At 40.3% G+C, this 246,495-nt stretch overlaps 11 protein-coding genes and 3 long non-coding RNA genes across 35 annotated transcripts in view; 8 read left to right on the top strand and 6 right to left on the bottom strand.

The window, feature by feature from the left end:
- The first annotated feature begins 17,649 nt into the window (after positions 1-17,649).
- On the top strand, positions 17,650-31,728 carry LOC135294854 (uncharacterized). 3 transcript variants are annotated; one of them, XR_010356864.1, is made up of 5 exons: positions 17,650-17,739; positions 24,061-24,181; positions 28,511-28,653; positions 28,798-28,987; positions 31,048-31,728. It is a non-coding gene; the product is annotated as an uncharacterized LOC135294854 (long non-coding RNA). The 3 variants fall into 3 exon arrangements; XR_010356863.1 differs by having other exon boundaries at positions 30,149-31,728; XR_010356862.1 differs by having other exon boundaries at positions 28,798-31,728.
- A 107-nt stretch (positions 31,729-31,835) lies between these two features.
- Positions 31,836-82,036, bottom strand: IMPG2 (interphotoreceptor matrix proteoglycan 2). The gene is made up of 19 exons (XM_064410676.1): positions 81,781-82,036; positions 71,093-71,259; positions 62,867-62,898; positions 62,745-62,768; positions 53,795-53,841; positions 53,253-53,344; positions 50,130-50,291; positions 49,010-49,068; positions 47,702-47,719; positions 45,549-45,793; positions 44,832-44,914; positions 40,905-41,217; positions 38,782-40,436; positions 37,679-37,898; positions 36,276-36,486; positions 34,432-34,620; positions 34,046-34,244; positions 33,069-33,148; positions 31,836-32,201 (listed from the first exon to the last, which is right to left on the bottom strand). Exons 1-19 carry the CDS (start codon positions 81,917-81,919, stop codon positions 32,189-32,191), a joined length of 3,948 nt encoding a protein of 1,315 aa, XP_064266746.1. The 5' UTR covers positions 81,920-82,036; the 3' UTR covers positions 31,836-32,188.
- Positions 82,037-87,746: 5,710 nt separating this feature from the next.
- On the bottom strand, positions 87,747-130,327 carry SENP7 (SUMO specific peptidase 7). 10 transcript variants are annotated; one of them, XM_064410656.1, is made up of 25 exons: positions 130,189-130,204; positions 128,848-128,894; positions 128,269-128,328; positions 126,247-126,354; positions 123,956-124,050; positions 115,550-115,747; positions 113,784-113,981; positions 110,345-110,460; positions 109,424-109,593; positions 108,152-108,503; positions 107,439-107,596; positions 106,389-106,535; positions 104,934-104,967; positions 104,156-104,323; positions 102,481-102,743; positions 101,337-101,470; positions 100,506-100,622; positions 98,911-99,030; positions 96,387-96,479; positions 95,394-95,590; positions 94,923-94,975; positions 94,561-94,598; positions 94,263-94,331; positions 92,055-92,205; positions 87,747-89,919 (listed from the first exon to the last, which is right to left on the bottom strand). In XM_064410656.1, the coding sequence occupies exons 3-25, from the start codon at positions 128,293-128,295 to the stop codon at positions 89,782-89,784; spliced, it is 3,144 nt and encodes a 1,047-aa protein (XP_064266726.1). In that variant the 5' UTR covers positions 128,296-128,328; positions 128,848-128,894; positions 130,189-130,204; the 3' UTR covers positions 87,747-89,781. The 10 variants fall into 10 exon arrangements, with proteins under 10 accessions (XP_064266726.1, XP_064266724.1, XP_064266727.1 ...); XM_064410654.1 differs by lacking the exon at positions 128,269-128,328 and having other exon boundaries at positions 130,189-130,327; XM_064410657.1 differs by lacking the exon at positions 128,269-128,328 and having other exon boundaries at positions 108,182-108,503; positions 130,189-130,327.
- Positions 130,306-135,974, top strand: LOC135294849 (putative protein ARB2BP). Of its 5 annotated transcripts, none has more exons than XM_064410667.1 (4): positions 130,306-130,464; positions 130,989-131,060; positions 133,136-133,198; positions 133,689-135,974. In XM_064410667.1, the coding sequence occupies exons 2-4, from the start codon at positions 131,028-131,030 to the stop codon at positions 134,742-134,744; spliced, it is 1,152 nt and encodes a 383-aa protein (XP_064266737.1). In that variant the 5' UTR covers positions 130,306-130,464; positions 130,989-131,027; the 3' UTR covers positions 134,745-135,974. The 5 variants fall into 5 exon arrangements, 4 of the variants coding, with proteins under 4 accessions (XP_064266737.1, XP_064266740.1, XP_064266736.1 ...); XM_064410666.1 differs by lacking the exon at positions 130,306-130,464 and adding an exon at positions 130,487-130,711; XM_064410670.1 differs by lacking the exon at positions 133,136-133,198.
- Positions 135,975-136,045: 71 nt separating this feature from the next.
- Positions 136,046-137,899, bottom strand: TXNL4B (thioredoxin like 4B). 2 transcript variants are annotated; one of them, XM_064410675.1, is made up of 4 exons: positions 137,759-137,899; positions 137,324-137,476; positions 136,849-137,000; positions 136,046-136,414 (listed from the first exon to the last, which is right to left on the bottom strand). In XM_064410675.1, exons 2-4 carry the CDS (start codon positions 137,453-137,455, stop codon positions 136,249-136,251), a joined length of 450 nt encoding a protein of 149 aa, XP_064266745.1. In that variant the 5' UTR covers positions 137,456-137,476; positions 137,759-137,899; the 3' UTR covers positions 136,046-136,248. The 2 variants fall into 2 exon arrangements, with proteins under 2 accessions (XP_064266745.1, XP_064266744.1); XM_064410674.1 differs by having other exon boundaries at positions 137,324-137,546; positions 137,759-137,894.
- A 487-nt stretch (positions 137,900-138,386) lies between these two features.
- On the bottom strand, positions 138,387-142,995 carry LOC135294852 (uncharacterized). Its single transcript, XR_010356861.1, has 2 exons — positions 141,666-142,995; positions 138,387-138,636 (listed from the first exon to the last, which is right to left on the bottom strand). It is a non-coding gene; the product is annotated as an uncharacterized LOC135294852 (long non-coding RNA).
- Positions 138,427-141,623, top strand: TRMT10C (tRNA methyltransferase 10C, mitochondrial RNase P subunit). Its single transcript, XM_064410665.1, has 3 exons — positions 138,427-138,566; positions 139,506-139,631; positions 139,808-141,623. Exon 3 carries the CDS (start codon positions 139,839-139,841, stop codon positions 141,090-141,092), a length of 1,254 nt encoding a protein of 417 aa, XP_064266735.1. The 5' UTR covers positions 138,427-138,566; positions 139,506-139,631; positions 139,808-139,838; the 3' UTR covers positions 141,093-141,623.
- Positions 142,996-143,041: 46 nt separating the features above from the next.
- PCNP (PEST proteolytic signal containing nuclear protein) lies at positions 143,042-151,963 on the top strand. Of its 3 annotated transcripts, none has more exons than XM_064410671.1 (5): positions 143,042-143,197; positions 146,569-146,789; positions 148,705-148,779; positions 149,253-149,308; positions 150,162-151,963. In XM_064410671.1, the coding sequence occupies exons 1-5, from the start codon at positions 143,143-143,145 to the stop codon at positions 150,289-150,291; spliced, it is 537 nt and encodes a 178-aa protein (XP_064266741.1). In that variant the 5' UTR covers positions 143,042-143,142; the 3' UTR covers positions 150,292-151,963. The 3 variants fall into 3 exon arrangements, with proteins under 3 accessions (XP_064266741.1, XP_064266742.1, XP_064266743.1); XM_064410672.1 differs by lacking the exon at positions 143,042-143,197 and adding an exon at positions 143,556-143,815 and having other exon boundaries at positions 146,621-146,789; XM_064410673.1 differs by lacking the exon at positions 143,042-143,197 and adding an exon at positions 145,551-146,545 and having other exon boundaries at positions 146,621-146,789.
- A 4,163-nt stretch (positions 151,964-156,126) lies between these two features.
- Positions 156,127-175,417, bottom strand: ZBTB11 (zinc finger and BTB domain containing 11). The gene is made up of 11 exons (XM_064410648.1): positions 174,914-175,417; positions 171,849-172,084; positions 170,973-171,204; positions 169,031-169,833; positions 166,797-166,976; positions 166,057-166,293; positions 165,523-165,667; positions 164,354-164,471; positions 161,719-161,877; positions 161,069-161,244; positions 156,127-159,345 (listed from the first exon to the last, which is right to left on the bottom strand). The coding sequence occupies exons 1-11, from the start codon at positions 175,221-175,223 to the stop codon at positions 158,813-158,815; spliced, it is 3,129 nt and encodes a 1,042-aa protein (XP_064266718.1). The 5' UTR covers positions 175,224-175,417; the 3' UTR covers positions 156,127-158,812.
- On the top strand, positions 175,066-180,721 carry LOC135294845 (uncharacterized). The gene is made up of 2 exons (XR_010356859.1): positions 175,066-175,202; positions 177,809-180,721. It is a non-coding gene; the product is annotated as an uncharacterized LOC135294845 (long non-coding RNA).
- RPL24 (ribosomal protein L24) lies at positions 178,027-181,833 on the bottom strand. The gene is made up of 6 exons (XM_064410653.1): positions 181,753-181,833; positions 181,562-181,637; positions 180,383-180,493; positions 179,145-179,281; positions 178,675-178,738; positions 178,027-178,154 (listed from the first exon to the last, which is right to left on the bottom strand). The coding sequence occupies exons 1-6, from the start codon at positions 181,755-181,757 to the stop codon at positions 178,074-178,076; spliced, it is 474 nt and encodes a 157-aa protein (XP_064266723.1). The 5' UTR covers positions 181,758-181,833; the 3' UTR covers positions 178,027-178,073.
- Positions 181,834-181,914: 81 nt separating this feature from the next.
- On the top strand, positions 181,915-198,134 carry CEP97 (centrosomal protein 97). The gene is made up of 11 exons (XM_064410649.1): positions 181,915-182,114; positions 183,861-184,003; positions 184,934-185,092; positions 185,331-185,432; positions 185,908-186,021; positions 186,901-187,067; positions 188,205-188,369; positions 189,564-189,697; positions 190,191-190,962; positions 191,957-192,032; positions 192,763-198,134. The coding sequence occupies exons 1-11, from the start codon at positions 182,063-182,065 to the stop codon at positions 193,474-193,476; spliced, it is 2,598 nt and encodes an 865-aa protein (XP_064266719.1). The 5' UTR covers positions 181,915-182,062; the 3' UTR covers positions 193,477-198,134.
- Positions 198,135-202,538: 4,404 nt separating this feature from the next.
- On the top strand, positions 202,539-224,463 carry NXPE3 (neurexophilin and PC-esterase domain family member 3). 3 transcript variants are annotated; one of them, XM_064410652.1, is made up of 7 exons: positions 202,539-202,593; positions 204,033-204,092; positions 206,094-206,306; positions 213,637-214,397; positions 216,026-216,099; positions 219,035-219,241; positions 220,199-224,463. In XM_064410652.1, exons 3-7 carry the CDS (start codon positions 206,199-206,201, stop codon positions 220,747-220,749), a joined length of 1,701 nt encoding a protein of 566 aa, XP_064266722.1. In that variant the 5' UTR covers positions 202,539-202,593; positions 204,033-204,092; positions 206,094-206,198; the 3' UTR covers positions 220,750-224,463. The 3 variants fall into 3 exon arrangements, with proteins under 3 accessions (XP_064266722.1, XP_064266720.1, XP_064266721.1); XM_064410650.1 differs by lacking the exon at positions 202,539-202,593 and adding an exon at positions 202,879-202,976; XM_064410651.1 differs by lacking the exon at positions 202,539-202,593 and adding an exon at positions 202,938-203,008.
- A 13,495-nt stretch (positions 224,464-237,958) lies between these two features.
- Positions 237,959-246,495, top strand: part of NFKBIZ (NFKB inhibitor zeta) — an 8,920-nt gene continuing 383 nt past the window's right edge. Inside the window, exons 1-12 of one of the 2 annotated variants that reach the window (XM_064410644.1) lie at positions 237,959-238,713; positions 239,138-239,277; positions 240,215-240,251; positions 240,351-240,454; positions 240,611-241,374; positions 241,805-241,910; positions 242,243-242,389; positions 242,880-242,943; positions 243,550-243,719; positions 244,366-244,476; positions 244,557-244,724; positions 245,336-246,495. The exon at positions 245,336-246,495 is cut by the window's right edge and continues 383 nt beyond it. In XM_064410644.1, coding sequence (XP_064266714.1) covers positions 238,479-238,713; positions 239,138-239,277; positions 240,215-240,251; positions 240,351-240,454; positions 240,611-241,374; positions 241,805-241,910; positions 242,243-242,389; positions 242,880-242,943; positions 243,550-243,719; positions 244,366-244,476; positions 244,557-244,724; positions 245,336-245,389 — 2,100 coding nt within the window. In that variant the 5' untranslated portion in view covers positions 237,959-238,478 and the 3' untranslated portion in view covers positions 245,390-246,495. The remainder of the gene's footprint in view (positions 238,714-239,137; positions 239,278-240,214; positions 240,252-240,350; positions 240,455-240,610; positions 241,375-241,804; positions 241,911-242,242; positions 242,390-242,879; positions 242,944-243,549; positions 243,720-244,365; positions 244,477-244,556; positions 244,725-245,335) is intronic. The other variant, XM_064410647.1, reaches the window with a different exon arrangement.

Genomic DNA, 246,495 nt, shown 5'->3' with positions numbered 1-246,495 from the left:
TCAAAATCCACAGCAGGGGAGCTATATACATCATTAATTCAAAACACTATGTCTTCTGTTCTGCTCATTTAGAGGTAGTAGCAGTTCTGTGAATCAGTGCCATTCACATCCTAGAGAGTCCTGGATTCACCTAGCTTGGGGGGAGGAGCTATATATCCAAACTGACCCTGAGAAAGTTTTCACATAATTGTGTCTGTAGGAACACTCTAAATAAATAAATTTTTTTGGGAAACTCTTTGGTCCCCAGTACTCTGTCAAAGTCAAAATGTTCAGAGAGAAGTTAAATCATGAAGCAACCACATCTGCTAAAAAATTTGTCCTCTGCTTTAATGTGGATTGTTTACATGCTTATTCAGAAATCTACACTAGTCTGGAAAGATACTATGTGCAGGAATGATGATGCATGTTTAAAAATCCCAAATAAATAGAACTATTTATCTAAACATAATTATACATATACATAGCTACACCCATAACCACTTGGCTTCCTTTCTTTTAGCTTGCCTCAACTTTCAACAGTTTTGTCTTCAGTAGCCATGAGAGCCATAAACCACATATGTACAACAACCATTTGGTGATAAGGGCATTGTTTGAATTCTTTCACTTATTTAATTTGAATTATTGTTAATTGTATCTAGTTGCACAGGGTTATTCTCTCTTTAAATACAGATAACAGGATTCCATTTTATTTTCCTCATCACCACTGCAGCTGCTAGCATGTCCTACAAGCCACAGTGGAGTGTGCAGAAAGCTTTTCACACCAGTGCTGTTAGTAGAAAGCTACAAATCTCCACCCAGTAATATTTCCTGACAGAACCCACAGCTTCAGTCCTAAACTAAGAATGGTCAATCGCTGGAATAATCTCTCAGTTCAGAGATTAAAGCCCTGACAACGTAATTCCATTGCTGTACAACTTCCACATGGGGAAGGAAAGAACCTTTTGGCAGAGACCAAGCACTTTCCAGAGTAAAAATGTCATTGTTTACTCCTTGCCTTTCAACTCCAGGCAGAGTTACCAAGCCTGCTATGCTTGGACAATTGCCTGGTGGTTTGATCAGCCTGAGGCAAGCAGGAGGTGCTTGAAAGCTCATCCAGATCCATTTGTGATACCACAGTTTATTTTCTGTGCAAAGAACAATTGACAGTTACTTTAGTTGATTTTTTGAGGTTTTTATATTTAGATAATCTTTTGCACTGTTTTCCTTCAGCAGTGCAACTAGAGGAGAAAATATGAAAGTTGTTCTTTTTGCTGTGGCAAAGACTCAGATGCACAATATTTGGCCTAGCTATAGTTCCAAAATATCCTAATGTGGACATAGCTTTTACTGGCAAAAGAATACTAGTTAATGTCACAGTTTGCTGAATTAGGCTGAGCAGTTTTTCAATTATTTATACTTTTTCCATTTCTACAAGGTTTCAGCTGTCCAACAATTTTCCTAACCCAAGTGTCCTTTAAATAAATATGCTCCTCAGCAACAAAAAACAAATCCCAAGTCAGGCCCAGATCCAGGGTAAAATTTACACCATTTAAAGTCACTTCCTAAAGAGATGGCTGGACAGAGTGAGTACTAACTTAACAGAGTATGCCTGTATCTCCATTTCTGCTTCCAGGCTTTGTGTTAGAATCTTTTTTTTTTTTTTTTTTTTTTTTTTGGGAGGGCATACAGTAATGGTTTTCTGCCATAAAATAAGTATTTCCACATTAGAAACCTTTCACTTGTCTCTCCTGAAGCTTTTTCATTTCACTCCTGGATATTAGACATGTATGTGCATTGCCAAATTGTAAAACCAACAAGATGCTTCCCCATCTTCTTCAATTACATTTTTCAAGATAAAACACAGGTGCAATGATGATGATAGTTTTTTGAATTTAGATAAAATGTTAGTGAGTGCTGACAACATCCCGAATCTGTGTAAATAGTTCACACTCTTTCTGACTTGGCACTGCCTAGAATTTGGATAGGGACATTAAAGAAAAAACACATAACCAACCAAACAAAAGGAGTTCATTTAAGGGTGTCCCTTTCTTGACAGAGGGCCAAAGAAAGCGAGGCTGATTTCTGTAATGTAGAAAAGACTCTCTAAGCCACTAGATCCTTCCATTGACATCTTCTGGGTATTCACTTCATTTATATACTTCTAAGTTGGTAAGATGTTTGAGTGGTTTAGAAGAAGGAAAAACAACTGTCAGCTGTGCAAGCTGTAAACTTTGGGTGGACAAAATCTCTTTAACTTTCTTTTAATTAAAGTCAAATCTTCCAGCCACAGAGCAGTGAAGTAAAACTGATGCAATCTTGAGACAATGAAACATTCATAAACAATATCAAATGTCAGATCTGAGTATTGATATGAATTGATTATTTATTAGGATAAGAGGACAATACAGGCAAAATATGAAATAGGCATCCTTCAGCATCTAGAACATTCAGGCTATTGCAAGAAGAAACTGCAATTCTAGGATCCAAAGGAGCAAACTGAAATTGTACCACAATTTACAGATAGTGGAAGAATAGACTCGAGAATTAAAAGCTCTGCTGTTAAAAGAGCTGCTGAAACTGTCTTGTCTGACTGAAGTGAGTCAGTTTGAAATTACTAAACCAAAGTTAACCACATCAGTAGCAGAAATGGCCAGTTACTGAAAGTAAGGACTGTAATGACAACACAGAATTTATATTCCTAAGCACACTGTCCTCCTCAAGAGTATTTTTGAATACCCTCTTCCTGTTCTTCTATTGTAAAAAAACCCAGCGTGGTGGTGATGAAGAAACTACAAATTCCAAGTGATTTACTTATTCAAGTCATAACATAATTTCCTTACTATTATGCCCTGACAATAGGAAGTATTAAGTTTTTGAACAGTCTGAAAACATGCACTGAAAAGTTTGTGTCACAAAAAAATCAGAAAGGTGATCTAAATGATACATGTCTAGGAGGGGAAAGAGATGACATACCTAACACAATGGTGAGTTGGACACACAGAATCAAAATCTTGGTACTAACTTGGGCTTCTCTGTATCTCCAGACCTCAATAGAGTGAGCCAGCCCTTGTAAAAGAAATTCAAATATATTTTGGAAAATGCCATTCACAACTTTTCCTTAAATCAGGTCACACAAACCAAGTGGTGAATAAGATCCCAATCATCTCTCCTCCCAAGCCCTGCACTGTCTCTCCAGCCCTCACTCATCAGCCAGCACCCCCTTGGTTCACAGCTGGGAGAAGATGCAATTTAACAAAGAGCAATTACTTACTACCAGTGGAAAAGCCACAAATTCCCAGAGGCACGTGCAATGTGTGTCTCACAAACCACACCCCTGAGTGAGTACACTGCTCACAACTTCCTCAAACACCACTTCCCCTCAGAACATGCCAAAACAATAATCCCAGAAAAGCCAACACCCACATGAACTTTTAAACTGTCTTTTAAAAAAGAGCACATTCATTACTGAGTTTTTTTTTGTCTTGCTTATTTGTAATGACTGAAAAAATACTGAATTAAACCAGAATGAAAGAAACATGACAAACAGGAATTATGCTGACTACAAATTTAAATAAACAAGGTAAAACTGAACACCATAAATACCAAATGGAAAGATTTAATACATTGATATCTACTTTTACCTGCTTAGAGAATATTATCTGTAAAAGTGTCCTTCAAACTTTTGTTTGTGTTCCTCAAAATATAAGTTTAAGGAAAAACAGATAAACTGTAATGCAGCAAAATGTGCTGATGACCTAGCTACACAAATCAACAAAAACAAGACAGCTGAATGGTTAAAAATCATTAAGAAAGAGATAACAAAGAATATCACTGTGCCTAAACACTGTATAAAGCACAGTAGGTACAAGTGATGCAGCTGTCTCTGCCCCATCCCGAAACTCAATAAAAAGGACATGGCAGAACTGAAAAGATAAAGAAAAAAAGCAACAGTGGGAAAAGTTTAGAAGTAGATTCCACATGAAGAAGAAATTTATTTCAAAATAAACGAGTAAGTAAGCTGACCAAAAAAAAACCCACCCAAAATTTTTCAACCGGGGAAACGGCTGCTGAAGGCTCCTGCACTAAAGATGTGTGAATCAGTAGTGGAACCTTAAAAGTGAATGGGAAGCAATTGTTTCCTTTCTCCCTAATCATGAGGGCAAAAAGCATTGAACTAAACTTTCAAGGGCAGAAATGAAACATGCCACTGGTTTCTTTTTTCTCCTAAAATACTTACTTAAAAAAATAGAATGGGATTCAAAACAGCATGTATACAGCAATTTCTCTCTTTCTCCTAGGATATTTACAGAATCTTAATATTACTGCAGCATAAAGGACATTTACGAACAACAATGTAAGCAAAATATATGCTCATAAGCTTCATTTTCTTAGAAAATCAGACCAAACATTGGTCGTCAGACAGTTCTAGTAAACCAAGTGCTTCAAAATAGTTTTATTCCGTGTGCTGTTCTTCCATGTTTCATCTGGTTTGCATTCAAGTGTGCTGTGGATGGTAATAGTCTTAAATGCACTAATATATTATCATTATAGATTCATATACTAAATGAAAAAGTCTAGAGTGTGGGGGGGGGGGGAAGATGAGTAGATTGGAGGAAATTGCTTTTTACACAAATCTCAGAGCTGTTCTTTGTTCACACTTTTAATAGGTTCTAAATAATTTCCCAAGGCAAGAAAGATTAAGATAAAAAAATACAGACAAGATACAGAAAAAAGTACAATTGTGAGATGCAAAGCTGTGAATTTAGAGAATGTGAACAAAATCAGGAGGATTGTTTTCATACTCTGAAAAACTACACAATGTGGATTTTTACTTTCATCCTTTGGGGGTGGGTAGTGGGATCCAATCCAAAGAAAGCTATAAGGAAAGTCTTAGCATGTATCATATACCAAAAGTAGAAAAAAAATAAACTTGACCATTTAAAGAAATAGTAGTACTGGTAATTTCAGCAGAATTTTTCATTGTGCTAAAAGACTAAAAAACTAAATACTAAAAGACTAAAATACTAAAAAAACCCCAATAACTATTTATGGAATAAAATATCCATAGGTTTGAATGATTTCTTTTTTTTCTTGAAGTTAATTGATTCATATACATCATCCTTTTCCAAAAGTAATTTCAGTTTTGACAAATGCACATTCTTAACAGAAAAAGGAAATTACCTAATATTCCTGAAAAAGTCTGGATAAAAAGTAAGAGCACTTCACATCAAAGAAGGGATAGTAGAAAGTAGCTTTAATAAATGCAGTACTTTCTATGGAAGATTCACAGAAAAGCAGTGACAGAAGCTTAAATAAAAGGCAGAGTGTACACTTGCCTACTGTTACCTACACATGAAATTCTTCAGATGAGGGAAACACCAATGGAGCCAATTCTTTGATGCCAAAGTGAAAAAGCATAACCAGGGTAAAAACTTGTCCCAATTATGAAAGATCACACTATACACGGTATTGCTTATGATACAACATGCTTGTTATCAATGGCAGAAAAATTCCAGAGGACACCACAGTTTATTATTTATATAGAAAATGTCACTTGGGGCTAGTTACAAAAACACTTGCCAAAAGTGAATCCCAAATAGAAGCAGTTTTGAATTAACCTGAGATTGTGAGATAATTAAAAATATCTCACTTTATAATTGCACTTTAACTCATTCCTGAATCATGAAGTTAACATTTCAAAACTACTCATCTATGCAGCAATCAGATAAATAGCAGTGGAATAAAAACTCAAAGATGCATACCACCATCTTACACAATAACTCCTGAACCTAACTTTATATAAATATCCTTTTAATTGTATAAAGGAAATCTGATTCTGGGGAGTACGTAGTCAACTCCTACAGAGCTACTAACAACTGAGTGTCACATGCATGATGTTAGTTGATCAAAGTACTGAGGACAAGTCAATTCTATGTGCAAATTACTGTGAAACATCATATACCATTTATCCTTTACATTTTGAACTTTCTACCATCTTAAGAGCATTCTCTCTTACTAAGCATCATAAATGTCAAGATGACTGATATTTGTAATTTTCTGACACTATATTTATTTGAAACATTTGCATTTCTACATCCCCTTTAGACTAAATTAGCCCTGTGAAGGGCCACGGCAGCAGTAGCTGTGGAATCCAGACTTTCCAGAGTAACTGGAAGAAGCTACACAAGAAGAAACATGACAACTTTCACATTACTGGAAAAGTTCTCCACTCTGCACTCAAGAAGTTCTAGCAGTGAATTTCTGAGAGGCAACATACTATATCATGACACAGGGAATAGTAAAGATCTACTCCTGGGAGGCTGTGGCAAAAGGAAGGAGATACCTCCAGAACAATGGTGATCCACCAAAGAGGGATATTTTTGTGCACTCCATCTTCCCAGTAAGTAATCCTGATAACCCCAGTGCCATATTGCTTCTAATACAAATGCAGTTGATACCCACAACAAAACGTAACCTGCAGCTCCTGATTCTTTCTTAACTGGCAGAGAGGTGCTAGACTCAGAGATGACTGGGGACAAGAAACCAGGACAAGTCATTTAACTCTGAGAGACATCTATTGTATTGAAACACCCTCTTCTGAGGGGTCTGGGGACTGTTTTAATCTCACACTGAGGACAAAGACACTAAAGAAAAGTTCTTGTGGGACACCAAAGTTGTAAAATACAGTAAGCTATGTCACAAAGAATGAAAATAGCTGTGGTTTGCATTCACAACATTTTTAAATTGTATGAATTATTGAAGACCTAGACAATAAAAGTTAATGAAAAAATAGATAACACTATTTAGTGTTATCTATTAGTAGATAACACTATTTAGTGTTATCTATAGATAGTACTATTTACTAGTACTACAAATAGCCGTTGCATTTTTTATATCTACAGATGTATCAAATATAATCAATCTAAGCAGATGAATCAATATCAGGTTTCATTTCAGAACATTTAAGCTTAATACAAAAAACATATAGTACAAAGCCTTGTCATTAAAAAATAGTGTTTATAGACATAACATATGGCCTTACTACAGTGGACAACACTGTCCAAAAAAAATCAAAAGCTAGAACTGACACATGAAATAATAGAAAAACAGAACAAAGAAGCAGCCCCACCCCCAAAAAAATTAATCTTAAAGAAAAAACAGATTAATCTCAACAAAACCAGATACTGATAAAAGTGAGAATCACCAAAGTTTTATATTGATAAACAATGCAAATATGAAACTCAGCATCATACATAATTATCATCTGTTGTTTGACCCAGTTAAAGAGATCATACACATCCATCTTTCTTTTACGAATTAAGATAAGAACATAGTCAAACAGGAAATCAACTCAGCAGAAATTCCCTAGTAAAAATTTAATTAGACTTTTCTTTTACTTTACAGTCTGTTGCGCATCAACACACTGACTGGTAAAACTAGACACAAACAACAACCAGCTTAACCTAGGCTGGAACTGCAGACATGTTATTGTTCTCATAATTATGTGGCTTTTGAATGACATGATCTGTAAGAAAGACTAAAACTAAGGCAGCAACTTAAATACATTATTTCAGATAATATTTTACAAAACTTTTAGCTTTATAGGCCATTGTTATCAATTGATATTATGAGTATATACAGAAATGACTCTCTGTTCTGGTCTAAGTACTAAAAACAATTGCTCTACGTATGAACATCTGTAACAGTTTGCTGGCACCCTCATCAAAATCTGGGGTGGTGCAAGGGGAAAACAATACACAGTCTACTCAACTCGTGACTGAGGTTCATTTGTTCAGCAGCACTGTGACTACATAAGCCATCCTAGTCAGTACAAAAATAAACAAAATAAAGAGCAAAGAGGTGGAAAAAAGTCTGAGGCACCTGTCACTACAATCTCTCAATGCGAATAATGCAGTTCATTTCTAAATGTTCACTTATTTATTACACAAACTGATTATTTCACTTCCTACAGAGGAACTTACAAATGCTAGCTACATTTTTTTACTACATGTAATTAACTAAGTCTGTAGAAACAGTCAATATAGTTCATATTTTCATATTATTTAACTTATTGTAGATTGAGAGAGGTCAAATGCCTCGCTTTTTTCATATTACCCTGAAGGAAAATAAGCAGAACAAAAGCATTTAAGCATTAGATTTTTGGTCAGCAGTCCAGACTTAGTTAACCAAACCAAATTTAAAAAAATTACAAGCTCCAGAAAAACACAACAAACCAAAACCAAAAATATGCCACTGTGCCAAGCCAGAGAATTTTCAAAGGATTTTTTTTTCAAAATTTCCCACAAGGATCACAATTTCTACAATTTTTCCAAGTCAAGATTAAAATAATTCTCACAATACAAAAAAATGTAGCATTTTATCCACTTGGTGGCAGAAATAAAACAATATACAATACACTTAAATAGCTGAATTACTAGATAAATATTAGATAAATAGCTAGGTCAAGCACAGCCATGTTTCAGTGCTTGGCAACATGTTACATTTAAAAGGTCTGTTGTGTTTCCATGATGCAGGACTCTCAGATTACTGGTGGAATCTGTCAGAGTGCATGGATTAGTGTCTTTTTCCATTAATATGTTTTGCTGAATATGACATTTGCAAGACACATGTGCATGGAGCTGCACATGACATGTGAGAAGATACAGCAGAGAAGCTGATACAGAAAGAACGCATTCAGTGTTTAGTATGACCTCTTCCAGAATGTCTGGTGACAGCACTACCTGTTTAATGCCAAGTTTAATGCCCAACCAATTCAGCTGTTTATTTAGCAAAAGCTGCCAACAAAGATATCAACACCATAAACAGTAGTTACTTGTGCAGTTTGGAGAGCTGCCTGCTGGGAGTGGAATTGATGCAAACAAGACACAGCAGACTACGAAACAAGCATTGGAAGACTGTTTTAGACATAAATTTGTATTTGCACAGGGTTTCATGGATGTTAATGGCTGAATGGGATTTCAACACTCCCAGCTGCAATAAAGCAACTTAATAGATTATGAATTAATATGTTAATTATCTATATCTATATATATATAATATATATATTATCTATATCTATATAAATATCTATGTTAATAGATTATGAAAACTCACCAGATATAAATCAGTAATTGAGGGTATTGAATTAGTCCAGTCTTTAACTTACAGATGTTAATTCTATGCATATATTTCCATATTCTCCAATTAATGTACTCTCCATATCTATTCATAACATTCATCTCATTTTCTGTCATTAAAATAGATGTAATTGGCAATGTAGGTACTCTGTTGATTAAGTTCTCTGAACATTGTCTCAAAACACAGTCCACACAACACAATACGCAATCCAACTTCTACATGCCAAAGGGAAAAACAAAAAAGATTACTGCATAGCTTAGCCTGTATAAATCTGTGAAGGTTAACTCTCAAAGGTTAAAAGTCTTTGAGGTGTTAAAGATTCATTGACCATGGCTGGCACCATATTAGACTGTGTCAGAGGAATTAACCAGGACAGTCCTATCTGGGAAGTAAACCAGTGCCATACAGAGAGCTTAGAGAGGAACAACACGTGAGAGAAGCAGAGGAAAACGTTGCCATTAAATGGTGAGCCAACGAGTCAGCGCTCAGACATTCCACTTTGGGCTGATCTCTCGTCTTTCTTGTGGGGCTTATTCCTTAGGGGCTTTTTTCTATCAGTCCAGCATGTCAAGAGAACAAAGTTTAGAGCAGTAAGAACCAGCCATCAAGCCTTGGAACCTTGAGCCCTTCCCAAAAGAAACAAGACCTCTATGTTATTTTAGGATTGCTTTTATAAACAAATGATTTTGCAACTTTAAAACAAATCTCAAAGATCATACCTTAAAATTTAAAAATAAAAAAAAAACATAGAAAGAATATAATTTTCATTAGTTCAATCAGTTCTCAAAGGAAGTGACTATGGTAACAAAAATAGAAAAAATTAATCTATGTGCATAAATCGCTCTGTCACCAATTCTTTCTCCTATCCCAGTATTTCCAAATCACCACAGCATAAATACCCTGAAAACTGAGCTATTAATTAAAAACATAAATGTTTTGAAATTATTTGAAAGCAAGTCAGGAAATAGAAAAATATGTCACCTCTTACTCCTTTTGGAGCAGCACATTAAGAACGGCAATCTACAAAGCATGAAAAATGTTATCATTATCATGTGGGAATTTTTTTAGCATTAACATCCATAATTTTCTTTGCCATAGTATGGTCCCAATTCTATTACTCATATATTACAGCCAAAAATATTAAAGGACAGCCATGGTTCAATATTAAGGGCTTCTTGAGGTGAAGCAAAGCATTCCAAAATTCACCCTCAGAAGAAGATGCTAAAATAACACGAAAACTTTATAAAAAACAGCTTTTCTATTAATTAAACTTTACCACCTTAATCCAGCAAAAGGCAGCAATTCTTAACAGAAAGAGCAAAAGCTATTTCTGCTCCTGCCACCTTTCCCACTTCATTCCTTTTGTACTTCTAAGCCCTGGAGAGGACAGAAGTAATGGAAAAATGAGCTTTCTTTACTTGCAGCTTTGTCAGCATCTTACTCAGGTGGCAGCAATATACTGCTTTTAGGTGGCTTTTGTTTGGTTAAAAGGGAATCCAAATGTAGGCATTGCTTACATATGGAGTAAATTTAACCAGTGATGATTAAATAAGGAAAAAGCGGAGAACATTCAAGTCCTTTCTCACCAGATTATATTTTGTCACAAACATCATATGCTATTTTTAGTGAGAGGGTCATAAGTAACAATGCTTTTAAGTTTTTGATGTTCAAATCTCTCTTTAAAGAAGATAGCTGGCTCAGCTCACATGTATTAAAACCATGAGGAATTTTCAGAAACAACACAAAGAGGAGGAAAAGTATTATGAAGAATCTTGAGACGACTTGGTTGTTTTACAATCTTCCCTATCGACAGCTGGAACATGCCAAAAACATGATATTGAATAATGTTACATTATTTGTCAACAGATAAGCTGAAGGAGTTTTTAGAACAGCATAGAAGCAAGCAGGGCCCTTAGGTACTTTTCCTGCTATTTACCCTCACACCTTATTTAAAAGTTATAAAAAACCCCAACTAACAAGTTAACTGGGCAAGACATTTGTTATCTCAGCAACTCACAAAGGTAGTTCTACCATTTTGACAGAGATTGCAAAGTAAAATGTAAATCTCAACTCTAAATAATCACTAGAACAACAGAATCTGATCCTCCTGTTATCATGGACACACCCACATCAAAAACTCATCATGTCATAGGTATGCCACTGTGCTGGATTTCTGTTGACGTGACTCTTGCAGGCATTATTTATCATTTAAAGATTCTGGAAACATGCTGCAAACATAGAAAATGTGCTCAAGATAGTCAGAGAACCCTTGCTGTGCTCTGTCACTGTACCATACTCCTGAAGAAAACATGCTACATCATCTTAATTGTAGTAACATCTGCATTTGCACAATTGTTTCTGCATTACTTCTTGTTAATAAATCAAGATGACAGAAGTAGAATCATGATCATTTTTTCAAAGATTTCCACTAGTTGAATCACTGCTGTTGGCTCTGACTCCCAGTAGAGTGCCGAATTTGGGAAGTGTCCTAGACAGCACTGAAAATACTGTATTTCTGTCCCTACAGAACCGCCCTGCAAGCCATGCTGGATCAATTCTTCTGTTTTAGACCCATTTTAGAATGATTATAAACCACATCCACCTCTTTAAATGAGTGCATTATTGTGTTGTCAGAAGTATTATTTAAAGACGGTGTTCTGGCAGTTCTGCTGTCACCGAAAGTAATGGAAAGCCGGGTAAACAGGGCTCCTTATCCTTATCCCCAGTGCAGCATCGAGAAGCGAGCGCCATCAGCTGCGGGCGGCGGGGACAGCTCCATCCAGCTGCGTTCCCGTCCTCCGCATTCACCGCAGGCACTCGCGTCACAATTCCCAGAAATTCATACATATTGTAATTGCTCATTACCATAAAACCCTCCGCTGGTTCTGCCCCTTTCATGGTCTTTGGCTGTGGCTGCGCTCCCAAGCCAGATACGCTCCCCTCCAAGGTTTTTTTGTGTCCCTTCTGTCCTTGCTCAGTAAGCACATCCTGTGCACCCTGTTTCTTTGCTAAGAGAACACAGATGCAGCAGAACTCCTTGTTCTTAGATTAACCCTTTGAAATCAATTCCACCCTTTGAAACTTCTAAAATTCCTTGAGGGCACTTGATAAACCTCAACTCAGGTTTTATCCAAGTACATATATTCTTGCAAGATTAAGGTCAATCCTTTTGTGAACACAACCAATTGCAATGCTGATAATTATTACAATTATAATCACCATTGTAGCCGTTTCCTGTACCTCAGCCAGGCATCCTTTCAAGGACCATTCTCCTATTTCCTGGAGAATTTTATTGAGCCAATTAGTTTTGGAGGCTGTTTGGATAGCATTGCTGTCAGCAGCTTGCTGGATTTTGTTGTCTTTGGAGATCTTCTTTTACATTTGGGGTGTGCATACAACAATGATCTCTATGCACAAAGCCCTTGTTCTTTGGTCAATAATAGATCCAAGGCCATTCTGTTTTGTAATATTATTTTAGTATCTATTTAAAATCTGGAATCCCTCTTCTGTGACTTTGGATAGTTTCTTTACTTACCAAGTTTCTTTGCCATTACATTAGTCAGAATATCATTGAATCATTGACAGATTTATGGGTATAATCTCCCAAGGAATACACTCCTTTTCTGAATTGGGGATAGCGAGGCAGGATATCATGCTGAACAAATTACACATTTTACCAAACCCTTGGATTAAAATCAATATTACATTTTTTTCAACTTCTCCACCTAAAATAAAATGATTCCCATAAACATTAGTCTATACCTTTTGCTGCTCATTTACAGTTGTCTCTGAAATTTTCAGCTACCATGATCTGGATCCACTGTCTACTCTGGGTCGGGAGCTCTCTTAATTTGGGTGCAGTGTATCCAGGAGTTAATTCCTTCCATTTTCACAGCAATTCTGGTAGTCAACAGAACCAGAAAAGGTCTTTTCCAGTGCTCCTGAAGTGGTTCTCATTTCCAGGTCTTGAGGTGTATGTGATCCCTGGCTGAAATCAATGAACTGGAGTCTGTAGGGTAAGAGACTCTGAGAGCATGATAAATCTTTCATGTAAATTCAAGTATTTCTCTAATTAAATTAAATATTGTATTTCCTGATTCCCAATTTGTTCTTTGCACCCAAGGAAGGTTGCAATATTCTCCCAAACATAAACTCATACGGGCTCACCTTCAGGGTGGTTCAGGCCTGTACTCAAACTCATAACAAGGCCAGTGGTAAAACCATTTCAAGAAAGTTTCCTGACACATTTTGCTAATGTGCCCTTTCAAGGTTTGATTCATTTGCACAACCATTCCATTACATTGTGGTCTCCATGGACTATGTAAATCCCAACTAATACCCAACTGCTTACTAAGTTGATGTAATACTTCAGATATAAAATAGGGTCCCCTGTCAGATGACATCCAAACCTGGGTATGATCTCTTTGAGGAGTACCTTGGTGACTTCCATAACCTTGTTGGTGCAGCAGGGGAAGGCTCCTGGACACCTGGAATCTACTAATCTACTAATACCAGGAAATACTTACATCCTTGTTGGCTTGGTAACTCAGAAAAACTAACTTGCCAGTAACCTCCAGGAGTGTTTCCTCTCTTAGTAATTCCTGGAGGCACTATTTTTGAATTCCATGTATTATTTTTAAGACATATCAGGCACTTTTCTGTAACAGACCTGACAATTTTTGTGATACAGACACCGAGTATCTGAGTCCATAGACCAATCACCATAGCATCAATTCCCCAGTGGGTTTGCTGATGTTTCTCTTTCACAATTTGCAACACCAGTTGTGGTGGGAGTCACCAACCACCCACCCTCTTCATTCTGGGCTTTGAGCTAGGTAGCTAATTTTGAATCAGCTTGACTATATCCAGGGCTAACTTCTGGAAGTGAAAGAACTTTCTTATGTATTAATGCTAAGATGCCTTGTTGCACAACCTCTCATGCAGCTTTCTCTGCAAGTCTACTTCCTACATGAATTTGGGAATCTCCACACTGGTGTGCCTTGCAGAGTAGTTTTAGGGCAATACTTACAGGCTGAACTTATCAGAACAGCGTGGAGCTCTGTCAGACCAAATCAAGGGTGTTAGTGCATTTTCTAGGGCTTCTGGTATTCCTCCTCTTGTACAGTTCCAGTGTTCTCTGCAACATAAAATTCCTTGCCTCGATGGCTTTAGTCTTGGGTACCAATAATTGTATTTTTCCATCTTTAAACACAATCTGAACCTCCAATATACAGGTCTCTTCCTAAAAGAAGAACCATACACTCAGGTATATATAAAAACTGGTGTGTTATCCACTGTTTGCCAAATTCAAAATTCATGGGGTTAAAGAATATTTGTTTTTCCAATTTCCCAGCTGCACCAAAACATTTACCTAATGGTAAATGGCTTAATTTACCATGGTTGGTATTTAACACTGAATAAGTAGCCCCAGTGTCTGTAAAAGTCCATTTTCTGTTTCTATTCTTTTTCCTCCTTCTCCTTTTTCCTCTTTCACTCAGACACGCTGCACACACACAGTGCACAGAGAGCACGTGCAATGTACACAAGGCTAGCATGAGACAACATCAGCTGCTAAATGTTCCCCTTCAGACCTCTTCCAGCCTTGCAAAATACAATCTAGAGGTGAACTTCTTGGTATTCCTCTGTCTGGAACCTGCAATGAAAATTCTAAACCCACACCAAATCTTGCAATCACTAAGACTGAAACAAGAGGGCACTTCACACCCACAGATGCAATCTCAGCTACACACACTGCAGTCAAAGCACAGTGGACAGCACACACCCCAGTTACCACAAAACCCCAAAAGACACTCAGCCATGCATCCATAAATGAACGAACAAGCAAATGAGCCTTACATCACAGGCATTCCAGCATCAATCCTACGTGCTGGCAAACCCAATCAACACACAACTCCCACCCATACACATGCACTCTGAGAACCCAAAAAGGCCTCAGAGCATCTGAACAAACCCCACCACAAACCATGGCATAGCATCAACCATTAGGAAGAGAATACAGCCATCCCCTCAGCCAGGGGCCCCACGGCAGTCTCAGGGCTGTAGTGGGGCAGTGAAGCTGCCTGGGCTCTGCTATCCCAGTTAAAAAAGTTGAGACCAAGAACTAATCACCATGTTTAAAAGGAAGTTAATGTGGACTTTGCCTGTGTGCTCTGGGATCTAAGGACATATTCTCTGCAAGATCTGAAACATTTGCCATCTGGTAAAATTACACAGGGAGCAGGCAAAACAGGGAGATTTTACATTTAATGTTTGTATCAAACTAGTTGCTACCATTTGCAAAAGGATGTTATTTTTAGATTTTAAAAAGGAACCAAGCAAACAAAACTCTTACATTACAAATGGGTTGTGCCCAGTTGCAAAACGGTGAACACCTTCCTCTGCCTTCTAACAGTATTCACAGGATCAGTCAGTGATGCACAATTTCCAGTCAGAATTTTTCTGTTGTGGAGTTTAGTAGAAAGTGGCAAATTTTCCTAACCTAATTGTAGTTATATCTTGGATGTGTTTCTCTCCTCAAAGACTTTAGTAGAGGACTGAGACACATATTTTACTCTATAATTAACTTTTTTTTTCAGTGAAACTGTAAATACATGGTTGTTTTCTAGAGATATATTGATTTAATTGATCACCTAGTCTTGTAGAGTACCATGGTATGTCTTTAAGACAATAATAATAACAAAATAATGGGGTGGGCAGCAGCAAAATTTAGGAACTTTCTTCTCTCCACTCTTCCTTTCAGTATGGATAATCGTGATACAAATGAATTAAATGAATACTCCAATTTTCTCATGGAAATTGGCTTTTCCTCTCATATTTGACATAGCATTTATTTAATTTTTTCTTGAAAGTTATAATTGAAGTCTTCTGTAGTGATTTGGGATAGCAATCTAGATGTAACAGTCTAGCCTGTGCTCTGTCCTTAAGACAGTAGGTATTGACTACTTCCCTGAAATTTCCTTCTCTATTGTCCCATACTTGTGCTTACTTCTAATTAAAATAATATGCTCCTTCTCTGAAGTGCAGGTAACTTTTCTAATGCATCTCTAGGGCACAATGTTAACAATAATATAAGACTTTTAATTGTAATTATCATTTGTGTAGGTATAAAAGTAAATTACTTGGAAAAGCATGAGTGAAAAAATTCTCAGTTAAGTACCAGCCTAGAAATTCCAGTAGAGTGTGCTGTAGGTTATCTGCTTAAATACATTTGAGAGTGAGGGGACAAAAGCAGTGTTGGAAAGGCAGGTGTTTCCCTGTGATCTAAAATGTGAAGTTCAGATAGCGAGGTAGAACCTGTATACATACACGCCTCAAAAAATTCTCAGGTGTTTTTATTGATTGTTAAATTTGGTAGCTGTAGAATAATTTTATTTATTTGAAGCCATCACATTTTATTATTCAGCCTGAAATAATAGAATAAATGACATTTTACTGCTTTATTCAAGGTTACCCTGTTCAGGAGACTAAGCTGGTAAAGTAGATATTGAAAGGAAAGAGTGTCTTTCACTCCAGTTACTTTATTGTCTCTTTCTAGCTTGTGTTGGTGATTGATCTGAATGGAGGGAGCTTAATTTATTTTAGATGAAACATTTTCTGTCAATAATGCCAAAATACTCTTGATACTCTCAGAGTATGATGAAATACTTTGTTTTCACAAAGATTGATCCATGTTTGTCTGCTGCCTTCCTAATAGCCAACAATGGTCATTCCTGTCTGCCAAACCAGTAGGCACTGCATCAAACAGCCTTCATGTAGAAGTCTTCTGAACTAAGGCCTTCTGAACCATGTTTGGTTTTGAGTCTCTTATCTTTCCCTTTTCTCCCAAAGCACAAAAGGTGAAAAGAAAATAGCATAAGACTTTCCAGAGAGATCTCATAAGAAAGGCTCAAATTAACAAACCTTTTAAATCAGGAAGCTGTAGTATAGCCACAAAAAACATACACACACATCCTCACACCAAAGAAGACAAAGCAAATGCCCACTTTAAATATGTTCTTTTAAATGCACTATTGAAAGAGGTCTCCTATGCTTTATGAGCAGCCAGAAGGTGTTGCTGGAAAGGCATCAGCTGATTAACTAGCATTCAGGTTGGTATTCCAGCATGTCCTACAGTCTCTCTCAGTTGCTTAGTCAGATGGCAGTCTATTTTTACAGACTTGCTGGTTTGTTGCCAAATGGGATAAAGGGACTCATCTGACTGACAGGAAAGCTTAAATTTTTCCAAGCCTGTCAGGAAAGAAGTCTTGTAGTAAGGGGAAAGCTTGCACTATGCCATTTGCCAAAGACAGGACTGACAGGAGGTAAGACTATTAAATAAATGGATCAGCTTTCTTTACTCAGAAGCTGTGCAGGAATGATACACCATCTGCTCTCCTGATTGTCCTTAAAGGATAAATGAAAATTGAAGAGAAGTTTGGCCAGGTTTTCTCCTTCATTCTTTCTAATGAGCCCTTGTGTTGCTAGTTCATGCAATTTTAATTTAAGACACCTGTTACTGCTTATGCCAGTTGACAGCTTGCAAAGACCCTGACACTGTGGTTAGTGAGACACGAGGAGAACCATGTAAATGCAGAGAATTTTCTAATGTAATTTGGAGGAGAGGTAATATATGTTTAACAGGTTATAGGATCTTTCATGAATCTTTATTTGTCCTGCACTATTGGGGTTTGAGGTGTTACACTGCTTTGCTTTTCTGTTTTTTGTTTTGTTTTTATTTTTGGCCAGATTTAATGCCTTTGGTTGGGTTTTAGATTTGCTCTTTTAACAATATTAATTTGTACAGCTTCTGTGTGAACTTTCCTCAATTGCTTAATGGACCTCTTCAGCATCCAAATGAGGCACTAATATAATCCTTGTCTAATTATTAGGTGAGAACAATTAATAGATTGAGGAAAAGGCGTACAGATAAATATAATTTGGCCTACCATTAACCTGAGAAAGCTGAGTACTTCTCTTGGTTCTGTGGAAGAGGAAGTAGGTGCTCCAGATTTCCAGATATTTAGTAACTTAGCAGCTGCTCAGAACAACACAGAAACCCTGTGACAGCTAAGAATATGGCCCAGAGCAGAGGAAACTGAATGTGATTCTGTAAACTAAATGTACAAGGCCAGACATAATTTCAGAATATAAGAATGGCGTGTTTATAACTATATAAAAAACTGGAAATGGGATCCTCTTCACTGTGTTATTAAAAGGAAGTTAAATTTCCTTTTCTTATTTTGTAAGTTGAGTTTGGTGGGATTTTTTAAGTTAACAGCACTTATTTGATACATCTGTTGGGTAGATTTCCTACTGGAAAACCATGTCTGTGGGGTTGGAAATCACCCCAGTCACTCCAATAATGAAAAGGGTTTCAAAAAGGAAGACAGGGAAATCTCCACAGAGAGCTGTGGACAAGAGTTTTCTATTGGAGGTGGTACAGAGAGCGGGACAGCAAAGAGTGGTGGCACCACATGGGGTGGGTGGCAGCACAGTAAAGCAGTGCAGTGTAAGACAAGGTAAATATGTTCCTGGAGGCAGAGTTTGAGTCCTGGTAGAGCTCCCAGGCTTATGAGGATGTTTAATCAGTGAAGGAAGTGTAATTGAAGCTACTGCCTAGGGTAACTATCTAAATAGTGCTACACTGAACAGCTCCGAGGAAATGTGATGAGTGTAAAAAGGCCAGTGGTGATGGGGCTGAAAGAAAAAATATCAAGATATTGATAGATTTTATAGGTATTACAAAGAAAGAATTAGCAGGCACAGGCTGGAGATGAGACAAACACAAAAAATGCTGTGGTCAGTGTTACAAGAGTGATATCTTTACGGAGGAAGAATCCAAGAATGCCTGGAAAAAATAAAAAGTGAAACTCTGGTCAGGATCCAGGAGCTGACAAAGATGGATCAAAACCTATTTTCTTTGGGAGCAGTTTGTGAAATTCACATTTGAGTAGTGTAAGTACATACAATTTTTGAGGGAAGAAGCCACCTTAGGATCTAACAGAGTTAAGAATGTGAGAAAACTTCTAGCAGAATGTGCATGCATTAACTTTCAAGAGCTTTGTTCCCTTTGGCACTGGTTTCCATCTTTGCTTCAGAGAACAGGACAATGCAAACTTGCTGGCTGGGATAGCTCTGGGTGTGTACAAAGTCATGATTTTTTATGGGTATTACACAGATATGCTGATTTTTATGCTAAGTTAACCCAGTCTCATGTAAGTGTTTCTGTACCCTGAGGCCCGTCTGTATCACAGTAGCCGTGTACAGAATGTAAAGCAGAATTGCCCAAGGCAGATGAGGGGAGATGGTGATGGCTGAAGCAGTATGTCAGTTTGGTGTGGTCAGTTCAGTCAGGGTGTAAATGAGGACAAGGATGAAGTCCACATACGTGCTCATGCTGAGAGGTATTGCTGTCAGATGCCTTCAAGGGTGGCCATCACATTTCCCTCTTGGAAGTGAAGCTAAGCTGTCCCATTTTAGAAAGCTGGGGGTAATAATATTTAGGTTTGAGGACTCCAAGTGGAAGTGAGCCCAGAATCCAAGCAACCCCTCCAGAACCACTCTGTGTTTAAATTCCCGAGTACTTCTCATTTGTTGTCCAGTTCTTTTAAGTTCATTGTCAGGTCACAGGATTGTATGCAAAGTTCTCCAGTCTCACACAGCTTGTTTTATTACAGATGAATAGCAATACAGACACATTTTAGTCCTTATTTTCAATTATTAGCTCATGATAATAACAATATTGGGGCATAACAATCTGATCAAGGAAAGGCAACTGGATATAAGGGGAGACAAAATATTGTTTAAAGTTGAGACACCTGAGATAACACATGAAAAAATCAGCACCCATTCAGTGTGTAACATACCTTCAACTCCCACTTTATGACAGGAGAAAATTAAATATTATACTACATTATACCCATACTATAAGAAATGCAGCTAAGAAGTGGGAGAAGTTGAGAAAATTAAAGGAGCAAAAAGCAAGAAACTAAAAGAGAAACTGGGGTGCGGAAGATGGTAAGAAATAGATAATATAGTCTTAGCACACATCCCTTTTATCTCTGAGTGTTTTCTGGTACATGTAATAACATTGAAGTCTACTGCAATAGTTGTGTGTCATTTCCTTTAAAAAATCTGCATTTCATATATTATTCTACCTATTTATTTATTCACTTGGAGACGGAGCTAAAAGAGTTAACAAGGCATAGCTCAGCAGGTTCCACAGGCTGAGTCCTGACAGTGAGGAAGCTTGATGATTACAAAGTTAGAGGCAGCTTTCCTTGTATATTACTGCAAATGTAAATTCAAAAGTGACTAGCACCAAGGTGTGCACTCTGAGTTGAGGCTCACCCAGAAGAAAGTTACTGCATCCATGATTATGATGATGTATGATCCAACATGGACCACAAGGCTTCTGAGAGTTTACTGCAGAAGTCTTTGCAATGTGCAGGTGCACCAATTATGAATTAATTTCTCTGGCTTTTGGAAAGCATGGTCCTAGAGGAGCTGCAAGTTGTGGGAAGCCACTGCTAACTTAGACTCTGAATTGGACACCTTACCAAACCTCTTGGGATCTTTGCTCTGGATTTACACAGCATCCAATAAGACACTTGGTTTGCCTTGCAAATGCCACTGCACTCTGGTTTGAGTTGGTTTTGTGGGGATGGCAGCGAGTCTCTGGTACCTCCTGTCCTTCTGGTTTACCTTTTGTTAGAACAGCACAAGCTTCTGTTGAAGTTTTGTGGTCCATTTCAAAGCAAACCTTGCTCCTTTATCTCTTTTCTAGGACTCTATCTAGTTTCAGCCAGCTTGTAATTGTATTTAAACCTGTGTCAAATTGTTGCTTTTCCATTCTGGTTTTGTATTTATGTTATTGTTGTTTTTTTCCTGGAAAACTTGCTAGAGCAGTGCACCAGCTGACAGAGAGCCTTAAAGAAGCCATTTGTTTCGATGAGAGACAGGACTATCTGAAAGCAAGGCTCAAATTAAGCAGTCTTTCCTTCTGTCTGTGCCACAAACACATAGAAGACTCTGAAGGACAAAGGCTGTGGATTGAAATCTTGAATGGACAAGTGTCAAGAAAATCCTAAACTGGGCTGTCTTTCTAGCAGGCCATGCAGATATGGCAGGCATCTGGGCCCGTGACTTTCTGGCCCTTGAAATTCTTTAGTAACTCTTCATGCATTTTGCTTCATTTTTAGAAGAGCACCCCTTGAAACTTTGCACATTCATTCAGCCAGGAATTCCACTGTGGTTCAGCAGTTGTATAATTAATAGCATACTAGAGCTGGAAGGGAGAAGTCATTGCAGAGACCAAGGTGCACACTGTGTTTAAACTACAGCCTGGAACTTGGTCACTTTGAAGTAATGCAGACTGTTCTGTGTTGTACAGGGCTACTTTTGGCTCCAAAAATTTGGTGACTAAGTAGTTTATTGATGTTTTATTTTAATATTATTTTTCTCAGAGTAAGGATAAAAGCCCAAAGATACCTGGAAAAGTTTAGCAGATGCATGAAAATATTCCCTGGGGAGCCCTGCCAGAGAGTGTATCCATACATAGGTGGTCAGACCAGGGAGCTGGTGTGACTGGAGTTTGAAAAGACATAATATGATTTGTAAGATGGCGTTTCTGGCAGGTCTCAATCCCTTTTAGCTATTTCTAGCTTTGTCTCACTTGGTGTGTGTTAATCATCCCAATAAAACAGGCAAAGGAGAAAGAATAGAAAGTCTCTCTTTTGCATTGTCATGCCTTTGATCAGTAGTGTTTAAAGTGTACGTGGGGTGATGAAATAAGAACCCTTATTGGTTTGGTTTTTTGTTGGTTTTTTTTTTTATTAAGAGGCTACAAAACAACAGGTGCAGCTTTGCCAAGGAAACTTAAGGGATTTCTCTGATGCGATTTGTGTTCCTGGATCTTACATGATGTGAAAGTAGCTGCATTCAGCCTTAGCCAAAAACACACTACTTGCTCTGGGATAAAAATAGAGCTTTAAACAAGGCAAGCAAATGATCTTTTGACTATCCCAGTTTCAAGTTATTCAGAGAAGCTCCCATATGCCAGTAAGAAAGATTAGATATATTAAACAGCTAGTAACTTCTGCTGTATATAAAGTGATTTCCACATTTCCAAGTGATAAATTAACAGGAAATTCAGAGGTCAATTATGCACCTGTTGCTATTAATTTTAAAACTGATAGTAACTCCTTGCATGTTTCCTACAATATTAATATAATATTTCTTTTAGCAAAAAACCTTTCTAACTTATAGGGAGAACCTGGAGCATGAGAGAGCAAATTTATTAACAAACCAGGTAACTCAAACTTGGATGGTACTCTTGAATAAAAAAGCATAATTTTCAAAAGAACTCATGGAGGCATGGAAGCTGATTACTTCAGGCTTCCTTGGGTGATATGAGAGCTGCTAAATGTGAATCATGGTAAAGTAGCATTGCTATAGCAGCAATGATTTAAGAAGCTAGATAAAGCTTTTAGGAAAGGAGAATGTTGTTACAACTACTGCTTTGGGACAATGTGATGGAGGAAAGAAATAGATGAGATTTTGGGTTGAAAACCAAAAATCATCCTGCTCCCTAACAAAGGGAATAAAATATGGTCATATTTTAATTTCTGCTTTGGATTGGTAGTATTATTTGGCATTCACCTGTCCTCACTTCTCAGGTAAATAGACTAGTTATACTGAAGGGGGAGAAGAGTGTTCTACCCCTCTTTGATCTGTCTACTGACAAAGCCAACAAGACTTCCAGTTATGGTGGTGGATTTTGTGTATGTGAGATATAAACACCTGCTTCTTTTCCATAAAGTAATAAGTCACCAGATGGTAAAGGTTTTTATCCATGCTGCTCCAGCTGGATTTGTACCAGTAAATTGGAGGTGAAAGGTACCATATGCTACTGTTAATCCCCAAAGTATTGATTATTCCTAAAATCATTTTCCACGCCTTTTAGTGCTGACATCTCCCTTTTAATAAAACATCCATACTTATTTATGTGGGTAATGTTCAGATGAAATGTAACTTTGAGTACATGGGGCTTTGTGTGAGTGCTCATGAGATACAGTGCCAACTAGAAAATCAATTGTCCTTGGATAGTGATTTGGTGGCTTATGTGAAATTGTCATATCATTGCAGGCTCCAGTGGCTATGGACTGTCACTAGCAGCCTCAGCAGAGAGGCAAAATGCAGATACGTATGATAACTTGGGAAGTGATAGGTGTTTGGGTGGAAAATAGCTAATTATTACTGCCAAAAATGTTTTACTGTGAGCAGTGGTGCTTACTATCACTGCTGGCAAGGATCTACTAGACTGGGATGAGACTGTTCTGAGGTTCTGGGAGCACAGTTTATTGAACATACAGTTAAAGATTGGACCTTGGTGACTCTGTGGGTAGATGGCAGTTTTGGAGGGAGGTGTGAAGGAAAGGATTAGTGTTGAAGGAGTTTACTTAAATCAGAATTTTTCAAGACTGGGTCATGATCAATTCTGGGGCAACACTCAGGGATTTGTTCAATGGCTGGATGTTCTTCAGCCTACTAAGTGTCCAGGGTGATGTTTGCCAACTTTCTGCAGAAAGCACCCTGACTACAAGACGGTGCCTCTAGAAACACCTTGTGGCAGATTTCTCAGTAATGTGTCAACATGTGAGTTAACAGGTTGCTTTTTCAAAGTGATAGGCATAAGATAATCCAGCATGGTTTAAAGAAATAATTTCAAAGTAATTAAAAAAAAAGCAAGTAAAATGTCAAACTTTATGCTGACAGTTGGAATAGGACTGTATTCAGTCTTCCTTTAAGAAGCAAAAGCTGTACCAGTAGTTGACGTCTTCTGCAGAGGAGTCAGACATGAAACCACTTTCCATAACCTATGAGGTGAACTGTCAGATCCTGAAACCAAAGAACACTTTTCTCTTTGTGCTTCTGTCTGCTCAGGAGACACTGGAAAATGTCTGTTTGACAGCTGCAGTGTTTCCACCCTTGGCAGTGAGCAGTGCCCAGCACCCTTCCAGCCTGTGCCATTTGGAGAACCAGTACAACGTTGTGTGTGCCAAATGTGAGTACCCACCAGAGCCAGGGCACCCCTTCTTGGCCAAAATGAACTGCCCTGTCATCACTGGGGAGGGAGCTTGGCCTCCCTACCCAAGGGAAGGTGTGGATAGGGGTCTTGCTGAGAGGACAGCTGCTGTCAGTGCAGGTGAAATGGCCAGGGTGATGTGGGCTGCCTCATGGGATGATCCTTTCCAAGCCAACAATTGCCAGCTGCAGCCAACATGCTTTGGCAGAGCCCAGTTGCTGATCAAGGCAGATCAGCACTGATAAAACCATCACTTGTGTGCTCTGTGAGGTTCCCTGGTCTGGAAGCAACCTGAGCAACCTCACAGTCCATGTAGAATAGCTTACCCAGGAGGGCAAGTTAGCCTTCACTGAACTTCAGATTGTGCTACCCTGCACGGGATCTTTATCCCTAGACCACTGCCCTGAACCCAAGATAAGCTGGCAGTCTTCCTTCTAGTGTGATATCAACTGTTTGTGGTCTGCATATTTTATAGCAACTTTACTGAGCTGACGCTTGGTAGGCTGTAGTTGCTTTGGTCTTCTTGCTGATGCTCAGGAGAACCCTGTTTGTCTATACCATATTTTGATAGCAGCTGCAAATGAGATTTAATCAGCTGGAAACATCCAAAAATCTTTTAACTAGAGTAGGCTGACATCAGCTCTTTGTCCTGCCCTTGGAAAGACCCTTATAAACACAGTTAGATGAGACTTCTTTCGGTTTCTACAGTTTCACGTAAACTTGTATCTGAGCTCTTGTTGCTGACTCACACTGCATCTTTGTCTTTTCTCTGTTTTTCTTCCCATCTTTTGCTCCTTCCTCCCAGCCTCAAAAGCACTCCAAAGTGCGATCCAATTGATGTGGATGTAGAGCAATTAGCATTGCTGTTGCTAGTGGGCTGGGCTGCTTCTTTAATTTGAACCAAGTTTTGATTAGGCCTTTCTAAGCTCAAGCTCTTTGATACTAAGTAGAGGGAAGAAAGCTCAGAGTGGCAGGGTTTTGAGGCAAGCACCCTGGAGATCAGCGGATGTCCTGAAATGATCAAATAATCCCAGACAGCTGATGGTCTTATAAAATGCAGCCAAAGTAATGGCATTTTGCTGTACCAGTTCTGTTTTTCAGCATTAATTTTCCGTGGGATTTTGCATGATCTTTCATTTAAAGCTGAATAAATACTTCTGATTTTCAGATTTGGTCCCTGAATGCATCCTCTAATGACTGATCTTTGCTAAATTTGAGATTTCCCTTTTCCCAGAGTAGAATGGGGACAGGGCACAACCACTGTATGTCAGGAGGCTTAGTTCAGTAGAGCTGGTTTAAGAAATGTTCATGAGAAGTTCACATGAGTGTTGGAGAATTCTCATCTTTGGTTTTCTATGTTACAGGGCTGAACAGCTCTCCTATTTTTGTTGGGTTGCAAGGTTTTTCCCCCATTACCAAGTTTTTCCTGTTATAAAATCACCTGGTTTTTACACACAAGTAATTAAAGAGCGGGAAGTTTTGTTAAGTACTTCTGAAACTTACTGGTCATCAGAGTTAATCAGGTTTTTAAATGATGACAAGGGCTGCTGCAGTGCTCCATCTGGAGAGAAACAGTGCCCAGCTCACAAGTTTGTTCACAGACAGCTGAGAGTACCTGATACAAGACAGTTCTTGAATAGGTGCTGAGCAGTGAAGCTGCAGAACCTCTGCTCTATTGGGTCATGCACATCCCTGACTAATATTTCAGAAGTAAAATTTTCCATGTAATCTTCAAGGATAAATGCACACAGCATACTTAAACCTTCCTCCCTGCTCAGCTCTGTGTGCAGAGCAGGCTGCAGAGGGCCTCACAGGGAAAAATTCTCAGTTCTGCCCTCCCCTTTCCAAATCAATATTAAAGATAATTACATAAAAGCTTAACTTGACGAGAAGGTTTATCAAATCATAGTGGCTGTGGGGTATTTCTCCTCTTCTTAATATAGGGGAAAACCTTTAAAATATGACCTCTATGTTTACTTTGTTTTTCCTGACATGACTTTATTCCATCTTTCCAGGCTAAATGATTCCCTTTTAGAGACTGGTTTAGTCTGCGTGCAAACTGTGGACTGGTTCTCTTACCAGGAGCTTCTATTTCCTTTCTTTTCTTGGCAGATAAGTGAAAAGCTCTCATGTGCTTTGCTCTTTGGAAAATGTCTGTGGTGGCATCAACGTTCTTAGAGATAATCCCAAAGCATTTACTATCCACCTTACTCTGAAGTCACATGCCCACTGCTTCTGCTTTTGTTAGCCTGGTGTATTCCGTGTTGCATTAGGCATGTCCCATCAGGAGCTATCTGCATAATGCTAATGATTTAAGGGTCAGTTTCTGTGTTTGTGAGGCTCCTATTCACATTCCCTGACAGCCCTGGGAGGACATTCCAGTGTGGGAAACTTGATGGGTTTTTTTAACAGATATTCGCATGCTGACTGTATAAATTTTGCTGTGGTGGGAAGAAGAGCAAAATGAGAATTCCATGTGGAAAAGTTCTGTAGACCACATTGCCTTCCCACCATGGCTGTGGGTTTGTCTCCATGACTAACAGGGACAGGTAAAAAGCAAACACTAAAAATAAGCATGGGAAGGTTTTGTTGATTTTTGTTGTTGTTGTTTCTGGTTGTTTCAGTTTATTTTTTTTTAATCAAAACTTTAAATAATAATAATAACTTTAAATAATGATAAATAATAAAAGACGAAAAAGGAAAAGCTGTGCAGCAGTCTCTGGTTTACTGGAGGACTATATAAAGCATTCTTTTGGATCAAAGCATTTTGATCTTTCCATGTCAAACTAGGGATGGGAAGTCACTGCCTTACTGAGCAGATGATGGGATCTACAAACAGTCAGGTGCAGTTACCTGTGGGTCACAGTAGGAAACTAATCCTGTGTTGCTGCTGGAAGTGTTCTGCATCCCTCTCCCTTTCTGAGACAAGAGACCATACAATCACTGTATAATCTTCAGGTGGGGCTGAGTGAATTTCCTCATAGCTATCTCCCATGAGTAGATGGAAACCTTTCACACTTCAGATTGCTTGTAAGCTCACCTCTGCAAATCTACTCTTCACTTGCTCTCTTTTATCCAGCCACAAGCCTGTGCTACCACATAAAGTTTTGATGTGGTAGATATATATATAGATATATAGATATATAGATATTTGATATATAGATATATCCTTTTTGCTCCCATTTTAATTTCTGTTCAAGCTATGTCAGTCTTTCCAGAAAGGCATGGTTTCCCCACCTGGTAATCAGCTGTGGAGATGAAACTGCAAGCTTAATTAACACCAACTCTAATTTGTGCTTAATAGATTTTTGAACAACACTTAAAACTCCAGTGATTCAAGACAGATAGTCATATTTTGTTGGTTTAGTCGTATTAATGAGAGCTGGGGGCAGTGTCCCCTTCTAAAAGGTCAGGATTTAAGTGTAATTTACTCCAACATAATATATTTAGCACAGAAACAAAGTCCTTATATATGCTGATGATAGAACTGATTTTTAAAAAAATATAAATTGGCATCTTGTCATTGTGATATTTTCTGAAAAATTCTCTTTGCCCAGGATTCGTCTCCTGGGAAACTGAGAGGTCTCAGAGAAAAATGTAAATATTATCTGATTTGCTTCTCCTGTTTTCTGCTTTGTAATGTGGTAGGTGATTGTTTCATTGGTTTCATATGAATTGTTTTTACTTAATGACCAGTCATGGTCCAGCTGTGTCGGGACTCTGGCGAGTCATGAGTTTTCATTACCATTCCTTCTAGCCTTCTGCCTCTATCCTTTCTCTATAGTTTTAGTATAGCATTCTTTAATATAATATAATAATATAATAAATTAGCCTTCTAAGAACATGGAGTCAGATTCACTCATCTCTCACCTCGTCCTGGGGACCCATGCAAACTCAACAGCATCTGTCTCACAAAATTCTAGTATTGAGGGCTTTTCTCATCCTGAAACAACTAAGAGTTGAAATCTACTTTTATGTTTAACTGGAAACACAGGAAAACTAAAGGAACAGGCTCAGAACAGCTGTAGCACCTCAGGCAAGTGACATTTCAGTCCTGCAACCAGCTGCCATCCTCCAAGCAGAGCTGCCTGCACTGCTCAGTGTGGTGGGTGACCCAGCAAGGAGGGTGAGTAGCAGCACAAACTAGGGCCCAAGAGGAGAGGAACTCAACAAAAATTCCTGGGGGTCATTAATAATCTGGAATAGGAGAGCTAATAAGTGGTAAATATGGCAAAACAAAAACTTTCCCACTTGGTCTGACAAATGAAAAAATCCTGTCACAGGAATAGCTTTGGAATTTTTTTCCAGTTATGAAACCAAAGCAAATGGATCAATGTTATATAGAAGATGATGCATCTGTTCCCAAACTGGATCAAGTAGCAGAAGGATAAGACAGAAATGCTGCTGGTGTTGTAGTACTCTTCAAACAAACCAAACACCACAAAAGCCCTGTGAGTTTTTTACTAATATTTAAACTAGTAATGGTGCCCTGACCCATTTCCTTTGCTGTACAGAGTCAGTCTGTGTCTGTCCTATGATGCTTACAGATAGACAAATAAATTGGTATTGGTGAATATTTTTGTTTTGTTTTATAGGATGAGATGACTGTCCCTGTGCTGGAGCTCTAGCACCTTTGCGTGCCTCTCTTCACAGAATCCATGGGGCAGAGGGCTCAAAGCCCTGTCATACTCCTGCAGCCCTTTAGAATAAGGATCAATTCCAACAGGCCTGATGGGAAATGTGAATGAAAACCGTGATTATTATTTTCATTCTAACATTTAAGCTGTAAGTTCTTAAAACCTAAAAAGTTTATTCATGTCCTTCCTTGATCTGGAGGAGATCGGAGAAATTTGTAGTTTCAGCTGTATCTGAGAACCTGAAAAAGCCTTTTTTTCTGGAACTAAACTGTTATTCACAGTACATGGAGCTCACAGTCTGGGGCTTCATGGAATAGAGACTCAGTTACTTGGTATCTTTTAGCTTCTTGCTGGGAAAGGCTCCATGCTCTGCGAAAAACCAAATACAGGACAAGCACACAATTCCTGAAAGGCTTATGTGCTAGACTTGCAGCTCTGAACACTTGTTTTCTGTTAGAATTTCAGGCCCTGGTAGAATTCTGCCACTGTGGATTAGTGCCTTGAGGTTTAGAAATGAGGCCTTGAGAGATCCAGCCTGGGTTGCTGCATGTTTGAGATCTCTGTTAAAGGGGCAGCTGGTAGCATCCTGGGGGACCTCATTTTCTCCAGTGTTTCCAGCCTTGAGGGGAGCCACAGATGCTGACAGACGTGTCAGCATTTAGCAAACAATTCCTGCTTTATTTCATGCTCTTAAATTAAGCCAAGTCACTAGAACCTGCACTTTTTACTTTTATCAAGTGAAAAAGTGCATGCTAACTGATAATCGATTGATAGACTTGTAAGAGCTGATTGGGTGGTGGTTGGCTTTTTTTGTTGTTTTGGGGGTTTTTTTATTTGCTTTGTTAGAATATTTAGAGTTCTTTATCTTTGCCTTGGACTGGGAAAGTACCAAAGAAAAATCAATCATTCATTACGTTCTTGGCTTTTTGATTAGGGATGAAACATCTTCAAAAGAGTTTAACAGAAAGCAAACACCCAGGAATGTGCTTTCCAGCACAATTTTTCAGTCTATAACCTTGCTACTGTTAATGAACTATATTTGGCACTTTTGTTAGCAAAGGAGTTTAACAGCTTAGCCAACTCTGTTAAAATAATTTTCTCATCCTACACACACACAAATGCTCATGGCTAAGACACCTTCTCCATGTCAAACTCATAGTCTCTACATGAATGTTATAGAAAAAATATTTTGGAAATAATTTTTTATTGTAGTGAAAACATATCATGTTCATATGTATACACACACACACAAATAAAATATCACTGTGTATTCACTGAAACACCTCACACTAACCAAGCTTTATCTCAGCTTGTGCACAGCAGAATACCATGAAAACCTGTGATCCCAGCTGCCATCCACTGCTGCACCCAGCAGGAGCAGCACCAAATCTCCCAGGGCTGGCAGCTGAGCTGCACAGAAACACATCCCAAGCTGCTGCCCACCCTGAGCCCAGCAATCCTCTGCTCTGACCACAGGCCCTGGTGCTATGGGATGGCTCAGCCGTGCTGCTGCAGGGCCACAAGGAGTGGGCTGTGCCTCAAACTCTGGACCAGCTGCTCTCACAGCCCGTGGGCCTGCCAGTAGAACTCTGTCTCGTAACATCTGGTCACAATGTTCAGCAGCACCATAATATTTCCTGCTGTCTGGCATTATTTGGCTTTCAGTGGTTTATATAAGCATTTCTTTGACAGATGTGTGGCTCTGATACCCATCCCCTGCCACTCAAGGCAAGAAGGTACTACACAAGTGATCCAGTGAGGCTCTCCAGGACACACAGAAAAATTGCATTGAAATATTCTGTTGTTTAGCTAAGCTGCCTAAAGACAACCAAGTAATTCTCACTGTCACTTAACTCTAGAAAGTATCAGGTGGCTGTTGGCACATGGGGGCCGAGAACTACAGATGTTGTAGGAATAAATCACTTGGCCTTTTTTGCTAGCACAAGGTAATGTGATTGTAATTGATGCCCTAACCCTGACAGCTGTGTTAATGACTTAAACAAGAGACCTGACTGAACAGAGCCCACACACAGCTTAACATATAGTCAGAATTTTCTTCATAACTTGAAGATAAAATTCCATTTCTTTACTTGGAAGCCCCCCTCTCAATTCAGCTATTTCAAAATGCTTTAGGCTTCTTCTGTTTAAGGGATTCTATGCTGATTTCCAATAAACTAAGAATAATTTCAGTTTTTCCCTTCCCCACAGGAAAGTGCTGACATCTACCAAATGTGCATGGATTGAAGTACCTGATTTTGAAAGGGAACTCACGGCAGGCTACTGCCCAGTACAGTAATTTCAAATATTAGTTGGCTGAATTCAACACTGAGTAAACACTAAATATAATATAGATATAAAAGAATGGGTACAAATGCCAGCGTAGTATTTCATTATTAAAACTAATCATCATTCTATTTCAACAACTAAATCCATTATGAAAACAAGCGGGGAAGGAGACACACAACAAATAAATAATGCAATTAACTTACAAAATATGAAACAAAATGTCTACATACAAAAAAAAGAGTAAAAATCAACATTAGTCACTTAAGCTTCACAGAACATTTGTACGATAGAAGACCTTCTGTGCCCCAGCTTGTGTGTCTGCCAGAATGAGCTGGAGAACCACCCATCCTGGCTTTAAAGACACTGCAGTGTGCTGCAGAAGCACTGTCCTGCCTGGCCAAGGCTCCCTGTATTCCAGGGAGAGCCCTCAGGGGGCTGCAGGCTCGGTGCTATCCTCTGCTTTGCTAATGCCAGGTAGCAAAATGTACATCAGGCATCTGTACAGAAGAAAAACTTTTCCAGTGAGGTTTTGGTTGTGTCTGCTTTAAAATTTCATGAATGCTTTAAAATAATGCTAACATAACTCTAGCACAATAGTTCTCCCCTACAACTCATTCATTTGCAAATCAAATATTTCCTTCTGCTAGTGTTTTATACCCATAAAATTTCCACTGGATGTTCCAGTGAGGGGACAAAATGTCAGGCAGGGATTTTCAATATGCATTTTATTTTGATTGTGCATGTATCTTTTCTTATCTGAGAAATTTTTTTTTGCCTTTGTATACAAAATCTTTCAATGTCCATTTTGAAGTTAAAGAGCAATGAACTTTCATAACCTCTGCCACTCCTGATTACCTCTTAAAAGTGTCAGTTTACATGGAGAAGCCAGAAGAAACTGAGACAAACAGACATCTGGACATTTTAGCCATTCATTTAGAAAACATCTGTATCCATCCATGCAATTTTAAGACTATAAGTAACTTTGCAGTTACATCTGAGCCCATTGCTGGGGCAGCAAGGTAGCGTTTATCTCCCACGTGTATTCTATCAATTTCTTTTTTTCTTAAAGCAGCTTCCTAAAATGAAAAACAGAAAAGCAGTGGTTAAGTTCATCTCTTTCAAGCACTGGATTCAAGGCTTATACACGGCAGCCCTTACTGTTTCCAGCCATGGAAAATCTAGATGCTGATTCTTTTCAAGACAAAAAAATTAACTACTGACATGGAAAAATGGGAACTGCTGTTCCTTTCAATTAAAAAATATTGCTGAAGATCTGGAACATGAGATTTTGCTGCTGTATATATATTTAATAGGATGCCAAGGAATTGTACTACAGTATTATTCAAAGTAACCCAGCAAGTTGTGGTTTGCTGCTTCCTACAGCAGGAATACAGTTCATGCTAACAATTCAGTCTTTGAGGACCCTCCTTGTGCTTAGCTTTCATCAAGGCACACAGCTCAGATTGATTAATTGTTTGGAATTGTAACATTTCTGTTACAGCTGGTGCCCACCATACCAGACAGGACTATACCAGTGATCTGTCTGGTGCTGGTCAGTTGCCAGATCTTGAGAACGCAAGGCAAACTAACATTTTTGTTTTGGCTTTTTAAAATTTCCAGTTTTAAACAAAGCACTGGGCGATGGGAATTACACCAGAAGAATTAATAAGATTCTAGCTGTGCTTTCAAGGACCTGAATTGAGGTCAGAGCTCTGACACCCATTAACTCTGGGATTCCTCTTCACTGTTTTTTTTTTTTTTTTCCTTGGGACTGCTGGGATTATTAAAGACTGTAAAAGGGTTGAACCTCTTCAAAAATAATGTTGAAATTTTTCCTCTAATGTCCTAGCATTTCTAGAACCTTAAAATATAATACAGTAATGTAAAGGCCACAGAACAAAATATCAAAGGAGTTAGTTATCCAGACAAGACATTTCACTCACATTTGATGCTGCCTGACAAACTCTGCAAATTGGCGGTCTTTAGCGTAGAGCTCTATAATTCGAATCCTGTCCTGAATTTCCTAGAATACAATAAACAGAATTGTAAGTACATAATAGAAATCAGAATGCTACTGAAATAACTGATTTCTGGGTTTGGGGAAATAAAGCTCCTATGTGTTGCTATTTCAAAGAGTGGAGCTTGAAACTGGGCACTCCGATGCTAAAACTCTTCTTTTTTATTTATTTTAATTTTTCTAAATGAAAAAAAAAAGTGAAGCACTTCATTTTACTTCAGTAATACTTCACTTTCAAATAAAAACCAGGGTTTGGACAGCGTGTAGCATTTCAATAGGCTTTCACAAAACCATTTATGTCTCAGAGATACTTTACCTACCAGCCTTCCAGCTATATGCTGGATTCATACCTCTCACAGTTGCTTAAGGATCTGTGGTTAGTTCTGGGATGTAAATCCCTTCTCTTTAGCCTTCTACAGTAACCCTTGGATACTGTGTATACAGGAAGAAATAAGATGTGATCTAACTTGCAGGTTATAGAAAGACTTAAACTTTAAAAACAATCAGAAAACACCCAAAAAAAAAGCTTCCTGTGAAAAGGCCTGGATGTACCAATTTTTCACTGTGCAACTACTCTTACCTAAGAGAGTTGGCTTTAAAAGGTAAATGTTGTGTCGAGTAATACATCAAACCTCCCCAACTCCCATGAAGTTACCTAAGGGGTCAGCTCCTGTATTATGTGAAATTCATTACTGGTCAGAACAAAACCATAACTTTCTCCAAAAGCAAGCAGGGAAATCAAGCTTTTCTGTCTTCTTTTAGATAGTTGCAGCAGCTGCAGCCTGTTTATCTGGAGCATAGACACCGGGGAAAGATCGGGCCCACCTCTGAGGTTAGAAGTGTGGAATAAGCTTACTGTTTCCATGATCTTTCCCATGCCACTATGAAAACAAGGTCATTTACCTCCTTAGTAAGCTCACTGTTTTCATAAATGTGCCTGATCTCTTCACTGCTGTAGTCTGTGGATGTCTCTGCACTGGTGGAACTGTAGGACGTTAGCTGCGGATATCTCCGGTAATAATGGCTGTAGCCAGTCGTGTCACTTTCATACATGGGGTTGTATTTAACTGCATTCTCAATGGACGAGAGGCTGTCACCCTGCCTGGGGGAGCAATAAACACACTGTGAGCTTCTCTGCAGCCTGGAAGGGCAGCAGATAGACTAAGGAAGCCCGGCATTTGGAGGTGCCTGTATGTCCTGTTGCTTGCAAACCGTGTGATATAAGACTTAGGACAGAATTATCCTCATTGTAGCCAATGTGTTCTAAAATATTAGATGGTGTCACCTACCCCTGGGAGTCCCCAGTCTCACTCTTTGTGTACTGATCTCGAAGGGTTCTGGCCAAGAAGAAGATGACAGCAGATGCCACAAGAAGGAATCCTGCCACAGAAGCAATTGCAATACCCACAACCAGTGGCTCAGACACGTATTCCTCACAGTGCTCCCCTCTGTACCACCAGTTCTCTCCCACACGGCACCTGCCACAAAGAAACACAGGGAAATTACACACCAGCAAAAGCTTTGGTTAATGTATTTAAGTTCCTGTTATGATACGCCCTCAGTTAAATCACCCCAAAAATATCTTTGCATTGTCCAATCACTAATTTTCTTTATTATTGTTATGGACATACATTTTGGTAGATAATCATGTAACAGTTTGAGTTTAAAGATACCTTTAATGATCATCTAATCCCCTGCAATGAGCAGGGACATCTTCAACTAGATCAGGTTGCTCAGAGCCCCATCCAATCCAAGGGCATCTACTGTCTCTCTGGATAACCAGTTCCAGTGTTTCACCACCACCACTGTAAAAAATTTCTTCCTTATATCTAGTCTGAATCTACCTTCTTTTAGTTTAAAACCATTCAGTCTTGCCCTATCACAACAGACCCTGCCAAAGGGTTTATCCTCACTTTTCTTTCAAGCCCCCTTTACGTATGGAAAGGCCACAGAAAGATTCTCCCAGGAGCCTCCTATTCTCCAGGGTGGAATCACAGATTTGAATTATGTTAGGAAAAATAGCAAAAGGGTAATGCATTTGTGGTGGAAACCACCTGTGCTTTATGAAATTTACAGTACCCTGTGAGGTTTTAAAACTGGAAGGTGCTTAGACTGAGGAAAAACTCCTACCCTGATTGAGCTTTGCATGTGATATATCATCACTGCAAAGGTAGAATTGGAAGAGGCTTGGTTTCAGATATGTAACTGCTTCTGATTAACACTATCACACAAATGTTTAAGTGTATAATGCATCTGTGATAATATCCAATTTTAAAGTTTTAAAACCATTTTTATTTCATCTGTTAACAGTCTAAGATTGACTTTAGAGAAATTCTAGGTGAACTTTAAAAACAAAATCACATGAAGAAACACAAATAACTACTAGTAGTAATAATATTGTTTGTGGTAATCTTAATTTTTGTTGATAGGCACATTTTGTTTTTACAAAATAGACTATTACATTGTTTTAAAAGTAAAAAGTAAAGTGCTGTGTCAGGGGCATCACCAAGTTTTCTGCATCTTGCAGAAAGTCTTTTTGATTACCTGCAAAATACAGCAATCCTGTTCAGATGCATCTATCTATTTTTTTTAAGCAAATATCTGGGGCCTGTTCCTTCATCCTTTTATGAACCCACATGAGTTTTCCCAAATGTACATTGATTTACGTTTATGCTTTTTTTCCAGACCAAAAGCAGTATATTAAATGTGCTTATGTACTATCAATGTGATGTTCAGATATAAATTTCTGTTATGGAATTAACTCTTATAGGTGACATAACACTATCAAAACACTTTGCTACTTGAGAAAACCTCTGGAGGTAAATTCTGTCCCCAGAGGCCAATAAAAGTGATTTGAACAACTGAGTGTGTTCCATTACAATCTCTATTCCTTGTTACTTTTATTTTCTGATGCTTCTGTTCTATGAATTTGTTATTGTCTCATTTATGATCTATACATAGGAAAACTAATGTTAATACTGCGACTTGCAGTAAGCAGCACAACATGAATGATAACCACAATCTACTCCCGTGTTACACAGAATTTTGGACAATTCTTATACAATGCTACAACAGAGGGGACAGCAGGAGTTTTCATCCAGGAAGCACAACTTCCAGCAGCAGGATGACCTACCTGCAGATGGCCCCTTGCCCAGGGCTTATGTCACACTTGCCGTCGTTCAGGCAGAAGTTTGGCTGCAGGTCACAAATGCTGTTGCACGGCAGCCCATCGATGCTGAGGTAGCCAGGGTTGCAGACACACTCAGCTTCCCCACTCCAGCGGTTTACTAAGCATTCAGAGAACTCGTTGCAGGCCTGGAACTTGCAGGGGTCTGCTTGCTCACCTGACAATACACAGAGCAAAAATTGTTAATGAAAGGGGAGAGCCTTAACTGAGACAAGGTACTGGCTGCCATCTTCTCTAATGGTCTCTTGTTAATCCACAAAAATCCAGTGTGCACCTTTCCTGAGTAACAAAAGGTTCTGCTAAGGTGAACTAGTACTAACAAATATTCCTCTGTCTGCACATGCCAGTGGCATGGCTAAGACCACCCAAAAAACAGTCAAAAAAGCAAGCATAAAGTAATCTTTTTCATACTGGAACAGACAGTATCTCCTATTTTCTCTGTCTGCTGGAACTCTCTCTTAAAAATGAGTAAATCACAGGTGATCTCCAGTATTTCTTGCTATGGAAAACCTAGGCAGCATATGGAGAAGGGCAGTGGGACTTCAGACACTCACCATCTGCTGCAAGGGGATTTGCCTTTTTGTCTGCAAGGAGCACGAGCTTGTAGCATTCAAGATATCTCACTTGTATCGGGCTTAAGAGGCTGGCATACAGCTAAACAATCAATATCAGAACCTTTGCCATGCTAATTAGACCATCCTTGTAAGAGACCTATCTGGGAAGAACAGCCAACAGGTCAGCACTCTTATTTTTCTCTAACCTTAAAACAGGAGATATTTCCAGGTTGAAAATGTGGTAAACTACTGGCTGACTTGGACAGGGGAAAAAACCAAAACAAGCTTCTCCCTATATCAGAGAAGTGAAGCAAGAGGGCCTGTGACTTTTTAGTGCAACCAAGACCTTACCACAAGCATGAGGCAGCAGCTTGTGCAGATGCCCACCTGGCAGGTAAACTGGCTACCACCTGTGGGAATAACCATGTGGAGTAAGTTCAAACCACACATGAAAGTAAGCACAGGAGAGATGGGCACCACTGTGCTCCCTGAGCTGTCCACTCCCCAGGTCAAATACAGGGACATTATACAGAGTATTATACATGAGTTATCTTTTCTCCAGAAATCTATATGGACCCCATACAACTTTTCTGTCTGGGTCCCACTTTGACGTTCATTTCTTTAGTCGCAGAGCAGCTTTTCATTTTTTTGTTTTTACTCTATGAAAGACTGTCTTTCTAAAGCCCAGCCTGTGAAGAGCACTGGGCAGCCTCTGAGCTGTTGGGATCCTTAGCACTTAAACCAGACATTCTTCTGGATCCCTTGCTTTAAGCTGCATTTTCCTGCTGTCCTTACCTGATTCAACATCCAGGGAGTATTTATCGATGGCCAGGTTCATGGTGTGATATGCAGTGTTGCAGAAATCCTCCAGGATCATGTACACAGCGTTGGTGACATTCCGAGGCACAGGTTTGGCAAATTTCATTCGACTGTTCACCACAATGCTGCCATTTCTGAAGTTCAGGATTTCCAGATTCTGGAATCCTGTCAGATTTGACTGAAGGTAGGGCACCAGCTGCAACACACGGGATATGACAGAAAAGCTGAATCTTTGAGTCTCTCTCTGATCAAGCCAGTTACACTGTTACTGCAGCAGACAATTAGAGTCTGAATGATTTTATCCAAATCCTACATCAAGGGCATTAATCTTTACCCATCTGAGGTCTGTGCTGGCAGCCTGCCAGGAACCTGAATACTTCAGGCAGTACTTAAGAGTATAGCAATTTGCAAGGAGTTTCTAAAATTCTACAATTCAGAAACACGTTGTGTTCTCCCTTGACCTAAGTACCTGGAATACTTGCCATTTCACAGGGTTTTTCCTTCAGTCATGTCCCACTTTCCTCTCTCTGCTTTGCTTCCTTCATCTCTCACAGGAGAATGTTTTTTTCAGTCAGAAGAGGGGAATTTCCCAGTTAAAATTTGTCAGTTGTTGCTGTGTAACTCCTGTGAGGCTTTCCTAGTCATCAGTCAGGTTAGGAACAGCTTAATTCTCTGAGCTACCTCTTAATTAGGACAGGTTGAATGTGTTGCAGAAAAGTTACCTGCTCACAGCCCCAGGTTTTCTTGCTTCTTCCTCCCTAGACACTACATACAGAGCACTCTGGAAGCAAATAGGGGGATGTAGTAGTGACTTCAGCTACACTGCTGTATTCATTGCCACCAGCAGAGCAGCTGGTCCACGATGCTGAGGAGTTCTCCTTTAGAGAGACAATTGTCTGAATAAGACATGAACAGCATCCCACCACCCGTTTCCAGACGGAGCTTTCCCCACAGAGGGACACAAATCTTATATGTAAACACCAGTTTTGAGTTGCTCTCTGTAAGGGATGACTAAATATAATTTACCAACAGTTTTCGTCTATCTGGTAATGGACATTTAGCACACAAGTGACTCTTACCAGTTCCAAGAATCGCTGCTCCAAGGCTTTGTATTCAGGGGAGTTTTTATTAAACAGGTCTTCTGAAAACATCATGTTGGTAACCCGAAGACTGAAGAACACAACTAGAGCTCGGGATGGGACAGTACTGCTGTAGTGAGTTTCATGGGTGGCCCAAGCCACACTGGCCATCTCTGTGGACTGGACACGAGTTGTTAGCTCAATGTGACTTTCAGTCATTCTCCTTCCCTCCTCAGTCTGCTCAGGAGAAAATTGGGCAGTGCTAACATGACCCAGGTCTACTGAAACATCCAGGACTCTTGTTGTTTCATCTGCCAGCTTTGTTGAGGTAGCCACAGAAAATGACGGCGTGGATCCCACAGGAGGGAGATGAGACGGAAGCTCAATGGTGCTTGTTGTTACACTCGCTGTTTGATAACCCATAACAGTGCTGAAGCTCATGGAAATATGTGTACCATGTTCTGTATCATCCTGTCCAGCAAAGCCCTCTAGGACAGTGGTGTGATCTATTGCAGAAGGAACTGCAGCTGAACCTGGAGTAACCACTGGCATTGCTGGTTGCACTGTCTGATCTAAGGAGGTTTCTAGTGCCCTGTCAGTAGGCCAAACATCAGCTGGTTCCTTCACTGCTGATCCACGAGAGTCTTGGTCTGCCAGTGATGAATCTGGGGCTTGCCACTCTTCTGTGGAAGCAACAGGCTTTACCACAGAAGGATCTGCAGCCAGAATAGTTTCTAAAGAGATTGTGTCCAAGTGTCCTATTGTAGCAGCTTCCATTACATCCGGCTGCTTCACTGTGAATAGTTCTTCTGCCACTGCCCTGTCTTTGCTTTGGTGTTCAATTACTTCAGGGATTATGTTCTGACCTACACTAGACTCCTCAGGTTGCTCCGTACTGACCATCCCTGTGGATATTTGGAGACTATCTTCCACAGACAGATCTGTATGTGGTGGTGAGACAGGGGCCTCTCCAGTTGGCATGACAAAAGAGGAATCATACATGCCCAGTGTTTCTGTCTGTGTAGATTGTTCCACAGACGATGGCTCTTCTGTCTGTAACAGAGGTGCTTGTGGAGTTGTAGTCTCTGGAAAGACAAATATTTCAGACTCATCAAGGAAATCTTTTATATTGACTATCCCTTCATTCTCATCTTTGGAAAGATCATAATCTAATTTATTCCCAGAGTTAAGAATATAGTCTAAAATCATGCCTTCAGGAATATCCTCAGTTTTGATTAATAAAGACTCATTGTCATCTTCAAGCCAGCTATCAGGACCAGGGTAGAAAACTGGTTCCAGGGTTGCTTCTTCCCAAGGCCAGATATTTGATTCCATTTCTTTTCCTGAACCATCAAAAGCTGAACCAGACCCATCATCATATGTAACTCTATCTCCAAGAAATATATCAGTTTCGTCTTCCATAGGGGGCACTTCTAAGGGAAAAGTAATTTCTTCCACAGAGTCTGCACTGTCTCTGCCCTCAGGACTACCTTGGATTACTTCTTCCTTCTCTTTAATATCAGTCTCTATGACTGATGAAGAGGCCACTGTTGGTGCAGAAAGCAAAGGAACTGCATAGTCATCGGTAGATGGAGATTCTTCAGGCACAAGGTGAGAAGGACTTAAAGGCAAAAGTTCTTCAGATAGCCCAGCATCTTCAAACATTAAAAATAAAAACAAATTGACAATTAGATGTTGTTTGTGATAAAAAGTGTCAAATTTCATTAATTTCATTATCTGTAGATCTGTGTTCCACATTTTCCATAACATATCCCGGCCTTTGCGTGCCAAAGTCACAAGGACCCCTGCTAACCTCTTCCACTTTCCATTCAGATATTCTACGGGCCAAGTCAAGACATACAAAATTACTACTATGCTATTTAACAAGTGCCATGTATGTATCATTTCCAGAAGAGAGAAACAGGTATTATTAGCTATTACAAGCATTTTACCTTGGTATATAGCTCTTGGATACATTGCACACAAAAAAAGGTAAAAACTGACAGAGAAAGACACTCAATTTCCAGACCTTTCTGAAAACTCATTTCAGTGAACTATAATATGGTAAGTATCAGGAAATATTTGTATCCAAATTTAAGCTTCAGTCTATAGCATTAACTTACCATCTAAAGAACTGGGGGCTGAAAGCCACTCCAGAGAGTCCACAGAATCCTGCTCTAGCACTGGTACAGTGACTAAATGAGTAGTCTCTAAATTCTGCCCATCAGGCAAAGACGTGACATCAACCTCTGAGGAAAGTGGAGCTTCAGGTGCCAAACCGGCCTCGTAGTCAATGTTCTCTGGCATTGGCTGGATTTCATTGTCACTGGCCTGCTCACTGTCTGAGGTGGAACCTGGTTTGGTGTAATCGAAGGGCAGGGCATTGCTGACAGTCGACTCATCTGCAGAAGGACGTTCAGCTAAAAAGGTGCTGTCCTGGAACAAAAAGGCACTATTAATATTCCCACTATTACAGGGGAAACAGTGATTGTCTGCACTGGGCTGAACACACAGAAGGGGTTAACAGCAGGCAGTGGCCAAGCCTCGGACTATTGCTGCTGAGGGAGCAATGCACAGCAGCAGGATGAGTGGCAAATACAGACCCTTGCTAATCTCGTGCAATAGACATGCAAGATGCACATCCTTCCAACAAATGTCATGTCCAGTCATGCCCACCAAAAAGGGAATGGAGCCATTCTGATTGTTTGGAGTGCAGAACCCGTTAGAGTATTAACAGATTTACCATCTATATCCAACACCATCTCCTTTCCTATGCTGAAAAAATCAATCTGTCCATCTCCAACTAAATCAAAGATAAATGTTTTCTGCCTTCCTAAAGCATGATGAGGTTCTAACAGCTTATTCAGGTTATTCATCAGCCACACAAGCAATACAGAAATTCTAATGTTTCAGTTACTATGATACATGAAACATTGTAGAAAGTGAATTTCAATGGATGCATGCCCAGTTATCATTTATTGGTATCTTTTAGTTCGTGGGTATGAGAACAACAAAGACCAGAATGTAATGAAGAGCATTTAGAACCTAGAATAATTTAGTCTCAAAGCCAATCTACCTGTGCAGGAAAAAAAAAAAATCTATCAGCAGTAATGATGAACAACAAAATGCAGGCAAAATGAATTTGTGTATTATTTGAAATGTGAAAAAATAATTTGTCATTACATCTCCAATTTCCATGCTGTTTGCTTACTATTCCATGTACCAGTCATTAGTTAGTTTACAGTAAAAGTAGTTAGCATATTTCATCTTTGAATATTAATCTCCTACTCTGGTGTCTGATGAGGTAATTATATTAGAAAAAGGCAATAAAGATAATAAATTATTTGGTCAAGGCTATGAAAGCAAGCTGATAGCCTAAAACTCAGGAATTAGTGTTTTACATGGATACCTGCCCATATATAAATGCTGTGCAGCAATGGGATATGAATCAAAAACCCTGTAGGGTATGAAAAACTGCCAAGCAATTTCAAGAAGCAGCAATTTGCTAAGGGCTAAGAAACTGCCAATAATGACAAGTAAAGTTACAGTGGACACAGGTTTCTGCAATTTCAGTTCAAAACCACTGTAATAATTTCTGTAGCTCACCATTCCTGTCAAATCTCTTTCTGTTGCTTCACCAGAAGGAATCACAGGAAGAAGCCAAAAATTTTCAGTTTGAAATTTTACTCCAGGTTGAAATGTGGGTGAATTAACTTTTCAGCTTAATTCAAACAACATTTGAATGCTTTGGAAACAGGCCAGTTAAGGTACTTTTATTTCTTAAATTACTTGCTTGCATGTAATGATCATATTTTAAAATGCCAGTTGTTATGCCACCACAGTCTTGTAACATTTTTTAATTTATATGGTGAAAATCAGTTGAAAAGTATATATACCATAGAGACATGTGCTGCATCAATTTTATTTTTGGCAGGACTAGCCACTATAAAAAAAAGCTGTAAAAAGAGTTACTGTACAAAATTAGAAATAAATTACACATATAAATTCCATAAAGAATGAATTAGGACTACCAGCAATATCTCTTCAATACATTCACTTAATGTAACCATTTAGTTGCCAGGGATTGCACCTCATCATTTATTTGAATGTGGATAAATTCTCCTATGGCAACTAACATTATTCAAAGACTCTTGTTACAGGGCAATATATTAACAAGTTTAATATCACATTGGCTACCTCTGGTTTTCAACAATGTAAAAGGTTTACAAATATGATATATGGCTGTAAACACAGAACCCTTCTCCCTGATTTTTAATTTTCTGCTGCCAGAAAGGCATTGTAATCCTCAAGCCAGAGTGTTCCACCTCTTACAACTCAATACAAACAAGAAAATACAGATTTCAAAAACTAGACCTGATTTTTGCTTTAGTTTTAAAGAGTGTGGCAAAACTCAAAAGAATTAGTTGTACCATCATGAAATCATGACAGTCCCATGTAATGTCATGATATTGGTATGCTAATACAAATCCAACTTATTCTCAAATCACATGGGGAAAACTGTAGCAAAATTCTTTTCCATGGGTAACAATTCTACTTGAAAGCAGCTATTTGAACCATAAAGGTTCAACATCTGTGGAAATAATTTATCAATTGTGTACTGTTTAAACATATGTAGGATTTTCTTATATTTATCTGAAGCTATTACCTGTATATTGCAGATTGTACACAGCTGGTTTGGGGATATACTTGATACCTTTTACATAATCAGAGTTTTTGTCTGAAGATGTAGAAGCTTTTATTCACAGTCATGATTAGAGAAATATTACTTCCACAATTTTTTGTTATAATAATATTCCCAAAAACTGGCTTAAAATTTATTATTGCAAAGCACCACTACTCTAAAATATCTTCCTGCCTGCACATCTGTCAGCATGGCAGAATTCATTGTCTTACTAAAATAAACATCTACAACATTTTCAACTAGTTAGATGTCTTCAGTAAGGAGAAAAGAAAAAGTTAGATGTCTCCAGTAAAGAGAAAGCCTTTTTCTGAAAGCCAACTCAAATTCATGTTTATCTACACCATGTTTAATCCATTATGGGAAAGCCACATGAATTTTCATTTTAGGCATCAATGAGTAGTTTTTAAGACTCAGTGAAAGCTGCCATGAAATTAAGGACATTATACCTATGTCCATTCTAACAATGTTTGCATTCTGTGAAAAAAAAAAAAAATTGCTTACATAAAATTTTCACAAGTTGGCTAAAATTAGATGTGTCTGTGTTCATAACATTGTCTCATGATGGACCGAATGAGAACCAACCATCCAGCACAAGTGGATCTGGATTTTAGAGCATGATCTGAGCTCATTTCTTGTTGAAAGAACATCTGTGTTACAGAACAGAGTGGAGAGCAGAAACCAACTGCCCAGACAACAATTCAGCACTCAGAAGACCTCCCTGTTGGCAGAACTGACTGGCTTGATCTCAGCATTGCTGGCACCTAACTCAATGTCTTTGCTTAAAGTCCCTTTGTACAGGCAGGGTCAGGGACATCAAGTGTCCTGTCCAATACAGAGCTCTAGTCTGGGTCTTGGATTATTCCAGAGGGAGTCAGAGGAGACAATTACAATTTCAAGAGACAAAAAAAAAAAAGAACCAGTGTCAGTTATTTTCCTCTTCTGGTATTAGGAAGATGGACATAATTTGAAAACCAAATTGAGAATTTTCTTTTAAATAAATACAGTAACAAAAGGAGCTTATGAAACTTAGCATTTTGTCTCTTCTAGCTGTAGGATTTACATCTATTTATTCTTTCCAAAGAAAGGTAGTATCATGGAAGGAAGAATCACCTCTTTAGAGCTGTTTAGAATCAAAATAAGATGATCACAGCAAACTGCTGGGCAGCAGACACTAGAATTGTCACATAAGAAGTTTCACCAGTTTTCACTCCAATACAAGGTGCACCTTCATTAGTACTTACTCTGCATGAACAACAGGATAGAGAAGCTCTGAGTGTTGGCTACAATCTGACCTTGCTGAACTAAGTTGTTCAAATGTCCAAAAGCCACTGCTCAGAACCATACTCACATCAAACTCTGGGCGCTCCAGGACAACTGGGTGCTCAGTAATCCAGGATGGGTCTTCCGATGTGGGGTGCAGGATTTCCTTCACTGTGGAAATAGAAACACTTGGGATCCAAAGGCTGCAGTGACAGTGTGAGGAAGTTGTGTTGGAAGACTGACTGAAAAACCCTCTCTGATTTCAAATTTGTAAGTAAAATCTTCTCAAAAAGTTTGCCAGAGAGATTTTGTTTCTGGAAATGCCTCCAAATCAGTGACAGGATGTGAAGGGGAAAGATAAGAACAAAGGGATGACAGCACTCTCTTGTTACCTCTAGCAGGATCACTGAATATTCAACAATAATCTGGGTATTCCCTTTGTGCTACCTAAAGCCAACACAGAGCTATTAAGCTGAAGGTCACCCCCATGCAATGTACACCATGTGAACCACGTTTCCCCTTTTTATTCCTATTAATTTTTGAAAGTATGACTGAAACGGCATACCACAAACCTCAGTTTCAAAATAAAAATTAAAATAAAATGGGGGTCTAGGCTAATGGATCAAAAATAGGATTCTAATGTTAATGACTTGACTTGGTTAAGGTCAGAGCAAATCAGGCTATAACATAGTTGATTTTGTTCTGTTTAATTTTTCACAGGACAGCTGAATAATTCACTCATCTGAGATTTATTTTATAAGAAGCCAGATGTGTGACACACCAATGCATCATAATTAATACCCACCATTAGTAAGCTGAAGAGAGTTTGGGTCTAAAGAGATGGAAGCATTTTCAAGCAGAGCATTTTTCTGGAGGATCTCAGCAATATAATCTCGGAAATCACTGATGGTGTACACTACTGTTGGATTATCCTCTATGCCCATGAAGGAGTTGTCCTCCACCTTGTTTGAATGAAGGTTAATCAGGTCCCACGTGGCATTGCTGATGGCTTTTCCATCAAACGTGACAGCATAGTGAACTTCCACCCCACTTCAGTTGTACAAAGAGAAAGAATACAAATGAGAAATTCCAGGTTTTCCTAAGAAAGCAAACACTATATTTTTTCACAAGGGCCCACATCAATACCCTTTTTAATATAAAAATATATGGCTTTAAAGGATGAATAAAAACTACTTGATACTTTTCACAAAGTTCTCAAGGGAAATGCTACCCAAAACTGAAATCTGCTCTGGTTCCAGTCCCACATTTCTACTAGTGAATGGCAGACAGACCACAAGCAGACCAAAACACTGACTTTCTGCAAGCATTATTAGTGGGTCCACCAGCATGCAGTGCTAAGAGTGGTGATTTTAAGATCATACCAACAATAGGAATTGCTCTGAGGTATGAAAATATACAGGAAAAACATGTTGTACATAGTAGCAATCTATAGTAGCAAGTGAGAGCCCCAATCTCTGTCACTGCTTTCTTTGTGAAAGAATATTTTTAATAGCAATAAAATAGTATTTAATTCATCAAGCTGGGAAAATTTATCTAGACTCATTTGATCATTTATTCTCAGATCTGTATCTATGTACAGTTTGGGGTTTTTTTCATATTAGCTCTTCTCCATTTTCTTAATTTTCCTTTCCTTAATACATCTGGGTGTCCTTTTCCACATAACAGATTAGGCTGCAATCAGATTTACCATACACTGGGCATAAGCACAAGGGAACTTTACAAGATACAACACATTTTGGCTGTAGACAGAACACAGCAAGAAAAATTAAGTAACCTCTGAAGCATTAGAAACATGTGCTCTGAATACAGGTCTTCCTGATTCCACAGAGCTGGATTGGATTTCTAAAACAATTGCTCTGTTCAGAGAAGACTTTAAACCCCAGTTCCAGACACAACAGAGAAAATTCACAAACACACTGACTAAACCAAGGAGCCTGGGTTTTGCTGCTGGCTCTATCATTGACATGAGCCCACCATAGGCTCACCAAGGGCACTGACTGTCAGCAGAGATTTAAAAGGACAACAGTAGTGAAAAGACACAGGAAAGATGGAACAGAATGTGCTCCTCAAACACAACATTTAGATTTAATACCACTGTGCTGCCATTCATAATGCCTAACAAACAACTACAACACCATCCTCTTTCTGGAAAGGGCTGACCATCTGGTGCCTGGAACATAGCCCTTGTGAACTGTTGCATATAGTTTGTAAAGAGATTTGTGTTTCTAACCTTTTTTGAAAAGTTAGAAGAATGCTCATTGTCTTTAAACTTGTTCATGGAAACTGCTATGCTGAGATACATGCAGAACAAATTAATATATTTAGTAAATTAAGGCTGCAATGCTTTTTCTATCTTGTGACATTCTTAACACAGTAAAGAAGGAAAATTCTGGATTCTTAACTTGCATATGTCTGATGAAAACAAGTCCAGACTAATCCCATGTTCTGCTAAATAACATTTATTAAAATTCTGCTAAGATCTGTAGCACCTCTGGCCTTGAAGCCAGGCCAACAGCCTTTGCTGGAGAACTGTGGGGTTCTTATCTACTTCTATTTCAGTAAGCATAATAGTCCCATATCTATTCAAGACTTTGCTGCAAAGTATGAAGGCTTTGAGTCATTATTCAGCAATCTTGTTTTCTTCACAAAAGAGATTCTTATACATGAGTTACCCCAGTAGCTGACTTGTGTTTAGGATGATATTTCCTGAGGGTTTTTTTTTTAAATTATGACTTGAATAAGAAAATTAAGTTTATCCTTAATTGAAACAGACCAGTTACTTGCAGTTTCTAGTAGAACCTTCTCTCACAATATTTATGTTAGATAACTCTCTTGCTCTGAACACAAAAATACAAATCCCAAAAAACAATTCCCTCCAGCTAAACATGTTTTTCCCATCTATATTGTGAAAATATCTATAAAAAAAGTTGTCTTTACCTGTCTTCCTCGGAAGGGCTGATTATGAAAACAAAACAGAACAGCAAAACTTGTTAAATCAAATAATAACTTCCTTTAAGTCTTAAAAATTTAACACTTTTGCTTTAGTGTTCTATAGAGCATAACCATTTGAAAATCCTTTTTAGTCGCTTAGCTATTCATAGTTACTCAGCTACATACATAACAAATTGCTCTGCTTTTAGTGCACTGAGATATTTTCTGTTAATCCCAAGGAATCAGCAGAGCAGAGCCATCTCAGATTATTGTAAATAATGCAGGTAAATTGATGTCAGTATCAAGAAGATCAAGGCTCACTTACTCTACCTAAAGGTTTAACTTCAACCAATGGGTTTTTGTCATGCACAGCAGAGAACAGACTTTGCCAGAAATACCTTTTATTTGTCTCCTCAAATGAACCTAGTGTTTGCAAACCTACTGGACTGCAAACACCAAGATGGAAGGTTTTGCTACCTTCCAGGCTGAAAACTGGATGTAGCCTAGCATTCCAACCACAAGACCTCTCTCACTACAGTTGCTTTCTTACCTGCATGTATGCTAATTAAAATACTCTAGACAATAAATTCTAAGAAATACAGCTTACAGTCTCAAAGAAAACACAATTTAAATTAACTCATGAAAACACTCATTAGATTCTAAAAGTTATATCCAGTCCATTCAAGAAAAATCACAATTTGTGAGTTCTGTACTCCAAAAGTCAGACATTTTTTGCATGTTTGATGCATTAACTTAACAAATTAACTTGAAATGTCACTCTGAAGCACAAATGGATTTAAAAGTATATTTCTAGTAATACAGAGAGTTAAAACTTTCCATATCGTTCATCAAACTATCCCTCACCTCTCTTCTTTTGATCCGGGAGACCTTTACATATCCTAAACACTAACCTTTAGAGCCATCCCAAATTAACTTTAAGAATTTGAAAAAGAACTTTATATACACCACTTTTGCCCAAAATTATTTCTGTGTCCTTCCTTGTTTCATACATGGATATATTAGAAGTAGCAGATATGAATATAACTTTTAATTTTAGGATAGAATCTTGAACAATAATGCCTTGTCTTAAAATCACAGCAAACATTTCATGTGAAGAATGTCGGAAGGGAAAAAAACCAGTTGTATATTTCTATTTCGGTTGCACATATAGAGGTACCAAATATGAGAGCAGTGGGTGAATACATCCTAGGAGTTCCCACACACACCCGACATCCTGCCAAGCATCATGTCAGCTCATTACACCATCCTGCATGATCATGTTCAATCACCATTTATGCATCAGGATCTTTTTACCTGTAATCCAGGATATGGATGCTTTTGTATCCAGGTAGTCCTTCAAATACGCTTTTAATCTATTTTGATGGAAAAACAAAAAAATTAACACAGATTCTGTTCACTTCTGCTCATGTGGTGAACAATTAGGAAGTGTTTCTAGCATTGTCCAAAAATGTATCTGAGCTGTTATATCTAATAGGTGAAAAACAGGTAAATATTCTTTTCTTTATGGAAGATTAGTTTTAATGACATTGTTTCATTATTAGAAAAAGGGGAATAAAAAGTATGAAGAACGACATCCAGCGTTCCCCAAGAACCATACAGAAACATTCCTGGGGAGAAATGGAAAGAGACTGCCAAGATAATTAATTGTGTTACAGGAGACAAAACCAAGATAAAGAATACTGAACGCTCATGCTGGTTTAGAAAGATATTTAGCTTCCAAAGATCCTTGCCAGTTGAGGATTATTTTTTACTCTGTAAATTCTTGTTCCCCTCCCCCATCTCCTTATTTTTAAACTGTCTCTGGTGAGACTTAAACAATCACAGTGCCGCTGGCTTTTTTTGCCGAGAGCTTCTTTATTTAAACTCAGAGAAAACCAGGCAAGGGATCAAAGGAGTGGAATATCCATGTGCCAGGTGGACTCTGTCCCATCTGACATTTTTGACACACACACACATACCATGGCATTTCTACTTGGACTCACAGCTAGGAAAACTAAGATGTCTAGCCTATGCTAGCAACTTGTGAAAGTTGCCATATCTGGCTGCAGTGAAGAGTACATCTCTTTCCATTTGGCCCAGGATCCGGCACAGGGTTAGCCCCAGTAAAAAGGATTCAGAGAACCAACTTGAACTAAATGGGGCTAGGAAGGAGACAAAGCTAGAGAAAAGATAAGCCTCATGATAAGCAGCCACATGACAACTTAGATGTCTCCCTTCTCCAGAGAAAAGGCAGACAAACATCCAGCTCCCAACATATGATGGCAATATAATTACTACCATTACAGACAAAATAAAAAACAAATATTGGAAACCATAGGTAGACAAAAATCAGCAGCCCTGACAAAGATGCTTTTTGCTGCTGACGCTTTTCAGAGCCAGCAAAAGGAAAAATGAAGTTAGGGAAGGGAATCACCTGAGAAATGAATCGTTCTGACAGCAGTTGATACTCAGCAGCAGATGGGTCCTTCAGCTCCTCACTGTACTGTTCACCAACAATCAAAATGTTGAACTCAATCATTTGTTCAGTTACAGGTCTGACTATCTTTTCATCCTGCTTCTTTATCTCATTATTGATCTGGAAGGGAAGGAAGAGGGGAGAGAAGAGACACACTTAATGGCACGTGAATGCTGCAGTCCAAAGCACAGCGTGTTCACTGCTGGAGCCATCAGCACACTTGCTTGCCTGGTACTGGAGTGGACAGAGGCAGCAACTAAAGTCTACTAAGCAAGAACACTTCCTGAGAATTCCCATCTTGAAGATAATTCTGTTTTCCATTTGGACATCTTTAGTGTAAATCCATCTCATTGACCCCAGGTACAAAGTGAAACACAAGATGTGTGGGAACAATTTAAAGTGCAACCATGGCTACTCAAACATCTCACTTGAGCCCAGTCAGTGTAGGCTGATTTATCTGAAATTTACTCATTTATCACAAGGCTCCTACTCACTATTCCAGCTGGAAGACAAGCTGCCTTTGCCAAGTTCTACATTTGGAATAACACCCTGTGTTGTTCAGCCTCAGGAGGTGAAGGATCTCCCCAGATATACAATGGGCACTGGGAATGGGAGCTCTGCTGAGCTAAAGCAGTGGGCTTCAACTGCTGTGTCTATAAAAATGTCTACTCATTTTTGTATTTCTTTCAAAAAGCCCCAGAGCAGTTGCTGTGCAGTGCATCAGGGATGCATGGAGCTATCAGGGTTGCCACAGGCAGCAGTGAATGCCAAGTTTTAATCCAATTTGAATGACTGAGCATGCTTTCTGCTTACTTCCCTAGTATTTTTAAAACAGAATACTATTCCTTGTGGTATACTGAAAGACATGAGAAATTTTTTTTTAAAAATAGAGATTTGTCTGGGAGGGAAGAGAAATTAAGGCTTCTTAACTTTAGCCAAATGTCTTTTGCTAGAGGTTTTGTCTGACTGTTTACACACATATTTGTTGCTTTTTTCCTACTAAAAGGGAAAAATAGAGAGCCAGAAAGACAGATCTTGTCAATGAAGCTGCAGTCTTAAGTTATGCATCATGCAGGAAATGGAAAAAAACTTTCTCCAGCAAGTTCATCAGCCATCAGTGAGCAATTTCTACATTGTTTAGGAACTCTCTAAAATTTTTTTGTTAAATTCTCTTTTCTTTTTCATTGGATAATGCTGTCCAAAGACCATAAGGACTGGTACATTACTTAAAGTGAGTTAGCATTTGAGAGATACACATTTAGCAGGCATATATATAGTTCTACCATTTGTCTTTTTGCAACACCATGTAGTTTAAATAATTTATCAGCCCCCCAAACCTGGTACAGTCAGCATAGAAAGTGCAGAAGATGATCTTTGCTCACTCTTGGCCTTGTAATCAGCAATGCTTTTTGACTGCTAAGAGAAATGAGGTGGAATGTAACTGTACAGAGTAAAAATGCTGTAGCAGCAGCAGCAATCTAATTCTGGTTCCTTTCCAATTTACTGAGTGGTCCTATTCTCTGCTGCAGTAGAAATATTCTAGGCAGTTCTGCTTCAAAAGAAGAATAATGCTGTTCTTGGGACCAAACCACAAGTGTTCTTGGTACATAACATAAGACCAGACCTTGCACTTGAGTCAGAAGCTGTCTGTTCCACACTCTGCATTTATTCCAACATCAGAGCTCCAGTCAGCACTGAAAGCTCTAGAAGAAAGTACAGTTTGGTTCAGCTTTGTTTCAGGGCCGAAGTTATTGAACAACATGGCCCAAGTACAGTAAATCAGCATGTGAAACTGTGAGCTTCTCTGTGATCCATTGAGAGCTTCATTTTTGTAAGAGAAAAAAATCCAGCTGATGGATAACACTGGTTTATAAAATTTTCTCCATGTTGGCCCATGAATACTGCAATTGGATTCTAGAGTGTGGAATTAAAATTCCATCAGGAGGACCTGTTTTCTGGAAGCAAATACCGTCCTGGGACCTATGTGGTGGTCAGTTCACTTCTACAGAGATGTTTTAAATATGGGGTCTAGACTTCCCTGTGTTGTGAGCTTTGGTTAAATATCACAGAAAGAGCGGCTTGCAAGATGCTACATACAAGTTCACCTACATCAGCAGAGGAAAAAGAGCAGAGTATCAGACTCTTCAAGGCTGTCCACCTCTCTGCTGTCCTACAAAATTGTACCCCGCAGACCGTCAAAACTCTACTACAGCAACCTAAGGAATATTGTGCCTCCATAGGAATAATAGTGCTCCACATTCTTCTTGGAGCTTTCAAAGCCACTAGGTATTCCCTCTCTAGTCCTATGACACTAGCAAAATCCTCACCTGATGGTGATAATATATCAACTGATATATTATCTCCCACTGTGGGGGAAGAGGTATTTCAAAGTCTCTCCAAATGGAAAATATATCTGTCCAGGAAAATGTCTTCAAACTTTACAAATTCACACTCTGATTTTATTGATGCTGTGATGATTTTTTACCTTTTTTTTTTTTTTTTAAATATACCTCTTATGTATTCTCAGTACCCTTAGCATGCATACTTAAAATTCCTTAAGTCTGATACCTTAGCATAGTCCTGGTATTGTGTTAGGCCAGGAGACCAAATGCCCTCAAGGCCTCACAGATGGAGACCAGAAAGCATTATGATATCTTGAGAAATCAAGGCCCCCTCTAGAATACATCCTGCAGACCAGGATTAGGCCCATCTGAAGAACACTTGGGGATAGGGGGGTGTCGCACGATTCAAGCCTTTCATTGGAACATCCTTGTTAGATATGCTAATCTGCAAGGTCTGTAAAATTGTATATGTGATCTACCATGTGCATTTCAGTGTATTCCACCTTGGCGAATTGTTGCACCATAAGAATCCTTATTAAATACTGAGGTAAAAACCCTTTATCCCTTTACTGTGTCTGACTCTTAATTTTAGGACCAAGGCATCACTATAAAATCCTAGTTTGTGTTAACACACCATATTAACAACACCTTCAATTGCAATTAAAATGTAAATGACCATAAACAATATCATGCAGGGAAGGCAAGAGAATGTTGAACCAAATGAAAAAAACCCACTCACAGTGGTGTCTACATTGTCATGCTCATGGATGGTGTCACCCACAGGACTCTCGACGGAGACCTCATGAGGGGGAGGAACATTGGCAGCTGCATCTGAGTTTGAAAGAGAACAGTATTATTTTGTTTGGGTTTGTTTGTGGTTTTTCTTTTTCTATATACCCACAGAAGCATTTCAGCAAGCATAAACCAACAGTCAGATTTGATTTCTATTCCCATCATCATGACAGCTAAAGCATGGGAGACACATGAAAAGTCTGAGGAAAAGTATCAAATACTCTAATCACTATAAGATGCTGACATTCTGCTAAGCGGATGCATTTTTGGAAACATGAATTTAGGTGCACTAAAACCAGCACAGAACTAATTTCTTGAATATTATTTTTATGATCCATGAAATTACAAAATGTCAGCGCATAACATGATCTCCAGACTACAAATGGCATTAGAGAGGTGTAAAAATTCTTTCTGAAATCCAAACACATGAATTTCTCAATTTTCTGGTAACTCAGAATCAGCCTTAACATAAGTTAGATAAAAACTGACCTCTCAGTGTGGTAACATCAGCATCTGAAGGTGGAGTAGGAGTCCCACTAGATAAAAAACAAATCAGAAATTGAAGCTGGATGTGGTAAGATAAATGTAGTAGTTTTTGATATTTCTGTGATTCTGATACTGCACCAAGAAGAATATGTGCAGAAGAAATTTTTCATGCTACCATTTTGCTCATAACGTCATAAAAATTAAGCTTCCCAGTATTTCAGTTATATTTTGCAACTTAGATTTTGGGTCACTTGCATCATACAACACGTCATGTGCGTCTCTGGGTTGCTAAGCCTCTTATATCCCAAATGACCTGGAGTCCAATACAAAAATACATTTTGCCCTCTAGTTCTGTAAAGAAAGCAAATGCAAAGAGTTAAACCACAAAGATAAATGGTAATACCCTATAAACCCCTCCGTTTTTAAAATACTCCCCCCAGTGCACTAAAACACCATAACTGCACTGAAATCGCTGCAAGAAGTTGGGCTCTTTCCATAATTAATTTTACTCTGCTTATTTGGAAATCTTCAAAACACATCAGTTTCCAAACCCGGTTATGGGATTCACACACATGTATAAAATGACTCTGGGCCAAATGTGAAAAGAAGAACAATCACATGAGGACTGTCAGCCTGAAAAAATACTATCAGCTTTGACAACTCCTACAGTAAACCCAAGCTGCCTGGAGCCAATTCTGTAAGCCTGGAGCAACTGTCAAGTTACCAAGAGTGGGAGACATGCTCTGACAGAAGCAAGTCCTTCCTGGATGAAGGGAAAATTATTTTTTAATTTTGTAGTATTGTTGATATATACAGCACAAGCAATAAGACTGGAGGTTTAACTGCTGGGGAGAAACTGAACACAAACATTACTGAAGTTCATTGTATTGAGATATTTCTCTCACTTCTAAAGGATCTCCTTTTTTATTGCTGATCATACTTGTGCCATGAAACACTCATTGCAGCAAGTCTTCACTCTAATATGTGCAACATCAGCCATGCTTCCTGGCCTTGCCAGGTTTGGTTTATGATTCACATACTCTATGACTGGTCTTGCAGTCCCTCCTATCCTCAAGTAAAACTCCACTCCAAGTTGATATCTTTCCTCCTTCAGGCTGTATAGTCAGGCTTTGTATTACTCCAAAAAAGGCTTCCAGCACCAGGCAGACAACCAGACTCAAATTTACATCCTACAGACACCTGAGCACCAGCATATGAGCATAGACCAAAGTTTCACTGACTTAATGTCTGAAACACTTTCTGCCCCCCACAGACACATAAGACTCATGTGCCAATAAACAGACCTGAAGGCAAAGCTGATGAACTTTCTATTTGAATCAAGAATCTTTTCACCCATCTTTTCCCAGAAGGCACAGTCAATCCTCCACAAAGTAATTAACTATACCAAAACATAGTTCAGGGAATGTTAAACTGACAGGGTGAGATCTCCACAAGAATTCTAAAACATGAACAAAAAAGAAAAACTTCCACATGAAAAAATCAGAAAATACTTATTCAAGAATTTAAACAGTACCTTCATATATTTTCTTGCACAAATAAAATCAATGAACTCAATGCAAGCTTTGAATGTAGTTTTGCCTGCTTCCATCTCATGGACACTGGTACCTGTTTTCAGCCAGCACAGTGCAAGACTGCTTTTGAGTTTGACAATTCTTTGGCAAACTCAGTAAATATTTGAATCATTTCCAAAACTGGAAAATTTTACTAAAAATTGTAATTTTGACAAGATATCCTCTCTTAAGGATATTTTCTTGAGAATGTTGGTTATGTTTTGGAGGAATTTAGTTTCTTTACTCATTTGTCATCTTAGACCTGCAATAAAAACTATTGCTTAATTATTAATTGGTCTGATGAAACATTTTCCAATTAAGTTCACCTAACTTCAAGATGCCTTTTTTACCAGTTTCAGTAGGAAGCATATTACATCTATAACAGAGTGTCACCAAATTAAAGCATCAGAGCATTTTAGTGCATCATGTTTAATGTTCAGAAGCAAGAATGACTCTGCTTTTCAGGAGAGGTGAACCAGTTTGTGATTTTGTTTCTTACAAGCTGTTCAGTGTAACTAGGTTCAGAATAGAAGCTCAACAAAAGCAAAGCAATGAGTAGTAAAAACTCTGCTACAGGATTTTTAATGTTCTGGTCTGCTCAAACCTATATCTAGCCATTAGCTAGTCTTGTATCCACCCCCTTTTCTAAAGAGGACAACAAGACACAAGACTTGCTGTGGGGAGCCCTGATCCCAATCTGAGACTCGTGGGGCTTGATCCAGGCGGCCACAGGTTGGTGCCCAGTATTCTTTGAGGGGTCTCCAGGCACTCCTGACCTCCAGCTACTGCCCCACAAGGCACAGGTCCCCCATGCAACCCACATTGTCCCTGCCAGCCTTCTGCACCCTTGTGCTGCAACTCAAGGCATCTCGAAAGAAGCAAAATTACTATTTGACCAACTGATCTCCCAATTCTGCTGTGGGTTAGCCTTGGCCAAGGGCCAAACACCCACCCAGCCACTCTGTCACTCCCTCCATCTCCATAAGACAGGGGAGAATTACAATGAAAAGCTTCTTGGTTGAAATAAAGCCAGGAAGATCACTCACCAATTACTTCCATGGGAAAATCAGACTCAGCTCAGGGAAAACTAATTTATTGCATATTTGAGTACATTTGGGTAGTGAAAAGTAGACTAACATTAAAACACCACTTCTTCACTCTTTCCTAGAGTCAACTTCACTCCAGACTCCTCTACCCAGTGCACGTTCTGCAGGAACAGCAGCTCCTTCAGGAAAGGTCTGCTTGTTCCAGTCTGAGTCCTCCCTTGGCTGCAGGGACTACATGATTTGCCATGGTGTGCTGCCTTTGGCCTTGGCATTCCACACACCACTGTTTCTCATTCTTTTTGCTCCCTCTTCCTCTCCCTGTGCCATGTTTTTGCCATTTCTCACACAGGCTTTTCCTGAGCTGCCACTGCCCCCAGTGTAGGGCTCAGCCCTGCCCATCAAAGTTGTCTGGAACCACCCCAGGGCAGACCCAGACCCACCCAGACAGGAGCCCCCTGAACTAAGTTGCTTGAGTTTTTAAAGGAAAAATCCCCAAAGTAGACAAGAAACCCCTAACAAAACACTGTGGCGTTAACCACACTTTCAAAAGAGGAGCAGTTTACAAATGGAAAGGCCTAATATCTTTCTGAGTTTCTACTTCTAGGTCAGATTACAGGTCATAGACACATCAAAGTGAAGTTCTCCAAGTTTCAAAAGTCCAAGCGGACTTTCTCTGTCACTGCCCCCAGCAAATGGCAGCTCTCCAACAGGGTGCTTCTGTCACAAGCATCACCTTAGGCACTGGTTTAGCCACATGGTGAAAACCACAGCCCAAGCCAGGCCTTGGGGGCAGCCAGGATAGCGCTGAAAGGCGAGGTGAGAGTAAGGCCAGTGTCAAGTTAAGGCTGTGTACCAAACCCAGCTCCTTCAGCAACAACAGACCACACTCTTTGTCAAGGCCAGGTAATGTGCTCTTACTGGCGCTGAGGGGCTTTTAAATACAAGCCCTCAGGACTACCAAATTTTCTGACAGAATTCCACTGGATAGCTGGCTGAAAATTAAAAACCAAGCACTCAAACATCACCCACTAAAACCCTAATAAATCTAATCAAACCAGTCAAGCACCAAATTTGGTCAAATTATCAGCTAGCACTTTTTTTCAAGAGGATGAAAATATAGTTTTAAGGACACTATGCTGTAACCAAGCTCACTTTACACACAACTTTGGATTTTCATTACCTTACCAGAACGATGAAGTTTGCTTTCTTTTTGCCGTCTACTTCCCCTTAACATTTTTCAAATGCCTACTTTATTGATCACCTAAAAATGCAACAGTTGTACTGAGCACGCCTAATGAAGTCACTCAAAATGCATTGACTGGGGCAAAGCATATACTGGATTGTCTGAACACATCACTTTTCAAGGTAAACACCGATTCAAATTCACTCTACTAGCACCACTTAAAATACACTGGATTTTTTATGGTTTTGTCCCAGGATTAATTCAAGGCCCACACTTGATTTTTAATTCTACCTACACAAGCAAGCCACTCCAGGTGGCCGTATTCCAACAAGATTTTATTGTGACTTTGAGACACAGACACATGAAATGTAATTTCCATTGTCCTACCTGCATGAGTGATTCCCTGGATCATCTTGGCTGAGCAGTAAGCAAAATATAAAAACATACACATATGTATGGAGAGGCAGGAAGGAATATGGACAAGCAGATGTCTAAGCACCAGAACAAACAACACTGCACTCGTGTTTCCTTGGCAGAAACAAGCGGTTTCAGATCACACAGCTCTGTTAGACACTAGGATCTGGCAGGTGTAAGACAAGATCCATAAGGGCCTAGGAAGCTGATCTGAAGCAAACAGTGCTCATGGACAGCCTACACATATTAATGCAGCAATCACAGCTCACAAATGCAGCCTGCATCCACCTTCTTTCAAGGCCCACGGTACGTACTTCTGTTTGACAGCAGTCATGTCAGGAGAAGACATGACAAGTTCCAGTCCACCAAAGCATAAACAGAGTTCCACTGACTCGTAGGCCTGAACTGGTTCTTTATGTGCAGCCATACTGTGTTATCAAGGAGAAACAGCACTCTGGACCTGTCAAATGGGCCATCAGTGATACCATTTCACAGCTCCCCATGAAGTTCCCTGTGAAGGTATTAGTTAGATTTTTCTCTACATTTCTCTTCAAGGTTGAGGACAAACCCAACTCTGTGGTTGGATAAAGTAACATCTTCAAATTTGTATTACATGTTGTGTACATCCACCAGTTTATCATTATTTATAAGATTGTTGGTCAGTTTGAATGTTCTAAAGTCTAACTGGCTATGTCAAGCTTTTCTTTTTCTTGAACAATATTACTTCAATTCTCATGTTGCACAAAGGTTAGAAAAATTTATTGTCTAATTTTCTCATTTTTAAATATTTCAATCACTCGACCTTGAACTAACTAGCATGCAATTTAAAAAGTATTTTTATGCAATTTCAGAATGCAAGACAAACGCTTGTATTCAGACTCCCTTCCTTTTAATATTTTCATGAATTTATCTTAATTTTCATTTAGGTAGTTCTTGAATTTTCATCTCTTTTGGTTCTAATTAAAATAGGACAAACCTTTCATACTTGCTACCAGACAGTAGGGAGCACAAAAGAAAATGTACAACTGAAAAGGAACAGTGTGGAACTCTTCACATATGGTAAAGCTGTGCAGATGATAAAAAAAATGTCTGAAATGAGGAATATCACTAGCAAGTCCACATGCAAACAGTAGAGAAACTCAGGTAGGTTTCTACATCACTGCAGAACTGCTGAACTGATGAAATTATCCCAGCATAGAAGACAAACTCTTTCATGAAGCACATTTAGATAAATAGTACAAAAGCCAAATTGATACATCATCATTGATACATCATCATCCATTGCTACCACCGCTGATAAAATATGGATTCCAGATTTGCCAAGGCAGAGAACATGGACAGAACACAAAAGGTCTGGACAAGATTTACTGCAACTAATTTCAGAGAGGTTGGAATTGGCAAGTACCATCAGAAAGGACACGTGCCTCTACACATTTCATTTTGCATTAAAAAATGCTCCTGAAGAAGTCAAAATGTAGTTTGTTATATTCCTCCTTTTCAACTATCCCATCCTCTTTATCTTTTCCTCAATATGCTGTTGTGCATACAGCATTCAAGCAAGGCTATGACATAAAACCTCTTGTTTTCCACTGCAACAATTTTGTGGTACTTTGCTTGCAGCTGTTTCTCAAGATCTGGCTTTTGATCCCCCAGGAATAAGACAAAAGAACTGTCCTATTGTCAAGATAAAGACTCCAATATTAAGAGACACAACTTCATTGTTTAAAGCGCCAGTGGCCTACTGAATAAAGCAATCAGGAAAAGTCTTTAGCTGATGTAGTGCTCTGACACCTCCAACTGGGGCAAAAACTCTGCAATGTCCACTGCCCTGCTCTGTACACATCTGGCTTGTGCCCCACATATGGCTTTTCCTTTTGAGGCTTTCTCCTTGGTGGTACTTAGTTTAATCCCTCAGTTCCTGAAAAGGCCAGGGTAGCTGAGCATTTAACCTACGTGAATGCATGCTCTAAACCTTACGGGAACATGCTTCCATCCTGCTGTTACGCACTGTCAGTAATGCCGGATTGGGAGTTATTCCAGGAACTAAAGCACGAGAGCACAAGGCACCTTTCCATAGGCTACTTTAAAGCTATTCCAGCATTTAACTAGATGAAGTCAGCTTTTTCCAGCTAGAGGGAGACACCATATTGACGTCTAGGTAGGGTTATATGAGTTGTATCAAGCTACTCAAGTCACAGCTTCAATTCTACAGCTGTTTATGGCTTTCAGCACAGTTTTGATTTGATTTAGAGAGGCATATAGTTAAAATGATTAACAGATATAAAAAGGCCTGTATTCCATTCCAGATCAACCCCAAATTAAGAAATTGTTTCAAAGAAAAAAAAAATGTTCCACAGAGTAAAAGAGATTGGTCGAAGCTTATGGAATAGTTTCTTGTATAGGGGCTATGCTTTAGAACCTATGGGAAAATTTCTCTTGTTCTTATCATTGGGAAAACACACAGAGAAATATGCCCAGTGCCAGGCCTCCAAAGTGAAATGGCTGCTACTGCACAGTCATCAGAGACACTAGATCTCACCACAGGACACATCAAAGACTAGTCTCTGATGTCTAGACCCTCACTTCAGGGCACCATCTAGAGAAGTCTGCTCTTCCCTGGCAGTGTGGGAATCTCACCTGAACATCTCATCTAGATACTGAGGACAGTCCTGCCTTCGCTCGAGACAAGGCCAGAACAGTCATTCATTCTGACACAAGGGGCACAGCTGGGTGACAATTGCCCTGCACTGGAACCACACTGCACAGGTGGGTCAGCAGGTGAGAACAGCAGTGCCCAGGAGAGGGTGGAACTGCACTCACTTTTCCTTTCTGCAGGAGGGACTTGACGCTGGATTTACCATCCTGTGCCTTAGAGGCTGATGGTGGTCCTGGGTTGGGTACTTATGCTAATTTCTTACAGAATATTTTTAGAAGAACATTTATTCTGACCTTTACTGGGAGGTGTGGTTAATTTTTCAGGGAATGACATTGGCTGTTGGCAGTACTGAGTTGGCTGACTTACTCCTCTTGGGACAAGACATCTGGAGTTAGATATTTTCTACCCATGACAGAAAATCATGACTTTGTTTTTTATAGGACTCCGGCTTACAATCTGCACATCTTAAACCATGAATGCTCTAAAATGTCCACAATGGTCTTAGAGTAAGTTTGGATTTTATAATGGAAAAAATATTTCTACTAATTTCTCCTGATGTTCCATTACCCAGGGCAAGTCTACCTGTTTCTGTCACTGCTTTGGTCCTCTGTCACCCTCTTTATGTTATAAAACACTACAGTTTCCAAGCACAAGACAAAAAAACCCAAACCATAGAGGAAAAGATACAGTAAACTCAAAATTTAAACTGGCAATACCAAAGATCCCAACCTGAAGCAATACATACTGAACTAAAAGCAGTGTATTTTTGAGACAGATGCAGCACAGCCCAACAGTGAACTGAGTTTGGCAAAGTTTGCCAGTTGTCTACTGGAACTCCTTTAATGTTGCCATGAAACGCTTCATAAGATGGCTTTTGGACAAGTACAACATTTGTCACTCTGATCCATCTTTCAATCAAAAGCTGTTTTTTTGCACTGTTCCTTTGCTTAGCCCAGTACATGCAGACTTTAGATGCATTGACTCCAATTCCTCTCATGTATCTCTACATTTACTAGATCTCCTGAATGATCACACAGAGGGATTCAGTGGGTTTTCAAACTCAAACTTCTTCAGAACAGATGGACACTACCCAGCTGACCTGGAGGCTTCAGGGAGTGCTCTTGACAAAGGAGCACTCAGCTCCACAGGACAGAGAGAAACCAACCTTTTAGGAATCACATTTGCCATTACCATCTCACATTATTAATTTTAACTTATGCTGGGGTTATGAAATCACAATAAAAATAACTAATTTGAGAAGTTAGGGGCTTTTCTAAGTCTGTTAAATGATTACTCTTCCTGGTATTTTAATTACTCATATTAGGCATATCTTTATGTGTCTTGTAAAACAGAGAATTGAACCTGCCAGTTTTTCGGAGTTCAGCACAAGATTGTCAGGGTTTGAATTAACCTAAAAATAACAGCTTAGATTAAGTTCTGCGTAGCAATGGAGCAATAATAATTTGAACTTGTGTTCAGTTCAATAAAAGACATGACAATAGCAGGTAAAGTTCAAGTTTTCTTTGCTACAAAGATGGCACAAACCAGTTTTCAGTTTTATTGCCTTGTTAAAAGTGTGAGGAGCCCAAACAGCCAGTTCCCTTGTAACTGTTTATGGAGCACATCTCTTGAAAGTCTTGCAAAACAGCATTTCAAAATATTCCATTTTCTTTTTGTTTTTGTAATGAAGACCAGGACTACCTGAAAGTCTTTGGGAAAGATTTGCAAGAAAACCAGAACACTAACACAAGTAACTATGGACACACCTCTTTCCCAGAACAGATTTCCCCCACTAAACCTCTTCAGGTAAATAGCCTGGGTCTGTGCCTGACAGACAACAAGGTGATGACACACTTAAGCACAAGTACAAGCCTCAGATTGGCCGAGATATTTTGAGCATGCCAACCATGCCAGGACAGAGGTTCACATGCAAGAGTCACCAGATTTCTCCACCACACTTTTCTATACATCCTTTTGCACATAGGTGAATGTTGTCCATTTTCAATACTTCAATCAATGCCAGCAGCAGCAAGAACCAGAGAAAAAACCTACCAATAGCCTTTAGAAATGGAAAATTACTTACCCACATGACCAATCAGCACAGGAACTGACAAGAAAAAGAGAGAAAAGGTTACAAAATGTCACAGCTCAGCCCTGTTGTTATCTCCAGAGAGAATAAAATGCAAGGAGAACACAGATACTCACCTGCCCATTGCTTCCTTTGTATAGGCCAGTTTCTGGAAAACAAAAACAAATCCTAAATATGTTTGAGTAATATAAAATGAAAGAAATTGAAATGCAGTTTATACCACTTTATTTCCTTCTGCGTGCTGAAAAAATTCTATTCTCTGTACTGTCATTCGTTAAGTTCCAAATTTATTACCAAAGTCCCTGCTGAAAAGGAAATATGTCTGATATTTCCAAAATACAACTGAAAATTGACACCAGACTGTGTAAAGAGCATTAGGTTTGTCAGAGGTGTTCTACATTTCCTACAGTGTTCTGCAGGTACAACATCCTCCCACTTTAGAGGATGCCAACAATAAGAAGCTTTTAAGCCTGCAGTCTTCAGAAATTCAGTATTACTTCTGCTAATTATCTACAGATTTAAAAGCATCTTTTCAAAGTAAATCTACAGCTCAAAGTACTACAGCAGGATTAATCTGATGACTTTGTTTATGGTTACACAAGTGTCAGGGATTATGCTTTTTCATGTATTGGTATAAAAAGACTGAGAAGGGCTACACGGCTCATGTTTTTTTCATCAAAATTCTCAAGGTATTAGTGCCATCAGTTCCAGAGGCAAGTCAGGGATGCTTCTGTGAGGAACACTGCAAGAAGTGGAGGAGCTCCTGAGAAATAATGGGAGCTGTTGAGAAATAATGCTGTATCCTGCTGCTGTACCAATGTAAAGAGAATATCAAATATTTACAGAAAATTAATGTCCCTCTGCAAAATTCCTGCTTCTCTGCTTTAAGGAGCCAAAAAGGGATTGTTTGGTGGACTGCTTATTGGGCTGGCTTTCTTTGTATAATAAATGCAGGTATATTTTTCAGTAAAAACAACAGGAGGTGAATCAACTCAAGTATCTCCTTTGAAATTAAATTTAAATTAGCTTTAAACATACTATTTTCACTTTGCAAACTTCTCTGAAAAACACCCATATGTATTCAGTGACCTAAGATCTGTCACTCTAAGCTATCCTGAAGGTTCTTCTTGTGAAGGAGGGTTGAAAAGGCAAAAGAGACTTTTTGAGCTGTTTAGCCTGCTCACTCTCTTCACCTCCGTTTTTCTGTGCTTCTAGGAAAGTGAAGAAGTTCAGCTGTTATTGATTTGGAGCCATGTCAGTGAGTAGCCTTCTCTTCTTTCCAGGACATGAGGGCATTGTGATCACACCTAGAACGGCAGCCAGCCTGGATATCAGCCTGAGCAGGGCTTGTCAAAATACTCATTTCAGTCAGCTTGCCTTCCAGCATGTTCTTTTACCAACTTTTATTATACAATTCCATTTAATGAAGCATTTGGGATTCTTTAGTATGAAAGAACTAGTCTTGCTGTGTTTTAGTTTAAGTGACAAAGAAACCAGGTAGTCTACAGTGGAAGCTAACCTGGGGCCACTACAGCTGTGTTGGACTTTGGGTAGTTTTATTAAGGGCTCATTATGCTGATCTGTACAGTGTCTGTATATTCACCCCTACTGCACTGGCATCTACAAGGAAGATAGAGATTGATTCCCTCTCTACAAGGTTTGGAAAGTTATCTGTAAGCAGTAGCTCAGTAAAAAGTGTTTTTTCATTAGCCAAAGAGATGTTCTTCCACACTCAGCCAGTCAGGATGATTTGCGGGTGCTATTAAAACCAGCCCCAGGTATTACAGGTCTCACACATCTTTTCAGTACCTAGTACTGGTCTGTACCCAGCAGCTTTACTCACTGCTCCTCAGAGGCCCCTGAGACCAGAGCTCAGTGAGTTTCCTGACTTCCTAGGGAAAGGAATAGGGACAGCCCAGTGAGGGGTGCCTGGGCCAAAACTCTGTTGCAGGGCAGTCTGAGGAGCTGGTTGCTCTCAGGTTCCCTGAGTGTGGGTCCCTGGACTTAACCAATATGTCTTATTATTTCCAAGTCACCTATCTGACAAATTATAAGGAGAACTTATAAGAACCAAACCTGAAATTTCAAATTATTATTTTAATGGCCAAAGTCTAGAATGAGAAACACTACACAGTCTCCACATCCACATTTTTAATAAGGCATCAAATTACTTAATTCTCATATAATTCCATGGTAAACTAGCACCCCCTGTTGCAATAGTCTGTAGTGTGACTGTCTTCCTCTCTCTCAATTGTTCAATTTGCTTTCCAGCCTGGGGTGGGGGCAAGTGATGACATATTTGAACTCCATGGTAAACATCACCTTTTCCCCATAATTAGAACCCAAGGGCTCTAGAGTTCTAACACTGGCTTGTTTAATCATTTAGGACAGAATAGCCTTTGCCAAAACACCTGACTCAATTCCTTCATTAAGATGGAATTAGAAATTTACCTACTGCACACAGACTGCAAAGATTATTAAATTTCTTCACCCTTTCAATACTTGATCTATAAATAGTTCTCCATAACAGCAGCAGCCACACCAAACCTAAGGGGAGCTTTTATTCACTGAAGTTATCTCTGGCAGGTGCTTTGTACAAAATTAGTTCTCTTGAAGTGAGAATTTTCTGATATTATTGTACCAATTCTCCTGATGTGGGAAGCTGAGTTTTGTGCTCTAGTGCTCATCTTTCTCAACAGTTATTTTACATAATTAAAATTATCATGAATCAATACAAATACATTAAACACGGGCTACAACAATGCAGCAAATCACATGTAGCAACCAGATGAGCTTCTGTCAACTCATGTTCTTGCAGAAAAGCAATTATATAGGACATTCTTGCCTGATCTTGAGACTATTGTTATGCACAGAAGACAAAATATCCTGAGGGGTAATCCCAGGCAGGAGAAAAAGGCAAAGGAAATGTCAAGGAGATCTGAAATAACCCCATATTAGTTAATTCCATCTGTGTAGTACTGTACAAAACATATTTGATTTAACCCACCAATACACCTCATTTACAACAGGGAAGTCATACCAAGAAATGATTCTCTATTTGCCTGTCCTGATTCCCCACCATGGTGCATGGCAGAGCCACGCTGTCATGAAGGCAAGGCCACAGCTCTGGGGATGACTCAAGGAAACAGAGGACAATGTCCAGAACTGAAGCTATAGAGAAAGGCCAGAATAGGGAGCAGAAATAGCAGAAGCAGCTTAGTGGAACAGATTTTGTTTCAACTATGTGCAACTTAAAACGAACACTAGCTATATATATATTTATATATATATATATATGGTAAAGGGTTTTCTTTGTAAACTAGAGGAGGCTAAAACTTGAAATGCAAAAAAAATGAGTCAATAAGAGAACAGTAAGTGCATGGATAAGAAAAGAGCTAAAGGAAATCTGAGACTATGGCTGAAAGGAGGGCAACTGATTTTTTTTTTTTTTTTTTTTTTTGCATGCATAGAAGGGGACGGGGGATGTGAAAGAGCAGATATGATCTGCTTTTTTCCAGATATAGACAAAATTAAAGGAGGTGCTCTATGCAAAGAAAGCAGTATAAAGAACTAGAAAGAGTGGTTAGAAAATTTAATTAAACAGAAAAAGACAATGGTTAGCAAGGAAGGTCACCCAACAGGGGAAGAGGAGAGACAGCAGAAGAGATCTTCCACAGGAACATGAGGAATACAAAATAATCTGCCTCTGTGAAGCATTCAATAGCAGCACTGGGAGCAAGTGGTTACAGGTAATTCGTATCATTGGGATGCTCCATCCCACCTTCAAATATGACGCTCAGAATTCAGAAAATGAGGCAAAATCACTCATTTTATATTGCTAAGTACCCATTTCAACACGCTAAGGAGGTGTTTTGTTATGCCACCCATTCAGGCATCCTCAGGCAGGGTTGTCTTCTCCCCTCTTACCCTAATCTGTCACTGAGCACTTTGAGGTGCAAACTCTGTGAAGATAGAGCTGCTCATGGAAAGTCAATACTACACAAAAGTACTGCTGAGTCAACACCCTGAAGGGTTTGTATCTTGTCTCAGGAACTTTTCAAGTTGGCTTTTGGTATGTTAGCACCTCCCATCACAGTTTTGGGGAGTCCTGGGGAAATTGCCTGCCTTTCAATTCTCAGGGAAAGCTTTGCCAAAAACTCCTTTCCACGCTAAATCTCAGTTTAACTCTTGGCTCTCAGACCCACCAGAGTGGGCAGAGCACATATTTTCCTCTCTCCAGCAACGAAAAAAACCCCCACAGACCTGCTTCCTTCAGAAAGGATTCATAACATAGTACCTGTAGTCCCAACAACAGGACAACAGGACTATGCCCTGTTGTATAGAGCAACAACTGCCCAACACTGTCAGATATACTTTGTTAAAAACATGGGGTTGTGCAGGAGCCCTCAGCAGGTATGGTTAAGTACCTGCTCAACAAATTAAGTTGCATGGGTTCCTTTAATTCTTCATTTCTCATAACAGCTTTTCTCAACATCTCTTGTCATTGTAGACTGTCATCAGACCTGTAAGGAACAGCAGCTCCTTAAAACTTTATTTTCTGAAATTTGATTGAAACCAGGGGAAATACAAATTATGACATGTGTTACATGCCCACCTTGGAAATGTAGGATGCAGACAAAACTTTACGCTGAAAGCCCTGCAGGATCAGCTCTAAGCTGCTTTTTTCTATGGACTCTGGAAGGAGTCCTGTATATCAGCTGTGAATTCTTCTATGAACAGCACAGGTTGTGCTCCTTTGGCAGCAGTGTTTCCATCTCATATCAAGTCATCCACTGTTCTTGGGAAACCAATGTTTACTTTTGCTTGCATTTCTCCTCACATGGATTTTCCAAAAATTATCTAGCACAAGTGGGAACATGGCCACAATCACAGGGCAGAGGGCAAATTTGGCAACACTGAGATTCCAAACATTCCAAGTTATAGAATGGGATGAATGTTATATTCTATGAACTGAATACAGCTACACAGTAAGGAACACAAGCCAAGTTAATTTATAGGAAGGAAGGTTCACATGAAGATTTATACTGGAAAAAACCCCACCATATGGATCTCAATTACCTTCCATTTGCATTTCAGTCAGGAATTGAAAAAAAAGATGGGTTAACAATCTCACAATTTTTAAATCTACTTAATATCCAAAGAAATTAATTGGGATAGTATTCTTTCTAAATAAGGTACTCTCTGTTAACATGATCACACAAATTAAAATGAAAATTCAAGGGGGAGAAAAAGATATTTAAAATATTTTTTATGTTTGGCATGATTATGTCCACCTGCTCATTCTGAAAATCTGGCAGGTGACCTTAAAGAAACTCGGGATATATTCTGTATTAGCACATACAGAGCATGCATGTATATACAGATATTGCAGGGTAACCCACAAAGGCAACCTCACATCTCCAAGACAAAAAAAAGAAGTATGAAAGCTGAGACAAGCTGGTCTAAGCTTTAAGTGATATCCAGTAAGAATGTTTGTTAAAAGTGAGAGAAAGATATTTTTTCTCGACACGAACTAAGTAAGGATGGAACAGACATTCCAGCATCTGTGGGAGTGTGACAGTGATTACTGGGGATTAGAGGAAAGGATAAGAAAGAAAACCAAGGAGGAAGGCTAATAAGAAGGCATTTAATTACACTGGTGGTAACAGGCCCTCTACACTACAACAAAAGCATCATGAAAGCAATAACTTCGCTGAATTATTAAATGCAAACCCCACAGATTTAATTTGCCTAATTTTCAGATACACTGAACTTATTTTGAGAGAGAGGGGGGAAATTCAGCACATGCAGCATTTCTAAAAATTAAATTTCATGTTGCAATCTACCAAAAAGTAATACAAAAATACACTTTGAAATAATATTGCCAGAATCTGCCAACATGCCCATACAAAACAAGCAGCCAAGCAATGCTGTGACCATAAAAGCCAATGTATACAAAAAGAAAAGCAGAATTTTGTCAGCTGCAGGCTCTCAACTAAACTCATGAAATTAACCACAGATGATTTGCAGACATTGGAGAGCAGAGGAATATTAGAAACAAGTGGTATTTAATGAGGACTGTAATGGTCAAACTAAAAAAACCACTGCAGAAGCCAATCTTCCTTTGAAGCAGCAGTGTGGCCCTTTCACATGTACCACACCTGCCCACTACAGAGTCCTGTGCAGTGAAATGACAGCAGCCCTTTGGTGACAAGGGCTCCATGCTTTAGAGATCAAACCTAAGGAATAGGAAAAAAAATTAGCAACAGCTGATCACGACCAAATGAATGAACATTCTGTAATGAGAGGGAAAAAAAATCCCACTCGTAATGGAAAGGCTTGACCATACAACATGGTCTTCTTAGCTGGTGAGAGTGGAAAGAACAAGGGAGTTGGACACAGGGCTTCAGAAAGTGTGTTTGGTCCCACAGGCTGAGCCCCAGCTCCTGCCATCACCTTAGACAGGGGCAAGCATCTAGCAGGAAGAAGGATGTTCTTAAAAGCAGAGATGTATCCCTGCATCTGTTTAGACTTTACATTCTCACAGCTGCTTTAAAAAGGTTTCACACACTGACAAGAATTTCGTGCACAAGCACATATGAGAAAGGTGAGTCAGTACTAGAGCTAGCAATTAAATTCACTTTCTGACCCATGCATTTAAAAATACCACTGTATCTTTTGACAGTGACTGGTTGGGGGAGAGGGTGCTCTTGCCTTCAGTCTTCTGTTCAAAGTCAAATTGAGTTCAGCTTCTTATTCCAAAAAAGTCACCTGACTGATTTTGTGACATTTTGTGGAGCAAAGAGGTGACAGCATTTGGTCCCTCTTACCACAGACTTGTCTGCCATCAAATCAGCCCAAGAACCATCACCTTTTACCACCTGTGCTGAAAGAAAATAGAAGAATGAACAGAATATTTTCCTGAATATGGCATTGCTGAAGGGAATATGTCCATCTACAGGAGAAAGGAAACCTAATTAAATATAAACCTTCTGAAAATATCAAATCCAGAGCACTTTATCTGACTCCACTGAAATGCTGTAGAGCCATACCCAAAAGGGGAGAGCAGCAGTGGGAACTTAGATGCACCATATTGTTTCCAAGAGTCATTTTGATTTCTTTTAAACGCCCACTATAGATCATCTTACTGTGAAAATTGAACACAAAACAGTTACATGACCTATGTGCATAGAAAAAAAAAAAAAAACACATTAATTTTATTTCTCTCTATTTTTTGCGAAGACTTCTAAGGGCAACAGCATCATCAGACTTCACAGAAGCAAACTTTGTCTAGCACCTCCTAGGAAGACTAACATGCAGGCTCAGGAAAAAACCTTCTCTCCATTATCTACAATAGTTTACATATTCACCTTCCTTAGTGCAGATTCCTAGCATAGAAGTCCAATAAAAAAGCAGGAGGGGAAAAAAATCAGTGCATCCACACTGACAGAACTTACAGTTTCTATGGAGTTACACATTTCAGACTTACAAGTTCCATAAAACTATTCGTCCATTGGCTTGCAAAAGTAATCTTAAAGAAGATACATAAGCCACCACACATTTTAAGAACCTTTTATCCAAAGAAAATAAGATATCTACTGTATCTTACATGAATACAAAATTAAGCACTCTATTTTAAAATTCACAAACTACTGAAACTATGTCTTTGTATTTCATTTGAGACAGGCTTTTTTTGTTTGACTTAATATTTCTTTTACTTTCTTTAAGCTAAAATAAACTTGAATCAACAGAAAATATACCAAGATATTCTGTATTTTTATTGGCTTGTTTTACACTTTTTGTACACTGATTTTAACCTGCAGTTTCCCATGGCAAGTTACTTAAAGTTATTACCAAAGTTTATAACTACACTCATTTCAGTCAGGCAGCAGTGCACAGACATCACAGACCTGTAGAACATCCAACAGGCAACTATGCCGTAGGGCTTGGTAGAACTACAGCTTGGAAATTCCTGCTCCCAAGTGCCATTTGTGCTGAAGGCACCTCAACGTGCAGCACAGAGCAGGGAGGCTGCTGCACACCCCAGGGGAAAAGGCACCACAGCCTGGCTCACGTTGTGGGTCTAAACACTATATACTTCACAGGAACACCTCTGCTGACGACAACATTTCTTCACCATAGCTGCTTTCCTCTGCATTGGATCACCCACAACTTTGTTTTGGAACTGATCTCAGAGCTACAGATCCCAGAGCTGGAATACCCACGCCTGTCTGTTCTGAGGGCTTTGTCCACCACTGCCAAACGCAGTGCCAAAGGTGCAGGTTGCAGTGGGACAGGATGCCCTTGCCCATGAGAACACTCCAAGCAGCTGCTGCACCCACCTTCACAATCAGGCTCCGGTGCTCCTCAGACTGACTGAAGTTGGTGCCCATTTCAAAGATGCTCATCGTGCCCTCCTCACACAGGCTCATCCAGGTGTTGTATTCTTCACGCTCCGGCAGTCTGTCCCAGAACGTCTTGAAGACCTCCCAGACTGTTTCCTGGCACACTGAAGGCACAAGAAAGGTCTGGTGTTAGTACAACAGGAGTGCTTCTGTGGCACAAATGGCCAGGCTATTATTGACCTAGTGTTGTAAGCTTTTCAGGACATGGAAAACAGCAACCTGACATCTACGTGTAATTGAGGAAAGCACTGAAATGAAGATGTGGTGGATCTTCTACACTCATATTACCTCTCTCCCTGAAAAACAGTATTTCCACTGAATGAAACTGCCATCTGATCAATGAACTGAATTTTTAGAAAACCTAAAAAACCAAAATACTATGGCAAATGTCCTCATAGGAAGTAGAGGTGGAGCTTAAGTTGTCAGAGGCTGGCACTGATCAAAGTCTAGTAAGCTCAGTCAGTAACAATTCCTTCAGATTTACCTTTACACAGAATTTAAACACATTTCAGAAATTAAAACTGCATTCATAATTCAAAAAAAGGCAGGATGATTACAAAAGAATAAGCTACTAAATAAGTCAATCTCTAACAGTACTGTATATGTTCACTGAAAAAAAACTGGACAGCTCTGAAGAGTCAGCCTGAGCACTAAGGTCTAACATCATATGCTACACTGCCTACTTTAACCTCCCAACCTTGCACATGCTCTTTTTGCCAGTCAGAGCAGTTGGTCACAGGATGCTGAACAACTGCTGAACAACTTCAAGCAAGAACAACTCTGTGACCCAGGATAACTCAAAGAGAGAAAGACTTAGAGGATTTTCTTTGCATCCTGGAAAAGAGCAACATTAAAAGGTGAACTCTCAAAATCATTCATACCAAATGCCATCCTGGAGGAATAGCAGACAAACCTGCTTTTTTGCCTTAATCTGATTTCACTACTTAGACACACAATTCAGCAGAGAAATGCTTTACATTCTGGGAAAGTCCTGACATCACAAGCAAGCCCTTACAGGAGACTAAGTCTATCACTTGAAAGCCATTTTCTTCAATCAGCTTTAAAGTTAGCTCTGGACTGCCAAACCCAGTACCTTACTGTTATTTCTTCTCTGTGCTTTGTTTTCCAAATTCCAAAGTTGTTTAAATGTGTAAACATACATGTTTACATGTGTATGTAAAACTTAACACATAGATCACATATGGAAACATTTTATTCAACCAAGAGATGGACATTTTTCTTAAATGCAAAGGCTTTACAAATAACAACCTTAAGGAACTGTTTCCTATGCAGCACCACCCTTAAAGCTGAGCTGACTCTGTCACACTAGATAGAACCATGCAGAAAAAGTCTTTTTCTTCAACCTGAATTTTTATCAGAGCAGTTGAGATCATTTCTTTGTTGTGGAACTCTACAGATACAAACACATTTCTCATTTCCATGCCACACTCCCAGGTTTATGACATGGAGATTAGCATTGTAGCTCTTGTGGTATGCATGACCAGAGAACAATAAAATCCCCAAACTCTGCATTATTAACTGTCAGTAGTATTGCTGTTCTAGCACCCCTTCAGCATCTAGGCAGTTAACTTTATCTGTAAAACACACTAATTCGGAAAGTATTGTCCATGTTTCCAATCAGTGTATGCATCTCTATTAATCAGAAACAAATAGGCAAATTGTCAAACATCCATGCACCATCGCACATTTCCCCCTCGAGTTTCACTTGCAAACACTTTGAGGCAGAGACCACATTTCCGTCTGACCTCTGCACAAACCTCAGGCAATGGAGCCACAATCCTGCTCTGGGATTTCTGGTTCCTGCTGGAGAACTAATAAGCTTCCTGAGGTAGAGTAACATCTGAAATATTCTCTCTATCATCCCACTTGTAAGAGCTAGGCATCCAGGAAAAGACTGAAGTCTAATTTCAAACCCAAAAGCCTACACTAAGGAATATCCCTGACTCACGTTTCTTTTGGTGGTTCTTGTATCCTACATACTTTTCACTCCAGGTGCCACATTGTGGAGCAACAATCCTGCAATGAGATTACTCCCTGTGGTTGGGGTAAATCCTAAGCAGACTCTCAGTAACAACTGAAGCCACAGCAGTGGCTTGCAAATACATTGCAGGGACACTGTCTAATCCTAGAGTTTTCAAGCACCAACAGGCAAAGGACTGGCTTTGCAGTTGCAAGTAACTGAAGATAATTTTCCTTAATGCTCTTAAACAAGTTTAAAATAAATGTGATGAGACAGTGTCTTGCCTGAATACAAGCTGCTCCCATATAAACAGTTGTTCCAATCGGCTCCCAATAGATTAAGGATTTTCTGAGTGTCCTTTCGTTTGGAATTAGACACCCCACTGAATTTCAGTAGCAAAGGCTTTGTGCCATCTGTGGGCTCCAAGCCCATTAATTAGACCTAAGCTCTCAACACAGCAATGTATTCTACAAAAGGAGGAGATGAGATGGGGATAAGGAGTCACATTTTTTCCTCTCTAGCCTCTCCTATCTAGCTGCTTCCACTGAAGTGAGCAACAAGTTGGACAGCATAGTGCAAATTGCTTCTGTATTCTCCTCCATCCACACAGTCAGAGTGTGTTAGTTCTGACACACAGAGAGGGATTAAAAGCTCCAATCAAACATCTACCACAACTGCCATTTGAACACCTCTGTTAGCTGTGTTCAGGAAAACAAACTCAGGCTGTAAGGGCTCAACATAAGAACCATCCTCAGATGTGCTTACCTATAGGGTGCTCAAGAGTAAATTAATGGACTGGCTAAGGAAGACTGACACAAAGCTGTTTTCTTTCTTTCTCATAAATCTTCATTGTTTTACAGTTAGAAGAGAGTTGCCATTTCACACACAGAGAGAGAACAACACAATTTATTCAGTGTGGTTCAAATCACACATATCTAAAGACAGAGACAAGCACAATTCTATCTTCCACCTCTCCTTCAGGAATGTCAAAAAAGGAGCCAATTCTCATCTTGACAGGGCCACCCAGTGAACTGAAAAGACACTACCCTCACAGTGCATTTAAGTTGGCTAAAAAGTGTGATTGACTTTCTTCTATCTTGAAGGTGGAGCCCACTCTGTAATGGGTGAGGGAGGTTTTTCATTAACTAGATTTTAAGCATTCTGAGACTGTAGACAAAAGCTGGAGGCACAAAACCAAAGTGAAACAGGACTTGGCTGGAAGCTTCAAGTAATAACTATAACTTACTTTTTAAAATAATTCATTGTCTTTTCTTTCTGTCCTTCCAGAAACTTGCCAGTGTCTGTGTCAAACACATTACCTAGGTATGCTGATAATAAATGAAACAACTTTTGACTAAGATTTAAAATAGCAACTCCTTCACACCTAAACAGAAAATTAAACAAAATGAGAGGCAGGGAGACCAAAAAGTTGACCACTGAGCTTTTCACCTGGAAATGCTACTCTGAGTTTTAAATATAAAGCTTTTAAAGGAGATAGAGAATGGGAAAAAGAATTTCTGCATGAGAACTTATAATAAACTGCCATGAGCCAAATTATTCAGAGTTACTATTGAAGCTGCTGGGCAGGCTTTGCATTATGATCTTTCCAGGATTTCATTTTTAAAGACTAGCTACAAAATTCTTAAAAAACAACAAAGCAGACAGTCCTGCCAGCATGAGGAAGAGCTGCTGAGCAGACCCAGCAGCACTGCCACTGCCACCTGAAGGGCAGCTCAGCCCTCGGGCCATGTGTGAAGAGCTGCTCTTCATGCCTGGATCTCACACCAAACTTTCACTGGCCTGCTACAAGGGCACAGATATGTGGGACAGCATCAGCCACACCAGGCCCTGGAGGAGACAGGATTTGTGGTGAGGCCTCTAATCCCCAGCAAACAATACTGATTAAAAGCATCATAAAATCGAGATCAATCTTTTAAGGCAGTGAGCTAAGACTCTTGGATCTACACGTGAGTGGGAAGGTAAGCTCACCTGGAAAATTGTTTCCTTCATTCCATGGCTGCAGTAATAAATAACTTCTATTTTTAAGTTAGTTGATCACTCAGCTACCTTGCAATTTTCCTCCAAAGAATTCAAATGTTAAAAAAAGAATGAAGGCTCATGAGAAGAGAAGCTCCCTGCTACAAGAGCTGTGATCAGGTCCAGCTGGCTACAGGAAAAGGAATAGTTATGCTGAAGTCATGTAACTGACTGGCACAATAAACCAGAATTCAAACCAAGAACGCAAATCACATGGCTTGGTTGCAGTTTGTCTCCAAAGTATATTTTGCATGCATATACTACATTTTCCACGTACTCCATCCCGAAAGGCCTCACAAGTTAGAAGTCACTTAACTCATCACTGAGATAATCATCTTCAATGTGAAAGAAAGGCTAGGAAAAAAAATTAAAAGATGGGCACATTTGGTCCATGCCCTTGTTCAAGCTTCTACTGAGCCAAGTGTCACAGACACTTGAAGTAAGAAATGTCTTAACCTTTAAAGGCCACATTGGGTGTCAAAGGATGCTTCAGAAAGCCAGACATGTCATAAAACAATTCCAATGGGAACTGTCTATCAGCATATCTGCTTCAAAACCAGAAAAGCCCAGCCCTTGGGAGCTTATCTACTTCAAATGCGGTGTCTATGCTCAAGTAATACTCAAAACTAATAGTTTTGAGTATAATAATATAATGAATATAATTTGAGTATAATAATATCCTGAAAAGCTTAAGATAATTATGTTTCAACCCAAAAAATTCCTCATAGGCAGACATAAGCTCTTTGCAGTCCTACTAATCTACAGAAATGAATGAAAAAAAGTTTATTTGAAGCTTCCTTTCCTAAAGGCATTGCCACTGTTTTTAAAACCTCCAGCTAAGATCTAGATGACCTTTCTCTTGCTTTGAAATTCTCCAGTCTGGCTACCCCTCATGCACCTGGGTAGGATACAGCATCCTTGTGGTTCAGGCTGTACCACTGAGGATGCATTTATCTCTCCAACCAGAGACAATTAGCCTATTACACTCAGTCTGTGCTCAGGGATTTCTGAGGTTAACAGAAGGGGCACCACATGACAGCACTGAGCACCCTGTAGGGGGTAGGGTGGCTTTCTGGCCATTTGTGTAAGTGGGCAGTGCTGGAACTTAATCCCAATTAAATCTCATTAGTGCTTCTTAAGAGTTGAATCGTCTGTGGTAGCTAGGAGCACTGAATCAGGCTGAATATTCTATTTTGAGGCAACGTGAGACCAACTCCTCGTCCTCCCTAACAATTTCTGCACAACTGAACAGCTTAATTGCAGAGGGGTTTGATGAAGACCACAGTCACAGGGACACACACCTCCTAAGAGGTCATTGCTGCAAAGGCTTTGTTAGCATTTGTTAAACAAATTAATACACACATGCAGAGAAATCACTCATCTATTTGCTGCTGTGTACAGCCTGTAACAAAGCAACCCTTAAACAATATACAAAACAAACAAGGGGTTTAATTGAGAAAAGACTTGAATGTGAATTAGCTAATTCACGTGAAAGAGTTTAGATTTGAACATTCACATACTAAACTCTAGCACATAAATTATTCTCACCAATAATATTTCAGTGAAAACTAACAAGTGCCCTCCATGGAAAAAGTCAAGTTTCTTAGAAGCATATGCTGGTATCTCAAAACTCAAATGTAGAGGAGACAGACCTTCTACAAACAAACTTCAGAAATTCATTGCAGGAGTATGAGGTATATGTAATATGGGCCTGGGATGCAGGGGAAACAGAGAAAAAAGGCTTACTCAGATAGATTCTTTATTTAATGTATGGTTTTTAGCCAGGTACTTTTCATGACTTTTGGCTCTTTCCTTTCATTATTATTAGCAAGATCTGAATAACTTGTAACATTATGACTTCAGTTTCAAATTGAAACTTTACTCGTGACTATGTTCATGTGCAGAAAGTAACACCATTATTTCTAATCCTTCAGTAAACAGATTTTAAGGAATCTTAAAATCTGTTTAGGGGGAAAGGAGCAGGCATAGTGCTATGCCCAATCTAGGAATTACATTCATGCATAGAATTTGATTCCTGAGAAACAGGAATTCTTTCCAAAGTTTAAAAATGTCCATGTGTCTCATCAGCTATGGCTCACTGCAATAGCATCTATTTCCTTGTTTGGTCAGTATCTTTAAAAGCTATCCTTAGATGTTTGGCTTTATCTGAAGTTCTGGCTGACAAGAGCATTTCTGGCAGAGACTATCTGATCCACTCATGTGAAAAGATCAGTGCTCACAAAAAAATAAAAAAAATGTGCTCACAACATACACTGAATAGTTTAAGACAGAGGGTCAAAGTAGGGAAAAATTGTAAAGAGAATTTAGGAAAGGTAGCCACCAGAGTAATTACATCTCAGAGGTGGCAAAGAAGCATATTACCCTGAGCCGTGGTGACAAAATCCAGCAGCCCAATTAAGAGGCATGAGATAGCATGGCTTGTACTGCTTACCCATCTTTAATCCTTACATTGTTTCTGTTTTACATGTTAATTCAACTTCTAAGTCTACTAAAATCCTCTACCAACAACTTACCCAATAGAGAATGGACAGATTCACTGAATTGTTCACATAAGGTGACTGGTCACAAAAGACTTGATCTGAGTGGGTGTGGCTGTTTTTCCCATAATAAATTTTATTTACCTATTGCTCAGGCTACAATTTCCCTATCAGCAGTAAAGAGCATCATACCAGACACTCACTGTCTGTAATCCCACTATTAGATTTCCACAACATTTTTTTGTACAATCTCCAGCTTCCATTGGACGCACTTTGTGTTTGTCACAACAGTCTAGCAAAGAACCAACCACCATTACATTTACATGACTCTTCCATCAGCAACCATAACGTTACACCATTTAAAAGGAAATCAGTCAAAAACACTCTAAAACCGAATCTATAGGCCTACAGTACCCAGTCTGTAAAATATTTATGACTGATTTCCATCCCAAAATTCCAAAAAATTAAATACAAAATCAGCCAACAGCAGCAACCTCCATACACAGCTACAAGAGATACAGAGACAGGGCAGTACAGAGACAATCATAATCCAGGATTCGTCTCAAAAGAGTGAAAATAGCATGATCTGCTACTGCAAAACTCTGTTCTGATTGTGGGAATAAAGCAGCACTTCAGAAATTTGTCTTGTAGACTACAGGTGTAGAAGAACAAGTACAACCCACCCTGTTCCAAGCTGCTCTTTGTGAATACCACAGTAATAAAATGACCACCAATAATCATACCATTAATTAGACTTTCATATCTTGAAGGGTGATACTGCTGTTTTATAAAACACTGATTTTTCTCCAGGTCCCTGTATTTTGTTGCACTTCAAAAATTTTTAATGGTTTATTATGTATTTGTCATATTTTTCATCTTGTATCTTTTTAAGGCTCAAAAAATCTAGATGTTGTAGCCAAAAAAAAAAAAAGAGAAAAAAAAAGGCTGTACACTGTTAAGCCTACAGCAATACTACAAAAGCACTTCCTTAAAGTCCAGGACAGAAATTTTCATCTGTCAGTCTCTGACACTTAGAGAGGCTTTTGCCAGCTAGCAAAAGTAAATAAAGCTATAGGAGCTACAGATAGATAATTATATTCCCACCTGTTTCCTTCTAAGGTAGATACAGATAGAATAAACAATCTGGATAATCAGCACATGCAAACCTTTTCTTATTTCCTAACAACCTCTTACATTCACAATACAATCTGCCTTTCCTTCCAATGTAGTGGCATGGTACTGCTGGCAGAACAGCAAAAGGAAAGAATAGACTGTATTAAAACCATCCTTTCCATAGAAAGTATATATTGATATTGAAGTATTTTCTTACTTCAACACATGCAGAATAAAAACAAAAATCTAAAAATACACACTGAGATTGAAAAATCAGCAGATTCTTGTGTACATTTATATTTATTCCTTTCTGGGGTCAGTTTTCCTAGTGACTCATAGTAGATGGTCCCTGAGTGTTAAACAGTGACCACACTTTTTCCTAGGATTATTTTGTTGACAGTAAATTATTGGTATCTGGATGGCTGCTAAAAACTTTGCACATAATTCAGTAGCACTGAATTCAGACACTAGGTGGCCATCAAACCTGCTTTATCACTCCACTCTTCAGCTGGACAAAAGGCTCATGGGTTGAGATAAGGACAGCGAGAGATCACTCACTAGATTCTGTCAAGACAGGCTCAGCTTGGTATGTTCCTTGAATTTATTACCAATCAAATCTCAGCAGGACAATGAAAAATGAAATCAAATCATAAAACACCTTCCCCTCACCCCTCTCTTCTTCCCAGGCTTAACTTCGCTCCTGGTTTTCTCTAACTCCTCACCTGTGGTGCTGGGGAATGGGGGAGTGGGGCTGTGGTCAGTTCATCACTGCAGTCTCTGCCACTACTTCCCCCTCAGGGAGAGGACTCCTCACACTCTTCCCCTGCTCCAGGGTGAGGCCTCTCCCATGGGAAACAGTTCTTTCCTAACTTCTCCAATATCAGTCCTTTCCACAGGCTGCATTTCTTCACAGGCTGCTCCAGTGTGGCTTCCTTCCATGGGGTGCAATCCTTCAGGAACAGACTCCCATGGGGTCACAAGTCCTGCCAGCAAACCTGCTCCACTGTGGACTCCCTCTCTATGGGGCCACAGGTCCTGCCAAATGCCTGCTCCAGTGTGGGCTTCCCATGGGGTTCCAGCCTCCTATGGGCATCCACCTGCTCTGGCACGGGGTCCTGCATGGGCTGGAAGTGGATCTCTCCAGTTCCATTGACCACTGTGGTCTGCACCACGGGCTGCAGCAGACCCTGCTCTGGCACGTGCAGCACCTCCTCCTTCACTCACTTTGGTGTCTGCAAAGCTGTTTCTCTCTTATGTTTTCACTCTTCTCTTTCAACTGCAATTGCTGCTGTGCAACTTTTTCTTTCTCAAGTATTTTACCCCAGAGGTGCTACCACTGTTGCTGATGGGATTGGCCTTGACTAGTGGAGCTGGTTGTCCTTGGTTCTGTTGGTATAAGGGAAGCTTCTGGCAGCTTCTCAGAGTAGCCACCCTTGTAGCCCCCTGCTACCAAAATTTTGCCACACAAACCCAATACACAGCACATGAACTCTCATGACTTCAGGTCATGAGACTCAGGACATCATTACACACCACCCAACACTCCTGGGGCAGCAGTTGCTGTTAACAGAAGGAATGACAAGTTGCTTGAACCAGACCTTGTGTGACTTGCTGCTAATTAGTCACCGCTACTATTTTCAGAGACCTTTTTCAAAAGTTTTAACTTTTGTTAAAGTTTTAAAAGCACTAATGGTAATCACAGCCTCTCTGCTCAAGAAAACCTTGTTGACTGTGAAAGCTGTTAAATCTAGTAAGGAAACAGATGGACTAGGTGGATTTTTGATTCAGCCTAGGATTATTAAGACCTAAATATACTTTTTCAACCTAATTTACAGATTTCTTTCTTCCTTACTATCACTCACACCTTTGCTTAGTTGGTATTGCCCTAATGTACCCCTACCACAGATAATTGAGAGGTGACTACAGTTAAAGCCCATGGTATGTATGGATCATTTGGAACAAACAAAGAACAGTTGAGTCCTCCTGGGTGGAAATAAGAAACTGGCAAAACCTGTCAAACCATCAGCAACATCATCAGTGTCAACATCCCTTGCAAGCTGGGCACAATTCATATTTGAATGAGGCTGTAAAACTCCATATAATTCCACTTTGATATCCAAATACATTGTTCATGTTTATTTTTATGCACACACTAAGCAACTCATGGCTGTCAGTGTTTTTCACTTGTCTAAGTAAATAAACTGTCACCAGTGAGAGCTTTTCTATAGGCATCAAATCTCATCAAACATGAGTCTCTGAACACCCTTCCTTCTACTCTGACAGCAGCTCTGTCATTTTGCCAGTTCTGTACAGACACATTAAGATAACTCCAAATTGTTTGAATGTTATAACACAAAGAGCATAAAGTGCTGCATGACTGTGATGCCCCATTCCAATGCAGTCAGACAGAAGGGTTTGAAATACATCACGTTACTGTAATATTTCCTCAAGGGAAAGAAGATGTTAAGGGGAATATGGCTGCTCTGCAGAGAAAACTGTGCCACACCAATTTCCATATGTTAAAAGAAAGGTTGCTTGTCTATTGTACAGCCTGACACACAGAGATTGCACATTTTCTACAACCAGCCATAGCTAAAAGTCACATGGCTGAAGTGACAGTGTCTCAGACTTAAATTTTCTGGTTGGCCCCCTCAATGAATTCTGCTGGCACCTTAAGAACACTAAATAAACCAAACAAACACTGTTAGTTAGCTACTCTGTATGTAGCACCTGTTTTTCTTAGCATTCAAATTGTTCTGAAAAAGGATTCTTTTAGTAAACAATGCAGTTTCAGGGAGCAAGTGTTCTTATGATATTTGAGTGTAGACAGATAGTGGTGGGGTTTTAACCCAGAACAGCTCTCATAAGCAAGATTATCACAGAAAAGTAAGTTTCACCAGTAATAATGTATTTCCTATGGCCTGGTACGTCTAAAAGCTTGAACTATTGTTTAATAAGTGAATGTTCTTTATCAGTTACCCATGAGATGTACTTACCTCTGAGCCTGAAATACTTCAGATGGTTGGCAATAGCCTGCTCAACAGATTCATCAGGGCAGATCTTAACTCCACTGGGAAACAGAATGGACCTCTTCCTTCGTAACTGCAAATGCCTGTGGAACTGCTCAGCGTCCATGGTGCCTTCAGGCTTTTCCAAGCCAGGAGGCAGAGAAGGGTTTGCCAACTGCCAGTCACTGAGCTGAGGGGCTGGTGAAACATCTTTAGCCTGTCCTCCTCCTGCAGCTGTATAAGCTTCTGCTGTGAAATTAAAACCACACAAATTCCTCAGATGAGATAATGATGCACTCATCACTATCTTCATGCCATTTCTGTGGTCTCTGAAGGAGATTGCTGTGCTTTTTTTCTGTTAACAGAACCTGTCTCTGACCGTGATGTTATAAACAATCTTAAGCTCTTTACAATACCCCATCAAATGGTAACATAGTATGAGGCTCTAACCTTTTGAATTCTAACACCTTGTGTTTAACTTTCCATCTGCCGTTAGGCTTAAGCCAATGGGACTATATTTGTGAACAAACATGTATTTGGAAGCTTTCAGGACTTTTCAGAAGTAAAAAAAAAAAAAAAAAAAAAAAAAGAAATAATCCTCCTCCATATTTTTTTTCCATAACAGATTTGTATACCTTGCAAAAAGAAAGCTGCTTGAATTGACACAAACTTCATCAGCAGAGACAGGTCTCTACTCTACTAGAGCAGGGAAGAGAAAAAAGAAATAAAAGGCCTCATCAGCTTCATGTTAGGGGTTTTTCAGTGCTGGGGGTTTTTTTGTTCGTTTTTGGTGTGTTTTATGTTTTTAATTCCCTCTTATGTTAGTTGTTCCGCATCATTCCAGAGGAAACTTGAGGAAACAGCTGAGGTAAGAACATGTATATTGAGATTTAGTCTGACAGTCTAATTTTCCACCCTTTAAAGCCAGTTGATCTGAAATTGTTAAACTCAACTTCTTTCACTTTTTTCCTGGAAAACATGCCTGAAAAACAATTACAACCAATCATTTATTAGAGAAAGAATAGAAATAACTCTATGGCATTTGTCATCCAATAGATTATAGGTTTATTCTACAGCTTCATAGTCAGTAGACCTTTGACTTTTATGACTGAAAGATGAAAGGCATGATTATTTTGATGGTACATTAATAATCAGCTCTGTTGCGGAAGATCACCAGATGGCAGAAAGAACATCAAAAAAGATCTCTAAGGCAAACCCCCAATCTTTACCCAAACTGACACATGTTCAGTGCCCATATGCAGAAAACAGAACCTTACTTTTTAATATTTAATATAAAAGTAATAAAGGAAAACGAAAAATGAAAAAATTACCAGCATTTAACATCTCAAAGTTGAAAACAATTGCCCCCTATACCTACTTCTACGCTCAAAGCAAGACAAATGTGCAGTTATACTACCTGGAAATCAGTCTTATTTACACTGCTATCACAGCACAGATTTGACCAAACATTCCTCTGTATTAGCCCCCTTTGTTACAATTAAATCAGAGAAGTAGAAAATAGAATTAGAAATACTATACACTGCCATACCTAAATTTGTAAACACGAACATAAAGATGTCTGCATTACCTGCAACTATTTGAAGATCTGTGTTGATCATTCCCGGAAGGCAAAGAAAGATTTTCCACATGAAGCCAAACATACTTATTTGTATAATTAAAAAAAAATATAAAAGCAAAATAATCCAAATCCCTTTTAGCAAAAGAGCTGTTGTCTTTACCGTAGCCTTGAACCAACCAAGAGCATTGCACTTCTTGAAAATGTCTTGACGTCACATATCATTATCTTTGGAGAAAGCATTAGGTAAAAAAAGTCAACCAATACATCCTGGCTCTGCTCTTTTCAAAGACAGTATTCTGCTTTAGTGAAGAAACAAGAAAAGGTGATTGAAGTAGACTCCTTGGAGCTAGCAGATGGACTGACACAATTTTTAATTTTAATCTGGCCAGCTAAGCTCTTTACCAGGGCTTGTCATACCATTAACAGACAGTCCAAACAAGGACAGCACCTTTCACATTTAATTAACCACGCTTTTTCATTGGCGTTTCAATTTCTGCTCTTTTTAAAAATCCTGCTGGCCCAAAAACATCACGGGGAGCACACTTATCTCCAGTAGAAAATCTCGTCTTCTGCTTGTACAAATATAAATACACATATATAAATACATTACTCACTTAAGCATCATTGTATATGTAAAGACTGAAGCAACCTGTCTATGGGACTGTTTCTTCTGGTTCCATGGCTGCTGTCAAGTCTGTGCTAAAGGAGAAAGTCTTGTGCTGTTCCACCACTATGCCCAGCATCCCAAAAGCAGTGCTTCCTCCAAACATAAAGCCAGGGCAAGTCACGATTCTTTCATTTCTGTTCAGGTATTACCTGACATGAGCAGCAGCAAGAAGGGAGTACAGGTAGCTGATGTTCAGCCAAGGAAACTGCAGAAAGGACAGAGCACAGGAAAGCAGCACCACTCCCAGTTCCCATCCAGGGTCACTGTGAAAACGTGTATGGAAGCTGCCCTGCAATGGCAGACTGCATTCAGACCACTAGGAAATCTCCTTCAGGGCTCTTTTCTGCATAGTGTTACTCAGTAATTCCTGGTTACTGTGTTCAGATCAACCTGAACAAACTCCCAGGTTGACTAAAGTGACTATTTTTGGTACTGGTTTTGTATAAGTATTTTAAAGCTGGATTCCCAGGTCTCTGCCTGCAAAGCTTTTACACAGAGCTCCTTAGGCAGTACAATGCTCACTTCTCTCTTCCAGCTGTTCTACTGAACTGCCAGCAATTCACATATCAGGAATTATCAGCAGTATTACACATACAACACTCACAGGAATCAAATAAAATTACCTTTGTTTTTATGCTGTCTCTGACATCTAACAGACTCTAGCTTATATTTTTGAAAACAGCAACATACTTTCTTTGGTTCTCCCCTCTCCGCCCAAAATTATTAAATTACACTTAAAGCTTAACCACTGAGCTGCTTGAACACCCCCAGTTTTCTTAGAATCAGACATTTTGGATCTATCAAACCATCACTGCAGACCTAGTCTGGCTCTGCCAAGCTAACCATGATGCTGGCAGCACTATGCTGGAGCTATACATGGAACAGCACAGCGACAACACTGCACTGGTGCCCAGGAGCTGTTTCAAAGTCCTGTTCAGCTTGTCTGGGTAGAGACAGCAGCTTCTGAGGCTAGCTTGGATATCTTTACTATGATCCTGTATCCAACACAGACCAGCTTTTTTTTTTTATCCTCTACAGAAACTCATGCTTTCAGTACCATGAATGTTTTTGCTCGCATTACCCTGCACAAATGCAATTGGATCAAGGTTAGAAACACTACACATGCTTAATAAGGGCAAAAGGTATCTTACCTCCAGAACACGTGACAACTAATCTCTTTACAGAGCACACATACTACATTAAAAATATGAAACCCAGTTAAAAGTTTTCTTGGAGTTTTTTAGATTTACAGTATTGTTGTTTCTTTCGTCAAAGTACTCAAAGGCACTCACAATGTGAAGACTATAAAAAACATCTCTGTCAAAATTTGTTTTCTATGGTGTGGTTATGTCAGCTTCTGTGAAATAAAATACTTTAAAAGTATAAATTCAGTTCTATTCATATTAGTTTGCTATCAATTTTATATTCAAGTGATTTCAGCACTGAAATGTAGACTTGGAACAGCTGAAAATCTCCTACATTTATTATAGCAAAAGGCATATATAAAAGCATAATCTTTTAAAGTTTCTTAAAATAAGCAAAACAACACTTGCAATAGATTTCCAAAATAATAGTGGAAAATTAACTCCTTCCTTGACTTGACAACAGCCTTTACAGTAACACTTTGTATCAGAACATATATAATTCTTTATTTTCAGCATCCAAGTTTTATCTGTTCAAAAGTATTCAAGCAAAGCACTCTTGTTGAATGAGAAAAAAAAGGGAGTGTAATTCTAATGACACAACACACCAAGTCATCCCAGTACCTCCAAAAATAAAGACAGTTTTCTGACAGTTTTCATTTCTGAGAAGAAACATATTTTCATATAGCAAATGTGATTAGCTGAATTACAGTTCTCTACAGAGCAGTGCTCACTGAAATACTGCTACAAAACACATACCATTCTAAATGATGCCCCTGGTTTTCAAATGCAAGTTATTCAAAAAGCTGAATCTACCTGTAACTAAAAAAAATGTCAAATAAAGGATTACATTAATGAAAATGCCTCTACTAAAGAGCCACACCATGGCTAATACCTGCTATCTCCAAACTCATGAGTTTACTATCCAGAATCTAAATTGTCTCCCCGACTGTACAAAAAAGATGGCTTTATGGCATTTGACAGGATTCACCAACAAAATCCCAGTCAGTTTAGCAGAGACAATTAGGTTAGACAAAACCTTTTCACTTGTTCAGTTTCTGTGGTTGCTGTGACCAGGCGTTCACCATTGTCACTTTTCGCTTGTGCTCCTGGAGAGTTCTCTGGTGAACACCTCCCAAGAATAAACAAGTTCTGAGGCTGTTTAAACTTCCAGCTGATGAAATGCAGCCCACCGTACCCTGTTGTACTGCCACCTCTTCCATCATACAGCATCATAAAGTATTTTCAGCAGAAGACTTAGGAAGTGAGGTCAACCAAATTAATCTCACACTTATCAATGCTGTCCATGTAATGTAAACCTATTCCCAGCATTCCTTCTTTTCTAAGCTGCTGACCAGAAACGTCTTACCTTGTTCAATAGTCAAAGATGACCCCAGTGTCTGTGCTCCTCTTTGAACTTCAATTTCCAACTTCAATTTCCTCTTTGAACTTCAGTTTGGTTCGGCAGAATTGTTACTGTCAGTCTTGGTTTTATTCAACACATTTTCAATTCTGAGACTCTTCAAGTCTCATACTACAAGCAATTCCTGCTTTTCCATCTGGAAAGCAGTTTTCTTTTTGCTTGTTCGGGTTTCTTTTTTTGTTGGGTCAGGGATGGGTGCCAGAAGAAGTATTCTGCTTCTCTGTCCTAATCGAAGATCTAATCTGTCCTAAACTAAGATGAAAGCATTACTACTGTGGCTCTCAAGTTTTTATTATTTTCTAAGGTGTAGTACTTCCACTGCAAGCTCAGCTCAGGGTCAAGTTCCAGGAGGTGAGGACCACAAAAGCCCAGATGAACTGCAATTAATCCATGCCTGCAGTTCCATTGCTAAAACACAGCAGTCCCCTCATACTTAAATGAGTAAAAACTCCAAAAAAACTACTTGCAGATTCGCTTTCCCAGTTCTTAATGAAAATTAAGTGTCTATTATTAGATTTTTCCTGGAAGATTTACTTCCTACAAGTTACTTCTCTTCTACCTTGCTTCTTGTGTTGTGCAGTACCATAAACAGATCTCCATGACTCTGATGTCTTCATGGAAGTGATTTTCTGATCCCACAGACAGAATGCAGCAGTTTCTTTTAAAGAAACCAAACATTTGGGTACAACTGATTGCCTTAAAACAAAAATTACACTGGCTAGGGTAAAGAGCCTTACAGAGACTAGTTTGCTTTGAAATACTCTGTCACTCCACTCTTTCAGTTAAACAGGGCTTTATACAGGAAATAGAAATACATGAGATGTGCAAAAAGGTTTGTGTCAGTCTGGTTAAATAGTTAACTTTGGGGAGTTCCAGTGAGTAAAAAGGAAGCATGAAGATACCTGGAGTATAGCTTCTTCCATAGAAACACTTCCTAGCATTTACCACATACCTGGTAAATGCAAATGGCAGGAAAGGGGGTGGGTGGTGGCTGCTGGTCCCATAACCACTGGGTGAGACTTTTGGGTTAAGACACAGTACTGTGTATGTACCTTAAAAGCAGTCAGATGGCCTAGGTTATAATGAACTTGTGGGTTAACTGTAGCAGCTGGGAAAAGAATGGCAACAACCACAGTCAGCAACTTCTGGAGATATTTTTAATATCAAATGCATCGGCATTCTCATAGCACATATATAAGAAATCTAAAAAGGCAATCCTTTTGTGTTATAAAATCAATTTAGAAAATTGCATACATTATTTTGCTTTTAAATATCTATAAACCAGTCAATCTAAAAAAGAACAAATTGCTTGGTGCTAAAACCTAACTTTACCATAAGAAAAAGTCCAAATTGTTTTTCATAAGGGAACACTGAAAATATTATTTGATTAAGAAAGAGAAGGGGAACATACTTCTGCATTGTATCTTTTGTTTTACAATAAATACACAGATTATTCTTGTAAGCAATGCTGGCGTTGCGATTTTGGTGCTGAAAGACACAACTCTGGGATGTGAGAGAAAGATGTTGGGAGGCAGGGAAAAAAGGGGTAGTGCAAAACTACAGAATTAAACTAGAAACAAAGACAAAAAACATTCAGTGATTGCACAAGGCTGCTCACAGCACAGCTACAGAAGGTAGCTGTGCGCAGCAAATGGTTTAAAATTCTCTCCCCCCGAGAAAGAATGCTTCCTGGTTTGAGAAACAAATAAGGGGGAGTGCAGGGGTGTTGGATGACTGTACAGAACCTGAAATAATAACTGGAATTTCCAGAAGCCAGGTTTCTGAGCTGTCTTGAGGGAAGGGGCCCTGAGAATTCTCCAGTGACAAAGATGCTCACATCCTTGGGTTGCCCTCAATTTTTATTTTAACTCTCCGTTGTATTTCCAGCTTTAAGAGCTCTGGTTTTGTAGACTATTTTATGACACAAGTGGTTTTGGTGGTTATCTGACACACGGTCTTTCTGAAGGGTAAGATGACAATAAATTTACAGTGGGGAACAGCAGAAAGCATCCTTTTAGAACAGTCACCTTCTAACGTGCAGTGAGTACAGAAAAAACTGCACACATCAAAATGTGATCACTGTTCAAGGAAAACCTACATAAATACAAATTAGGACAATGATGAACTTGTGCTAGTTTATCAAATCAAGTCCGAGTTCAAACACTCAATATTCAGTCATCTTTACTCAATTCTCCTAAGCAAGGTAAAAATCCCGTTTGTCTTCTATGTAAATCACATATCTTAATGACCTTATTTTTCAATAAAACACTTCAGACTTTTGAGGTTGTTAAGCTACAGCCTGCTTGCCTTGCTAATACAGGTGATGCCTTAAGATTTGTAGGAATTATTCCCCAAAATCAGGTGAACAGCATTAAAAATCTACTGCCTACATGTACTGTATTGGTATGTACTTTGAGAGCAAGTTTGCTTCTAAAATCTGAAAAGAAAAAAAAAAACTTAAAAGAAAATACACTCCCGACATTGATATATTTCAACAGTCACTCTCAAACAAATGTCTTCCATTTGTAGAAACACACTTTTATGAAAATGTTAGGAAGGGGGAAAATTAGTTTAAAAAAAAAATCATCAAAACTCATGAGCCTCAAATCTTGGCAGAATTTTCTGACACATGCAGATTACTTCTGTATTTAACCAGAAACAAAACAAAAAATACATCTCTAAAGAGAGTCAACATTAAATTCTTAAAGTAAGAAAATACATAGTATTCATTCTATCTGTATCAGCTGCAAATCAAGAGACATAATACAAGATCCAGATCCTGTCTTCAGGCCTGACTCCTACATGACCATCCCTGTCCATACAGAATTATAAAGAACAGGCTCCAAAAGATGAAAAGTATTTTTTATATCCTTGAGGCATATACCTGTAAGCAGCTTTCATATTCCAAGAATCAACTAGCAATCCATATGCATTAGCTTTAACTTACATATTTACATTCTTATCTACAACCTTCTCCTTTCCCCCTTCCAGCATCTTAAGACCACACAACACCAGTGAAAAAGAATCTTTAAATAAATACATGCTGAACAAAAAGTACTCCTTGTGCCTTATTATTTTTTTCTTCTCTGCAAGGCAGGGAGAGACCAAACATCACTAAGCAGAGTTCCAGTTATTTTATACAGCAGTGTCCTTTGCCAGGACTTCCCAATTAGATATATTAGCTGTTGCTGCCACTCTGCTGTTGAAAGTGCAGTTGCAAGATCAGGTCTCGAATTTCTTCTCTTTTGTTTCTGATCAGCTGACGAGGGAACCAATTCTCCAGATGCAGTGGTTGTTCAAAATTAACTATGGGATTCTGGTAAGACAAAAAGGAATAATTTATGGAATTCATTTCCTAACACAACCTTCAGAATGAATTTCAAACCCTTCCACTGCTGCTGAGATCAAGGAGGCACAAACAAGTTTCCATACAAGACTGCCAGCCTTCGAAGTCAAATTGCAGTTCCTTCACCATAATCACACATAAATGTGCCCTTGCCAAAAGGTACTCGTGGTAAACACCAAACAGGTTATCATCACTTCTCTTAAAGATACATCAGTATCAACACATATTAAAGGCAAATTTCATGTATTTTAACAAAGTAGCCATACTTTTGATATCTAACAAGGGACAGATGCATTTTAGTCACCAAACACATAATTACAATCACACTATAGCAAAGAATCAAGCATACTGCGGTTGAGCATCCTGAGATTTTGTTGTCTCAAGCATGTGTTTTTTCTGTCATGAGCAAGTCTTCTGACAGAAGACAACAAAAAATAATACTGATAACGGTTTTAGCAGGACATGAGAAGGGGAGAATTTGGAACAAAAGAGGATAGCAAAACAAAATAGCTGAGAGGTGCTGGCAGATTGGCTAGTTAAGACCACAACATCCCATCTGATTTGCCAAAACCAATTTTTTTTCTTCTTTCCCTCTTCACTCTTTTGCCATTTCACCTCCTCCTTCCTTTGAATAAAGTAAATATACAATAAATTGAAACTGTAAACTAAAGAACACATCATGGTTTGCAGTCCATGAGTCCTGACATCTTTAGGACAAGTTACAAACACCTTGTCCCAAGCCTTGCTTCTTCAAGAAGAAGACCCCCACCTTGTTAGAGAATGGGCAGTTCAAAAGCCTTGGTAAGTTGGTAACCTACATAAGAGCACAACCTATTAGAGAACCACAGAATGGCTGGGGATTGAACTTCTGGAGTTTTGTATCCCCAACCACACCTTCCTGGCTTCCAGCAGAGCACCTCTTCTCATTGGGTCCCCTGTCGCTCAGGTCAGGAACTCTCCAGGAAGCTGTCATCCCAAGTCACCCCAAGGGTCCAGGATCTGTGAATATGAGGTTGCTTTTACCTGTCCAAAGGGGCCTCGTGCCCTTGTTGTTCTTGGCCGACAGCAGACACCCACAGCTATGTCACCCATGGTGCTCTGCTCTTTTAGGCACTACTCAGAACCTCTCAGATGGCTCCTCACCCAGCCCTAGGCATAAATCCATGCATTCCAGCTGACTCACACAAAGGACAACTCTACCTCCTTGTGCTCTGTGCCTGTGCTTTCCAAAGAGCCCATACCCATCCATAGCATTCCTACTATGGACGTACATCCCACATGATGTATCCAACAACAATCCCAGGACCTGGACAAGATCACAGCCTGCATCTGCACACAGAGCTCCAATCTCCCCACCCTCCCCCAGTGGGTGTACCTGTGTACAGCTGCTTTGGAATGGCAATCTGTTCTCCCACAGCAGGAAAGCCTGCCCACTGCCCAAGGCCTCACACAAGGCTCTGCATGCACAGGAATCTCAGAGAAGGCAAACCACACGCATCAAGCACCAAACAAGCAGAGGCATGGAAAGGACAGAAAAAAGGGCAGTGTGCTAGTCAGAGCGAGGAAGACTTGGGACACTCTAGAAAACAGTGCCTGAAGCCCAGGATCTGCAGATATTTAAATGTATGTGCTGGAAAAGAAAAAGAGGCTCCCTTAGCTCTACACATTCCCTTTTAACAATTGCCACCTCCCTCTCTCTACAGAAACTGGTGCCTGCATAGCCACTTAAAGACCAATGCACAAGCTGACGAAGTTTTAGATACCGCAAGAAGAGATGAAAAGATACTTTTTTAACATCTGTAGGGCAGCAGAGCACACACCAAAAGGCTCCAAATACACACAAGTAGACAGGGATACTGCATGCATCAATATAAAAGCAACACTAACCTACAAGGTCAGAAGCACTTGAGGATAGACACATATGAGACACCAGACAGAAAGACCCCGGCCATTACTTAAGAATGGATTTCATCTCCTCTTTCTCAAATGGTTTTGACACTTTAGACACTTGACAGCTTTTCTGTGTCTGGCTATTTTACTCTGAAAATGGGTTTTTGTGGTTTAAGATAATTTGGGGGAAAGAGGAAGGTAGTTTGCCTTTGTACCTGGAAGAAGCTTTCCACATACTGCAGCAAATAGACCCCACAATCACTGCTGTTGTCTTGTTTAGGCACTCTGGGACAGAGGTCAATCATTGTTGATTTATTGAATTCCCGATGCGTTTTTCGTTTAGCTTCCCATTCCACTTCAAGGTACCTACAAAAGAAAGCAAACAGTGGAAATACTTGAGGAATAACTCCCAAGCTCAATACCTTTTGGGCCACTACTCAACATTGTTCCAAATATGCAATATTCTATTGCACTCAGAGGCATTCCCACCACATAATAGGCAATATACAAAACAAATATGCATGATGTAATTTAAAATCAGCTACTCATGCAGAGTTTCTACAAGCTATTAGGATACCAGGGCATTTTTATAACTTAACTAAAGGAATAATTTTCTTGGCTATCAGACATTATTCCCAGGTTCATTCTAAGAAGCCAGCAGTGCTTTTTCAACCTAAGCAAACCATTAAAGCCCCCTTAAACCTCACCTTACAAAAAACTTCAGTAACAATTGCACCAACATCACCCTTGCAATCTAACAGTGCACAAAGTATTTAAAGACTTGATGAAAACCTTCGGAAAGCTTTTCTACAGTGATTAGGATTTATTTGATATCAGGTTTTTCTATTGTTCTCGTGTTCAGTAGCAACTCACTGACTCCACATTCAGGGCTGGCAGCTGATTTTAGGGATGGGATAGAAAACCTAAGGGTCTGGTTTTCAAAGGCAGGAGTTACCTATATTTTTCTCCTGGCTATAGCTAGACTTACAAAGTCTAAGGGCTTCTGAAAAGCAAACATAAGGTCTGACTTAAGAGAATAAATATATGCATTAAGCCAGATCTTGTGTTTGATTTCTAAAAGTCCCAAGTCCTTGCAGTCATGAGAATAAAAATACGTATAGAACACTTAAACAGCTTTTGGAGAAAATGGCAACTGTGAAAAGGCACCAAATATGAAACAATTCAAAGATGAAGACATTTCAGTGAAGCACGCTTTCTAGAAACTACAAGAATCCATTACTGTAGACTTCCTAATTCATTTGTTTGAGCCTGACAACTGCCCAAAACACAAAATCAACTCAGGGAAAAGAAGATGTCATAGAATCCCTGTATCAGTTTCTTTAAACTTTTGTTTCCAAGGTGCAACTGGAAACTGAAGGAATAAGAGGTTTGCTTCCCAAACTCCCCTTATCTCACAACTCCATAGGTCTCCACTTGTTTTCTGACTTTTTGTGACATCTCTCTAAACTCCAAGAAACCACACTGGAATTTCAACCTCAGGAGTAGCTCAAAGAATAGTGCACTAAAATAATACATCCCACAGAGATTTTATCAATAAATAAATAAATAGAAGTTAATATTTCATTCTTTATCCCAAGACACATGGCAGGGAGGTTCTCTATTTAAAGATGGTTTCATAAAAACTTTACATAGCATTTTGAAGAATTTACTTTTACAAGAAGGTGGTGTTATTTAGTTTACAAATTTTTGCACTTTTCAGTGAAAGGAATAGCACAGAGAATAGACAGAAAGAACAACTACATTTAGCTTCACATATTTAACAATTTTCTTAAAAGTTGTTGATAGACATTGAAGTCATTAGGAGTGTGTAAAAGTACTCAAAGTTTTTATTACATTCATTACATTCTTCCTATATCTACATACTGATCACATAAAAAATGGAATATATTTTTACACTTTTCTAAACAAATATCATTCCACTATAACTCTACTGACACATCAAGCTTTGAGACAGCTCCAGTTCTAGTTTCTGCATTTTTGTACATAGGAGTGGATTTAACACTAATTCTGTGTCATCAAAAAAATGAACCACAGTCCTCTAGACAATTATTGTTCAGATTCCAAAATATTAATCTTAAATGTTTTTCTACCCTTAAAAACATCTTCAGTTACTAGACTAGATTGGATAAATCCTCCCCCCACAAAAACACCAGCAAAACCCTCTCTATTTTTCTTTTTTCTCCACACTCCACTTTAAAGTTTTCCATCATTTGCGGGCTGCAGAACATAGACAAGCTTTTCACAGAAGCCTCTGTATTATAATTACAGTTTCCTTAGTCATGACTCTTCATAGATTTTCCTACAGCATTAGAAATATACACCTTTCTAGACAAAAGTACTTTGTATATAGAAATATGAGCAGCAGCATTTATTGCTAAAAGACAGAAGCTATAGTTACTTACTCTCGCAAAACCTGAACAGTTTTCTGCACAGAACACGCTTTCAAGGAATCCAAGATGAGTATACAAGGCCTGTACACAAAAAAAAAAAAAAACAAAAACAAGTCATTGCAGTCTTTCATCACCAACACCACTGAAGGAAGTACTTTGTTTGCATACAGCCTAGCCAAAAGAATTAATATTTTAACCAGCATGGTAAAAATCGACAAGTAGCTATAGCTGTGGTTTTATGGAAATACCTGAATTACTACAGAATTGCATAATTTAGTCTTACAATATTAGAAAGAAAACAGAAGCATACCTTTTACAAATCTGCTTTTTGGAATTACTTAGGGAGATCTGAGACAAAAGAAAAAATAAAAATAAATCTTAAACCAACATCAATTATAGACTCAAAGATGTTCATACATTTAAAGTTAGAAAAGGTCTCATTTCAGAAAAGTAGAAACTGATAAATCAATTTTAAAAACAGGTGAAATCGTAGCAGAGCAAATAGGTAAGCACAGGAGGACAATGCTAATTCAAAATGCCTTGCACATGCTGCAGGCTATGCAAACATCAATAACTACTGCAAAAAAGATGATGTAATATCCCTTGGTCAAGTCTCACAGCCTTCAGAAACTCAGCAATATGGTTTCTCTGTCAATACAAAAATGCACTTACTTTAGAAATAGCTGAATACAGAACTGAAGCAGAAGCAGCAATTTCATTGCCACCTAGTAGGAAAGAACAAATAAAAAAATTAAGAAAATAATGCCTAAGCAAAGTATTTTTATTTTCAAGTACATGATTATTAGTATTCAAATACTTTCAAATATGAAAGTAACTAATTTATAAACCAATTTTTAACACTCCCTTCTAAATCCTGAAACAGAGTTACCAAAGGTCTTCCCTCCTGATAAAATTCCTACTAAAACCAAACAACTTTCCAATCATCCCTGATTTTCCATGTCTCTTCCAATATTTTCCAGAGTTGCAGAGAACTTGCAGTCCTTACTACACATGAGTACATAAAAACATACTACATCAGTCTGGAAGTTTTAGAAATCATCTTTCACATAATTTCTCTCCTTCAAGGACAAAGACACTTAGAATTATTCATGGCTTGACATAACTTTCTCCTAGATTACATACCTTTATAGAATAAAGTTCTGTTACCATCCGCCTCTTCCTCATCCCTTAAGAGCACTGAGCCAGCTCTGCTGTTCTCACTCTCTGGCTCCACTGGAGACTGCTGAGGTCGGTGGGATAATGAATTCTGCTGGGGACACTCCTCATACACAGCTTCTTCTAACCAAGGAAAACAGATCACTGCCATGTACCAGTGGGACCTGCCCAGCAATGAGGAGAGGGAAGAAAAGATGTCAGAGTTCTGTAACATTTGGTTCTGAAAAGGCTATGAAAAGCTTTTATAATATTGAGAGCTCATGGACAACTGTTCTGTGACACACAGCCATCATGGCCATGTTCTTTTCATGGCATCTCATACTAATCCTCTCCCTCATTTTTTACTTTGCATTGTGGCATAACAGCAAAAATAAGTATCAATTCCTTTAATGACCCAAAGAAACCCGCCACAGCAATTTATCAGTGTTTGGGCACCCATTCCACACTTCAACTAAAATCCAAAATAAAAAAATACTAATAATCAGTGATGGTGATCCCAGTTTTGAATATAGCTGAAGGTGTGGCACCTTTCCACGGCTGTTTTCCATTATGTACCTTTCAAGAATGATTCAGTTTTACAGGAGTTTCCAAGTACACGTCAGTTATTTAACCAGACCAAGGCACAGATTATGGAAGTTCTACTTTTATCTACTGACAATACGAGTTCCTGTGATTTCTTTATAGAAATATTACTGAAGTGCACAGGAACCATCATGATGACACAAATTAGTCTGAAAATACCTAACAGCAATTTTCAGTAAAACAAATACCAAAGGTACAAAGTTGACAGCTGAATAAACATTTAATCTTTTGAACAGTTTTCAAAAATGACTCATTCCACATGTGTTATTTCTTCAAAATCTAATCTATCACAGACAATGATCAGCCATAAATTTTTACCACCACAACATTCACTGAAATCTTCAAATAACAGAAAATGTGTTGAAAACATAGACTTACTCCTCATTCACAGGCACAAAGATATAATCTTTATTGAAGATATTTATATTGCGAGTCCATGTTCTTACTCTTCTGTGTCTTCTCTGTGCCGCTCTGAAAAAAACAAATGACAATTGTTGTTTGGTTTTGGTCCTTTCACTTAAAGCAAAGCATAGGGAATAGCACTCCTACATCCCCCCAGTTCTTCAGTGGGTTTCCATTTACCCTAGATATTTCCTGAAATTAACAGGAAATATTTCCTAATATTCCCTATTAATTTTAGACAGATTAAAAATAAATCAGTACACCATTGAGCCAAGTGGCTAATGAGCCATTTCTGCACCATTTTAAGCTCTTCTTGAAAAAAAAAACCCACAATTATTAATAGATTTGAATGGATTTTTTGCAATTATTATTTACTGCACTAAACACAAAAACCTCATCTAAACACTAGTCAGTGTAAATACAGACCTATAATAATTTTAAAACATCCATGAATTAAGCTTGGCAATGCCACTTTTGAAGGCCTATCTGAACAACCTTTTTTGAAGGGAAAAAGCTAAATGCCTTGCACAGGGTCATGCAGCACACCTGCAGCAAGCACAGAGGTGAAACGTGTGCCCTCCAATCCTGAGATTTAAACACTGCACCACACTTCATTTCCAGCTCTACAGACAAAGCAGGAGGACACAAAATGAGGAAAAACAGAGAAAATATGTTTTCAGCCTAGTTTGTGTGAATTGAAATAGAAACCAACATTTCACAGAACTTTGCTTCAATATGAAAACAAAATTCACTCTACTCAGCAGACATCCATATTATCATTGTGATTCCATCCTTATCTTTGATTAAGAAACACAACTTCAGAGTAGCAGAAACTGGAGAAAATGAGTAAGGAGTGGAAAACCAAACTGGTGTAGGACTCTGCATCGGCCAGCATTAAGTGAAGACTTGCTGCCAACTTCCTTTGCTCCATGACTGTAGAAGCACTGGGAATTTCAAAGGGAAAGGCCTATTTATAACCTGGGAAAGCACCTATAAAAGCAACTTTTTCAATCCAGAAAAGTGAAGCAAAGGGTCTTTAAGTAGCTACATCTGTTGAGAGTCATTTAATTTACAACAGTAAAGAGCCAGGATTGTCACTAGCCATTAATAAAAAAAAAAACAAAAACCCACTGAAACAACTAACCATCTGCAGTCATCGGGTGAGAATCTAAGCTCAAACACAAAACTAGAATTTCCTAAGGTGTCTCCTAATCCAGAAAAGCCACAGTCCTTGAAATATGATAAACTAAGAGTTCCATTCCTGTTCCTCCAGAAGATTATGGACAGTCCAGCCTTGTAAAAGGCTGTGCTTTCAAACACAGTTATATGACTTTCAGGATATCTTTGAGAATATTACAGAAGTCTTACTTTTCTTCCCTTCACAGCTTTCACCCAGCAGTGACTGCCACCTAAACAAGATGGCACACACACCTGTCTATGCAGCTGGCCTTGTTTGCAAGTAGAATGAAAAATCTGGGGAGTTCATGGATAACAAAATTAAAAAAACATCACTTCAGAGAGAAACAAAAAGCCTTCACTAAGCTGAATGATGATGCTTATTGATCTCTGTAACACCCACCTCAATAAAACCATCCAGGCTGTCATTCTCTTCTCCCCGGTAACAAGCAACAGGACAAGAGCCAACAGGCTCAAGTTGTGCTAGGGAAGGTTTAGATTAGCTCTTAGGAAAATTTCTTCACCAAAACCTTTTCTAAGGACTGGAACAGGCTGCCCATAGAAGTGGCTGAGTCACCAGGTCTGGGGGTATTTAAAAGACATGTAGATGTGGCATCTGGGGTCATGGTTTAGTGGTGGACTTGGTAGTGCTGGGTAATAATTGTTGGACTCTATCTTAGAGGTCTTTTCCAACCTAACAGATTCTGTGGCTCTCTGAAAATTGAATGAATGTTGGTGGCTTTGCTCTCAATTATCAGTGTTGAGAAGAAACTGGAAGTGAGTTAAGAATGCTTCTACCCTTTACACAGCTAGCAGGACACACAATGTGATACAGAGTTCCTGGGCTATTAATGATGTCTTTTTGGGAAACTCTCCAATCCAGTGAGCTCATGTGTTAAAAAACAAATGTGCAATAAAATTTTCTTACTAAAATATTGGTCAATAATTTTTTACCAATATGTAAAATGACATACATGGTAAATATAAAAATATCATTAGTAACATAATTTCTTTAAATTATGCATGTCTTGCAAAACTGTGCATTTATGATAAAAATATCAAGTAAATAATTGCCTGAAGTAAATATTCAGAAAAAGTTGAACAAAGGTGATAACACTTTCATTCATATTCAGTATGAAACACATTGATTTTAAGGAAAAACACCAGTATGCTTAAATTGTGAGTTGCAATATTTAATCACTAATCTTGTGGAAAACACCAAAAACTATTTTATATGCTGATTAGTAGGTGATCTCCAGAACTTCAAAGTGGCACCAATAGATAAGATTGTTTCTGGTCATAATGGCATCTAAAACGAACTTACGAAACTTTGACATCCTCCTCGGACTTTTTTTCTGTCCTGGTCAGGCACTTGTAGAAGAAACTGCTAAAAATGTGTGTACGGTCAGCAACATGTTTTGGTGCTTTCTCCAGTAACAGATATCTACCAAAGAAGAAAACAAATTATGAAGTTATTTTTTCTAAAAAGATCTGTTACTGCTAAAAAAAGGGGCAGTTATTCTAGTGACTTGTCATACTCAGATTATGCTTAGTATCAGTTGCTGTCACAGCCACTAATCACACAAAACTTTTCTATTTTAACTATTCACATCAGAGTGTGTAACAGCCAAGCACCTACTAAGAATGCAGTTATTTTTTGTCCCTGATTTTTTCTGCAGTATTCGAACTTCTGACTTTATTTTGAAAGTTAGGTACCTAGCCCTTACAATTAAGAGAGCCTTGAAAACCTAACCAAGTATAAACCTATGGAATGCTATACTTGTACATATTCAGAAAGCATGGAACAGGTCAGTTAAATTGCTAATTTCACTTTTGCAGGTTATGCTTGCGAAAGCTAAGTACCTATTACTTCACTGCTGATAATTTTATTATAAACATCAGCTTCAGTGTTTATTCTGTCACTCTAGAAGGCCAAAGCTCTCATAATTGCAGTTATCCTAATAAGGTACCTCCAGCTTCACTTGATGAATTGGGCAACACAGTCATACATGGCATTGCTTGCAACAGAATAAAAAGTGAGGATGTGGGAAGTCTTAAATTTTAAAAGCAGAGGGATTTCTACAACAATTGCATTGAGTTCTTTTATTTAAATCTTCCTTTTCTGTTGAGAAGCTACAGCTATTCAGAGGACCATGATGCATTATTTAGTTCTACTTTAGAGCAAAATAGGAAGGACTTTGCTGTAAAACCCCATTGAAACAGTGTTACACACTTTCCTTTCCTATCCTCTAGACAAGTCTTCCTATTGGTCATAGTTCTTACACCCCTCTGGATGTCAAGTAAAATGTAATTCCTGCTGACAAGCCTCAAAAGAACCAGAATTCTTCTTAGGTCTAAGTCAGCAGAGTGAAAATAAACCACAGCTTTAGGGACTGGTGGACACAGAGCCAGTTCTTGAAAAACTGCTTTCACAAGCACTTAAGCAGGATGGTCTGGAGTAGCTAAGCCAAGCACAACCTCCTCAAGATGTATCAGCTGTGTACCTTTCTGCAGGTCTGCATCAGAAGAATACCTGAAATTGCACAGTATAGCAGAGGATGTTCCACTTCATGCAAACTTAGTAAATAAAATACTGCTACAGGCCCTCTACTTTTTTCAATTGCCTACTTAACACTTTCTGTTCTGTAAGGTCACCAAGAAGCTTTTTTCCTCCTGTTATTCTGCCTGGATTTTATCACAGCCCTTCAGGCTGTGAAATTAAATGAAATTAAACCAATGAAACTAAAACAAATGAAACTGCTAAGAACAAAAAAGCTTTTTAAAAAAGTCCAACATCCCATTCATCACATTCTTACTTCTGAAATTGTTGTATTTAGTGACCAACATTTCCAGTAACATTCAAATCCACATCACGCCCCAGACAGTGTGAAGGATACAAGAAGGGCTGAGATTACTTACTTAAGATAGAAATCAATGATGACATCATTGAGAAACTCTCCATATTCTAAGCACTCTAGGTCTTCTCTTGTGACTCCCAGTCCTCCTTTTGCAGGTGGAGGTGGATAAACAATTAAACTAGAAAACAAATAATTCCATAACAATGACAAAATGTTTTACATGACATTGTTCTGAATATGGCTGTCTAATATGCAGAAGATTTTCTAGAAAATCTGTGAAAAGCAATAGTTCTCAAAACTTTACCATTTCCTCCTCCAACATTTTGGTGTTACAAAACAAATATCACCCCAAAGCACCCTGAAACTTTGATAACAACTTTTGGAAAGCAGACTATTTTTTGTCTTCACTCTGTTTTTCTATTTTTGATCAAAGTATTTGAAAAATGGCTATATAGAATGTGAAGAAATACTAGAGGACAAATGGTTATAAAAAGATTGAGTGTGACAGAACAGTAAAAGAACACTTTGTTCAGATTTTATAAAAAGCTGGTTTAAATCAGTAAGTTTTTCTAAGATAAACTTAAATGGATTCTGACAGAATTCCCATGAGATCCCCACCCTCCCTTGCTGATGCACCCATGATATGACCTTGTAAGTCATAGATCAGATTTACTCCAATTTCTGTAAGACTGTCATCCTATAACATAGCCATATTGTCTTGTAAGAGGTAACTACACTGATATTTGCTGATAGTTTAGATTTGAAGAGTGACTTTCATACAACACTTTCAAATCAACTAGAGAATGGCAGATAAGTGAGGGCTTTTATTCCAGTAATTAATCTATTCAATTTCTTATAATTTCCCTTTCTCATTTATATTAAATACACTTACTTCTTAACTGTTCCCATTTCTCTTACTTCTTTCCATTCTTCATTCAGTGCAGAGGACAAAGAGATACAATAGCAACCACTATTCTGCTTATTTGCAAGGGCATAACTGGGCCTGATCACTTTTAGCTTTGGTTCCTACCACAAGAACACAAACAATTGTAAGAAGCATTATACAGCTTGATATGTAAAACACAAGACACAAAACCCAAGCCTAAAAACCACAGGAGTACCCTGCATCACTGAAGAGATTCTTGCTGGAGATCCAAAGTATAAACTTTGGTATTTGGGCAAACATGCCATTGTTCAGACAACTAAAAAGTTATGAATATTTTTTAAAACAATGACAGATCTTAGTTCATAACAACCTCTCTAAAACTATTCAAGCATTATTTAGCCAAGTGAACCAAAAATGGTTTTGGAGAAGAAGCATAAAAGAATGGAGATAAGTGTATTTCCAGGAGCTGTATATGCTTGCAAGATTTGAAAATCTAGTCCTCAAACAATTTGCCTAAAAACAATACACATTTGAGCTGGCTGGCTTCCTTTTAAAGTCCCAAATTTCATGGACCTTGCAGATTCATCTGCTGTCTCTTGGCTTTTTACTGGTGGCAACAAAGATATGTAACTTCTGTGTGACAATACATGGGACTGGGTTTAGACATTCACTCAAGAGATGAAACCAAGACAACACATTAACTTGTACAGACTCATCTCCCCAGCAGTCTGAGGAATACTTCAGCATTTTCAAGCTGTGGAGACCCCACAAGTACATCTAAATGTGTCTGGAGGACCACCTACACAGCTCCTCCTCTGCTGCACTTCCAGTTCAACCAAAAAAATTGGTTCTATTACTCATTACTTGATTAACTTCCTGCTTGCTGCCCTAGAGAAACCACAATGGCAAAACACCCCTGTGGTTCTAAATTTACACAACCAAGAATCAATCTAAAGCACTGGTACTTGCCACTTACTGATGAGGTCTACAGACCTCTGTGTCCTCTGTGGACACAGTCTAGCAAATTTTGGAGTAATCCTGACTGGGGTTTTTTTGAGTTATGAATTAAGGAAGAAGGCTGACCTAAAATTTATTCAAATGTGTGAATGCTAACCAGTGGTGATGAATGAAGCAATAGCTATCCACTAACCTGAATTACAGGCTCATCAGCATCTGAGGTATTCTCTTTTGGCATGTATTGCTTTAGTAGATCCTTATTGCAACTCACAAAAGAGCTTTCTTCAGGAGAAAGATCCTTAAACAAGAGTAATGCTTGTTTCAAAGACAAAAACTCAGCAAGATCTGGTGCTCTGTTCCTCTTGCTGACACCCGTAATCAGTTCAGTCAGTCTGTCTTCTTCCCATTCTGTGAGTGGTTGAGACAGTTCAAAAAATACAAATTCATTGGATTTGGCTGGAAAAGGGAGAGAATGGATAATATTAACTATTAGATTACGTGATAGAAACTTGTCTGAACACCCACAAAGGAACTAAGAAAGACAATGGCAAGAGGGGAAGCCAAATCAAGACCCTGCCAGGTTCATCACAGGGGCCATGAAGAAGGGGCCACAGAAGTCTCACTTTCACAGGCCCAGAGGAGCACAGCAAAATGGCAGGTAGGAACCCAAATTACAGACTGAGCAAGAGACACACAGTCGGGGCCCTTCCCAGGGCTGTCCCAGGAGAGTCTCAGCCCAAGGGTCCAGACCCAAAATCCATCACAATAAGTCAATGCCAGAGCACTTTTTGGACTGAAAGGGGGTTGGTGCTGAGGTGTACAGCACACATGATGGGATGCAGGGGAAGAGTATTTTGGGATTACACAGGAATCCCAAAGGATTGTTTAAGGAAAGACAAAGGAAGCAAATAGAGACATTCAGCCCATTTGGCCTTTTGTGGAAATCTTCAATAATAATGGAATGCCTCATTGCAGTCTTGTCAAAGGTCAAGCCAATCTTTACTTGCCAAGCCTTTTGTATAGCATATACAATATTCAAGAGTAAGGATATTTAACACCTCCATATATTTTAAAGGGAGAGATGCAAGTCTAGTTTCAGAAAGCCTTCTGACAGAGACTACAATTAAATTGCTTTGATATCTTTTTATTAAGCAGCAGTAGTTTTTTAAGTAATTACATAATATTAGAGGGTTTTCTTCCAAATAAAAGTAAGTGAAGCATTTTAAAAATGCAGAACTAACCAACTTATCTACACTGGTACAACCTCACCTTGAGTACATGTATGCAATTCTGGGCATCACAATATAAAAATGATATTAAGCTATTAGAGAGCATCCAGAGGAAGGTCACAAAGATGTAAAGGGTCTTTAGGGGCAGCTGAGATCACTTGGCTTGTTCAGCCTGCAGAAGAGGAAACTGAGGAGAAACCTCATTGCAGTTACAACATCCTCATGAGGGGAAGAGGAAGGGCAGACACTGATCTGTTCTCTGTGGTGACCAGGGACAGGACCCACAGGAATGGCCTTAAGTTGTGTCAGGGGTGGGTTAGATTGGATATTAGAAAAAGGCTCTTCACCCAGAGGGTGGCTGCGCACTGGAACAGGCTCCTCTGGGAAGTGGTCTGAGCACCAGCCTGACAGAGTTCAAGGAGCATTTTGACAATGCTGTCAGGCACATGATGTGATTCCTGGGGATGGTGCTGTGCAGGGCCAGGAACTGGACTCAATGATCCTTCCAACTCAGTGCATTTTCTGATTCTGTGACTTTAAAACTCTTTAAAACACTATAGGCTTTCCTCTGTATTCAAAAAACACAGCTGTTTTGCTGCCATGACCTTTTCATTGCACTTAAGGAAAGCAATTACTCACATGGCTGGCTGGTAACTAATTTTCCCATCTGGGTTTCAATCTTTTCTACATAATCCACAGACAACCAAAGAAAAATTATTGTTGAAGAACAGCCACCACCACTTTTCCACCAGCCAAATCTTCTCAGATCCAGTGTATCCAGTACAAGCTGAACGTTCTTAAGAGACACTGTAGAAAACAGAATTAAAAAAAAAAAAACAGGCTCTTAACAGTCATTCTTCCTGAAAAAAAATTGGTTTTTTTAATCAAAATAACCACAGTTAATACCTACAACTATGGGAAAAAGAATACTGCAAATCATTAATTCCTATTTCCTTTAAGTCAAGTCAACTTAGAACTGCTCATAAACCTTTTCCTACCACACATCATCTTGGAAAATCAATTGAATGCAAATCTATCATTACATTCCTCTTCGCTTTAGTCTACTCATAAATTTTTGTAAACCTAAGGATCTAAAATGCTAATTTGAAAAGTTCAATGTTTCACCTCAAAAATATGCATAGTCATATCTACTATAGTTCAACACCTAAAATATGCAGGAATATGGGAGGCATGCCATTAAAACTAAAAATTCACCTTAAAAGTACAAGAAGCTGCTAAGTTAATGCTTACACTATGAACACCTAAACTTTTGTTTATTGAGAACCAGAAAAAATGAAAAACTATATAATATCTTTGTGAAATATTCTAAATCATTCATAACAGATATACATATTTAATGTTTTACTGCAATACTTTAAAGATACAATTAAGAAAAGGCTAAAGAAAATTCTCTTACCCTGAAATGGGATCACAATATTTTTCATTGTAAACTGAAATAAGATTTAAAAAAAATATTAGTTTGCATTTTACAAATTGACTAAAACAATATATGGATTTTTAAATATCTGCACATCTTTTCTTACAGTGAAATAAACTGAAAATAATAATAATAATACTATCATTCTGTTTGGAAAACACCATTAAGCTGAAGTAAAATATGCTTAGTTTGAGACTTCACATTGCCTATATCACCTAAAAACATTCCTAAAGGCATTGCAGAAGCTAAATGACTGCAAGTAACTTTCAGAGATGCAAAAATAAGCACAAAGTTGCAGAACTGCCTATAGATTCCTTAAAAAGAAAAGATGAACACTTGGGACAGAAGGAGATAAAGCAACCTGTGAGAAGCTGTCAGATGCACTGCTTGAAATAAAGACATGATAGAAGTGGTTCAACTTTATGCTGGTATTTCTTTACATTAATCTTTGAATTAAAGGCCTTTAAAGATTCCACTTGCACTGCTGCTACACTGTCAGTGTAGCAACAGTGTCCACTTGCACACTGCTTTACTGTCACTTTGACAGTAAAGTATATAACCTTTGACAAAAGGTTATATATATTAACAAACGAGGTTTGCCCTGTGGCACCACAGTAGGCACAAAGTTGTGTTTCCCAAGGAAAATTTCTACTTTACACTTAAGAGCATTGATCCTGAATTTATTTGAACTCATATTTCCAATTATTTTTGCCTATTAATTTAGAATATTTCCATGAAATGTTTTTGTAACTACTGTTTTGTTAGAAGCTGAAATTGTTATTACAATCCAAGACTTCAAGATGTCTTACTGAAGACAAAAGATATGCAAGGCCAAACATCTTTTTCAGTTGCAATATACAGAGTGAACCTGTTGAAACTCCTGGAGCTGGTGCTCCATTTCAAGAACATCTTCACTTATGTTTCTACACCCTGTGACTAGCATATTGTCTACACACTAAAGCTTTTAGTATTGTATTTATGCTCTCTGAAGCCACAAAGCAAGCAATTTTCTGTTTAAAAGGCAAGGGCATATGATGTATCTAAACTCTGATCATTATGGATCACTTCATTAGAACACAACTACTATTTCTGAGAAAAGTAATTGGTCTTTATTTTAAGTGACATTAATTGGCCATTAATATGGCCCTTGTTTTCTGTTAGAATTCATTAAAAACTTCCTCAGTATGACTTGTGTTCCAGTACAGCATTTATACAGAACCTTTACATGTGAAAACTGTGGCCACAGCAAATCACAGTTACCTTTTATACTGACAGCAATCCAAATGCACAAGGCCACATACTCCATTGTTTAGCAAAAGGAATTTACTGCAACAGTAATAAAAACTGTGCTTCCACACTAAGTACCACTGACTTTGTAAAAATCAGAATTTTAATTTTTAAATATTCACAAAATAGCATAATAGAACAACTTACCCTAGCAGGACCTGTTGATAAACACTTAAATTTCCCAATGTGTAGCCTATCAAATTCAACATCCAGTGCCAGGCTTGTCTGCTTTCTAGGTGTGCTTCCAGAAGGTAAGCTGAGAGGATATTTATCTTCAATTGACTCTGTTAAAAACTGGAAAAAATTTCTATTTGTTAGATATGCCCCTCTTGTAACTTCAGGAATACCTTTCTTCACGGTTGTAAGAACTGACTCCCAAAGCCAGCTTTCACATAAAAAATAATATTAAAAAGCTCTAAGTGTTATTACGTTCATTACTGACAATTTCCTTCAGGGTCTAACAGTAGCTTGCTACACCTCCTTTACTAAGACACGATCTGTGCTCTTGACTTGATTCTCAAACAACAAAGCAACAAAATAATACCCTTCCTTTCATAGCAGAGCTTCAGGATCAAATCCAGTGCTTATGATTGAATTGATTCACCTGTGAGAAGAGGCAGCAATGGCTCTTCTGACTTGTTTCAGGATTACAGAGATAAACCATATCCAGGGCAAAACAAGCAGCCAAAGGCTAATCAAGTTCAAAATGGGGCAAACAACTTTTATGGCTACTTTTAGATTCAAGTTTTACAGCTAACCCAACGGAAAGGGAACTTCACCTTATCTCTGCCTGCTGTCAGTAAAGATCCTGAACTTCTAGAAACCCTGAATTACAACAGAGGATTGGATGACAAAAAAAAAAGTATGATCAACACACAACAGCGTGTGGAAACAAATTCTTCCACAGATGTATCTTTATCGTGTCTGTTCTACCTCAGGTTACTATTTGATCTTCCTGTTTTCTGAAATTAAATATTTCCAAATGTTTATTGTCAAAAAGGAAATACATTGTGTGTAGCAAAACCACCCAAGCTCCAGAACCAGAGAAATTCTCTGAAGACTGTCCAGTATTCTATCTGTGAAATACATTTCTGCAGCTTCTGCTTGTAGCTGGGACAACAATAAACAATCATTTTCTATAGCAAACATTACAGAAATAAATTGGCATAACAATACATTGGCCAAAAACTGGACTACCTGCTCTGTGTGACTTTTTATCTTGTCTTCTAATTGCTTGGCTGAGAAACAGAAGTCAGACTGTTGGTGGGTTTCTTTATTTTCAGTGATATTATCCTTCATCAGCTCTGTGCATTGTGGTTCAGAAGGTCCATCTTCATCATCACTGGAAAGGATAACTAAAAAGGAAAAAAGAAGATACATATACTACAAATTACAGACTTGTGAATATTTCATTCCTTGTGGATTTCAGACAAGTAAAGAATTCTGACTTGTAGTACATGATATCAAAGTACACTGCTCAAACCAGTCAAGATCTACCTGCATGGAATTGTACACAAGAAGTAGTGCTCTGTTACAAATACATTTTATACCAGGTCCTCAAAATTATTTGGCTATTAAATGAAACAGGACATAGCACAGCTGCTTCAAAGAAGAGAGTAATTTTTCTCAGTTTTAGCACCATTAAAAAGTAAAAGCTTGTTTTTTCCATAGCCACACTATCACCTGAAACAATACAAATGGAATTTGAGAATCTTGCTGTCCATCCTGTTTCGCAGATACAACAGCCTGACACTAGGCACTGTTCTCTAACCTGCACAATGCATTAAAAACAACAGGAGGGCAGTCTTCAATCTTTTGTTCCCTATGTCTCACTAGCCAGCTCTGCTGGAGTTCTCCTAGTACCTAAGTGCACCACCAGGAATTGTTATCAGCACAGACACAGTACATACTTGGGTCAATGGAAACAAGTTGCTGATTACCCCTGCAGATTCTGTTCCGCAGCTTGGTCAGGTACTCTGATTTGTCCATCTTTAATTTCCAGATTGTACCAACTTCTGGTAAAAGCACATCCCCACTGGTGGCAGAAAGCTGCTGCTTTGACAAATTTCTGGAAGGCGACTCTGAGGCAGAGTCCTCTGTGTGGCTGTGAGCAGGCCTCAAGTGGTTGTGGGTGGAAGGATCTTTAGAGTCTCTCTCTGCTGGACAGTCTGGTACTAGAATAGGATTAGATCTGTGATCTTGTCCATCCTCACAGGGTATTCTGCAGCCAGGAGACTGAGCTGAATTCAAACTTTTCTTTTCCTAGAAACAGGAATCAGAGACAGGATGTAAGTTTATTACTTGACATTTCTAGATGGTTCAGATCAGTCATCACTGATATTAGCTATGTGCTAGAAAAAATAATTATAGCTTAATACAGTGACATTTAATGCTCAATTCAGGATAATTTCTCCCCCCTCATATTCCAAAGAATATTATTAAATAAAGGCATGAGGGACAACCTTTTAAAAGGCTACAGTGACTGCTATTCAAACTAAACAAGGAACTATTTCTGATTTTTAGCAACTCTGTCAGTGTCAGATATGCAGAGGTCAATAATCAGTGCTTTCCTTACTTTGCACAAGTGTGACTTGGTCAACTGGGTTTTACAGGTTTGATAACTGCCTGTCTCTGTAGGGCTTAAATCAGAAGGCTACAGAGATGTCTTTATTGTTTATTGTACTTAATGGATTCCTTCAGTCTTATTTGTTGGGTTTTTCTCAAATTCCTAATGATGGGTAAGAACAAAACTTCAGGGAAAAGTAGAATAAACTAAGGAGAAAGCAAAAAGATTTCAATAACCTCAGGTATATTTGGCAGTTTTGCTGTTAATGCCCCCAATCAGTCCCTAATTCTACATCACCTGTGAAGGAAGCTTCACTTAATTAGCTAGATGCCTTATTTTCAAAACTGTTTGAATCTATGCTCCTGTCTGAAGGAAACACTGTCATTCATCTTTCTCAACCTTTCTGGTACAATAAGGACATTGTGATGATGTGGACAGAAGAACATTCATTCACTCCTTGTGATGCATCACTGAACTACTTCACCTCAGCAGGTAATACCTGCTAATATACCTGTATGATAAATCCTGTTTATTGGCATAATCCTTTTATTTGGGATGTTGCTACTGCTGCTATGTTAGTGTGTGTGAATGTGTGCTAAAATTAAGTGCAACTTACAGATAATGCAAGTGACTTTTTTGGAATGTGTGCACCACAATCATCAGAAATATGGCCACTATATCTTCTTTTCCTTTTCTCAGAATCAAAAGAGCCTGATTCCTTCTGACTAAGAGTAGTGCTGCTCATGTGTCTGCTCCTCTTTTCCAGTTCACCACAGTGCTTGTTTTCTGTGTCAAAAAAAAAGGTAATTTAACATATTATCCTTAAAAACCTTTACATTTCTTCATATTGTTTATGTCTTATATAAAATGCATGGAAGCAGGTATCATAAGTTTTGCACAGTAAGATCTTGCCTTTTTTAATTGTATATGGCTGCCAAAACATTTTCCCTAAAATTATTCTTATTTTTGCGTAATTAGTCAAGGGTATAACCAAATTCATAGCTCCCTTCCAAACAAGATTTAGCACTTAATACTCCACAGTCTTTATCTTCTGCCACATGCATTATTCTCAACTCCCTGTTCTAATCTGCAAATGTTAGTAGCCAGCATAAAAAGACAGCACATTATCCCTGGAGAATGTACACAGAGGTCATAATTCTTCAGCAGTGAAAATAAATATCATCTATAATGAATATTTTAGCAGGGTTCACAAACTATTTGAGCATTCTTAATGGATTATATTCTCTATTATAAGACTTTTCAAAAAGTCAAGATTATAACAGGGCAGTGAAGCTGCACTCAGTCTCATTTTTCTTCCACAGATTTGATTCACCATAGTTGTATTCCTATTTAAAACCAGGCATTTGATATATTTTTACTGTATCTGTAAAAAAAAATATTCTGAGGAAAGACATACACTGTGTGCAACACTGAATTTATTTCTGTGCCCTCCTCAGAATACTAGAGTAAAAAAGGAAAAGATCCCAACAATCTTCAAAATTCATACTTAACTACCAGATGACTGCTAACTACAAACCTTTCTTCTGCAGCTCTCTTCTTCTGAAAGTGACAGCATTAATTTTTTCTGGTTCCTTAGAAGCCTTGGTCAATTTACACAGTTCATCATCTGTCTTTCTCAAGCAACGTTCAGACCTGTAAATATATTAACTATGACTTATCTTTAATTTTGAAATAATTCTGAATAAAAATCCCAACAGAAACAAGAGGTGATCAGACTTCAAACTTCTGTCTCTCCCATAAACACGAGGACCTTGCCAAATGAAACACAAATTAATTCAGTCCAGTTGTGGCAATACACAGATACTCTAACATTATTAATGAAACAGATGCTTCTAAAAAGCACAGTATGAGAAGGTGACATGCTTGAGATCAGACACTGAAACATCATTTTGGTTTAAGGAATGATTGAACAAGAAACAGAACAAAAAGAAAGAACAGTCAGTTGACTACCATTGCCTTTGTAATAAATATGGTGAGAGTATAATATATTCTTAACTTAGATTCAGAACTGGTGATAGAATCCATTGAGTAAGATCCTGAAATGTGAAATTATTTGAAATAGAAATTCGTGCTCAAAAGGGCCTGAAACAGTAACTTTAAGGGTGGTGGGAGAGGGATGGGACATCGAAAGAAAGAAACAGAAAAGAATTACAATACTTGATCCAAATGGTCTTTGTGTTTATAATTTTATAATGTGTTCAACTCAATGTTGTGGTGCCAAATTTTCAAACAGCTGAGTGATCATCACAATGCCTGATATCACTGACAGCCAAGCTTCGACTCCAAAAAATCATCACCCACCGTGGCAAAAAACATTCTTGACATCTCTAACTGGACAACCAAAACTTTTGAACACTTTTTGAGCAGATGACTACTCTTTAGTGACTTATCTGTAAACTGGAGTATCAGTGTTCTTTGGGAATTCTGTACAGACAAAGATTTCTGAAGTGCTCCAATACTACAGTGATGAGCACTGTGAAAAAATTACTGATTATCTTTCCACTCATAAAGAATCACTAATTGGACCAGATGCAGAAATAGTTTCAGTAAGTACCATTGTTCATTCTGTATATGGAACAAGACAGTCTTACATAGATTAGGAAGGTCAATATAAAAAACTTAGTTTTGGAATCCACACTTCTCTCCCAGCTAAAATACTTGTATGCATAACAGCTGTATAGAGTTGACGGTCTTAAAAGATCATACAAAATCAAGTGTTTTTCTATACCAACATCACAATTCAGGGATTTTAACAACAGAAAGCACCTGAATAGGGCTGTTTCAGCTAATAGATTTTCCTAAACATATTTGCTTTATACATAAATTCTGCACATTTTCAATGCCAGCTTTGCTGATAACTCAGTTTAAAATGCACTCCTTAACAGATACATGCAACACCTATGAAGCTATGGCAATATATATTGTAAAGTGTTCTTAACAACCAGGAGAAGAAAATACTGTAAACACTTTAAAACCCTGGGTTTCTTTACGTTTAAAACCTACCACAAATTCATTAGTTATACTGACAGGTCACTGCTCACTTAAATAAGTGCATTTCACACTGGGTTGCAGTAAAGCAACAAAAATACACCAATTCTGTAATATAAAGAGCAAGAGTGGAAAGGGGGAACTGTCAGTAAGTTCTAGCTGGTCGAGATAAGTTAATTTATTACCACCCTGTTCTGATGACACACAATTCTTTAACATGATCTGAAATTTCCATAGTACAAAACTAGCACAATTTTCAGCAGTACAAAGCATGCATTCTGGCCACTCTGATGGTACAAAAGACTCTCTGTATGATCATGTGCATATATATGCATAACACAAGGGGGGAGCTTTTATTATTCTCCTCCAAAGAAGAGACTCCAAAGGAATCAGTGCCAAGTGTAGGTAATGTACTGACTTTACTTACAGACAGGTCAGCAGGATCAAGCCATAACTTTGTTGAAATAACTCCTCAATTCTCCATTTCCCTTTAGTGTATCTACTATAAATTGCACTTAAATGCTAGCCACTAGGGAAGGCTGAAAAGTCATCCTAATGTTGGTTCCTGATAACAAGCTTTTTACACAATACATTAGAAAACCATGCAACAGGTACAGGATATTAATCATTCAAACAATGAATCACTCCAAATCTAAAGCAAGCTGAGTTCACAACTACTAAAAAAAAATTACTAGCTCAAACCATTATTGTGCTTAATATATATTGTGCTCCAGATATGAGCCAGAAAAAAAATACAAGATATACCCTCAGATTTAGAGTGTTAAATACAAGAGTTGATGTTTTCTTCTCTATAAATCCACTACCTCCCCTCATCCAAACTTTACAAAGTTAAAAAAATCAGATACTAAAAATTAGTCTTATTTTGCAATAAAGCAAAACAAAAACCCCAAAAATCTAAACTCACAAAAACCTAAATTCAAATGAACACCCCACACTTCAGCCAGCCTTAAGTCACAGAAAATTATTAGCAAAAAATATGTTTTAAAATGAGACAGCCTAATAAACTGTTCTCTCTAAATCTCACTTAAATTGCAGCTTTGTCAGGTTAATTTACGCAGCAACTGACAACTCAATAGGAAAAAAAATTGCTATTAATTTCAGTTCTCTAAAATGTTGATGTATCAGAATGAGGAATATGACTAACTTTTCTCAATTTTAACCTGGGAATTTTTAATTACTCCTGCCTTCAAAAAAAAAAAAACAAACCCACATCATTCTTCTCTTCTTCATCGTTCTACTGTCTTCCTCAGAATTTCCTGCTATATTTCCCTTCAGAATATTTGCTGTTGTAGCCATAACAGAAAACCAGAGTTGCTTACTTTGAATGCAACTGCCACCTTAGACCAAAACAGGCGTTACCTAATTTGAATACCTGATTTCTGCTACTTTTTATATGTCAAACATTACTATGCTGCTCAGTCAACCTAAATATAGGAAGGAAAGATGAAAAGTAGATGTTAAGTGGTAGGGGGACACACATAGCCCTTAACCAAAGCCACCCTGTAGGAACACTGACATCACCAGTGGGTTAATGTGAAAAGAAATTATCATAGAGAAATATTTGGAGATATTTTGCAAAAGAAGTTATTTGAAATCATGCTAGAACACATTAACTCCAACAGGAAAGCAAGATTTTGGTTCTGGACACAAAACCAACTTAGATGTGTTAGAATTACTTGTGTTTCTTCCCAAATTAAAGCAGTGATGCGCTGCAAGCAGATATTCCTTTATGAAAGAAAAGTAGCCTTTTAACACCAGGTCCAGCAAACCAGAACAAATACCATGTTAAAATGGCTCATTGGAGAAGCATGTCAATTTGCACTCAGGAAACTGATCTCCTGATTCAAGAAAAGAGTAGAACAAAAGTTGTTTCAGGGAAATTCTTTTCCATTGTGAAGTTATGTCATTTCAGGAAGACTGGCAAAAATCAGCAGCAAGTAACATACCTTTCAGAAAGGAAAGAACTTTCATGAGGAGAACTTAATATTTGACATGTCTGTAGGCTGGCAACAGCTGATGAGGGTAGTTGACCCGATTGCAGTTTGTCTGCAGCAGGTAAATTTGCATCAATTATTACGTGGCTGTCTATGTACTTTCTTCCAATTTTTGTACTCAGGACGTTCGTCAAGATAACTTTGGGTTGCCTGCCATACATAACAGTAAATCATAAGTACTGCACTGCAATCTAGAGAAACAAGCTTCTTGTTAAATTCATGTTTCCTAGAGGCTTGATAATTAAACATCAATATTTTTAGTCCCTTAGAGGCCAAAAAAAAACCAACCAAAACCAACAAAATCCCATTAAAGTACAAGGAAAACAGGTAAACAAAAGGTAAGAAAAGTAGCCATGTAATTTTACCTTAGCCAGATTCTATGTACACTGCATTGCCTCTAACATATCCTCTAGTTTAAAAATTGATAAATATTTATCTCTAAACAGCTTTCATGCAGTATCTGTACATATTTGTCAGAACTCTGGAACAAACAATCTTGATTTTCCTGTGAACAAGAAGCCTCCAGTAAAACAGAGCAAGTTTTCTAAAGCACTTAGTGAACAGGTAGAAAAATAGCATGTACACAAAAGGTAGCATTAGATTTTATTCCACTACTCAAGTATGAGGTGGCACTCTACAGTATTGCAAGACCTGAAAAATACCCCCAGGTGTTAAAACAGACAAGCATCAAAAATAAGCCCAGCAGAAATATAAAGATGCAACTCCTACTTGAACATGCACATGATGTGTCAGAGCAGCTCAACTTACTTCATACAATGTCATGGCAGCCAGCTTGTTGTATAGCCCATATCTATCAATCTTCCTCAGACTGGGATTTAAATGCTACTACTTCCAATTTATTTTGGATTAGGTTGTAAGGCTACAGCCTTTTTGAATATGTTTCAAACAACACTGCCTTTTAAGTATTGACTGCATAGTTCTCCTGTCTGTGTTCATGCACAGAGCACACTCCAGCACAGACTCTGTCGGGAGAGCACTCAGATCTCCTCTTGCACCAAGATGTAAATTTGCTTTTCATCAGGGGGCTACCTTCCAGACACGATTGCAGAGACCCACAGGGGATAAACAATTAAGAGATACAATTTCAAGATGAAAATTCAAATACTGAAGAACATGTTGACTGTTCCAATAAAGGAAGCCCCTAAACACACTGTCATCAGAAGCCCAACAGAAAATCTAGAGATTAAAGCATTCAGTCTAGCCTACTTTTCCCTGAACATCTACAATTGACCACTGCTTGCAGGGCTGCAAAGAATACACTAGACTTGATATGCTTTTCTTCTGCTCATTTATGCCAGTTTTCCTATTTTCACATGTAGTCTAAAGCAGTAACAGTGAAAATACACCTTGGTATCTGCTCTTAGAAAAGCACTGTAGTTAAATTCAAGTGTATTCTTTTCATAAGAATAAAAAAAAAAAGCCAAACATTTTGAGAATCCAATGGCTAAACCATAATTAATTTGTCTTTACAGTACAGGACCATCTAGAAGCCATTTGATCAGAAAAACCACTAAAGTATGGCTGGCACCATCTCTCTCAATGATTACCAAAAGGAACCAGGTACAAGTGAATTCAGTGAAGTGAGATAAAATATAGTCCATGAAGAAGGAAACTGTGGCACAACAAACACTTTCTCATGAGGAAATAACTGCAAGGAAAATTATTTTATTTAGTGACATGAGGCAAAGACAACATACCTTTTAGACAGAAAAAGACTTTGGAGAGTAGGGTTTAAAAGCTGCCATATCTTTACGCTGGCAGCAGATGATGAGGGTGCTTGATCTGACTGCAGCTTGCCAGCATCACAAAAATTAACACCAGTTTTAGGTTGCGCCTGTGTGTATTTTCTTCCTATTTTCATCCTCAGGACATTCGTCAAGATAACTTTGGGTTGCCTGCCATACATACAACAATACATTAATAATAGGGTGCTGAGAACTTTTTAAGTCACATGAATTTGACAAAGATATTCTATGAGTTCACTGTCTCTGCATCACACCTTAGAGAATTAAGGTCACTTCCCTGGCAATTTACAAAGCAGTTCTCTTTGGAGAAGAGTGATCACAAACTCATCTTTTGATCAGGGCAGCCTTTCAAGATTTCTCCTTCTGGCATGAATGATTAAAATAACCATACGCCATTCTGAAGAGGTAAACTTCCAGTGAAGAAACACCGAAATGGAAATTTTGGTGCATCTTGGTATCACAAAATGTTGGAAGTGGTGTCACTATAGCCTTAGAAGATATTTTGAAAGTGTATGCTTGACCATTTGCAGGATATGAAAATAGGCACTTATTTTGTATCATCTTATTTTAAAGCCATGATTATTTGTTCCCATATGGCAGATTAATTATGATCTTGCTGAGGGAAAAAAGTTATTACAAATCTCCCAGTTCTGAAGCTCCAACTATTTATATTCAATTTCACTAAACAAATTACTTAGAAATATGAATTACAAAATGCCCTACTGAAGTTCTTTAAAAAAAGTATACTTTAGTTCTGCTAGATTGGTACTGAAGTCTTCACATAATAAATTAACCTGCATTATGGCCAGTAACTTGGACAGTTTTCTTACAGAATCATAAGGATTGGAAAAGATCTCCAAGACAACAAGTTTTCAACTGAATACCACCATACCCACTAAATCATACTGCTAAGTGCCATGTCTACTTGCTTTTGAACACTTTCAGGGATGGTGACTCCACCACCTCCCTGGGCAGGCTATTCCAGTTCTTAACCACTCTTTCAGTGAATAAATTTTTCCTGACATCCAACGTGAACCTCCCTGGCACAACTTGAGTACATGTCCCTTTATCCTGTCACTGGTTGTCTTGGAGAAGAGACTAACACCCACCTTGCCACAACCTCTTTTCATGCAGTTTTAGAGAGTGATAAGGTCTTCCTTCAACCTTCTTTTCTCCAGACTGAAGAAGCCCAGCTCCCTCAGCTGCTCCTCATAGGAATTATGCTCCAGATCCTTCACCATCTCCACTGCCCTTCTGTGGACTTGATCCAACACCTCAACATCTTTCTTTTAATGAGGGGCCCAGAACTGGGCACAGCACTCAAGCACCCCTGGCCTCACCACTGGTGAAGTACAGGGGGACAATCACTGCCCTGGTCCTGCTGGCCACACTACTGCTGACGCAGGCCAGGTCCCACTGGCCTTCTTGACCACCTGGGCAAACTCTGGCCCATTTTCACTTGCTGTTGACCAGCACCACTGAGACCTTCTCCACCAGGCATCTTTCCAGCTCCTCTTTCCCAGCCTGTAGTACTGCATAAAGTGACTGCAACCCAATGGCACGACTTCAACTTATTTATAAGCTGATAGGCATTATAGATCATAGATTTGGCAGGATTTATTTTATTTTCAAACCTCTAAGAACTGGACTTGTTTTCCAAGAGCTGGTCCTATGAAGACACTGAAGTTCAGGATAATTTTTTGGGCTTTAAAGATTACTGAAGCAAGAATTGGTTTTTTTTTTCTTACTGCACAACAAAGAAAAGTTCTTCTCACTGTAGACTAAGTCTCTTTTTAATAGCTATGGGAAAAAAACCTTACTACTCATATAGCTCTTACACACATGCTATAGTAACATTTTTTAAGCAAAGGGCTGCTATTCCTCAGCGGGTTTACCTGCAAGCAGCTGTAATTGTTCCACTGACATGCTGCCTTCAGCTCAGCAGTCTGGTTACATGGTACCTAGTGGCAAATGCAGGTATGGCATGGAAAGTTTTTGTTGCTGAAGAACAGACATGCTTGAACCTAAAATAAGGTCTGGAACTGCCATGCTAGTGAAACACATCTGCCTTTTATTTCTCTCTTTCAATCTTGACATTCTGATTTCCTCTCCCCAGTTACTTACCATAGTTACAAGACACATAATCCCTCACTGAACCTGAAAAGACAAATGCTCCTACCCACGGCTTGGACAACCTGCCCATAAGCTGTGGATGGCTGTCAACCTGATGAGATCTCTGCAGCCCTGAATGCCATAACCTGCTTTCTCCTAGAGCTCTGCTACGCCTTTCCGAGACCAGCAGTCTCCAAAATGTTTTAACCACACATCCCTAACAGCAGTAAGTATTTTGAGCATGTACCTTCTACAAAGGTCATTTAATTAAAATCTACAGAGAGGTGCTAGTGACAGTTGATCTTAAAGGTATTTTCCAACCTCAATGCCATGATTATAAAACACAGAAATTGAAATTTAAAAAGGAACACAAAAATTATATAAATATTTAGTAATTGTACAAAAAGATTTCCTTCCTGTATCCCAGTGAATTGTCTTGTTCACACCATGCTTTAGAGACCTCTATCTAGACAATGCACAATAAACCTCAATGGCTCCTTTTCAAACCTAAGTAGCTTAAGCTCAAGTGAAGGAAGTTTCCTTTTATCTCTGAATTTCTATCAGAAGTTTGCCAAAGAAAAACTGATGGAAAAGAGCTAAGGCTTTATCTCAAAAGACAAAGAAAAGAAAAGGCACCAATAAAAAAGAACCCCAAAACCCATTTAAGGCACTCTGATGCCAAAGACATGGACACAGGACAAAGTGTTATGTAACAGATTGGTCCTAATTAGCTGTTGGAGAAACAATCCAGGGTTTATCAAGTGAAACATTGGCTCTGAGAAGGCAATAAAAAGTCACATGTGCAAAGACAGTCTCACTTGAATACCAACCTAAAGCACAGTAGTGCTCCAGAATGTTTTATGCAGTCTGGAAAAGGCTTTCCCCTTTCTTTTCTTTCATCTAGTTCTAGATACAGTTTATGAATGCTAATGCAAAAAAGTGTTCCATGAACATGCCTCAAATACTGTAGATGTCAGAGAGGCTTGTTCAAAGCTCTAAGGATCCAGAGACTGGAGTTTTATTTCCAGATAGGCTTTAATTACTGAAAAAATAAAGTCAACACAGGTCCTGGGGGTCAGTTTAGTAACATTAATGTCTTAAATGGTGGAGCTCAACTGTAGCAGTTTAGTGAGCACATCTCAATCTGGCAAGTGTTCTTGATTCAGCACAGGAAGCAAGACATTTTCCTATAGAAGTGCCCACTAAATCAGAAGTTCTGGCTTTCTTCTGGACTTCTCCAATGTTGAGCTCACACATGAAACCACAGTTCAATACCTCAGAAGAGCTTATAGCAACCAGACTTTACATCATTTGTTGTTTGTCCACTGTAATGTATATTAGAAAAAAGAAATAAATAAGCAGCACCTAAGGAATTAGAGAATATATATATCTAAGAAACATGATCAGTTAAAAAATTCAGCTACACAACAACTTATTGGGGTGTTAAGAAAATTTACAGAAACTGAAGCAATTAAGGAAAATTTCAAGGTAGAATTCACAAAGAAAATTTGTACAAGTTATCTTTTGAAACTAGACATTCATTCTTGTGCTTTAAAATTCTTCCCTAAAGACAAGAGGCACCCAAACTACTTTATAGGGCCAATTACTGAAGACTAAAGAACTGAAGTCACTTCAGCTCTTGGGGTGCCAGAACACACGATACAATGAAAGACTAAGCTATTTCCCCTCCTCCTCAAAAAGGACTCAAAATTAAAAATCAAATCTTAAAGTAACTAAATTACGTTTTTTCCTCCAAACAGAAAACAGTCATAGAAGTAAGCCCTAGCAATATGCAGATGTGAACCAGAAAATTGCTTCTTGAAAAATGTGTTTTAAAACCATTATTGCAGGGGATCATGAGACAACATAAATGTGCTATTCTCTGTGGAACACTTCAGCTCTCCTGACTAAAACCAACCAAGGCTATCAATTTCCCAGATCTCAATTCTTTCAGTTTTCATTGTTCCATCTCACAGAAATTATGTATTTTTTCCTTTTTATTTCTCAAACACATGAGATCACAATGGAATTTTTCTAAATTTAGCCTCAAACAGCAAGTTAATTAGTCCAGTGGGAGCACGTGATTAAAATAAAGACACTGTGACCATGTATGATCAAGACTTGTAAAGATATCAGAACATATTCCAATGTTGAGTGTTTAAACAACACAATGACAGAAAAAGTCCACAGCAGGAGGCAAAGGAGACAGAATCAGAACTTCATGACCTATAGTTTGTTGGCCACCTTGAAAATCCAGGTCTGACATCCTTTCCTCACCCATCAGGCTAGACCTTAACAGGCTCCAGGTTCCTATATAATTTGGTTTACTGATTGCTACTTGGAACTGAATTTGTAATGTTCCCCATTCTCTTGATTTAAATAGGGTTTATAGATTTTAGGCAAGTACTTTAGCAAAAATGATCTTATAATTTCAAGCACACACACATACCATGAATCAAGCTTTGCACTGGAATTCTACGCAAAGGAGAGGAACCTTCAACAAACCAGGAAGTCAATGGTATACACTTGTCAGCACCAGGCCAAGGCATCACTTCCTATCTTGCACCAGGTTTTGACTGAAGTTTTTGAACTAGTTATGACCAAACCTTCAGAGCAGAAGAGGAGCATAAGAGCTTTCAATGGCTTCCCTTTCTAAAAGGAGTATGGCCTCTGGCAGTGTTTCTTGAAAATCATGTCACTAAGACTGGGAGTACAACAGATTCAGTGAAACATCTAAACCTAAGCCAGCCCATACATCTGTAAACAAAGGTTGGGACACAGATCCCTAAATTACCTGTTAAATTGTCCACAGAATAAAGTGAGCAACTCAAGGAAAAGACATTTCAAAAGATTCAAGCAATTGTCAAACAGAAAAAAAGCAAAGTATATGTTAAAAGCAAGTCCCACCAGCAGACCCAGCAAGTAATCTGCATAACAGTAACACTGGAGGCATCTTGGTGAAGGAAAACCAAAGACAATTATTTCTGTTTCTAAAACAAATACCTACCATAGTCTCTCATCTACCTCCCCAAAACTGAAAAACAATACAAAAGCAAAGGTAATGAAAACATAGTTATGCATGTAATGATGGAATAAACAAAAAATATATTATGAAAAATGCTGTTAACTGCTCCTGACAAGTGTCATATTGCTTTTCACAGGCAATAAAACAATTATCCTACTTTATAAACCACAGGAAGAAAAGCTATTGTTTATAGCTCTTTGGGGAAAAATGTTTGACCTCTATTTCACACAATAGTCACAGCTACTTGATATGGTTTCCTACCTAATATTGTGTACACATACCAGTGCTGGAACTGCTGTCTCAAATTCATTTCAATTTGTATTAGAAAGTGATCAAAATGAAGCAAGGAGACTATTGGTTCATTTGGGACTAAATTACTATTAATTGTCTACACCACTGTCTTCATGGTTATATTCTTTTACTAATAATCCCAAGTTCTCAGAAATATTTTGGCAGGGGATGTCATGTACGGTTTGAAGGTTGTTCCCTCAGCTCTCTGAGGTCTACAAGCTGAGAGTCTATCCTGTGTTTACAGGATAAAGCCACTGATAGCTGAATACACATCAGGTCTATCTGAGCTTCTGCAGCACATGCACAGCCCAGGAGCTCCTTGACCTTTCTGAGCCCAAAGGAATAACATGATACACTATCATTAACGGGAATCTCTGACTGATACATTCACTGACAACTCTCTGTTGCGAGGAAACCTTTTGATTGTCCTCCTTCAGCTTCAAGGTCCCCACCTTTCACCAACTGACCAGAAGTCAGTGACTCACAAACAACAAACATCAACATCCTTACAAACCTCCCTGCTTTGCTGGACTTGGAGGTTCTTACTGACCAGATGCACCTGTCAGGGCAAGGGGGACCAGTATGTAAATGATTGCCACAAAAACCTGACTGCAACGGGGTCAGCACCTGATTCAGCCATAACATGTATTTCACTGAACATTTAAAGATATGTCAAATTTCATTTGACCTGAAGGAACTGCACACATCTTAAGTACTGCTTCCACTCTCCCCTCTATCTAGGGAACTAACCTACCCCAGGAGCCCCCTCTGGGATCACAGACAAACCCCCTGACACTCACCTTTCACAAGCCCAGGAGCAGAGCTGTACAAGTGAGAGCAGCTGCAGTTGCTGCTACAGACCCCCAGGATCTCACACCAAAGCACAACTGACAGAAGCAATTGACTACCAAGTTTTGTAATCCAGAAGATAAAAAGGCATGTGAAGATGTAGGCTTGTGCTAATTTATTTACTTTGTCCTTTATGACTAAAATTAGGTGGCAGTAACAGTCCTGAAGCAACACATCTCCCTAAACATCTGAGATTGGCTCCTATCAATAAAGTAGATTGTTTTTAAAATACCAGGAGCTAATAGGAGTTTGTTATTAAGACTCATTTCCTACTTTGTAATGCAAATGAAAAATTCCCCACTGGGAATAAAAACTGCTGCATCAGAAAGACTTGCAGCACAAAACTTCACTCTTTCCTCTTTATAGTTTTGTCAGTTCTCAGACTCTTGCTCAACAAACACCACCACCTCTTCAGAACCTGTGTGCTCTTTCCACTTATTACACAATGGAGTCCCCACGTTGATCTGACTTACTGAGAAACACTGAGTACCCAAGTGGAACACTTAGCACAAGCTTCATTGCAGACAGGAGAGTAGATTTACTTTACAGAGAGGCTCCAGCTAGTCTCTAGAAACACATCTTTTTTCAAGGAACTGAAAAATGTACATGCTTAATATCTAAATACTTGCTGTCTCTTTGTAGTCTAAATAATTTCTCACTATTGTGCTGGTAACAATTTGCGTAAAAATTATGGAACACCTATAAATGCTATTTGAAAGTGTCTTACATATTGAAATAAACAGAAAATTAATACACAACAGATCTAAAGGTAGCTTTAAAGAAACCAAACTCCTCAATGTTTCGAGACCAGTTCAAAGTTTACTGAAAGACTTTTAGAGATTGATAGCTTGATGTCACATATCAACCATATAAAAACATAAATAAAATTCAGGAAACTGCAATTAAATTCTGTTAGGTTGACCCTGTGAGCTGTTTCCTGTTAAAAGTTACTGACAGAAGCTTTTTGATGTAAGTGCATGTAAACTGACAGGTATGCTTCTGGGGAGGTATGAAAAATAAACTCAGCATCTTTTACAATTTCAGCTTTCCCTGCAACACTTTGAAGCATTCTGAATATACAGACCAGGCTAAACAATGGCTGGCTATTTGTAAACCACAAACCTACAGAACTCAGCAGTGTCAAAATAACCTGCATTTTCATTACCTGTGCACTTTGTTTTTAACAGCTTCTCCTAATAAGAAACCACTTATGGGCAAGTTCAGTTGCAGTCAGAAAACAAGAGCAGAGAATGCTTATTCCTTTATTTAGAATTAAGTGACTTGGGGAATAACAACTATTTCATTATTACAAACATATTCATTTTGTCATATAGTCATTGTTTCCCAGCTCCTGCTAATAAATCTAGTCCTGCATTTTTATTTCCATTCGTCAACTGCAGAAATTACAGCTTCAAAATTTTCTTGGATAAAACATTTACCTAGCTGACAACTCTGAAAATGATGATTTTATCTTATAATAGCATATCAATAATTTGCCATAATCTGAAAGAAACCAAGATATTTGCTCTTGGCAACAGAGAAAGAAGTGGCATATCAGCAGTCTTAATTACTTAAGTGCCTTGACAGTAGCACAGAGATGAAAAAGCTCTCTTTTTTATTTTTTTTCTTCCTTCCACTACTAATCACCATATTGTTTAATTGATATTTTAATTGTTTTAAAGTGTTGGTAAAGCTTCGGCTAATGAGTGTGGGCTACAGAACAAAAAAAGGATGAGAAAAAGAATTCTGGGAAGCTTCTTACATATCTAAAGATATCTAGGGCTAGAATGACAGTTTACACTTAGGGAGTAATGAACACCTTTTAGGACTCCAAGCAGGTTAAGAAGCAGTAATTCCTCTAGTAAGCACTCTCACACTGTCAGGTCCTATGCTGAGATTACACAAAGGAAAAGTTACAGCTGCCATTAGACCACTGAAGCATGATTCTCTGAAGGAGAGCCACCCAACAGCATGAAAACCATCTCTGCATGAAACAAATAATTACCTAGAGACCAGAGACCCTCATCTTCAAGAATATCTCTGCATATTCAGGGTTAACTAATTTTGAGATGATTTCTTACCCAATTGATTCTTCATCATTAGAGCTGTGTCTGTTGCAATCTTTTTGCCTTTTTCCTTTTGTGGAAGGCTTTCTGTTGTTGGCACTTAATGCCCACTGAAACAAAACAGAATTGGCAGATTTAAAAAAATCTGATTATGTCATAAAGGATAAAGCACTAGAAAAATGGGACACTGAAACAATGCAACTGACCAAATATATCAAAGTTATGAAGAGCATACACAGCAATTTTGCAAATAATTAATTTGCTTGATTTAAAGAATCCACATACCACCTGATCTTGAACAGAACTTTTTTCTCCTGAAGAAATATACAGGACAATTCCATTGTTTCCCAATTTCAAGAGGGACTATACCAAACAGACTTAAATATTAGGCCTGTTCCACATAATCATGAATATACAAGATTCAGAAAGTAAAGGCTAATGCTGTACACTTAGGAAAATTTTGCAGGCTACAATATGGATATAAAATAAAATTCTGAGAAGGAAAAGCAATTTCCTGAAGGTTTGGAACTTAGGTGGCAAACCCTAGAACAGCAAGACTTAATTTTTTTCCACATTCCCTTACCTTAGCAGAAAGTACTTATATTTTCAAATTAAATAAAAGAAGCCCCACCAAAATATAGTTATTGCTGCAATTCCAGAAACCTCCAGCCCTCCAACCCTCCTTCTAATCTTGCTAATTTCTTAAAATTCAAAATATAATAAACCCAAGAAATGCTTGAGAATTATGGCACTCAGGCTGAAAGCAGACAAACTTATCTTCATTTTTGACTAAGTGTGGTTTGAAAGGGCATCTGAAAAGTTCATGCCCATGCACATTCTACAAACTTTATTGAAGTCTGAAAGATGCATCCCAAATCAAACTTTCCACTACCACAGGGACTAATTTTAATGCAAACCAACCCATTATTCAAGTTGGCAGCAAGAAATCTACCTGACTGGGCTCTTCCCTCTTCCTGCCTTCAAACACCATCTAGTTCACCTCATACCACTGGTGTTCAAGCACAGGAGAGACCTGCACATCCAAATCACTGAAAACCGCACAAAGTTTCTCAAACAACATGGTGCAAACTCTGACAACTCACAACCAAGTTTTTTTACAGTAGAACATAAAAACTAGGCAGTGTTTAAAGCATTTGAAATCCCCCAATACATGGGAAAGTTTGAAATATGTACAGACATAGGTAGGAAAAATAAGAAATAGAAAATTAGACAACATCCAGGAAATGACAAGGAAATAAAGTATTTTTATATTCACCATTCAAATCACAATTTTTATAGAGGCAGAGAGAAATACAGCAAGAACTCCACACAAGTGCTCTCTGAATCTGCCCAACAGGTTGCTTCTTGTAGCCACAGGAGACACTACCTCCCATTTCAAAACCTGACTGCAACTGGAGGCTCTGCTCACTGAAAGCATTACCAGTACAGAACACAGCCCCACACAGAGTCTCTACTGCAGCATTCTCAAGTGACCTGGCCTACCAAGAGACCTGGGTCACATTACCACTGCTACTGTAAGTCAAGAAAAATTCCTACCTTCCCTCACTACACCTTTCAACTCCTCTGAGGGGGAGGAGGTCTGTTTGTCCAGGCCCATGATTCTAAAAGCACTAAAGCCAGCAACAAACTCTGGATGCTGAGCTGAAGGAAACAAGTGCAGCAAAATATGTTTCCAACACTTGACATTTGAAATGCTTATGAAATTTGGAAAAGATTTATAGAGTCAAGTATTTGCTTCTATATGTGACTGAGATGATCCAGACACTCAGTTATGATAAGTGCCGTAAGACTCTTACAGTCTTTTGGTCTTAATACAGTTATTTCTGTATTAGCACCTAATATTCTGCCAAGAGTCATAAAGTGCTTCATATTTTCTTTTAAAAGTTTAAGTTCTTGGATAATTGAAAAACTCAACGTAAATGTTATTTTCATATAGCAAAAAGTTTGGTAAGTGATCTGAATAGAACCTAAAAGTTCAGCAGTCAGAAGACAATCAACTAAAAAAAATAAATATCATATTTACATTTAAATTAATTATTTTCAAGACAGTTTCAAACTACACCCAAAGATAAACTGCTTTTCAATTATTTAGGAAACATGGCACTAGGACTCCCATTTCTGTAAATATATGCTTGCAAACACACTTGCCTCTCTCAAGACAGTCTGGATTACTTAGTGGTCACAAGGCAGCACTTGGTGTTGAAAAAAACCAGCCTCCAAAACTAAAGCAAAACCTCATGTAACATTCTCCTACACGCTTTACACTCTGAAGAGCTTCTCTTTACCTCTTTTAAAGGGTAGTCACAATGGTGGGAGCCTGGGAGCCTTGCCAAAGGGGACTGAACTTGGACATCCTCTGACTTGGTGTTTGTTTTCTTCTTTGGTATACGAAACTGAAAATAGATGATGTTACACATGGTAAAACTAAATTATCCACTGGTGCTATCAGCTGACATACCTCCATGTACAATGTTGTCTTAACTGGGCAAAATAAAGTTGTAAGGGAAGCCCTGACTTGTGACTTTACTTGAAATGCATTCTTCATTAAAGCCTGATCCCAAATCATGTGTCATATCACATGATGAGCTAGTTTTAACACATTAAACCATCTAAAAAAGTTCCATTTCATTAGCTTTATATCTTCCAAGGTGACAAAAAAGTGGCAACCAATCCACTGGCACAGTCTTCTTGGTTCATTCTAATTTGTTTACACACTAGTTTAAGTGTCTCAACTTAGAGAATGATAAAGAGAAAACTAAATAATTGAATGTCATGACCAGGTTTGCTTTCTCAAAAGAAAAAACTCAGGATGAAGAACAATTAGATCTTAAAATAGTACAAGTATTTTGGTATGATAATTTAGCATTAGACTTTAATGTTCTCAAAATGGTATCAGCTATTGTCATTGCCAACTCCCACAGAAATGGAGACAGCATTTTGAAAGCAATTATTGAAAGAGAAAGCAGTTAGTAATCCACACGAATTCACTAGTTCAGAAAAAAATTATATGTAGAAAAGAAGGTTTGTTCATTGAAAATCAAACAAGAAATAATCAAAATAAATTTGTACTAGTTCATAAGACAAGGAAACAGGATGATATTTCCTATCAGCTAATTAAACCAGTTAAAATATCAACTGAAAGAATAAAAGTGCAAGCATTGCTACTGCTCCAGGCATCCTGAGAAGCAAAACCTCACATTGCAAATAGATGAGAATGTATCAGAGAAGGAATGCAACATTTACACCTCTCAGACAACCGAATCTAGCTCAGGCAGGAAAAAGCTGAAGCTACTCCATATGATGGACACTGTAAAGCATCCTATGAACTCGATTTGCAAGCCACCAGATGCCTTGCATTGTAACATGAAATTACAAGCAGGGATTCCAGAACGGTGACTCTAACAACCTAATTATTAGCACTTTAACTGCATTCATTAGATCAGCAGGTAGTCCTTCAGACAGACCATAAGGAAACATGCTGCACCATAATGAGATAATACTTCAATCCTTCAGTCTGAATCGTGAGTGCTCTTACTCCTCTACACTTCTTTGAATCTAAGATTAAAGTTTTTTGTAATTAGATCCAAATTTTTATACAGTGTCTCAGGCTCCCTTTCATGGTCAAACACTATAACAAACACTCCTTTAATATCAGATTCTTCAAACTCTAAAGGATACAGATGTCACACACAGGCAATAACTTCTCAGACAAGCACCTCCCTTTTCAAACAACATGGAAGGATTGAAACAAGACATTTTCTTATCCAGCAGCTTCTACAAGCAGATTGTTTCAAATTTGTTTGGTTGGTTTTGCTTTAGAAGTGGCCTAAAAACATGTTTATCAGTCAGAATGCATATTTCTGATCTGCACTGTAAGGGCTAGGAACAGATTTCTTACTTCAGACCTCCACCTGCTGCCTGACTAGCAGCTTCTATTACGAGATTCCAAAGAACACACAGTTATCTAGAATTTCAACATACATTTAAAATTGAAGAGGTTCTGATAACTTCTGTAATGACATAACAGACAACATTAAGTACAGATAAAATCAGACTCAGTAAAGAGACAACTGACAGAAAGGGATAAAAAGCACAAGATACATTAGCCAGCAACATTTCCAGCTCACCACACAGCATCTTCCCAATGCTTGCACTCATTAAGAAGATGTTGGTTTACAGCGCCCACAATTAACTTACAGAGCAAGCACAAAGTCAACAGGCAAAGAGAGGTCTGAATCTATGCTAAACACAAGGTATGCAGTTGCCTCAGCTTTTCCCAAATAAAAAGTGACTAACTCTACACATACAGGTGCATACGCACTCGGCAGACTCATCTAAATCAGCAATACTTTCCTGAAGGTTCCCACCTGTAAAAGCAAGGGCCAGAGAAAGTGCATAAACACAGGGCTGGAAACAGCTTATTTCTAAACCACTAGATCACCCAGACCTCACCCAATCATACCTGTTCCTATGTCTACCATTTGTTCTCATCAGTAGTCCCATTGCTAGAAACTGCTTCTAACAGGAATATTTTAGGAAAAAGACCACACCAGCCTAAGAAGCCTCTGAGTACATCTCTGCAGACAACCAACTTTCACACAGTTTTGCAGGTGTTCTACTTACTTCAAATTACTCTAAAATTTTAGGTGTTAGTCTAGGTCTTAAAATAACTTGGAAAACACCCTGTTTATGTGTAATCAAATGCTAAGCCTCTAATGTATTAATAAACTTACAACAGTAGACATTGACTGCTACCACAACAACAGTTTCCCAAGAAAGCATGTTCCAACAAAGTGAAGAATGAATTTGGTTGTGCAAACACATTAGAACACCCTAGGATACCCACAGCCTCAAAATAAAATGTTGAAAATTTCAGGAATGCTTACACTGGCGTGACTTGAAGATGATGTTCTTCCTGACATGGTTTTCTTTACTGGAAAAAAAAAAACAAAGAAAAAAAAAACTTAACAATTTCTGGTTTATTGATTAAAAGGAAAGTAGAACCACAGTAGCAGGCACTAAGAAAGAACAAGAAAATTAATTTTGAACAATCTAGAACAAAAAACCCACGTTCATAACATGTCTTGAGTTGGATGGGGAATTAAAAAGATTTTATAGTCCAGCCCTCCTTCCATGGGCAGGGACATCTTTCAACTGATCATGTTGCTCAAAGCCTATTCAACCCGACCTTGAACACTCCCAGGGATGGGGCATCCACTGCATCTCTGGGCAACCTGTTCCAGTGTCACCATTCTCATGGTAAAAAATATTTCTTCCTCGTGTCCAATGCACACCTACCCTCTTTCAATTTATGACCATCTTGCCCTGTCACTTACAGACCTTGGTAAAAAGTAACACACCAGGGCAAGGCTCTGGATTGTCAGCGTAGACTAAATTGTTAATAAAATTGTCCTAGAATTTATCCTTAGCCGTGACATTTACTGATTAACTCCTTGCTGCAGGCACACAACTAATAAGCAGTTCACACTCAGAGTGAAAAGGAGTAAAAGAGGACATCTGTACCATTGCAAGGGCTCCAAGAATAAATAATAGCCGAGGATTCTTGTTAAACCTATAAACTTCATCACTAGAAGAACAGTGAGAATACTCAGAGAATACCTATAAATTACAGGATTTATAGGTATTGTCTTTATACATATTCCATATGACTCTGGCATAAGACCTCGAAAGATTACAGCTAGTTTGGAATCTCTCGAGAAGCCAAGTTCGGGGACTTTCACTTATCTCAGAGGTTTTTTTAACTTAGAGCCACAGTCCCCCAGGGTGGGTGGGGAACAGACCGATAAAGAAAAGCCAAAGTACCGCCTGTTCCGACGAGGAAGAGCTGACGAGCGGGGCCCTGGAGCCGGGGGAGCGGGCACCACCCGAGCGCGGCTGCGGGCTGTCACCGCAGGAGCCCGGCCCCGGCACGGCGCTGCCCCGCCGAGCTCCGCAGCCCCGGGAACAGCGTCCCCCTGACAAACCCGCAAACCCCCAGGGCCCGAGCCGGCAATTCCACCTTTTCACGCTCCCTCCTCAGCCTTCTCCCAGCGGCGCAGCAACGCCGCCGCCAGCCCTCCCTCCGTCCCTCGGTGCCCTCCGTCCAGCCGCTCGTTCGCGGCAGACACCGCGGCCGCAGGAGCCCCCCCAGAACGCCGCCGGCCGGCTGCAGCCCTGCCCTCCTCCTGCCCCCGCCGAAGGGCCCCGGCGGCAGCACAAACACTCACCGCCGCCGCCGGAGCTGTTTACCCGGGCCGGGCCGCCCCGCCGCCGTCCTGCGCAGCTTCCCCGGGTACTTCCGGGCCGGGCACCGCCCCGCCGTGCCGTGCCGTGCCGTGCCGTGCCGTGCCAGAGCCGCGGCCCGGGCGCTGCCCCTCGGGCCCTCCGAGCTTTAACCTGCTCGGGATGAGCTCGGCACTGACCCGCTAAAAGCCACTAAAGAACCGAGAAAACCGCGTTACTTGTAAAGAAGCAATAATGAACCCGGGCCGGCCCAGGTTTAGGTTGTGCCTTGCTAATGATGTTTCCCGCAGCTGACAGCCAGCCCCCGCCAAATTAATCCCCTGACTGGGGGGGATGCACAGCCGGGGAGAGCCCTCATAACCTCGCTGGCCGCGCTTTGCAGCCGCTGCCCTTAGAAATCCTCCTGCAGCCGAGGGGAGAGGAAGATTTTTTTGCCTGGGTTTTTGTTTGTTTTGGGGTTTTTTTCTGTGGGTTTTTTTTTTTTTTTTTCAGGGCAGCTTTACAATTGTAAGTTCTGTGCGGCGCTTTCTGCTTTGTTTTCCTCTTGGTAGCGGGAATTAAAACTGGCGTGGACGAACGTTTCGTTTCATACTCTAGGTTTTAGCTTTAGCTTTCTCTCAGTGTGAGTTGCAAACATGAGAGGTTAGTTTGTAACTTGGAACTATCGGGAGCACTTTAGATGGCTACAAACTATCAGCTACTGACAGATCTTGTAGATATACACCCCAGTATGTAAAGTAACGAAAACTGAAACCATGATTTGGTTTATTTTTTTCACGCACAGGACTTGTCTACACTCCCAGAGTGAAAAATATTTCCATCTATGATGATGACAGATTTTACAGAAGAGCATACGGTAATACTGGGCTTTACTAGAATGAAGTGGTTTTAAATGGAAAACAAAGTAATTTTTATGGATCTTATGCAGTACTTATACTGCAGTGGTGTTTGCAATATGCCAAATGCTGCAACAAGCACCAGCTGAATTTACATCTGAAGCATTTTAGAATCTGAATAGAAAAGTGGGAGGAAGGGAAAGAGGGATTATTTTTCCCCAAAAGCAAATTTTTAAAGTAAGGTAGCAACTGTAAAGGCTGCCAGCATATGCAACCTTGAATATTACATTTATATATAGACAGTGAAGTACAAACAGCTATCAATGCTGATCTAGAATGCAGACTTACAACAAAGAAGTGCATGCATTATGCAGCTGTATCTGGAACAACCTGTAATTGCTACTTTTTAATTCTATAATTAATTGTGTTGCTACAATAAAATCAGTCCTCTGGACTAATAAGTATGTAATTCTAAGCTGCTATTTAAGTAAACTCCAAAGTGATATCCAATCATTAATTGTCTCATTTTGCATCCTGAAGGCAGTTTTAGGTAGGAAAGTCATATGTGCACTTTACGAACACTGTAAAACTGGGTTTGTTTGTTTCTGCCTCCTGAAATCTTCAGCAACCTTTCACAATGCTTTGTAAAGTAGATGTTCAGTGTTTAATTCTGAATCACAGATCCTTATTTTGGAGCTGAAAAAGCAATGTTGCTATTAGTTGCTGTAGTAAAAGAATAGTAACCTCCTCGTCAGAGTATGCTGGGAAATTAGTCTCTCCAACCTTTTAGGGGGGAGAAGGGAAAGGGACTCAGAGGTGGTGCACAGCATACCACTCTGAGGAAACAGCATCTACCTATTCCTAATTCTTACAGAAAGCTTTCTGCCTTTCTTTACACACATCTTTCCTTAAGTATGTCCATTTTTCTCCTACTTTGTCTCATGGGAACAACAACTGGAATATGGGTAGCTTCTTTCCCACTCAGTATTACCTTTTTTGCACTAATTGCCCATATTTCAGCAGTATAGCAAACAGACTGTTTTCCTATCTCCTTTGTCTCTCGTGCCTTCCTGCAGAATGAAAAAATCATAGATGAATGGGTGCCCTTGCATTTTGTTTGTGCTGCTTCCATTTCAAGAAACTGGCAAGCTAGTAATAAATGGATTATGCATTGTAGCATATGATTTCCCCCCTTTTTCTATGTGTACTGATTATATTAGATAAAAAAGGAGAAAGTATAATTTTCTAGCCTGCTCTGTATTATTTAGAAGATAGGAATGACACAAAGAGAGGACTTAATAACACTAGCCCAGTGGAGATTACTCAAAAGGAAAATACATATGGTGTTGCCATGTTGAAAAGCAAAAATGCGTTCATTTGGTTTTATTTGGTTGGTTTTTTTTTAATTTAGGAGTGTAAGAAATAATTTTAAATCTACTAAGCACCTTACCTGAAGGAAACTTTCATTCCTTGCGAGATTTGGGTTCCAAATCAAGTTGCTTACATGAAAATATTCGGATCACTTTTTGTCCTAGTAATTGGCTTTATCAAATGGTACAGTGACTTTTAACATAGAATGTAATCTACTGTCTTCTATAAAACTTCTTTTAGTTCAGCAAGAAAAACTTAAAGGTATACAGTCTAACTTGCCAAATATAATTTGATTCACATAATTTACAGGGGAAAAAATCACTGCATTAGGACTAAACTCCTGTAAAGGTAGGATTCTGACCACACCAAAGGTTATAACCCTGTTTGCCATTCTACAGCCAGTGATGGCCAGTAGTAGATTGAAGAATTACTAGGAAAGTAGAAGGTTATGATAAGCTTAATTTTTCAGCTGCACAAAAACCACTTTCTGGTATAATTCATATCAGTCATTAGAGATAATCTGAAATTGGAGACCTCGGTCCAACCTCATGATAGTTTTCTGCCTGGACTTTCTTTTCTCCTGCTCTTGGATCACAGTGGCTAGTTTATTCTGTCTGTCATCCATTCCTCTATTTCCATGTGGCAAGTGCTTGCAAGGATGAATAACTAACTAGAGTGATTAGCAGAAAGCAAACACATACATGTATTATCTGTTCTGGTGCAGTTGAACGTAGAAGAACATGGAGAGTATGCTGGTAGACAAGCAACAGGAAGGTTGAAGTCCTCAGTAAGCACAGCTTATTTTCTTAAAAACTCAGGATCCAGTTATGACACTTGGACTATTTCCAACTGCCTAGGCCTGAATTTCAAAGGTGGCCTTGAAACTCAGTGGAGTTCCAAGATAATGGCTAGGAGACAGCACAATAAAAGTTGTTCAAGTGAACAATGAACCATGTACATATGCCTCCTTCTTAAAGCCTTTAATTCAAACTACCTTAAATCTTTAAACATGCTACTTACAAATTTTTAACTACCAAACTGAAATAAGGTGTAAGAAATGCAGAGGAGTTACTGCTGTTGGAACTTCGTAACTGACATATCTAAGAGGCTTTAGAAGCAGCTGGTTTGCTATACATCACCATTAAATACTCTGGTTCAACAAGTATTTAATTAGTAACAGCTTTTAAATCTAAATTCTCATGTGGGACAGGGGTGGGTAGCAGGTGTTGTGTGGAGGTCTATCACTACTTTGACATAATAGTCTTCTTAATTTGTAGTGGTTACAAATACAGCGTGAACTCAGTTTGAGGAAACTAACAGAGGGTTCAGAGTATCAAGAGGAACTAAAATATGACTTCAATATAAAAGGGGAACTGAGGCACCTAGATACAAATGAGTGCTTTGTTTTCAATTACTACAAGAACGGACATGAGCAGAATCATAAACGCTATGAAGTTCTGGGACATTCCATTACCCAGTATGTTTATGAGCTCCTGGAAAGAGTCTGCATGCTGCAGAAGGTTTATATTCCTACTGATGCTACAGAGGGTGAACCAAGAAGCTTCTTTTTCATGAGCAAGGATGCACTAACATGTTCCTCTAGCCTAATTATCTTTCTTCAAGACCAAGGAGTTTTTTGTGCTGGACAATGGGGGCGACGGGCAATTGTCAGCGAGGGCCTGAAACATGGAACACAAATATCATTCATCAAAATGGCCCTGCAGAGCCACTGGGAAGTGATTGTACTGAACCCCAATGACAACTTCACTGGTCTGAACACTGAAAAGGAGAGATTTTCTGCTAGGGAAGAAGGGCTTACTTTTACACAGTCTGTCTGTTGGATCCCCAAAAGGGGAAGCAGCAGCCCTCAGGAGCATACCTTGTATGTATGGGATCATTTCATTGCAAAGAGTGCAGCCATGAATGTGGCCTTCATTGCCCATGGCTATGGCGGGTTGGTGTTTGTTGATCTGCTGGTGCAGAGGAAGTGTGAGGTGATGAATAAAGTGTACTCTGTGGCATTCATTGACTCCACACACAACATGCAGCACCAGAGCAGACATGATCCAGAAATACAGGAATGGATACACAAAAACTGCCGAGAATGGGTGTCAAACAGCAAACCCCTAAATAAAACTGTGCACTTTCTCATGAGAGTAAATTGTCCTACTTTCTCTGCTGGAACAGAAAAGTATGGTTTAGCACCCTCCTGCTGCTTACAACCCATCTTTAAGTACCTGAAGAGCATGCTGAAAGCCAAGATCACAACAGCCTTGAGGAATTCGCCTGTTGCAACCAGAAGCAGCACAAGAAAGAAGAGAGGCAATAAGTAAAGATACACTGCTTTGTTCTTGATAGTGGTCTCTTCCTTTCACAAGTGCCTCTGCACCCTTCCATCACTTAAGCGCCTTCATCTCACTGTGGAGAAATTCACAGTTCTAAGTTTGAAACTATGTTTGGTTTTGAGAAGAAAAACACAAAAGTTAACTATTAGGAAAGATACACATTTTTCAAAGCCTTAAGCCACAACCCTTTGGCTAGCTTTGAAATTTAAAGCTGAATTAAAGATGTTAATGTATACCAACTCTCATCTATCATTTTTTCTATAATACACATTCTATAGTTTTGGCTCTATAATCAGACTAAACTATCAGGAAAACATTTGCTTAAGTGCTTAGCTTCATTAGAAGGCCAAATATGGAATAGCAAAAGCATCTAAACAATCTGCTTCCTCCTATGTACCATGTATTGTTTAAAATCTTTCAAGATCTGGAACATCCACCTTCCTCCCTTAAACATTTACTGTTAAGCTGAACAATGCTTCAGGTAAGTATTTACTACTACAGTCCCTCCAGTCAGAGCTGGTGTGCCCCAAACATGACACATGGAGGTAAAACAATTTCCATTTTAAAGCCAGCTAAGCCAGTGAGAACACTGGGCATGAGCTGCTGTAGAGATACACCAGTCTGGCAACCTGCAGTTACCAAACTGATGCAAAGCAATGACACTGCTGCTTCCTCTCAGCTGTTTGAATTTAGACAGGTGGGAAATACAGTTTTTAAATTTATATATTCAAGGCTTGCAATGTGTACAAGCAGAAGTTCAAATAATCTCTAAAGTGAATGTAAAAAAAAAAAATTATTCTTAATTTCCAGTTCAAACCCATGGGAATCAAAAGTGTTCAATGGCCACAAAAAAGGATCCTTTGGATGACCAAACCTTCTCCTACAAGTGCAGAGCATTCCAATCTCAGTCCAAAAAATCTGCTGAACAGTAATAACAGGTATCAGAGAGAAGAGAGCATCAACTTGCCTTTGTGTTTATATCCATTTCAGATTTCAGTCATCATCTCTCAGAAGAAACTTCTGTCCTGTCATGCAGCAATGGATAAAATGTAACATTCTATAAGGCACATTCAATTGAATGTTCTTGAGAGCAAGCACAACTTTTTTTATTAATGTCAGGTTTACTATTATTACATCTGAATGAAAATGGTACCAAACAGACAACTGACAGAGTGCCTCGGTTCCCTGAAGAAGGTTGCACTGGAGATGCCACAGCTGAGGATGTGCTGAGGAGCCTGACTGTTTTGTAAGGGCTGGTCAGCACACAACTCAAAGAACAGCCACTCCTGTGAACTCTGTGCATGAGCATGTAGCTTTATTTATGAGAGAAGCACGAGGTGACAGAATATCTGTCTTCAGAAGGAGACCAATATGATCCTTCAGGATAAATGCTCAAACTGTCCCACAATGTCAGAGGAGGCCAAAAATGCTCAAAGGAAAAAGGGATCTACCACATCGTCAATTTGTGTAATTATTTGCTCAGGTCAACCCATTAAATTCCTTGGTAGAGAAGGTCATATTTAGGAATGTTATTGGGATCAATGGGACTTCTCACAATGAGCTTTCCCCGCATGGCTCCGCGGTAAATCACTTCAATCAGATCTATGAAGTCTTGCTTTGTTTTGAAGCTTCCCACAAATTTGGTGTGATCTGGAGACCTAAATATAAGCACAAGACAAAGGCAGAATTGCAACGTTAAAGTATTCAGAGAAAAACCACCTAAAAATGTGAAAAGATGCCCAAATGAGATAAGGAGTGCTCATTCTGAAAGGAAGAACTAACTTTGTGACAGCATAACCAAGTCAGGAATATGCTGTCACCTCCAAAGGTCAAACAGGTGCAGTGTCATGTCTAAGATTTTAACCATTTCTTACTAGTTTTTGCAGAGTCAGGCATATTTCACCTACTTATTGCATCAGAGCACATTTCAAATTACTTCCTTATTTAGATCCTTCTGGCTTCCTACAGAATTCTCAATGCAGATGCTGGTAGCAACATTATAGTTTTCAAATTTTACCTTCCCCAGACATGATAACATAGAAAAAGACTGATAATTCTTATGGACATAATAGACAAGGCTAGGGTGACTTACCCATAATCAACCTTCATGTGCTGTCCATTGAAGAAAAACACAGTAGATGGAATATAACTGATGTCAAAATACTGGGTGTACACTGGGACGTCGTTCACATCCACCAGGTAAATGACTGCCATTTTACTTAGGTCATGGGCTGTTTTTGCAAGCTGGAAAGAGTGAGAAAGGCAGATGACAATTAGGCTGAGACACGAGGACAAGAGAGTCCAAGCTTGTTAAAGCCTGTTTTTCTTATGTGTTACCAGATTAAGCAGGTATGGAATATCACATCTTGTCTACCTCAAGCACTTTGTTCAGCCACTACAATAGTAACACAGATGCTTACTCTTCAAACCTTTTAATAAATATTGTGTAATTTCATTCTATATTTGTCACCAAACTTTTCATGAGTGCCTATCTTAGCAAAAGCAACATTCTCTTCTATGCACCAACTCTACTGGCACGGTCCATTAAAAAAAAAAAAAGGTCTTACAATATCATCGAGCTGCAGACAAACAGCATCATTATCTCTTCCAAAACGGAGAACCAAAACCTTCTCAGCGACGCTTTTTATTGCCTGATCCACCTCCCTCTTACAGGTCAGTTTGGGCAGCAGAAAACTCATCGCGACGGATCACGGTCTCCACTAAAAGCCCAGCCTCACAGTTAGGGAAAAAAAAACCCAACAAAACAACGCAGCATCAAACAACAGCAACCTGCGGGCCAAAAAGAAGCGAAACTTCTCTGTGCTATTAAATTTTTTAAAAGGAAAAAAGCGGGGGGAAGAGAGAGGGAGAGGGAAGCGGAGACAGAGAGCACAGATCAGCAGGCCGGGCTCACAAACCCCTCGGCCCCAGGCCTCACACCCAGCCCAGCGCGGCGGCAGGGCCGGACCCTGCCCCGCACCAGGGCCGGCGGCAGCACCCACCGGCAGCCCCTCAGTGCCCGGCGGCTCCCCGGGAACGGAACACGGGACACTTGGGATCAGCTCCCGCCGTGGGGGCGCGGACAGCCCGGAACGCCGGCGCTGCAGCCGCGGAGCGCCGGGGACAGCCGAGGGGAGCACGGCGGCCCGCCCCGCGCAGGCGCAGCGGCTCCGCGAGGTGAGCGGCGGTGGCGGCGCGGCCGGGCCGGCGGTGACCGCGGCGCGCCTCGGGGTCCCTCGGGGTCCCTCGGGTCCGACCGGCCCTGCCCCGACCCGACCGAGTCCCGGCGGGCGGGAGCGCGGCCGGAGGTCCGGCAGGTGCTTCTCGCCAGCCGCGGCGCGGTGCCCCGGAGGCCGCGGGCCCCGCCGGTCTCCCGGGAGGGCTGAGGGGTGTGAGCTGGCGCTCGGCGGCTCGGGTGCTCGTGGGCTGGTTTAAAGTTGTTAAACACTGCAGTGCTGCTCCCCTGCAGGCAGTGAGGGTCTAACAGGAGAGCCGAGGGTGTGGGTCCGGGCTCGTGCCCGTGGTGCCAGGCCATGAGGCAAGAAGCAATGGGCAGAACCTGAGGCACAGACCTTCCACCTGAACATGAGGAGCAACTTCTGTACTCTGCAGGTAGTCGTGCACTGAACAGAGGGGCTGTGGAGTCTCCCTTACTGGAGGTATTCCAGATAGTCCAGACACAACCCTGTGCCGTGTCTCTGGGATGACCCTGCTTGAGCAGAGGAGCTGGACCACATCACATCCACTGTGACTTCTTGCAACTTTACTCAGTCTGTGATTCTGAGTGGGCAGCTGTGCTGGAGAAGTAAGGCAAGTTGTTCAGTCTGAAATATCAGTGAAGAGCCTTTCTTTTATTGAGATGAGTTGCAGTGAAGTCGTGCTAAAAAAGAAAAGAAAAATACTTTTAGTACTACAAATCTAGGTTCTTTAAAGAGCCTTAGATTGATACTTGCAGTAATGATGTTAGTGAATGATACACTGGAAGGTAACTTGGCTCTATCAAAAGCTGTCATCAATCTTCTGACAGTGTAAATCTGGTGCTCAATATTGACTTAAATGGAGCTCCAGTAATGTGAGTTAATTAAGGAGCTGAACCCTTGATTTCTCCATGCTTCTTTGCTTATTACTTCTGCCAGTAGTTAAATTATTCACTGTAAAATTAGGGATACTTCTATTGTAGGACTTAAAATTTTTCACATTGTTAGGTTGCTTGGTTGTTCTTGCTTCTTTTATCTTGGTAATGGTAGAACATGAGAGGTCTGCCACCAATTTGACCAATTACTGTGCAGTAAAACACATGCCAGGTTATATAACATTTCTAAATAATACACTGTGCCTCTCACCTGAGCAGGTACATATTTAAAAACCCAATATTAGATCTAACTTCTTGTTCTGTGTATCACATTATTTTCAGTTTATTAGGAGGATTATGAATTTTGATTTAAAAATTAGGAATTAATTCCAGTTTTGTCCAAATCACGTTTTCTCAAGGACTGAAACTCCACTGAGGCTTAGTTCAGTAATGTGCATAGGCCAAGGAAACTATTAAATGTTCTTGGGTGTGTTTTTCTTTTTGCAGACCATTCATGTTTAAATACAAATGTGGATAAAATTAATGGGACTGGGGGGATTTATGTCTTCAGCTTTATGTGCCTATGCCAACTTCACAGACAATTTAGCAAAAAAAAAAAAGATGGTCTTTTCTTGTACTAGTTGTTATTCTTCCATCTCTTCTTTCTGTTTTCACAGGATAGATAAATTATATAAAAATACTTCTGGTTTGCATGCAGCATTTCTCTGACTGGTTGTGAAGGCTCATCGTATGATCCAGATAACTTGAAGAGATCTTGGACAGTTCTTGAAGGTTGAATTGCAGTAAGTGTAGCTGGTTTAAGCTGTTTTTATTTAGGAAGCAGTAAAATCATCGTAGAAGGAGGAATTTCTAGCATCCTCCAAGAAGTAACCTATTGTCTGTCAGTGTTACTAAGAATAAAAATCTGCATGTGTTTTCTTTGTGATTTCTGACAAGTTTTTTTCCCCTCTTACTGCAGATAAGTGTTGCAACACAGCACATGTCTAAATATGCAGTCTGCTAATGTGCTTCTGAGAAGAATTGTAAGAAGTTCTGTCCTTCCATTTGCCACGCAGCATGGGATGAAAAAGGATTTGTTTCCACTCAGTAGAACTCTGAGTTCATCGCTTTGTCTGAAGCAAGACAAGTCACATGAGCCCTCAGAAAAACTGGATTTAGATGAGTGGAAGAAGGTAATGAAATCTGGATTGCAAGAAGAGGTCATTGAGGTGGCCTCAGAGCCTAAGGAGCTTTCCAGTTTGGCTGCTGCACGTGAGACTTTGGAGATGTGGAGACTAGCTGGCAGAGCAGTTCCAGAAAATATTAGTGAAGAACAGCTAAAAACCTTTATGGAGTGTCCTTCTAAGTCAGCTAAAAAGAAGTATTTAAAATATTTGCATCTCAAAGAACTTCACAAGAAAAATGACAAGAGGAAGATGGAAGAGAAAAGGGAAAGGAGGCTGGAGGCACAAGATCAAGATTCAAAACCAGATGAGATCAAAAAGAGTCCATTCCTACATTTCTGGTCCCGCACTATGGATAAAGCATACAATTGGAGGGCTGCTCAGTCCATGATCTTTGGCCAGCCTCTGGTATTTGACATGTCCTATGAGAAAGAGATGTCTATCCGAGAAGTCTCAAATACAGTGAGACAGATAGTAATGAGTGAAAGCAGCAACCGGAAATCTGTGGATCCATTCCACATCCACTTCTGTAACTTCAAAGATGATAGCCTCTATCACAGGGAATTTATCAAGAATTATAGAGAGGCATGGGACAAACTGCTTATCACAGTGACAGACCAGTGCTACACAGAAATCTTTCCAAAGGATAAGCTCATCTATCTGACAGCTGATTCTCCCAAAGTAATGAAAACATTTGATCACGATAAGATCTATATTGTTGGGTCAATGGTTGACAGGAGCATAAAAACAGGAGTCTCTTTAGCACGGGCAAAGCGATTAGGACTGGAGACTGCAGCCCTTCCACTGGAGAAGTATTTGCTTTGGAATACTGGTGCCAAAAATCTCACACTGGATCAAATGATGCATATTTTATTAACCTTGAAAGATACTGCTGACTGGAAGAAGGCTCTGGAATTTGTTCCGAAAAGGAAATGCTGTGGCTTTGTAAACAAGCCTGTAAAGGAATTGAAAAAAACATTAGACCTGATCAACACACTCAAACTTGGAAAGGGACGGGAAAAAGCAGAAAAGCGATTTGCCAAAAACTACCCCCAGAGGTATAAACTAAAGCAAAAGTAGAGTGATGGGGAGGAAAATTAATTTTTTACACACAGACTGTGCCACCTTCTTGGTACATCTGGAACTCTGTTCAGCTTTTAATCTCAGAACATGTTTTGTTGCTTATGTTTGAAATTACCATCATTAAGAGTTGGGTTTTTTAATTACTTTAGTAGTCCAGCTGTTTAAATTTATTCACACATTACTGAAATTATGTAAGAGAAATAAGATAATATGTTGTAAAAAAATAAATTTACACAAAGACTGTCAGTCTGTTCAATTGAGCTGTGCTTGCACAAGGGTGATTGTTACTGAATGCAAAGGTCTTCAGAGCTCTCTGCTTTGGAGGCTGTCTACAGTTTTATTCTGTAAGATCACTAAGATGAAGTAGAAGAGACCTCTCCCCATTACTTCCCGAATCCTCTTGTATGCAAATGAATTGACCTTTGATAGCTGAACTAAATGGTTAAAACCTTGTGTGAGTTTGGGGAACTACACCATTTGTTTCTGGATGTTCTGTCTGGCACAAATAAAGTCCCTGCTTGGAAGGAATCAGGCAAATTTCTTGACTGTGCTGAAAAAAAATTAACCTACTTTTGTGTAAGACTTTTATTCCAGAGTGCTTGTGTTTTCAGGCCATGTAATGAATATTTCCCAAAGTGCTGGAACTTCTGAGATGGTAAACTGTCCTATTAGTAAATACTTAGAAGATCAGAGAGCCTTTTAATATTTCTCACAGCTCAAAATTTATTGGTTTCTCTCTGGAAGTCTGTGTTCAGGCTGCAGAGCTGCCATGGGCAGCTAAATACAGGTCTGTGGGATGAGGAGGGCTTTCTTTGTGGGTGATGCTTAAAGTCAGTGATGGCAGATGATGAGCTGGTGGTGACCCACTCCCTGGTGACCCCTTCCTACATGCTGTTGTAAGCTGGGGCTTGGAAGGCAGAAGATTCACTGCCTTGATACTGCCCTTCACTGCCTGTTGTGAGGGGCAGGGGCCTGCAGGCAAGGATCACCTCTGGCACAGGGAAAGACCTGGCTCCTTTCAGCTGTGTGTGGTTGGGAAGTACACAAAGCTTCACCCTAGGGTGGTGTTCCAGGTGATGCTTGAGAGCTGCCTTCAGCTGCCTGGGAAGCCCTGAAGTGCAAGGACTGGCTGTGTGAGTGCGTGTGCCTCACTCAGGCAGACTTCCCTCAGTGGAGCTGCGTGCTGCTGGGTGTCACAGAACTGTGGAATGGTTTGGACTGGAAGGGGCCTCATCTAGGTCCAACCCCTGCCATGGGGTGGGTTCTGTCATTTGCTCTTCCTCCATACAAACAGCCTCTTCTGACCTGTGAACTGGCTTGCACACTGGGGTGCAGGAAGGCGGTGTCACTGCTCCCTTGAGCTCGTGTCACAGAATCACACACTGGGCAGGTTGGAAAGGGCCACAGTGGGTCACCTGGTCCAGCCTCCTGAATCAAGCAGGGTCATCCCGGAGCACATGGCACAGGGTTGCATCTGGACGGCTCTTGAATATCCCCAGCAAGGGAGACTCCATAGCCCTCTGAGCAACCTGCCCTGCTCGGTCACTGCACAGGAAAGCTCTTCCTCAGTTCAGGTGGAACTTTTGTGCATCCGTTCTGCCCATCTTGCCTCTTGTCCCATTGCTTGGCACCACTGGATCCTTCTTGGCGCACCACCTCCACACGCCTTAGATATTTATACACACCGCGGAGGCAGCGAGGTAGTGAATGGCATTGTGAATCACGGGAGGGAGGTGAGCGTTAAACCACGCGCAGTGAGGAGGGCGCACCAGCGGACGCAGTTCCTCCGCGCCCCCGAGACACAGAGGCTCAGGGTGCGGTGCCGGGGGGTGGCTTTGATTCCCCGGGGGAGGGAATGGAAGCCCTGTGTTCGTGGCGGCTCCACACGACCGCCGTTCCCGGCGCGCTCCCGCCGCCGTTCCCGCCGCGCCATCCCCGCGCGCCGCAGGGGCGGGGCCGGCCCGGCCGCGAGCGGGGCCCCGCGGGGGGGCGGGCCGCGAGCGGCGCGCGTGCGCGGCGCGTGAGGCGGCGGAGGAGGCGGGGGAAAATGGCGGACGGCAGAGCCGAGGGGGAGAAGGCGAAGCGGCCGCAGCCCGCAGGAGGTGAACATGTAGCGCCTCTCGCCGCGGAGCTGTGGGGTGGGAACGGGCTCTGGGCTGGGAGGGGGAATCCAGGTGTGGCTCAGCCGGCCGTGAGTTGCCGGGGCCGGGCCGTGCGGTGCCCGGCCCTGCGGGGAGAGCGGGTGGCCTGGGCCTGAGGGGACTGCGCCGGAGGAGAGGCCGGCCGCGCCTGCTGTGCTCAGCTTCACCGGCGCTCTTGTAAAAATCCACCAGCTTCTCCTTGTCCGTGCAAATGCGCTGTTTCTCTCTCCTAAAAATACACGGAGTACTTACGCCGTGTTCTGAGAGAAATACGGCTGTTGCTGTCTGCAAGGGTGAGGACAGAGCCTTAAAGATTAACTTTCAACAATTATGGTACCTTTTTTATAAATGGGTACAGTGAATATTCTTTAATTGCTGTTTTAAGCATTTGGGGATTTTTTGCTTGGCAACAATCTGTAAGTTTGCTGTTTGGTTTTGTAGTATTTATGTTATGACTGGACATTCCTGTAATTTCTGCAGTATTTGGTTCAAAAATTTTAATTGTATGTTTCTTTTCTTCTTTCTTCCCTTAAAGTTGAGAGGACAGTGGCTTTGCAAAGATAAAGCTTTCCTTTCTTGGTGTGTCTCTTCTTTTTGTTTTAATATCTCTGTAGGGAGAGGGCACTTCTTAGATTTGTTGAAAAATTAAATTGGGCTTGTAAACCAATGAGGATAACCTCAGGAGTGAATGTTATTTCTGATAATCGCTGATATTTGAAGAGTATTGATTTTAGGTAGTTCCTTGACTCTTGGTTCTCTGTTGGGCTTTGGTGGCTTTTTGTTTTTTATTTTTTGGTGGTGGTATTGGGTTGGTTTTTTTTTTTATTAGTAATACCGTAACTGGACAGCATCAGCACACCAGTAATTCATACTGTCTTGTGTGCTGAAACATGATCTGAATGAGTTGAGGTACCTTGGCCCTCAGGAATAATAGCTGTTCTTTGAGGATTTTTGAAAGCAATTTGCAGTTCTTAGCTTTTGACAAGATAGTGGGGCTTATCTTAAAATTAATTTAGCTGTGACTGGTCTGTTCCTACATGCCCCAGTGGTTCCCAGGAGCAACAGATCCTGAAATGCTGTGCAGCTGGCACTGTCGCTCTTGTCCCTTCTGCCACCTGGGCTGTGGAAGTTGCCCACCCGTGTGGCTTGCTGATTCACATGAGTAAAACTTCACTGTGGAGGAGGAGAACTGTGTGTGTCTGCAATCCATGGAAAGGGCACTGGTTTGGAAATGGTGCTGGTGCTTTCTGTAGGTGTAGTGTGACCTCCAGGAAGTGATAAAGCAGCCTTGGTATCTTGGAATACATTTCTGGGCTGGCATGGGAGGTGGTGGAGACCTGTTGAATGGTAAATATTGCCTGCGTTTCTGTTTCCTGCAGAAACCAAGCAGCACAACAGCTCCCTCCCCACCTTCCCCACTTGTCCTGTGCCCCTCACAGCTTTCTCACCCAGCACGAGTGTTTCTTTCAGCAGTCTGGTGTTCAGCCTTTGGCAAGCCCAGTAGAAATAATGCTCAGAATGCAGAGCTGATAGGAACTGATTCTGAGAGAGATGTCATTTAGGATTTGGTGAGAAAACAGATGTGGGTAGATTGTATTAGGCTTCATCTTGTGCTTAGTGGTATTTGAGAATTTGCACTTTAAAGAAGTAAGGTGTAAGAAGCAGTGTAATAACCTTCAGGCTAGCACTAGTCTAGGAACTGGTTCCCTCTGCCCTGAATTTTGGGCTGCTGTGGATTTTGTATATTATAAAAAAGAAGACTTAGCCCTATGGTTCCAGCAATTTTAAGGCCAGTGAATCTTCTGCTTACCCTTGAATCAGTCTCTAGTGTACTGAGGCTGCACTTGGAACATTGTTTAATGTGATTTTATGGATGAAATGTAAGGATGCTCTCACAGCCTCTGCAGACTGCTGTTTGTAAACTCTGCTAAGACAGCTACCAGTGCCCAAGGTCACTTGTGTAAATTTTGATTGTTTCTCTTTCCTCCTTTGTTTTTCATTTTTATATCTGTATTTTCTGGATCAAATTTCTAGTAGCATTTTTTTTAATACAGTGAAACTGATTAAAGTTACAATTTTTTTGTGATTGCCATATTTCTGAAGATGAATGATAAATCCATTTTGGTTTCAATCACTTATTGATACCTGGAAGAGTGGGGTAGAAGTGGTATATTCTGCTTCTTCTGATTTGGGAAATAGCAGACAAATATATATATATATAGAGTCCCTAGTTTTTCTCTTTCCTGATGTTGTTTGCTTCTTTTTTTTTTTTCTCAGAGCTACAATCTTGTTGACCCCCAGTTCAGACTTTCTTCTCTCCCATTGCTTCATCTTACCTAGTAGCTTTTTGCGTTAGCAGTGCAAAGAGCTTTGTCCCCTGATGGTCGGAATTTGCTGTGCATGGAAGGTGCTCTTCTCCATTTGATGTGATGAGGAACTTGTGCTAGCTCCAGTTGTTTTAAACTGCTGCTGTGAGCACTTCCCTGTCCATTCCTTAATGTGTGTTTGTTTTTTCCCCCCTTCTGCTGCTGCAGTGGTTTGCTTATTGCAGCAGCAGGGAAGTGTCTTTTTGCTGAAGCATTTACTCTGTTCCCTGTGAGTTTTCCAAGGACACCTTTGTCTCTTGGTGTAGCTGAAGAAGCTGATTTTATAGGAATGGAAGTGTTACTTGAATGTTTTTTCTCTGTGGATCACTGTTCAGCTGCTGTGTTTTCCATGACTATACAAACCCAGAAAAGATGAAATCTATATGTATGCTTTTTTAGTGCTGATTCCTTCCTCAAGCAGAGCTTGGCAGATTTATTACAGATGAGATGTGGACAAGCAGTGACTTGAAAGATGATTGAGACAGCTGGCCTCACTGTAGTCACTCCCATGGTTTTAGACTTGTGCCAGACAAGCATAGAGACTGGCATGGACATGATTTTGTAGAAATTTAGTAGAATTAATTTTAACTTAGATTATCTACTCTAGATTTGGAATTGGGATTCCAATTATGAAAGCTTATCTGTGGCAACTTAAAAATTTAAAAAGATTTAGTCATCTACATTTAATTTACTACATGAACTTTGACTTCCATACTAAATAAAGAGATGGTGCTTCAAGATTGTTTTCCTGGCTCATACAAGAAGTTCTTTACAAGTAGTGGAGTGCTTGCAGTTTCTTCTTCTCTTTGTGTTTTGCTGTCCACTAAATATACATTGGTGGAAACTGCTGTCACTAAAAACATCTTACCTATTGCACCCAAAGTATAATGCTTTTTGAGGTTGCTGCTCCCATCAATCTGCTCAGTAAAAGTAGCTCATCTTGGTAAGTTGTTTCGACTTCACCAGGACCTGAAGAAGAGGCAGAAAAACCTGTGAAAACTAAGACTGTTTCTTCCAGTAATGGAGGAGAAAGTTCGAGTCGCAGCGCAGAGAAACGGGCAGCTAATGAAGAAGCTGAAGACTTCACCACAAAGCCTGCTCCTGCCAAAATGTCCAAGTTTGGATTTTCCATAGGCAGTCAGACAACAAAGAAGGCATCTGCAATATCCATCAAACTGGGAGCAAATGTAAGTTTACTGTGGGCTTTTAATTTTAGGGAAACTGAGGGAAAAGGGAAGTACTTTGGGGAGGCTTCCTTGCAGAGGAAACCTTGAATTCCCATGAGGGTAACTTGGGTAAAGCTCAAGCAGGCATTGCAGGGCCAGCTAGTCGTGCATGTGTAAGTACTTCAGGGTGATTAATAACAGGTCAGTAGTCTCAGGAATCATAAGACTTGATTGAAATGAACTGTAGATCTTTGAACATGCAGAATAATTTTATAATGAGGTTTGATAAGTCTGCAATAATTTCCTTAGGGAAATGAGCAGACTTGTTAAGCTGTTCAGGCTACTTTGAAATGAGTGCTGGGAGCTTCATTGCATAGGATGCTTAAAGCTAGAAGAAAGCATCTAGATGGCTTAATAGGCTACCCACTCCAAAGATCTTATTTTAGGATGGGGAATTGTAGCATATTTCCATGACTTTGCCTGTTCTTTGCAAGGTCAGTGTGATTTATTCGTGTTAAATGCAAGAGATGTGGCTTTGTTACATAGATTCCTAAGAATTCTGATTCCCTTGATTGTCCAGCACAAGGTATCCTTGTGCTTGTTCAGATGTGACTCTGATGACTCTCTGTACTTCCAGAGTAATCCTCCACTGGCCTGGCCAAGGACAAGCCAGGGGCTGCCTCTCTGTTTAATACAGTTCATTTCCATTTTCCACCTGTCACTGTGGTGGATACTATCAGTAGCTGTCTGCCCCAAATTCAAACTCTAATGGTGAAAGGCTTGCACCCGCAATGCCAGCATTTTGGAAACCTGCAGAGGATTAAAAAGGTGCTCTGTTATTTTGAGATGGAAGGGAGATGTGGGCTGGCAGCATTCTAGGGTATAAATGCAGCCAGGTCAGCTCAGACTTTGGAAAAATGAACAAGGCTTCCTTCTGTGGGCTTTTAGCATGCTTCAGTTTCTCATTTCCAAAGTGGCAATAAATTTGGCTTAGGATTTCTGGTTCACTGAACTTAGTGGGTGATGGACAGTGCTGAAATGTACCTGTTTCTCTTCAGTCATTTTTACTCCCCTAGTACATTCCCCATTCCTTGGGCACGGATGCTTTAAAAGTGGTGTGGTATTTATATGTTGTGCAGTATCAGTAAGAACAGCTGTAGGCAGTTGCATAAGGGCTCTGCTGCAGTACCAGCTTCTAGGAGTGTGCAAAGAATTAGCAGTAAAGGCAGAATGGAGAAAACACTGTATATTATTGATTTAGTACTGTAGTAGCAATCTGTTACTAGTTACTTGGTTTTTTTCTCAGTGGTGTTGAAATAACTCTTGGTACCACTGTTGTAGTACAGTTGTGAGTTTGACAGCTTCCTACACCTTAAATAGAGGAATTAATAATTGGAAATAAAAGAAATACTCTTTAAAGGAACTTATATTAATTGGACTGTGTGCTAGATACTGATAGGAGTTTAAAAGCATTGAATTGCTTTAAGCCAGAAAGCCATCACATTGTTAAAATGGAAGAAAATAAACATATTTTTTTTCTGACATTGATGGATAAGAATATACCAAAAGAATAATGGAAATAGTGACGCAGTAAAATTTTGAATACCACAAGTTATTCAGGTTCTGTTTTAATTGTTCATGTCATGCACCAGTGGCTGAGTGCCCCTGCAGTGTGCTAGAAAGTGAAGACCTGCATGTGGGGAGCTGTTACATGAGAGGGCTCAGCTTGCTGCTCAGAGTGATCACACACAAATGAGCAGTCGTTTTCCTTTGTCATTAGAGAATCCTTTATGTGCTTGATTCAGACAAAAACTTTCCCCCAGTTGCCCATTTCAGTGAAGATGTTTGATTTAATTTTACCAAAATACTTAAAAAGCCAAGGATAGCTTTTTTGAGTTAGTAGACTTACGTTACTTGTGCATTTTGTCTTTTCCAGAAGCCTAAAGAGCCTGTTCCAACTCTGGCTCCAAAAACCCTTTCTGTAGCAGCAGCTTTCAATGAAGATGAAGATGTGAGTAATAAGCCTGTGATCAACACAAAATACCATTGGTGTGGTAGGCAGACACTGGGTTATTTATGGTTCTTATCATAAATGTCAGGAATTTTCAACCTAGAAGCATCTTTTTTGGCTCTGATTAAGAATGCACAATAGCTCTGTGTTAAAGAAATCATTAAAATGTTGATAACTTCTCCCTGAAAGTAAGATGCACAACATAATTTGAATTAATACTTGCTCTCTCTAGGCTTGATTAGGGGGAGGCCAAGGAAAGTTGTGCTTCTGGTTTGCTAAATATTTTGTTGTCATATTACTGCTCCTTCTTTCATGGAGTTGAACAAAGGAATTTATATTTTGTTCTGGAACCGTGTAGGAGCTGCCTTGTGTCCAAAGTCACTTTGCTGTCCTTAGGGCTGTAGTCCAGCCCTTCTCTTGTCAGGCCTTTGAGGTGTCCAAAGGCCCCGCTCTGACCTCCTTTGTCCCTGCAGAGCGAACCAGAGGAAATGCCCCCCGAAGCCAAGATGCGCATGAAGAACATCGGAAGGTAGGGCAGCTTTGATCTGAGGATGGCTTGAGAATACAAGGAGGTAGAATAGGTTAAAGAAGATTGTTTCTCCAGAAACAAGATTTTCAAATGCGTCATCTACGGGTTAAAAGTACTACATTTGCATTTGAACTTTGAATCTTATTTACATTTTTTGAGGGAGAAATTGAGTCTGCATTAAATAGAAGGGTTTTTTGTTTTGTTTTGTTGTTGTTTTTTTTTTTGTTTTGTTTTGTTTTTTTTTTGTTTTGGTTTTTTTTTTTTTTTGGTAAGTGTATTGCCTTGAAGTAGGTAGTCTGATCACATCTTTAAACTCATGTGCAACGGAAGATAAGAATCATCTCTCAGACAAAGAATTGCTTCTTTTCTTTATAATAAATCGTGTAATTCTTCTGCTTGTCCACATTTGAGATGGTAGGGGAACAGTCCTAAAATAAGTAGGGGCCTTTTCAGAGGAGGCTTCACTTAAATTAGGGATGAATTTTGAGAATTTGTATTTCAGAGGTGTTTATCATGACAGACTGCTTTTAAAGTCAGTCACTCTGAAAGTTCTCTAGTTTGGTGGTTTTTCTTTTTTCTACAGTAACAAATTTAGATCCTCAGTTGGCAGCAGTTACTGCCACTGCCACCTCCTCTCCTGCTCCATCTCATCGCTGTATTTTGACATACTGTGTACAGATCAATTCTGTGGCCAGCTCACAGTTGCAAATAGTGAGGGCTCCTGATGTAACAGAAGGAAATTTGTGTGGTAGAGGGGCAGACTGGGCTTGAAATTGGCATTTTCAGGGTCACATGGCACAGTGTACTGTAGTTGAGCTGGCTTTCTCAACTGCTCTTGTTTTGCTTTTCACAGGGATACACCAACTTCAGCAGGACCAAATTCGTTCAATAAAGGAAAGCATGGATTTTCTGACAACCAGAAGCTATGGGAACGAAATATAAAATCTCATCTTGGAAATGTCCATGACCAAGAAAACAACTAAATGATGTGGATTACAAGTTGGGTGTTTTGGGGGGAGGGGAGGGTGTAACATTAAAGGAACAGTTTCCTTTTTTAAGAATGGTATGAGACTATCTTTGGAGCCACTTTTTTAAGACTTTGAGTGGTACACTAATAAATGAGTTTGAAATTAGAGGTAATTTATGTTTTGTATACAGATTTCAAGGCATTTGCTAATTTTGTAGTTCATGTGATTAGTTTCAAAAGGTTACAGATAATAAAGAAATTGGAGTGGTACCTTTTTAAGATAATTTTTTTTGTCAGTGATTAAATAAGGTGGATGAAAAAGGTTACTGTCTCTTTAATCAGGTTAAAATTGAATGCTCTTGCATTCTCACTTCTGGCTCCCTCTTCGTAACAGGAGAAACAGTTGACTCCTATGAATTCTGCTAAAGAGAGTGAGCATTGTCTTGTACTAGAAGTGTTACTGGACTATTACTTTGAATATAATCTTACACAGGAAATAGTAAGAACTTGGATTTTTTTTCTCCCTGCAGTCACCTTTTGTTAAGTCTCTGCAAACTAGGAATTACGTTGCTCTGAGTGGCTCTGGTAACTTAGCTCTGATTTTGTTTAAAACTTCATGTAGGGTGTGTAACCTTCAGTGGCCTGTTCTGTCCTAAGGAAATGGGCCTTGTCTGTATATTAGATACAGTCTGTAAAGAATATTCATTACAAAGGTAAATCAGTATTTTCAGTGTGCTCCTTTTAAATCATTAGCCTTGAGTAGTGCTTGTTAGCATTTCCTAGTGGTACACAAAAACCACCACCAAAAATACAAGCTAATGTACATTAAGCTTCACCTTTGATTGAAATATTTTTCTTTACTATGCCTAGAAGGAATAAAAGCCACACCAAAAATCAGTAACTCACTGCTTAAGTATGAAAAATCTAAGATGCACTTTCCCTGTCTTGTCATTTAAGACAAAATGCCTTGATGCCTATGACCTCAGTGGACACTATCAGGTCAAAGAATTCTGTATCTGCAGTCCTGCTGTTCCTAGCAAGTATCAGCTTCAGAAATAAAATTTGACCTTTTCCTGCCTGTCTTCCTTTTGCAGTGATTTTCAGCAGTGACATGAATCTGGTCAGTTTATTTCTTAGCTTCCATACTGCAGGACAGTGCTGAAGGATTTCAGTGCAAGTAGTGACTGTCTAAATTTAAGTCTAATTTAGATTGCCTATTTGTAAAAACATTTTATTAACAGAGCTGGTTAAATAGAACATTATCAACAGCAACACCACCACCTGCCCCAACAGCACCACCTCCCATACCCCAAATTAGCATAAGGTTGGTTTAAACTCAAATACCTGATAGTGTCAACCACTAAATTAATTTCAGCTGGAAAATGGTTGTAGCATTGAATATATTAGTTGCTTTCATCCTGCCTCTAAAACTGGCTTCTTGTGAAAGTTGAACTTGCAAGTGCAGAAAGGAAAGTGCATCTTGAAATGTATTTTTTTATTATTATTATTATTTTAGGAAAGCTCTGACCACTTAGACTTTTGAGTTTGTAAGTTCTAAAAATATTTTTTTGTATTTTTGTATTGTATGTGTAATCTTTTTTTCTTTTGAAGTCTGATGCAGTTGAATACCTGTAACTGTTTTCTTTTAAAAGCCTTGTTATAAACTTAACATAAAAATGTATACATTATTTTTCTTCCATAGCAGAAATATTTGGTTTATTTAAAACACACTTTCAAAACTGACTTTCAGGACTTCCAAAACCAATTTGGGCATTACTGGAACTAGGCAACACAAACTTTTCACTTATTTTCATCACATGTGGTTATGTTTGTTTAAATAAATCCCTTTAAGATAGTGGTAATCCATAGTGAATAGCTATTTTCTTGTGCTCCTCAGTAGCTGGTTCATACTATATCAATCACTTGTATAAGAACAAAGCAAAACAAAACTTCAAATAAGAATGACTCAGAGATCTATTCCTTGTTTTAATTAACCTACCACCACCTTCTTTATATCTTTGTCTGATGTTCATACCTAGAATTTTTGTACTTCAAAATCATTTAAGAAATTGCTAGGTGAAGGGCAGACATGCTATGAAATATCTTCCATGCAACTGAGAGAGCAAAAGTTTTATTTATCTTCTTACTTGGTCTTCTTCTTTTATTTATCTTCTTACTTTATCTACTTACATGGTCATTAAATAACCCTAGACCTTGTGAGAGACTGCAGAAACTTCTAAATCTCAGCTGCAGGTGAGCAGTGATCCTGCCTCACCCAGTGCAAGTGTTCTCTTCCTTCTCTGGGCTTCATGGGAGCAAATCCATCAGGATGGCCTCAGTCTCCTCAGGGCTGGGTGCCAAACAAGCTGGGTTTTGTCTGCTGTTGTTTAATGTCTGACACTTGCAAGAACAAACTGACTGATCTGAACAATATCATCAAGGTAAATGTTAGCTGGGATTAACTTGAAGCTGTAGGCTCTTGTTAGAGTAATCATGGTTATTGTATGCAGAGAGCCTTTTTTTGTTGTTGTTCTTTGTGTGATTTTTTTTGTTAGTTGGTTTGGCTTTTTTTTTTCTAAAGATGTTCAAGAATCCTGAAACTCGTGATAAATGATCTGATTTAGCTGAAATGCTTCAGGAGGTATGCTGAGACCTTGAACTGCTTAGTACAGCACACTGTGTGTGCCTGTCAGTGTTTGAAATGCCAGCTTGTGTGGTTTTATCCCATGGGACTCGTGCTTGCTTAACAGGAATTGGTTCCTGAGCAGCCTGCAGAACATTGATGACATAAGGTGAAGGTGGGAGCAGTTACCCATAACCTTCTCTGTGCAATCCTGCAGCTGGGCTGCTCTGAGCCTGCTGGCTTGCAAATGGATCCAAACTCATCTAACTGTATTAAAATAATGAAAAAGCCCTCCACCCCCCAAAAAAATCCCTAAAACAAACAAAAAACAAAAGGCAAGAAAAGTGCCCTCCCAAGATTCCAAAACAAAACAGCCCCACTAAACTGCAGTGAACTGTGATGGTGTATTTCAGGCAGTGCTAGGTGTGGCCCTTGCCTAATTTCATTCCTTTAAAGCATGGGAGGTGCATTGTCCAGCTTCTCAGAATGAAGATTTTATCAGCAGGAAGCAGTCCCCAGCCTGTCTCTAAGGTAACTGAGGGGTGCCAGTTCCCACCTTGAGCCATTATCAGAGATGACTCAATCCCAGACTTTGGCTGTGGTGTTCCTGGGAGCCCCAAGGCAGCAGCCACAGCTGCCATCAGGCCTGGGGAGCTCCATCTCCAGGCTGCCAGGCTTGTAGAGCACCCCTTATCAGAACTCACAGGACTCTGCTGAGCTCCGTGTGCTGCCAGTGGCTGTACCAAAGCTGGCTTTCCAAAGAGACTTGGCAGGAAAAGTCAGCTTTTGAGAAAACGTAACTTCTATTTCCTGAAGAGGCAAACAGGTTTTAAACTATTGGAATTCATGGTCACTAGAACTCTTTATAGGTTGCTGTAAGATAAGAAAAATCTTTGAAGAAGCTACAGGGTTTCAAGGCTTTTTGTCTGTGTATTTGGTAGCCTTAAAGGATGTTCTGCAAAGAGATTTGGTGGTTTTGAATTCCTTATATAAGTTGAGGAATGCTGAGTAGTTCTGCTCTTAAGCTGCAAAAGGGAAGGTTATGTTCTAAACTCACCAGAATTTGTTGTCTAGTATCTCTGTCATGACTCACTAGAACACTATAAATGTTGGAGAATTAAGTTTGCTTTTTTACCTTATCCTATTAACACATCCCTTATTTCTTCAGCTTTCATTAACAAAAAGATCTACTGTTGTCTAATTTTGAAATACTGGCATCTTACATAGTGCTTACTTAGGGAAGTGGCTCATGTCTAATAATGTGGAGCCATTGCCTCTGGGTAGGTGCATAGTTATCCATGGAATTAAAAGCACGGAACATCAACTGTTACACTTTAACTCTGGACACAGCATGCTCCATTTGTGTTTGCAGACTTGCATTTAGCAGTCTGCAGTGGTGGGAGCCCAAGATTTACTGCCCACACCTCTGCAGCTTTGTGAGGTCTGGACACTCCAATGCCAGCTGCCCCTTAGGCTGGCTAAGGAGGAGGCAGGAGTGGCTGGTAACCAGAGCATGGACTTGCAGTGGCATGGAACAAGGTCTGGAAAACTTCTGCTTGGCATGTGGCTCAGTTCTTAAATTTGTTTCTTGGGATTGGATTTCCTGATGAGATGGATGTGCAGAAAGTCTTTGTGGTTCTGTAGCAAGAGCTCAACTAAAACTTGAAGTCATGAGTCCATATTGATGTTTTCCGAGGAGTACAAGTTATTAATCTAAAGTTAATGCAAGTTATAATAAACATGTAATTATCTCTCCTTTTCTCCCCCAGCATCCCCTAATTTGTAAAGATTAGTTGCATGTAAGGTGTTGGCTGATGCTCAGTAGCTCGTTACAGAATCACAGCAGTGCTTTGGTGACACAAGTGTCCCCCCTCACAGCAGCTGCCATCTACAGCTGCAGGCACTGAACAGGTAACTGTGAAACAAGGGCCTAAAAGGCTGCTTTAGTTCTGTTACTCAGGTGCTTGTGTGACAATCCTGTTCACATGTAAGATTTAAAGCCAGGACAAGAAGAGCTGGCACTACTCCACATCTAAAAGCACCACTTAACTCAGCGGTGCTGGAAGGCAGGGCACTTGACCTCTGAGGAGAGACAAAGCCTGCAGCACAAAACTTTTCGTAGGGGAACAAAAAAATTTCCTTTCTGCTAAGTCCTTTAAAGGTCACTCGAGCCTTGTAAGGGTGCTCCCCAACAGCCCTGCACTTGAGGCTGACAACAGTGACCAGGGCCTCTCGCCTGCAGCAGCTGCAATTTTTCTGCAGGAGAAGAGGCCTTGGTTAAGAGCTGCTCCAGAGATACTGGGGGGGTTCCACCACATTGTTGGCCACAACTGTAAGACTGGCTCCTGGATGTTAGCATTAAACACTGGGGCTGCAGAAATTCGTGGTGCTTCCTTCAGCAGCAAGGAATGACATGGTTGTAACTACCGTAGAAACAAAGCGGGGCAAAAAATTATCCACACATCACTTGGCTGCTGTGCATCCGTAGTTGCATCCCTGTGGAGCAGTAGTTGCTCAATAGAAGCCTACCTTACTCCTTCAGCACTCAGCCTTCTGAAACCCCCACTTTTCTTTATAGACTTAGCTTGGTTACTTACAGGGGCTCACAGAGGAGTTCAGAAGCTCCTAGCATTCCCTTAGGATGAACCACAGAAGATAATCAGGCTTTTTGCAACATTGGTGCTGCCTTGAAATTCCTGTAACAGCAAAGGGAAAGGCATGGGACCCTGTTCCCAGAGCTGGAGGCAGCTGTACAGCTCATCCTTCAGCCAGGAGACTGACACTGGAGGACAGCCTCCACACCACAACCAATTCTCAGACATCCATCCCAGGGCAGAGCCAAGATGGAAGTGCTGCTGGTGCTTGCTTTGGGGTGCAGTGTTGTACACCCAAGTCAAGAGAAATAATGTCTGAAACAAACCGGAATGGTTACAGCTGGGTGTTGGGGGGCTGAGCAGATACCTCGTCTTGCAGCCAAAGCCATTTCAGTACCAATATCCACAGTGTTCATTAGCCCTGTGCTCTTGTACAGCCACGTTCTGACACAATTGAGGAGGGCAGTGTTTCCCTTCCTCGTACACCGTAACTCTTTGGGCCTTAAACAAGAATTAAAAAACAGGTGTTAGCAGAACTATCCAGGCCAGATATGTATATGGAAAGTGAAATACTGCAGAGGAATATGCAATATCTTCTTTCCCTGGAGAAAAAGAAAGTTTCTTGAAAGAGCAATTCATTGCAGAGCTTAGTTTATTTGGTGACAGAAATAACCATAACTTTATACATCTAACACTAAATAAAAACAGCAGAATGTACAAATCTGATTCATTATGTACAGGAATTCACTAGGAATACTTAATGAACAGACACTTCTCATTAACTTTATTTTTTAAAAAATCAAATACCAACTGCACATTTGCAGTCTGACTTTTGCAGAAGGGTAGTGAATGTCTTAAGTGCTGAAGTCCAAAGAAAAACATAAGGCAACCCCTCAGAGATGGGAACAGCAAAGCTGAGAGTGACACTCCCCACTTACCTCACACCGTTCTGAAAAGGTAAGGCACAGCATGTTAAGAAAGGGGTGCCACAACATTCAGCTTTGACATTCCTGGCCGAGTCTTGTTTAGAAAACAACCTTTTGTTATTAGTTTGGTTGGTGGTTGTTTTTAAACAGCAGATCATTGAGTCAGTAAAAGCGTTTTGACAGTGGATAAGAAAGCTCCAAAATTCAGATTCACTTTTGCTTCTTTCATAGGTTGGGCAAATAAATAAATGCACCAAAGATTAAACTAAGGTGCTGGTAATATTATTTTTGTAAGGTAACACACTAAATATACAAATAATGTTCTAGCACTATTTACAGCTATTTTTCCTTGAACACTTCTTCACTTTAGTAATACATAATTATTTTTAGGATACAAACATTGAAGTAAGTTTCAAGTTTATCTAGTGCTCTTTTAAATCTGTTTCCATCATAATGGCAGTATTTTAATTTTAAGCAGGATGGCTATCTCCAGATTCTTTACCATACAAAATTCAAGTTACAGCTAACAGTAATTTTTTTTTAATATTCATTTTAGTTTTACTCCATTTGGTAATTAGAAAATAATACAATTGTAAAGGGGTGCAGGATATATAAATAACCACATTATTTCTCTGAAATAAGACCCTGACTTTTGAAATAGGCATCTACAAATTAATTTGGATCCAAGACTCAAACATAAAAATTTTTCAACAACTGCTTATCTACAGAATTGCAAAGTATAAAAAGAACAGTCCATTCTGTAGCTTAGTAGACAGATATCCACATAGTTAAATACGATGAAAAGTAGAAATACTAATTCAAATGAGGTGGTTACTTTGCCACAGGGTTTGCTGAAATTTTGTTCAGTGGATCTGTTTCACAAGTACCAGAGTTATATGCACGTCACTTTATTTATGAAATTTACCCTGCAATATTACAAGTTTCTGGCTGCTCAGGTATCTTACTGCTGTCCTGGTTAGAAAACATGATACCACTACAGATTGAGAAGAATTTAAAGACTACAGCTCTGATTGTTCACATGCAAAGCACTTTCAGTTTCCTTGACAGACATGCTGCTTGCTTAAAATAAAACACGCAGCAACAAAGGAACCCACACCTTGTAGAGATTAAGATGTGCCCTGTTCGTGGTATTAAACCAGGGACACGGAAACCTGGGCCAAGCACAGCTGTCATTCACACTTACGTGCAGGAACACCCAGTAAGGATTTTTCCAGCTATGTGGTGTAACACCAGGTATCAACTGGCCCAAGAAGTATTTCTCTTAAAGCAGCAGTAATAAGTCTTCTAGAGATTCTGGTAATTTTGAGACAATTTAATTTTTACCCCATCCTAAGATTTTCCTATTTCCCTACCCTGATACTGTCATATGTCCTGCTTGGGAATTATCAGGGTTCCTCCTTTCAATACAGTACAAGACAACATCAGTCCATAACGACCTGGACTTAGTTCCTGAAAAAGTGTGCCATAAGACCTTTTTCCTTTGACAGTTTTTACATCAAACCTAAAGCAAAAACAGAAAGTATCCCTCACGAAGCTGCCTGCATTGTGTTCACACATCAATGGCAACAGTTTCCAATTAAACATGGAGCTAAACGTGGCTGTGTGCAGAGGCTGCAGTGCAAACTGCTCCCTCACAAAAGAAAAGGAGTTTACTTCCCTAAGCAGCCTCCCTGTGGTGGGCTGTCCTCTGGCCAACTTCAATGCACAACCACCTCGGAGAACCAGATCACAACCATCTTGCTCAGACTCAGCAGATCCCTGCCCATTAGCTATAAAACATTTTACAGCATTTTGCTGAACCTTGAACCAGCCACCCACACACCTGGAATTCAAGTAAGTTCTTCCAAACTGGGATTCACTAACTACCAATGGTGCATTTGCCCAGAGAAAAAAGCTTCAGCTTTTCTGAATGCCACATGAAGCGCAAGCCTACACAAAGCATTCTACCACCTCCCTTGTCTTGGGAGTCAACAGACAGAATCCAATACAGGAAATTTGCTCACAAACTTGATGAAATGCACATCAAAACAAACAAAAAATTACCAATAGCTGTGCATTTCTAGTTTTTAGTGCAGCCTTTTTATATGTTTTTAATTTTTCAAAGTTACAGTATGATGCTTCATGACACAAAAACATTATTTAACCTTTTTGTTTTGTTTAAAGTTACAGCCAGCATAGAAATCTTAGCTTTCAAAGCCTTGGCCCACACTGGAGTATTGGTACTTTTTCCATCTAATGCGTGGTGCAGTATTCTGTCATCATAACATTCAGTACTGAGGATTAACCATTTGAAAACAGTGAAAGCCTCAGATAACCCATTACACACTTGGCTCTCACAGACACAGAACCTCACCCTTCTTGCTCTCTCATATACTAAATAGACTCTGTTGTTGTTACATGGGCCACTTCTACTTCTACAGTTTCAATGGCCTGCGTCACTTCAGCCATTTTCTGTCCCTGCTGTTGTGCCAGTACATAATTCACCACCTGCATGATGCTTTGGTCAGAAAGCGTAGAGACTGATGTGCATTCCTCAGTAGCTGCCACTGCTTCGATGGCTTCCAGCGTCTCTCCCGTCACTACCACAGTCTCGCCCTCGCCAGCACCAAAGCTGATCTCGGTTTCTTGCTCCTGTATGTCTGAGGCTAAAATGCTGATGGCGTGCTCCACCTGCGTGCCCTGGTTGTGGAACTGCAGGGTGTCCTTCTCCAGCATGATTTTGCAGGGTATGTAGTCCCTGTGGAGCTTGGTCATGTGCTTGCGCAGGGTGCGCGCGTCGATGTAGGCCTCGTTGCACACGGGGCACACGTAGGGCCGCTCCCCCGTGTGCGTCCGCACGTGGCGCTTCAGGGAGCGCGCGTCCGCCCACGCCACGCCGCACGTCAGGCACTCGAACGGCTTCACACCTGCGTGGGCAGGCAAGCAGAGGTCACAGGAGCAGCAGTGACAGCAAGAAGAGCAGTGAGGAGGAGCACAGCTGGTGTCAACATTTTATACGAATAACTACATGTACTTTATTTACCATTATTTACCAATACCTATCACCTATGTTAGGCTGTCTACTTCTATCCTAAACCAATCCAAATGTGCCAACATCACCCAGAATATGGAGGCTAGGAAGAAGAAGGTAGAAGGAAAAGACAACGTCCAAATCCCTCCATCTTGCCTCCTAGACACCTATAATAAAATCCCCAAAATTCCACTTTTCACTCTGTAATTAATTAATTATCATTTGAGTTAAACTTCTGTGACTGTAATTCTTCATACAAGGTTGGTAATTTGCCCCATGGTTAGGATTGAAATCCCAAGTGTCTTTAGCTTCCTGCCAGGATTCCCCAGCTCCCTGCCAGGGGCTTGGGCCATCCAGGGCACCCAGAGGGATGCTCTGGGTTCCGACACAGAGCAATACTGTGATGTTTGCCGTGTAAGAGAGAGATCCCGTTCACCATTTCTGGGTAACAATACAGTGCAAGCATAATGCATTCAGTAGAGAAGATTCTCCACAAGTGCCCAGCCCAATCCAACACTTTACTTTGAAAAACTTCTCAAGATTCCTTTTAATGCAGTCTCTTCCTTATTTTAAGTGCACAATGCTTAATGGAATTCTGATCATTTTGATGCCTTTCTGGACAATATTTTACTTCACAGAAATTGTCACTTGCATTTCCAGTCATCCTTTTGCTTCTGTCAATCCTTCTGTACACCTACAGCTTTACCCCTTCTCTTCACTGCAAATGTTCAAATACATCACCTGATGTTTGTATGATCTTATTTTCCTTCATAACATCTGAGTTCTGTGGTCTGTAATGCCTAATAGGGCGTGTGGGTGGTGACAAACGCCATCTCACTACTGGCTTTTCCTCTGTGACAGTTACTGCAGATTTAGGCTAGGTACCTATATGGGACACTTTTGCTATTTAGAAACAAACAAAATCTCTATTTCAATAGTTAGATAGCTGTCAGATTTACTCTTAAGAGCTCTTTAAAAGGAGACATGCTTCAAAAAAAAGTGGGTTTTGCCCTGGGACAGGAGAATATAGACTCCCAACACAGCTGAAAGAACCAAATACTCAAAAATCAATTTCACATTTTACATCTAAAGTAAAAATGCACATAATTCTTTAACAAGAAACATAAGATGTTTTCATATTTTCTCCAAATATCATACAACTTATCACTTGTCATAAATGAAGAAGTTGATCAACTTCCAATATTGGTCCTTTTCTTCTTTTTAAATTTAGGGCACTCATTCTCCTATCTGAAGAGTACTTTGTTAACTGTGTGTGCCTTTGATAATGGAGAATGTTTTAGTGCATCTAATTCTTTGCCAGATTTAGCACTCTTAGCCACTTGTAACAATGTTCCTCTTCTGTTCAGGTACTGAGGACAAACTGGCACAGTCCCTGTGTGTGACTGGAGCTTTAGAAACTCCCCCAACACTAACCTTTGGGAATCATTGACAGCAAGTTACCAAACCAGGATTCACATAAAACTGGAGAATCTGTAAAAACTCCTTCATGTCTTGCCAGACAGGGCACACAATTACTCAGACTCAAACAAACAATTAGCCCCTTGCACATTGTGTTTTTAGGGGTTGAGTGATGTAATGACTATTTGTGTTCTACATACCTTCATGATTGTTCATGTGTCTCCTATATTCCCGGAGTTGTGTGAATTTTCTTCCACAGTGCTCACAAACTCGTTCCAGATTTTGTTTTGCTCTTCCTTTTTTTCCATGTGTGGCTTTCTTTACATGTCTTCTGTACAAAGCTTTCTCATAAAATTCTTTTCCACATACATTACATCTAAAATGTGTTAATGTGAGAAATCTATTAGAACCATTATTGCACATTTATATCTTTAAGCCAAAATGCACTTATTTACAGTAGGCAAAATTTAATGGCAATACTGTCTTATATGGTAAGTAGTTCCATAATTAGAAATAATATTGTTGGACTCAACTACATTTCCTCTTATCCACAGCCACAAAGCTTCCACTTACCCTTCTAGAGAAGTGAGATCACATAAGTTTCTAACTTTACTGATTGTATTTATCCTCTGATGACTTCACTTTTTAGTTCCAGCACTGTGCCCCAGGTTAGCAGCCAACCCATGCTCTGTAAAGTCACCCACCAATCCTCAAGTACTCAAGACCCCAGAGACCATCAATCCATTGGTACTTCAAAGCTGGACTAGGCAGTGCCTTGTGGACAGGCTGTGGATCTCTATAGCCTCACTCTGATTAGTACATTTCAGTTGTGAAATTAATTTCCTCTTACCTATAAGGGTCTGTGACAGAATGAGACTTTACATGAGAATACCAGTCTTTCTTCCAGCTGTAACATTTTCCACAGAACTGACACTGAAATGGCTTTACACCTAAATGTTTATTCATATGCTGCCGAAGATCCCGAGCTTCATAGAAACTCTTGTCACACCTGTAAGAGCAAATGTTTTAGCACCCCATACAAGAAAAGCACTGATTTCAAAGGCATTGGGACCCTCTTCTTTAATAGCAACTGAAGACTGAGAACACCTACTGCATCATCAGGATTTATTTAAAACACAATCGCATTCTGAAGTAAGAAAAATTAAAAAGAACAGCAGCTTATTTGAAAGCCTGCAATAAAACTTGAGGACCTCTGAAACCCTTTTCTCTGTTACGAGTAACTATATTCTTTCTGCAGTTTTAATGCTGAATAATCAAAGGCAAACCAACTGGGAGACATTAGAAATGTGTATTATACCATACAAACATATGAGGACAGTAACAGCTGCTTCTTTCCTTAGCCAAAGAGGGCTGACACAAAGATCAACTGGAATTTGTTGTTTTTAATGTAGGGGGTTTTTTTAGAAAATAAAAACACCCAAATTCATAATCCTGCAAGAAAGCATCTGAAAGTATCAATACTTATTCTTTAGCCTGCTGCTTGTACACATCTTAACCCAGGCTAACTTATGGTTTTCCTTCACTTATACTTTGCCATAGTATGGCAATACAGCTCCTCTTGGTATGAAGACTACAGAGTTTGGTCTAATCAAAAACATGGTTTCTCCCTTTGAAAGAAATTCTGCTGCTCGTCTCTCTCTCTTCCTCATGTAACAACATACAGCTGCATGACTCAAGAAAGGACAGAGGCAGAGCAATGCTAGCAAGCAAAGGTGCTGGCAAAAACCTTCTATAGTATCAAACACTGGAATGAGGAAATGAGGAGAAAAGCTTCCATACAGGAACAAAACATTTGCTATCACATTGTCTGAATAATGGATATTCTGGAGAGGAAAAAAAAAAGGTTACAGTCCTTGAGGAAAGTCTCACCTCTCCAGTTCAAATGGGGCTCTCAGAGATGCTCAGTTTGCACATCCACATAAAAAATACCAGAAAGACCTCTCAGGGGCTTGAATGGGGTTGGCACTTGGTACTCTTTCCTCAAGGATTGTGTATTTGGAAAAGTCATTAGAGAAGTATAAAACTCAAACTACCACCATACACTGTTATGCATTACTGCAGTTTAATCAAACACACACTTCACTGCAAAACTTCCAGGAACATTTTAGGAAAATAATTGATGGTCAGCTTTGCTCAACCAGCCAGAAGTTCAGACTGAAGCCTGACAGGGAGGTTTCTATTCCAAGCCACCAAACTAAAATACTGAAGTCTGGTTATTGCTTAGTGAAGCTCTCTAAACCACTGGTGACAACATGAATTATATCCTTAGCAGAGACCTTTGCTGGAGGAGCAGCAAGGACTGGGTCTGTTTTGGAGAAGCTGGGGAGTCAAAATATCTTCTCTGTCAAGGTGATCTCTTGCATCCACGGCCCTACTGCCTTGAGTAAAAATTTTTTGTTCTATAAATATATTTCACCTTCAGAACTAAAATTCCCTTCCATAGTATGTTTCATGAAACAGTGTCTGTGCAATGTATTAGCTCTGTTCTTTTTATTTTTAAAATTAATGCTTTTAGTATTAAAAATCACTAAATAAAAACACTGTTGACAGAACTGAAGTAAGTTTTGATAATTTAGAAAATATTATTTTTGCTAGTATGAAGCAGCACTGAGATACTTTAAACAACTCTTTCAATTATCACTTTCTTTAAAACCTTAAGTTGCTACAGGCAATCATACAAATTGTACCACTCTTAATATCTGACAGAGCTTCCCAGAGACCTCATTGTGAGTTCCAAAATTAAACATTATTTGTCCTTCTGCAGGGCACTTGAAATGTTCCCTACAGTCTGCTTGGTCATGGAAAAAGTATCCATGTTTTGCTAATGCACTAAGAACACACTTTCCAGTCACAGTTTCTGCTTTGCTAAAGTCCACAATGCTGTCATGTAAATAATAATAAATGCCATTCATAATAAAAACAAATGTCATTTATTGCAATATTTAAGTGGTCATATATGTTTTATAATCAAGAGAACTGCAACAGTCAGTGAGTCTCAGTATGCAATGTTCCTAAACATAGCCAAGTTTCAGCAAACACTGAACACAAGTGCAGGACACTGCAGACTCCACAGCTTCAAATCCAACTGGAATCCACTATCACACTAAAAGAGGGCAAAACCAGGCAGAAGACCCTTGGCCTCTCACAACCTTACACTTTTTTATCTGTCCTACAAAAAAGCTGTATATCCACACATCTACTGATTATAGCACCAATTACAGTGCAAAGTCATTAATGAGAATAGCTGCAAGAAACTAGAGCTAGGTAACAGCTTAAAACCAAGCCTTTGCTCTCCAGCATGTGTATTTACAAAAATGTGTTTTATTCTCATGCTTTCCAAGTCTTATCCCAGGCCAATGGAACAGTTTTACGCTACAACAAGGAGCTGCTTTTAATCTTGAAAATTACTAGGATCAGTAATACAAAGATAAAAGCCCACCAAAACCACCCATCACCTGACTTACTGAGTACACTGATATCCACGAACTTCAGGCTTTGGCTGATGTTTCTTTATGTGTTTACTGAGTCCTGATGCCCTGTGGAAAGATTTTCCGCAGATGGAGCAAAGATACTTGGATTCTCCTAGCAAAAACAAAACAAAACATGTTACCAAGCCAGGCCTTAATTTCTCTGGAGTGCTTTGTGAGACAGATTTTTAACACATATATAACTTACCTTAAGTAATCAGAGCAGTACTACAAAGTGAAGTTTGTTTAATTACACACTGATGGGATTTTTAAGTGTATTTTGTATGTGCTAATGTAATAACACACAAGGGGGGAGTAGCAACTCTAAATTAGTTTATTTCATGTATTTAAACATAGATACATTGCTGCAACTATGATTTAATGAGGAAAAGTGAGCAGCCTAAAAACCTGCCTTCTTGTGTGGAAAAAACCACAACTGCCTGTGCTTATGTATTGTGCAACTTCTTCAGAAACACAGCATTACTTATATTTTGCATTTGTGGAAAACCACCTTAAAATAAAAGTTTTTGCTCCATTTCATTAACAAGGGAGTGATGACTACTAATACAAATTCCTTAATTTCAGGAACAAATTATCCTGAGTATCTCTCTTGATTCTGCTCAGCCCAGAAAACCAGAAACACAGACAGTCTTAACAAATTACAATTTTAAAACTCTGCTTGTACTGAATTATTATATTGCCATCATTCACATGCTAAGATCTTTCAAAATACTAGGCTTTACAAAATGTCAGTATTAGTACAGAAAATCTTGTAAAACATATATGGAGATCCTGAGAGATTTAACTTAGCATGTTTTCCTCTAAAAGGAGAGGCGGGGAGATTAAGTGCATTAGAACATTCCAGCCTATTTCTTGTTGAATCGACATGATACAGGCATTAAATACGTACATAAAACAACAGGAACAGACCAACCACAATTCCCTGCTCTTGTATAGAACATTTGCATAATAACACTAAACTATTTAGTGGTTTAGCCCCAGAAAATGACTACTTACCTCGATCTCAGCTGCCTGGCCAGAGGAAAAAGAACAAACTACCATTCATTTTTTTTAAACAGTTTCTTTTGACACTGGAGAACAACATTAAAGTTCAGCAGCATAAAACAGCCAAGCAAAAGAAAAGGATTCCCTTTCTCATCACTTACCTGTATGAATGCTCATGTGCTCCTGAAGACTTCTTTTTGTGACAAAAGACTTTTCACACAAGTCGCACTTGAACTGTTTCTGTACTTCATGAAGAGCTAAGTGCATTTTCAATCCATGCTTATATGTAAAGGTCTTTCCACAAACCTAAAAAAATCCACACGTGGTGGAAAAGGACATATAAAATTAATTATGTAATAGGTGTTTAACATCAAACAGCACAAAACCTCCTGTATTTCCGGGGAACTAGGATGGTCAAGCCTGTGATTTTGCACCAGTGACAGACTGGTCTGTTAAAAAAAAGGAATAATCAAAGGAAGACATTCTTCTAGACAGAAGAATATGCACTTGCACACCTCATATTCATTTTAGTTTTCTCACTCTTGGACTGCATGCAATTTTATCATGAATGTTACACTAGTTTTCCCTATTGTGAAGTGACCAAGATTAACATAAATTTTAGGGCAGAGCATCAATACCAAAATGTTGGTAACAGAGAACATTACTAATCTGATCAGAGACCAAAAGAACTTTACCTTGCATGCATGGGGTTTGACACCTGTATGTTTAAGCATGTGTATTCGGAGAGAATAGAGCTTAGGCAGAGTTCTCCCACATATGTCACACACGAATTCCCGCTTGGTTCTCCCCTTCACCGAGGACACGCCTGTCCCCTCAGCCCCTGCAGCTGCAGCGCTCGCTTCCGTCTTGCGCGTGTGCCGCACCAGGTGGGCCCGCAGGGAGGCACCGTACTGGAATTCTTTCTTACACAACTGGGACAGAAAATATTACAACCTTACTTTGCATGTAACGCTCGGAATTATTAAACAAAACAAACAGAAGTGATCAAATGTTTTAAGTACAGTAATATGGTGGGTTAAATCTATAACCCAACTCCAACAGCCATTTTGTCTGAGGTTAATGAATAGTTGTGAATTTTTATTTTATGGCTACTTCTTGAACCACCCCCAGTGAGACTAACTTCCACTGTAGACTAAACACTCATTTACTGGTAGGGTTAAAAGCAAATCCCATGCTAGCACTGTTTTGAGCAGCAAGTCACACACTACTGTCAGGCCAAGTGGCTGCACTCCATTCTACCTCACCCCATCCAGATCAAGGCTACATCCAACTCTGAAATCGGTAAGGAAAATAAATATATATATACCAAAAAAGGCAACAAAAAATAATTACTAATACAATTACAGAATTAATTTTCATAAGGAGGAAGATTTACACAGGAAAAAAAACCAAAAAAACAAACCCCTCAACTTACTGGGCATTTATATTCTTTAGATCTTTCGTGTTTCAGTGTGTGCATTATAAGTGCATAGCGCCGCTGGAACACCATTCCACAGTCAGTGCATTTGTGCTGTGCTTCCACTTCGTTATTTTCTGTGGTCTCTCTTTTGGGCTGTTTCATTTTTTTCCCTCTTTGTACCAGCTTCATGGCAACCTAAGTTGGAAAAACAGAACCTATGAATGAATTTTACTGCATTGCACTTCACACCTTGTCTGAAAGTTTGTATTAAAAGCTGATCTGTGTTTCTGTAATACCTCTTAATTTTGCTCAGCTGACTTAGCTGCTTCAAAGTTACCTCATTTCAGTTCACTACAAAACTACAGATCTCAAGGTGAGTGAAAACCATTCTTTTTTAAAAAGCATAAACTTACTATGATGATGGTCACACAGTGACTTACCAGTTCAGGGACAATGAACTCTTCAGCCCTGAGTAACTGCCTAAATGACAGCTACAGATAGGTACAGAAGAATCACAGAATACTTCCAGTCAGGATTTCTATCAAGTTGAGAGCATTCCAGCTTTCCCAGAGATTTTTATTCAGGAATAAGGCACTAGTGGGGTTTTTTTAGGTGGTATTGGCAGTGCTACCTGGAGCCGATAATCTCATCTTCCTTTATAAAAACTTGCTGCCAAATTCTTTAGAAACCAAATTCTAATCAGGTTGAAATGTCCTGTATCAGGTGTGTCCCCTTTGGGTTCCTGAGAATAAGGCAAGGGAAGGAAGTACAAGCATCCCAATTTCTTCATCCTGTTCTCCCAACTGTTGTAGACAGGTAGAAGAATTATAAAAGAAAGGCCTTATGAAATCAAAGCCTCACTTTGCTAAATTACCAAAGCTGCCCTGTCACTTCTTCTAAGTGCAGATATCAAGCAGTTTGCAAGTTCCCATATGAAGCTATTTTGAGAATGAGACATTTGTTAAGATTGTTATGTTATGACACAGAGAAAACTTTCTAATGTATTTTTTTACATTTTCCTGTTGCTCTGAAATCTTATGCAAACTTAGCTAAATTGTGAAGCACAAAAATAATTTTATTCAGTACATGATTAGTAAGAGCTAGAAAAATTAATTCCTACAAAGCACACCTCATCCCAAATATGCCCATGCCATGTAATTTAAACCAGAAGCATTTTTCCTGTAATCTCTTTCCTGTTATTCTTCCCAGCATCAAAATTGGGAACTCAAGAGAGTGTCTCATTCCCAAAGCTTACATGACATCCCATGACATAGGGGGAGTTGAGGGATGCACAAAACACTAAAGGCTACAAAACAAGTTAGGAAAGCAGCAACCTATTCCTGAGTCCAATCCTGAGCAATCATCCAAACCAATTTCTTTTCTCCATAGGTCTGTGCACTTCATCTGTAAAGGAGATGGATGTAAAAACTGCAAAATACATGAACAGGAACTATTCTCAGAAGTAAATATTCCCCTTCCCAAAACAGAACAAAACCACAGTGCTCTCCAACCAGCATAAATAGGTTGCTGAAGTATTTTGATTGTGTTACTTTTAGCATCTGGGCTTTAAGCTGTTCATCTGAAAAGAGACACTAATGCTACAATTTCTATCTACCAGGGTGTTGTAATGATAACAAATTATTGTCCTGTGTGTGGGACTGGTGGCTCTGGTAGGCAAAACTGCCAGGACTCCTTTGGAAAGGTTCTCACAGGGGAAAGAGTAACAAGACTGTTTCATAAAAAAAAATTGTGACTGGAACTAGTTCAATTACTTAACATATAGTATGTTCAGGTGCTAGAGTTTTTAACAGCAGTGCTCTTTGAACCTTTCTCTTCATTGACCCAAATCAGAAGGTAACAGGAATGCATTATTGTGACTCATGACTACATCTCAAGATCTACGTGGGATGTTAAAATTTTTCATTCCCAATGCTGTTGTCAAGTCTGAACAAATGTAGGATCTCACTTCTCTAATATATAGACGTATGTATCTATGACTGACAAACACATGAGCTAGCTCAGAATTAAGTTCACAGATCATTAAGGATTTTGGGGAGATGATACAACTTCTGTCCAACCATGAGAAGCTGTGAGAAGATACTCAACCTAGACTGTGACCACTGAGCACTCTAAGGACCTTCAATATGGAAGGAATACTGATACTAAGTCAATGCTTTTGGGATTTTGTTTGCCCAACTGTCACAGCTTAGAAATTACTCTGGTAACTATGAAGTCTAATGACAGAATACCTGCTGCACTGCAGATTTAGGATTTGTCTTTCTATTCTGCAGTTTTTTTTCAATTCCTTTATGCAGCCTGATGTATCCCCCCTCAGTGACGGAACGCTGCCGAAGCTTGCTTTTGTAGGTATCATCCTGGCTGGAAGCAAGGCTTTCTGGTTGGGAAATGGAGCTGCTCTGCTCATCACTTTTTTGCTTGAGTGTCTCTGAGGAGTCTTCAGAAGAAGAGTCCACATGTGCTGTATCACTCTGATTTTGAACTGTCTCAGTTTCCCTTTGGCTCTGTGTGTCCATGGCTTCCACAGCCGATGGCTCAGTGCTGAGTCTGTTGCAGAGGCTGTTTGAAATGCTCTCCACCAGCTGGATCTTGATGTAATTCTCAGTTGTTTCACACCGTTCCACAGCCTTGGAAGGATCACCTGCAGTGGCCTCCAGAGGCTCTGGGTGCAGGAGGTCAGGCTGGGGTGCTGCTGCCTCCTCTGTCCCAGCAGAGGAAGGAGCTCCATTCACAGCTACCGGCACTTCACTGGCTGCGAGTTTAGGTTGCTCAACACCATCCATGGGCTGCACCTGCACTTCAGCCTGCCCTGCTACATTTTGTGTTGACTCTACTGTTTGAATATCTCCCTTTTGGTACACTGTGATTTGTTTCTCTTCCATCTGTTTGTGCACATTCTCACAGATTTCAAGGACCTCTGACATGAAGAGATGCCGGGCGAGCATGGCCACTTCCGCCATACTACAGAAGTCAAACGTTAATTCTGAAGTATAAGCAAATTCCAATAAAGGCAGGAAACTGGACTTGCAGAAACCTACCAGGAATAAAACAAGATATTAGAGCAAATAATGATGACCTGAAATTACCCCAAAATACCCCATGATTAATACAACAATTCACACCTTTGATACAGCTAAGCCTGAAATTTAGAGCAAAACGCACTTGGAAATAACAAGCCCATCACTGGCACTCAATTAATTGTCAATTACACTACAGATTCCTCCTCATGTAGTTTTATGTGTGGGTAAGCTCAGACAACTTTTCCAATAGCGAAGTAGTGCTTAAAGAGTTTCACAATAAAATTCTTTGAGGAATATTTCAAGGTGCTGGGAGAGCCACAATACTTTTAGAGGAGATTAATTAAATTAATTAAGTCTTTCTGGATCTGCTACATTTAGAAAGTACTCAGGTCTTAAGTAACAAGCGATGTGGCAGAAAAATAAGGAAGTAGCTATTGAAAACAATAAAAATATGGATATATAGATAGAAATGCTGAAATATAAGAATTTAGTATAACTGTCCACAGTTGCATAAATAATAAATAAAAAATATTTAATGGGGGGAACCTTCTGGATCATTCCATTAGAAAATTATTGTTCATGCATGCCCATTATTCATGCAGAGAGAGACAGTTAATAAATGAGAAAACAATGCAGAATGCATATAATCTGTACACTACTCTTCATCATTACAAAGCTATTTTTAGAACATATATTTTAGCTCCTGTCTTTCATGTACCAGGTCTGAGAAATAAGCAGACACATATAATTCTGCTTCACAGAAAGAAGAAGCAATTTAGCATTTGTTAAGCTGAACAACTCTCCAAGCAGCTTGTCAACATCCCCGCTTGATGTACTCAAGCATTTGATTTTGTTCTCTTTTTAACGTTTGTGACTAATACAAGGAGGAAATATGCCTAAGCAACATAAAAATCCATCAAAAGCTTCTCAGAAATTTTAAGAATAAATACCACAGTCCATGGAAAATCAGATTAGGCAAAATCAGAGTGATCACTTTTGCATTATGAACCACACAAAATAATTTTAGATTAAAACAGAGAAAAAACAAGATAAAAATTTGGTTGTCTTCAACACTCAAAAAAGACTGAATTAAATACTGTACTCCTTACTTAGGATATTATGATTTCTAGCTTTGAAACCCACAGCACTTCACCTGACAGATCCACTACAGCTTCATGACTAGTGACAGCTCCCTTTTCAATGAAGAGCTCTCGGAAGTACTCGCTGTTGGCTGCCAAGACAGATTTGTGAGCTTTGTACTCCTCTCCTTCAATCAGCAAAGTCACATCACAGAACTGATTGGAAAGCCTCTGCTGATTCAGTTGGTTTAAGACTGACAGACAATGTTTGGAAGATGACTGCTTCACAAGGCCCTTACTGTCAACCTGTCATAAACAACATTTGAGAACTTCATTACATTTAGATTGTGCCTTTTTAAGCATTCATATTGAAACACAGAAAAGGATTATCTTCTGCAACCATACAATCAGTTCAAGCCTGTAGAATATAGAGCTTAACTGTACTACTGTTTTCTTTCTTTAAGTTTCACCCTCCCTCCAAACACAATTAAACAGACTGGAAAAATGGCAAGACACATTCAAACAGCTCTTTGTATTTTTCTACGCTACAGTCTGAAAAAGTTTCTAAATTCAAATGGCTTTATGTGCATGTGAGCCTGCAGTTATGAACAAGAATTTTATATATCAGTGTAGCATCATTAAGGAAAAGATACAGAGCCCATAAGAATCTTGTATGTGATGGCAATTGTAAGCAATGGCAATTCTGCCATTCATTTTATCTTAGATTCTATATGCATAATATATAGCATGACTTTATTTCCCAGCAATGATGTCCTATAATTAATTTCATGACATATACACCAGTATCCCATTTCTACATATTCAATATCTTTGACAAAATTTATAGTCTTATTGTTACAAGATTATCACAACAATGGAAAAGAAGTACATGACCAAGAATGCAGTAACAGAAAATGCAAATCCATTCAGATGTAAACAATGTTACTTACAAACACAAGCTCATGCTTTGCTATTGGTTTCTTCTTCACAGACTTTGGGGATGCTGCTGGGATTGATGGTGTGTTACTCAATTCATCATCTGTTTCATTACTGTCTTCATGAGATTTTGCATCCAGTCCTAGTTCCTCCAGCATTTCAGAAGGATCTGAGAGAGATCTAGAGCGATCTAACTTTTCCTGGCACTTGCTGCATTCTTTAATGTAATCTTTAACCTGCTTAAGAATACCTAAGAAAAATTAATGGAGCTTGATTAGGCTTCTAATCTTAATTCAATTTACAATAAACAAGTAGCTGTGCAGAAGATTAGCAAAACATCGATAATTAATAATCAAAAATATTACATACTAACCAAGAGAAATAAAGTCAGTCACCTACACTCTCCCTCTCTGATGCAACATTACCAATTCTGATTCTCTCACACCATTGCATGACATTGTATGTTTCTACTGCTCATTTGAGATAGAACATTTAGAATGTCACTACATCAAGCAAACCCTCCTAGAAAGATTATTAAGGCTGAAAAAAAAAGGTATTTAGACATTTAGTCTCATCATCCCAAGGTAATGACAAATGTAATATAATTCTGTATTTAGCCCACACAAATGGCTTGTTCCTCCTGAAGAGGACAAATTGGAATGCTCACTTATGAGCTTTTGAAAACTGGGATCAACTGTGCTATATGCAATGACACTGACAGGTACTATTAATACTGATTTAAATAAATTGCTTATGATTTTGGAATTTAAATAAATCAATTTCCCACCAGTACTTCAACCAGTGGAACCAAATATAAATGACAGGACCTGAGGAAATAGCCTGAATTTGTGTCAGGGGAGGTTCAGGAAGGATTTTAGGAACAGGTTCTTCACCCAGAGGGTGGCTGGGCCCTGGAACAGGCTCCCCAAGGAAGCAGTCACAGCACCAAGCCTGACAGAGCTCAAGAAGTGTTTGGACACGGCTCTCAGGAATGACTCTTGTGACTTTTGGGGATGGTCCTGTGCAAGGCCAGGAGTTGTATTCAGTGATCCTTGTGGGTCCTTTCCAACTCGGCACATTCTGCAATTCTGTAAATAATTCCAGATACTCAACAGATCCTAAGTGCAGGGTCCTTTTCTGGATCCCATGGCATTTTCCATGCATTGCTTTCAATCCAAATTTGTTCTCTTCACAAGGACAATACAAAAGCATATACAGCAGCTGGGCCTCTATGGTTTAAAAACCAGCACAGCTCAAAAGCTTTGCTGACAGACTTAGACTTGCTTGCTCACATCTCCTCAGAGCATGACTTGCACTATCATTAAATACCTATCTCTGCAAGGATCAGGAAAACAGCAACTTCAGGCAACCTAAGATATTAATGCCCATTTCAACAGCTTGTACATCTCCTTGATTTCATCTGAAATAGACAGGAGGTCTCTGACCTGCAAATCACATTCCTAACACCCTTCCTGGCCCCTGAGCCCATGGCCCTGCAGTTGCAGAACACACACCAGGCTGAAGTCCATCTCAGGATGACAGCTGGGCCAAAGCTGCTGTCCATAGCAGCCAGAGAGTACTGCAATGGCAGGGAAAACATTGTTTTAAGGGAGACACATGTAAGAAACATAAAACTTGAACTGGAAGCATGGAATGAATTTTAGTATTCTCAGTGTAAGAGAAGCAAGAGGATTTAGGGTGTGCAAATAAAGGTGACCAGTAAGATCAACAGAATACAGAATGCCTTCTCCTGACAAATAGAAGCTACACTGAGACCCATGGAGGAAGCTTCCAGCACAGGATGAGCGCAGATGCCAGAACAGTGCAATGCTGGGCAGACAATGAGAATGCAGATAAAGGCAAGGAAACCACCATCCAGAATAGGTATATCAGCTTTGAGATGCCACATCTCTTCTTCACATGAAAAGATTTTCAATTCAATGAGATCTGGACTGGAGGGATTGGCTGCAGCTAGAGCAAAAGCCCTCCAACTGAAAATAGGGAAAAGTAAAGCTGAAATTACAGACTTGCTGATGGATGAAGAGAGCAGAACAAGAGAAGCAATACAGACACACACTGGGCCCGTGGCAAGTTAAAAGCAGGCTATTTTTTTAATGGATACCTACGGCTAAAAGTAGAACACCAAATCCAAAGGGAACAAGATATCAAGTCGCTCCCTCAGGCAAAAGAAAGTCCCAATTGGGAATGATTGCTGTTCAGGCACCACCATCTGCAACAGCTGCAGCACCACTCAGAGCCCAGCTGAGAATTAGTCTGGTCTTTTCAGCTTCTCATTGCAAGAAGGAGACAAGTAAAACAACGAGTGCCAGGACTGCCACCACCGGCAGCTGTAGTACTTTAACATGAACACCACCACATGCATGAATGAGGTCCAAAGCTAACCCAGGCCATGTGGACTGGATCCTCACCCTATCCCAAGGGCACAGTTGAGATGTCACCGTCTTACCTGGGCTGTGTGCAAGACCTGGAGGGGACAGCTGTACTCTCTGCTGCCATATATTAAGGTACCACCACCAGACAAAAAGCCTCGGACAATTTCCTGACCAAGACGTAGTGCACAGAGCGAGCCCTGCCTCTCGGGGTGTGACACGATGTCACTGCCCACACACCACGTGCTCCGAGGTGGCGTTTAAAGGCACTGGTCACGCCGCAAAGTGACAGTCCCCTCCTGCTGCCGCCAGGGAGGCCACGCGGACATCCCTTCAGCAGAAGGATGGGACAACTCCTGGAGCGGGTGCAGCAGGGCAACAAAGACGATTAAGGGACTGAATAACCTCTTTTACAAGGAAAGGCTGAAGGAACTGTGGGACCGCATCAATGTGTATAAATATCTAAAACACACGGCGTCAGGAGCACGGAGTAAGGGCCCGGAGGTGCCAAGAGAATAAACTAATACACGGGAAGTTCCACGTGAACACGAGGAAACATTGTAAAACTGTAAAGCTGCCTGTGCCCTGGCACAGGCTGCGAGTCTCCATCAGCGGAGGTACTAAAGAACCCTCTGGAGGCGGTCCCGTGCCCTGCGCTCGGGGGTGACCCGGGGACCCGCGGCGCTCACCTCTCCACCAGTACTTCTGCGAGAGCCCCTGCCAGGTCTGCAGCCGGGTGCGGTGCGCGCCGTCGGGCGCCAGGTGCGCGGCGCGGATGAGGCGGGCGCGGCGCTCGGCCTGCAGCACCACCTCCAGCTCGGCGAAGCGCTGCTGGTCGCGCTGCCGCCGCTGGTAGTACAGCGTGCCGCCGCGCACCACGTAGCAGGCGGCGGCCTTGCGGATCTTCCGCTTGGCGTTGCCCTCCGTGCCCGGCGCGTACGGCTCCCGCTCGTTCGTCAGGTACCGCAGGATGGCCAGGTAGCTCTCCTCGCTGGACATCGCGCGGCGGGGGGGGCGGGCGGGAGACGCCCCCGCGCGCGAGCTGCGGAGGAGCCTCCCGGGATGAGAGAAGCGGGGTCGGGATGGGCCCCGGCCCGGCGGGAGCCGCGCCCGGGGGGGAACTGGAATGTCGCGGCCCGCGGCGGCGGGAGGGAGGGAGAAGCTCGGGCAGCAGCGGCGGCGGAAAGACAAAATGGCTGCTACACAAGCGGAAGTGAGGTGGGGCCGCGCGCGCGCAGGAGGGGCCGGGAAGGGGCGGGGGCGCGGCGGAGCGGGCCCGCCATGTTGGAAGCGGGCAGGGCAGAGGCCGGGGCCGCCATGCTGGAGCCGGGCAAAGCCGGCGGCGGGAGCCGGGGACGCTCCCGGGGCAATCCCGGTGCGGTGCCAGCTCCGAAACCGTAGCGGCTTCCGCTCCAGAGCTGCCTCGGGAGCAAGAGCTGCGAGGGGAGGAGCAGGGCCACTCGCGCCGAGCGGGAGCAGCACCGGCGCGGGCGGGGCTGTTTTGTTTGCAAGAGGCAAGAAAGAAAATCCATTAGACGTGAACTGCGCGTTTTACTTGTCCCAGCTCTGCGCTGGCTCTTCCACCTGTAGCACGCGAGGCAGGAGCCGGGGCTGTGGCGCCCAGGGCAAGAGCAGCAACAACAGCGACCCTTCCTTTCCTTCCCCTGCGCTGGTACCTGCGGGACGCGCCTGGAGCGGGCATCCCCAAACACTGAGACACTGACCAGGGGGAGCAGGACCGCCCAAAGGCGCTATTTGTACGGAAAAGGGTTCTGTGTTTGGTTTTTCGGCTTATTTCAACAATGGCAGTGGTGGAATACTGCAACAGGTGGCCCTGGGAGGTTGTGGAATCTGTGTCCTTGGAGTTGTGTTCATTACTCGGCTGGATACTGAGCAATCTCATCTAAACAAACACATTTGGATGTCCTCTGGACCTCCTTTTTAACCCAAATTATTTTGTGGGTCTGTGACAAACGTAGGTACTCAATTTCTTCTGACAAATACTTGATAGAGGATCGATTACATTAGTTAAACAGAAGGGCTTATATTAAATGTCATAATTCATTCTATTACATCTGTGTTTGAGATGAATGAAGTGCTGTTACACCAGGATAAGGCCCTGCTCTGAACAGCCTGTCTCACCCAGTGCATAGCTTGTAAGAGGAGTAACCTGATGTAATTCTTTACTTCTTCTCTCCATATCAGTCAGAAGTCAGGAATAAACATCAAGGAAGAGCAATCGTGAAGCACTTCTGTGCACCACTGCAGTGACACCAGGCAGCCAAAGCCTGCAGACTTCAAAGCATTAACAAATAATAACTTATTAATTAGTCATATCTGCCAATCAGTTTCTATATATATCGTTAGTGGTATTTCAAGAAGATGGTAAAAGCTCATCTTTATTTTCAGCTTCCTAGCTGAAAACATTCACAAGGACACATTTGGGGTACCAGGTGCCTTGTGCAAGACACTGGTGTGATTTGTATAATCTCCACTTGCACGCGTAGTATTTAGAGGTGTTTTCAGCCTTCAGTTTTAAACTATTAAAAATTCCTTTCCCTGCTAACTACAGGCAATTTTTCTTCCTCTCTTTTCCCCTCCAGTTTCTGGCTTCCTTTCAAATATGTTAACCAGTTTAAAAGCCTTGAATTTCTTTCTAAACATGAGCAGCGCTGGGGCTTTTTTTGTTTGTTTTTTTAATAGCAAAAAGCAGAATTGTTTGGAAGATCATGGTGCAAATTCAATTAATATCAAGCTAGACCTTTTTTAAATGGGTTTTAGCCTTCATCCAGACCCATACATATTTTACTAAAATTCAGGAAAGTTCTAAGTGTAGCCCATAACCCACAGTGCCCATTACAGCCACTGAAGCCCAGTGGGAGTGCAGGAAGTTAAAACACAGCTGTCTTCTTGACTGGTGTAAGGTAACAAATCAAGTCCTCAAACTATCAACAGAAAAGCAACTGATCCAGAAAATAGTGAAGGTTTGGTTTCTGTTTTGGTTCTGGTAAATGAGGACATTGCTTTGCCAAGGCTGTTGCTGTCCACCAAAACTGGCAAAGTCTGGGCACGCTGTCTGCACAGTGCAGCTACTCAGGCAGACAGAGGAACTCCCATGAGGAATTTCAATCCCTCTAGCGGTGGGAGGGTGGAAAATTACTAATAGGGAACCCCTATCTGCATTCAACAAGTTAAATATGAACCTAAACGAGCTTTAACTGTGTAACACCAGCTGCATTTGAAACCCATTCAATATTCACAGCCTTCCTTTTCCCTGACAACAGCTTCCAGCAGTTCAGTTTTATAACTTCCTGACCCAGAAGTTGCATCTGAATCTTTGTGTTTAAGAGCCACACAGTCTGTGAAATCATCCATTCCTTTTTTTTAACCTTCTCCATATTTGATTCTCTGTATCTTGCTACACACACTCCACAACACAGGACCTTTGTATGTAATTTACAGATTATATTGCTCCACACCCCCTTTTACCGTGTATGTATCTCTGATCTTAGAAACCTCTTTTCATGTCATTTATGTCATTTGTTATAGATGCAGAATAAACTTAGGGCTGTTTTTTCCTTCAGGCAAGAAGGCTCCTCAAATACCAGCTCCATCTTCCCTGCTACCTGAGCCACTCAGTGAAGACTGGGGAAGCGTGTGCTAATGCAGCAGACTGTCTAAGAAACCAAGTGTTTTATGGCAGGAAGATGCTTTTCAGTCTGCAAAACCCAGACATGGTCATTTCACAGATTCATTCCCTTCAGTGTATCTCACACAGCTGAGCAGACCATGGCACAAGTAATGTAATTCCATCAGATGTTTATTCAGCACGACCAACAGTTTGGCAAGTTAGCGCTTTCCACCAACACGGGGAGCAGAAACCTTGACTGGTTTCACAATCTTCTGCTTAGGTGCTGCCTTCGTAGGGGCCTGTAGAGAAATAATGAAGTATGAGTGAAAAGAAGCTATTCATCTGCAGTTCTAAAAGTATCCCTGTATGTACTCTTGACAAAAATCAGATCAGACTAGAACTGCAAACTGTAATACTGGGATCATGTTATCATTTGTTTACACACATAGCACTAAGCCAACATAAGGAATTAATTCAGAAGTGTTAATGAAACACATGGTAGCACTCATCAATATATTGTTACCAAGTTCCTAGGTAGTGAAGATGTCACATTCAAACAAGTTTTTATTAATTATTTCTGATATTAGGTCAGAGAATCGATTTCCTGTAATATTTACTTATTCTGTAAAAAAGATTAATTCTGTGCAGCTGTTTGGGTATGCTTCACTTTAGTACAGAAGTTCAGTCAAGAAGCTTTCACATCAAAAAGTTACAAAAATGCTTCCTCAAAACATAAACAGGAATTTCCAAATAATTGTGTGTCATGTTGCAACATGGTGTATTCCATTTTATAATTTCTATTTGCCTATTACATCTCACCTTTGCAGCAGAAACAGCCGTTTTCTTGGTTGCCTGCTTTGCCTTCTTGGCTTCCTTTGCAGCCCTGTTAATTCATAGAAAAAGTGGAAGTTAGCCATATCTGCCATTCACTGTTTCCTTGTTTCAGCACTGTAAGAGCTTCCCAAGATCAGGAATGGAATGTATTACTGCAGATTTCTCCTCTATATTCACTATCCCCTGAAGGAATTTCTACAGAGACAGCGGAACTGTGAGTGACAAAGGTGCAAAGGGAAAAGGCAAGGAGAGATCCTTCTCTGCTGCCACTATCTCTTGCCAAGATTACTCAGTATTACATACAAATATACAGATTAAAAACAAACAAAAAAAAAAAAACAACCCACAAAAAAAGTTTTATAAAACACAGAGCTCACCTAGAGTTTAGGCTTTTATATGAAAAGTACTGTAACATTTGAAAAGCCTGGGACAGCTCCACTGATCTGACTTCTCACCTAATAGCTTGTTCCCTCTGCGCCTTCCGTACTTCGGGCTTCTGGTTTCGCTTGGCCATAATCTCAGCCAGAGAGGCACCAGTGATGGCTCTCTGGAACTTCACGGCACGGCGCGTGCGCTTCTTCTGGACCTCTTCCTAAGAGGGCAGGAGACAAACAGAGACAATTAGCATCACAAGATGTTAAATACGTGGCTAAAGACAATTACGAAAACAAGCTGCTACTCAAACTGAAGCTGTTTGAAACTGTACACTATAGTAGAATTTTACTCCTCACTTTAGCGAATCCTCCTGTTTGGTACACAGAAGTGCTGCCCCACCTCCACATGGCCCCTTCTCCACCCACATCCTGTACTTTTCACAGTGTGTTACTACCAACAATCCTTGGTTGGCTCCCCAGCTGTTCAGCTATCAGTGTTGGAGACACACATATTAGAGAGACCCTATATCTTCTACAGCAAAGTACAAAAAAAAGTATTTTAAAAGAATGTTATAAGTTCCACCAGCTGTACCTCTCAGAAGAAAAAAGGGGGGGAAGGATAAACCTTCAATGGTGTCTTCTGAAAGGAAAACACTCCACACCTATTGAAGTGGATCAGGTGCTGGGGAGCAGTGTAAGCCATGAACCAAACTGACAAGAACACAGATATTGCACTGATGTGGGCCTTTCCCAAAGCTCCTCTGCTGTGCAAGTTTAAACAAGAGCACTGCAGCATACCTCATGCTACATGCCTTCATGATTTATCCTTTTAATGCAATGACAACTGCCTAGGGAAAGACCTCATGCTAAGCTACAGCCCAAAGTTTTCAAGGAGAGTATATCAGGAGTGTCATCCCTGCCCCTCTAACCCCAAAATCAGCTCCCTGTGCTGTCACCATTGAGGAAGTTTACAAGTCCAAACTTCTATGAAGTATGCATATTAAACAGCATTTACCCACCTTCCCTAAAACTAACTTTTAAACACATGCCATTCCTACAATTATTAAGATCTACTGAACATACTGTGGCTCTGAGTGGTCTCTCAAAGAAGTGCTCCAACACAATCCAATGTTTTTGCTGAAGTGGTGTATAAACTCATGTAACTGCACTCACATTTTCACCATTACTAACTAGTCTTCATCCTGGTAACGTGGGTCGTGCTTCTGCTGAACACTGGCACACTTAAGTGACCTCTAACAGACCATGGACCACATCTTTTGGTCACCAAATTCCAGTGCCATTAGCTGGCATGTACTTACTGACTGTCCCTTCTTGTGCTTACGCCTGTACAGAACAGTCCAGTTGATCTGACGAGGGTTTCTCTTGGAAAGGAATGCAGACTCACATTTTGCATTCAAGAACTGAAAAACCTGGGAAGGCAAAACGTTTTGTGTAAGCTTTGTTTCCATGACAGGCATTATCACAGTTTGCATTAAATATTCTTTGAGTCAGTGTTTTTCGATATTGTTGTTTCTGGAGTTCTTAAATACAGCTCTGACTATTCAAAATTTTATAAAATAATTCAAGAAATCTCAAGTTTTGTCTTCTGTTACATTGGTCAAACCGAAGTCTTGCAAGGGATTCTGAAGTATCTTCATTTTTCTGAAAAAAAGTTCAAATTACCACTTGCATCCAGTGCTGCTGTGTGTTTCAGGCACAGCATGAATAGCTGTGTCCAGCATCACTTTCCAAGTGTCTGTCCTCAAGCAACAATGTACTTCCTGTGTGTGGGAGTGACTCAAAACTTGGCCTAGGGAACACAGGGAGACCAATGCTCCACCCGATTCCCCCTTGCATAGTGACACTAACCCGTCTGTCTAAAACAACAGGCAGAATGTGCAAGCTGGCTTGTTATTAGCTATATAATTCCATTTAAAGTACAACCTAATTCTCAGGAGCGCTCACAAGGATTCAACCAGTCAATCTCCTGGTCATTTTGCTGGGAATTCCAGAGAGAAAGATAACTGTACTGGGACACTCAAAAGCACAGCCGTCCTTTCACAGGTAGGGACAACCCTGTCTGCGTATGACATGACAGCTTGAAAGGGCTCTCCACCCAATTTTACCTTAAAGATTTCTACTCACTTAATCTGGGAGACCAGCTGTTGGCTCCAGCGAATCTTAACATTTGATGCAGGACGTCTAAGCAGCATTTTCTACACAACTGTGGTACATTACACCAGCTTCTTTAAGACTCATTTTGGAAACTGCATTCTAAAACCAAGCTACAGCACAACACGGATCTCCTGCGGAGCAGCCACGGCCGATGCTGCTTTCACACAGCTCGATACGAACGACTCGGGCAGACCTCACATCAGCACTACCGGAGCCTCCGGACAGTCCCAGAGGCGCGGCCCCCGCTCCCCGCGCACCGCCCGGCCGCTCTCCCGCCCGCAGGGCCCGCTCCCGCCCGGCCCCGGGGCTCGCCCCGGCCTCACCTTCCCGTCCGTGCGGGCGTAGCGGCGGCCATGGCCCGGGTAGATCTTGTACCCGCTGAAGCTGCACAGCTCGACCCTGCGCGGGAGAGAAGAGTTAGGGGAGGGCGCAGGTGCCCGGGGGAGGCGGCCGGGGCCCCGCGGCGGCCTCCCCGCGGCGGATGGCCCCGGATGGCGGCGGACGGGGCGCTCACTTCATGATGGCGGCGGCTGCGAGGGGCCGGAGGGGCGGAGGGCACGCCGGGAGGCGGTGTCGGCAGCGGCGCGCGGGGCCCGACGGGAGCGGAGCGGGCAGGGCCGGGCCGGGCAGCGCCGCCCCGCCCCGCCCCGGCCGCACCGCCGCGGCTTCACGGAGCGCTCGCCCGGCCGGGCTACCCCGGCGCAGCCCCGGACGCGGCACCCGCCGCTCTAGCCGGCATAAAAGGCGCGGCGCTGCCGTAGCGGAGCTTGTTCGGCCCAGCCCATCGGCGCTCGGTTGCCTGGCGGTGTTGTCAAGCGCGGGGCATGGCGGCAGCCGGCGCTGCGGCCAGGGCCGGGGATGAGGCGGCCGGAGCGGGTAAGGGCAGCCCCGGACAGGGGCCGCGGGCTGCGGGTCCGAAAGGCGCCGGGGGGCTCGTAGGGGTGCCGGGCCTCCGCTCGGGGCTCGGCTGCTGCCGCTCTCAGCCGGGCTCGGAGGGCCCCGCGGGGCTGGGAGCGGCCGGGGCAGCGCGGGGCGAGGGCGGCGGCGCGGGCGGCGCTTCCCGCCCTGAGGAGCGCCTCTGCATCGGGGCACGGAGCACGGAGCGGCTGTCCATCGTGCTGGAGGGTCCCGCCGCCTTGTAGAACCTTTATAGGCCAGGATTTGAGTGATATAGAGCCCGTTTTACCTAGAGGGGAGCGCTGGGAGGGCTTGGGGACAGGGCCACTTCTGAGGGTGTAGTTTCTTGGTCCCTGCCAAACGAGAAATAAGCAATTCTGAAATGTTTTCCTGGGTCCTGATATCCTATTAGGAAAAACTCGTTGCCCAGGTATATCAATGAGTCTTTATAGAATGGAATCATATTAATTTTCTAGAGTTACACGTGTATATATAATTCATGCTGTGTACTGAACTGCCATGCATAAGCAAGCAAACTAAAGCTTGTTGCAAAGAGAAGAAGGACAAATGTTGAAAGAGGGACCTATGCTTTTCAGAACCTTGAAGGTGCTCATAAAGGATACCCCCAGACAAAGAGATAATGACAGTACCCTAGGTTGTTTAACACCGCTGTGAAAAACTTCCTTTGTCAGCATCATGGAGAAATTATTATGGCAAGTGTGACTGCAGGGATGTCCAGTTCAATAGCAAAGCAGGTGGATGATGTTGCCGTAGAAATACAGGTTCTTTGCAAATAGTTGTGTGTGTTAAGTAGCCATTGGATCACATTATACTTGAATGCTGGAAATCTAAGAGAACCGTGTGTAAAGCCACATTCCAAGTGCCCCAGTTTGAATGGGACGCCTCATGTGCATGAATAAAAGCATTACTCTTGCAATTCAGTTCTGTGGGTCCTTACCTCTCTCCTAGGCTGGAGGGGTCAGTTGTGAATTTTTGTAACAAACCCTTGGGTAAATGAGCAGATGCAAAGTTTGTCTGGTCAATTAAAGTGACCAAGTGGTTGCAGAAGTGACATTATGATTTTCAGGTGTCACTTTGGGTACCAGTGATTCAAGCTCCCTGTAGATGGCAAATGTTTGCCTTTTAACTTTATGTAGTGACCCTTTTTGCATGGAACATTTGAATTGTGTGTTGCATTAAGTAAATGGTATGCTGACCAATTTACAGTTTGTCCCTCCCAATGCCCCCAGTACTGTAGTACGGCTGCACGAATGGCTTCTTAATTTAGACAGAATGCTTACACACAATTCGTTGTCAAGCTGCTCAAAACTTAAATTCTCTGAAGAATTTTAAAATTTAGTTTCTATTGAAATTGGGGGTTTTGAGGATCACACCTTTAAATTTAGCTACCAGAATTTTGCTGCATCTCACTTCAAAGGATCTGTTGTGACTTTCCCAGAATTCTGCCAGAGTTCTTAACTGGGACAGTGTCTGGTATGTACATCTTCCAGTAACTGGATCAGTTACTCTTAAAGTGTTCAAGCTGAAGTCATTTGCTTCATTTTTACATGGAAAAGAAAGTTAATCCATTTCCCCAAATTACCTGCATCTATTATAAAACAAATCTTTTTATCTTGCTTTGCTTTTCCCATACATGTTCTCTTATATAAACTTTGTGGTTCTTTTTTTGTTGTTTTTTTTTTTTTTCTCCTTTTATATTCTAAGGCTTGGTAGTCAACTGCTCAGGTCAAGGATTGCAAAAACTGGGTCCAACCTTGCCCTGTGATGCTAACACTCAGACTCTGATTCTGGACAAAAATCAGATAATTAAATTGGAACACTTGGAGAAATGCAGGAATCTGATGCAGGTCAGTGTTACTTGATTTGAAATTGTTATCAAATAATGGTGCTGTGATGTTAGCATCTTCTGCCTTCAGGTCATATTATGCAATTGAAGTAAGCTAGCACTTACTGTCTTCACAGAAAAATAAATGATGGCTGACTAAAGTAGAAAGCTTTGCTTTCAGTGAAGGTGTGCAGTTGACAGTGGAGGGGGCTGTAACTAAAAATTAGCTAAATAAATCCTAATGGGGGAGGGACATCATAAGAACACTTAGAAAAGTCATTGATAACTCAAATTTGACACTTCTTAGCTTTTGAGTACATGAGGTTTGTAACCCTAAAAATAACTTTGTATTATCACTGAAAGTTCTTCTGCATAGACTGGAAGCTGCTTGATAACTTCTACAGACCAGCTACACTGAGTTGGCAGAGGTGGGGCTTGTTGCTACAACAAACTTCCACCGTACTGCCAGCTTGGTGATCATGTTACTGAAGTGTGTGTCTAGTCAGGACTTGAAAAACTGTAAAAAAAGTTTGTGGTTTACAGTCCTATTAGCACAGGACCTGTTTGAGAATTGTGTGAAATACCTTTTGTCCTCTGCCATATTGACAGTAAGTGCAATTTTACACCAGGAATGGGGCAGCAATTTGCACAATGAATTGGCAATTCTGATATTATGACCTTATTTTCATATGACACAATTCCTCATTCTTTTTCCTTTATTTAGCTTTGCTAGGAGAATTTCCTCTTAAGTTTGTGGAGTGAGCTGTGAGGACCCATGTTCTTTGATCAGTAATTTATTTTCTGGCTCTTGCAGGTTTTTTTGTCTACGTCATTTACTTGAAAATGAAATACGTAGATTGAACAAGTATCTCTTGGAATAGATTTTTAACTAGTAGAAGTAAAAACTTACTCTGCATAGTTAAAACTGATTATTTTGTGTGTCTGTCTGCAGCTCTCTGTAGCCAACAACCGCTTGGTGCGAATGATGGGTGTAGCAAAACTGACCAAGCTCCGAGTGCTCAACTTGCCCCATAATAGTATTGGGTATGTGGAAGGGCTGAAGGATTTGGTGCACCTGGAATGGCTGAATTTGGCAGGAAATAACATTAAGGTAAAGTATTTAGTCTGTTGCATTTACCAGAATCTTGTGTCATAGAAATTTGGAAAATGCAGCAAAGAAATCTGAATATGTTTTGATTGGAACAATAATGTTAATATTTTGTGTCTACTGGCTTATGAAATAGAAGATGGCAGCTTATCTTTTAAAAGAATTTATAATTATTGATATCTGGCTTTATTTACTAGCTAAAAAAGGTTACTGTGAGTAACTGATTTCTTTATTTTTGTAGGCCATCGAACAAATCAATTCCTGTCTGTCTCTTCAGCATCTCGATCTGTCAGACAATAACATAGCTCAATTAGGTGATCTCTCCAAGCTTACCTCACTGAAGGTAGATGTTCTATCTCTGTTTTTATTGCATTCTATTTACAAAGAAATTTGCTTTGAAAATTGCTGCCTTTAGACATTCACTCTTTGAACACTAGCTCTTAGAGCATTTTAATTCATTAACTGTAATTTCTAGAGGGAAGTGTGTAAATATTCTCTTCACTGTTCTGAAGTTGCAGGAGCTGAGGCAGTGATTTTTCTATAGCCACTCTGATGATTTTGATAAAGATATGATGGTGATATCTTCTTCATAACTCTTTGTTCTCTTGTCTCCTATCAAGAATCAAAAAAACCATACTTCTAACTCTTTCAACATGCACACTGTAGAGAAAAAAGTTTCCAAATACTTTTTTTGTAACTGTGACCAGAAAGTCTTACTTATACTTCTTTTGCACTGTATTTTTGTCAGGTGATACCTGAAAAGGAAATCTGTGGATTTTGATCAAACATTCATTTGATCATGTGTTTTTATTTTATAGACTCTGTTGCTACATGGAAATATTATAACTTCACTTCGCACTGCCCCTTCTTGCCTACCTCAGAGTTTGACTGTTTTTTCTTTGGCAGAAAATGAAATCAGAGACTTAAATGAGGTAAGATACAGAAGACAGATCATCTTGTCTTTAGGTAGACTGAAGGAAGGAAGTTGAACAATTTTTTTCAGGTTGTAACTGAAAATGGGCTCTCTTCTTTGAAACAACCCAACTTCTATTAGTTTAATTGTTTATATGTAATAACCATATTTGCATTAGCTGCACAAGCTAGTGGTGTCTTCTACAATTTAGTCTGGAAAGAAATTTGCCTTTTTTCTGTTATGTTTTTGTTATTCAAGGATGTTACTTTTAGGCCTAACCTTTTCTAGTTGTCTGAAAGTTGAAAGCTGAGCTGATTAAATGCTGCAGAGAGTTTCTGCAGATGCTGGTATTAGACCAGAGGTTTGAATTGCACTTGTTGCCACTGACATATTTTTCAAAATGTGTAAGAGAAACAAATAATCTGCCTGTGACTTTTGTCTTTATTGTTTTGTTTGTTTGATTTATTATAAGTAGCAGCCAAAACTCTTGATTGGATTTCATGTCAGAAGACAATTTTTTGGTAATAATTTCTTTTCAAAACAGGACAGGGTTTCTCCAACTTTTTGGTTTGCCCTTTTTTTTTTTTCCTTGTTTATTTTCAAAATCCAACAGCTGTTGTAGTAAACTGGATTTCATACTACACCTTTCTATACATAAAGCCTGATTCCCAAATTTTTAGAGAAGGTAATACTTTCCAAGGACTAATAACATTTACAGAAGAATTATTGGGAAATGGCAGTAGCTGATAGAAGGTCCTGTATAGTCCTTTGTGTTCAAAAATCGAATGTGATTTTTGATTTATTTGCTCTTCTGTTGTTTTGCACAAGCTGTCCAGCTGTAGTTAGGAGTAATGTGGAATGTTTTGCTCAGTTAACAAATGTATCTTGTTTTCTCGAGGTTTGTTTCCTGGCCTCTCTTCACCAATTGGAGCAGCTGTCAGTTATGAACAATCCTTGTGTGATGGCCACACCGTCTGTCCCTGGGTTTGACTACAGGCCTTATATTGTCAGCTGGTGTCTGAACCTTAAAGTTCTCGATGGATTTGTGATTTCTCAGAAGGAAAGGTGACATAATAGTGTCATTAAGTCTCTAAAATTATTGCATGAAGTTTGGCTAAGCTAAAATTGCTTTAGCTAAATTTTTCATCTGTTACACTGGAATTATTATTTAGTTTGCTTAGATAGAAGTATGAAGTTAAGTTTTTGTTTTGTTGCTCAAATCACAGAAGCACTTTTACAAAGCAAAACTGTGGTAGCAGTTCATCGGTGGTCTGGTACCCTTTCTTTACAGCCTCTTTGACTTTGCAGAATGTGACAATCAGCAGGAGTTAAAGCTGTTGTCCTTGGGGAAGCTCTAACTTGCCCTTATATAAGCATGATTTGTATTTCTAGATTTGGCTTTTTTTTGTTATGAATTAGTTAAATATTATTTTGCTCAAATCACTTGTTACTGTATCACTGTGCTCATTATATCACTTTGATATCTGCATGACAAAGTTTTGACATCAGAACAGTCCAAGCATAAATATTATCCAATATAAGCACATTCCAGTCCAGGACACTAACATATTCTAGGAAATTAATGTCCTTTTTTCCCCTGTTACTAAAATAAAAAAGTGCCCTTCTTTTGGTTGAAGGTAAACCAATTCTATTTCTGTTTTACCATAACATGCTATGAGTTCCCAGGAAAGTTGCCTGTTGGAATTCTAGACTTCTTTTTCATGACTAACGGGATGTTCTATATTAACTATATTATTACATGTAGATGTATTATATTAAATAATCTCAGGCAGAAATTAATTTGAAAAACAGACTTGCCAAATACTTCTTAGCAATATGTGCTTTCTGTCTGTTTTGCACATTTTTGTGAACTTCTCTGTTTCTGTGAAAGCTTTGCTGGTAAGTTCATTGAGACAAGTGTGTTTTCAGTGCTCAGAGACTACACACAAAGCAAAGACTGCATAGTTTTGGACAAGTGGGTTTTTCTTGTTTTGTTTCATCAATGCTTAAGTGAATTAGTACATTATTCATTGTTCTGATAATGACATTGCCACTTTCCGTGGGCATTGCACATGTTCCAAGTCTTTCTTAGATTTGTAGTGTAGGTACCCACTGGAAGAACTGTAGTGAAAACAGAGTTACTGTTTCTATGCTGTTTATTAAAGGTGCCATTTTTTAAACCATTTCCCCCCTTCCTAACAGTTTGAAAGCAGAATGGCTCTACAGTCAAGGGAAAGGAAGATCATTTCGACCTGGGCAGCATGTTCAGCTAGTTCAGTACTTGGCTACTGTTTGTCCTCTCACATCTGCATTTGGACTTCAGACTGAAGAGGATGCCAAACTGGAAAAAATACTGAGTAAGCAAAGGTGAGAACTTTGTTCTCAATTACATTCTCTAAGAAAGAAACTTAATTATATATCTGATGTGTTAGATGTAGTAAGATTTCATTTTAAGTATTTCAAAGTAACAGTGAAGGCTGGAGATGCAAAGTGTCGTGGAGGTACAGGATGTGTCCTAGATGGGAATGAAAGGCAAGACAGCAGCAGCAAGAGTTTTTTTGTGCTTTCTGGGCCATCTAGGGGAAAATTCCTTCATATTTTTCAGTCTGTGCTTTGTAGGATACTGAAAGTAATTTGTGATTAAAATAAACAAACTATGCACTGGGATTTTTTTTTATTGCCACACAAAAAAACTATGAAAAAAGGAGTATAGCTTTTGTTCTAATTGTCAATGAGGACTATTTGTTACACTGGTGTATTAGCCACTTTTTTATTGTTGGGATGTTCTTTCTTGGTTTTAAAGCTGTAGAAAAAGCAGTCCCCCCAAATCCTCACACATATATATGCACATGCATATATGATTGATAGGACAGCTTGACTTTGTCCTCTGTCTGCTGAACTTCTAATTTAGCTGGCCTGAAACAACTTGTGTGTTCTCAGAGTTTGTAAAGGATGACTTTTTGTGTGTGTGTGGCAATATTTGTTGATTTGTACTAGGATTTCAGGCTGTTAGTAACAGGAGCACCTATTCCTTGAATTACTCACTTTGAAATGTAAAAGATAGTCCCACCATTCCTCAAACTCCTCTATACCTACACAAATAATGTATTCCACTTTAGACACTTAAAATATCTGCATGCCTTCTTTGTGTATAGAAATACCTCATGGTTTTCAGCCTATAGTCAGAATTGCATGTTGGGCTTTTTCTCGTTTTTGTTTGGTTGGTTTTTGTTTGGTTTTTTTCTCCTTTTTTGTTATGGGGTTTTTTATTTTTTTTATGGGTTTTTTTGGTTGTTTTTTTTTTTTTTTTTTTTTTTTTTTTACATGTAGCGAAGAAAGAGGGGCTGGAGGAAGGGGAGCAGGAAAAGACTACAATTTCTTACTTTGTGAGTAGTTCTGTTAGTGTCTTGTGTGTTTAGGAGTCTGCATAACAAGGCTCTCCCTTAGAATGTTTTGATCACTTGTTTCTTTTGAAATAGTTCGTAGTTTCTTTTAGATGTTTTCTGTACAAAAGAAAGTTTAAATGAAGCATAAAATCTTTTCTTGGCACTCTGTGCTTAGACTCCACCAGAGGCAGTTGATGCATGAAAACCAAAATGAGGAACCACGTACATTTTCTGCTCCGAGCAAAACAGTGCCAGTTGTTCATGAACACAGTGGCCTGGCCCAGCCATCACCAATGGTACTTGAAAAGGGTAAGTAGCTTATCTACACCTGTGGTCTAACCTGTGGAAATAAATATTTTTCTTTTGAGCATTGGTAACTTTGTGGAAGGAATTTCAGAACAAGACCCTGTTATGGGTTTTTTTAATTGATCTTCTATTTTCTCAACTGAAGTTGCACATTTTTTCTAAAAAAAATCCAGTCCATGCTTATTTGTGTTTTGAAATGCTAGTAGGCTGGTTATCCAACAAAATACGAGTTACTACTTTGACTTTTGCATTTTATACAAGTTTATTCTCCAAGGAAGTGCAGTTTGTGTAATTTCTTCTACCCAAGTGTTTGCCAAGTTTACTGTGGTAAATTCTGTCCTGATACAGAAATAATGCTCATCGTTACTAACATGTTAGATCATCTTACCCACCCAGGTGCTAACTGTCAAAACCAAATTGGGAATCCCTATGAATTAAACAAACTATTAATATTATTGAAATACTTTCACTATGATGTGCATTTCCGCCTATCTAGAACCTGTCATCCAGAGGAATTCTTGGGTTGGACCAAGTGCAAACAGTGATCATTCCTATGCAGTAAAGAACACTTTTCTTCATGAAAGAAGCTTTCCCAAGGAGCTACACCTCGAAGATGTACAGACAGATGAAGACAAACTAAACAGCAGCCTTTTATCCTCAGAGTCTACTTTCATGCCAGTTGCTTCAGGATTGTCTCCAGTGTCTCCTGCTTCAGACCTGAAGCTACATGGAATCAATTTGGGCCTAGAAGATGATGATGATACAGTGATTGAAGGTGTGAGAGGTATTAATAGTAGGGAAACAACTAAAAAGCAAGAAGCTTTGTCTGTTACAGGAGAGCACCTTAACAGAGCAGCAGGAAGTGTGGAAATGCAAGAGAATATCAAAGAAATCCTGCAGGTGCCTGCTCCTGCTCTGGTAACAGCTGGCCTGGCTGCAAAGACTGGCAACTCTGTAGGGGCCTCTGAAGGCCGAGTTCCGCACAGTCACCCCAGCACCTTGTTAGGTGCTGAATCAGGAGTAAAAACTCTTTGTCCTGACCAGATGGCAGAAGAAAAGTCTGGTTCACTGGCTGTGCAAGGTGCAGCACCAGCTGATCAAGGTGCATCTGAACTGCAAAGGATGACTGAAGCAGCTACGAAGCTTCAAGCTTCCTGGAGAGGATTTTACACGAGGAACCACCATCCTCAAGCCAAGGAAGTGCGGAATGAAATTCGACTACACAGAATGCAGGAGCATATCATTTGCTTAACAGCTGAAATAGAAAAGTAAGTTGAGGTCATGCTGTGTATTTGCAAGTCTGAATATGACCATAATTCCAGAGTATTTCAGAACAGATATAGATGATATAACTACTCACAGTAGAACCTAGCATCAGAAACATAAAACTGATTACATTACAGGATCAGTTCCTAACTAAAAACAGTTTTGCACATTCATGCTCTCAAAGAGCCTTCTATAAGTGGATTGGGTTAGAACACATTTTTCTATTCCTATTTTAGCAGGACTTGCATATTTCAGAATAGAAATTGCTGAGTGGGATTTTTTTTAATTTTTCTTGTCACAATTAGAGTCTATAAATCGAGTGTCAATATTGAGAGTCATTCTGTTGCTAGTAAAAAGAATTTCCTCTACCTTGTATGATACAATTTTAAAGTGTGACTCTGTATTTGGTTCTGTTTTAATTTTTGATCCTGTGAATCCATGTTCGTGGCCAAAGTTCCTCAATTTGTCAACCAAAAATTCTGGATTTACTTTATATCTTTCTGGATCAGCCTGGATCAGTCAGTCTGACAGGCTCTTTTTCTTCACTATCACAAGTGACAACAGCTCTGTAAATCAAGTTGAGTGCTCAGTGACCCTATAGAAAATCCTAATGCTTATACATGGTACTCCATCCATATATCAGTGGGACGGCATAATTTGAAATGAAGAAGTACTGTTTGGTGTGGGGGGGAGTGATGGTTGTGCAGGAAAAAATAAGAGCTCAGGTTCAGTTTGCAAAAAGACACATTATTGCCAAGCCAACAAATGTGCTGCAGTAAAAGGAAGCAGAATTTAAATGTAACTGAAAAAGAAACTTGAAGTCAGCAGCTGGGTATTTATGGCAAGCCAGACTGCAGTAATTTCTTAATGTTAGGCTCTGTTGTATCTTTCAAAAGTGCTGTTATATAAGGAGGCATTTTGATGTGTTCTTGTTGCTCTTGTTACCCAAATGTTGCTTATTTAAGCTGCATAAATTTTGGATGTGTGTTCTTGCAGACTGAGAAAAGAAAGAGAGGAAGATAAAATGCAGAGGCTTGTACAGGAGGAAGCTATCAAATTTCTTTGGAACCAGGTAAGTAATTTTAGTCCTTTTGTTTTTCTGCTTAAATGTGAATTTGGAATTCGAATTTGAATCTGCCTGTATGTGAACTTGCATTATTTCATACTGTAGATCCTGTAGAGACAGTCAATATGGTTCAGTTTTTCCAATGATTTGAGTGGTTTAATAGACTCTTACCGCTGTGTTGTCTGCTATACTGATATTGTGGGAGAAAATAACCGTCAGAACATTAGTGCAAGAACACTGGTTTTATTACTAAAGACTAAATAGTGGCCTGGTGTGAGAAGGAAGACAAAATGCAGGAAAAGCTAAATAAACATAAGCAGGACTGTGAAGAATTATGTAACTGCCCATGGCACATGAAATGATATCAAGCTGTGTTGCTTCTGAGCAACTCATTTTTGAGGCAGGAAAGTTGTTAATACACCTTTTAATAAGCTTTTCTTCCAAAAATAAGGTTGTTTTCTTAAAAATGGATAGATCCTTGCTGGTTTTAAGAACAGATTGCTTTTTCTTCGGGTACTTGAATTGGGAGCTTGTGTGTTCTGCCAGTGTTTGGCATGTAGGTTTAAAAGCCATGATTTCACAGTGAGAAGGACAAAATTACCCTAATGATAGAGGAAACCTTTGTTTGTCACTTGGTCTTGGATTTTATACTAGAGCTTGGGTGCTGAATGCAAGAAATCCACTAGAAATCAAAATACATTTAACTGCATCTCATAATGAATTTTTCTCTTTACAGGTTAAATCCCTTCAACAATGGCAGCTTTCAGTGATGCAGAACTTAGGTGGTGCTGTGATCCCTTCAGCCAATCCTTTATGTTCATCCAAACCACCTCTTCAGTCATCCACAGTGGAGCAAGAAACCCCACCAGCTGTTAGTTCTGCTTTGTTAGTTCCAGCTAGTGAGGATGCTCTTCAGGAAAAGTCTTCGTTGCAGTTCCCAGATTCTGGCTTTCATTCTTCTGCAGCTGATCAGACTCATGCCAGTGAACTGTGTAGTTCTGAAAAGAGCTTAGCTGAAGGAAGTGAGAGCTCCCTTTCAATGGAAACCATCAAACAATGTGGCAATTTTGTTTTAGCGTGTTGTTCAGATGGAGAGCATGGCCCTGGGGAGTGTGGGCAAAGTAAAGAGAGCTCTAGTAATGTGCAGGACAATGGACTGATAGAACAGTATTTAAGATCTGTTCAGCAGCTGGAAGAGGCTGATGAAGACGCAGATTGCAATGAGGAAATGGAGGGCAGCTGTCTACAAATGTCTGTGTCAGCAGAAAGCCAAGATTCTTCCTCTGATACTGTCTCTGTAGAGCTCCCTCAAGACACATCTTCCCCTGTCCAAGGTGAAATCTGTCAGACACCACCAGAAAGCTACAAACTGAATTCAGGAATAGTAGAAGGGAAGCAAACAGACTGTGATTCTTCGTTTCAGATGCTGCATGTTGGGATAGCTGTATAATAGGATCATTTCCACAAAGGACTAGGGATTCCATTTCACTTCTTCTTTCTTTTTCCTGTTTATACAGAACTTATTTTTCATATGTGCTGTTTCAGATTTTGACTCATGTTATGAATTTATGTTGTAATTACTATTTGGTTGATGTTGCTGAGGATTGACACTAACTATGCTAACCTGAAATCAGCAAAGTTCTCAGTGACAATCATGATGCACTTTATTTTCAAACATAAAACTGGTATCCTAATAACTGGCCTCCATTAAATTAATTCTGAAGATTGGGTGGTGGTGGTAGTGTTTGCTGTAAATTCACTTTGGTGAATGTGTTAGTAAGTATTTGTTCGGTTTTTTCCTCCAAAGAAAGATTAAGTTCTTATTTTGCAAAGAGAAGAAAACAATATGGGAAGAAATTGAGTCAATACAGGCAGTATATCCTGTCATAGGCAGGATACAGCCTCCTGAGAAAGATGAAAAGTTGCTTTTCAGACTTCTTTTGACTTAAACAAGAGTAACTTGGTCAGTGTATCAAAGATGCATTCCAGAAAACCAGTGTCCGAGTTAGTGACTTTTTCGTAAATAACTTGAAGCTGCTGGTGAGGAATTAGATCATTTACATACCCACTGAAACCAGGACTTACAGGAGAGAAACCTCAGGGAGCTTCAAACAAGCTTTGATCTTTGTTTGCTCTGGGGTTGAATTTTCCTGCCTTCTCAGGTAGGACTTAAAATGGAACCAGTAGCAGCCAGGACTAAGTAAGAATTTCAGAAGGGCATGTGATGTGGGAACATCACTTCCAGGACTGCCCTGCTGGGCTACAGCAGCAGACTTGGTGGTATATGTTTTGCTCCATTAGGATGCTAATGTCTGTGTGGGATTTGGATTTGGTGGCTTTCTAGACATTAGTGAGTTTGATGCATCACAATTACTTCTGTCTAAAGGTATAAATACTAAAAGCAAATGCCATGACTTAACCATTTCCTAATATCTCTGTTGGATTTTTTGGTTAGTTTTTTTTCCCCAGTATGTCCAGTAGTTGACATTTTAATTAAACGTGGATAAAGAGTTTTATTTCTTCCCTGTTAGCAAATATGCTGAGATACCTAGGCTATGCTTTTCACTTAAACACTGAGAAAGCAGCAGGCTTTGTATCTTATCCAGCCATTGCTCTGTTGGGATTTTTAATGGAAAACAATCAGGTATCTTAGTATACTTCATCAGTGATAAGGGAGATCTGTTTTGCCATGTGATTTCTGATGGACAATAGTGAAATAAAAGTTGATGTTGTGATTTACAGGGGTCTGTTGCATTTTGCAACATGTACTGGAAGCCCAGTGTTGCAGTAGTTTGCTAATGTTTACTTCTTAGTTACAAAGATACATGCTTATTGTAATTCTCTGGATCCACAGGCTAACTTCTGATGCTATGGTGTCACTAAAACCAACTAGCACTCTTTTAAAAGGACTTATGGCCATGTTACCATGTAAAATAATTTAGTTTTGTGAAAGCTTTGGCTGCATGTCTGCTTTTGGTTCCAAGCTGAAATTTGCCACTACTCAGGAGTTTGGTATGAGGCCAGTATCTGCTTGAGGCCTCAAAATATCCTTTATTTAGAACATAAATGGTGTATTGGACTTGTACCAGCCATGTTCCCAGTGGTGAAGTTCACCTTGGAAGAATAAAGCTTGCCTCTCTGTATAGAGTAGCCATCATCTCTTTTTCTCCCACCCCAAAAAAGTTCTAGGGTACCAACTTCTCCAGAGAGCTGTCTCTGCAGTCAGGCTGACCTTTGACTGTGCCTTGCATATATGGGAGCATTAAAGAAAACCCAGAACAACTGAACTGGTAGGTTCTTAGTGTGCTGTCTTTCCAACTGAATGTAGTCACAGCACATTTGCAGCATGACCATATTCATAATTAGATCTTAGAGTGCAGTTGTGCTTGGGTATTGAAAATGGTACAGGTGCATTAATGTATCACAAGGTCTGATTACCTGGGCAGAGCAGTGTGTAGTCCACAGGATATACACTCGTCCTCTGAAGGTGCTGAACTTGGCTTTAAATCTGCCATGCCTGGGGATCTACAGTTCATAGGACTTAGCTCTTTGAATGCCAGTATGTTCTATAAAACCCCCAAACGTCAGAGAGACTTCTTTGCATATTGAAAAAGGATTTCAGTCTTTGAAACAGTTCTGGATCTTGCACTCTGGAGGAAGTGGTCAGGTGTGAGTTCTCTTTCATGGCAGAGTGCTTTATTGCAAGACCTGGAAGAAACTAGACCACTGTCTGGATAACTGTTTCTCTTTCTGGAGACACTGAGGGAACAGATGTATTTTGCTCTTTTGGATTGCCACTTTTGCTGCACAGTAAGAGGTAAAACAACTTTAATTTTGGAGTTGTCAGAGGGGGAAAACTGAGTGCAAGTAAATTTTTTTATGGAAGCCCTAGATGTTTCTTGGTATTTCCTTTTGTTATTAGAACTTGCAAGCACAAAGACAAGACAACTTGCTTTAACTAATGCTAAGGTCAGCTGTTGTCCTTACTAATGTGTAACCTGTATATACAAAAAATGGTTTTATGCAGGTACAGTGAAGCATGTACCGACAAATGTTCAGCTTTATCTTACTTTTTTTTGGGAAACAGTGAAATACTAGAAAATTTTTTCTAATGTTCTTAAAAGTATCTTGCATGTGTAGAAGATGAGTTGCCTAAATATAGAGAAATCAAAGAATGGTGAAGTTTTGGATTAGTTAAATGTAATTAGTTTGTATATACAGAAAATATTTTTATCCTGACCATTAAAATACATGCAGGGAAAGACATAATGAGGGATTACAGTGGAAAAATAAGGAGTAAAACTGGATATATACTTAAAATTGTCTTCTTTCAGCCCTGTTTTGAACTTTCAAAAAATCATGATGTGGAAGTATCATAGTTTAATATATAGCTTAGCATTTACTCATCTTTAAGTTAGTTTCCTTAATCTAGGTATGTCATATTCTTTTAGCTGGGTAGGGATGCACAGTTTTCTTTTGGAGCTGATGGAAATTTGATAAAGAAATTGCAAGGCCTAAAATAGACCTGAAACGTTCCTGTGTTAATATTGTGTTCTTTCCTTTTGAAAGGCTTCATGATCAGCAGAAGAATGTACTTTGTAGAAGAAAAGCTTATCTCTTGTGTTTTGTCCTGGGCTGATCCTCCAGTGTTAGTGGGAGAGATCACTTGGTTATTTGCCAGGTAATGTTGCCAGCTCTGCTGTGAGTACAGTTGAAATGCTTCTTTAATTTACTTCAGAAAAATCAGATAAATATAGCTCAGACTATTTAAACTGCATCACACAAGTAGTTTTGCCCCAAATGTGGTACCTGGCACATGAAACCTTGTTTTCAGCTAGTCTGTGGTAGAATTACTCTTTTGCCTCTTTTTCTGAAGGCTGGGACAAGTGGTTCCACATACCATAAAGCAAGAAGACATTAAGATGGCAAATTTTATTTTGCTGCTTCTAAACCACAAATGTCCTTCAGCAAATACTTGAGAAAATCCTTGCTGAACTAAATTGCAGAAGCCTAACAGTTGTTGATAGTTAACTTTCTTAAGCAACCATAGGTTCCACTATTTGCATGCAGCAGTTTAAATAATGCACTTAGCAGCCAGTCTCTATATTAAAAAGTTGGGTTTTTTTCTAAATAATGTTTGTATTTGAACTTGCAAGCTGTTCCTGTTTTTTTTATGAATTTATATATATTGTCTGGAGAATTCCAATTTTTGTTTCTACTTGTAGCAGGTTATCTGATGAACAAAAATGGAGTACATGTTCATTTGAGATTACCTGGGTAATTTTTACTGCACTTGATGTTCTAGTGTGTCTCACACAGATACACTTTTTCCTAAGAGGATAAAATTGTAGCTGTTAGGGGAAACTGACTGAATGACAATAAAATGTAAAAACTGGTCAGTTCCCTGCTAGTGGAAAAGACACTTCCTTTTTATTTTTTTTCCTCTCCTGTTGTATTAACTCCCTCCCCCTCCCCCTTGAGGACTGTGCCACCCAAATAAGTATGCATCAAGTATTCATAAAGTCTTTCAAAATGTCTTCTTTTAATAGTTACACTTCTTTTTTTTTCCCCAGATTGGCTTTCTAGGACAAGTTACTGAGAAACACTTGCTTTCTGTATGCCTACCAAAAAGTTGGTCTGTCTATTTGTAAATGTTTTCTTTGTCAGTAATGGGAAAAGCACAGGATCCCTTTCTTACAAGAACATAAAACAGTATTTATCAGGAAAGGTGCTTTATCTCTTGGAAAGTGCCATGCCAAATTTTATTGTGCAAGAGCTCTCAGTAAGGATCTTTTTTTCTGGCTTCATTACGTTTATAAGTACAGGGGCCAAATTTATTTGTAGCATAATTCTACTGAATTAATTTTTTTGAGACTTTCACAGTGGTATTCTACCTCTAAACTGGAATTTGAGGAGAAAAGAACAATTGGGTATTGGTTTGTCTCTCTATTTCTTGCTGTTTTCTGTGAAGAATGGTGGGTGGTTAAATTGCTACAGTTCATATATTTTCTATAAGTGTTTACATTTTGGATTTATTGTTTCTTAAGTATTTTGTTTGTATTGCTGAGTTTTGAATTTTAAATAAATTATTTGTACATTTATTGAAAATTGAGGTGTACATTATATTGACTTTTATGGCTATAGTCCTAATCTTACAATTGGAGAGCTCTTCTGGAGATGGGAAGCTCGGGAATAGAAAGCAAGTGATGACAAGATAACTTTACTTGGCACAGCTAAGACATCTGATGGCCACTGTTCCAGTGCCTAGGACAGTAAGAGTGTAGTAGGGTACATGAGATGAGTTCACCAACAACTCTGAAATTGGTCTTTGTGATTTGCAGCCCTTTGTTTCCATTGCTGGCCCTCTTTTGTGTTCTTAATTACCTGCTGTGTTTAAATTAAAAGATGTGGCAGTATTCTGTACAGAGTTGTCTAGAGAGAGAATTAAGGGCTTATCAAGAGAAACACAACTGCAACGTGTGGTGTTACCTCTCTTGGTTTGGTCAGATGCCTGCTCTCTTCTTAAACAAAGGCTAATTAAACTTCTTTTAGGTTTTAACAAACAGTTGAGGAATTCAGACATACATGAAAGTCATATTTCACTGCAACACAGTTCTCTGAAAGGTAAAAAAAATAACAAAACTGAAACAACATAGCTAACTTGTTTTCACTCAACTTGTAACACGTGGAGGTTTGTAGACATTTTGAACTCTTTACTCTGTGTTTCTACTTCATTACACCAAAGAAAAGATTTTTTTTTTTTTTTTAAGTGGGACTCTTCTGTGGAGGTATTTACTATTAGGGTGGTGTTCAAGACCACGTTGGATGGGGCATTGAGCAATCTGGTCTGGTTTCTGCCATGGGCAGGAATGCCCCTGCCCATGGTAAGGGAGTTGGAACTAGGTGATCTTTAAGCTCCTTTCCACCTCATTCCAGGACTCTATTTAAAAATCAAGAACAGGCATAACTAAAGTAACTCCACTTCAGGTCTGAAAATAGAAGAGCAGTGCCCTTTTCTTTTAAAGGCCTTATAGCTGTACTGGTAAGTTTTAAGTGCTGTGTGTTGTAGGGATAGTAACCATAGCATTTTGGGTTCCCTCTTGTCCCGGGTTTTTATTCATATTTGTAATAATATCAGACCTTAAAATCTTTGGCTAGATTTGGAAAATAAAGGGATGGCTAGTGGATGAGTCCATTTTGATCAAATGGAAATAGTTACTTTTAATTTTATGGGCTGAAAGTCCTTACCTATGCTAGGATTTATTGTGAAGCCCAGCCCCCAGGTGGTGGGGTGGTGTGAGAAGCAGGAAAGCCCTTGGCTCTGCATGCACTGCTCAGCAATAGCTAAAACAGCCCTATGTTATCACACTGTTTTCAGCACAAATCAAACACAGACCTACCACAGCCACTGTGAAGAAAATTACCTCTATTCCATCCACAACCACTATAGCTGCTCCTTCTGATACGTGCAAGATGATCACCAAGGGAAGGAATGTCAGAAAATTGTGCTCAGGGTGCCCAAATCAAACAAGTTGCCTCTGACTTCTAAGATGCTTTAAATTGTGAAAATTGAGAAGCCCGTGATCATAAAGAATGCTCTGGAAAACGTAAAATCTGGCACATTGTGTTTAAAGTCTTCATGTGTTGGACTGAAAGCCATAAACCATTAGAAAAGCCTAAAAAATTCTCAGACAATGTACTGCTGTGGGGAGCAGCAGTCTAGCAGTCAGGGATGTTTGCTTAGCATTGTGCTAAACTGCACTCAAGCAGCAGCCTTTGGGAAATCTCTTCCTATCCATTTTTACACCAGCTGAAGTTATCCAGTCCCTTGAGCATTTGCAGCATGTTTTCTGGTGTGGGAAGTGCAGGGAAGATGTGCTGAGCAGCTCACTGCTGTTTATGCCTTGGAGTCTATGTGACCTGGGGAGAAACAGGAGGCACTGAGAAGCTCTACAACCAGGATTCACTTTTCTTCTTTCCATCAGTAGTTCCTACAGCCCCTTCAACCTGAAGTTTTGGGCACATGCATGTGGTATTGGAGCCCAGACTGGCTCTCCAGCTGTCTTGTACTGTTGAGCTCTCCAGGATAGAGATGTACTTGTCCTCCCCTCATTGCAGCTTGCTCATTTCCAGGCTCAGTAGCTTTACAGCAGATTGGTTTTCCTGTTGGTCTCTGATTCTTTGGCTTCACTCACAGATATGGAAATTTTTAAGCACACGAACTAGGTGTTATTTTACTGGTAGGACAGATAAGCTACCTTTGTCTCACCTGCTTTCTCATATTCCTATGTGCCTGATGCTTTCTTCCTTTGGTGTAGCAGTGTCAGTGTTAAACTGGCAAGATCTATTCTGGGCAGCCTATGGCTGAGATGGCTGTGGCCATGTCCATTGTCTGGTGGAGAAGTAGAAAGGAAGACCAGGAAGAGTTTCTCTTAGTCCCAAAGGTGAGCAGAGCCATCTGGAAGAAATGGAGACCTGTGTTCCTTCCTGCCTGTCCCTGGAGTGGGAATGCAGCACAGCTGCTTGAGGCAGGTTCATGGAAAGGCTGATGCCTATAGGAGAGCTTCTCTGTGACCTTTTGGAGAAGGACTTGAGGAAGCTGTAAGATGATTCTTCTAACAAAAGCATTATCCCTTTAAAGCATTAGATGATGTGAAAACCATCTGGATGGCACCAGGTCAGCAAAAGAGTTTTTCTAACAGTTAAATAGACCTTTTTGTTATGCCTGAAACCAGGGGCCATGCTGAACTTGTGTGCAAGATGAGAGTGAAACTTGCTGTTCTAAGGACTGCAGAAGTAGAAGACCCAGATGATTGTGGAAGGGAAAAAAAGACTGGAGAAGTGATAGAAGGGTAATGCAGCAAAAGGAGACAGATCAAAGGTGTCTATGGAAAGGGAACAGTGTGGGTTGTGCTCTTTGCAGACTGTCCCATGCATTGTTTGTTAAATCTCACCATTCTTCAGCACAAAAGCAGGTTTTAGTTTGCCTCAGGGAGCAAACCAAAATATTCCTCAACACTTGCCTATAATCAAGAATTGGTTCAGTAGTCCCATATATATTATCAAAACCACTGTGCTTTATTGATTTTTTTTTTGTAAGAGAAGAAGGGCAATGGGGCCAAGGGCCCAGTATAACTTCATCTTACTGCACATAATTCTGGAAAAAAATAAGGAAAGACTGATTATTTTCATTATCCAGCTTTCTGTACTCAAATCAAAATAACTGGCAAGTGCTCCTGGTGTGATAAACAAGGAGGGATGTAAGGTGAGCAACAGCTTCTTAGGCTGTTCTTCTTTTGGCACTAATGACATTTAGGTGTTGAAGGGTGATGAGGTGGAACAGACCTCACTAATGCCATTGATTGTCAAATAATCCAAACAGCTTTTTACAGGGGGCTTTTGGTAGAGTAGGGGGGCAAACACAGAGTAATTGGTTTCTGGCCTCTGTGCAAAAGGGCTTACCATGCTAGAGATTAGAAAGGCATATTTAATTCATTATTAGGCCTTCATCAAGACTAACTATAATGATAACTGAAGAATTTGTGGAGAGAAGTGGTGTGGGGATCACTTCCCATCTCTGAGGGGAGGTGAAATGTAAAATGTGTCAAAAGATAGCATAGCAGTACCTATTTCCTTAGAAGTGACAGGTTTTCTCATTGTTGTCACCTTCCATACCTTCACCCCAACATCACTCCGGATATATTAAGAGATAGGATAATGCTTGGAATTTGGTGCACAAGTTTTGCCTTAGGTTGCACTTTGAGCTGCAGAGTTTGTAGGGAAATTTGATGCACAGCATGGCTCATGAAGGAAGAGTGAAGACAAATGAGACTGCTATAGAACTGATAGGCTTTGCGTATTGAGAGGGGGAAAAATCAGTACTAATTATCTTTCAAAATACTGTCTTTTTTAATGTGTTCTGCTTGTACAGCCAGATAGATGTCCTTCAATTCTTGACCTACAGTGTATAATAGAAATAAAAGCTGGTGCCTGTTGAGATTTTGCTTTCTATCTCTACCAGGTAACCACTGTTGTAAGAGGCAGAAGGGAGGAAAATAGAGGTAAGATCACTTCTTCAAAATAGCTATGGCTGGGGCAGAAGACAGAAGTAGGCAATTTCTAATGGCTAAAATACTGTGTTCACAAGAATATTTCAGCTGCTCTCTCTCGTTTCTGATTTTAAGCAACCCACATATTCCGTAGGAAAAATAAGCTCAAGCTCTCAAGCTGTATTCATACAAAGAACTTTCTGGCAGGTGAGTGTTTTGGCATTCCCAAACTTATGCGGTGTTTACAGAACTAATTGCAGATGCGCTGCAGATTGAAAGTGCCACCCGGCTCTGGCGCAGGGCGCAAAGCTCAACACTGTGTGCGTGTCCTCATCGAGCATCTTGGAAGTGCTGCCCTCAGTGCAGCTGCGTTTGTCCGGCTCTGCTTGGGCCGTGCCTGTATTCCCCGCTCAGCCCCTGCAGCTGCTCTGGGTCCAGGCTCTCCTTCCACAGCCTTCTCTCCGCTGCTTCCTGCTGCGTTCGCCTTCAGGCTCGGCAGCGTTTGGGCTGCTCTGCTGGTTGGTGTCAGAGCCTTCTCCCCTGGCTGGGGACCATGGTGATGCCACCCAGGCCATAGCGCTTGGCTCCGCGCCACCCTCCCCACATCCTGCTTTCTTCGGCTTCACCTGCGGCGGCTCAAAAATTACAGGGACGGTGGTGTTGTTTTTGCTGGGTTTTGTGCCTGTTTCCCTTTTCATTGCCCCTTGTCGGCACAGAGGCTGCGGCAGCCGCCGCGGGCACAGAGCCGGTCTCGGGGCGGGGCGGGCGGAGGCGCGGCAGCCGCCGCTGCCGTGTGAGGGGCGGGCGGAGGGAGGGGCGGCGGGAGCCGGGCTTTTACAGCCAGCGCCTCCGGGCCGGGGGCGAGGCCGCCGCCTGGCCCGGGGGAGCGCCGGGGGCTGCGGTGAGGGGGCGCGGGCGGTGCGGCCTGGCGCGGTTCGTGTGGGGCGCGGGGCGAAGGAAAGCCCGGCGGGGCAGCCGGAGCGGCGGTGGGCTCGGGGCCGCCGGGGGAGGCCCGGGGCGGGAGTGGGGCGCGGGGTCGGGGTCCCGGGTTTGGCGGATGCCCTGCCCGGGTCCCCCGTGGCCGCGGCCGGGTCCGCCCGCCCGCAGGGCCGCGCTGCCCGCGCCGCTCGGGGTGCAGCGAGGCGGCGGCTGAAGGTGCTTCCTGCCGCTCCGGGGGCTGCCGTGTGCCGCTCCCCGGGGGCGCCCATCCTAAAAAGTACCTTGGAAGCAATAAAGCAGAGGTGTGCGGTTCGCACTGCCGGCAGCGGTGCTTCCTGCTCGCTGCCCCCGTCCCTGGCTGCTGGGTGCGTGCCCGCTCCCGTGTTCCGCGGGGGCTGCGGCGCTGACCCCGGAATATCAGCGGGCTGGCGGCCGCCAGCGCCCCGGGGACCAGGGCGGAATCTGCGAAAAACAGCAGCAAGTCTGTTTTTTCCGTGCTGGCAGCCAGGCGAGCATCAAGCCCCTGTGCCCCAGTGACATGGTTTGGGCATCGCCAGAGGCAGCGGCTCCTCTGTGCCTTGGAGATTTGCGTGACAGAATTTGGAGAGGCTGCGCTCATACCTGCCTTTGTAACGCTGCTGGCTTAGAGAGCTGACAGTAATTGACAACTTGTAAAAAAACCCCAAGCAACAATCCTGTGATGGAGCATGCGGCATAATTTAATGACGTATTCATAAAATTGTCATTAAATCCGTTTTGGTTTTTAACATTGGGTAACATGGAACAAAGCTGAGAGAAGTAATACTTAGCAATAAATAGCAGAAAATTCAAGCATTGAAGTTTAAAAGAATAAAATACTTCAGCAAATCCTTGAGTCATTGTAGAAACTGAAGTGATTTTACATGTAAAAAGTCGTAACTGCCATTTTATTTTGTGCCGCTGTAAGCAAACCAATATATAAATTTTATTGCGAAATACTTGTGTGTATTTCTACAGACATATTTATTTTTTAATGTAGTTTTTCCAAGGTTATCTGGCCTTTTGTGTGGACGGCTTCAGAGAACATTTCAGGAGTTGGGTAAGTCCTAAGGATTTTTGGTGTACTTATGGGCTTCCCTTATACAAAAAATGAATGGGATCAATTGCTCACCAGTTGTGATGAAACTGACAGTATAGTAAGCCTTTAGCATAAAGAAAGCGCAAAACCTATACATTTAAATGTTTTAGGGCATGTGGCATCTACAGAATACAGAAAACTTTGAATAAAAATGTATGGAACAGCGTTTGTGGTATTTTTAGGCATCTGAAATTACATCTGAAACTTTAGGCATATGAATTTCAATGTCTTGTGCTTTTCAGTGATGTGGAAAGAATTCTCAGTAACAGAATTGAAAATTCTGGTTTTGTCTAATGTTTTTCTTCCTCAAATGGACATGTATGTCCTTAAATTAGCATTTTCATGTACTCTAGGTATATTTAGTATCAATTTATGACCCAAGCTTCTGTTTTATGCAAATGTCATATTAGTGCAGAACTGTTCCAACAAAGCTGTGTTTCTGTGGCATTTTGATACTTTCACTTTAATGGATGTCTTGCTCTTTCAATGCTAGTTCATTGGTCAGAAATACAATCTCTCTAATTCTCAGCAAAGCATTTGAAGTTATAATCCCTATAATCCTTGTAAAGCAATTTGATGTATGGTCTATTTTGAGGCTGTCCTGGTTATACCAGTAATGTATTTCAGTTTTCTAGTCTGGATTCATTTTTTAATCTTGATATTTAATACATCATTTTTTCATTTAAATTTACACAGCATTTTTCATATAGTCTTAAAAGTATAGGTACTATGTTTTATATTATCTCAATTGTATAAATTCTCAGTTATACTATTTATAGAAAGTTATACAAAGTTTATGTAATCATTTGATTATGTTGTTGCACTTGGTGCATGGTTGTATGAGTAATGCTTCTTTGAGAATATTGGGTTTGGAGAGATTGCTGTCTTTTGAGTGCCTCTCCTTGCCATCTGTTTTCTGTTTCCAAGTTTAGAGCTTCTGCAAGCATGGTGCCCTTTTTGCTTGCAAAAAGACTGCATCAAAATTGTCCTTCTCAGAAAGAAAGGAAGGTTTAAGAGTCATTCTGAACAAGCATTGAGAACTTTATCAGTGGCTGTTAAGTCTGTGATTTTATAGTAGATCCGTCATCAAGCAACCTTAAAGGAATGATATTGTATGAAAGTTAAAGTTTATGAAAGACAGTACTGTTATTAGATTTAAAGAACTAGAAACACTGAATGCCAACACATTGTATTCTTTCCAGAAGTTTATTTTTTTTTATTTTCTAGAGCTGCATATGAGTACCTGAAATAAAAGGAATTATAACAAAGCAAAACAGGGAAGATGTAATGTAATGTTATAGATGATTCATGACGTTAAATTTTAGTGCTCTCGACTCTCTTAGGTATCTCCTCTTTAATGCTACAATTGATTTATTTTTCCCTTCTTCCCAAGCGGAAAACTGGAGGAAATAAGTTTTACCTTGCTTATCCAAAGTTGTTTCAGAAACACTGTTTAATAGCAACTTAAGGGAATGTGTAAACAGGTAAATGAGAGATGTCTAAACCTGCAAGTTTCTGCTATAAAAGTTAATGGGAGATGTTGAAACCCAGAAGTTTCTGCTATGAAAGTTAGTGGCAGATGTCCAAACCCACGAATTTCAGTTTCAGTCTGGTAATGTCTGGATAGTGGTGGTGTGGCCTAACAGATAAATAGGTTGGTGATTATTTCTTTTGGTCTTTTTGATTGCCAGAATGAAATCTTGCACTCTTCTTTTGCCTTTGTTTTTGGTATCCACTACAGGTGAGACCAGCTTTCTGATAAGGGTTTGCTTTGGCAGATCCAAGAGAATTATGTAACACGATAGATAATGCTGTTCAGATTAGTTCCAAAAAAATAATCTGTGTTGACTGTTCTATTGTACTAGTTATTGCCCCACCATTTGTAAGCTTTTGGTGCAAAACTTGACTTTAATTCTAGTAACATTTTGAGACTTAATGCAGTTTTTATAAATGTACTTGCAGGAATCAAGTGGAAGTCAGCTGAATTCTCTTGTGCTCTGCTGAGCCGAAATGCCATTCATGTCTGCGGCAAACGGAAGCCATGGCAAGGTGTAACATGGGAGGGAAATGCACGAATGGACCATGTGGCGTGACTCGTTCAGACTGCAGCTCTTCTGCCTGCTCATGGCAGTGCTGGCTGTTGTGGTGCTGGTCCATAACTTTTTTCAGTTAGAGGTAAGTGGAGCCTGTTTCTTCTCCAAGATGGCTTGAGCAACATTATTGGCTTTTGAGTGTGAGGTTAGAATTGTCTGACTGACAGCATTTAGCTATGAATTGGAATCACAGAAAATTCATAGTTGAAGGCATGTCTGGAGGTATTTAATCCAACACCCTCCTAAAAAGGCTAGCATCAGAGTTAGCTTGGATTGCAGCAGGGTATTTTGACTTTTGACTGTATTCAGTAAACTCATATTTCACAACCTACCTAGGCAGCCTGTTGCAATGCTGCATCCCTCTTAGAGGGAGGAATGTTTGCCTTATGTGCAAAAGGTAAGTTGCCTTTTATCTTATTAGAGTGTACTTTAATAGGTTCTCTTTAGCTCTAATAGTTCCTCTATGACTCCCACGTGGTTAGTGGAAGACTGCTCCCTTTTGGTCTTCTCTAGAATGAAAAAAAGACGCTTTGGTTCCCTTAGTGTCACTCCAGTCCAAGCATCTCAAGGGTTCTTAGCTGGTCTTGCCAGCTTTACTCTGGTGTGGGTTGTCCAAAAACCAGACACAGTGTTCTAGGTGTGACTTCACCATGGTCAAATTGAGGAAAACTCTAACTTTGCTCAATCATCTGGTTAGGATCCAGTTAATTCTCTGTCACAATGCTGTGCTGCTGACACATGGTGAGTTTGCTGTCTCCTACAATCCCTAAGTCTTTTTCTGCAGAGCTGTCACTACCTCATTAATCTCCGGCCTGTACTGATGCAATTTTTATTTACCTTTCCCTTTTTCCCTCTGCTGTGTGTGTCTTGCATATTTCTTCAGTTTAGTTATCACTTCAGTGCAGAGGTACTTTCAAACTGCTTAGTCAGTAACCCCAGATTAAAGTCAAGGAGGGTGAGGATCTCTCTGCAGGAGCCCTGGAGGCTGACCCTGCCCACTGGCTGCCTGCCTGGCCAGGCCTTCCAGTGCTGCATTTGGTGGGTGAGCATTGTAATGCTTAGCCTAACACCTTGTTAATTATAGCTGTCCTTTGTGCATGTCAGCCAGTCAGTAAGTGCTTTATGCTTTTTAGTTGTGTATCTGCTGCTTGCAGAATCTTCCTTCCTCCTGGCTAGTGATGCCCAAATGAAATGATCCCAAAGAGGGGCTGTAAAGCTCCCTCACCCCACACAAAATACAGTTGAATTGGAAGAGGATCACATAAGGGTAAGGAAGACATTTAGGAAGTCTAAAACCACAAGTGATTCAGGATCATTAACTGAAGAATGAGTGTTTGTTACATATTCCAGTACTAGTGGACACATTAAATAAAAACTGCAGATGCTGATTTTAAAGGAAGCAGGGATATTTTTAGGGATTGCAGCAAAGCTGCAGAAGCCTTTGCAGTAAGTCTTTGTAGTTACTAAATGCATGTATTAAAAAAATTTGTATGAATGCACAGAAGAAAAGTCCATTAGGGGATACTAGAGCTTAAGATGTTTACCCTAGTGTTTAAGAAATCTAAACCATAAAGTGCTAGAAAGTGTGTTAAGTGTACAGGAGGAAATAGCACAGCATGTTTGATCTGTTTTCTTTTCCCACATACCTGCTGTTAAATACTATTGGCAATCAAAATATTGTGTTTGATGCACTTTTGGTTCAAGTTAGCATGATCCATTTTGTTTGTAGGAGGTAGCTTTTGTTTTCTCTTTCTGTGGTTTTATTTTGTTTGGGGTTTTGACCTAGGATGTTGCCTGAGGAGTGTTGATATTTAGAATCTTAAACTGTTTTCTTTCTATTTTAAAATTACATTTCTTAGAGAAAAGGGCTCTGGCAGTGCTTTGAGAGTCAAATGGAAAATGCAGGTTGGGTGTTTGCTCTGTGCTTTTTCTGGCCACTGTCCATGACAAGTGTCTTTGTGGCTTTGTTGCCCTTTACATATCTGCTATTCTAACCTCAGTTAAGTATTGTGTTGCTGATAAATCTTGACACTGTAACATGCAACTCTAACCCTTTCTGTTGTCATGACTTTTCTGAATGGACCTGCTCCTGTATTTGTCTTGGCTCAGTTTTCCAGGCAGTCTAATACAGGTATTCATGCTGATTCTTTTCAGTCAGAGTTCAAAGTCTGAAAAATATCTTATAAAGCTTTCACAGAATATCTGTAACCAAATCTGTTCAGGCTCTGGAAGCAAAGCTTATTGGTGGTTACTGTTGAGAATGTGTTTGTAAATGCATCAGACATACTTCTCATCCCTAAATCATCCAACCTAGCTGGCTAAAGCTCAAGATCTAAGGCAATTGTCAGCTACTGTCCCTTCTTTTTTGCTTTAGGATTTTATACCTTTTCATGTTGGAATGTTTTCTCTTAATTTCTTAAACTTCTGATGACACCCTCCCAGTAGTCATATCCATGTAAGGATTTTACATTTCTTATGTTGTGTTTAAAAAACTGAACAAGCTGTCCACAAAAAGTTTGGTAGCCAGCTTATTTACTTTGCTTTTTATTATGGAATAACTATTCCCTTGAGATCACATGGTTGCTCATATAGTACCAGAAGAAATGTGGTTTTATTTTATTAGAATTTTTTTATGTGAATATGGCCAGAGAGATAAAATGTAGAGTAATATTTTGTGAAGTATCAGGATGTTGCCCAAACATCATGCTCTCAGGATGCAGGAGGGTTTGTGTATTTGTACCAGTGGCCTTTAGGGTGACAGAAACACTTTGGGATTGGTTGTGAATGGTACTTTATTTAAAAGCACCTAGGAAGAGAGTCTGTGGGGAGAAGGGAAGTTTCTTGCCAGGAGAGTATGAAATCAGATAGCTGAAACTGAACAAAATAACTGTGTAACAAAGTTTTAAATCCTTGCTGCTAAACTGCAGGTGCCTGCAAAAGATAACTTTATCTTATTCCAATTATTTCTGGAACATTTGACTGCCAGGTGATGGCTTTTGAAGGCTGGCTTTTGACACTTAGAGCAGCCACTCAGTGCTGTGAGATGGTAATGATAGAGAACTGATTTCATATCTGTCATAGACAACAAATAAAGTACCTGGAGTATAAAATTACTGAATATAAGATGACTGACCTTTCAGGAATTGATATTTGTTCAGATTCAGATGCTATCTCCTGGAACTTTTATTTCCCCACTGTGCCTTTTGCCTGGGACTCTCCTGTGTTGTTTCCTGCTCTAGTGACAGTGACTTACTCAGGTTTGCGGCAGCTGTTCAGCCCAAGGCAGGAGTTAACAGCTGGTGGAAGATACTGGGCATTGAGGTGGAGTTCCCCTTTTTCAGCAGCAATGGAAATACTCAACATTTTCATCAGCCCTCTACACTGCGGTGTTTAACTCAGGACACGTGTGTTGATGCAGGGGTCTGTCTCCCTGACACGAGTGTAATTAGCACTGACTCTGTGATGTAGAAGGCTGAACCATTGCTTTATTCTTCCATACTATATTCTTAAGAAACCCATAACTCCTTCCAGCCTGTCTGATACAGCTTTGACCTCATTGGTCAACTAACCAAAACACCACCACCCTTTGGTAAACAAATCTCCGTAACACATTCTACATTTGCCTAGCAGCAGGTGCAGCAAGTGGAAATAAGTATTGTTTTAATTATTTCTCTGAGCTTTCTCACAGCTTCTCGTAGCCTTCCCCAGGGAAAATGCTTGGGAAGGCCTGTACCTGCTCTCTGTGGCCAGAGAGCTGCTGCCACACAGGTGAGAACTTCCCAAACACTCTGTGACCATCTAGAATATCTTTGAGAGCATTATTGCCTGGGTTAATCTATGTGTTGTGTCTGTTTCTTGTCTAGTTGGCGGTAAGAATGCCAAAAGCTGAGGAGATGAGCTGAACTAATGAAACTTCCATTAGTTCTCATAAAAGTACATGTTCCTTTTTTGCCTTTTTATGACATCTCTAATGCAGGAATTGCTAGTGGATTTATTTGTGCTTAACTGCCACGTAATCTCTTCTGTTCTGCCTGTGTTACTTGGCAGATAGCCATTAAATTACTTTGTGGTCACATTTGGGTTCTGGTTAGCTTCAAAATGCAGTAAATTAAAAAAAGACAGAAAAACCCCAAAAAAGCAAAAAAAAATAAAACTAACTCCTCCCACACAAACAAAAAAACCCTCAAACCCAACAAACAAACAACCCCCCTTGGGAATTGCACTTAAGATACATGACACCTTGAATGGAGTACACATGGAAATAAGCAACTCAGGTGTTATCCAACATGGAGCCTGTAATGAACACTAAAAGAATCTCTGTCATAAAGGAAGAGAACTCTTGAGAAATCCTCTTTATCTACTTTTCATAAAGAAATTTTGTTTAGTTTAGCTACTAATTACAGTAGAAAGCCCTCCATTCTGCACAGTCTCAGTATAACAACAGAGAGATTTGGAAATGCCAGGAGGGAGTAGGAAATGGGGTGGGGACAAACTAAGCTAATTATTTTCCTCAGAGCAGGCCTTGTGTATCTGTAGGGGCAGGAGAACTTAAGTACTTGTTTGGAGCTGAGCCTGGGAAACACTTAAGAAAGGAAGATTGGTTTGGAAAGCTTTTATATTCCAGTCAGGAATCTTTGGTGTATTAATTGACTCTGAAGCTTTTTCTGCCTTTACTGGCAAAGAGAATCTGTGCAATATTTTCTCCTGTGAATAGCATACATGGTCTAGCTTATTTTCACACATAAGCTTGTAATTCTGCAACAATACAGGGTCCTGGCTGGGCTTGAAAGAGGGCTGTAAAGATGCACAAGGATGCTGGAGAAAGAATGGTCCTTCAGGATGTTGAAGAAGCTCTGCTTTTACCTTCATGGAGCTTCCCCCTCAGGCCCTTTGAAGATAGGCTGAGGAAATATTTGTGGTATGATCTATTCTGCTTAGTGGGACATAACCTGGAGATGTTGAAGTGACAGTGCATGTCCTTGTTCTCAGCTGCATACAAGTGAAGAGCTTTGGCCTTATGCTCTGCTAAAAATCTGTGTATGTGGACTGATTTGGAGATCTCAAACCATATTTTGTTTTCTGAACGAGTTTGTTGGCTTGGTGTTCTCTGCCCCTTTCCCACTGAAAGATATAGGTATGCCTCTGGAAAGACTTCAGAAAGCCTAGCTAGGCCAGAAATGGCATCTCTACACCTCTGACAGAAAGGAAAAAACCCTGAGGAAATTTATAGAAGATTAAAATTAGGGATACATCCATTTTTAAGCTGTTTTAGATTACCATCTCTTCTTAATTTGAAAGGATTTGTTTTTCCCATGTCCACCAACCTGAAGAACCAACTGAAAACCAGAAACTTTCTCTTGGGCACTTACACTGAAAATAACAATTAATCATAACACATATTCTCCCTTTCCCCTCCTCTTTAGGAAAATACATAAATATTTTTGCTGAGACATTGTTGCTGGCTTATTGGATACATCAAAATATATCGCTAACTTTTAAAAATATTTCCATGCAGTATTTGCTGTGTTTATATATATATATATATATATATATATATATATGTATGCATGAGCAAGTGATGGGAAGAAGTTGTGAAGATATCCAAAAAGAGAAACTTGGCTTAATTCAAGAATGTATGTAGGCAAGATTTAAAGTCGAACTGTGCCTGAGATTCACTCTCAGCTTTGGCTGAAATTTACTGGACTAATAAAAGTAATGTGCAACATACATCTGCAGCTTGGCTTGCTGCAGCTTGGCTTGCTGGGATGGAAAACAAAAATTATTATGAATTATGGCCTTCAGGGAAAATTTATTAAATCCTGGGTGGGAATATGAAACTGAAGCAAAAGCTTCTATTGTGATGTTAACATCTGGTGTATGGAGGGATATATGTCAATTTATGCTTTAGAGCTACAGTGTAGCAATTTACAGTTTCAGGTTTTACAGTTAACTTGGATATCAAACAAAGAAGATTTTGTGTATCCATCCTACATCCTCATGTGCTCATCCTTTTACTCTAAAGCTGACCAAAACCAATTTATGTCTCAGACTTCAAAAGCCTGTATGTTTCTATTGCTTGTTAGGTTTACCTTTCTTCTAAATAAGTCTGTTGAATCTCAGTGTGGTTCAAATGATTTTAAGACACTGCTGATATTTCCATGGCCTAAGAAAGGTTTATAACAATGAATAAGACTTTAATATGAGTGCTGTGACTTTTAGTATATTATTGAACAGTTAGTTAAGGAGGAAGTAAATGGAAAACACTGGGGTATTGGTAAGTACAATGGTATTTTTAAAGATTTCAAATAGTAGTTTGAATTCTTTTTTGTAGTTTGAATTTTTTAGCAATCTTTCAAATCTAAATGAGCACATCATCTGATGCTACATGAATGGTACACTGTATAATTTTAATCTTTGCTTGAAAAACTATTTTCCTACTTTATGAAATAGAACTATGGATAAGTCCTACTGTATTTACCTAGTAATTAATTGCTCATTAGCTGCTGATTTTGTGTGTATTTGAAGGGGTTTTTCTTAATTTGTTGATTAGAAGTCTCATGAGTACCTCTGGAGTCTTAGACTGTGCTATTTTTAAAATTTTCCTAATGCAAACCTGCAAAATTATGTGATGTCATTAAGAAGATGGTATCTGCAGTCATTTAGATGCAAATAGAGTTTTGGACACTGATATTTTTTCACAAAATACAGTTTTATCAATTTGCAGCAGAAGACCTCTCTCTTAGTCTAGTTTTGTATTTAAGTATTTTAATTTTTAAACTCTTGTGTGATTAGGGGATGCTTTGCCTGCTGCTAGAAGAAGCTGTATATAGATTTTAAAATCTTATAAATAAACAAGCAGGTTTTTTGCCTGTTTAGTCCTAGCTTGTCCTGCACTATTTTGCTGGCCAACTGGCTCATGAATTCATTTTTCCAGGTGGGTGTGGGATTTTGTTCTTTTATTTCTTTCAACCTGTACAATACTGGGAAGCATGCATTTCCTTGCATTACATGGGGCAGCTAATTGGAACTCATGGTGCTCCAAGACTAAAATGTTACTGCAGAAGAAAAGGAGACATGAGTTATAACTTAATCATGCAACTTTTTGCCATTTTTTTTCACATTGCTGATATTTGGAGAGTGTACTGGTAGCTGAAACACTGCCATACGTTGGATGTAATCTCTTTAAATGCTTGTTTGCCAAAGCACAATAACTACAGGCTGCCCACCTGTTTCCTTAGAAATCTCATGGTCAAAGTACTAGATGTGGATCTTCTAGTGAAGTTGCTTCATTTGCTCAGCTTCAAAGGTCTGTGAAGCAAAGCCCGGTTCTTGAGATCATTTCCTGACAAAGTATCCATTATTCCCAGTGTTTCATTTCATAGCACAGCTTCAGGTAATCTTTTTCTCCCCAGCACTTGGATGATGACACAGTTTCAGGATCGAATTGGATAACAGAAAACAATGTCCAGCATTCTCTGGCACAGAAAGACAAAACCACCAGGAAGCCTTACTGTGGGTACACGCAGCAGACCTTGTCCAAAAGGGAACAAGCGGAGCAGGAATCGTTGCTTGCTGCAATACAGTGGCCAAAGCCTCCTGATGGCAAAATCGCCTTCGCACAAAGCACTGATCCCGCACACAGTGACTTTGTGATTGTGGAACCCAACAGGTTCTTCAAGGTGGGTGATCAGCTAGAGGTACTCGTTCGTATGAAGGATTTCCAAGGAAAACCCAAGCAGTATGGTGGAGACTATTTACTAGCACGAATTCACTCTCCTGCGCTGAAAGCTGGAGCAGTGGGAAGGATTGTAGATTGCTATAACGGCCTTTACAAAGTCTTCTTTACCTTGCTTTGGCCAGGAGAGGTCAAAGTTTCTGTGTCACTTGTCCATCCGAGTGAAGCAATCCAAGTCCTCCTGCGCTTACGAGAGGAAAGGCCAGACAGAGTCTATTTCAAAAGCTCATTCAAGTCTGGGAGGTATTCAGAGACTACGGAGTGCAATGTTTGCTTGCCTGGAGGTCTCCCAGTCTGTAACTTCACAGATCTCTACACGGGTGAGCCATGGTTCTGTTACAAGCCTCAAAAACTCTCCTGTGCCAGCCGAATCAACCATGCCAAAGGTGGATATCTGAAAGGTCTTCTGACACAAGAGGAAAGCCTCTTTTTCCAAAGGTTTGTATGTTGTTGAATTTATATATATTCAGTCAAGTTGTTTTGTTTGGGTTTATTTTATACAAATGTTAGCCTATTGCTTAAATATGACACATTGTCTTAGAGGAGGAGTGTATCTGCAGGACCAGGTGTATGGTGTTAGTTGTTGAATAGTCTGTTCTCCTCCATTCAGCTGTGGAAGAATCTTAGCAGTCTTAAAGAAACTTGGCATGTAGTTCTCTTTCTCTACTTTTAATTCAACCCTATTGAATTTCACAAGAGCATGCTGTCTAAATCTGGTGGTGGTTTGGGGGACTGTTTCCTTATTTTCTGTTTCCATACCTACACTTGCAATATTAATAACGATGCTTCGAGAAGTACTTTTGGCCAAGTCTAAACTACCCAATAAGGATCTGGGTTTTAGGCTCATTTTTACAGAAATTACCAATTGTTTTTGTCCTCATAAAAAATTTTCTTAAATGTGTTCCTTGTTGTTCAATATGACTTTCAAATCTTAGAAAAAATTTTCATAAAGGAAACACCTGGTAGAACAAATTGCTGAGCAATACCCATGCAATGGTAATGATCTGTGCGTGTTATTTCAAGTGTCAAACCAAATTAGTTTCACAGTCATATTTTATTTCTGCAGTCAGCATTAAAAAAAAAACAAACCATCTCTTATTGCCTGCGTATGTGTGACAGAACTGCTTCTGTATGAAATTACACAGCTGAATTTAGATAAAATTAGTTACTGTGTAGTGTCAGAGTTGTAGTTGTAGGCTAATGCCTTCCTCTCCAACAAAGATGTTGTAGGAAAGTCTTTTGGCACTATGTTCACTTGAGGTCTAAATTGGGAAAGATTTTAGGGTAGCAGTTCCAAATAGTGTAATTTAGGAAAGTATGTATGCGTGTTCCTAACCAAGACCAGAAATAAAAAGTAAGCATCAGTGGGGTTTTTTTTTTGGCTCTTCCATATCAAGTTTGTAAGTGGGTCTTTTGACTTTCTGTGTCTCTGCCAGTCCACCTGTAAAATATAGCTTATATTTATTGGTGATGTTTCCATATGGGAATGGGAAAGGCGTTTTTCTTGGTTTAGTTTTGATTGTTTATTTGTTTGTCTCATTCAGCTCTGAGATCCTTGACCAAAGTGGCTTAAAGAAATTCCAAATAACTTATTTCTTAAATGGAGAAAAAAAGACAAGTATTCTCTTCAAATCACTAGGAAAAGACAGAACAAGATCTTAGTATTAGTAAATTATTAGCTGGGAGCTGCTGCTGTGGCCCTGTACCCCTGCAGTGGTTTGTCCCCAGAAGTTCTGCAAGCTGGGAACATCTTTGGGGCAAATCCCCAAAAGCTTCCTGCAGACCTCTGACAACTTGAATGCTTTATTGAGACTTGTGTCAGTACAAGCTTGCATAAGATTTGTGTCAGTGCCATGAAATTTTGAATTTGGATCGAGAATAGCAATGGTGGTCTCAAAGTAAATGTGGAATGAATTCAGCTGTAGGAAGTAGAGTAAACTTAAGAGTAAAAATTTGTAGTTCTGTGTGTTTATTTGAAGTGGAGTAAGAAAAGAAATTGAATTAATATTACCTTCAAGTTTCACGGTAACTTTTACAAATATTGCTGTGTTCGTTTTTTGTTGAAGTGACGTGAATATCAAAAGGCCGATACTCCCCAGTGGACCTGATTCAGTCATTGTAAAGGCCAAGGCATTTACAGGTAAGGTGAACTGCATAACATTCTTGTTTGTAATTCATAGTTAAATTTATAAAAAGAACAACAGGCATCAAATAATAATTAGGGGTTTTTTTTAGCATGGCAAAAAAATCAGTATCAGATTTCTATTGAGATGATGAAGGCTTTTGGGTGTTAACTTTAATACAAGTTCAGAAATAGTGGTTTTTTTTTCTGAAATTACATTACATAAATGGGATTATTAGCAAAAAAAAGAAATCAAAAGAAGAGAGAAGTTTGTTCTCTTGCCAAAAATGTCTTTTATTTCTACTTGCTCACACTTTATTTCCACTTTACTCACAGTGTAAAATGTCTTAGAGTAACTGCTTACCAAACTCTCAATTTAATGAAAACAGCTGTGTGGTGTTTTTTAATTTCTTTCTTTGTAAAGAATGTTGTCTAACAGATTTTGATAACTTGCATTTAAGTATTGCTACAATTTGTGTTAGCACAGGATGTCAGAATCTACAGTTCTGAACCAGAACCTAATTGTTCAGTGCCCTTTTTAAGAACAAAACAAAAGTCTGTACTAAAATGATCTTAGAGGTTTTATCTCATGCATATCCAAGAGCAAGCTTTTTATGCTCCTAAAAAGTCTGCATAAAATGTGATACACAGAGAATTATTTCTTAAATGAAAACTTTTCATTTTTTTATAAGGTTATAACAGACTTTTAAGGTAGAGTTACTGACCTGAGCAATAAAGTCTGAGTAGAAGGCAACTTACAGCATTTCTTGCTTTTAGTTTTATTGTTCACTAAAAAAATATGGTTCTGCTCCTAGGCTTGCAGCATTTTACCCTCCACCTCTTTTCTTTGTCCAGATCCTTTATCTGATGTGTTTTTGTTGCTTTTTTTATCCTGTATGTTTCCTGACAGAAACTGCTGCAAATTCAATATTTGATTGTCACCTCTCTTCTGGGAGCTAAGAATGATCAAGGCCTGCCTACAATGTCCTCACAATTAATGCTGGGTTAAAAAGGGTTAATAGGTGTGGCACATTTCCTCAGGGAAATTCCTTTCAAGTACAGTAGTCCCTGAATAAATAAACTGAACTCATTGGTATAATGCTAGTGGATGTGTGGATTTGTTAGGACTGATAAAACACACAAACTCATTGTTCTGCTGTTGTTCTTTTTGTAGATGTTTTTTCTGGGTGGTGGTAAATATAGATCAAGTTTTTTAAAACCTTTCTTTTTCTGAAATACAAGTTTTTATTGTATCATTGTATTTCAACTTAAGATTGGAGCTTTTATTCTCTTTTATAAAATCTCAAAGTAAGGGCCAATTCTGAATTCTGGGCCAAATCTGATATGATACTATACACAGACTTGAAATGCTGATTTACTGTGGGGCACCAAAAGGTTGTTCTAGCACCACTGTTATATATATATAAGAATCCATCTAAAAGGTAAAAGATTCAATTGCTTTTGCATCAAAACTTAGAATGAAAAAAACTCAAGTTGTGAATTCACATTCTGAATTAGCCTTTAAACGCATGACCATGTGAAAGCATTTTTTTCCTTTCTCCTGTTTATAGGTATTGGATGAATCCACATTATTAGCTGGGTTCTCTTTTTCTTCCTTATTCCTGCTGTCAGATTTAAATAATCATCCAGAGACAGAATTTTCTGATAGCTTTGTTCTGTGATTATATTTTTTGTGTTATACAAACGTAATAATAGTTTGCTTTTTATTGTCCCTGTGAGGTCTAAGGATGTTAGCATCCTCTAACCTCTAAGGTTAACATTTACTAATATAACATGCAGGGGATATTGAATAGAAAAAGAGCAATTAAAAATGCTTATTAGGAAAGATGGTTATGGTTGGCTCTGTCTGTGTTACAATGAAGCATCTACCGGAGGATGCTTTTGGGCTCTGAAACTCTGGAGCTTGTACTTTTACATCATTTGAACAGTCCCTGGCATGATTTTGCCCACGGCAAGGTGTGCTTTATTAATCAGCTGTAAGTTGGGACAGGGCATGGACTGTTCTTAGCAGTCTCCACCCCAAGATGAGTAGAAGTGTTTGGACAGCTGGAAGTGTCTGGTCCATGCAGCTGGGGAAGATCTCCATGCTTGTTCAGCTGAGGTATTTGAATACACAAATGGCAAAGGAGGAACCTGAAACAGCCTTACAGAACTTTGATGTACAATATCACCGTAGAGAGAGAGAAACATGACAATATTTAGCTGATATAACCATGAGATTGCAGTTTCTCTTCCAGCAATCTCCTGTAAACCTGATACCTTTGCTTGCAAGGTATTGCTCAACTACTTCAAGTTAAAAAGGCAAAAAGGCATCCTATGGAACAGAGGTTCCTTGATGTGTAGCTGCTCCCAGGCAGTAAATGGGAAATGGGCTAGATAGCAGACAGAAAGTACGAAATCCATGGAATTGGAGAATCTCATAATTATCATATTCAAATGGCACCATTTTTTGGTCATGGCTTCAATTCTGGCATTTTCTGGGTTTGGAGGCGTTATGGTTCAGACTTAACTCTTCCAGAGTGCCGAGGTATGTGTTATTCCGTATGAGTAGTTTTCTGGGGATCTGTTTGGGGCTTTTGGTGGGTTTATTTCGGGTTTTTTGGCTGTTTCTGTAAGCGCTGCCGTGCGCAGGCCGGCCGCTGGAGAGCAGCAGTGCGCCGCGGCAGGCGCTGGGATCCGCGGCGGGATAGGGAAGATGCTCCGCTGGAATCCCTGTCTCCGCTCCTGTCTGCCGGGCAAACACCCACCACTGAGCAGGGAGAAAGGTGCCAGATACGCTTTTACATTAGCGGCAGAGATACCGTTTAATGTAAACCAAGTTGAACTATAATCGGCCACCCAGCTCTTGTCAGCAGTTGCTGACTACATGCCGGTGAAGATTATAGAGGCTGCTTTGGTTGCATGTTAATTTCAAAGGATTTTTCTCTTACAGATTCAAGCAGTATGGACAGACCTGAAGATCCCACAGCTTCCCCTTCTGGTTATTATTATGAAGACCAGTGGAGGTCCAGATCACATTGGATCCGTAATTTTAACAAATCAGAAGATATAACTGAATGCTTACAAGGAAAAGTCATCCACTTGTTTGGAGACTCTACAATAAGGCAGTGGTTTGAATATTTGACAGCATTTGTTCCAGGTAATTTTTTTTAAATTTAGCTTTGTCCTTAAGGACACTTACAAAGCCTTATTTCTCACATGTCAGACACAGAGCTGGTTTACCGAGTGACAGTGACAAAACAAAGGAAGAGGAAAGGTAAAACCTCATCAGAAGCCCTGGCAGATGGTCAAATGTTTGAGCAGACATTGAAAACACGTAGACCTTGTAAATGGGGCCACCAGGTATCTTCAAAGTTGTCCTTGTAACAGGACTGCTGCTGTGGTCGTGAGTTAAGATGGCCATGCCGGGAGGTATGGCAGGATATCACTTGGGTTGCTTCTGTAAGACCTTGCAGCATCCCAGTCACAGGAGAGATTTTGGAATGAAGAAGCAAATTACCTCCATTGCTATATATATAGGTTTTGGAATGCTTTTCATTATTCAAGTTACTTAAGTAGAAGAATTTCAGTAGACAATTATTCCTGCCTCTGTCATCCTTTTCCCCTGAACTGCTTCAGTTGTGTTGGAATACAGTCTTTGAGCTGCCTTAATTCCTACAATTTGAAATAATCTTTAAATTTAATCGAGTCCTAAAATTGCTAGAAGGGTTCTTGGGAACTGCCTTAATTCCTACAACTTGAAGTAATCTTTAAATTTATTGGAGTCCTAAAATCGCTAAAAGGGATCTTGGGAACCCTGGATTCAGAGAGTAAACCATGACTATCTGGAAAACTTATTTTTTACAAGAGAGAAGAAAATAGTTTGGGAAACTTGAAAAAAGCATTGGCAGCCTTATGAAATCCAAATGTACTGTCCTGCAGATTTCAACAGCCATAAACTGCACTCTCAAAAAGATGCTCGCCTTCTGTTTAGTTTTAGAGTTCTTTGAAATATGTTCAGATTTCCTTATCTACTTTGCCTTCTGGTCCAAGCATCTTGTTGACAGCTTGAAGTTCTTGTGCCATCTTTCACTAACGCTTGCTCCTGGGCTTTCAGACTTGGTGGAATTTAACCTGGGCAGCCCAAAGAACGTGGGCCCTTTCATGTCAGTGGACCTGAAGCACAACATCCTGCTGAAGTTCCGCTGCCACGGGCCGCCCATCCGCTTCTCCACGGTGTTCAGCAGCGAGCTGCGCTACATCACCAACGAGCTCAACAGCATCGTGGGCGGCAGGAACACCGTGGTGGCCATAACCATCTGGTCCCACTTCAGCACCTTCCCCGTGGAAGTGTACATCCGGCGCCTCAGGAACATCCGCAGAGCCGTTCTCCAGCTGCTGGACCGCAGCCCCAAGACTTCCATCGTCATCAGAACCGCCAACGTTCAGGAGCTTGGGCCAGAAGTGAGCCTCTTCAACAGTGACTGGTATTCCTTTCAGCTTGATTCTGTCATGAGGAAAATGTTCTCAGGAATTGCTGTGCACTTTGTGGATGCTTGGGAGATGTGTGTGGCTCATTACTCGCCGCATAAGCTGCACCCTAATGAAGTAATTGTTAAGAATCAAATAGATGCATTTTTATCTTATGTGTGTCCTCTGCAAACTTAGCACAAATGGGTATCCCTATGTCACCTTTTGCTATAGCCCAAGTACAGTTGCTCTTTTGAGCTGTGGAGTGAGGCTGGATGATATGGAAGAACTCTGGATACTGTACTTGCATGCGGGATAAGTAGGGTGGCCTTAAAGTCTGGGCAGCTGTGGTAAAAGAAAGGGTGGTAAAGAGGAATTGACTCTTCAGGCTACATCTTCCTGCAAGGTTGATTCTTTCAAGCTTATAATTCATACCTGAGATTATTAGAGAGCACCTTAAATTAAATTGGCAGGATTCAATAAGAGACTATTTGGGTTATTAGCTTTACTAGTTATCTGCACTGTATGCCTAATTTAATCTGTGTGACATTGATTCTGTTGCCAGGGTCTTGTTGCTCAGTGTGTGAAACCTGGGAAGGATTTTGGAAATGGTCTTTCTCTTAGCATTCCAGAGCTTATGGGAGGTCTCCTCCAGTTGTGTGTCAGAGAAGCAGTGTCTGTTCTTGTTCAAAGTCCTAATTAGAAACATGAGGAGAGTGTACCAAAGTCACCAATAAAGAAGCACAATCACAATATCTGTAGAATTAAGTCATGAAGAATTTGCTGAAATTTAGCTGAGCACCCTAGTTAGGTACCTTTGTTATTTACAGATGGCTGCTAAATAGTGCAAATAGCTGGTATTTAGTTTGGTTTGTTGTACTACTGAATTTCTTTTGAGCTTTGATATAGTCTGCCTCTTGATTTGTCATTAGTGAGGATATGTGTGTTTTATGACCTCAGTGAAAAGACTGTCTCAGGCAGTTTCTGCAAGTTCAACTTGCAGGCTCGCCTACTTGAAGCTGAAAGCATTTGCCGGTGAAAGTGTTTCATTTGCCAATGAAAGTTTCCATTGCCTGCCAGCTGCAGCTGTTCCCTCAGGGTCCTGGGAAGGCAGGCTGCGATAGTGGCTCTGGTATGTCCCTCGTGCTAAATCTGGACGGGGAGGCCAAGTGACCTGAGGGCCCTGGTGTGCTTTGGCACTGGTGGTCAAGGCCACACAGTGACTCCTCTTCAGGGTCTGGCACTTCTGTCATTTCTTCATGAGCTTCACTGCTGCCGGTATAAAAGGGGGAACACCCTGCACCGAAAAGCCAAGCGTGCCCAGGGCTGCCTTGATCCATCTGCTTGGCACAGACCCAGGTTTGCTGGGCTGACAGCTCTCTGCCTCCTGGCCTGGCATTTACTGCTGCTTACTTGATTGAGCCTGTCTACAGTTTTAACTAGAAGCACTTTGAAAACAATTTGTAATAAAGTCAACTCCCAAATTAAACAGCAGAGAAGTGTTCCATGCTGTCTTATCTTTGGTCCCACTCAGGCCAAAGCCAGTCTTCACTGGCTTGTGTCAAAACCAAGCTGAGTTTGTGAGCAAACTGAGAAGATTAATAAGGCAAATTGGCAGGTTGCACAGGGTGAAATTATCAAAATGTCTTCATGTTAGCAAAGTTTCACTCCTTGTTAGGGTTGCTGCTCTCCTAAGGGAGTTTGTGCTGTTACTGCCAGAGCCCTATGAGAGCCAATGCTGCCAGCTACAGCAACAGTGTTCCTTATTGTGTTCATTTTAAAGGGCAACTGAGAAGTGGTTTAAAAACAAATACAAATAATTTTAGCATGTAAAAGGCATCAGTACTATCCATCTGTAAACTTTACAATTTAAAAATGTTTAAACATGTCTGGAGGAATTGTATACACTGAAATAGCACCTATTCTTAGCAGTTAAGAGGTCCAATTTGCTGATTCCTACTGACAACTGCCTCACACAGCATCTGCCCATACATTAGTGTCAGGTAACTATTGCCTACTTTAATATGGTAATGGCAATTTATCCTCTGCTAAAAAGAGGCCACACCAATTCAGGTCTGGGAAAGTAAGCTACCACAATGAAAAATGAACTTTCATCTTTTCCAGTTGTGATTTTTATAATAGGTAAAGTCTTTCATCCTGAATAACAACTCTATCCTAATAATGCTCATGGAAATAGGACTTCAGACTTCTTTGAAGGAAACGACTGAATTTGTGGACTGACCATTAGGTTTAACTCATAAAGCCATATTGTGTGTGAAAATGTTGTGGCTGCATGTGTCTTCTCTGGGTGTTGTAGTGCTTGCTACTGCTCCTCAACAGCAGCTTTATATCACTGTTAGCTACCAAGCACAGAGAGAGAAGAAAATATTCATTTGAGTACTTGGACAGCTGAGGGAAAGAGAACAGAACTGCTATTAGAAAAGGTGTCTAATTGCCTTCTGGTAGAACCTCAGCCTTTAGATTAATTAGATTAATTTTTTAATAACAGATGAACTAACTTATTGGTAATGAACTTCAGGGAAATTGCCAGTTGGTTTAGAATGAGGGTCAAGATTTTATTTTTTTGGGGCTCTAAAATAGACAGGGAAGAGAAATGAAGAATCTGAGGATTTACCCATGTTTGGGGACACTGTGCTTTTAGATGTCATTCAGGTGATCTACGAATGGTTTTTCATTTCTCTTCTCATCTTGTTACCATCTATCTCATGTTACCAGTTGTGTATGTATGGGATATGCAAACACAGAAGCAATAAAATATTTTTAAAACAGTTTCTTTAAACTTCTAAATGGATTTTAATAGGGACTTAGGTTAAGGTGTTGGTTATTTTTGAAGTTACTTAATGTGAAACAGGACTGGAAAGGAAATTTTCAGCATCTGTTAAATATCTTCCTCAACATAAAAAAAAATAATTCACAAGGTTTTTCAAAGCCCTGTCTTCCCTTTCTGTGCATTTTCTTCTTTTGAAAGGAAGATGTCTTATTTTTTATATTTTCATTCTTGTACTGATAGTTTTGATTATTAATCTTTCATTAGATATTTTTTATTTTTAAATTTCTTCATTCAAAATCCAGGTCTCTCAAATTCCAGTGAAAGAAACTACTTTTGTTTTTATTAGAAGATTTCAGAGTAATTTATTTATAAAGTAAGTAAACTCAATTTTATATATACTAGTGTTGCACTGTAATATTGAGTCTTGTTTCTCATGTGTATCTTCTTAGGCTGATTTCTTCCTTCTAGAAATTTAGTAAAAATGTTAGTTGAATTGTTGATGAGAAGGGAGGATAAAAAGCAAAAGTTTGTCTTTTTTCAAGTTTTCAGTTGCTTCTAATTTCATCTGCAAATGTAGCACTGCTTTGTGAGATTTAAATTACCATTTTTCATTGCTTTACTTGTTATAGGTAAGCAATTAAACATGGAAACTTTGCTTACCACAAGTGTCTGTACAACTTTTTATGTACTGCAGGTGACAATTTCATGACAAAGATGGTTTGAATTTGCCCTCTAGAGGGGTGGAGGATACTGGGGTTTTGCTTTGGTTTTGTTGCAGTAGTGTGGTTTAAAACATTCTTCCATTCATGACAGTTTAAGTAACAGCAAAAAACTTCAGTCACAAATGTGTTTTTCATTTATAAAGCACTTACTCCTTAATTCCAGATAATTTAATGTATATTTAGACTGTTAGGAAGGCTCTTACTCTCTGTTGGGAGCAGAACTCTGTATGTTAGAGAAAGAACTTGTTTTTTTTCTAATATATGTATGTTATTGTAATGCTTACAATATACAGAAGGCTCTACTGTCTTGTTTCCTGATGCGATCAGAAAAACAATTTAAATAGCCAAAAAGCTCAAAGAAAAACAAAGTTCCTAATAAAGAGGGCAAGTTTACTTGAACCATTTAATCTGATTTCGTCTCAGTTTATCTTGTTTGCTGTAACCACATGTCCTTTATATTTTTATAGCTGCATAGTAATTCCCTTAGTTTTACTTATTATATTTTGTGCTGTGTGTTGGGTAGGAGTTTCATGCTATGGTTTATAGATTGAGTTCACTCCAAGTAATTTTATTTGTGATTTGTATTTGGAGAGGGGTGATCTGTGCCTAACATGAGACCTAGCACTAAAGCACCCTGATGTTTCTCTCTTGGTGTGTCAGGCCTGACATATCATAAAAGCTCGTACATAACCTAGGCTTCTTTCTTAGAGGGTTTTTGCAGGCCAACTGACCCACAGGACATCCTCAAACCACTTCATTTAAAAAAAAGAGGTGAAGACAGATGAAGCATAGTCATTGCTCTCTTTTAGGAACAGTTTTTGCTTAAATAATGGACGAAAAATTGAGGAGAGGTGTGTCCTGTGAGTCAGTCAGCGTGTTCAAGGGCTGTAGGGCATCCTGCAGGGGCGGCTGTGTGTGCACTGCCCCGTGAGCCCAAGGGCTGTGTGTGCAGGGTCATGGGAGAGGGAGAGAGCGGCTGCCTGGCACAGACTGGGGAGTCTCTGGGATGGCCTAAGGGTGGAGGATTTGGGGAATGTCCACTGGCTTGCCTCGGAGTTAGCTTGCAGCCAGGGTTCGCAGGAAAGTAGCAAGCAGAGCGCAATGCCCTTTGTGCTGATTCCTTACGTAGATAGCCAAAAATATCCTGTTTGACCAGGCTAAAAATCCCTGAATGACAAAGTCCTGACAGCTAGGAGATAGTGCTGAGGCACTATTGCCACGTATTTGTTCCGGTTTTCTGTTCCCCTCTCAATTCTGTGCTCACTGCTGAAGGGGGCAGGGTAGGGCAAGGGCCAGGGCTGTGATCTGGGTGCTGCTCTCACACTGCTCCTGAGCACAGAGCCTGCTCTGGCCAGTCCCAACAGCCCCGAGGAGACAGGGCAAAGGCAAAGCAGCTTCTTCCCAGCATTCAGCTCTGGAAACTGTACTGAAGTGTGCTGCCATCGTGTCCAACCTACATCAGCCTTCACTCAGCCAAAAATGACCGAGAGAGGCTGAAAGTATGAGCTGCTTTTCAGTGTGGTGTTAGGTCAGGCCCCAGGCCTCTTCAGAGGGGAAATGAGAGTGACGAGAGGGGAAGCAAAAAAGTAGGATGTACTTAAAAGTAAAACAACACACAAAGATCTTGCTCTGTGACACCAATGAGAGGAAGAAGATCAGGGATTTGGTCATGTGGAGATTGATTTCCAAAGGCAATACCAATTGTGTGGGAAAGAATCACTCCTCTGAGAATGCACATAGATGTATTGCTCCACATGTTTTAAAAAAGGAACAGTTCTTCCCACCCAGGCTGCTCACCCACCTCTTCCTCTATGCCCTCCTGACAGCGATGACACAGCAATCATGTTAGGTACAGTTCCAAACTCTGCTTGCAGTTGGTTTGAAGCCACGTGTACTGTGTTTTCACATGACTGTAGATGTGACAGATATCCTAGCTGGGGAACTTTTTAAAAGAAACCCAAAGCATTTGTAATCAAGCTAAGGAGGAGTGCACAGGCAGGTTTTCATCATGTGCCACCTGTGCTCCTCAGAGGTTGTGGTGACTCAGAGGAGGCATGTAACCTGCCTGAGATGGCATAGGTTGCTTGGCAGGGGCTTGAGCCTCATCCATCAGAGACAGAGACAGGAGGCTCACCAGGGCTGGCAAAAAGCCAAAAATACATGGTTTCTTATCTGGCTGGAATGGGGCTTCTTGTGTTCATCCCATGGTTTAGCCCTGCATCCCCATTTATCAGTATTTAAGGTAACTTCTAACATTAGCTGTTCTATTTACAGTGCAAGATCAATGTATTTGAAACCAGGGAAATGTTTTTATGTCCTTGAATCTGGATCTTTGAGTCTTCCTGAACTGTTAATTCATCACAGCGCTTGTCACCCAGATCTGAACTCTCATGTAAGGGAACCTAGCTTGTATCTGGGCAGTGATTCTAAAATCCTGTCCCAATTACTGTGTCCTCCTTCACTGTTGGTGTTACTAGCCTCTTGTGGGCATATTCAGTGCCCTTCTAGGGTGATGCAAGCTGGTCTGCTCTGTGAGTCTGTCGTGGTGAATTGTACAGGAGCTTCTCTGCTTGGAAGGGGAAAGAGGGATTTTTGTGGCGAATGCTAGAGAATTGAGTGTGTGAGTTACTTTCTGTGAGCCCCAGACGCAGAGTGAGCAAGTCACTAAAGCTAAGTGAAAGTGCAACGTGTCCGCCCCCACATCCCAGCTCTGTCAGCTTGGGCTTAATAGATTAATCCCTTAATGAATGTGGCCAGAAGAGGGCTTTGAGGCACTGAAAAAGAGTCTGGGATGACTCTCAAATGAAAAACATAAGCCACAACATATTTGTCTTGGTGGTGGTTTGTTTTCTAACTCCTACATAGTTTGTGTTTTGAAAACAAATGTCACAAATACCACTGAGGCTCTTTGACTTGAAGTTTGTGAGTGAAATCAGTTGATGACATAGATTTGATAACTCTTAGATTGAAGACTATGCTTCATAGGATTCTTCCCCCCCTGAAAATATTCTTTTAAATCTGATTTTTTTTGTCCTAAGCCACAAAAGGATCAAGAGGAGTAAACTTTACAAGGCTAGAATAGTACATCTCAAGTTACTTCTTTCTGCAACGTAGAAAATTAAGCAGTGTGTGTGGTGTGAGAGCAAGACATGCTGTGGCAGTCAGTGTTCTCTGGGTCAGCCATCCATTAAACATTTTGTCCCCTCCCATTTTTACTCTCTCCTTCCCTGGTCAGTTCTGAAAATGGACAAGTGCTTTTCAAGCTTTGCCCTTGTGCTTGGGCCCTCTGTAGGCACCTGTTGTTTTTTGGTTCAGTTTGGTACAAGACTGTCCCTTTTCTCCCTAAATCTCTGCTGCAGGCTGTTTGCAATGACCAGGAGTATTTATATGACATGGACTATTCCTCTGCTGTGGGGTGGCAGCTCACTCTGAAGGACCTCATGGAAGAGCTTCCAGGTGGGACACGCCTGTGGGAGTGCAGTAGGTGAGAGGCATAGCACAAGGAGTACCTGTAGTGAAAGAACCATGACAAATTACAGGGTTTTTCCCCTCTTGCCATCCTGCAGTCAGTTCTTTCCACGCCTTCCTACCCTTTGGTTTTCCCTGAGCTGGGTGAGTCATGCTTTCCAGTCCTGCCTGCCCTCTTTTCTGAGTCAGCTTCTCTCAGGGAATTGTCGCTTGCTCTTGGCAAGGCAGCTATTTCTGTCTCTAGCTGTTTCTTCCTTCTAATGGTTTCATATCTTTCTGTTCCACATTTGTGTATTTTCCCCTGTGTACTATTATTATTTGCTTTTTCTGTGCCTTGCTTTTGCCCTTGCTTTGAGAAGTAAAATTAGAAAAAGTAAGTTACTTCACTGAAAAAATATCCTGTCTTAAAAATCCAATTAAAAAATATCAGGTGCTCCAGTAATTAGCTGATATTATAAATACATTGTTGTAAAATGTGTTCAACATATGTGTTCTTCCAATCCCAGAAGTTTCATATCTGCTGATTGAAATGTAGGTTCACTATGTTAACACATTTCTTCCTGATGTCCTGTTGCCCATGTTCTTGTGCACAACAAACATTGTTACAAGTAGATATTTTAATTTGTGGCTGGAGTAATGATTTTTCATCCTGACCTGCCACACATCAGCCATGACATTTTTACTCTTCCTGTCCTTCTTGTCAGACTTGGATTTTCCTTTTCTTTGCAGCAGGTACTCACCTCTTTGCACAGGTAAGTGGTGCCCAGGAGAGGGCTAACCTCCATCACACATTCAGCCGATAAAAATGTCCCCTGTGATTTTTGGAGTCAAAACACCTGAGCTGCTCTAACTCCAAAGGCAGTGACAGCTGGCAGAATGGATGAGCTGCGTGGTGCTCCAGGTGCTACTCCTACTGCCCGTGGTGTTGGGCCATCTGTGCCTCTTTGGGGCTGCAGCCTCCCCTGTTTGTAAAGAGAGATCTTGATGCCTTGTGAAGGCACTCAGAAGCCCCTCAGGTCCCCAAAGGCAGCAGGTTTTCCTTCACAGCTGCTGCAGGAGAGAGCAGGGCAAGGGTCCGGATGAGGCCCCGCCCTGGCACGTGTTGGACAAGACTGAGGCCACCACGGGCCTTCAGTGAGCAAACAAATACCAGCCCCAGCTGGAACAAACCATCCTGATTTCAAAGAGAAGTATCAAGCCCATCAAGATTATCAGTTGAACATGTTCCAGTGATACAATTATCAGTTGAACATGTTCCAGTGATACAATACATCTGCGAACAGGAAGATGGAGCCCACGCAGTGTTTCCTGCCTGCAGGGGGAAGGTTTTTGAATTTATCACCTTTGGGATGGAGATGTTCTGTCCTACCTCCCCCTGCAGCTTGCTGGGGCAGGGCAAGGGTGGGGATAAAGTCTGAGGATGTCCTGTTTGTTTTAGCATCTATGTTCCAGTGCAGGAGGCACTGGACACACACAGTGGTCCAGTTTCCAGCTGCTGGAAATTGTATCAGTGAGCTGCATTTGGGAAGGGGCAACACAAGGCACTGAAAGTTATGGGTGTTTGCTCTGAAAAGATTTGGGTGTCCTGTCCTTGGTCACCATGTTTCATGTGCATGGTGAGTCCTGGCCCATGCTGCTGCTGCTGAAAGAAGAAAAGGGATTATGATTAAGATGGATCACTCACATTTTAGGAAAATTCAGGACACCTTTTTTATACTGAAGGTTGTTTTTATCTGCTGGAGCAGGTGACTATTTCACACCTGATACATCTGTGAAAAATGAGACTATTTTTTTCTTTCTTTTTTTTTACACATATCCCCCTTCCTGTTTTAACCAGGTTCCTGGCTGTATGGAGTTTTCACACTGACACCCTCTGAAACTCATTCCAGCCTTTCTGAAAGCAAAATCCTGCTGAAAGCCAGCCATTTGCCAAGGACAGGTGTTTGTCCTGCACCACCTCCCAAAGGCTGGAGCGATTTCTTTTTTTTTCCCCGTGGGACGGTGGATTTCTCTTTCTTCCTGTGTGAATGCTATGCAGGCACCTGCTTATCCAGTTTACCCAAGTAGTGCCAAGACAGAAAAGGGATAGTGAGATGCAGCTTGAATGCCTGTGGCCACACGGGCAGCACTGCAGGCAGGAGCTGGGCAAGGAGAACCTGACCCTGGCAGGCAGGAAACCCCACTGGGTTGTACCTGCAGGTTTCTCTTCACCCCATTGTTGCACAGCACTTTTTCGTTGTTCTTATCTCACATCAGTGTTTTCTGGACCCTTTTTTGGCAGTGTTACACCAGCCTGGGATTTCCTGCCAGCCTCTTTGACAGGGGAATGTCCTCAACCAGGGCTTACCCCACCTGGGAAATTCCACCATGCAGAAAAAGTCCAGGGAGCCATGCTCACGCCACTGTCCTCCTCCACCCTGCTTCCTCTCACATGTCACAACATCCCCGTTTCCTGTTAACCAGAGCCAAAAGATAAGTGGTGTGTGAGCCACTGCTCTGAAGGTGCCCTGTGGGTACTCAGCCAGGAGCTGAAAGAAACTTGTGGGGTGCTATTTAGGGTTTTGGGGTGGTGGGGGTTTTTAAATTTTTTTTTTTTTTTTTTTTTCTTTTTTTTTTTTTTTGTGAACAGAAAGCCAAAGTAAGCAGGACTTTTGTGAGGGAGGGGAAGAAAAATTTCCTTACCACTGCTTCTCTGTTTCACACCTTTAAACCTCAGAGGAACTTCTCAGTCATTCACACAGGCATGGCCATAAGGAATGCTCAGCTGGCAATGGGGTGCAAAGAACTGGCTTGTTTTCCATAGAACTATTTCTAACTTCACTCCTCCAACATGAAGGTATGCTGGTATAATTTTATTTGATTTATTGCTTAGAAAACCTAATTGATTGAAACAATATTGGCTTCTAATAAGTTTTTTTTAATTTTATTTGTAATAGCCTCACAAGTGGCTTGTGCTGTAATAATCTGTGTGTTTTGGGGTTTAGTATGGAAGAATGGTTGGCTTTTGGAAAGGTAATGGGTAACAGCCAAGGGCAAAGAAACGACAAAGAATAGTGTGATTTTTGAAAACCCTTGGTGAATCTGGCGGCAAAATACTCCTAAATAGCTTAGCTGTTCTGGGTGACTCTGAAACAATCTGCATTTTTAGGGGAGGGTGAAATAGCTTTCCAGAGGATGGATGGATGGAAAGCTAATTTGAGAGTACTGAATGGAAGAAACATTGTTAGTGAAAAAAGGTGTTTTGTATAATCTTGATTACAATTCCTTCCTGGCAGCTTATCACTAATTTTGGAATAGCAGAGCACCATCAGCATATGAGCCTGCCAGCTTCAACAGGACAGGAGTACACTGTAAGGTGCAGAGACAACACAGGGAAGGATACAAAAATAGGGATCTACACCTACTTTCTTGTAATTTAAAAAAAAAATCGGTGGGAATGAAAATAATTAAGTTTAATGAGCTTCAAATTCACTTTAAATTTTGTTATGCTAAGGGGTTTATTAAACCAAACCATAAACTTCTTTTCATCACCTGGCGAGGGTTTCCCTGGCTTACCACATGAGGCTGATTATGCAGCACCCCGGTTCATTAACCGTGCCTGTCTCTAGCAGGCAAGGAGGGCAGCTCAGCAGCAAGAGTCTTGCAGAGGATAAAATGGGGTCTGGTTTTCAGACCCCAAATGTTTGGGGACATGTGTGTGCCACGATGACACTGGAGACGTGTGTGCTGCCGGGGGTGGGTATCTTGCATGTACTTCAGATGGATGATTTCAGCTGAGATGTGGAGGTTTGCTGGAGGCACACAGACACCCAGAGGACAGGGAAAGGGAGACACCCTGGGCTCTCCCTCAGCCAGACTGGGTGACCAGCAGTCAGGGACAAATGTCATCTAGGGGCCATATTTCTGCTCCAAAGAAAACTCCAGTATCAGCTTGGTGATCACGTTCCACCAAGTGATTTTTTATTTTTGCTTGTTAGACTTCTATTTACTTTCTTTGCAGCAAGGCACATTTCCTGTTGCATTTGGTGGCAGTGGGTGGGAGCAGGGTGTGTGTGGGGAGGAAATGCCCTCTGTCACGGGGGGCCAAGCACCAGCCCAGCCCTGGTATGCTTGGGGCAGCCTTGCAGCCTGCCACTCTGGAGGTTGTGGTTGGGATATCATCATCATCATCATCATCGTCATCATTATCATCATCAGTTCCTGGAAACAGGTCTGCAGCAGCAGTCCTGGGCACTGGGGAGCTTCCTTTCCCATCCCTGGGCTGCTCGGAGCAGCAGGGTGGCAGGAGCAATCCCATCCCTTTGCTTCCTGCTGCAGCCCTGGTGATCTGACCTAGCTTTGCTTCTCACCTGGACTTTCAAGAGCAGCAAAACTCAGTCCCGATGGTGCTGCTGAGAAACCCTGCTAAGAAACCCCTGTGTGTTCCCAGTCACAAAATCCTGAGACAAAACGTGCAAGGCAGAAGCAAGAGCTGCCTTTACTTTTGCTTTCTTCTTAAGAAATTGGCAGGAAATTAAAAGGAAACTTAAACATCCATGGGCTGGCTTCTGTGGAGAGCAGCGTCCTGTCAGACAGGATGTGTCTGGCTTTGGAAGGTGTCTTTTCCCAGCTGGGAACTGGAGGAGGGAGCCAACGCCTGGGAACAGAGCTCTGCACAGTGCCCCACCAAATCAAAGAGTTTATTTCCAGCTTTCTTGATGTTTTATGCTAACTCGTGCACGGTTTACATATTACTGTGAAGCTGTCATTGCTGTCATGGATTTCTTTCTAAACCTGTAGCAGGTGGCTGTTATGTCAATAGAAAGAACAGAGTATTTGGATTCTTTCTGTGATATTTGTATCTTTTATGCAGACATCTGTGATTGAGAGTTATGTAACAGCAAATTCTGACCCATAGGTGGAGAGGTATTGTCCCAGCTGTTCCAGCACACATTTAATTGAAGATAAAACCTGCCTTTGTAGATGCAGTTCATCCTAAGCACCAGGAAAATTTTTGTGTCGCTGTTTGGAAGTGACCTAACATTTTCCCTCCTATAACAAAATTTTATTTGTCTGCCTTGATTTAGGTGTTTTTTTCAATGAGAAAATTTCCTGTTTATTGAGTTTTTGTCTGACTAATGGAGGACAGCTCTGTAGCTGAGTTTCAGGACTTTCCCAATGGTCAGACAGACATGTATTTTGAAAGCTGGCATTTCTCTAGTGAATAGATGTCTGAACTGAAGGCATTTAAACTCTATCAGCTGGAAAACACAGTTAAATAAGCTCCAGACATTAGATGAGGGCATTCCCTTCAATGAACTCTACAGCATCAACATGCTACAAGTGCTTTTTACTGGTTGTCTTACTTCTGCCTGGACTTTCCTGCTTGTTAATCTGCACCCTTGAGCTGATGGTATGAACACAGGATGTGTAGGATTGTGCAAATCAGTGCTGAGGCTTCCTGCAGGTGTTGATCCTGCCATGCAAGTGCTGCACAGGTGGGCTGTATAAATACTGACATTGTGTCTGGGGTTTCTGAACTGGTCAGCTGTTAGACCTGCTGTCTGGTAGATGTGACTGGTTTGCCATGTCCAAGAAGAGCAAAAGTTTTCAAAATCTGCCTAGACAATGTTTTTGCGTGGAAAAATGCATGTTTGAGAAACCTGGATGTATGGCAACCTTAGTCTTAGATAGGTTACCTGCTAATACACACAAACTAAGTCTAGGAATGCAAGTGTCTGGGTAGAGAGCAGTTCAAAAACTCACATTTTTCTAGGTTCAAATCTCATTTTGAGATTTGTTTCCCCCCGTTCCTGTGCTGAAGTGTTGCGTGGCAATGTGCATCGGGACAGCTGTGCAGTCCCTGTTAGACAGTGGTTTTGTTTTACAGGTGGTTGAAGTGGTCCTTGTTTGTGGAAGGTAGGAACATTGAAATCAAAGTGCACCAGAGCCCAGCTCATCTACTGTGCTTGCAACACACGCTCCTGCATCTGACAGCAGAACATGAAATTAATATGAGCTATAAATGTCAGGTTTTGGCCCAGGTTGATCACCTGGCTTAGGAAGAAAAACGTCTTCAGCATGAGCAACAAGGAAAACTGATCCTAACCCCTCCAAACCTACACCGAGTCTCCCTAACAGCACTGAGAAATGTGCCAACTCCCTTTCTGAACTGGAATACCACAACAAGCCATGCACTTTGAGGCAAGAACATGCACTCTCTACCTCATCTATGTACACACAGTATCCTTTAGGATAGGCAACATATGACGTTGTGCTTTGCTATGGGGAAACGGCCTCCTGCTCCTTGTTTACACGCTGTGACATCAGTGGTGTGTGTATTTCTTCCCTGCTGCAAGGTACTCATGAACTAATGAGATAGGTAAGCTGCTGAGAAAACATGACTAACCAGGGTAGTGAGTATGTTGGGAGGAATGTCCCCAGACTCGAGGTATATATACAAGGAAACTGCTTTCACAGAACTCAGGTCCTCTCTGCCAGCTTTGCAACACTTGCTGGGTTTAGGGTTTCTTCTGTACTGATTTCAGCTGTTTTATATACACAGTGTTGAAGGATCTACTTAGGAGCAACCCACTTTTTTTTAAATTTTACTTTTTTTAAAAAAAATATCAGACGGCTTGAGAGAAAAAAAGCAGAATTGAGGGTGTTCTCTGGATCAAAGGAGTAAAACCCAAAAGAAATATGTTAAATGAGAAGTCTTAAGTTTTTCTTTAATATGAAGAATTATACATGCCCCCTTTTGATGTTCATGTTAATCCCAAAATGTCAGCCTTGGAGACCAAAGTCTAGGAAGAATGTAGCAATACAAGTATAGCAAAGAGGAAAGGACCACTAAATCCTCTGTACCAGCTTTTAGAGTAAAATTGTGCCGTGGACCTCTTCCAGGCTGCTGACAAGTGCTCTCCAGAACCGTTAAAGCAAATGCAGGTACTGACCCTGAATGCTCTAGGATTCAGGACTGGATTTAATGCCCTGAATTCTAGGAGTGGAATAGCTCCTGAGATTTTTACCTCTGTTTTTCTCAATGCCAGTCTAGAAGTAAAGTGAGTGCTGTGCTGCATGGCTTGGGAGGTGTGTGCTGTTGGAAACGCTGCTGGGTGCAGAGGTGTGGCGGTGGTGTTTGCACACCTCAGCTCACAGTGTGCAGCAGGAGCCTCAATTACACCCAGTGGAGAATAGGCCATGTTTGACATCAACACCGCAAATATTCACTTGCATTAAGCAACTGGATTGTAAACTACCATTTTTATGTCCAGTTTAAGAAATACCACAGAGGTCATGCTGCTCCAGAAACATGTTGCAAAACCAAGTTCTTGTTTCTAGTAGTTTGTGCTCTGACACTTCACCGAGAGGTTGTCCCTTATTCCATGCTGCTGCTTGGGAGAGAGAGTGAGAGGAGATATTTGATCTGCTCCCATACCTGCCGAACCACGGGCTGCTCTGAGAGCTGGCATGTTCCTCATTCACAGAGGGAGGTCATACAGTGTGCCTGGCAGAGTGACTACGTGCTACTCTACAGGGAAGACAAAGCTCCGCTTACTGGGCTTGCTTTATTCATTCATTTATTTATTTAAAGCCTACATTCCCTATAGCGTTCACCCCAGTACGTGCCCCAGGGACCAAGCAGTGCAGGTACACTGCATCTTTTCTCTGTGCTTGTTCTGATTAGGATGGCAAAGGGGATAAACATGACCTTGGTTAGCCTAGATGTTTAGCAGGTGGTTAAAGTCTAAGGTGTTGGTATTCAGCCTCTGCTTTCTGTAATGAGACCCCTACCCAGCAAGCACAAGCTTCAAGACAAGTAGAATTTGGTTTTGCTCTTAACAAAAGTTTTTCTGGATCCCATGAAGTAGCTCATGGGTGTGCACAAGTCACACTCTCCAAAGTTATTTAAGGAATCAAGTATATTGGATTAACCTAAACCAAGACTGATTGCTTTCAATGCTACAATACTGGGCTGTGCACTGAGGAGAGGGAAGAAGCACAGTTTTCAGAAACAAGTGCATTCTGTTTCCTTTTTGTTGTTATTTGAGATAGGCTTATCTCACTTTTTGCAGGTGTATAGAAAAGTGGTTTCGGGACAAATGCTGCTGCTAGCGGCCACTAGTTGGCATTATTGATACATCCCAGTAGGGAGACGGTGCAATAAAAACGTGGGCAGACAGCACAGCGGGGAGCTGAGGTGGTGCCTTGTGCTCACCTCGCAGCCTTCCCCAGCTCTGAGGTTGGTGGGTTACACTGAATTACAGCTCGGCCAAATAAGGCTGAAACCATCTGGATGCCTTCCCAAGGAGACGAGGTGACAAGTGCTTTTTTCTTTGGTCACTACCCTGCCCCAGAGGAACTTACTTTGGTTGAAGATGCCTCACAGGGTTTTGGACACCACAGATGTTACGTAGTGTTTGGGCCAAAACCCAAAATCCATTAAGGCTCGAGGTCTGCAGCATTAATAATTACAGTTTGTGGATGTAGCAATAATTTACCAGTAACTCTCATAGAAGCACTTTGAGAACACAGGGCTGCTGTGAGCCAGCACATCTTATGCAACCAATGGGTGTGTGTATATTTTTGAAAGAGCCTTTTGTTATGGAGCTTGGTGGAATTAGACTTGCCTTAATCTGCTTTGAGATTTATGCCAGGAGACCTGATAAATAAGATGTCACCGATGAAACAAGTATGAGCTGAGATATCAAATTGTTGCCTGAAATGGATTTTGCTTGGTAAAAGGAGATCAAGTCAGCAATTCAGCCTTCAGGAGAGTAGAGAGTTTGGAATAGAAGAGAAAAAGAAACCCTATGTCATCTTTAGGGGAAAAAACCAAACACAAACTCATTAAATTGTTTTATAGAAGAGTTTTCATTCATACGTAGAGACTAATCTCCAATTAAATCCATTCCAAAATTGTTATTGAATAGCAAGGATAAAGGTGCTGCCTGTCCCTGCTTGCATGTGTTTTAGGAACCTTCTATGACACAGAAGAACTACAATGAGACAAAGACACTTTTGGTTTGAAATCTCTTTTACTCTCAACATTTTAAAGGGAATGGCAGGCAACTGTGGTGACAAATCTAATTTTCTGGATTATCAACTTCTCAGATTTGCATTACCATCCACTTGTTGAAAGACAAGATGCATTTTGTAGTAGCTGTAGACCCTCCTGTGAGATTGAAATGAGTGGCTTTCTGGGCTCCCTGGCAGGGATGAGAATGAGAAGGTCCATCAATTGGATCCACTTTGGAAAGCTGAGTTGTGGGTCCTCCTCACAGCCACCAAATGTGTAAAGAGCGGGCCGTGCCAGCTGCAGATCTCTGAGCACCAAGTGCTTTTCAATGAGGAGAAAAGCATCTGCCAAAGGTTAAGGTATCATAACTGAGGTCTGAGGTTTGGAGAACTGGGACCCATCTCTTTGCTTGTTTAAAACACACAGCCTGATTTAATAAATCCTCACTTGCGTAAAGTGCTTTGTTAAATGAGGGAGAAGGTGTGCTTGGGGGTGAGTTTCTGCTCAGGGAACAAGTGAACTTTTACCTTTATTGGGGTAGTTCTGCCACTACTTGGCATCTGATTTTGTTTTATGGGATCTGCTTGCACATTTCACTCTGGCTGCATAGATTCAGTCTATGGTGTAAGACAACAGTCTTTGGAGCAGAAACCTACCTAGACAGTTCTCAGCAAAACTCTTCGTTCACTTGACGGTGGGAGAAATATTTGAATAATATAAAGCAATTCCCTCCTGCCTCCTCGTAGGCTGATTAATATAATTTCATATTGCACCTGACCCATGCTATTCAATACAATTAAAATATAAATAAAATAAATAAAAAATAAATATATACAAATAAAATATAAATTATAGAGCTCCAGTTTGCATAATATACTTTAGAAAGACCATGTAAGACCATGTTGTTATACTACATATTTATTGGCGCAGCCACAGTGCTGAAAACATCCTAATCTCAACCTTGTGGACAAAATTGCTCAGTTAGAGCAACAGAATACAAGTGAGTGGAAATGGGAAAGTAGAAATATTGGTTTGAAAAATAGAAACCTGAGAAGCCTTCCTGCGAACATTGGTAATAACTCAGTACTGTTAACAGTAATCGCATGGTTTCGCCCAGTTTTTGTTTTGGCATCGTGTCGCTTTCCCGCTTCTCTCCAAGAGGAAGGTTGAGGTGGCCTCGACCGAGAGCCTCTTGCCACCGCAGTATGGTGCAAGCCACAACCAAAATCACTCCTGGTCTGCCCCTGCCTACTCCATACTGGGGAAGAGGAACACAGATGACTCATCTCAATTGTGAGCAACTGCCCATGTTCCCCTTCTCGCTGGATGCTGCTCATGGGATGCACATGACCAAAAAGTCTCTGTTCTTCCGTGCCTGCGTCCTGGAGCCAAGGACTGGCAGGACTGGGGCGAAGTGTGAGGGAGCGTGCCAATGGCGACATGAGGTGGCACCAGCAGCGGTGGGAAGCTGAGGGACAATCTGCTCATTCCCACCTCTGCAGCTCTATAAGAGGGTGGCAATCAATGGTTGCATGGATTGTGAGCGAGGGGTGCCAAGGCTGCATCCGGACAACGCCCTCAGGTTGGTTCTTGGGATGTCCCGGGCAGGGCCAGGACTTGGACTCCATGGTCCTGACGCGGCCTTTCCAGCTCAGGATATTCTGTTCATCCCGCGAAGCCCACGGGGGGAAGCTTGGACCACGACTCCCACCCGGAATCCCGCAGGGAGAGGCAGCGGGCCCTCACGGCCAGGCTCCTCCCGCCGCCCTTACGGGAAGCGCGGCCCCGCCCGGCGCGGCCCCTCCCGCGGGGGGCGGACCCCGTATAAGCGCGGCCGCGGCCCCGCGCCCCCAGAGCCCGCTCCGCCGCCCGCTCAGCCCTGGCCGTGCCCGCGCCCGCTCCGCCGCCCGCCGCCCCGCGCCGCCGCCCGCCGCGCCGCACCGCCATGATCGTGGAGAGCAGCCGGGACGCGGCGCCCGATGGCGGCGACGGCGGCGCCCTCAGCAGCCCCATCAACCTCGCCTACTTCTACGGGGCCTCGCCCCACTCCAGCGAGGGTAGCTGCTCGCCGGCGCACTCCTCCGCCCCGGGCTCGCCGGGATCCGACTCGGACCTCTCGGTGAGCAGCCGCGGCGGCGGCCGGAGGGACCCCCGGGGCGGCCCCCGCCCCGCGCTGCAAGGTACGGCGGGTCCCCGCGGCGGCCCCGGCCCCGGGGGGTGGCGGGGGGAGCGCGGAGCCGCGGGTCCCGCTCCGTGCCCTCGGGGGCGAGGCCGGCCGCCGATCCTCCTGCGTGCCAGAGCCGTGAAAAGCGGGCGCGTTTGGCCGGAGCTTCGTGCCCGGTGCCGCGGTGTTGCCGTCCGTGGAGCGGGAGCGGCGGGGCGGTCCCCGGGGAAGCCGCACGGCCGTGGAATGGCGAAGGGGTACGCGGGGCAGCTCTCTGGCTCCTCTGCTAGATCAGGCTTTGGGGGCCTTTCCTCGGGAGTTTCTACTTTGTTTCTTTCTTTTTTTTTTTTTTTTTTTTTTTTTTTTTAAATATGTATTATTTGTGAAACGTAAACGAAATAGGTGGCTCAAGTTCGGGTTTTGCTTTCATGTCTCCGCAGTTGAACAACACATGGGGGGAGGAAAGCAGCACAGAGGACCTTTCCAGGGGGTCCGTGTGAAGAACTCGGTGAAGGAGCTGCTGCTGCACTTCAGGAGCAGCAAGCAGATGTCCTCGGGTCCTGCCACCGAGGAAAGCAAGGTAAGCGGCAGCTTTCTGCACTGGCAGGTTTGATTTTAATGGTTGCTGAAGCTGGCAAGAAAGCACTTGCCGTAATGCTAGAAATGAGCTTCTGCTTTATCTGCTGTGGATGGAATCAGTGTTTTTCCTTCTCAACACATAATGGAAAAACAGAAGGAAACCTTCAGAAAGAAGGTTTACCGTGAGAGAAGGAGGCATTTAAAAAAGTTCTTGCTAAGCTTTATTTTCTAAAGGGAGTCTGGATAAAGATACGTTTGTGTTGCGAAACCACAGAAATTCCGTGTTGGCTGGAATGAGATCATTCATTGGAAGGGTTAGGGATTTTTCTCAGATTTGTTTGTCATGCTGTTGTGTCTCTCTGTGCAAAGCACAGAGTGTAAAAGTGGGCCCTTTCAGTCTGAAAGGACCAAAATTACAGGAAATTCGGAAAAGATTAAAGGGTGTTTTTGATTTGATTAGATTCTTTTTTTCTGAGTGTGTGTTTGAAAGCTTCCTAGATTAGTGTTTTCAGAGGAAGATTTTTGCATAGGAAAGTTCATGACACTAAAGAAGTGTAAAATTGGCTGGGTTATTTATGTTTCAAAAAAATCCTCTGGTCTCTGGAAGGAGTAATGCCTTTCTCTAGATTTTCTGGAATTTTGTGGTATTATAACAAATGGCTTGAAAAGCCTAAAGAAAAACAGTGGGTTTTATTTAAGTTTCATTAAACTATTTCCATTTTCTAACCTTAATTAAAAGCAATTAAGTTAGGGTTAAACAACCACGTACTAGAATTATTCTAAGGTATATTCTGTGTTTATAGAAGGAAGTCATGGCTGCTTTCTTGTTGTTGTTGGGGTTTTTTTGGGTGGATTGTTTTTTGTGTTTATTTGTTTTTGTTTGTTTTCCCCTAGAAATAACATTATAATAACAGAAAAATTTGGATTTTTTTTAACAGGCACAAGGAGGATTGGTGAACTACGAACCATACACAGGTACACCATTTTTTAATACATACCCTGCAGCAGCATTTTAAATCAATTGTAAGAGTAATCTCTAAATGGATTCTAAATTTTTTTTTTTCTTTTCACCAGAACTGAAGAACATATTGGGCCACAGTGGCAAAAGAAAGGCTCCTGAACTCCTTTCTGATGGACCTTCTTTCAAACGCCAAGCGAATGTTCACCCACATCTCCTGGTAAGTGTGTAGTAATTTTTTCTGTGCCTTTATTTTTCAGTTTCCTTTGTATGATCAGAAACTAGTTTGATCTGTATGATCAGATACAACTATACCTCTAATTTTCTGGGGCTTGTTTTGATTTGCCTTGTGTTGTTTCTTTTCCCCCACCATCAGACCCCACCCCAGACACCAACTTCTATGGATAGCATGGAGGAGCCCCATAAAACTGACCCGAAGCGCGACAGCAGTTCTGATCTGCTTCAGAACATTATAAACATCAAGAACGAGTCGAGCCCCATCTCCCTGAACACGGTGCAGGTGAGCTGGTTGCACTCGGTCTCCAGCCACGACTCGCCTGCTGAGCAGTACCAGGACAGCCCGGGAACACAGGCTTTCTCCCCGTCCCAGAAGTACCAAGCATTCCAAGACCACACCAGCCAGCATCTGCTTGAGCCACCCCAACATTACCAGTTCCCTGCATCCCAGAACCAAGATTTGTCCCAGAGTTATCCTTCAGATGCCTCCCTGGACTACAGGCCGTTTGTTGCCAGTGACCAGTCTCCTGCCTACCACCAGGGCACCTTTGAGAGCCACGAGCTGCCGTACTGTCCGCCGCAGAGCTTCTCTTCCCTCTTGAATGACTCTGAAGGCTCTGACAGCATCTCCGGTCCCCTCCAGTCACTGAGCAGTGCCCACCCACAGGCCGAGGTTACCCCTCATGGCCCCAACTTCAGCTTGCTCTCCAGCAACCTCTGTGGCAGTCTGGAGCGCAGCATCTCTTTGGCTACTCTGAATGGCTCGCTGCCTGACCAAAATGTTGCCAGAAGCACAACGCAGCTGGGAAAGTCATTTTTTCAGTGGCAAGTGGAACAGGAGGAGAACAAACTGGCTAACATCTCTCAAGACCAGTTCCTTGCAAAAGATGCTGACGGAGACACGTGAGTGCCGTTTATCTTGGTGTTTCTGTTGTGGGAGGTTGGGGAATGTTTCTGTTTGGGTTTTGGCAGACTGTGGGTTATAGTGAAGCAGTTCAATAGCAGTGTTTGTGTCACAAGTGCAGTGGTTTGGCTGATCAAGGCAAAGGTGTGGTGTTGCTGATGGCTGCCATGCAGAGCTCCAACGCACTTGAGTAGATGTATTTTCTAATTTCATGTGCTTATGTTTAGACTTGGCTAAACAGGGAGGAAAACATTCTAATTTAGAAGCTTTAGATTGCTCTGGTAAGAAAATATCCATGTTCCTGTTTTAGCTACCCAGAGGAGGTCTGAAGCTGGCAGCCTAACACCCCTTCTATACATTTGGTTCTCTGCTGTCTTGAGCCCTGTTTTGTGTCTGGTGGTGTAACTCTGTTGCCCCTCTTTCCTGCAGCTTCCTCCACATCGCTGTGGCCCAGGGCCGTCGAGCACTCTCCTATGTTCTTGCAAGGAAGATGGCTGCCCTGCACATGCTGGATATTAAAGAGCACAATGGCCAGGTGAGGATCTAAAAAAAAAATCTTTGCACCTGCTGTGTGCACCTGGGTGCTTCTCTGTCTGAACCCTGGGAAAGATGTGGTGAAATGCTTATTTAATATTAACCCCAAGATTTAGCCTGCATACTAATATTAACCTTGAGCTATTAATACTTCTTGGGATCACCTTGAGCTGGTAAAACTATGTGCTCTGCTTCATTTGTCCTGGCTTCCTTAGTATTCATAATCACTGCTTAAATAATACCAGGTAGCTAGGGTTTTTATTTGTTTTAGTTGCTCTTTCCTGTTAGAGATCAGATGACTAATAGCTTAAATTTTCTTCTTGATGTTTGCAGAGTGCTTTCCAGGTTGCTGTGGCTGCCAATCAGCATCTCATTGTGCAGGACCTGGTTAGCTTGGGGGCTCAAGTGAACACCACAGACTGCTGGGGAAGGACGCCGCTGCATGTCTGCGCTGAGAAGGGGCATGCCCAGGTCCTCCAGGTAAGAGCCAGGCAGGCACAGCTCTGCCCCAGCCCTTGACTCTTACCCTTGGTGTTAGCTGTGCTGGGAAACTCTGGAAACACCACTCCTTCCTTTAGCTTTCTCTCTGGGGAGCCTTGTGAGTCCATCTGCACATACAGCTTAAAGTGGGACTGAATTTCTCGTTAAGGTTTTCATCAACATTTTTGAGTAATTTTGGGGGAATCCTCTAGTTTACCAAACCAAAACAGTAAGTGTCCTCTTAATCAAATGGTTTGGGTTGGAAAGGACTTGAAAGATTTCCTAGTTCCACCCCCCTTGCTGTGCTCAACGACACCTTTCACTAGACCAGAGAGGCTTAGAGGCTCATTCAGAATGCCTTGAACACTTCCAGGGATGCTGTTATTCATTGCAACTTTATTACAGCTATTGCAGTAAGGCAGTAAAACAAATTTGAAGCACTATGTGGTTTGGATAAGACCTAAATGTGTACCTGTTCCCACTTTTGTAGGCAATCCAAAAGGGAGCTATGGGAAGCAATCAGTATGTGGACCTTGAGGCAACAAACTATGATGGTGAGTAGTTAAGAGTTTATAATTTACAGAGTTACTGGATAGTACAGTGTTTTATAGCTACTGATGGGAATGCAGTATTTCCTTTTCAGATGGAAATTTACAGGTGCAACTGACATATGTTAGATGAAAACGTGCTTAGTCTGTGTCTGTCAGGAGTGCTTTCCTCTTTTATGTGATTGCTGTGTTTGGCATGGAGAGCATAGGTTGTAACTGGCCATTGTTAAAACATTGGAGTGCCAGCATTGTTTCAGTGGATACAGTAGCCACAATCTGGCAGTAGAAAGCTGTTCTATTTGGATCCCTTTTCCATAAAACAGCTCTTTCTAATGTATAGTTTGTACAAAAATATATTAGAAATTGATTCTTTCACCATCTGCTGGCTGAGAGCTCACAGTAGACTGCTACCTCACTGTTCTGTTGTTGATGGACAGTCCAGACCTCAGGCTGCTTGGGACCAGTCACTGTCACCTACAAATATGGAACCATCCCTGGGCTTAATGGGGGTAGAAGCTCCTTTATCCAACCTCTGAAACAAGCAGCCAGTCAGTACTTCTGTATTGCATTTGTTCATTCTTGATGATTTTTATGGGTTTTTTTGATGTTCAGGTTTGACAGCATTGCACTGTGCAGTCCTGGCCCATAATGCTGTGCTGCATGAACTGCAGAACTGTCAGCCACCTCACTCCCCTGAGGTCCAGGAGCTTCTGCTGAGAAACAAGAGCCTGGTAGAAACCATCAAGATCCTGATACAAATGGGAGCCTCTGTTGAAGCAAAAGTGAGTAAAATGCCTTAGTCCGAAGTGCCAGGGAGAATGTGGAAGCAGACTATGTCCCTTTCTCCCACGCTGCATTTATTACAAGGGAAGAAGGCTAATTTGAAAGCTTCCCTACAGCTTAATTTATCCAGATGGGATGAGAATGCTCCATTTATTCAGAGCAAGGTATTACCAATGCAAACGAATCCTGGGGAAGGAGGGAGGTGACAGCCTAATCTCTAGACTAAAAATGATGCTGCCCTGGCTGCAGTGAGTGAGTGTTGTAAAAGTAAGAATATGTTTGGAGCACTCTGAGGTACCCATAGTAGTAGGGTGCTGATGACACCTTGTTCTTGAACTGCAAATTTTAATTAAAAACTGCTTACCTGTGCAGTTCAGATCTGTGCTGTGCCAGACCATTACTTAGCCAAAATACCAAATATTACATTATGTAAGCTTACCTACAGATGAGATCAGGTTCCATTGTTCATTAGATGTTGATATTAAAATATATGTATTCAGATTGACTTTTGATGAATTGTAGTGCAAGTATGTTTGCTCAACACTCTGCAGTTGCTTAGCTTTCTATTTTTATTTGTCTGCATGTTCCCCCTGGATAGGTGAGGCACCTGCAGGAAAGACTAAACTAAGTTTCTTTTTTTGATAGGATCGCAAAAGTGGTCGCTCCGCTTTACATTTGGCAGCAGAAGAAGCAAACCTGGAGCTCATTCGTCTCTTTTTGGAGCTGCCCAACTATCTCTCTTTTGTTAATGCAAAGGTATGGTGATTTTTCCATAATACAGATAGAGAGGCTCATGGCCCCACTTTTCCTTCATGGAGTTACTTTGTGGTCCCCAGGCTTACAACGGCAACACAGCCCTGCACGTGGCGGCCAGCCTGCAGTACCGCGTGAGCCAGCTGGATGCTGTGCGCCTGCTCATGCGCAAGGGAGCCGATCCCAGCGCCAGGAACTTGGAGAATGAGCAGCCAGTTCATCTGGTTCCTGATGGCCTTGTAGGGGAGCAGGTAAAAAACTCACAGCAGCCCTCTCCTTCCATCTGTCCCTGTCCACACAAAAGCTGTGTTCGACGCCAGAAGTTTCTTTGGGGTTTTGAGTTGCAGCTTTCAAGGAAAAGATTTAGCAAATACCATTTTATTTAGATCTTCAGCTTCAACATTAAGATCAGGCAGAATATGCAGACCTGAAATTTTAGGTTCCATGTTATTTTTTCCATCTCAAAAGCTTTTACCTGTCGAGATAGGCTTTGTTTCTGTAACCCTGCAACATACTGGAGGCAATACTCCTCTTGCTCATCTCAGTATGGCCTGAGTTCATGCTCTTGTCAGAATTAGTAATGACAGTTCTTAGGCCTGAGTAACAGATGTAGAAAATCACTTTTTCCTCCTTGATGAAAAACTGACTCTTGACCTAAGACTAGTAACTTAAGTGCGGCTGGGTTGCTGACTGTTGCCTTTCATTAGTTCAGATGCTGTACAGTGGGATCACTTGTGGTGTAACTGAACTTGGGACCTAGGCTTGGATAAATAAATGCAAAACTGGATCTAGGGTGGGAATTTTTCAGGACTCAGTTCAAGATGATGAATACTGATGTTTCTGTCTTTTTTCTCTTCTCCAGATAAGACGTATCCTCAAAGGGAAGGCGATTCAGCAGAGAGTGTCGCCGTTTTAGGCTCCATGTTTCTTGGAGTTCAGCAACTTACACTCACTGTCAGTCAGGCAGTCCTAATCTATCTGTAAATAGAGCATTTGCCTGGTGTGGGCAAATGTTAGTTGTTTCTGTGAAACAAAAGTATTTTGTTCACTATTATATAGTGGGTTACGTAAGAGTAAAAAAGCCCCAAACCCAGCAATCAAATTCCTCCAGCCAAAAGGGAATGCTTCATTCCCAAGTATGTGGAACATTTTCCTGGCTACCTGTATTTTCTGTATTTCATAGCTATGGTGAGACTGATTTTATTTAAACGGCCAATACAGATAACATCTAGACAAGGGCAATTCTTTGGGAATTTTTTTTTTTAATTTTAGAGTGCTGATACAGGTCAAAATTGCAGAGATTTTTGTTGTGTTTTTAGTAACACTTAAATACAAGAGAAATTAAATATTTTTGAAGTTGAACATTATTTATGTAACTTTGCGGCTTTGTTCCAGTACCTTGTGCAGGATTGTATATAGTCACTGACATTATTGTACAGCTGTATAGTTCTAAGAATCTATTGATCACGTGGGGAAGGATCTGAAGAAACAAGTTCCTTGATCTTGAACTTGCAAATTGCATACAGGGTTAGAAAACTATACTGGTGCAAATCAGGTAAATTCTGTTGTTCTGAAAGACTGAGGTTGGAAAGTAGAGTTATGATAGATTGTCCCTGGCACTGATTTGTGCATACTTTTGGAGTTGTGTAATAAAACATGAAAAGCTGTGCTTATTCAGGGGACTGTGTCAGTTTTTCTTGTACCCAGTAGGGGTTTTGTCTTGTGATAGAACAATAGATTGAGAGAGGAGGATCATTATTTTTATAGTATGTATGTAACTTGTACTTTTAATCCTGATTCAGTGCAAGTGTTTGGCCTGCACTTCACTGTTGATGCATGCTGAAATCTCTCAATGTTAATTATAATACTTCAATGTGTTAAGCCTTACTGGTTGGGCTTAAGCCTTACTAGTTGGTGGGGCTTAAGCACATGTATAAGTAGCTTTCTGAATTGGGCTCTAGTTAATTCTAGAGACTTAGTTTTCCATCTCCTAAGCAGAGTTAGTCCATTTATGGTTTTACC

The sequence above is a fragment of the Passer domesticus genome, chromosome 2 (genome assembly GCF_036417665.1).
Source record: "Passer domesticus isolate bPasDom1 chromosome 2, bPasDom1.hap1, whole genome shotgun sequence".
In the NCBI taxonomy this organism is placed as follows: Eukaryota; Metazoa; Chordata; class Aves; order Passeriformes; family Passeridae; genus Passer; species Passer domesticus.
This window is presented reverse-complemented; position numbering and strand designations above follow the sequence as displayed.

Bases quoted from the DNA above. Each gene is read 5' to 3' on its own strand.
- IMPG2 (XM_064410676.1), bottom strand. From the start codon at position 81,919: ATGGACGCTGAGCAGTTCCACAGGCATTTGCAGTTACGAAGGAAGAGG. The intron at 40,437-40,904 runs GTAAGTTAATGC...TAATGTTTGAAG, and splicing joins AGCCCCCAGTTCTTTAGATG to ATGCTGGGCTATCTGAAGAA. The intron at 37,899-38,781 runs GTAAGAGTCACT...CGTGTGTTGCAG, and splicing joins AGCAGCGATTCTTGGAACTG to CTGGTGCCCTACCTTCAGTC.
- SENP7 (XM_064410654.1), bottom strand. From the start codon at position 128,883: ATGTCAGGAAGAACATCATCTTCAAGTCACGCCAGT. The intron at 110,461-113,783 runs GTATGTTACTTG...ATATATTTACAG, and splicing joins AGTTCTTTCCTTTCTGAAAG to GTCTGAACGTTGCTTGAGAA. The intron at 108,504-109,423 runs GTAAGTTGCACT...TCCTGTTTCTAG, and splicing joins AAAAGTCACTTGCATTATCT to GAAAAGAAAAGTTTGAATTC.
- LOC135294849 (XM_064410667.1), top strand. From the start codon at position 131,028: ATGATGATGACAGATTTTACAGAAGAGCATACG. The intron at 131,061-133,135 runs GTAATACTGGGC...GTTCTGGTGCAG, and splicing joins ATTTTACAGAAGAGCATACG to TTGAACGTAGAAGAACATGG. The intron at 133,199-133,688 runs GTAAGCACAGCT...CTTAATTTGTAG, and splicing joins CAGGAAGGTTGAAGTCCTCA to TGGTTACAAATACAGCGTGA.
- TXNL4B (XM_064410675.1), bottom strand. From the start codon at position 137,455: ATGAGTTTTCTGCTGCCCAAACTGACCTGTAAGAGGGAGGTGGATCAG. The intron at 137,001-137,323 runs GTAAGACCTTTT...CACTCTTTCCAG, and splicing joins GTCTGCAGCTCGATGATATT to CTTGCAAAAACAGCCCATGA. The intron at 136,415-136,848 runs GTAAGTCACCCT...GCTTATATTTAG, and splicing joins CACATGAAGGTTGATTATGG to GTCTCCAGATCACACCAAAT.
- TRMT10C (XM_064410665.1), top strand. From the start codon at position 139,839: ATGCAGTCTGCTAATGTGCTTCTGAGAAGAATTGTAAGAAGTTCTGTC.
- PCNP (XM_064410672.1), top strand. From the start codon at position 143,688: ATGACTGGACATTCCTGTAATTTCTGCAGTATTTGGTTCAAAAATTTT. The intron at 148,780-149,252 runs GTGAGTAATAAG...TTGTCCCTGCAG, and splicing joins CTTTCAATGAAGATGAAGAT to AGCGAACCAGAGGAAATGCC. The intron at 149,309-150,161 runs GTAGGGCAGCTT...TGCTTTTCACAG, and splicing joins CGCATGAAGAACATCGGAAG to GGATACACCAACTTCAGCAG.
- ZBTB11 (XM_064410648.1), bottom strand. From the start codon at position 175,223: ATGTCCAGCGAGGAGAGCTACCTGGCCATCCTGCGGTACCTGACGAAC. The intron at 166,294-166,796 runs GTAAGTTGAGGG...TTTCTGTCCCAG, and splicing joins CTAAAGAATATAAATGCCCA to TTGTGTAAGAAAGAATTCCA. The intron at 165,668-166,056 runs GTAAAGTTCTTT...GGATTTTTTTAG, and splicing joins TCAAACCCCATGCATGCAAG to GTTTGTGGAAAGACCTTTAC.
- RPL24 (XM_064410653.1), bottom strand. The intron at 180,494-181,561 runs GTGAGGCCGGGG...TTGCCTTCCCAG, and splicing joins ACGCCCGCACGGACGGGAAG to GTTTTTCAGTTCTTGAATGC. The intron at 179,282-180,382 runs GTAAGTACATGC...CTGCCCTCTTAG, and splicing joins AGCACAAGAAGGGACAGTCA to GAAGAGGTCCAGAAGAAGCG.
- CEP97 (XM_064410649.1), top strand. From the start codon at position 182,063: ATGGCGGCAGCCGGCGCTGCGGCCAGGGCCGGGGATGAGGCGGCCGGA. The intron at 184,004-184,933 runs GTCAGTGTTACT...GTCTGTCTGCAG, and splicing joins AATGCAGGAATCTGATGCAG to CTCTCTGTAGCCAACAACCG. The intron at 192,033-192,762 runs GTAAGTAATTTT...TTCTCTTTACAG, and splicing joins TCAAATTTCTTTGGAACCAG to GTTAAATCCCTTCAACAATG.
- NXPE3 (XM_064410652.1), top strand. From the start codon at position 206,199: ATGCACGAATGGACCATGTGGCGTGACTCGTTCAGACTGCAGCTCTTC. The intron at 206,307-213,636 runs GTAAGTGGAGCC...TTTTCTCCCCAG, and splicing joins ATAACTTTTTTCAGTTAGAG to CACTTGGATGATGACACAGT. The intron at 216,100-219,034 runs GTAAGGTGAACT...TTTCTCTTACAG, and splicing joins AAAGGCCAAGGCATTTACAG to ATTCAAGCAGTATGGACAGA.